This window comes from Malania oleifera, chromosome 13 (assembly GCF_029873635.1).
Source record: "Malania oleifera isolate guangnan ecotype guangnan chromosome 13, ASM2987363v1, whole genome shotgun sequence".
Classification (NCBI taxonomy): Eukaryota; Viridiplantae; Streptophyta; class Magnoliopsida; order Santalales; family Ximeniaceae; genus Malania; species Malania oleifera.
The window spans coordinates 85,424,000-85,712,357 of NC_080429.1; the positions used below are offsets into that span (position 1 = coordinate 85,424,000).

Consider the following 288,358-nt stretch of genomic DNA (forward strand, 5'->3'; position numbering starts at 1 on the left):
TAAACAAAAACCAAAGTAAAAAAAAAAAACAAAACTTTAATAAAATGTAATAAAATTTAAATTAACACTCAGTAATAATAATAGTAATAAAAAACATAGAAAAGCTGAGAGAAAAAAAGGAGAGAAAGAAAAAGAAAGGGAGAGAGAGAGAGAGAGAGAGCCTCGAGTGTTTGGGAGTTGCTTGGCAGCACTAGTTGCTGCCATAGGGCTGGCCGAACAGCTGCTGTGTGGAGGATGAAACTGGAGTGACAGAGGAGGCCACTGCTGAAATCTACTTTGGCTGTGGTGCTGCAAGAGGAGGTTGTGTTGTGTGCTCGGCTGTGGCTGTTTTGCTACTGTGGTGGATGGAGCAAGGAGACTTCTGGAGTTGTGTGGCCTCCCAGGTGGTTGCAGCATAGGACTGTGGCTGCTGGAACTGTTCTCGGTTGCTATTGAGGGCTGCCTGTGCATAGGGGGCCATAGAGATTTGCTAGTGTGAGGGAAAACAAAGGAGAAGAAAGAGAAGGAGAGAGAATAGAGGAGAAGAGAAGGGAGTAGGGTGAGGGAACAAGAGAGAATGAGAAAAAAAAAATAAGGGAGCAAAGGAAGAGAAGGGAGAGAGTTGGTGTGCGGGGAACACCCAGAACAGGGGAAAAAAAAGAAGATTAAATAAAGGAAGGGGCTTGCCCTAGACCCGTTTAAGAGACCTGACCCGGCCATGCATGGCCGAGTCACATCCAAAAACTATTTTTTTTTCTTTTTTCCTTCATTTTTGTTCTTTGCGTTCACAGCCAAGTTTGACCTTCCTAGAACCCATTTCGCTCAAAACTTAAAACACAGATGTTGTAGACAATCCTTTATTCTTTCTCTAGAATTTTGAATCGTCTCGATCGAAATTTGGATGGAAAAGTTATGTGTGAATTATGGACAAGTGCCGATTTTGGTTCCCGAGAATTTTTCTGCCATAAAAAATTACCAAAAATTCATAAATTATGCAATAAAACTCAAAAATGATAAATACGACACTTTATTAAAATATTGGACATAATTGGACATTTAATTAAAAATATAAGCCGCAAAGCCCGGGTTAAGATGTTTAATTATGCAGTTTTAGCGCGTAATCAGTAATCCTGTGACGAAATCCATCGCTATATGCTCCCACTTCCACTCAAGAATGTGGAGTGGCTGCAATGATCCCGCCGGTCTTTGGTGCTCAGCCTTCACTTACTGGCACGTCATACACTGATCCACATATTGGGCTATCTCCCTCTTCATGTTGCTCCACCAGAAGGACTCTCGAAGATTCATGTACATTTTAGTGCTACCTAGATGTACAGTATATAGGGACCGATGCACTTCCTCCAGGATAACCTTCTTGATCTCAAGATCGGTAGGAACACATAACCTGGTACAGAACCTCGAGGCACCATCATCTGAAATGCTGAACTCTATTTCCTGACCATCCTGTACCTTTCCCATAAACTCTACTAGTTCTACGCCATTCCTCTAGGCTGCTTTAATCCTCTCATGTAGAGTCAGCTACAAAACCAAGTTAGCAATGAATACCTGGTGATTGCCCTCTACTAGCTCTGGATCGGATGCTGAATCTCCACTACAGATACAGACGAATCCACTTATTTTCGACTCAAAGCATCAGCAACCATATTAGCCTTTCTCGGGTGGTAGCTGATAGTGCAGTCGTAATCCTTTATTAGCTTCAGCCATCTCCTCTGCCTCATATTTAATTCCTTCTGCGTGAAGAAATACTTTAAGCTCTTATGGTCAGTAAATATCTTACACCTACCCCCACATAGATAGTGCCTCCAAATCTTCAATGCATAAACAACCGCTGCCAACTCTAGATGGTGGGTGAGGTAGTTTTTCTCATATTCTTTCAACTGTCGTGAGTCATAGATTATCATTCTCCCCCGCTGCATCAATACGCATCCGAGCCCTTTATGGGACGCATCGCTATAAATCACAAATCCTTCTTCTCCCGAAGGAATCGTCAACACAAATGCAGTGATGAGTCGCTACTTCAATTCCTGGAAGCTCTGTTCACATTCATCAGACCATTCAAACTTCACTCCCTTCCTGATTAATCGAGTAAGTGGGCTTGACAATCTAGAGAAGCCCTCAACAAACCTGCTGTAGTACCTAGCCAATCCCAGGAAACTCCTGATCTCGTGCACGTTCTTTGGTCGTACCCAGTCTACTACCGCCTCAATCTTACTCGGATCAACAAAAATACCACCCCTGGATATAACGTGTCCAAGGAAGGTAACATGTTCCAACCAGAACTCGCACTTCTTGAGCTTCCCGTATAGTTTCTTCTCTCGCAACACCTGCAGCACTATACTCAGATACTCCTCATGCTCCTCTGGGCTCTTTGAATACACTAGTATATCATCAATAAATACTACCACAAAATGGTCCAAGTACTGGTGAAAGACCTTGTTCATTAGATCTATAAACACTGCAGGAGCATTCGTCAACCCAAACGGCATAACTAGAAATTCATAATGCCCGTACCGTGTTCTAAATGTCGTCTTCAAAACAACTTCCACCCTGACTTTTACCTGATGATACCCGGAGTATAAATCTATCTTCAAAATTATCTGTGTCCCCTGTAACTGGTCAAACAAATCATCGATATGCGGGAGCGACTATTTATTCTTGATAGTTACTTTATTCATTTTTCGATAATCGATGCACAACCTCATCGAGTCATCCATCTTCCTCACAAATAAAACCGGTGCTCCCCAGGGCGACACACTAGGCTGAATAAATCCCTTATCTAACAGCTCCTACAACTGCTCTTTCAATTCTTTCAATTCTGCCAGTGCCATTCTATACGGCGCCTTCAAATCGGCGCTGTCCCCATAACCAAATCAATAACGAACTCTACTTCACAATCAGGAGGTAGTCCTAGTAAATCCTCGGGGAATACATCAGGAAAATCCCTCACCACAGAGATATCTTCCACTCTCAGCTCCCCTTCTGATACTGCCTTCACACAGGCTAAATATCCTTGACAACCTTCTGATAGCAATTTATGTGCCTGAATAGCTGATAGTAACTGAGGTGGGGTGCGTACACGTGATCTCACGAATCTGTACTCCTGTCCCTCTGGTGATCTAAACACTACCTCCCTCTAATAGCAATTAATGCTGGCATAGTGGGCAGCTAACCAATCCATACCTAAGATTACCTCTAACCCATGCATATCAAGAACCATCAAATTAGCTAACAAAGGCCTCCCCTGAATACCCACCGGACATTCTATGAGTACCTTTCTACATATCCCAACAACCCAAGTCGGTGTAGAAACAAATAAACTAATATCTAACTGCTGAGGCTCAAATCCACACAACTTCACATAATTTTGGGCAATAAAAGAATGAGTCGCCCCAGAGTCAAACAAGACAATAGCTTTAAATGACAGTATTGAAACCGTACCTATCACCACATCTCCCTCTGCCTCAGCATCTCCCGGCGTTAGTGCATAAACTTGTGCCGGAGCAGTATTCCTTTGCTGTCCACCTCGAGGTGCCTAATAGCTTGCTCTGTATGGTCAAGGAACAGCCGCTACCGTTGGTGGTGCTTGGCAGTTTCTCGCGATATGCCCAGGTTGGTGGCACTGATAGCAGACCACCTACCTCGTTTGACACTCTCTTAGGTGCCTCCTTAAACATCTGGGACAATGAGGGAGCATCTGTCTCCCCTATACTGCTCGCTTTCCTCCTTCCTGTCATCGTTCTCCCCTAGTATCATATCTCCTCCGTGGCCCTCGACTAGGCCCTACCTGAAAATCAGAAGGCGCGGGCCTCTTCCTCTGACTCTGAGCTGCTACGCCTCTCCCTATGCTGCTCTCAATCACCGCAGCTTTATCCATTATCTCTAAGAAGGAAGCCTACCACCTGCTTATACAGATTCTGCCTCAGGCCCTCCTTAAACTTCCCCGCCTTCCTCTCCTCATCTGGCACTATATACGGGGCAAATCAGGATAGCTCAACAAACCTCGTTGCGTTCTACTGCACCGTCATAGACCCTTGTGTCAGATACAAAAACTTTGATGCCTTTGCGCTCCTAATCGTAGCGGGAAAGTAACGCTCGAAGAAATTCTCCCTGAAGTGACTCCACGTCATCGCTATAGGGTCAAGCCTCTGCTTCTCAAGTAGTCTCACTGACCTCCACCAGCGCTTTGCTTCCCCGATCAATTTAAATGTAGCAAATAACACTCTCTGCTCGTCTGTACATGAGAGGACTACCAATATATCGTCTATGTCTTGAATCCAGTTCTCTACTACCAGTAGGTCCACTCCTCCAGTATAAGACGGGGGTCACATACTCGTGAACTGCTCAATCGTGCAGCTTTGCTCCCCCGAGCTCCTAGCCATCTCAGCCATCACTAGCTGAGTAACGCTACGCAACACTGCGTGAGGGTCTGCACCACCCATACTAGAAGGTCCTACTCCATCACCTCCCGCACTAGTGTTACTGTTCCCTGGATCCATCCTGCAAAGGAAATAGCTAATCTCAGCATACAATCACTATCACACAACCCATACACTGCAATAACTCATAAATTACTCTTCTATGACCATTTATCTCCACATCCTTAATCCCCATTTAAGATTCAGTCTTACCACTCAAAAACACGACCCAGCGATAGTATCCATGATTTTCATGAAATCGTCACCCCAGGAAAAACACAGAAACAACCTTGGTACTCCTGTCTCTAGGCCGCAAGATAGAATCCTAAATTCTCACCTCATCCTCTAAGAATCACTAACTCACATTTCAATCTACTCATCTCCTATTTCCCTCAAAATCTACTCCCACACTCTGGTATTGTATTCTTCTGTTTACTAAAGTCTACAGAACTCAGCAACCTAGGCTCTGATACCAAACTGTAACGCCCCAATTTTCATACAATTTTTTTTCTAATAATAATAAATAATTTACACGTCATCAATAACATCCACAAATCGCCTACGTCAACAACCCTACTAACATTTGTACGACCCGACCCGCATTGGGTTCCGAGTAAAAAGTCATTTTATTTATAAAACCTAATAGCAGAAGACAGTGTATTTATATCATTCACAATACAATATCCAGAGTATCTACATACACATATATACATTATTATCACAAACTCAACAACAACTCAACTCTAGGGGAAATTACACACCCCCTAATCTAAAAACTCACCCTGTGTGTCAGGGTCCTAGCTCCCTATGATCACGGAGCTCTATCACCAGGTCTATCTCTGTTCCTTGGAAAATTTAGATAATTTGGGTGAGACACATTTTAGTAAGAAGGAATAAATTATTTACAGTGTGTGGCCATATAAGTTCAATTATAATACACTTTACTTTTCAAATTATCATTTCATCTGAGAAAATACACTGATATACACATTCTCATAATCATATATATATATATAACACAAGCTTTTATAAGCTTAAAAATCATTTCTCAAATTCAACGATTTCCAACACATAATTATCTACGAAGTTCCTGAAAATATGGAAGATTACCCGCCCATACAGGTAGCTTTCCTCTGCCCTAACACGTTATGCAGCCAGGTATGGCCACATCTGATACCTATCAATGCACTCACCTTACTTAGTAAGCCCTTAGGCGAAGAGTTTCACTTCGCCTTAATTATTTATGTCATTAACTCACGCAGTTCATTTCTCATATTTAACATTCTTTATTTCTCAATTCCCATTCTTTCTTTCATTTCTCATTTTAGCCAATTTTATCATTCTTTCACTTTCCATTTTCATTTTACTTTCCGACTCATGAGTATCCTTGGTATCAAATACCAACATCGCGTCTGTAACTCATGGCCACGATGAGGATCTTTCTATCTATGCTATGCTTCCCCCCATGGTCATGGTTGTGCGGCCCAAAGGCTGGATCTAACCGCGGTTGGCCAACCTAGTTAGATCAAAGTATCATATCACATATCGCGTCTATAGTACAACTGGCCGGCCTATAACCCTGATCCGAACTTAAGGGGCCCAATAACCCTACAAAATGGCTTAGTCGACTGTCACACCACACGCTCCAAAAGTCCGTGTGGTTGCACTAACACCACTAGCAACGGTATCGTCCTCAATATCATAACTATCCAACAGGGTTTACTACCACATACCCGCAATCATTATGCGACATTGGCATTTCATCAATCATATTCCAATATATCATAATTCAGTTCAATATAAATATTCTCATAATTTTCTGTGCACATTTCATCATCTCGTAATACTATATATCATATTCACGTATTTTCACATTTTCCCAAAATACTCACATCAATAATTTGTTCAAACTCATTTCTCATGCAAATAATTTTCACTCACAAACAAATGCAATAATTCATTATTTTCCACTAATCATATCAATCATTCTCATTTCAATATTTTTTCAAAAAATATCCATCGTTATATTTCACAATTTTCAACACACGTCATGTGCCACACAATTTTCATCTAATATTCATAACATATTATTTTCACACTCCAAAATATCACAATTTAAAATCACTCAAATGCCACACAATTTATCTGATATTTATATTGTAATAATTTCCATAAAAAATACCATAAGCACATTTTCACATATAAATTTAAACAGTAATTCCAAAAATACTGTTATAATTTATTCCCTTTACCTAGCTTACCGAGAGACTCGTTAACACCCAAATTCTATAACCTTGGCGCCCAAAATTAAACTCCTGCAATTTGCATTTTTTCCAAATTAATCAATCTATTTCTCCAAAATAATACTCATCTAACCTTCCCTAGACTCCATATATCTCAAATTAATATTTAAACTAAAATTTAACAGCCCCACTTAATTTTCTGAATTTTACCTGCGGATCCCAAAATTACACCTGCGGTGCTCACTCGAACCTTAAATTCCAGAAATCCTACTTCAACTCCAGATGCTCAACATTTTAGAATTTTTAAATTAATCCTAATTAATTAAAAATAAGCCCCTAAAAAACCCCCCGTACCCTAAATTTGGGGTTTTGCCCATAACGACCCCACGAGAATTCCGTCCCGCTAGACTTGTAGAGAATCATCCCTAGATTCTCATAGTGGTATCCGTTCGTCGATTGGACTCATAATTTGCAAGAAATTAAAGAAAAATGAGAAATTGGCTTACCCTAGGAGATACACCTACGCCGCTCCTACCACCGATCCGCTCCAGTAGAAATGACGGCAGCGGAGAATGGAGTCCGGCAGTATCTTTTGATTTTCGATCGGGCAAAAATCCACCACGAAATTGAGAAGAGAGGGAGAGAGAATGAGAGAGCTCAGAGAAATATCGGGGGGGCAACGCAGGAATCCTCCAAAGAAGAAATCCTTCCTTCAGGAATGATCATGAAGTATATAATAATAATAATAATAATAATAATAATAATAAATTTAATTAATATTAATAATAATATTTTTTTATTAATAAAAATAAAAATAAATTTTAATTAATTTTTTTCTTTTTTTAAAAAAATATGATTAATTAATTAATTAATTAATTTTTTTTGGGAATCACGCCACTGATATTCTATATCCCTTTTTGGGGTTATTACATGGTCGAGCACTTGGTCAAGCCTTGTGCTTCCAAGTTGTTGCGTTGATTCCTTGCACTACTGATGTAACGACCCAAATTTAGAATGGTATTTAAATAATAAAGAGAGGGAAATGGAGACTGGAAACAGAAGGAAGCAGTCATGTTCGTCGATGACATTGAATTTTGGAAGGGCTTAGAAAAGGGGTTCAGCAGGACTTCGTCAACGAATATAAGGGATTCGTCGACGAAGGCTTAAGAGAATTCGTCGACGAACACAGGGGGCTCGTCGACGAGAAAATACCAAGAGGGGTTTTTAAGCCGATTGAATTTCATCGACGAGTAGTGAATTTCATTGACGAAATTCGTGAAGGACTCGTCGACGAAGGATGGGTTGTAACGCCCCGAACCCTTAAACCCGGGCTCGGTGCGTTATACCTGATCATATCCCTGATAAATCATGATCCATAACATACGCAGCGGAACATATCAACAAAATCTCCGTATAACATAATACCAAAGTTTACTAATTCTAACTATAATCCATATTAAATCATCTATCACCTTCATTTCCATAAATCTATATAACTCCTAAAACAATTCAGTATTTTCACAATCATTCCTTACTCAATAGCCTTAAAATATAAAGACATAAAATATAAATATTTACATTCCCCAAAATTAACATAGAAATATACCATTTTCTTTTTCTATTTTGCAATAATGCTATAAAAACCTCAAGCTCTCAAAGCTCGATCTTGAGGAAATCCTGAAAAAAAAAAAAATGAATTCATATTCGGGTGAGACACATTTCAGTAAGGGAAGAAACAATATATTAAAGCAGTGTGTGTCCAACATGAGTTTATAATCAACATAATATTTAACATTTAAAAATCGTTAACACAATCTTTGAAATCATTCTCTGCTCCTATTCAAACACATGCAAATGTTTAATCCACGAGATTTCCTGAGGATAGGGGTGATTACCTGCCCATATAAGTAGCACCCTTATGCTCTGATACATTTAGCAACCAGAAGGTCACAATTTAAGCATACCAGGGCACTCACCTTACTCAGTAAGCCCTCAAGTGTTAAATTGATCTCGTACTCACACAGTTCATACAAAAGTTTATCGGTGAAGACCCTAAGGATAGGGAAATCTACCCGTCCATACAAGTAGGTTCCCTCTGCCCTAGTACGTTATGCGGCTACTATCACATCTGTAGCTACTAGTGCACTCGCCTTACTCAGCAAGCCCTCAGGTGAAAGGTACGCCTCGCCCAATCGTAACATGTTCTACGTATATACATGCTTCTAATATCATAATACATCATTCTTTTCTATCATTATTCAATCATACACATCTTTTCATATTCATGGCTTAACATTGCATTGCATTTCACTTTAAGTGACTCTTTCCCATTTTACATTGTTCACATTTCACATTTCATTTCCATTCCATTCATTTCCCTTTTCATTTCATTTTCATTTCACACTCATTTTTATTTAATTCATAAATACTCGGCATCTTTCCAGCCGTGGTAGGTTAGCTTCGGCATCCTTTCAGCCATGGTCAGCATCTTTTCAGCCATGATTGGTTAGCTTCGGCATCCTTTCAGCCGTGGTCGGCATCTTTTCAGCCGTAATTGGTTAGCTTTGGCATCCGTTCAGTCGTGGTTGGCATCTTTTCAGCCGTGACTGGTTAGCTTCGGCATCCTTTCAGCCGTGCTCGACATCTTTTCAGCTGTGGTTGTTTCCATGATTGTATTAACAGTCACATGCAGCATATTTCATATATCATTTTCATGCTCATTTCATTTTCTGTATATCTTGCATCTCGTATATATATAACATAATTCCACACAAAATTCTATTTTACTCATGCCACACAATTTAGCAATAAAACTCATACACTGTCTGTAAAATAAGTCAACCAACATTTGATGTTTATATACTAAAAATGCCTTTTATTTCTTACATAAATACTCTGAAAATATGTTTTCACTTTCATCAGTTCATTTTCACATATACATATCTAATAAACAACCCTAAACTCGAAAAAAAATATAATTAAAATGGCTGGCATTTTACCCATACTGAAAAATTACATGTACATATAACACAATTTATTTTTCATTTAATTCATAAAACTTCTGATTTAATATATATATTTTTCTCTTACCTGGTTTCTTGAACTACGCCAACAAGGACTCCGAAAAATATCTACGGCGCCTACCCGGACCCTGAAATTAAATTCCTAATTCCAATAAATTATTCATGAATAAAATATTATTTAAATATTTCCTAGGGTCATAATTCCTAAATAAATAATAATACCCTTAAATTTAGCCAAATTGCCAAATTTTCCCAATCTCACCCTCGCTTTGGAGTAGAGCCTAGAAAATCTCAATTGGAAAATTACCTACGTCAAAATGACAACAACGACTAGGACCCCATGGTGGTGTCCGTTCGTCGAATTAACCGCATATTAATAGCGAAATTGAGAAAATGGGGAAAAATTACCTTTCCCTAGGAGCAGTACCTAAGTTATTCCCATGAAAAATCTGCTCTAACAGAAATATCAGCAGCGGAACCAAGATTCCAACGGCACCTTCCGTTTCCCGATCCGTCGCAAACTCGCCGAGTAATTGAGAGAAAGAGAGAGACGGAGATGGACGCAGGAAAGAATAAAAAAAATTCAGAGGGGGGTGCGCCTGCTCCAGCTTCTTCTTTCTTCTTCCAGTAACTTAAATTTACACACACACACACACACACACATATATATATATATATATATGTGTGTATATATATATATATATATATATATCTTATTTTAATTATTATTATTATTTTTAAATCCAATACAATAAAATTTAATTTAACAACTAGTTATTTAATTATTTAATTTATCTTAATTTAATTTAATTTCTTTAATTATTATTATTATTTTTATTTTTATTTTTATTTTTCCCACGTCATTCCTTTTATTTATTTATCTGTTATTTTATTTATTTATTTATTTTTCTAATTATTTTAGTCCTTTTAAATTTTCTGGTATTTACATGGGCTCGTCGATGAAATCCTCTATTTTATAAATATGGAAAATCCGGGAATTATTTCATTTTTAAGAAATCTCTCTCTCTTTACGACTCTCTCTCCCTTCTCTCTTCGTTTTCGACCCCACCAATCGTCAGATCGACGATCCGAAGCTACCACGTCGATCCTGGCGGAGTTCTCTACAAGTCTGCCGGGGTAGATCGTCAGGGAAACGAAATTGGATTCCATTCCAAATCCAAGGTAAGACTTTTTACTCAATTTTTAGATTTGTGACAGTTGAGAAAAATGTTACACGCGTTAAAATATTAAAGTTTAATACTGGGGGTTTTCGTTTTCAGGGGTGTTGATTGGGAACATTGGGAATCATCCCTAAGTTGAGGTAAGGCTTCTAAGCCGAAGTTGACTTAACGGTAGTTATAAGAAGTGTTATACACGTTAAAATACCGAAATTTAATTCTGAGAGTTTCCATTTTCAGGGTGTTGAGTTAGGAACCCTGCGAGTGCGAGGAAGATTTTCTTAGGGACTTTGCAGGAATCGGGTAAGGGGATAAACTAAGCTAGTTTCTGTTTTTGAGAAAATGCTTATATATATATATATATATATATATATATATATTTATCATTTGATTTATGGAAAATGTATATGTCTATATATATGTTTTATATTTGCAAAATACTGTGAAAATGATCGTATGTTGAATATGTGGAAAATCTGTTGTGTGGCATGAGTAAAAATGTTGTAAAATACTGTTTTCTGGGAATGTGGATGATACGGATTTTTATGATGGAAAATCGGCGTACGGGCCGAGATTTTTATGTGATTTGCCTGCATACGGGCCGTGTTATGTGACTGTGAATTGCCGGCATATGGGTCGTGCTATGTGGTGTGATTTGCCAGCATACGGGTCGTGCTATGAGATGTGATTTGCCGGCGTACGAGCCGTGCTATGTGATTATGGTTTGCCAGCGTACGAGCTGTGCTATGTGTAGCTGGCGTACGGGCCGAGCTATGATAAAATGTGTAATACCGGCGTACGGGCCGATGATTTTCATGATACGTGTATATATGTGAAATGATATGATTGATGTGAAAATAAATGATATGAGATATTTATGTATCACAGTTTTAGTATATGTATATGATATCAAAACCTAGTTGGCTTGGTTTAGGCTAGCACTTGCACGGTACCGTTGTTATGTGTCCATGGTCTTCGTGATCATGATATCTATGTTAACGCGACTATACGGAGTGGTGTGAGATTGGATGGTCGATGTGGTTATTTTCAAGAAGTGTGCTGTTATCGCCCCTGGTGTACAGACCAGTCTAGGTAGACCCATCGGACCTACAAACTAGACTATCAACTTGGCAGTGGTCGGCCAACCATTGTCAGGTCTCGCCTTTGGGTCACACTACCCAGTCATGTGAGGGTAATACATGACAACAGCCAGCTAACCTACCAGAGATGTTTTATGTTATTATTATGATATGAGACGAGATATGCTTATGAAATGCAGTATGTTCCGTCATGTTCTAATATACATATGTTTTCTCAGATTTAATAAACAGTACTGAATATGATATGTATGGTATATGTAGAACACGATATACTCATGTTGCCACACACTAGTATTAGTTTATTTCCCTTACTGAGAGGTGTCTCACCTCTAAATTTCATAAACTTTTTAGGAGCCCTTGATAGGAGAGCGGGAAAGGCCCCGCTAGCATTGTGTGGATTGTCAACCCTTTTTGGAAGGGTAAGTTTTGGTAGGGACAGTTAGGTTTTTGTGGGAATTGTCCTTAGATTCCATTTTTGGGATGTATATACTGAGAGATAGTGTTTGTAGTACTCTGGTATGTGTTATACACTTTATGATGAGATGTATATGATTTTATACTTTTTGCTGCGTAGGCTTCTGCTGTATGTTCTGATGTATCCCTGGTACCCACGGGTCCAGGTGGATTGTGACCTGCTGAGCTGGAATGTGAGATGTGTGATGTTGATTTTTATTTATTTAAAAAAAATATATGAAAATGAGCAGGTCGTGACAGCTTAACTCCTTGATTTAAGCTCTGATTTCCCGAAACATCAAAGATACCACGTGTAACTTCGAACAATGATAAGAAATGAAAATTACGGAGTAAATAAAGACATCGCATGAGCAAATGGGGGCCTAAATAAGCATATTTTAGGAACACATCACAAGCTATGAATTATAAATCTTCAAATGTAGCTTGAAGTGTGTTGAGAATGATTTTTAACCTCGTACAACTGCTTGAAGGCTTTTAGTAATAGAGGCTTTGTGGAACTGTTTCTATACTGTTCAGTAGACCTGGCAAAGCGGATCGGGTCGGACAATCCATGGTGGATTAGGCGATTATCGGGTGAAGAAATCATAATCTATATTCGACTCATTTAAGTGGTGGATTAGGCGAATTCAAGTCAGATAATTCATGGCAGATGGTAGATAATCCACCATTCTCAAATATAATTTTATTATTATTTTATAATACTTTATTTTGTGTCTTAATAATTGAAGTTGTATACGACAACTTGTGATTAGTTTGTGTATTAACTAATTCTAAGTTGGTACAACTATGTTATAAACTGAAAATTTGAACTTTATTTAAGACACCAATTTTGATTGTACCTAAAATTATATATATTTTTATGCAAAAAAGAAGAAGAAATTGTTTCAATATTTATTCAATACAATATTTTTTTATCAATAGCAATATCAATTAAAATAAATACTTATTGTTTACACTATGAGGTTGTGAGCAGTAGCTTCAATATTTATTCAATACAAGATTTTTTTTTTTTTATCAATATCAATATCAATTAAAATAAATACTTATTGTTAACACTGTGAGTGTGAGTAGTAGCACTGTAGCACTTATTACTGAATAGTGAACACTGTGAGGCTATGAATTGTATCCCATTGTCTTGTGTGGCAGCATGCATGCGCGTGGTCGTGGGGCGCAGGCACTAGGTAGTGGGCCGGGTAGTGGGCTAGGTGGGTTGGGGCTTTAAGGGGGTGTTGGGCTTTTATGGTTAATCAGTTAATGGGCTTTAAGCGGGTTGATTGATATCAGCCAGATAAACTCAACCCGACTTGCTAAGGGGGCAGATATAAAATTGATAACCATATTTGACTCATTTAACAAGCGGGTCAATTATAAGTCGGTTAAAGCGAGTCAGATTTGGTTCGGATTAACGGATTTGTATCTGAGAAGGTAATAAGAAAACTACCTTAATAATTCTTGGTGGCATGCGTATTGCATTTATATAATATTTCGTATAATATGACAGCTAGATGATTTACAACAGCGTCAAACCATCCATCTATGTTATTGTCTATAACCAAGGGATTGCCTAGAATCATGTGATATGATGAGGTTGGTTGAATTATTGGAGATGTGATTTTTGGATCCTTCCATAACTGAAATACCCCACCCAAGCCTATCGAATAAGAATCTTGGATGCATAGCTTGGATCGCAAAAAAATGAAGGCAGGTTTGCCGAGGCTCTTTGTGAACATGTCTACAACTTGGAGATTAGTAGGGACATAACAAATTTGTAGCTTTACAGAAGCCACTAGTTTTCTTACAAAATGATAATCTAAATTAATGTGTTTAGAACATTTGTGAGAAACCTGATTAACAAAGAGAAAAATGAAGCTTTGGTTATCAAAAGGCATTATCGGAGAGGAGACTGAAGGCACATGAAGATCATGAAGGAGATGACGAAGTCATTTAACTTCAGCGGCTATGAGAGCCAATGCCCGATATTTCGATTCACTATTAGAGCGAGACACCATCGGTTGCTTTTTAGAGCTCCAAGACACAAGATTATCACCAAAGTAAATTTCATAGCCAAAGATTGATCGACGTGTGTCAAGACACCCAGCCCAATTGGCATCGGAATAAGCAAGGATCTCCTAAGAAGAAGACGAAGGAAAAATTAGTTCAAACCGAAGAGTTCCTTTAACGTAGCAAAGAATTCATTTAATTGCTTGAAAATGAGAGATGAATAGCTTATGCATGTACTGACTAACGACAGTGACAACATGAGCAATGTCCGAACGAGTGATAATGAGATATTGAAGAGCTCCAACAAGTGATTGGTAGAGAGAAGGATCATCAAAATCAGAACTAGCAGCCGATAGATGATGAGCGACCACCATTGGAGTGCTGATCGATTTGGAATCGAGGAGTCGGGCACGCTAGAGTACCTCATAGGCGTACTTGGTTTGACTGAGAAAAAGACCAGTAGAGGCCTGATGGGCTTTCGAGCCCAAAAAATAGTTCAAGCATCTGAGATCCTTGGTAGCAAATTCACGTTCAATTTGCCAATGAAACCATCAATGAGAGACAATTTGTTGCTAGTGAACACAATATCACCAACATAAAGTAATAAATAAATTAAATCAGCGCCTCTATAGAGGACAAATAAAGATGAGTCAACACAACTATAAGTGAAGTCCATAACCAAGAGAAAGGAGTTGAACCGATGAAACCATGCACGTGGGGCTTGCTTGAGTCCATAGAGAGCTTGGCGAAGTCGACAGACATATGTAGGATGTTTGGAATCAACATAGTCAGGTGGCTGGTCCATAATAGACTTCTTCCTACTAAAAAACCATTAAGAAAGACATTTTTTATGTCGATTTGACGAGGAGGCCAATTATTAGAAACGACCAAGGAGAGGACAACCCAAACAGTAGAAGCCTTCACAACAAGGCTGAAGGTGTCGTGGAAATCAAGACCCGGTTGTTGAGTATACCCCTTTGTAACAAGATGAGCTTTGAGATGGTCCATGGTGCCATCGGATAAATATTTAACACGAAAGACCCATTTAGAGCCCACAACATTTTTATTGGGTGATCTCAAAACTAGATCCCATGTATGATTCTTTTGAAGAGCCCAAATCTCTTCATCCATTGTAGCAATCCAACCTAAATGTTTTGTAGTGGACTTAAAAACTTTGGGTTCACGCATGGTGAGCAAAGAATGTAGCAAGCCAGAGTTGGGAACTTGAGTTAAATAAGAACTATGGTTGGACTTGAAGATCCCTAACTTGGCCCGAGTTTGCGCGAGGTGAGTGCCAAGAAGAGGTGGGTGGTCCATTACTGGTGTGGAGGAGACTTCTGCAGTGGGAGTGGGATCAAGAGGCATGGAAGCAGATCCATTAGAAAACCCACACGCCGAAGTGGGAGGCGGCTCAACAGAAGTGTTGACTGTAGTGACCTGGGGAAATTATGGTATTTAAATAATGGGAGAAAGAGAGAAAAGAATTAAAATTTGGAAATTAAACAGAGCATCGTCAACGAATATAGGGAGCTCATCGGCAAGTACACATAAAGGGCTCATCGACGGGGACCTACCTCGTCGATGAAAAGATACTGAGAGTGGGTTTTGACGATTCTAAATTTCGTTGACGAGGAGTGAGTTCGTCGACGAACTTCCTTCGTGACCTCGTCGACGAGGTGACATGGCTCATTGACGAAGGTCAATGTATAAGTAGTCCTAAATGCAATTTTTCAGCTGATTTTCGCCACAAGAATTCTCTCTCTTTCTCTCCTTTCGATTTTCCCTCCTTCTCTCTAGGATTTCGGGCCGATCTTTTGCCGGTTTGACAATCTGAAGCCACCACGACACTCCTAGGAAAGTTTTTTGCAAATCTATTGAAGTGGATCGTTGGCGGGGCTAGCTCGGAATTCATCCCAAATTCAGGGTAAGGCTTTTATTCAGTATTTAACCTTCCCTTCAGTTGTAGAAAACGTAGTACACGTAGAAATACTGAATTTTTGTTCTGGAAAATAGCATTTTCAGGTGTTGAACGAAGAACCCTACGGGTGCAGGACAAATTATTTTATGGGCTTTTTAGGAATCAGGTAAGGGGATAAACTAAGCTAGTTGTTTTATGAATATATATATATATATATATATATATATAATTTTATAGCATTTGATTTCAGGAATATATATGCGTTATGCTGGGAAATACTGCTGTAAATGACGATATGTTCTGAATATACATAATATCCATTCTGTGTGGCATGAGTAGAATTTATTATGAATTGCCGTTTTCTAGGAAAATGTTAAATGATACAAAGTTTTATAATGATAAATCGGCGTACGGGCCGAGGATGTTCTTACGTGATTGAGCAGGTGTACGAGCTGAGCCTCTTATTTGATATGTGATACAGCGTATGAGTCGTGATTGAGCTGGCGTACGGGCTGAGTCTTATTTGATATGTGATACGGCGTACGGGCCGTGATTGATAAAATATGAAATGTTGGCGTACGGGCCGATGATTTTCATGTTGTATATGAAATGTGATATAATGATGTTGAATTGACAATTATTATTATGGAATAGCAATGTATCACAATTTGAAATATGTTATATGTTATCAGAACCTGGTTGGTTTGGTTTAAGCTTGCACTTGCACGGTACCATAGTTATGTGTTCATGATCATCATGATATTGTGTTATCGCTGTCATACGGGGCAGCGTGAGGATGGATAGTCGATGTAGTTTATTGAAGTGTTGGCACCCTTGGTGTACGGACTAGGTCTGGCAGACCCATCGTACTTACAGACATTTACTTTGACTTGGCAGTGGTCGTCTAGCCATTGTCAGGTCCTGCCTTCGAGCCACACAACCCAATCATGTGGGGGTAAGACATGACACCAGCCAGCTAACCTTTCAGGGTGGTTTTTGTATTATTATTATATGAGATGAATTATGCTTATGGAAAACCATTATATTCTGTTATGCGATGATTGTACATGTTTTTCCCAAAAATGATATAGACATTTTTACTAAATATGATTATGTATGCTTTTATGTATAACACAGAAATACTCATGTTACCACACATTGGTATTAGTTTATTTCCCTTACTGAGAGGTGTCTTACCCCGAATTATATGAACATTTCAGTAGCCACTGATAGGAGAGCGGATAAAGCTCCGCTGAGGTAGTTATAGCTGGTCTGCCCTTTCTGAAGGGTAAGTGTTTTGGTAGGGTCGGATGGATTTTTGTGGGAAATGACCCTAGGACTTATTTTGGGTTGTAAATATAAATACAATGCATGTAGTAACTCTGGTATTATGATGAATGATATTGTGTTGAATGGCATTATAAGATGGATATAATTTTATGTTTCCTACTGCGTAGGCTTCTATATTGTATCTCTGATGTATCCCTGGTACCCATGGGTTCAGGTTGATTATGATATGCTAGGTTTATTATATTGATTTCTATTATTAAGGAAAAAGAATAATATATGGGAATTAAGCAGGTCGTCACATTGACCCTATTGGTCACATCCCATTTTGATAATGATAAATACCTTGATATTTAATGTCTGTCAAGTTTGTGTGCACGTTTATATTATCAGAACATATGCTAGCACATGAGAAGACTTGAAGGCTAAAAACCCTGAAGACTCATTGTAATTTATATTTTGTGTAATTTGGGTCTATAATAGTAATTTAGGAACGATCTGTAATAATTAATACATGACATGCATGTAGGAACTAAAGTTCAAGACTGTAGTTTGACCTTAGGGATTACCCTTCAGTCGACCTGCACCGAATTTTTTCGGCAAGCAAAATGACCTTTGATCGACCCCTAGGTCCTTGCACAACACTTAGCATAGTCCCCAACATTAGTTATTATATCTGAGAAATTAAATAAGGCAAAATTGGATTTAATTGGAAAAACTTGAGAGAGCTTGGGCAACTGAACCTATGGCATTTTAAACGCCTTGGGCGGCCGAACCCTGGATAGGTCAACTTGTTGACTTTCTATTTAGGCGACTAAACCAATTTGAGCATATCTCCCTCAGGCACCCGAATCTGTGTCAGAACACTTTTCAACCCCCCGGGCACCCGAACGATCATGTTCAGAAAGGGCTCAGGCGACCGAATTGGTCAGTTCGGTTAACCGAACTTGGCTTCGGGCACCCGAACCTTTTAAAAGTGATTTTCTGGCTAAGTTTGTTCAGGCGAACGAATTGAAATTTAGCCACCCGAATCTTTTGGGTTAAATTAATTTTTACTAGAGTTAAAATTAAGTAAACGGGGTTAAATTTTTTAATGGTTTTTAAAACAAATTTAATTATTCCCATTGGGTCCCCAACGATCAAAAATCCTTCCTTACCTATAAATACCTATTCATTTGCAACAATTAGCAAGGATTAGCAAAATTGATTAGGGCCAAACTCTCTCAAATTCAAAAATCCTTCTTTAGCCTATAATACTCCAAAACACTTATACACATCATCCTTCTTGATCTTGCAAGTATTGTGAGTATATTTCGTGTGCTTGTACTTTATTCATACTTGCTAATACTCTCATTAGATTATATTGATTGTTTGATTTTATTGAGAGTAGAAGCATCAAGTTCTTCCACTGATTTAACTTGATAAATCTTGTGTGGGAAGACTTTGAAGGTTGTAGTTCTTGCATTGTCATTGCAAGCTACCTAGCCTATATTTTTGTGTGTAAAAATCATTTTTAAAGATTATTTTCAAACAACTCTTGTGCTTGCTACATTGAAGAAAACATTTTTGAGTTTGTTGGAATATTATTGCTAACATCGTTGAAACCCTAATCTGACATTAAGATTTAGTTTATTTGGTTTTCAAAGAATAGCTTGTTTGATACATTCTTGTGTTTGATTGTTTATAAACATAACCATGAGTGTTGATTGCACACATAGAGCACCAAGCTTATAGTTCTTACATCATTGAGGTGCATTGATTATATTATGCTGAATCGGTACATATCAGCTTGAGTAAGAAGCATTTGTTTGTACGTAAATTTTATATCATTAGTTGTATTCTAGGCGTGGCCCTGAAGAGGGAGATTAGCCCTGTTGAATAGTCCCAGACTGGTTTAGACCTGGTTAGGAAAGCTTGGTGAGCCATCCTGGTAAGACTTGTTGGTTGAGGTTAGCCCATTGAAATAACGTGGTTGTAATCGATGTCGCTCCACTCGTTAAGTGAGCCGTAGTGGAATCTTTGTATTGGTGTAGCCAAGGCGGGGACGTAGGCAGTATTGGTCGAACCCCGATAACATATCATGTGTGAATTGTTTATCTTTCTGTAGTTTACATTCCTGCACGTGTATGTTATAGTTGGTGAATGCTACGCATTCTTTTAATTTCTGCACATTATATTTATCTGCTCATTTGGAACTGCATAAACAAACCCTAGGTTGTGAATGTACTGCTGCTAGTTAGGTCAAACCTAGGAAAAAGTTTTAAATTTCAATTCACCCCCCCTCTTGGGAATACACTAAAGCTAACAATTGGTATCAGAGCCTCGCGACATTGACTTAAACGTTTTTTCTAAAAGATCAAGATGACTCATATTAGTGTATCCCCATTCGGAGAGGGACAATCACCTGCTAGTCCTTCATTATTTTGTTGTGTCGATTACACCACCTGGAAAATTAGAATGACCATATTTTTAAAATCTATGGACTGGAGGATCTTGTTTGTGACTGCTAAAGGAAGATGTGCACAAATAAATGAAAATGATTTTAACATGATTAATTCTAATGCCATGGATATATTATACTATGCATTAAAGTCTAATATTTTGCTTGAGATTTTGGCATTTGTAAGTGCAAGTGCAAAGGATATCTGTGATGAATTTGAAAGAAAATATGGAGAGACCTAGGGGAAAGAGATCACTCCTCCGAATGTTCCAAGTTCAAAAAATCAGGAGGAGGTAAATCATAAGCATATGGCATTTACAGTCAGTGAGGTATATGATTCTCACTCTATCTTTTTTTATGACCCCTATTGTGAATGCTGCTATATAACATGTACTGAATCTAATGATAAATCGATTGATGATTCCTGTGCTGAATGCTATGTTGTGTCACATGTTGAATCATCTATTGAACATAATGATAATTTTGTTAATAGTGCATGTGATGATTCATTTGTTGATTCCTGTAATATATTTTGTGATGAATCTTCAAATGTTTCTTGAGATGATGATGGTATGAATGCATGTAATGATTCATGTGTTATTTTGTTTGATAAATCTTGTGATGAATCATTTGATGAGATGCTTTCATGTGGAAAACTCAAAAAGACTTCATTTAACATGCATACAATTCTAGTTGAGATATCAAAGAATAAAACATTTTTGAAAAATTAAAATGAAAAGGTAGCAAAACACTTAAATGATTTAAAAGAATATCAAGCCACTCTAGAAATGAGAAAAATTGAGAAGGTTTTGAAAATCATTTACTTAGAAAGAAAAATTAAAAATTATTCTAAAATATTTTTCAAATCCTCAAGTGAGAAAGATAACCTAAACAACCCTTTCGGACTTAAAAAGAAAATTCTTTTCAAAAAAGATTCAGGTTATTTGCATAAAACCAATAGTATAGCCCCACTGAGGAAAAATAGAATAAATAAGCACAATCTTTTATGTATATTCAATACCTACTTATTTTACAAAACTATGTGGCACGTATGGTTTAATTACTTGCTTAGAAGTGCCAGAGGCTTAGAAAAGGAAATGAAATGGATAATCAGTAAAGCAAACCCTGTAGGACTTAAAGAAAAATGGATTCAAATTGAAATTATCTTCTAGTTAATTTTTCCTTAGCTTTTAGGTTCAGGGGTTGTGATGACTATATGTTTAGGAAGTGGTTTGTGCTTAAAACATCAAATCTTGGTACATGCATTCATTATATAATACTGCTTTACTAAGAATCATTAGAAAATCACGTCAATGTGGACATACATGTAATATATCCAATCTAAACCTAATACGTATATATCATTTAATCCTAAACTCACTTGTTTGTCTTAAAAACCTAAATCAAAATCAAGTCATCATTCTAGGCTTATAGCACTATTGATCATAAATGACTAATATATATTGAGTGCTCTTTGACTATTCTGTTTGGACATATCCACTTCCATGAAAATATTTTGAATAATGTCCACTCATAATAAATACTCTTCTGAACTCAATAATAATTTTATTGTTAAGAGAATTTAAATAATCTTCACCAGCTCTCAAACTTTAAATCAAAAAATTTAGAGTTTCATATCCTTAGATGAGTTGAATGGCTAATATGATTGCACTAGGTCTCTATCAAGATGAATGCATAAAATTCAAGTAAACCTATGCTCGTGCATTTAAAACTCAAAGCCATTCGATCTCATGCCTCTCACACATATTGAGATTCATAAGAAAAGAGGCAAGATAGGCTTAGCACATAGAAAAGATATATTATGATTTTTTGGTCCAATAAGCCTAAAGTATTCACGCTAAGATTAAACCATTGAAAATCTTATAAACTCTTGGCTAAAGAACTTGAACTATAAGAAAAAGACATAAAATGATTAAGTGCATAACTCAAGGGGAGCATCTTTCTTTGATTGTTATATTAACTAAATGCTCTCGTAATCATATTACATGTTTGAATGCCCAAATGAATATCAATATTGCACTGAACTCATTCTATCCTTTGTTCTTTACTATGCATATTCTTTGATGGATAGATTATGTTTTATGAATTGTTTATACTACTGGATTGCATGCTTGTATTGAAAGTCTCCTGCATGGTGGATATAGTTGATGCGAATTGCATGCTGGTAGTGGATTATAGGTTCTTGTGTGCCTTGAACTGAACTATAAATTGCTTATTTGAACATATCAGGTACATGTTTTATGGAAAAATATCCGATTTACAGACGGCATGTTGCCGACATTTCGACAGGCATTTTTCCAAAATAAAACTTTGTGCTAAAGATGATTATGATAAAATTAATGTTAAAACATTTTTGAAATGATGAGTGAAACCTAATTGAATAATTAAACTTCATCCTAGCATAATCATCGAATATTTAGAGGAGCTTAGCTTGATCCCTATAGGAAGCGCATAAATGATCTATATGCATTACCTTCGTCTAAAACATTATATGTAATTCTCTATCTAGTATAAGCAATTTATTGTATCTAAGCATGAATTCCAAACGATAGGGGGAGCATCTAAAATTAAATATTCATTTTGTTTTGCTCACAAATATTTTTAGCTTAGATCTATTGTGAACTCATTATGGCATGTGATTGAATGAAATGTTTTTATTGGAAATCATAATCTGAAGCATGTTTATGTTGCCACAACTATTTGTATTTGCCATATGATATTGCATGTGATTGTTAAATTTTTAAGATCATTATGGTTGTGGTTTTATGGTTATATTTTAGCATGTGCTTCATTGACAAACCAAAAAAATTGTGCTTGCGTGTTTTATATTAAATCTTTTTCAACAAGCACCCCCAATATTTCTTGACAATATCATAAGGGGGAAATATATTTATACATATATATCTACTTACATATACTTTTTTGGAAAGAAACATTCTCAAAGCTTAGAATTTTTTATGTCTTGTCTTATTACTTACTTATATATATATATATATACACTTTTGAAATGCATAACTAGTTCAGTAACTTCACATGAAATGCATACGAACTAGTTAGACTGCTTTTATGCTCAAACCATCCATTTGGTATCATATGCCGTGTGTTTTTAACTCAAATCTTTCACGAGTTTTATGATGTAAAGACCAAAAAAAAAAAAAAGATTAAAATAATTAGGATAATAATAATAATAATAATAATAAATAAATAAATAAAATAATAAATGAACAGATAAAAAGAAATAATAAAAATGTATATGAGATAAAATGAAATTAGATTAATTATAAATTAGTTAATTAATTGAATATTATTTAATTGAATTAATAAATTAATTAAACGTTATTTACATGAATTAATTAAGTAAATTATAAGGATAGGGTATATATATATGGTTAAAGTAATAAGTATATATATATATATATATATATATATATATATATAAAATATAAAATATATATAAAGATGGAATTAGATGAATTGGATTTCAATTTGAAATCCAATTCTTCTCCAGATTCACGCCCCCCCTATCCCTCTGTAAATCCATTTCATGCGCCTGTCTATTCAGAGCTCGTCCAACCACCTTCATCTCCTCCTCTCTTTCTCTCTCAATTTCTCGACGGATTTGTAGCGGATCGAAAAACAGAATGTGCCGTTGAATTCCTGGTTCTGCTGCCTACATTTCTACCGGAGCAGATTGGTCGTGGGAACGACTTAGGCACTGCTCCTGGGGAAAGGTATTATTTTCCAATTTTCTCAAATTTGCTTTAAATCTGCTGTTAAATCGGCGAAAGGGTACCACCACGTGGTCCTAGTCGTCGTCGTCGTCATTTTTACGTAGGTAATTTTTCAATTGGGATTTTCTAGGCCCTACTCCAAAGCGAGAGTGGGATTTGGGAAATTTGGCAAATTAGATAAATATGCGGGTATAACTATAAATTTAAAATTATAACCCTAGAAAATATTTAAATAGTATGTTATTTAGAAATAATTTTACTGAAATTAGGGTTTTTGAATCAGGGCTTGGGTAAGCGCTGCAGGTGTAATTTTGGGCCCCGAAGGCATAATTTAGAAAATTAAGTGGGAGTGTTAAATATTAGTTTAAATGTTAATTTGAAGTGCGTGGAGCCTAGGGAAGGCTAGATGTGTAGTATTTTGGGGAAATGAATTAATTAATTTGAAAAATTTGGTAATTTGGTTATATTTAAGGATATATTTAATTATTTAGAATTTATGAGCCTAGAAATTATTAAAATAATATTTTATTCAGAAATAATTTATTGGAACTAGGAATTTGATTTCAGGATCCGGGTGAACGCCACAGGCATCTTTTCAGGGTCCCTGTTGGCGTAGTTCAAGAAACAAGGTAAGGGAGAAATTTATATATTAAATCAGGTTTTTCATGAATTAAAAAACGAACATGTGTTATTTATGTATATATGTTTTATGTGGGTTTAAAATGCCAACCATGAAATTTATGTTTTCTGAGCCTAGGATTGTCGATATAGTTATATATGTGTGAAAGTAAACAAACGAAAGTGAAAGGAATTTTCTAAGGAAATATGTAAGAAATGAAGTGTATTTTGAGCATGTAAATGTTAAATGTGGGTTGGCTTATTTTATGAGAAATATGTATGAATTTTATTGCTAAATTGTGTGGCATGAGAATTTGTGCAAATTATATGTTAAATGTATGAGATGCAGGCTAAGTAAGTAAAACAATGAGAATAAAATATGATATGGACAATGTTGCCTGTGTTTGTTAAATGCAACCATGTAAACGTAAGACAGCTGAAAGAGAGCCATGTTAGCAGATCTAGCACACTTCTGTGTAGACTAACTGATGACAGCTAAAAGGAGCTGTGTTAGCAGATTTAGCACGTTTCTACGTAGACTAACTGATGATGGCTAAAGACTAGCTGTAGTGCGAAGTAATGAAATGAAATGTTATGCAATGAAATGACTGATGAAATGGCAATGAAATGAAATGACAAAGGCAAATGATGTAAATGGAAAAAAGTCACTTAAAGTGAAACGAAATGCAAAGTTAAGTTATGAACAGGAATAAATGTGCATGAATGTATAATGACAGAACAGAATGATGTATTATAATAATAGAAGTATGTATGTATGTAGAACATGTTATGATTGGGTGAGGCATACTCTTCGCCTGAGGGCTTGCTGAGTAAGGCGAGTGCACTAGTAGCTTCAGATGTGGCAGTAGCTGCGTAACACACTAGGGCATAACACACTAGGGCAGAGAGAACCTACTTGTATGGGCGGGTAGTATTCCCTATCCTTAGGGCCTTTGCCGGTAAACTATTGTTGAACTGTGTGAGTACGAGATTAATCTACCACCTGAGGGCTTACTGAGTAAGGTGAGTGCTCTGATATGTTTTAATTGTGACCTTAGGGTTACCTAAGTATCAGAGCATAGGGGTGCTACTTGTATAGGCGGGTAATCACCCCTATCCTTGGGTAATCTCGTGGGTTAAATATTTGCATGTGATTGTTTAGGTTCAGAAAACGATTTCAATATTATATGATGATTTGCAAATGAAATAAAAATGATATCTATCTATCTCATGTTGGCCACACGCTGTTTTAATATGCATATTTCTTCCCTTACTAAGATGTGTCTCACCCGAATATGATTATTTCTTTTTCAGGACATCCTCGAGGTCGAGCTTAGGGAGCTCGAGGGTATTTAGCATTTTGACGGACTTAAAGAGAAAGGGTATATTTTCAAAACACTTTGGGGGAATGTAAATATTTATGTTTTAAGTTTTTATGTTTTAAGCCTGTTGAGAACAAGATGGTTGTGGAAATACTGAAATGCTTTTGGAGATGTATGTATATATGGGAATGCAGGTGTTGGATGGATACTTTGGATTATAGATAGAAATTAGTAAACTCTGGTATTGTGTTATATGGAGATTTTATTTATGTTTTCCGCTGCGTATGTTATGTTAATTATGGATTATCAAGGATTTTATCCAGTATAACGCGTCGGACCCAGGTTTAAGGGTTCAGGGCGTTACATATGATATGATCTAAATTGCTATGGTTTGTGGATAATTTTGGTCTAATTATGTTTGTTATGTCCTTTGAACTTTTTAAATGATTAGTTATACAATTTGTGTGCTTAATTGCTATATTTCATACTTTATGAAGTTATTTCTGTCATTCATTTCGTATTATATGACCATTCATATCTCTTGGATGATTGAGTGTTATACCTCTGCTTATTATATTGATCATATTGACTGTTTGAGTTGAGTCAATTATTGTAAATCATTTGTTGAACTCAATCAGATTATTTCTATAAAAATATTCTTTTGGGAAATATTCTATTTTCAAACGGCATGTTGCCAAAATTTTTAAAGTTTTCCCAAAACCATATTTGTATTTGAATGATAATTATCTTTTATTTGCCTATATACTTAAATGATTTATCTAAACCCTTTTTGCTGTTGCCAAAAGGGGGAGAAGTAGGCAAGTATTTGTCATCATAAAAAAAGGGGAGATTGTTGACCCTATTGGTCACATCCCGTTTTGATCACCACAAATACCTTGGTATTTAATGTTTGTAAGGTTTGTGTGCAGGTTTATATTATCAGATCATGATATGCTGACACATGAGATGACTTGAAGACTAAAGACCTTGAAGACTCATTGTAATTTATATTTTGTGTAATTTGGGTCTGTAATAGTAATATAGGAATGATCTGTAATAATTAATGCATGACATATATGTTGTAATGACCCAAAAAATAATGGTATTTAAATAATGAGAGAAAGAGAAGCATTCGTTGACGACGTGGCACTATGAGCTCGTCAACGATGGTTCATTTCGTCGACGAGAAGATATAGAGAGGATGTTTTAAGTGACTCTGAATTTCGTCGACGAAGGGGAGAGTTAGTCAACAAATTTCCTCTTGACCTTGTCGATGAGGTGTCGTGGCTCGTCGACGAAGCCCACAGTATAAATAGTGCAAAACTCGGTTTTTACATAGAAAAATCAGAAAATTCCTTACTCTCTCTCCTCTACGGTTTCTCTCTTCTCTCTCTTCGATTTCTGCTCCACTGTTCGCCGGATCGACGATCTGAGGCCACCACGACGCTCCTGAGGAAGTTCTCTCCAAATCTATCGGAGTGGATCGTTGGTGGGGTAGAGTTGGAATTCATCCATGGTTTAAGGTAAGACTTGTTATGCAAAATTTGATCTTACCATAGTTATAGAAAATGACATTCACGGAAAAATACTGAAGTTTAGTTCTGAGAATTGTCGTTTTCAGGGTGCAGAACGGGGAACCCTGCGGGTGCAGGACCAGTGCATTTAGGGGGTTTCTTTTCAATTTTAGGTAAGAGAATAAACTAAAACAGTTATTTTTCATACAAATTATTATTATTTATTAGCAAACTTATTTCCAGGAAAGCATGTATTATATTTGTATATCATGGAGAAAATGAATCTTTGAGAAAATACTGCTATTATGTTGAAATATATGTATATGTATGAAATGCTAGAAATTATGATTTTAGAATATAATGTATAGTTTTATACAGTAATGTGTGGCATGAATATTATTTTACGTCGAAGTATTATGATATGGTAATTTTATGAATAAAGTATGTTTTCAGGAATTGTGAAATATTGCAGCACATTATAGTTTCAAAATACATGATAAATGAATTATTTATTCAGAATAAGATGTATGAAATGTTCGGTGCAAGGTCGTGATTGATAGCCGATGCAAGGCCATGTTTTACGTATGGTTTCGGCTCAAGGCCACAGATATGAAAGAAATCGGCCCAAGGCCGTATATATGCATGTATGTTATTACAAAAAAAGCTATCTATCTTTTTATGTTAAATAAATATATTATCATGTATTATATGTTATCAGAACCTGGACGATAGTTTAGTTTAGTTACAGGAGCACGGTACCGTTGCTATACAAATAAGATATCTATGTTCAGACTTGTGCTAACCTCCCCACAAGGGGGTGGGAGATGGATAGTCAATGTGACTTTCAGTGTAAAGTTATAGGCATCCACTTGGCAGTCCCGATCAGGGTGTGGCGGGCCCATCGTACTTACAGACATTCTTGACTCGGCATTGGTCGGCCAGCCATTGTCGGGTCCCGCCTTTAAGCTGCACAACTCGTCATGGGGGGTAATACATGACATCAGCTAGCTATACATCCTGGGTGAATTTTCAGTATTATCAGTTATATCAGACATTTTATGAACTGTATGATTTACTAGAAAATACGAAAGTATATGATTATTTAGTATGAAATGATGAATATTTTCAAGTATATGAAATATACTATATATGTATAATTGCATTAAATATTCATGTTGCCACACAGTTGTATTTAGTTTATTTTCCCTTACTGAGAAGTGTCTCACTCCTGAATATTGAATAATTTTTAGGAAACCTAGAAGGACCAGCGAATCGAGGCCGCCGTTGAGTCTGTTATGCTACCCCGTTAGGAGGGTAAATTTGAACTAAGATTAGAAGATTTTGATGTGGGATCCTAGAGAGATTTTTGTATTTTTGGGATATTATATATAAACACAGTGGTTTGGATTATGACTCTGGTATTATGTATTTTGTGGTTATGAGAATGTGATTTACATTTACTACTGCTTAGGTTTCCGCTGTGAATGTCAGATGTGTTCCCATTATTCACGGGTTTGGGTTGACCTTATTATTAAATATGTTTTATTATATGATTAGATAAATAGGTCGTTACACATGTAGGAGCTAAAGCTCAAGATTGTATTTTGACCTTAGGGAGGATCACCCGGTCGATAGACACCAGATTTTCTCGGCAAGCAAAATGACCTTAGATCGACCCCTAGGTCCTTGCACAACACTTAGTATAGTCCCCAACATCACATATTATATATGGGGAATTAAATAAGACAAAATTGGATTTAAGTGGAAAAACCTTAAGAGAGCTCGGGCGATCGAACCTGTCGCGTTTTAAACGCCTCGAGCGATCAAACCCTGGACAGGTCAACTTGTTGACTTTCTGTTCAGGCGACCGAACCAATTTGAGTGTATCTCCCTCGGGCACCTGAACTCGTGTCAGAACAATTTTCAACCCCCCGGGAGCCGAAACAATCATGTTCAGAAAGGGCTCAGGCAACTGAATTGGTTAGTTCAGTTAACCGAACTTGGCTTTGGGCACCCGAACCTCGGACATTTGGCTACTGACTTTGGTTCAGCCACCCAAGCATAATTCCGGGCACCCGAACCTTTTAAAAATGATTTTCTGGGTAAGTCTGTTTGGACGACCGAACTTAAGTTCAGCCACCCGAATCCCTCGGGTTAAATTAATTTTTACCGGGATTAAAATTAAGTAAACATGGTTAATTTTCTTAATGCTTTTAAAACAAATTTAATTATTCCCATTGGGTCCCCAATGGTCAAAAATCCTTCATTGCCTATAAATACCTGTTCATTTGCAACAATTAGTAAGGATTAGCAAAGTTAATTAGGGCCAAACTCTCTCAAATTCAAAAATCCTTCTTTAGCTTATAATACTCCAAAACACTTATACATATTATCCTTTTTGATTTTGCAAGTGTTGTGAGCATATTTTGTGTACTTGTACTTCATTCATACTTGCTAATACTCTCATTAGATTATATTGATTGTTTGATTTTATTAAGAGTAGAAGCATCAAGTTCTTCCACTGATTTAACTTGATAAATCTTGTGTGAGAAGACTTTGAAGATTGTGGTTCTTACATTGTCATTGCAAGCTACCTAAGCCTATATTTTTGTGTGCAAAAACCATTTTCAAAACTTGTTTTCAAACAACTTTTGTGCTTGCTACATTGAAGAAAATATTTTTGAGTTTGTTTGAATATTATTACTAACATCTTTGAAACTCTAATCTAACATTGAGATTTAGTTTATCTAGTTTTCAAAGAATAGATTGTTTGATACACTTTTGTGCTTGATTGTTTATAGACATAACCTTGAGTGTTGACTGCACACATAGAGCACCGAGCTTATAATTTTTACATCATTGAGGTACATTGATTATATTGTGCTGAATCGGTACATATCAGCTTGAGTAAGAAGCATTTGTTTATACGTAAATTTTATATCATTGGTTGTATTCCAGGCGTGGGCCTGAAGAGGGAGATTAGCCCTGTTGAATAGTTTCGGACTAGCTTAGACCCAGTTAGGAAAGTTAGGTGCGCCATCCTAATAAGGCGTGTTGGTTGAGGTTAGCCACTTGAATTGACCTAGTTGTAATAGGTGCCGCTCCACCCGTTAAGTGAGCCATAGTGGAATCCTTGTGCTGGTGTAGCCAAGGTGGGGGTGTAGGCAGTATTGGCCGAACCTTGATAACATATCGTGTGTGCATTATTTTTCTTTTTGCAATTTACATTCCTGCACGTGTATTTATAGTTGGTGAATGCTACACATGATTTTAATTTCCGCACGTTATATTTTTTGGCGCATTTGGAACTGCATAGACAGACCCTAAGTTGTGAATGTACTATTGTTATTTAAGTCAAATCTAGGAAAAAGTTTTAAATTCTAATTCACCTTCTCTTGGGAATACACCAAAGCTAACAAGAAGTATCTTGCAAAATAGAAGAGGACACAAGACTAACAGAGTTTTTAGTTAAACAAGGTCCACACAAAAGCTGTAATGGACAAGGTTGTGGTGATAATGGAGCCTCTGAGCTAGTGGTGGATCAAGAAATGCACTTAGTGGAGAATTAGGCAAGGGCTCGGAGCATGGATTTTCCTTGAAAGGATTACTAAGTTCATAAAAAATAGCATGCCTAGAGATAAAAAATTGATTAGTGGATCGATCAAGGCAATGAAATCCATGATGAGACATACTATAACCCAAAAAGACACATGAACAACAACGAGGGGCAAGTTTGTAAGGAGCATAATCGCCTAAATAGGGAAATACAAGACAGCCAAAGGGATGAAAATTGGAGTAAGTTGGAGTCTTACCATACAAAAGTTCATATGGAGATAGTTCATTAAGAGTAGACGTGGGTAACTGATTAGTCGTGAAAGTGGCAGTGCCGAAAGCATCAACCCAAAATTTGAGTGGAACATGTGAGTGAAAAAGTATCGCTAAACCAATTTCAGTTATGTGATGATGTTTGCCCTTAGCTCAACCATTTTGAGAAGGTGTGTGAGGATAGGAGATTTGATGACGAATCCGAGAGTCAATTAAGTGATTTTGAAAAGTGTGATTGGTAAACTTAGTGCCTCCATCACTTTAAAATATTTTGATTTTAATAGAAAATTGATTTTTGACAAGCTTTTGAAATTGAATAAAAGTTTTGAAAAAATTAGATTTTAATTTCAAAGGATAGAGCCACATAAAGCGAGGATAGTCATTAACAAATATCACATAATATTTAAAACCTAAGGTGGAATTTATAGGGAATAGACCGCATAAATCACAGTGAATAAGAGCCAACACATAAGAAGCACGTTTTTCATTATGTTGGAAGGGAAATCTATGACTTTTTGCAAGTTGACAGCTAGAACAAACATATTTAAATTCACGAGAGAATTTAGCAATGCTTTTAACGGCTTTCTTCAAATGTTGTAGCTCATCTTTCGAGCGAAGTTCTTGTGATTTCGAATGATTGTTGAAGGTGTTCTCCAAAGTGGGCCATACAACATGCGAAGAAGTCATGCCAACAATAGTAGACAAAACCTCCTCCGTCAGTGAAGCAAAAAGAAGGCTCATGATAAGTTGATTTGTTTGCTGCCATTCAACAAATTTCAAATTGGCAGTGACACCTAACCTAATGGTAGCATGTGAAGATCAGAGAGAGCTATCCACATATCCAATAAAGCTCTAACATTGTAGTAAAGGTAATACTTGACTACATCAAAGAAGATAGTTGGAGGAGGATAATTTGATGGTTAGGAGGTGGACCATAGTGTTAAAGGACAAGGTGGAGGAAGGGGTATCAGAAGCAATTAGATCGAAAGAGGTAAATCCAAAAAAGGATCTAATACCATGAGAAGGTAATGAAAAAATCATCGTACTAATTTTTGGTGGTATGCATATTATATTTATATAATATTTTATACAATATGACAATTAGATGATTTATGAGTCAAATTATCCATTTATGTTATTATCTATAATCAAGAGATTGTTTAGAATGATGTGATACGAAGAGATTGACTAAATTATTGGGAACGTGATTTTTGAATTCTTCCGAAATATCCATTTTACCAGTCCAGTATCAGTACTTCGGTTAATTCACTATATGCTTTTCTTATTTGTGTGTTTTTTTTTTTTTGGCAGTAAAAGTGCAACGCTATTGCTGGCCCGTGCATATGTAAGCCCAAAGTACTCTGGCAGACCGTACAAACCGTCCGGTCCGATCGGTTCAAGCCCAAAGCACGATACGATAGGAAAAAAAACCCGACTCAGGAGCTTTCCTCAGGCGTACATATAAGTATGGCATCCCTATGCCCGTAAATCTTCAGTTCGTCCCCTCACTTTCGTCGTTCCAGTTATCTCTCAGACCACAACGGCTGGAACAATGTTGGCGCAGCTCCCTCGTTTAACCATCTCTCTAAGAGACCCGTTCGACATCGATCGCGCTTATCTTCACCGCAAGACCATCCTACAAAATCGCAACACTCGCAGGTATTCAATTACTTGAATTCATGTAATCGCCTGGTTGCTTCATTTCATTTCATTAAATTTCGTTTCGTTTTCTTTCTACAATTGTGTTGGTTCGTGAATTTTGTGATGCGTCCGCTGTTGAATCAGTTGCAGTTTTGAAACGTTCCATTCCTCACTCATTTTTTTTTTTATTTTTTTTTTGAAATTGTTGTTATTTCTTGAAAACAATTTGTGATGTAGTTCTGCAAACTCGCTGGAAGAGTCCGAGCTTGCCCGGAGGATAGTTCATCATTGGCAAGAAGGTAGCGTCTCTCTATCTCTTTCTCTCTCAAACACGCGCACGGACGCATACAAAAAAATAAAAAAACGCACACACGCTGGTGTTCGCGTGAAGTTCTTATGGTTTTGTTTTTCAATGTGAATTGCCTTTTGTTGAATTGATGAGAAAGAGAAAAAAAAAAGAAGAAATTAATGTTGAAACTTGTGAGGTTTTCCATTGTTACGGCTTCCGCGAATTGAAGAACTCAATTAAACCAAATGCTGTTGTTGATGCTTTCAGAGTTGAAGTTTTAATTTTTCTTAGCTCCCAAGCAGTAAATTAACGTGGTTTGCTGAAAGTCTCGTTCATATTTTCAGTTCTGAAAAGGAGAACTATTAAACATATGGGTTTTATTCCTCAAACCACGGAAACAATATCCTTACCATGCATCCATTTTCATGGATTTTTTGAAAAGAATTGAAAAAAAAAAAAATCTGCCCAGCATGTCTTTGCATGAATTCATTTCCTCATTCCATGGTGGTTTTTGAGGGCAGAAAGCTCTTATTGGAAAATGATATCAAACGTTTCCTAATTTTGTCTTTATCAGATGGACGTGAATTTGTAATTATGTACCTTTTCCATCTCAGATCGATTTTGAAGTTTACTTCATGTTCATGTGTGGTTATTATGGTGCAGCATCTGCAGAAGTGCGTCAAGCATACAAACAGTTTGTCAGTGCAGTTGTTGAATCAATAGATGGTGAAGTGGCTTCAGAAGAGTTTCGAGAGGTGGCATTGACTTTCTATAGTTTTTATAGCAGGCTTGAAGAGGAAGATGATAAAGATAAAAGGATTGCGGAGAAAAAGTAAATTCAATCCCCCCCTCTCCAATGCACACACACATTTAATAAGCAAGAAGATATACTATCATTAAAGGGTTGTGATCCATGTATAGAAGATGTATGATATCAGAAATTATCAAAATACAAGTAATCTAAACAAAATTGAATAGTGCTTTAAACAGTATTTTCTTGCAGTCCAAAAGGAATTATTGCTTTAAACGATATTATATTTTATTTTCTTGTACTTCATTATGTTCTTGATAATGAAAGATGTTGCAACTGCGATGGGAATAAAATCAGCCATTGCTGCTTAATTATTGCTATAAAACCGCTGCGGCTGCCGCAGGACCTCTACAGCAGTAAAAATATTTAATTTTTTATCTATTTTTTCTTCCCATTTTCTCTCTTATTTTCTTCCAAATATCAATCCCATATAGCTGTTGAGGAGAAAGGGAGGAAAAGAGGATAATGGGGATGACAATATTGTGTCCTTATCTACTTTTTGGCGATACTTAGAACGGATATAATAAGTGTCATGATTATAATACTGTGATTTTTATGCCTCAGATTGTGTAACATGACTATGTAATGATGAATCAAGAAGTTCTTAAAATTTAAGATTTTAACTAACAAATTAATGGAACTTTTATAATATATTGTGCTCTTTTTGTGCCTAATTGATTGACTATATTATATTACATGCCTAATGTTGGGAATAACGAAAAATTCCCGAAACTTGTGAGAAACAAAAATAGAGAAAAAAAAATAACGCCAAAGAAAAATCAATCACACGCACAAGACAATATTTATGTGGTTCGGCAATTTTGCCTACGTCCACGGAGTTGCAGGGATTTCAATATTATCAGGAAGAAAACACAGAGAGTGCAGCGATACAATGCTCTCCCTCTCGCTGGTACAACCACACGAACCCTAATCACCCGAAAGCAATCATTTTTATATGTTGCGCCTAGGGTTCCGTTCCGAATGGGCTCCAAAATTTTCCCGGGGGCGTTGCCCCTGGACCCCCACAACCCAAGCCTTCGCTCCATGGATTAAGCCTCAAGATAGAAATCTCTAATTAAATGGGGGTCGGGTCAACATCCAAATTAAAACACAATTAGGCTCCACAAAAGCCCAACCCCTAATATATTCTATTTCATTAATTTATTGATCGCATACTACTTACCATATTATGTAATCTACTTATCAACTTATTTTAGATGATCAATCAATGATATTTTTATATTTATGGTCATAAATAAAATAAAAGGTAAAAAATAAATTTAATTATCCTGTCCATAGCATTTTAAAACCTATATAAAATTTGTTTTTCTTAGTGAACAATGTTAATAGGTTGATCTGAAGAATCAATAATGCATTACAAAATTTATGAAGAAGGGGAAGAGGATTAAAAAAAGAAGAAGCAAATTTACCCTTACAGACAATGTTATGCATTCTGGAAAAAAAATTTTAGGTCGACTTAACCAAATATTTGCAAGCCCTACAAAGTACTAAAAAACCTTCCAAATTGGTCCCAACTCCCAAATCACCTTGGGAATGCCGAAAAATAACTGGGACTTTCAAGTCAAGGCCTTTGCTCCTTTTCTCTGTGTTGGTGTGACTGTGATCGGGTGTGCTTTGATTCAATGCCTGCATCGCCTGCCATGGAGGTACTGCCTTTCAGGGGTCCTGAATTTTTATATTAAGGGCATTGTATCATGTGTGATTATTTCAATGGTCCGTTGTAACTAAATTGCTCATCTACAATTTTAAATTTTGTTTTTCCAATACTGCAGTGCACAAATCAATTTGTATGAGTATTATCTGTATTTTTTGCATTGATTTCACTTTATATGTGATTCATATTAAAAAATTGTGTTGACACTAGATATTGTGTTATTGCAGATTGGAAATCCAAAAACTCTTTGGTTATGATGTTTCAGATGCAAATATACTGAGAATTGCATCTCTTGCACGGAGGCTGTTTGTCTTGCAGCCTAGCAACTGTGTGGCTGCAGTCATCACTGAAAGGGTAGAAAATGCAAATGATGATGATATTGAATTTGGTGCTAACCTTGTTTTTAGAGAACCAGCTCGGTTTCTAGTGGACATTTCTCTGGAGGATGGGGAATTTTGGGGGGAGGATAGCCCTGCACTTTCTACCTCATTTGATGGAGGATGTTATGATGACAACTCTACACAGTGTCATTCTTTTAACAGTGGAAACTTGGATTTGAGATGGTTAAGAGAGGCATGTGATCATATAGTGGAAGGAAGTACATCACAGCTGTCCCAAGATGAACTAGCAATGGCCATTTGTCGGGTGCTTGTTTCAGATAAACCTGGTGAAGAGGTACTGATCAATGATTCTCTTTTATTATGTTTCAATTTGGCAGTGTTTAAGCATGCCTCAGTGTCATGGAACTTAAATTTCTACTTATTTTAAAACTTTTTTTTTTTTCCTTATGTGTGCATGTCTGTTCAGATAGCTGGTGATCTGCTGGATCTTGTGGGGGATGGTGCATTTGAAATAGTTCAGGATCTTATTTTGGTAAGGATGATTTACGGTTCATTTTTGTCTGGGATCTAGGTATTTATGCAGAAATTGCACTACTATCTATTGGCTTGATAGCAGCTTTAGAGGATAATTCTAGTTTCCTCTCCATCCTGGCTTTTTAGGACCATTTAATCCAGCAGTTTGTGATACTGTTTTATCCTGTACTGCATGAATACTTATGTAGATTGGAGTTCCATATAAAAATAAATATTTTTCTTTCATTGAAATGTAGAATGACTTAATATTAAAGGAGTTGATTCTTCTATTCTTCTGACTATACTTAGAGTTCTAGTTTCCTTTTTTCAGCATCGTAAGGAACTTGTTGAGGCTATCCATCATGGGTTGCTGTCGCTGAAATCTGATAAATTGGCTTCAAATTCTCAATCAAGAATGCCTAGTTATGGCACCCAGGTATTGATTGGTTTTTATACAATTTTTTTATACTAACAATTTGAAATTTCTAAAGCTCTAAAATTTTCACTACGAATTCATTTTCTTTTATAATTTTCTTGTAGGTTACAGTTCAAACAGAGTCTGAACGGCTAATTGATAAACTTCGGCGCAAGGAGGAAAAAAGGCATAGGCGTGGAGCTGATTATGCAGTTGAGGGTGACTTGTCCACCGTTAGTTTTTCTTCTTTAATCCAAGCAAGTGAGAAGAAAAATCCATTTGATGATCTGATTGGATGTGGCCAAGGGCCCAACATGTTAGCAGTTTCTGCCCTTCCTCGAGGAACCCTTAGGAAATATCACAAGGGCTATGAAGAAGTTATAATTCCTCCAACTCCAACGGCACAAATGAAACCTGGGGAAAGGCTGGTATTGCTAATTTATTAATAAATTCATTCTTATTTGGTTTCATTATTAGCTGGCAATAGCATTTAATACTACTTATCATCGACATGTTTGTTGGTGCTATTTTTTCATATTCATCTGTTGGAAAAAGGTTTATTGAGAACCTATTTTTTCTTGTCTTCTAAGGGCAGCCCGGTGCACAAAGCTCCCGCGTATGCAGGGTCCAGGGAAGGGGTGGACCATCAATGGGTCTATAGTATGCAGCCTTACCTTGCATTTTTGCAAGAGGCTGTTTCCACGCCTCGAACCTGTGACCTTCAGGTCACACAGTGACAACCTTACCGTTGCGCTTCTATCAACATTAATTTTGTTATCAAGAAAAGAGTTTTGTAATTCATTTGAAATCAAAATTGATTTGGAATGATTCTAAATTCTATACATACACATCACATTCTTAAGAATAGGATTGTTAGAATCATGATAATGGATAAATTAGAAATGCCTACATGATACATTCATGAGAAGTTTGAGAGTGAACTGAGTGATGTCTTGATGAAAGTTGGTCTAGAGGTTTGGATTTTGTGCAATCAAATGATGGTTCTTGTAAGGTATACCTGTTGCCGTTTTAGTGTATGCATTATGTGAACTAGGGGTAGGTGAGAAGAATGATAAGGTCACGGACAGAGTTGTGAATTTGGTGAGTTTAATTTAGCTAAATAAATAGAACAAAAGTAAAAGTCATGAACATAGGCGTAAATGTTAGGTAAATAGATGGCCCTATATTAGTATAATGGTTAGTAAGTGCTTCTTAAACTATCTGCAAACTTTTGGGATGAAGCTTTGTGGAGTAAGCTGTTAGTTTCTTGCCCAAAGAGTATTCATCAAGGGGGTAGAAGGGTTGCCATTGAGATGTAGAAGGTTGTGTTCCATTCAGGTGTAGAAGGTTGTATGCCATTCAGGGTTTGGTAGATTTTTGCTTTTGTTTAATTAGTTGTTTCTGCCATCCTTTCTTCGTCTTCTTGAATGAGATGTTTAATGACAAGGCTTCATTGTTGATTTCTAGCATTTATAATTAAAATTATTTTAGTTTATCATAAGGTGATGCTGGACAACTCCAAATCCAATATGTTATCTAGCAAACTAAGGTTGAGATTAAGCTCTGTTTTTGGGCTTGTATGAACTTAGGATAATGCTGTTTAATATTGTTTAATACCATGTGCCGATGTTGTGATTATCTGGTGTCTGGTGATTTATGATTTATAAAATGTGGTATTGTGAGCTTTTGTCTAGTGCCTTGAGAGCAGGGGGAAGGGATATTTTGAATAGTGATGAGTTATTCAAAGGTGTTCCTATGGAGGATGAATGTCAGCTGAAGGTTTCAGGGAAGGAGAAGGGCAGGCAGAGGTTAATTTTGTTGCTGATCAGTTTGGAGATTGAGATTTGAGTGAGTTCTAATAACAGTAAGGTGGGGATGGGTGAGGTGATAAAATCGCTGGTTGCGGAAAGCCAGAAATCAGTAACAGTGCATATATATGCTTGTCATGGGCAGAAGTGCATGGTTACATGGGAGAAGGAACTCCTCTGTTGAGAGCCATATCACTGCAGGTGAGAGGGTAAGTATGTTTTTGGAAATACATGCTGATGGCAGTTTTTTCTTTGAGGAGCTTTCAGAAGATTCGAAGATGAATTCAATAAAGAAGTTAACCAAGGAAAACCTTATTTACGGGGAAGAAAAAAAGGTTGATGTATCTGAGGAGGATGAGCTGGATAATGATTTTTGATTTTGGTGGAGGGTTACTTGTAGATGGTTTTGTGAACAACTTGGGTTTGGATCAGATTCTTCTGTTTTGATGGGTCATCTGACTCATCTTTCCTATAAGCCTCCATCTTCAATGGATGATTTGGAGGAAGTTTCTTTTTCAGAGAATTATGGAGTAAGGTAAGATGTAACTATGTAACATAGAGCAGACTGAGGCTGGTATTTTGCCTTTCCATGGGTCTAGCTTTCAACAATTGCTGGATAAAATGAGTTTGTGTTTAGCTGACCTGGAGGTAGTCCATTCTGATGGCAGTAAAAGTAAGGCTGAGAAGGGACAGTTGGGAATTAGCTAATTTGCAGTGCTCAATTAACTATCATGGAAAGGGATTGAAATGGGTTTTTTTTAGGTAGCTTTTGTTTGGTCCTTTTGGGATGATAGGCAGCACTGTTTTCTTTTTTCTTTCTGATCTCCTTAGTTTTCTTTTATTGAGAGATTCTTATCCTTTTTGTTTGTACGCTCTCTCTCTTAATATATCTTCTTTTTTTTAAAATCTAAAAAGAAAAGAAAATATTTTATGAAAAATGTTTGAGCATCCATGAAGCATGGATGCTTGAAACACCCTGTATAATACACATGTCGGATATAGATATGCCTGGGATTCATGGGGATGCATATCGATTATGTATCCCTACCTATTACATTTAGTTTTCAATTTTTGATGCTGGAAATAGCCTGGGATACGTTTTGGGGTAATTTAGATTTTTAAGAGTCAATTTTAAAATTATAAACTCTGGGTTTAGTTTAGAAGAAATGGATGCTGACTCGTTATTTTGGAGTTGTTGAAGTCTGATTTGGGAATAGTAATATGTCTTGTTTGTATTAGGTAGTTCATGTTGTCTTTAGAAACAGATTTATATACATGTTATGACCCTTATTATAAAAAAAATACATGTTATGACTCTCTGTGGTGCTTTTTATTTTTGTTTGAAATTTATAACTATAACTATTCCTAAGAGAATTAACAACCTACCAAGCCTTATGCCAATATCATATAATTGGTGCTTCGTCAGGCTCTAACAATATGTCAAAGTGCAGTTGGCAAAAGAAATTGCCTCAAGGTTTAAGGTTTCTGAAATTTGCCATCGAAATTATTTGAAATCAGCTTTTGTTAAAGCATAGAAGATTGGCTGACAAGTAGGACCGTCCAAACTTTTTGTCTGCTAGAGTTCGTTTAAAGCTAACTTGAATTGAAGAGAACTATTTAATTGCTCTCAATGAAATATATGTTGCCTGTTCTGCTGATCTTTGCTGAAACTTTTGCTGTTTGAATTTTGGGTGACACAATTACTGTATATTATTTGAGCTATAATTAAGAATGGTTTTTTTAGTTTTAATTTAATTTAATTAAATTTATTTATTTTTTTTTGGCACTATTGAGAAGTTTGGCCTTAGTGTGCTAATTTTTTTCCAGTTCTGGTACAAACGTGTTATGTTGTTATCTTTTAACAGATAGAGATAAAGGAGTTGGATGATTTTGCTCAAGCAGCTTTTCATGGATACAAATCTTTGAACCGTATTCAGAGCCAGATTTTCCAAGCCACCTATCACACTAATGAGAATATACTAGTGAGTTGATTATTCTGTAGTTGCACCATATTTTATTACAGAAGTGAAATTGTAGTTTTTATTTTTTCTTGAAGTGATTTTCTGGTATTTGCAGGTTTGTGCTCCAACTGGAGCTGGCAAAACAAACATAGCTATGATTGCTGTATTACATGAGGTGCGTGATCAGTGAACCGTGCATAGACTTTTCATGTTTTATTATGTGGTTGGGCCTTTCTTGTTACACTTAACACCAGCTAAGATGGTCCCACCACCACTCTTATTCATTTTACTTTGTTCTGTGGTCGGGGAAGTCATGTTTAAGAAATAGTGTATGATCCTTTTGTGCTGGATATTATCCTTCTAAGTATGGATTTTTCACACCATTGTACTTGTGTGTGTGTATGTGTTTATTTGGTCCCTGAAATAATACATTTTGCAGATTGGAAAGCACTTCAAGGATGGTTACTTGCATAAGGGTGAATTTAAGATAGTCTATGTTGCTCCAATGAAGGTAAAATTTACCTGAATTTTACATTCATGCTTATTTTTCTGCCTATCATAAGTTCTTGTCATTTGTGCCTAGGCATTGGCTGCTGAGGTCACGTCAACATTTAGTCGTCGTTTAGCTCCATTGAATATGACTGTGAAAGAACTTACTGGCGACATGCAACTTTCCAAAAAAGAACTTGAAGAAACTCAGGTTGTGAGCTTTTCATCTTTGCATTGCTTTAGTCGCTTTTACAATTTGCAGATGAGGTTATGGCATTATCATTATAATATTTTTTGGTGTGGACAGATGATAGTGACAACACCCGAGAAGTGGGATGTCATTACTCGTAAAAGCAGTGATATGTCACTCTCAATGCTGGTGAAACTCTTAATTATTGACGAAGTGCATCTTTTAAATGATGATAGAGGTCCTGTCATAGAAGCATTAGTTGCACGGACCCTCCGTCAGGTAAGGTTTTGGTGAATCATCATTGTTCTTCGAATCTGTTGAGGAATATGTTGGAATATGTGGGATTTGAGATTTATGTATGTATTAGTGGCAAGAGTCCTGGTGAGAACCTGCAATTTTTCAGTGTCTGGGTTTGGGTCCAAGTTTATAATTGTTGAAGTAGGGTAGTGGTATTTTTGTTCTAATTTATATGATTGCAAGAAATGGATTCTAACTCTTTGTTTGCTTTTTTCTTTTTCCCTTTTTTTGGGTAGGTTGAGTCAACGCAGACAATGATACGCATTGTGGGTCTTTCAGCCACTCTACCAAATTATTTGGAGGTTTCTCAATTGTACACACTATTCATTTTATTGTCTAACTTAGGGATGTAACATGGCGGGTGTAAACTATTCCAACTCGACCTTCCTCTGGTTTGATTTGATTCCAAGAGGGACTTGCTCTGGTGTGAGTAATTGGAATCACCTCAAAGATTCAGCTGTCACTCATTGACGGTTTAAAAACTTTCCTGCTGTCTGATGTCTTCCCTCATTTTTCTGTTTATTTTTTTTTAATGCAGATTAGTGAGGACTGTGGTTTGAATTCGTTTACATTGTGCTTTATTTTAGGTTTTATAATTTGGCATAGAGTACTTCACTATCTTGGTAAATGTTAAAAAATTAAATGTTATCCTAAGAACTGAATTGTACGGAGCTGAACCAATTTTATTTGCTTTGTTTTAGTTTTATAACAGTGAATTAAGTTGTGACTTCGGTAGTATTTTCCTCGGTGGTTGTCAACCTGACCAGTGTGTGATGAAAATATGGTGCTTCTTTGCAAACATTTAGGTTGCACAATTTCTGAGGGTGAATCCAGAGGCAGGACTCTTCTTCTTTGATTCTAGCTATCGTCCAGTTCCCCTTGCACAACAGTATATTGGGATTAGTGAGCAGAATTTTTCAGCACGCAATGACCTGCTGAATGAGATCTGCTACAATAAGGTCAATTTTTTTTTCTTTGACTTATTCTGTTGATTTTTAGATTTGGATTGAAATTTTTTGAACTGATTTGTTCTCTGCTAGGTTGTTGATTCTTTAAGGCAAGGGCATCAAGCTATGGTTTTTGTTCATTCTCGGAAGGACACTGCTAAAACAGCTCAGAAACTGGTACAATCTTTTGCATCCCATTGTGTGTAATTTTTATATTACCGTCATCAACCAAATAACGAGGCTGAGGAAGCATGATTGCCTTATGTAATGTTCTAAGCCCTCAGGAGGGAAATTGCAAGATTGCCAAGTGTTCGCATAATTATAGGTGTCTAAGCATTGGTTTCGAGGAATCTTGACTCATATGCAAACATACTCAATGTAATTGTAATTCAAAATTTAAACAAGTTTTTGGGTGCGTGCATGTGTGCGTTTCTGCATGCATGCGAGTCAGATAATTAGAGTATTGGAACATTCTGTGATTGTCTACCTGTTTAGTTTGCAAGGAAACTGTTTTTGCTCTTTAATTTTTCTTTCCTAAAATTATTTTATATCACTTGAAAATGAGTTTCTATTTACTAATTGAACTTTATATAGCTGTCATTTGTCAATAAATGAAATTGTGGATGAGTGATGTTGCTACAGGATCACTTTAGAAGACTTTTCCAGTTTAGTGGCCTAAGGCCAAACTGATTCTAAAGTCCAAGTTTTTTTTTTCCCAGTATTAAGTGTCTTTGGTAGTAATTTAGGATTAATATTTTTGGTTACGATAGTGTTTATCTTTCCTTTGATGGTTATGATTGATTTTTCATAAATAGTTCTTAACAATATCTTTCCTTTGTTTAAGCAGAAAAACTAAAGTAGAAAACGAAACAATTTATACAAAACAGCAGACCAATCACACTGAACATCTTCTAGACATAATCCTTTGAAACTACCAGCGGCAACTGCCCATAAAGAAGCCAAATACTGAATCTTATTCCAAACAAAAACCAAGCAGTCTCCTCCTCCTTAAAAATACGATTGTTCCTTTCCATCCAAATAACCACAACATAGTAAACAAACCACATCTCCATAGAGCAGTTTTGTCTTTGTTCCTTCTGAATGCCCAAGAAAAAAATAACCAGATTATGCTACAGAGACTCCAGACAAACCCAACTTTCCCCAATAAAACAAAATAACTTGTTCCAAATCCTCCAAGAGAAAGAATGATGCAAAAACAAATGAGAGGCAGATTCAGAACTATCAAAAGTCAAAACAAAGAGCACACTTATCTGGAGATAATGTCTTAGAAGGCGTCCTGCTCTGCAACCTATTGTTAGTGTTAACTCTATTAAGAACAACCAACCAAATTAAAGCCTTAGTTTTAGAGGGAATTTTCTCCTTCCAAATCATATAAAAGAAAGAAAAGGACATATTCTCTCAGCTCGTGAACTCAAAGAAAGAATTGCAAGAAAATTATCCTGAAGGTTCCAGCATCCACTTTCTCACATCCTCCCTATTGGAAGGACGGAAACCCTCCCAATAAACTCAGCAAAGGTGCAATCTCCTCAACGCCCCTATCATTCAAAGATTGACAGAAAAGAAAATCCCATGAAAAATTCTCCCCATTAGAAAGCAAAAATGAAGAAATAGGGTCATTATGTAATGAAGAAAGATGATACAAATTAGGAAACAACATGAAAAAAGCTGTATCCTCCACCCAAGGGTCCTCGCATTGATGAATACTCATCCCATTGCCCACCTCCAATTTCTTATTATGAATAAAATGTTGATAAATTTGAGATATAAATCTCCAAGGACTCACAAGAAGTTCAAAAACCTATATTAGTATCCCATCTATTTCCTTTTGTGCCCAATTTACTTTCAATTACTTTATGCCAAATTGATGATTTTAGATGGTCAAAGAAAGGGCAGTTCAGGTGTAAGAGAGGTCCAAGAGACTTCAACACTAATCTTGCCTCAAAAGTCTCGAATGAAAAGAAAGAAACTAGTGAAGAATCCTTGAACACCGTAAGTAAGAAGCTGTGTGAGCAGGAAAGTCAAGATACACAGGAAGTGAATGTGGTTGTGACTAAGGAGACTGAAATAACCCTTACTGAGAAAGAAACACCACTAGAAGTATCATTCCTACCTTCTGAGTTTAAGGATCTCATCTCTGAGCCACCTAGTGAGGCATCCCTCATGAGAGACCATCAATGTGTCACTGACCTTGTTCCTTATTCATCTCTGCTTCATTTACCACATCATAGCGTGAACCCGATAGAACATGCGGAGCTGAAACAAGTGAATGAATTGAAGGAACATGACTTTTTTCAGAAGAGTTTAGGTCCACTTGCCTGCCCTACTTTTCCTAATCCCAAGGAATATAACACTTTAGCACATGCATCGATAATAGAGCAACCCACAAGATTGTCATCGAGAATAGGTTTCTCAAAACCGTTGTTTCCAATAGAGATGTACAGCTTATAGGTTACTTCTTGAAAGCCTTGTGGACTATGCTAGGCTCGTATTTTAGTGCCAATCAGTCCTTTTGTGCTTACTACCACCAAACTAATTGGCAATTTGAAGTAGTGAATAGGAGCCTTAGGGACCTATTGAGATATTTGGTAGTTGAAAACATCATAGCTTGGGATTTATGCCTTCCTGTGGCCAATTTTGCATTCAGTAGTTCAGTGAATAGGACCACATGCCTTAGCCCATTTCAAGTTATCACAGGATATAGTCCTAGGAAGCCTGTAGATCTTATTCCACTACCACTTAAGTCTAGAGTGAGTGAGCTGACTGATGCTTTTGCAAAGCATTTACACAATCTTCACTCTGAAATAAGAGTGAAGGTTAATTTGAATTTTAAACATTATAAATCTTGTGCTGATATACATTTTATGTTGAAAGAATTTTCAAAGGGTGATATTGTTATAGTTTGTATTTTTCCTGAGCAGATTCCTGAAGGAAAGGTGAGGAAGTTACATGCTAACAAGATGGATCATTTCAAAATTTTAAATAAAACTGGTTCTAATGCTTACATGCTTAATATTCATGTTGATTTTAGCATAAACAATGTTTTTAATGTTGAAAATCTGACCCATTTTCTTGAAACATCATCTTTTGTGGAGCCTTCGAATTCTAACCCTGTGGGTGACCCCACTCCATTTCCCACTCCTCTTGAACTCGAGAACCCAAAATTGCCTTTGCCTCTACCCTTTCCCATGCCCAAGAACCTTGATGCAATCTTGGATGACAAGAAAACGTTCGCATAGGCAGGATCATATTGAAAGTTCTTGGTCAAGTGGAGAGGTAAGCCACTTCATGAAAGGAGTTGGAATTTTAAAGACCTCCTTCATCTTAACCTGAAATTTTACTCCCAGTACTTCACCCCTAATTCTTTGGAGAAGATTTCTTTTGGGCCCAAGAGAGATGATGGGGATCAGCATGCCCTACCTTACGTGGACGTCCCCCTGATGTCCACATTTTCTTCGTCGACATGATGACACGTGGACGACCTCCCGATGTCCACATCAGTTCATAATTATTTGTAGATTTTGAATGGATTATTTGAAGACTTGTTTTGAAGACTTTTTAGTGTTTAAAGATCCCAAGTGAAGTATGGAAGCAAGATGTAATTCAAGACCCATGTGGGCCCCACACGGTCTTGTAGGCCCCACACGGATTTGGGTCTCCCTTTGACTTTTGTTTTATATTTAATTTGTAATCTTGCAAGACAACTTGCTTGCTTGCATGTGCATGTCTTTAAGCTGTGTGTGTTGTAAGTTGTGTTAGTATTTATTGTGTCTAGTAAGTTGGAGTGTTAGTAAGTTGTGTCATTAATGAGTCTTGTAAGTTGTTTTATTTATTTCCTTTGTCTCCCATGCTTGTATGGGAATTGTTTAATGTCTTTGTCCCCCCATGCTAGATATATTTATCCCTTCTTTGTAAGAACAAAAACTAAGTTTGAATATTGAAATATTGAAAGGAAATTCCTTTGTTGAAGCTTGTTAGCTTTGTCCAATCCTTGTGATTGTGTAGTGAGAGGCTACGTCGTTCTCCTTGGAGATCAGGTGGTGAGAGACCACTAACCTATCCAGCAATTCCATCTCCATATCCTCCTTCCCTCACTCTCACGGCCGCCACCACCAAAGTTACATCCACACGGCCAACACTTTCATATCACCACATGGACACCATCAATCCTTTGCATTGTTGCGTTCAATTGGTATCTCACAAGCTTGTACAAAGGACTCTAGGTGTGATCCCACTGCATGTTGAACATCGTCAAACATCCATGGATTCTTGTGGTAACTTCAGTTTCTGTTTGAACCCCTGTTGTATCTTACAACCCCTGCTATTACTAAAACCTTATTTTCAAATTCTGCACTTTCATATTTGGTAAACCCTTTGCCTGAAATTATGAATTCCAAAACTTGAATAGAATATTTGAATCCTCAGACTTTCAATATTACTACTTGCTAGTCTAAATTAATTGTGGAATACTATTGTGCTAAACATAGAACTTATTTCTTGAAATATTGAAATAACATCTTTACTGCAATTTCAACTTGATTCCTTTGTGAAAGAACTCTTGGGACTTATTTCTGAACAACATCATACACCTTTTCAAAATCCTTGAACATGTGAAATATAGCATGATTTATGGTGTTTATGTTTGAGTAATTAAATTCTTAATTTAAAGTGTTTCGAATGTATGTGCTTATGAGGGTTGAACCGTTGGACTAGGCCACCCTTACCCGTCCTACATCATCTTGGTATCTGAGTTAGGTTGGATGACATGTTGGATCAAATGGTTGGTTCCCAGATCTTTTCTAAAATTGATCTTAAGAGTGGATACCACCAGATTAGAAACAGACCTCGAGATGAATGGAAGACTGCATTTAAGACTAAAGATGGCTTGTACGAATGGTTAGTGATGCCATTTGGTCTTACCAATGCACCAAGCACCTTTATGAGAGTGATGACTCAGATTTTGGGACCTTTTATCGGGAATTTCCTTGTTTTCTATTTTGACGACATCTTGATTTATAGCCGAACAAGGAAAGAGCACCTAGATCACTTAAGAAGCATTTTTGAAGTTCTAAGAGAACAGAAGTTGTTTGCAAATATGAAAAAGTGCACCTTCATGACTCTTCAGATAATCTTTCTAGGATATGTTGTATCTGAGAGCGGAGTTTCTGTTGACGTTGAGAAGGTCAAGGCTATCCAAAATTGGCCTACTCCTAGGAATATTCATGAAGCACGAAGTTTTCATGGGTTAGCCACATTCTATAGAAGATTCTTTAGGAATTTCAGTACTATCATGGCACTTATTACGAATTGTCTTAAGAAATGAGAGTTTGTGTGATCCAAAGCTGCAACCAAAGCCTTCTTAGACATTAAGGACCGGATGACAAAAGCCCCTGTGCTACACCTCCCCGATTTTCAAAAACTGTTTGAAGTAGCTTGTGATGCTTCCGGTGTTGGCATAGGAGGAGTGCTAAGGCAAGAGGGTCATCTTGTTGCCCTCTTCAGCAAAAAGTTGAATGATGCTAAGCAGCGTTACTCTACCTATGATAAGGAATTCTATGCTGTGGTCCAATCCTTAAGGCACTGGAGACATTACTTCTCATAGGAGTTTGTACTCTTTTCTGATCACCAGGCCTTTAGGTACGTAAGCACTTAAAAGAAGCTAAATCATAGGCATGTAAAGTGGATTGAGTTTATTCAACAGTACACTTTTGTGCTCAAACAACGTGCTGGTGTTGAAAATAAAGCTGCTGATGCTTTGAGCTGAGTAGTGGCCACTCTACAAACTTTGGAAGTGAGAGTAATAGACTTCGAGAGCATCAAGAAAGAATATTCTCAGTGTCCGGATTTTTGTGACATCTTTTCTGATCTGTTACAAGGACTTCCTGGATCCCATCTAGACTTTGTGATCCATGGAGGATTCCTATTCAAAGGAACTAGGTTGTGTATCCCTTCTACGTCTCTACGTGACCAATTAATATGGGAATTGCACACAGGCGGTGCTGTAGGTTACTTTGGTAGGGATAAAACCATTGCTATGGTAGAGGATAGGTTCTTTTGTCCTAGTTTAAAAAGGGATATCGCTAGAGTTGTATCTTATTGTGGAACATGTCAATCTGCAAAGGGTAGGAAGCTGAACACTGGACTCCCATAGCCTTTGGCAAGATATTAGCATGGGGGTACAAAGACATTAAACGACTAACAATTCCCATACAAGCATGGGAGACAAAGGAAATAAATAAAACAACTTACAAGGCTCATTAATGACACAACTTACTAACTAGACACAATAAATACTAACACAACTTACAACACACACAACTTATTAAGACATGCACATGCAAGTTGTCTTGCAAGATTACAAATTAAATATAAAACAAAAGTCAAAGGGAGGCCCATTTCCGTGTGGGGCCCCACAATACCGTGTGGGGGTCTACATGGGTCTTGAGTTACATCTTGCTTCCATACTTCACTTGGGGTCTTCAAACACTAAAAAGTCTTCAAATAATCCATTCAAAATCTACAAACAATTATGAATTGATGTGGACATCGGGAGGTCGTCCACGTGTCATCATGTCGGCGAAGGAAATGTGGACGTCAGGGGGTCGTTCACATGTCAGAACATCTGAAAATAAGGATGGCAGGGCATGCTGATCCCCATCACAAATTGAGTCCTCCTCTATAGGAAACCTTCATCCCATTTTCTCATCAAGGAAATATTAGAAACCGATGTCCCAAATCCCAAACCCACTTCTTTTTGAGACCTGCACATCACCTTCCTTCACCAAATTATCTTTGTCCTCCCCTAGGCCCCACCCCATACCAAAGGAAGACTCATGAGTCTCTCAATAGAAGCCACCCCAATGGGAACTTTGAAAATAGACAAAAGGGAAAGAGAAATACTAGAAAGACAAGACTGAATAAGAGTTATCCGGACACCTAAAGAAAAAAGAACATCCTTCCGTCCATCAAGATGCTTAGACACGTTCTCTACCATGGGAATCCAAAAGCCCAGGGACTTAAGATTACCATCCAACGGAACCCCTACATAGTACGTATGACAAAGGCCAGTCAAGGATAGGCATGCACCCCTAAATGAGCCAACTCTGAAGATCTATCACCTCTTAGATTAATACCTATAAGCCCATTTTTCCCTAAATGAGTATTGTGAACTTAAATGAGTATTGTTGTTTGAATTTGTCCTCTGATGTATTTCATTCTGTCCTTTCCTCTGTTTTCTTCCACTGACTGTCTGTTAGATGTAGGCCTGCTGTAACTTAAAAGTCATGAATTATATTTTTTGCACAAAGAACCTTCTTCATATTGTGTCCAAGTATAAATATCAAGTGTTGGCAAGGTTATAGCAAGAGTTTTGTGAGGTCATGTGGAACAGATAGCTTGGCTTATAAGCTTTGGTATCATAAGTTGAAAATGGGCCCAACATCCAAGAAAGGAAATTTTGGTTGTAATTTTGGATTGAAGGGATTATGCTTGCAAAAGCTATTGGGTTTATGGTGTTTGTGGCCTTTTGCAAGCTTGTGGTATTGGATTGTAACGAAATGATGGTTTCAATCAACTTTAGCCACTCCGGTTTTGATTGGGGATAGCCTTGAGGAAGAAATAAGTGAGCAGTAGAAGTCAGAAGGAAAGGCATGATGAGAAATGTTGGATTGATTTTTTAAGGTGTGGTACCAATTGGTAGCGAACACACAAAGATAGGGAGAAATTATCCTTGCAAGGGATCATTGAGTCACACAATTAATCCTAAATTCCAACTGTAGTTAAAAAATAATGGTACACTACTGATTATGTAGGATTTAGCTTTGGATTACCAATCTAAGAAACAAAATTACTCAAAACTTCCCCCTGCCCTGAAAAAAAAACATTAAACATAAATAGTAAACAAATATTGTTGTTAAACTATTATCTGCATTTTCACTTGGATCAAAATTGCCTTTTCTTGAATGTGGGACCTGTCCTCTTCCCCTAGGCTTTCATAGACTATGAAACCAATCGAACCAGGCCATCTGCTCTGCATCAGGTCCTGAATGAAGAAACAAAATGCATTCTGCATGTATGATGCTTCATTTTTTTTCCCATACGCATTAATTGGCAGTCAGGTTTTGGATGTTGCTTTCGTGGTGGACAAAATTTTCTCTACTAAGTTTTCAATTTTTGAAAAGCTACCATAGGTTTACATGGTTTGAAAAGGAATTTCGATTGATCCAAAGGAAGAATTTACTGTCTTTGGTTCTCCTTTTTCCTGCTGGGTTTGAAGGGCAGTTTTCTTTCCTTCACCTAATCAGTGTAAAAAAGGCCCAATGCAGTCCCAAGGAACAAAAGAAAAATGCTTTTGTAGGTGTGGTTTGTTGGACATAGATAAGTTATTCAACTTGTATCTTGATTGACTCGAAGAAGTATTCAATTGGTGAAAAATCGGGAGCTCGTTTGAGATCTTAGGAGTATGGCATGTGTTACTTTAATGCTGTAGCGACTGGTACTCAAATATTGGTTCAAGGCATTTTTCTATACCCTTTTTTACCTGAAAAAGCAGGGTCACCTTTATCAAATCTCTTTTCTGGTCTTGTTTGATTCTTAGGTAAGTAATTTCTATTATCTTTTTCTTCTCTCTCGCTCTCATTGTGCATGTGTATATTGTTAGGGCATGTTTACCATCACGATTTTATACAGAAGTTTATTGGGGCATGACTTACTCTCACTATCATATGTATATCTGACACATTGAACAGATTGAACTTGCCCAGAGGAATGAAGATCTGGAGCTGTTTAAGAATGAAACGCACCCACAGTTTTCCTTGATCAAGGCATGGGAGGAAACTCAAATGCCTAATGCTTTTGAATTGGCTCAATTCTTTTTTGAATGATTTGTTACTCACACTAAGCATTTCAGAAAGAAGTCCTCAAGTCCAGAAACAAAGATCTTGTCCAATTTTCTGAAGCTGGGATTGGTATTCATCACGCTGGAATGTTACGTGCTGATAGAGGTCTGACTGAGCGGATCTTCTCCGATGGGATTTTGAAGGTTGAACCCTCTCCTTTTAACTCATGTATGCTTTTAGGTTGACTGGAATGTCTTTGTAGAAGTTTGTTATTCCTGTTTCAGGTACTTGTTTGCACGGCAACTTTGGCATGGGGAGTAAATTTACCTGCTCATACTGTTGTGATTAAGGTGTGTGCATGTGTGGCTTAAATTTGCATCTATTCTATTATGCACTTGAATTTGTCTGAAGCTATGAATCAAGGCAAAGCTGATTTACTTGTAAATGTTCCCTTGAATATGTGTTTTAATTTAATTATCTGCATTTTTCTCCTTCCATGAGTGCTATTAGTTTGCTGCAGGGACTGTTGACCAGGTTACTTTCTCTTGGCTCCTAGAGGCTTAATAGTAATTTTGAAGCAGCTTACTCATGTCCCTGAGTCAAACTCTTTTAGATCCAAATAACTTTGTTTTACATTTCACTTGGTTCTTGAAGAATGGAGCCAAATACTAATTTCTTTTTCTTATTAGAATTCTTCATTAGTCATACACTGTCAATTATGTCTAGAGCGAGAGCTGTCTGATTGAAGAGACTGATTCTGATTGTTTACAAATGAATTGAAGCTGTCTCTGTCGGTCATACTTTGGCGGCGAGTTACGAGATAAACTTATAAATTATGATTGCAATTTTGATCTCACTGTTGTATTTTATTGCAATTTAAATCCCATCACTAGCTCATCCCACATAATCTGCCCATGAAATTGGAAAGTTGGCGTAGCTCCTAATTTATGAATGGACAATGAGAAATTATTACTGCTCCAAGTCTCCAGCAATGATTGCATAACATTCCACTATAAGATGCTAGTTCTCTGAATCCTTTTTTTTTTTTTTTTCTTTTCATTATCTGCAGGCCTGTGTTCTTTGGGTTGTAGCATGGCTTCTGAGGCAAATCTGTTCTAGTGCTGATAGCAGCTTAGTGCAGTAATGTCGAGGAGAATTATGATCTTTCAACTGCTTATGTTTTTATTGAGTATTTTTTTTTGATAATAAAAGAAGATATATTAGATGAAAAGAAGAGAAGGTGCAATGTGCAGGGACAAGAAAGTGAAGAAACCCACCAAATAAAGAAAAAAAGAAAAAAGAGAAAAAAATAAAAAATAAAAAGTAAAATATAGAACTAAACAATATTAGCCAAGGAATCCCCTTTTCAAACCCTTTCCATTATAGTTACTGAGCTCTACAATTCACCAATTCCCTTTGTGCCCTTTCGACTTTTACCACCGTCTACATGCACTTCATTCCTCCAATCACTCAACTTTAAATCCATTTTATCCAAAAGATTTTGAGCTTCCAAGTCTTCCTTAGGAATCTCCACCACTGGTGTTGGCAAAATTCCACCCCTACTCCGTAACTTGTTCACCAACTCATCGTTATCCAAAATATAAACTTCCTCCAAGTCTTGCAATGGGGGTGGATTGACATACAATAAATCTCCTATTTCATCGCAAGAATCAGAAATGCCCCCATATTATTCTCGTCCAATAACAACCCCTGACCACAATCAAACTCACTAATATCATTACTCTCAGAATCTGAAAAAATCCCCCCATTTCTTTCCCATCCTTGTTACTACATCCAGCCTTCTTTTTTGCACTCAGGTTCTCCACAATTCTTAACTCTCCTTTAGAATTTCTCCTTCGTAACTTTGGCACTGGGTCACCAGAATTTCCTCTTTTTTTTTTCAAAAACCTTCACTTCAGCACCCATACAAGTCGCCCTTCTACAAGCATAAACCTCTTTACCCTCAAATCTATCAACATTGAGACTCCAATTGTCAGATTCCTTCTCAAACCCAGTTTCTTCTTTTTACTCTTTTCCATACTGCCTTCTAATGCCTTTTCGATAGTCGACATGATTATCACCCCATGATCTTGTTTCGAATCTAATATGTTGCTAGAATTGTGAACTTTTTGGTCATTCCAACTCAAATATTGGAAAACTGTTTGCTGGATTTGGATTCCATTAGCAAAATGTTTTTTTTTTTTTTTTAAAGATAATTAAAAAGGTATATTAGATTGAGAGAGAGAAGTTACAAAATAAGGGGACAATAAGTCCACCTAAAAAATAAAAATAAAATCCAAAAAAAACAATAAAGGAAATAAAGAAAAGAAACAGATAAAAAAACCAATAAACAGAAAAAAAACAATTAACGAAGGAAACCCCTTTTCAATTCATTTCCATTGTAATTCACCCAGCACTTCATATTTACTAGTACCCTTTGACTCTTCTTTGCTTTGAACTTACCCCCAATAAAACTTACTTCCATTCCTCCAGCATCACTCATTTTCAAATCCAATTTATCCAATATCTCTTGGGCTTCTAAATCCTTCCTAGAAATCACCTCCTTTGGTACACGTAAACTAACATTATTGCTCTGAATTTCGTTATCCAACCCTTATTATCACAAATCAAAAACCCGTCCAATCCTTCCAACGGTGCTGGATGAGCATATGAAAGGTCACCAAGATCATCACAGGTTTCAGAAACATATCCATATTGTTTCCGAGTCTCATCCAATAGCAAACCCCCATCAAACTCAAACTTACTCATGTCGTCACTGTCATTATCTGAAAAATCTCCCCATTTTTTTTTGCCTCATTTTCTTTTCTAATTCCATTACTTCCTATATCCTTCATCTTAGCAAGTGCATCTTCACTATACTCAAATCACCTGCAGAATCTGCCGTTAAAATCTTTGGCTACTCACTGGAATGATTTCTCTTCGCTTCATATACTCACCTCATTCCTAAAGGCTGTATCTATCAGAGCAAACACCTTTGGGCCCTTAGATTTTTCTGAGTTAACCTGAAGCATCAAATTTTGTACCCAAACCAGCTTCTTTTTTAATATTACTCCTGTATATACCAGCCTCTAACCCTTCTGCAAAACCAAAATCAATAACTGATCTTACGCTTTTGTAAATATTCTCATTTTCTTCCTGAATGGTTTTCAAAGGACCAAACTAAAATTGTCCTGATAACACACTTGAGTATTTATCTGCTCTTGGTTTGTCTTGTACAACTGAAGAGAGGACTTGGACTTTGTTAACAACTGTATGATTGCCCCCATCCCCTTTTTCTGGCTTCTGTGAATTTTGGCCAGGGGGGCCTTGTCGCCCATACCCTCACACAATTGGCCTTCTTAGAAACAAGACCCCACTGAGGAAACTCTTGTTGAGGAGAACTTTCTTTAGAACCCATGGAAAGGGTCAATGAATTTTTATTTAGACATTGGGCCTGTTATAATAAATGGCCCAAATTTATTAAAAAAATAGACCCTCCTCACATACCTGGCCCAAGTCCCGGATGAGAACCAGCTGACCTAGCACATCTTTTGTGCCCTCGTCTTCCCCGATACCAACCCTAGCTGCCTCTGCATCACTAACATAGGCCACTGGAGCCCTAAGCACTTTCACCTTTTGGATGTTCACCTCCAAACAAGCTGTGATGTAATCTGGAACCGTCACTCCGGAATCCTTCCTCAAATATCCCTCACACATAAGGACATAAATGATCTGATTTCATATAAATTACATCGGCTTTTCCTGATTTCCCTTTCAGCATGACCTTACTCCATGACCTGGGAGCTGAAGAGCTTGCTGCACCTGCTCTTCAAGATGAATATGAAACTCCTTCGTGAAAACTTGCAGAACTCATTTGCGAATCTTCACCATCCATTACCTTTTACACCTCCAGGAATGAACACCAAAAAGTCTTCCCTTTCTCCCTCAGCCCTAACTCCAAAACTTCCCCACTGTCGTCCACCTAGTCACCATCCAGCATAGAAGACTTCCTTTATGAACGTTTCTTGATCCCCTATTGAGCTGAATGAAACTTGATGAGCCACCAGCAACCCAAAAAGCTACCTCCTTCCTCCATTAGAAAAATGTTTAGAATCCTCCTATGCACTACTCATTTCCTGAGATCTGGGAGCAAAATTTTGAACCTGCACTTTATCCAGAACCAATAAGGAGGTACTCCTGTTGCCATTACTGCACACATGGGCCTGAACACCACCCTGACCCTTCTGCTGGAAACCCATATGAAGAGATCCTTCCTTTGGATCTGAAGAATCAACCTTTCCTAGACATTGAGCTTGTTCAAATAATCGGCCCAATTTAGTCATAAAAAGAAATATCTGCTTTTTCAATAACTTGGGCCAGGTCCAAAACGAGTAACATACAACCTGGCCCAATTCTTTTCACAGCTTTCTTTCAGAAAGCAGCCCTAGATGCTTTTGAGATGATCACAACACCATTCGGAACCCTAGATTCCTTCACGTTCTGATTCATTGATTTTGATCGATTTGCGATGGCCCCAGGTTCATTCAGTTGCGTCGCACCTCCACACCGATGGCAGAATTCTTTTTTCCTGGCTAACACACCCTGATTTCCAGAATTGACTTGGCTACTGTGACCCTCTCCATCCCTCTGTTTGCCTTCCAGCACCACCTGACTCCACAATCTTTGGCATTTAGATCTATCAGCATTAACATCTCCAGAATCCTCATGAAAGACCTTTGCTATCTTGCAAAAATCACTCATGAAGCTTTGCCATCCATTGTTTAGCGCCTCCAGGAATAAAAACTGAAAATTTCTTTCCTTTCCACCCCGGCGGCCTTAACTCCAATTACCTTCGTCCACCTAATCAACATCCAATACTTTGTGAATCCCATTCAAAAAGCTTGATATCCCCTTTGCATCCGACTGAAAGAAGACAAACCATCAGCAAACAAGACAAACGCTTTTTTAGAAAACCTAACCCACCTGTTACGGGAGGGATTATTCTTGATCATGAGCAAAGACGAAATCTCTCCAACCTTCTCTAATCTCAGTTTGAAGGTTTTCCCTTTGATCTGAACTGAACGTTTCAGCCTAACCTAATGCCTCTCTCACCTTCGATAACTAGGTTGACCATAATTGAAGGCTGAAGAGTGAAAGATGTCCCCCTTAGTCACAGAGAGCAAAAATCAGAAGCTACGAAGGGTGAATGAGGGGAAATCAGAGGGAGAGAAGGAGGGGAAAAGGAAGATTAGGGTTTTTGTTGCAAAGAAGAGGAGAGGGCGATGGGTGAAGAAGGTGAAGAAGAGGAGAGATCAAGTGAAGATCGAGAGAGAGGTTAAACACCAAAAGAGGAACCTCTATGTTTACAATCTTGGAGGAAGATGATGGCTTGGGGAGGCATCACGACCTCTCTCTCGACTCCATGGTCTCACGCTTGGAGGAAGATGTCGGCTGGGGAAGGCATCTCGAGAGCTGTTTACTTTATAAGAAGTATTATGTTTCTATTGAGTTAATCCCTTTTTTTCTTTTTTCCCCCTCCTTTGATCAGTGAAGAGCAAAATACAGAAAAAAAATTGTTGGAAAGAGCAAACAAACATGCAAGAAATGTACATGTTATTGCAGTTTGAGCTAGAACCTCTTCTACCACAAAAATTGAACTGCTTGAGGCCATCTTTCCTTTAAAATTCAAAAATGATGCTCCACCACCTCAATAATTCTATTGTGCCTTTTTCCCCAAATATTCCAAATATTAAAAGATGTTATAGCCAATTTTTTTTTATGGCCTTTCTCCAAAAAAGCTATTTTCCAAGCAAAAAGCTTTCCTTTTGTAGAGTTGTGATAAAAGCAGCAAACACCCTGCACATTGCAAGTCAATTTCCTTCAAATTCGTGTGATCAACAATTCGACATTGTTGCTATTTTGTTTAAGACATGTAGGATACATGACTCCTCTTTTTAGTGGGAGTCTCAGAGATGTTTTCCAAGGAAGCTTTGTTTTTCCCCTTCTAAAGATTCAATTTGTTTGATGCTGTCATTACAGGGGACACAATTATATGATCCAAAGGCTGGGGGTTGGCGAGACCTGGGTATGCTTGATGTTATGCAGGTAAAATGTGCAGTTTTCTCCTTTGTACATTTATAAGTTGATTCTAGTTTTTGATTATCCATACCACATTTGTTTACTATTGTTCTCATACTCATGTCAGATCTTTGGACGTGCTGGAAGACCACAGTTTGATAGAAGTGGTGAAGGCATAATAATTACATCTCATGACAAACTAGCCTACTACCTGCGGTTACTGACGAGTCAACTTCCTATAGAAAGTCAGGTAATTCCTAGTAGATTATTTTGTTTTTGGGAGCTTGAAGTAGCCTGTTGGTATTGTGGGACTGGAGTGCTTTTGTAATTTGATGTGCTCGTATTTGAATTATAAGGTGATGCGGTAACTCATGTTTTTATCTCAAGTTATACATATATATATATTCTCTTGATAGACTTTAAATCTACATTGTAGTCATTTAAATGCTTAAATGTAGTGATTTAGATTATGATTTTCTTAGGTGCTATGAATCTTTTTTCCCCCTCATATTTAGTCATCAAACTGAACCTTTATGGCTTGCATTTATTTTGGACTTAGACCCTTGTTTTTACTCACTATAGCATAGTGTTTATAAAAGTGCAAGTTGCACCTAGCCACATAAATGAAGACATCTTGGAGGTAAGTGTAAGCAAGGACTAAAATTTCGAATTTGATAGAAATTTTGAGGGTCTTAATTAATGGAAACAGCAGCATATATTTCAGTTTCAATAAATGTTTAGATTTTGATAGAAATGTCAATTTTAAATTATGGAAACAACAGAAACTAATAGTTAACTATGGAAATATTTTTATTGACAGAAAAAGAGGATATATTCATTGTATAGGAAAGAATGTACAAAGTGGAGAATAAAATCCTCTTATAAAAAGAAGAAACCAAAATAGGCTAGAAAACAGTCGAAATAAAACTGCTTTCCAATCTCTTTGACGATGTGAGAAAGGCACCCTTTTAAAACAGTCAACTGAAAAAACCCGGGGGATTTCAAGCACTGATTCCTATTTCAAAGCCAAGTACCAATAATTTAGAGCCAAAATGAGAAGCCCTGGATTTTGCCCTTTTTTTTTACTCCAGTGTTTAATTTTTAAATCTGAAATGAAATTTGGTAAAGAAAAAAGACTCCCTCAAAATTTGATTGGCCAGGCGCTTATAAATTTTCCATTCATAGTCTGATGTACATGCCATGACACTTTCTTGATGCCTTTATCATCCTCCTTTTGACTACTATAACAACTATTACATTTCATTATATCGTAATAATGGAATAGAAGTCTTTCTTACTGAAAAATAGTATTGTCCACCTTCCTCGCATTATGGAACTCTCTGTGCAACCACTGCTTACAAGGATATACCTATTTAACTTGAACAATATTGAGTTTGAATGATGATGCTACAATTTGCTCAGAGTTCCATTCCTTGTAGTGCAATTAATGAGGGCTCTGATACTCCATTTACTTAGTGGATTAACGCTGCATAATATGTGCTGTCATTCAAATATCATGTTTCTCTGGCATCTCAATGTTGAATCTTGATTCTACCTCTTAATTGCGCATTTGCTATCCTTCGGTTGATAATGAGGCTCTGTTCAGTGGTTGATCCAGGTTCATTTAGGGGTTGGGGGGAGGGGGGGGGGGGGGCGCTATAGTGTGTGCATATTTATTGAGGACGTTTTAATATTTTTGTTATTATCACAGCTTTCACTAAGTTTCAGCTGAAATATCTACTTTAGTAACCTGTAAAAATTAAAAAATAGGTTTCATTAATTAGAAACATGAATAAATACTGAATCCTGACTTTGGATTTCCATGATATCAAAAGATCCACAATTCCTGCATTTCAGGTGCCTCTCTTGCTGATTTCTTCTTCCCTGAGCTTTTGATACTTGATTTACAGAAAAACATTCTCCAATCCGTTGCCTCAACTCCGTTGGAATTCTCAGCCAAAACAATCTCCAGACTTGAGAATTTCTAAATAGAAATTATTTTCCAAATTTATTCTCCATGAATCATGTCACAATGATTCCATTTTGAAATCTAAATTTCTTAACTCATGGGTGGACTGATTTTTGAATTGCCAGAGTTGATCCCTTACCCAATAAATCTCATTTACCCCCCCCCCCCCCCAAAAAAAAAAAAAATACCAAGAGAGATGTTTTTCCTCCTGATACCTCTAAAATACGCAACTCCTGGTACTGATAACGTCTTTCAAATTGGAAAATTCTTCCTAGCTGCTTTGACAGCATGCAAGACACCCCAAAATCCTCCATTAGAATCAACTGACGGCAACTCATTCATTGGAGGATAGCTCACCCCATGAATACCTATCTTGCTATAGCGTAGCAAACCATAATCTGAGAAAAAAACCATTGTCAAATCTTGACGGCAAATTGAGCATTCCCTGAACAAAGAATTATTTAGAGCATTTGCACTTATTAATTTCATCTGCATGGATAACTAATTGTACTGCCCCTTATATTGGTAATGCATTAGTAATTGTGCCAATAACTTGGGTTTACAATTGGTCTGCCACTGAGAAGCAGCTCATTAAAGTTATCCTGTCTTCTCAAAATCTCCTATTGCCCCATTGCCTCACTTGCCTTTTATTTCTTTTTCCTTCAGTTTGAAAGTGACTTTAACTGTTCTTAGGTATCACTTTTTTGTTGGCTGAGTTGGTGCTGGAGTCATGGCTCTTGTAGGCCTCCTTAATTTATTTATTTTTATTCATCTTCTTCTTTTTAAACACAAATATGCACACATTAATTCATTTATCTTTTTTTCAATGCAATTGGATTCTATTCTCTACCACTTTAAAAGACAATCTCTCTTTTGTTAAAGTTTTTGTAAAATTATTTTTCTTGTGCAGTATTTAACATAAGAAAGTGTTCGGCACATTGCTGGCAATTTGAAATGGACAGTTAAGTATGAGTTTTATGTTTTTACAAGCCAAGTAGTAAGGGTAGCAATTGAAGAACTGGTTGGTAAAAAAGAAAACCTGACCTTCAGTTTGATGTTGGCTTGTGCAACATGTCTTGTGTGGCTTTCTGATTTCTCCAGCTGGATCAATGTAAGATATATATTTGACATTTAAATTGCTTGTTGGAACTGGAGTTAGAGCTGGGTTCTCCCCACATTTTGTTGGAGGGAGAGTTAGTTTTCCCTTATCCGCTCATGTCTTGTTTTTCTTCTTCTTTACCCTTTTTAGCCCTTCTCCTTTTCACCTTGCTTCTTCATGGGTCAATGACAAGACAGACCATTTTCTGGAAACAATACTACTTGGCCCTAAGTCCTTGGAGGATATCCGTAGCAAATTTCTTCAGTTATTTGTGAGTAATTTTAACATTACCAATTTTCTTTTTTGGATTTTTTTCCTAACCCGTGATAATTGATTTCTACTTCCTGATTTAATATTGGATAAAATCTTGATTTCTCTTGTACTCATATTATAAAGTTTATTTAATTATGAATCCCAAATTTAGTTCATATGAAATTTGATAGTGCTTTGTTATTTTGGTGTGATTTGGAGATTTATGGGGTGAAGTAAGGCAAGTAAAATATAATAACGACTTATGATTGGCTTTGGAGTAAAAGCATTCAATTGTTGACTGTCAATATAGAGAAGTTACTATTTGTATCCTAATATTATGGGCACTTTATGGGTTGCTAGGATGCATTTTTGCTTAACCTATATGTGTGTGTGTCTATTTTTTTTTCTTGGTGATTACTGATTTTTTATTTTTTGTCTCAAATTGATTCCCACGCAATTTGCAGTTTATCAGCTCCTTAAAAGACAATTTGAATGCAGAAGTGGTATTGGGTACCGTGACAAATGTGAAGGAAGCTTGCGCATGGCTTGGGTATACTTATCTCTTTATAAGGATGAGATTAAATCCATTGGCATATGGAATTGGATGGGAAGAGGTATTGCTACTCTTGACCTATTGATACGTGTTGGATCTATAGGCATGATTTAAAATTTTGTTCACAAATTTTATGTGGATTTTTTGGGGGTAAGTTCTTATGAATACATTATTGAAATTTGTTCTACCTTGTTGAAGAAATGGTTATTCCCAAATTTCACCATCAGCATGTTATTCCTGTCCTATTCCATATTAGATGGAAGAATGCAAAATTTTGCATGAGTGACTTTCTTATAAATTACTGTATCTTTTTACAATTTCCATTGCATCATGATTTTTGAAGAAATGGTTTCCTAGGTGTTGTAAAGTTTGTGATAGATGAGAGAAGAAGAGAAGGAGAGAAAAAGAAAAGAAGATGAAAGCAAGAGAAAAAAAGGAGACGGGAATTTATAGAGCCTTATGTATAGCTCTAGGTCTACCCTCATATATAAATAATAATTGAAAAAGCTTGATATAGCCCACCATCTAATAGCTTATGGTTTTACGTAAACTGATATTGTAACGTGATATTAGAGCTGGTCACACGAGGTCTTGGGTTCTAATCTCGTTGCCTCCATTTATTGTGTGGTGTTTAAAAAGTTATTAAATTCCCTATAGTGGGTGTTATCTATCATGTGTGTATCTCTCCATGTGCGGTCGGGCTGCACGTGTGGGGGAGTGAAAAAGCTTGATAAATATTGTTAACTAATAGCTTATGCTTTTAGGTAAAATGGTACTCTTAACAATAATTAAAAAGAATTAAGGACAAAAGCCTGCACTGACACATCCTAATTTCTAAAATAGCATATTTTCTTATAACACTCCCCCACAAGCTAGAGGTGTATAAATATCACTTGACTGCAACTTGTTTAAAATAAGGCAAGCTTAAATGAAAACATTGCATAACTAATCCACATATTTCACAACAGGAGTGAAATGATGATTAACATCATTGTGCTTTGTCCTCTCGTGAAATACTAGATTGCTACTAATTGTCACGGGGCATAAAATTGCAAGGCGACAAGGAATCACACTTTCCATAGTCTTCCTAAAATGTGATCAAGGCATGTCCGTGCGGTGACATGACTACTCCCAAGTCTTTTCCAACCTTTAACAGTAAGGGTGTTGAAGTCACATTCCACAAGTATTGGGGGTAACTCTCATCCTCACATCACAATCCTCATATTGGTGCATCTGCCACTTACTACACACTAGCTGTTGGTAAGGGAAGTAACACCGTACTCTGTTTGAGACAGACATGCAAAGGATTGATGTCCCTTGATAGTCCAATTGGGTATGAGATGATACCACCTAAGTGTATATTCAAGGGCCAAATTGAGTGTCAACTTCTGGTCTGAGTGAAATGTGACTTCATTTTTCCAAACCATGGGGCTCGCAATCGCGCATGGAAGCTGAAGCTACACCTTGAGGATGTTAAGAGGCCGCCCCTGAGTGCTCCTTAGGGTGCTCATTTAGTACCCAAGAGGTAGGCCGCTCACTTCGTGTTCCCTTAAAAGTAAAGTCTCTGCTGCATTTTCATTTGCATATGAATAACGAACTGAGGTCTAATGATCATACATCACAGCTTGAGGATGCCACCATGGCAATCGTCCGGATCCACCAGAACATCACTGCAGCATTCATAATTAAGCACACTGTGACACTGCCGCTATAAATGGTTGCTTGATTATTACAAAACATATCTACCGCCTTTGTTTATGAAACATATCTATTGGCTATTGCCTTCGTTACTAAAAATCCAATCTTTGACACCATAGACTTCAACCACATAAGCTCACTCACAGGATGAGCTGTAGCTTGATATTCTTCTCTAGGATTAGACCTCGCTTAGCAATTGTAGCAAGGTAAGATGATTAGCTTTCACGAATGTTACAGTATCTTGTAGTACATCAACAAAGCTAGCCCAATTTGCATTAGAGTATCCCATGATCTCAAAATTTTTATTGCATTTATATATCAAATTTGCCAGGAGAGCCTTGGAGATACCACAAAATCCTACAAACAACATTCCAATGTGGTTGTTAGGGGTTTTCCATAAATGGACTCACCACCCTTGCTGCAAAATATATGTTAGGTTTAGTAAAAGTCAAGTAGATCAACTTGTAAATCAACTGCCTATCAACATTTGTATTCAAAGTTCAATCCAACATCCATAGACAACATGTTAGGATCTGTAGGATTATAATTGGTTTAGCTCCCAACAAACTAGTGTCAATAAGTGCAAGATATATTCCTCTAAGATAGATTCAACCCTTTTCTACATCGTACAATCTCAATATCAAGAAAGTAATGCAAAGAACCCAAGTATTTGATTGACATTTATCTTGAAGCCATTGCTTAACATTTGCTTGTCCTATTAATTATGATAATATCATTAACGTAAATTATTATAAATACCACACTCATCTCCTTTTTTTGCGGACAAATATCAAATAGATAATGTCAAATGTAGAGACCACTAAACTAAATTTATCAAACAAGGTTCGAGGAGACTGCTTAAGACCATAAATGGTCTTATGCGACCTAGTTACTTTATCATCATCCACCTGAGTAGCATATGTAGGAAGGCGTACCCCTTGGGCAAAGATATTTGATGGCATAGACCCAATGACACCTAACGAACTTTTTATTTGGAGGTACAACAACAACAAAACCAAGCCTTAGTCCCACTAAGTGGGGTTAACTATATGAATCCTTTTCCACCAATTTATGCTATCATGGACCATTTCTTTTGATAGATTCAAGGATATTAAATCCTTACTCACTATCTCCTCTCAAGTTATTTTAGGTCTACCCCTACCCCTTCTATTGCCCCCCCAATAGTAACTAAGTCACTCTTCCTCACAGGTGCACTATAAGGCCTACATTGCAAGTGTCCATACCTTCTGAGTTGTCCCTCCCTTAGCTTATCTTATTTTCTATAGGAGTTACACCTGACTTACCATGAATATGTTCATTCCTTAATTTATCTTTCAATATTATACCACTCATCCATCTAAGCATTCTCATCTCGGCAACTTTTACTTTTTGAATATTATGTTTCTTCGTCGCCCAACATTCCGATCCATATAGCATATCTAGTCTTATAGCTGTCCTATAAAACTCCCCTTCCAATTTTAAGGATATTCTACGATCACATAGCACACTTGAAGCACTTCTTCATTTTAACCAACATGCTTTAACTCTATGCATTACATCATCTTCAATTTCCCCTTTAGCTTGCATAATAGATCCAAGGTATCGAAATCTACAAGTGCTATTTATTTCTTCATCATCAAGTTTAACTTTGTCTCCAATATTCTTCTTATCATTACTTAAATTAAATTTCATATATTCTGTTCTATTTCTACTTATCCTAAAGCCTCTAGATTCCAAAGCTTCTTTTCATAATTCTAACTCAGCCTCTACTCCGTCCCTAGTTTCGTCAATTAATACAATATCATCTGCAAACAACATTCACCATGGAACCTTCTTTTGAATACTCTTAGTTAGTTGATCCATCACTAAAGCAAAAAGATAAGGACTCAAAGAAGATCCTTGATGTACACCTATGACAATTGAAATTCTCTAGTTTCTCCATCTATAGTCCTTACACTAGTCATTAGTCCATTGTACATATCCTTAATGACATCGGTATACCTACAACATACACCCTTTTTTTTCTAAAACCCACCATAGAACTTCTTTAGGTATCCTATCATATGCTTTCTCAAGGTCAATAAATATCATATGCAAGTCCCTCTTCTTTTCCCTAAACTTTTCCATTAATCTTGTTAAAAGGTAAATAGCTTCCGTGGTTGATCTCCCAGGCATAAAACCAAATTGATTTTTTGAGATCTTCATTTCTAACCTTAATCTTTGTTCAACTACCCTTTCCCATAGTTTCATCGTATGACTCATAAGTTTAATTCCACGATAGTTATTACAATTTTGAATTTCTCCTTTATTTTTGTATATATGGCAAGTGCCTCCGCCTCGGTACGAGTGGTCTCGGGTTCGAGACTTGGGAGCGGCCTCTCCAAAAATGGGGGTAAGGCTTGCCGACATCCACCTCTCCCAGACCCCACTCAAAGTGGGAGCCTTGTGCACTGGGTACGGCCCTTTAGGTATTAAAGTACTTTTCCTTCATTCATCTGGCAATCATGAATACACAGGGTTAAAGCAGCATCATCGTACCAACACCAGCCAGAACAGCAGAACAGCACCAGCTGTATACCTGAGACAGAGGATAACTGCTTCACATCAGTACAACACCACAAACACAGCAGCATCCTACCAAGAATGATGCACAACCGAACAAAGATGAAAAAGGGTTCCTAAATGACTCTTAAACCTACTAGAAAATCTGATTTGAGAATCAATTAGGGGAAGATGAGAGGGAAAAAAAATGTGAAACAGATTGTCTATCGAAACAGCTCTGATAAATCACATTTTGAAGAGGATTAACTCTTTCATACCATGTTGTGAAGTTAGAGATAGAGCAGAGAAGGGAAGTGGTGAAAAGAAAAGAAGAAGAAAGCATGAGAAAAAGATGCAGCAGTTCCTGGAGCCCTTCATACAGCTCCAGGTCTGTCTTCTTATGTATTAATAATAAAAAAAAGAATTAAGGACTAAAGTGTCTGCACTCACAATTGAATTAATAGAATTATATATTCTCTTATAAAACTAAGAAAATTGATCCCATTTCAACAAGTAGAAAGTCACTGAAGCCAATGAAAAGAATTTCCAACTCAAGGATCTTCCAAAAGCGAACAGAAGACTCATCCTTAATTTTGTAATGAATTTCCAAGGACTTGCCTGTATGGATGGCATTAACAACTCCTCTAGCATCCCACTAAAACCTTGTGTTACAAAGGAATATAAGAATGAGTTCCAAAAGGCCATGGCTGGATACTATCATAAACAACTGAGTAACCTTTCTAGTTACTGCTTGAAGCATTGAAACAGACGTAAAACAGAAATCTAGCTGATACCCGCTAAAGCATGGGAAGTTATCGAAGTTTCAACAAGCTATGCATTGCAGCATTATTTCCAGTCATGAAAGTGTCACGTGCCTTACAAAATTTGTTACTGTGATCATGAGTCAGTGACCATCAATTACCATCCTGTCAAGTTGAATATTTTCCTCAAAATTGTTGGTTGGTTAGAAAATGCTAGCAAAGTTTCCTTCACTAATGAACCAGTGATAAATGTGAAAGTATGGGCAGCTTCTGGATGGGCGAGTGGAAACCCTGGATTGAACTTAGATACGCATGTTAATCTTATGATTATTAAGATATTCTGCCATTCCTCTAGTTCTCTATCTATCTTTCAGGGATGCTTGCATTTTCTGTCTGTGGGTAGGCTGTTCCACATACCCATTTAACCTTGCAAATCCTCTGCATTACCCTTTCACAAAACCTGCAAGTCCTCCCCGGTACCTCATTTTATACAATGAACGGTTGAAATGAGGTGTTCACTGCCGTGCTGCAAATAGGATGGCTACCAACTGTTGTCTGTGCTCTAATTGCTGCATTAGTTCTCTGCTTAACTAGACATTCTTTCCTGTTAACTGTATATTTTTTTTATTTCACTTTGTGTCAATCATGCAAGTGCACCCCCATTTTTTTTCTTCTTATTATTTTTTTAATATTTCAACATTCACTATTCCAGTGCTGCTACCTGAAAGGATTTCTATGCCCACTTGTCATAAGAGAAAGAAAAGAAGGTTGTGTTAGGGTTTATAACCATCTCTGTGTCTCTTATTATGGTTTGCCATATTCTTCAATCATTATTGCAAGTGTGCTTCCCTTAACTAATGCCACCATGGTGCTGTTACGATTTCCTTTATATGTGGTTTGATTAATTATCGCCCATAATTCTCTAGGTTCTGGATTTCCTAGATTCTAGAATATGACACTTTTAACAGAAGTGTCTGTGTTTAGTTGTCCCTGCTGGGCCTACCCCATGTTGATTGCTCTTTTAACATGGTCTTTATGTGATTTCTACGGACTTGCTCACTGAGGGGCTGTTTGGTATAGTAGTGAAAATTATAGAAACAAAAAGCAGAAATGAAAATTGAAAACCAAGGACCAAAACTAAAACTGAAAATTGCAACCTCTTTGGTTACTTAATATTTCTAGATCTAAAACAAATTAAAAACTGAATTGAACTTATGTTCATTTTTGTCCTTGCACAGAATAACAATTAAGAAAATGTATAACAACAAACCATGCCTTAAGTCCCACACTCCCATTAGATGGGGTTGGCAGTAACAATTAAAAAAATATGATGACAATAAAAAGATGCAAAAGAATACAAGTTAGAAAATATTATAATAAATATGGAAATTAATTATAGTTATTTTATTGTTATATTTTGCATTCAATTTTTAGTGCTACAAGAACAACTTATTCTACATGACAATTCAAAAGTGGTCAAAATGATTTTTATAATGAATTTTTTTTATTTTCAATATGGATATTTTTATTTTAATTATATTTTATATTCTTGTGGTCATTTAAATTTATTTTTCAGTTGTAAATTTTGTGTTGAATGAGTAATTTAGTCCCCTAAAATTTATTTTGGATATTGAAGTATTTTTCAAGACTCGCAACACATTGTGACAAAAATTGAAAATCATAAAATCTGGTTTTCAATGTTTGCCAAAACCAAGAACAAAAATAGAAAACTAGCTACATAAACAAACACGTTGTCACAAGTTCATAAATTGTTTCTTTGCTTTACAACTACAGAAGAAGAAAACAAAAATAATACCAAACAGGCCTCGATGATTTGGATGCGCGTTTCCTGACGGTATTGTTTACTTCTATTTTTAACAGGTTATGGCAGATCCTTCTTTGAGTTCAAAGCAAAGAGGTCTTGTTACAGATGCTGCACGTGCACTTGACAATGCAAAAATGATGCGGTTTGATGAGAAGAGTGGAAATTTTTACTGTACAGAGCTTGGTCGCATTGCAAGCCACTTTTATATTCAGTATTCCAGCGTTGAAACTTACAATGAAATGTTGAAACGCCACATGAATGACAGTGAGGTGGTTGATTCTACTGCATGAGCAGAGTTGTCTCATTTTACTTTTTTTTTTTTAGGTTTCTCTTTTCACTCCACTTTTAATGTTTTTCTTTTCCTCTAGTCTGTCCATTAAGAAAAGAGAGTATGTAAATGCAATCTTGTGGTATGGAGAATTGCTGATTGTTGCCTCCTTTACCATCCAATAACTGTGTCTTATTTTGGGGGTGTGGTTGTCTAGTTATTTACTTCTTTTCTTTGCTGAATCTGGGAATGTTTTTGAAAGGAAGAAATCCATGAAAAGACAATTGAATTGAGCTCTTGATTTTATAAAATATATACTGACCTACTCCAGCTTTGATACGTATCTTTGTCTATGCTAGTATGGTCTTATTTATATCTTTGGGTGGTGTTGTGCATCTGCGGACATATTTAATGATGAGTTGCTGTTTGATTTTGTTTGTCTATTCTTTACTGCTGCTGTAGGTAATTAACATGATCGCCCATTCTTCTGAATTTGGAAATATTGTTGTTCGAGAAGAGGAGCAGAATGAGCTCGAAATAATGGCACGCACATGTTGCCCATTAGAAGTTAAGGGTGGTCCTTCAAATAAGCATGGAAAAATTTCAATTCTAATTCAGGTTTTTTCTCTTGTGGATTTTGCTAGTTGTGAATTTTTTTCTTTCTTTTTTTTTTAATACATAAAGAAATACTAAAAGACTAATATTTGATTAGTCTTGGTTATTTAATTTGCAGTTGTACATATCTCGGGGGTCAATAGATTCCTTCTCATTAGTTTCTGATGCTGCATACATAAGTGCAAGTTTGGCTCGTATCATGCGGGCTTTATTTGAAATTTGTTTGCACAGAGGGTGGTGTGAGATGTCCTCCTTTCTGTTGGACTATTGCAAGGCTGTGGATCGCCAAATTTGGCCACATCAACATCCCCTTAGACAATTTGACAAAGATATATCAGCCGAGGTTTGTGCAACAGTTTATTAGTCAACTACTTTATTAAGTGCATTAGCATTAAAATTTGTCTGATAAAGCATCCTTTTTTGTTTCAGATCCTTCGAAAGCTCGAAGACAGAGGGGCAGACTTAGATCGGCTTCAGGAGATGCAGGAAAAAGATATAGGAGCACTGATTCGTTATGCACCTGGTGGAAAGGTATTTTTCATTTTGCAACCCTGTTCTAGATTCTCACTGTATTATGTTAGATAATTTTTATCACTCTGATATGGATTCTTTTTGTTATGTAAGTTGGTTAAGCAACATTTAGGGTATTTCCCAAGGATCCAGTTATCTGCAACCATAAGTCCAATTACGAGAACTGTTCTGAAGGTAAGTCCTTGGTGAAATGTGTTTAGCCATCTTCTCTAGGGTTTATGAACTTTTGTTTAGTGAGGCATAGCACGCACGCACGCACACGCATGCGCGCAGACACACACACACACACCATATTTTATGTCTCTGAATCTGATTTTACAGGTGGATTTGCTCATAACACCAGATTTTACATGGAAGGATCGTTTTCACGGTGGTGCAGAACGGTGGTGGATTCTGGTTGAGGTGCTGACTTTGAACTACTTGTTACTTGTTAGTTCCTCATGGAGTGTCCACCCTTGAACATTTTATCATTAGATGATTAAGTATCTTGAATTTTGACTTTCTTTCGAAATTATTATATCTTTTAAGAAAATTCCACTGAAGAAAATCTTTATATCTTTTAAGAATCAGTTTAACACTTGTCACTTTGGCAGTACTTTCATTTTGCCAGTAGTTATAGGAGTTTCTGCTGTGTTGATCTAATTTATATTTCTGTATATGACAATGAGGATTAGAAATTAAATCAGATATGAGAGCATGGTGCTTGAACAATCATACTTTTTCTAATGAAGAAGCCTTGACTAGCATTACTGCTCATTTGTTGTATGTTCCATCAGTTATCATACTTTTTCTAATGAAGAAGCCTTGACTAGCATTACTGCTTATTTGTTGTATGTTCCATCAGTTTAAGTAAAAACATTTGAACTCTTTTATTGAATTGAATCCCAAATGAAGACCACTCTGAGGATCTTTTCCAGTTTCTACCCTGTCATGGGTGATTAGAGGCTGGTAAAAATTTTCAACGATGCTGTTCCCTGCATATAATCTGCATTATAATGCCCTCCATCTCTCTCTACTTTTAATTTGTCAAAATATGCGCTGAACCACTTTTATAATTAAGAATGATATGCCAAAAAGTAGCATCATAATAATTTTGACTGACTTTTAATTTCTCAATGTAGTATACTGATATTAAAAAAAAAAAATGCATCACCGGACCACAAGGCTCTCTGCTTTGTGAAGGTAGGGGGAGGTTTGTCACAGTGTACACAACCTGACCCCTGCTTTTAATGCAGAGTGGCTGTTTCCTTGGACTTGAAACCGTGACCAACCAGTCACAAAGGAGTAACCTGACGATCCAAGGCCCGCCCTCTCAATCTAGTATATGGAGATACTGGCTCTTTAATCTAGGACTGTGATGAGATATTTTTTAAGCATACAATTAATTGTAGAAAGATAACTAAGTTTTTGTTTCCTTGAAATGTGGTGTGTGGAAACCCTCAGTTTTGGCATTTATTAATTCCATTGAAATTTGGATTTCATATCTTCTTTGTCAAACAAGTGATCATTTGATTGGAAAATTCTTTTTGTTGCATTTTTTTATCATTGCCAATTTATCGAAATGTTGTTTATAAGATCGCAGCGAGTAATGGTTGATCCACATTTTACTACATCTAAGTTTACTGATTATCTATTGTAAACAGGATTCTGAGAATGACCACATCTACCACTCAGAACTTTTCACGCTAACAAAACGGATGGCAAGAGGGGAACCTCAAAAGTTGTCATTTACTGTGCCGATATTTGAACCACATCCACCTCAATACTATATTCGCGCTGTTTCTGATTCTTGGTTACATGCGGAGGCTTTTTTCACAATATCTTTCCAAAATTTGACACTGCCGGAGGTTATTACAAAACCCCCCATTTTAAAAAAAGTGGAAACTTTTGTAATTTCAATTAGTGTCACTTTGATGCTACAAGTCTGTGTTTTTAGTATTCTCTGATATGAGAACTTTGTTTTATGCAGGCTCATAATTCACACACTGAACTTTTAGACTTAAAACCTCTCCCTGTGAGTTCACTTGGCAATAGAACTTATGAATCCTTGTACAACTTTTCACATTTCAATCCTATTCAGACGCAGGTTTGTGCCCAGTAACGTTTGCTTTCCCTTTTCATGTCTTACATGCTGTTTGGTTGGAAAGAAATGGAGAGAAGAGGGAAGAAATTTATTGGGGAGAAGAGAATAAAAAAAATAGTTTCTCCTCTCCTATCTGTTTGGTTCAGCAGGAGATAAAGAGGAGAGAAATCTAGGGAAAGAAACTATTGTCTACTATCATTTACAATAATACCCCTTACATGCTTACTTCTGAAAATTGTCCAAGGGTGTTTTATTTTTTCTAACTATTTATTCATTTCTCTTCTTTTCTCGCTGATTTGGAGGAGAAACAAAGTGACTTTTTTTTTTTCTCGAGTCTGTGAAGTACACAGATGGAGGAGAGATACTTTTTTTTTTCTGTTCTCTTCTCCCCACTTCTCCTAAACAAGAGTGTTATGGTTTTTATATTTAGAGGTGGCTTATTAATATTGCTGAAATTTGGCAGGCTTTTCATGTCCTGTATCATACGGACAGCAATGTACTATTGGGTGCTCCCACTGGAAGTGGGAAAACTATATCTGCTGAACTTGCTATGCTTCATCTCTTCAGTACTCAGCCTGATATGAAGGTTTACATCTGGATTTTGCCCTTGCAATCAAGTCATAACATCTTTTAACCTTTGTCTATTAAAGTGGCTTCTCAAGTCTTCAGAACACTTCAAATGTCTAGGAGATGTGATGCTGATATTGTGTTGCATGCATGATCTCTTAGATCCCCTAGAGCTATATAATGATTTCATTTATAGAGCTAATTTTTTATTTTAGCTATTCTTCGAAAATTTTTTGAATGATAAATTTGTATCAAACTGTTGTGAGACATAATGTTCTGTTGTTGAATTTCAAAATTAAATTTCATGCCAGTTCCTGTAGGACTGTTCTTTTGCTATTAACAAAATTACATAAACCATGGTAACTTATGAACTATTAAAACCTTGAAAACATTGAACATCATGAATCCCAACATTTACTTTTGGTGGAATGTGAAACAATAACAATGGCTTATGATAATCTGTATCCTGCATTCGTGAAATGGCTTTCTAATTAATCCTTGTCCTGACATGTGCTTTTGGAACAATGGCTTCTGACTGCTCATGTCCTGTGGGTTTTAAATAGTGGTCACGGCCATTACATAACATAGTTTTGTAATGAATCCTTATGTTCCCAATGCCCTTACACACTGCTGTGTTGGAAAGGACAAAAATCACGGCCATGGTGGCTGTTATAGACTGCTGTCGTTACGTTATGGCCACTACAGCCATTATGAAATCTCATATGATTTGTGGAACACTAGGTCTATTACCCGAGTGGACAATTTAGTGCGTTTTCCCTCATTTTGTCTTACTTGATGTTAGAGATAGGGATTAATGGTGGATTTCCTTTGTGTATGGTCCTTCTAGGCCTGCTCTTAGGGAAAATTTTGGGATGAGTTGTATTTTGTTTATGGCTTATGTTCACCAAGGTGGATTGTGGGTGGTGATTTAATGTAGTTAGGTTCCCTTGGGAAAAGAGGTGGTTGGCAGGGTTAACGCCTCCATGTAGAAGTTTTATTTGGCTATCAGGGATAGGTTGAGGGATCTTCCTTTGGGTAATGCCAATTTTACGAGGTTAGTGGGTGGGGCTATGGAGGCCGCTAGTAGAATTGATAGGTTCTTGTTTTTCATTGACTGGAAGGAGGAGTTTCCTAATCTTTCTCGAGTGGTGTTACCTAGACTCACTTTTGATCATTTTCCGCTCTTGTTGTAATCTAGGAAAGTGCTTTGGGCTCCCACACTGCTCAGGTTCAAGAATATGTGTTTAGAACAAGGTTCCTTTCAAACCTTGGTTAGGGACTCGTAGAGTGAGGACATGGAAAGGGGCTAGGAGGGGTTTAGATTTATGAAGAAGTTGAAGAGGTTGAAAGAAAATTTAAAAGTGTGGAATTGGGAGGTGTTTGGAGATATTAGGATTAAAAAGTCTATTATTTTGGAGAGTTTGAGGAGTTAGATAGAAAAAGGAAGAAGGAGTGATCCTCTGTAGGAAGGACAAGGTTAAAAGGGTTTCTTTGAAGAGCAGATTGGAAGAGCTATTTTTTAAGGATATGAGAAGTTGGAAGCAGAAGACAGAGTTTATGTGGGTTAGAGATGGTGACTGTAATTCTAAATTTTTTCATAGGATAGCCAATGGAAAAATGAGGAAGAATTTGATTAGGGAGTTGGAGGTGGATAGGGGGCGGGGGGCTTATTTTCTCGGATTCTAGTGTAATTGCCTTTGAGATCACTGATTTTTATTATATTATGTATACTGAGGAAGATGAGAGTAGACTGATGGTGGAAAATTAGAGTGGGATCCTTTGCCTGTTGATAGGATAGCTTGGTTAGAGCGACCTTTTGAGGAAGAGGAAATTAGGGCTATGGTTTTTGGGATGGAGAGGAATAAAGCTCTTGGGTCAGATGGTTTTAATTTAGCTTTTTATCATGATTTTTGGGCGGTGATGAAGAATGACTTGATGAAGGTTGTCAATGAATTCTATTGGAATGGGGCTTTAAGTAAGAGTATTAATTCTATATTTATAACTTCAGTGCCTAATAAAAATAGGTCTATAAAGATATCTGACTATAGACCGATTAGTCTAGTTTTGAGTATTCATAAAATAATCACCAAAGTGCTAGCTAAGAGGTTAAGTGTGGTGATAAGACAATTTCTAAGGCCTAGAGTTCTTTTGTAGGGGTATACAAACTGTGGATGCAATCTTGCTTGCGAATGAAATTGTTGAGGATATTTGGAGGAAGAAGAAGAAGAAGGGGCTTGTTTTAAAGTTGGACTTCGAAAAAGCTTATGATAGAGTGACTTGGAACTTTAGGAATAAGTTTTTTGTGAGGAAGGGGTTTGGAAGAGATGGCGTAGGTGGATGAAAAGTTGTTAATTTGAATTTTGCGGTGATATTGAAGGGTGGGCCCAAATCTTTGTTTTAGGCCATGAGGGGGATTAGACGAGGAGATCCTCTTTGTCGGTTTGTTTGTGCTGGTGGCTGATGTTTTGAGTAGGATGGTTGATAGGGCAGTGGATGAAGGTTTAGTGAAAGGTTTTAAAGTGGGCAGGGAGGAGATCACGGTGTCGTACCTTCAGTTTGCGGATGATGCTATCTTTTTTCTGGAAAATTTTAAGCCTTCTTTCATAAAAATTTTTGGGCTCCTTCAAATATTTGAAAGGGTTTTGGGGCTTAAGATTAACTTGCGTAAGAGTGGTATCGCAACTATTAACGTGCCTGCAGAGTGCGCTAGGAATTTAGCCATGGAAGTTGGGTGCACTGAGCTGGGTTGGCCGTTGTCCTATCTAGGGGTTCCTTTGGGAGGTAAACCTAGATCATCTAGTTTTTGGGATCCTATGGTGGAGAGTGTCCAAGTGTTTAGATGGGTGGAAGGGAGCCCCTTTTTTCTTTGGGAGGGAGGATTACTCTAATTTAGGCCAGTCTTTCTAGTTTCTTGTTGTATTATCTTTCTTTTTTTAAAATTCCAATGGGAGTCGCTAGTAGGATTGAAAGAATTATGAGAGATTTTCTTTGGCCAGGTGTAGTGGGGTTACGGATCATTTGGTGAATTGGGAGGTGGTTCATAGGACTAAGGGGGAGGGTGGTTAGGGTCTTGGAAATTTGGTGTCTAGGAACACGATGCTTCCAGCTAAATGGATTCTGGTGGTTCCTGCTAGATGTCTCTTCATTGTCGCACTAAGTTATTAGAAGTAAATTTGAACTTGATGGGATTAAATAGGATAGTAGTTTGGGTTTTAGATGCTCTTTGGAAAGTCCGTGGAAAGCTATATATCTCAGATTTTCCATCTCTTTATTCCTCATACTAATTTGTTTTGGGTAAGAGGGCTGTTATATCCATTTTTGGAAAGGCCTATGGATGGGTAATGTTGTTTTGTCCACCTTTTTTCCTCGCCTTTTTCGATTGAGCTCAGGGAAAATGATCCTATTTCTTAATTTAGAGTAGACTCAGTGGGTCCTTTACCCTCATGGGGATTTTCACTTCAGAAGAGCCTTGAATGATAGGGAAACTATTGAGATATCTTCTTTATTGATTATGCTGAATAATTGTAGGGTATCTTTTGAAAATGATAGTCGATATTGGTTGTTGAATTCTTTGGGAGTCTATTCTTGTAAACCTTTTTTTGAATTCTTGATTGGGACAAATTTCTCTTTTCCTTTTTACAAGGTTATACGGAAGGTAAAAAAAAACCAAAGCGTTTCTTTGGTTAGTTGTGCTTAATAGGATAAATACTAATGACTTTTGTAGATGAGGAGACCTTTAAAGGCTCTCCTTCTTGATTTGTGTATGCTTTGCTTTTATTGTTCAGTGTCTGTTTTGCGCCTTTTCCTGCACTGCTTTTTTGCATGGAAGGTTTGGAACAAGTTACTCAATTACTTCGAAGAAAGCTGGGTTTGTTGTACAACAGGGGAGGAGTTCTTGGAAATTTTTTTTGTGGGGTTTGGGAAGAAGAAGGAAGGAATTGCATTATGGAATTGTGCTTTATTTGCAGTGTTTTGGGGCTTGTGGAAGGAACATACTTTGCTTGTATTTGCAGGGAAAAAGTTACCATATTGGTTGCTGTGGGAAAGATTCCTTTTATGGCTTCTTTATGGTGTATGGGCTATGGAAATTTCAAGGGAATGTGTGTTTCATATGTTCAGTGCGATTGGAAGTCTCTTCTTAGGGCGTCTTGAGTTTCTTTTATCGTTTTTATTTTTGCAATTTTCTTTTTTGGTTTTCCTGAGGATTTTATCTGACTTTGCTAAGGAGATGTTTTCTCTTGTGCTTCTAAATTCCTTCTTTAGCTAATGAATTTCTTTTTATTTTTTTTAAAAGAAAATATTAACGGAAAAACAACGTACAAAACAAGGAGAACAAGACGTCCTCTATAAGAAACAACAAAAGAAAGGCTGAAACAATTACAAAAGAATTCTCTCCAATCCCTATGAAGGTTGGGCAGCGACAATCCTCAAAAGAACCCACAATTAGCTTAACGAGGGGCAAGAAAACCTATTCTGTCCCACAACATTCAAGGGGAAGACACTCCATCCTTGAAAATTCTCAAATTCCTTTCGATTCAAATGGTTCAGACAAGGTGGTGAAAGCTGCTCACTTTTATTTAGATAATAAGAGGTGTATCAGATTGAGAAAGAGAAGTTACAACCTAAGGGGACAATAAGTCCACCTGAAAAAATAAAAAAATAGAAACAAAACAAAAAATAATATAAAGATGAAAATTAAAAAATAACAAATAAAAAATAAAAATAACCGAAAAGTACTCCTTTTCAAGAAAATCGCTTTTCAATCCCTTTTCGTCATAATTCACCGAGCACTTCAAATTTGCAAGCTCCCTATGACCCTTCTTCGCCTTGTACTTATCCGCATCAAAGCGCACTTCAATTCCATCAGCATCATTCATTTTTAAATCCAATTTATCCATTATATCTTGGGCTTCTAAGTCCTTCCTAGAAATCACCTCCACTGGTGTAGGTAAAATTTCATCATTCCACTGCCTTTTATTATCCAAACCATCGTTCTCAAAAATCACTTACTTCCACAAAATCTTTTTGTTTTTTTATTTCATTTAGCTTACTTGCAAGAAATGCCCCATGAAATTAGGAGCCACCCAAGCTTAACCAAAACAATAGAAGAGAGCAGCCCAAAGAAAGGTTTCCACTTGACTAGGAAGGAAGCGGTCTGCGTTTGTTTCGTTGGACGCAAGGGTCATTGATCACATGTCAGTATTGAGGGACTTATAGGGCCTTCTACTTTGTAACAAGTCATGTATCAGTGTATTAAGCCTATTGTGAGAGACAATATAGATGAATGTCTGAATCTTGAAAGGTACCTTAGCCTTCCAAATGACATGCTCCTAGCAAAATGATTGAAAAATTTGATATTGTTTTACTATTACTGTTGTTTTTAGGTAACAAATTATAATATTATAATTTAAAACTACAGTTGTACAATATTATTTGTGGATCTATTTTTTTTTTTTAATTTCTGCGACTAATAAAATAATAGAACCTGTTTAATTTATTGCATGCCTTACATGCATTATATATTAATGGAGTGTATGCTATATTTTGTTACATTAATTAATTTATCATACATATGATTGGTGAAAAGTGAAAAAAAAGTATATATAGTTTTTCTATCAATAGCGGTTCAAAACCATGATAAAATTTATTATCCTCACTAAATAGTATTATTAAGCAAATTGAGGATACAAAGTACATTGAAATTTTTTTTAGGAAGTGTTAAACCTAAGACATACAAATATACCAATATGCACAAGACTTCACTCTCTCCCTGCAATGTAAAATCCGCTACTCTGCTTCCTGCTCAGGCCGTTACAGGTTGTTCCAGTGCCAGACTGGCTGTGAATGACTAAAACAGGAATTTTAGTTCCTTTTTTGCATTTCCCCCCTCTCTTTTCCCTTTATTGAAGCTTGGAAACTCAATTTTAAGTTGGTTTATTTAGTTGGTGATTTTTTTTATTAAAAAAAATCTTTCTTTTGGGTTTATTTTCTTGACATTGAGTGTGCATTTTTCCAATAAGCACCTTTAAAATAAACCCAACTTTTTCTATCATTAAATTACATATGTTCATATTGTAAGTTCTTTCAATTTTATTCTTTTCTGTTTTTCATAAACCTAGTTAGAGACTAAGTACATTCTTTTGTATACATTTTTTGTTCTTGTTTAGCATATGAATATTCTATGTTTTATTTTTTTGATAACAAAAATTCCATTAAAGACTAGAAGAGTACGAAAGGTGACATTCTATATTTTATATTTCTTTATATTTGTGGTTTCTTTGTTTGAATTTTACTTATAATCAATAAAGTAGTGAAAAGTAGCAAATGCTTGCTTCTTCTCACCAATAGCAACCAAAACAACCAAAATGACGTACAATACTTTTTGTATATGTTACATTAAATTGATTAAAATATTAAAAATCATTTAAACCATTTGTATTTAGGATTTTAGGATCAAAACATGTGAATCTATATGCTTTTAAGAAGTTTTCTATCAAGAAAAATGAATTCACGGATGCGGGGATTGTTACTCGTTATGTAACATTTGGGACTGCTACACTGCAGCCATTACTGTAAGCGGACCGTTACCTTTATTTAAAACCATGGTTTCAACCCTTCACTCTAAGAGGTTACTAAAGGTAATTTTAGTTTTCAACCAAGCAGTTGTAGAAGTTCTCGAGATGGTTCAAGTGGTCATTGTGGATGAGGTGGACGATATAGACGCCCTCCTTGCAGGAGCACTCATTGTGGACGAGGAGGTCATATGATTGAGCAATGTTGGGATCTTCATAGTAAGACAACTCACATCACTGATACAACCACCGCAGATTCCAAAGTCCAACAATATCAAGCATCCGAGAAAATCTCTTGCTTAGATGGGTAACCCTGCACCTTGCTCGTCATTCATAATTTTTCTCTCCAGTCCTCGGGTTATAGATTCAGCCATCACTATCATATGACTATGTACCTAATTTATTTTCTGCTCTCAATAATTCTGAAAGCATAAGTTTTGTTAACCTTGCTGATAGGTCCATTATTGCCATTAAGGAAATAGGGATAGTCTTGTCTTGGGAAAGCATCCTTTTGTTTCATTTTCTTCTCGAGTCAATAAACAAGCAACAAGCCCTTTTGTGTTAGTCCATTTTGATGTTTGGGGTCCTAGTTGGGTTGTGTCCAAGTTGGGTTTCCGATATTTGAAGCTTTTGTCTATGATTATTCAAGGATGGGTTCACTCTATTTGATAGAAGATTGGTTGGAGTTATTTCATAATCTTTGTGCCTTTTGTTTTGAAATGAAGACTCAATTTGATTTGCCTATTCAAATACTTTAGAATGATAATGCTAAAGACTACTTCGATACCCGATTCACTACTTATATGTTATAGTCCGGTAATCATCCTATTCCCACACTCCACAACACAATGGGCCTGCAATGAGGAAAAGTAGACATATCCTTGAAGTCATTTGTACTGTATTTTGTGAAATGCATGTTCATGAAGTGTTTTTGAGTGATGTTGCGCTCACTACCTACTCATATAGGAACAAAATGCTATTTTTTGTTCTTGGTGGTAAAATTTGTGACTCAATTCTCTTGCGAATGCTCGTTTGTTATCTTTAACTCCTCATATATTCAGTTAAGTGCCCTTTGTTCATTAGTTGACCCCGGGGTGGATAAGTTATACCCTCTTGCTATAAAGCGTGTTTCTCTTGGCTATTCCTGTACTCAAAATGGATGTCATTGTTATAGTCTTACTCTGCATTGATTTTTCGTCCATGTTACTTTCTCTAAGTCTACACCATACTATTCTCAATCACTGAGTGCTTTTGATCTCAATGAGTCTCTTCCTCTGCATAATCTTCCAAACTCTAGTTTATTATCTTTGCCCTGTCATCCACCTATGTCTCCATGTAGATTGAGTCCGTCTTGTTGTGTTGATCATCTTAATTTGCAGGTGTATTCATAAAAAACATAGGGTAGGAGAGTACCCTCCAACTTCTATTGCTTGCCTTAGTTTTCCTTTTCTGATGATGGGATTTCCAATGATTTTGATCTTCCCATTGCCATTTAGAAAGGTAAACACAATTTATACATAGCATCCATCTTTAAATTTGTTTGCTATAACTACTTATTATCCTTGTTAATGTTTTGTTGCTATCCCATCTTCTATTTCTTTTCCTAAATCTGTTTTTGAAGCCTTAGCTCACTTTGGATGGAGGACTACAATGTTTGGATAGATGCATGTATTACACAAAAGGATACTGGGGAATTTATATCTTTTTCTTTTATGTGGTTGGTTGTCACTGGGTATAAATACAATGAAAATCAATCCTAGTGGTTATTGTGGTTTTGTGATTCTTTTGAATGTTGGTTTTTTTGCTGATATACTCAGGTGTATAGTTTGGATTATTCACGCACATTCTCTTTGGTCACCAAACTTGCTTTAGTTCATCTCTTTGGCCACCACTTGTCATTGGCTTTTGCATTCATTAGGTTTGAAAAATGCCTTGCTATATGATGATCTCTAAAATGGGGTTTATTTGGAGCAATCACCCAAGTTTGTTGCTCAAGTTGAGTTTGGATTAGTGCATCATCTCAAGAAATCATTATATGGTTTAAACCATTATCCTAGAGTATAGTTCGGTTAAATCGATGTTGTATTCCTTGAGTTTGTCTTTGGATGGTGTTCCATATTTTACCATTATACTCCACTGGGTAGGATTCTGCTTGTTGTGTATTTGGATGACTTGTTGATTGCTGGTGATGATGATCAAGCCATCAAGGTATCTTGGGCCTAAAGCATTTTCTGCAGACTAAGTTTTAGACCAAAGATTTGGGACCATTGAAGTAATTCTTGGTTATATCATATGGGAACTGTTTTGTTACAAAAGAAGTATTGTCTTGATCTTTTAGATGGAACTAGGTTGTTTGGATCCAAAATTGTTTATACACCCATGGTTCTTAATTGTAGTAAGTTAGTGCTAGATATGTATGATTTTTTGCCCGTCTAGGACAGTACTAGGAACTTGTTGGAAAGTTGAATTATCCCACAGTTACTCTGAGTAAATATATATTTTGCAAAAACGTGTTGTGAGTTAGTTTCTTGATTCTTTGAGAACAAGTCATTGGGGTGCAATAATTAGATCTCAAAGGTGGGAGAGGTCTCTTATATCGAGATCGATGTTGCACTAATATTCAGGAATATATTGATGCAGATTGGGTTAGGTCACCTTGCGACAGAAGTTTCATAATGAGGTATTGTATCCTTGTTGGTGCTAGTTTGGTTTCTTGGAAGAGTAAGAAACAAACTAAGATGACAAGGTCAAGTGCTAAGTTAAGACTAGGGCCACGAACTTGATGTGTGATAATGAAGCTAGTAATCATATTGTCTCCTATTAGAATACCACTGCATTTGAAAGCTTAAGCTATTAGGTTGTGGGCCAACAATATATGCTAGGCCTTAACTCACCCCTCTGCACGTGGAGAGGTAAATAGACTGTAGACAACACACATTATAGGGAATAAGTTAATTCTTAACAGACAAGCAATAAACGTGTGCAACAATACTATAACCCATGACCTCCTGGCAACCTGGCTCTAATGCAATGTTAGAATACCACTTTACCCAAAAGCTTATGTTGTTAGGTTGTGGGGCAACATTGTGTATCAAACCTTAACACCTCCAACCTTGTGTTCTATGAGCAGACAAAATACATTGCAGTTCCTTGCCACTTTGTTCGGGAGATACTTGTGCAGAAGCTTGTTGCAAACACTCATGTGATGATTTGTTCACTTAATCCTTGGTGTAAGGGGGGGATGCTCGTGTTCAATTCATTCGTAACAAGCTAGGAGCATATTATATCTATGCTCTAGCTTGCTTGAGGGGGAGTATTAATGATTATTTTGGTCATTTAGCATTATTAATATGTGCTAATGTTGTGCTAGTAAGCGTGGGATAGTAAGGTTATTATGGTCATTGGAATGTACTTGACAAGTATTATAAATTGAGAGATAGACCTATCATTGTGATTAGATCTACCATTTTACCTAATATTTCAACATATACTAACAAAATATAACATATTGCTTTGAATCCAACATAGTTGCAATCTCTGTACACAATTGTTTAAGCTTGACATGGTACTGGACCTATGGTTGTCAGAAGCTTCTAGATTTTTAGTCTGGTGTCTTGAGTTTGTTGTGTGGTGGTTAAAAAATACTTTATTCCCTGCGATGGGTGTTATTTATTGTTTCTCTATCTTATGCACAATTGGGTAGCACATGTGATGGAGTGTTAAAACTTGATATGCACTGTTTCCCCACAATCAAATGGCTTACGCTTTTGGGTAAAGTGTTTGCTTAACAACACTGAATTTAATTTCTTTTTATGCCCATCCAACGGATGGCTAGATTCTAAATTGTGCACTTCATGTTTCTGCCCCTTAAAATTTTCTATGCTTCATACTTCAAAATCCTGTGACGTGCTTTAATTACTGTCCTAATGCAGGTCATTTACATTGCACCTCTCAAGGCTATTGTTCGAGAGAGAATGAATGATTGGAGAAAGGGTCTTGTCTCTCGACTTGGAAAAAAGATGGTGATAGCTTTTTGTTTTTGGGCTCGCATATGTAATTAGATTATGTAGGATAGGTATTAACATGATGTTCATGTTCATATCAGGTTGAAATGACTGGAGACTATACTCCAGATTTGATGTCTCTCTTGTCAGCCGATATCATAATTTCTACTCCAGAGAAGTGGGATGGTATAAGTCGTAATTGGTACAGTCGAAGCTATGTGACGAAGGTACATCTTTTCATCTTTTGACTGTTATATTTTTGTTGAGTCTCTCTCTGTTTCTTCATGCAGGCATGGATACATGTATTTATGTTTGTACATATGCAATGATGCTATGATAGCCTGTTCTGACTCTCAAAACTCACATATGTACACACTATCAAATTCCACTATTTGCTAATTTGTGCTCGTTGTTTTCTGGTTGCCTTCTGACAAGTGAAATTTGATTTATAGGTTGGGCTTATGATTTTGGATGAAATTCACTTACTTGGAGCTGATCGTGGACCCATTCTTGAGGTACTTCCTCACACATTGCTTTAATGTATTTTTCAACTCAACTAGCTTGTAGTAAAATCTTTATTTTGAGATTTTATTTTCCAGATGACATCTTTATTGATTTATTAATTACATGGTGAAAATTGAGTTTTCATTTCCAAATATGCCTATTCCTGAATATTGTTATCTATTAGAATGATTGAGAAATTGTGGTGTTGAAATTTTTTTGCAATATTTGTCTCCTTTTGATGTGAGAAATTGCTTGGCTTGATACATTAACAAACATAAGGACTGATGTTGGTTTACTTGTGTTAGTTATTGCTCTTCTCTCTTGTAATGAGAGAATTTCATCATGAAATGAGGGAAGAAACTCTTCAAGTTCATCTTGTGGAAAACATTTTCCATTTGTTAGTTTTTCATAGAATAATAAAAATTTTAGCTTATTTTTTAGTTTTAAAAGTTTTGTATTAAAAAGGTAGAAAATAAAGAGTTTTGTTTAAATATGCATAAAAATATTTCATTTTTTATTTCTAGATTTCAAAATAATTACAAAAAGGTCAGCTTGTTTTTCAAAATTTTCAAAAATTATATAAGGTAGTATTTGGGATCATGGATTTTGAGGCTTGGATTTGGATTTTTGGATTTGGAAGTAATTTTATACATAATTCACACAAATCAAAGGCTAAGATCTGAATTCCACGCTCCCATATGCAAAGGAAGAATTTGAAAATTAGAAAATAATAAGTTGTTTTCCAACTTCCTATATAAATTTAGAAAACTGGAAAACAAGGTGGCTTTTTTGTAGTTATTTGAAAAATTAGAAACAAAAAATAAAATTACTTAAACAAGCAAGTAGTGGCACAAATTTTGTTATTGTTCATTTATTTCATACAAATGTGCAAAAATGAAAAATTAGTTCGCTTGTTGTAATTTTTAGGAAACTATATAGGAAAATGAAAATTATTTTCCACAACTAAACGGGCCCTTCCATTCCTCACTGGTCAGAAGGTGTATGATGTTTAAAACAACACAAATATTGGTAAATCTGTGTGACGGATTAGATCTTGTGTAAGATTAACCTTATAATTTACAATTATATTCACAAAATTGATAAGAAAAAAAATTCATCAAAAAGGGCACCAGGCTGGTGCCAATCCCAGTGCAAAGACTATTTGCAATTCAAAAAATAAACTAAATCTAACATGGAATTTAAATCCACATTGCAAAACTAGTAATGCCAAAATCACAAATCTTTCTCTCCCTGAAAAGCTCTTTTGTCTATATTCCTCCTAATGGCATACAAAATAGTGAGACAGATGTGGGTAGAAGCAAATTTTTTTCCTCTCTCTGTGAAGTCCTTATGCTCAATGAAACCCACAATTTGAAATGGAGGAAGAGATGGTTTACAATTTTAGCTTCGGGTTTATGAAGAAAGCACTTGTACATGAAAAATTTCCCCCTTTTTTGGAGATTATCTGAGTCAAGTTTTTTTCCCCAAGCTGCTTGCCAATTAGAAAGAGCACCCTTGCTTCCATGTTTCACAGTTCCCTCTAAGGGTAGCTAATCTGCTAAAAAAAGATTAAGCTTGTTAAGATAGACCCCAGGAATGTTTCTAACATTTTCTTATTAGGCTTATGCACATGAATGCCTGTTGGGTTCGAACTTTGAAGAGTGGATAAAGCATAGCCTACTATATCTTGTGCTTTAATTTCATTTTGATTAGAAGAATGGTTTAGATTTTAGAACTTTTTATTAAAGACACTTTAATACCTTGTCAATGAAACAATACACTTAAATGCTTAAGCTTTTAGGTTGTGGGCCAACAATATATATCAAGCCTTAACACACTTGTATTGCGGTTCGATTGCACATGGAGAGATAAACAAATGATTATTAACTGTCACTACAAGGAATAACATAGTTTTAAACTAACATACAGTACATGCAACAAAGGAGACTAGCCCCAAGACCTCCTAGCAACCGTGACTCTCATACTATTATTGGATCATTACTTTCCCTCAAAGCTTCTTGATGCAGGGGCAGCATCAAGGTTCTGCAGCCATGGGAGAATTTAGAAGAAATAAAAGGAAAGGGAAGGGAGGAGAGAGTAGATACCAAGGGGGAACTCATGTTCAATTCCAACTCAAACTCATCAATTACTGCCTACATCATGGCTTTCACACACAATTTATAATAAAGCCTCTAAACACATGAAATTACACACATACCCCTGAAAGTACATTGCATGACATACAAACTCGTACTTTGCACAAATATTACAAAAAAGCCCCCAAAATACACATAATACTACTTAAACTAAATACATAATAAACTACTAATTAAACCCAACAATTTCTTAACCCTACTCTTCTTTATTATTCTCCAGCAAGGATCTACCCAAGCTCTTGCTTCTTGTCCTACGTCACTTCTGCTTTTAGGTTTTGTTGTAAAGTTAGAGATGGAGGTGAAAAGAAGAAAAGAAGAGAAGAAGAAAGAAAGAGAAAGAAGGAGGTAGCAGTTTCCTGGATAGTTACATTCAGCTTCGAGTTTGGGTTTTATATGTTAATAATAAAAATCTTCAAAGACAAAAGTATCGTTGCTTACAGCACATAATTACTAAAAAGCCTATCTTGTCTATCCCTCCCCCTCAAGCTTGAGGTGTATAAATATCACCTAACCCCAACTTGTTACAACCACTAGACAAGGCAGGCTTAAATAAAGCCTTTGTGAGAACATCTCCTAATCGATCTGCAAGTTGCACAAATGGAGTCTTGACAGCCTTCTTCAACACAACATTTCTCACAAAATGATAGTCGTCTTCAATGTGGTTTTTCCTCTCATGAAACACTGTGTTGCTAGCAATATCAATGACAACTTGATTATCACAATACATAGCTATGGGCTTCTAAAGCAAGAATCTCATCTTTGACAAGAGACTTCAACCACATTAGCTTACACTCAATATGGGCCATAGCTTGGTATTATACTTCAACTCTAGATTTAGCTACAGTAGTTTGTTTCTTGTTACATCAGGTAACAAGATTTCCCCCAACAAATGTATAGTATCCAGTAGTAGATCTTTGATCATCAATTGAGCTAGCCCAGTCTACATTAGGATATCTTATGATCTCTCACATTTTCTATTACATTTATGTATCAATCCTCTACTAGGAGAGCCTAAGAATCCTAACAACAACGTCCCAGGGTGGGTGTTTGATATTTTCCATAAATTGACTCCCTACCCTTACAACAAGGGATATGTCAGGTCTAGTGACAATTAGGTAGATTAACTTGCCAACCAATTGCCTGTATCAACGTTTATCTTCAAAGGAGTCCAACACCCCAACATACCAATCTCACCTAGCAAGTCCAATGTGTATTTTGTTGACATATATTCAACTCTTTGTGAGACTGTACAATCTCAATACTAAGAAACTAACATAGAGTACCCAAGTCCTTAATTTGAATTTTTTTTCGAAGCCACTGTGTGAGAGGGGAGGGGGGCTGGAAATCATTGATGGACTCAAAATATATTCATCCAATGAGGAACCAACACTATAGAAATAAGGTGCCCCCTAAAAGAAGATGACATCTGCACTAAACCAACACTAGAGAAATAAGGTGTTCCCTCAAAGAAGATAACATTTGCCCTAACATATTTTCTTTCAAATGGGGGTCATAACATCTATATTTTTTATGAGTTATTAAGTAGCTGGCAAAGATGCATTTGTTGGAAAGTTTCCAAATTTATCCAGTCAACTCTCCTTGATTATAGAAGAAATTTCTATAATTATGTAAATATTGTTTGGAGATATTCTAGGATATATTTTTAGGAGATATTCGAGGAAATTTGTTAGCAATTGCCATTCTTTCCTTTTGTTATTCTTTCCTTTCAGATTATCCTTGTAGTCTATAAGACATTCAGATTGTACCTTATTTTAAAAATAATAAGAAATACTATTTCAATTCTTCTCCACTTCTAGAGCCTTAAACAACACAAGGAGAGAATTTTCCCTAACTCGTATGGATAGATAATATAGTAGGGAATTTGTCTCCCTAGACCACTAGAGAGCATCCTCTCAAGTGGAAAACAAGTTGTAAGAAGAGCATCAGTCCGAAAGGTTTTAGGAACATGCATATGAAAGTGTAGAGACTATGCTATGTGAAGTGAATGTCTATTTTTCCATTCAGCTACTCCATTTTGTTGATGGGTATGTATGATGTTTGATGAATAATTCCTTTGGCAAGCAAAAAGTCTAAAGCTCATTTTGAACAAATTCAAGTGCATTATTAGATCAAAAAGTTTGAATACTAATGCCAAACTAGTTTTTTATTTCCTCGTAGAACGGAGTAAGCACATTAAGAAATTTAGACCTGTCTTTAAAAAATAGATCCAGGTCATACGCGAAAATTCATCCACAAAATACACAAATTAAAATTTTGGCTTTAAATGAACCTGAAATATTTGAATGAATAAGAGAAAACAATGATTTACTACGAGACTCAACTCTAGATGAAAAAGATGTCCTAGTATGTTTTCCTAATTGACATGCATAACACTCAAAACGAGAAATAGGCTTGAAAATAGGAAAAACTTGTTGCAATTTTGGAGTGATGGATGACCCAAACAAGCATGCCGCTAATCCAAAGAAATGCCATGGGTAGAAATTTAAGAAGCTGTATGATAAGAATTGGATCTACCACCACCACCATCAAAATAGTGCAAATGATCCTTCTCAATTCCTCCACTAACCCTCTTTTTTGTCTGGAGATCCTAAATAACACAATGAGAAGGAAAGAAGGTCACAATACAATTATGTGATTTAGTTAATGACTAACTGATAACATGTTCAAGGGAAATTTAGGCTTATATAACATAGAAGAACGAGGAATAGAAGGAAATGAAAGAATGTTGCCATAACTAGTGATTGGTGTAGCCAAACCATCGACAAGTGTAAACTTGGAGCATAAAGTAGTGGGTTTTATGGACTGAGGGAAATTAGGACTACTTGTCATATGGGAGGAGGCCCTAGAGTCAATAACCCATGGTGAGGAGGATGAAGAGCGAGACGTTTGGTTGTACTTGAATGGGCCCAAGGTGCACTAGATGTAGAAGATTGGGTTTGAAGTTGTTAAAACATGTAGATAAGATTGTAATACTTTTCTTGGGACACAATAGATGATCTAGTCAACTCCCTAGTGGAGTGGCTAGGTGCACTAGAAGTGTCAGTTGTAGTGTCACCCTCAACAAGAGACTTATCGGCTGAAGTACGTTTCCAATGGAGATCCCAACACTAGTCAATGGTATGGTTGTCCTTGTCACAATGTGTTGAAATGCGAGAATTGCCGCAATGAACTCCTCATCCTGATACGCTACTTTGCCACGATTGCCATCCATACCTCGTCCTCTTCCTTTAATTTTTCCCTGACCATGGTTAAATATACTGCTAATCATAGCTGAACTATCATGTGAAGAAGCCTGAGAAGAAGATTGAGAGCCATCTTTGGTGATCCGTTGGTGTCCAACATATGCTTCATACATAGATGGAATGGGCTCACCGGAAATATTGGATTGCAGATGGGTTTGAAGCTTTGGACTCAACCCAGCCAAAAAATTAGCAACAAAGAACTTTTCCCTTTGCCTCTTAATAATCTCATCATTGATAAATGTTGAGTTCCTCCCATATACCCTTTAGAGTGCTATAATACTCACTAATAGGTTTACCTTTTCGGTCATATTTGAAAAACTTCTCATGTAGGTCAAATGCATGTGTGGATTCTTATCTAGTGAGAAGCTTTCACGAAGATCATCCCGTTTGGCGTTGGCTGTTTTGTGAAATGTCACATTTGCAACAATTTGTGGCTCCTTGCTATTTCACAGCCACAAAAGCAATATGTCATTATCTTTCATCCAATCTTCATAATCCTTGGAGTCTAGGGAAAATGCAGTAAATATTTGTACTTTTCTTTTGCATTAACATAAACATACATCACCGAAGAGCATAATAGATAGTTGGAGGATTCATTCAATTTGATGGTTGTGATTTGTACGTTAAAAATACTAAGTTGAAGCTCTCTTTCATGGTTTAAATGGCGATAGCAAGTAGTGTAATGTAATGGTAATGGGTGAAATGAGAAGCGGGAGTGGCAGATGTTACACAATGGAAAGCAGGTGTAATGGCTTTGAATTTTTTTCAAGCACACACAACTTTGTGCATATTAGTGTATTTGAATGTTTTAAACTTTTAACTCTTCTGAGAAAGAGTTTTAGGGTATTTTGGATCCTTTGGTTCAACTAATAAAATTGTTTGGTAAGAGCAACAAAATGTACATTTTTTTTAAACCACCATCGACAAAAAAATTACTTGTGTGTGTGTATTTATACTTTCTGATTATTCTTATGCGTGATAAATTCTTATGTTTGATAAATTAATTAATAAGACAAAATACGTTATCCACTTCATTAATCTAGTAGACACATTAGACATACGAATAATACAAATATATGATAACTACAAAAGAAAAGGAGGTTGAAGTTGAAAAATATAGAACATAAATATCAGATTGCTAATATTATCAAAATAAAATATTTTCCTTACAAGTTAGTATTTTCAAATTGTTAATTAATGCATTTGTTGTGAGTATTTAAAAAAAAAAAGTCAATTTTGTATCATTAGCATCTTCATTATAATCTTTCTTCTCTCTCCCCACATAGTATATTGAGAATGATTTATGAAAAAGGGGGGGGGGGGGGGGACAAGTGAGAAGAAAAAGTAAAAAATAAAATAAATTTTTTTTGGCATAACAATTCTGTAGCCGTTACGTAATGATTGTAGTGGCCTTTATGTAACTGTTGCGGTCCATAATAGCTGCTATGGCCATGATTTTTCTTCTCACTGATTTTGTATAGTGTAACGGTATCGGGGATTCCCATTGATTAAAGCAAGAATTTGGAAGTCAAAGTACATTTCAAAATCCATTTTTGCCATTGATTGCCAAGGCCTTTCTATCTCATCACAAGAGAAGGAAATTCCAACTTGGTCAAAAGCCTTTTTCCTCCATGTTAAGTTTGTAGATAACTCTTCTCCCATTTGTAACCAATGCATCCTCCACCTTAATGGCAACCAAAGTGGCTTCAAGAGTCTTGCCCTCCTATGAAGCCATTCTGCTATGGCCTAGCCACTTTGGTATAGCCACTTTCCCTATAACTTTCTTTAGTATGAAAGATAAATAATGTGGAAATAAGACTACAAGTGCCTCCTACAAGCTAATAGGATAGGACAGAAGTCTTTGATATTGATAGCCCCTAGAACCAAAGCACAAAAGTTGCATTGAAACTGTCAAAAAACTCAACCATGGCATCTTACTCATTAAAGACTTTCATTATATTCATTTTAACCACCTCTCAATTCATTTTATAGAAGGCAGTCCCATAACTTTGTCTTGACCACCTTGCCAATGCTTTCAAACTCCATAGTCCCTTGAAGAGGCTTTCTAACACTAGTATAGTCAAAATTGTTAAAATACAAATAACCTCCTTTATTTCTCATTTGTCCTCGAAGGAGCTCCCTTGTGTACTTACCATCTTGTTTAAAAAAATATTGTGTTGTTAAGGTCAAGGACTTTCGGTCAACTAGTTTGGTAATGAGTTTTTACAAGATCATGGCTAAGGTGTTATCTTGAGGATGCTGTTTGAGGAAATAAGAGGGGTCTTGTGTTGAAATTGGATTTTGAGGAAAGCTTATGATAGGGTGAGCTGGAGTTTCTTTGAAAGGGTTATGGCTAGAATGGTTTTGAGCCCGAGGTAGTGGAAATGAATTAGGGGGTGTTTATCTTTTGTGGCTTTTTTGTCTTAGTTAATGGCGAGGCTAAGTCTTGGTTGTGTGCATCTAGCGGTCTAAGACGAGTAGATTCTCTCTCTCCCTTCCTCTTTACTATTGTGGTAGATGTTTTGAGTAGGATGATTGGGAGATGTGTAGATAAGAGGGTTGGTGGAGGGGATTAAGGTAGGTTATGAAGATTGCATCATTTCTTATCTTCAATTCGCAGATGATACTATTCTCTTCCTATCAAATAATGTGGGTTTCTTGTTTGTTGATTATCTTATAGGTTTTTGAGAAAGTGTTCAACTTGAATATTAATTTTTACAAGAGTGTTCTGGTGGGTCTTGGTATTAATGTGGATCCTTTTGTTAGGCTAGCAGGGTGTGTCATTTTGACTTGGCCTATTACATCTAGGACCTTGTTTTTGAGAGAGTGGCTAGGGGATTGGTGGGGTGTAAAGGAGTTTTCACTCTAGGGGTCATATTGCCCTCGTCCATGCGTGTTTAACTTCTACACTTTTGTATTTCATTTCTTTCTCTAGAATCATCATGATGTTGGCACAGGGTCTTGAGAAATTAATGAGGGATTTCTTATGGTCAAGTGGGGAGAGGGTAGTAGAGATCATTGGAGGCTTGGGTCTTGGTAATTTGATGTCTAAAAGCGTCTCTTTGGTGGGGAAATGGTTATGGCCCTTTCCTTTAGAGCCTCTTTCTCTTCTACATAAGGTGATTCACAGTAAATTTGAATACTAAAAATGCGTGGGATGCTAAAGTGGTAATAAATATTTCTTATTTAAGTCCTTAGAAGTTTGTATCGCAGATTTGGGATTATTTCCTTATTTAAGTATTGTATACAATGGGCAATGGGGAGCCAATTCACTTTTGGGAAGACATTTGGGTGGGGGAAATGCCTTTGTCTATTACATTCCCTCTCCTTTTCTGTTATCTAGGGATCGCTTGGAACCACTTATAGGAAAGTAGTTAGCTGAAAAAGTATTTATCTAAAAGTTGTCTGGGATTACGTATTATATATACCTTTTCAGATAAGTATCTTTTTTTTTTTTTTTTTTTGGAAAAATAATTTTTTCAAAAAAATACTTATTTTCTTAAAAAAGTAGTTTGGAAAAGTACTTTTTGAAGGAGTACTTATTTTTTAAGATGTTCCAAACAGGGATCTAATCTTCATGATTCCCCTATTTATGTTTTTCTCTTTTTGCAAGGAGATAAGCATTCTTGGAATTTCCATTTTTGGGAGAAATCTTAATGAGAGAGATTAATGAGTTGGCCTTCTTGACTAGGCTGCTCAATATATATATTTTTAAATAAAAAATAAGCTATATTAGGTAGAAAGAAGGGAAGGTATGGTGAGCGGGGACAAGAAGTCCACCAAAAACAAAATTGAAAACACACTGGAGAATAAAAAGAATAAAAAAAGAAAGAAAACAAAAAACAGAAGGTCACAAAATAAAACTAAACAATATTACCAAGGGAACACCTTTTCAAACCCTTTCCATTGTAGTTTTCTCAGGTCTTTAAATTTTCTAATTCCCTTTGACCCTTCATCTTTTGTCTTTTGCCACCATCCATGTGCATTTCATTTCCCCCAATATCAGTTATCGTTAAATCCATTTTATCCAAAAGATATTGAGCTTCTAACTCCTTAGGAATCTCCTGCATGGGTGTAAGCAGAATTCCATCCCTACGCTGTAAATTGTTAACCAACCCATCATTATAAAAAATAAAAACTCCCTCCAAACTTTCCAATGCATTTGGCTGAACATAAGATAAATTCTTTATTTCATGACAAGAATAAAAAACATGCCCATATTGTTCTTAAATCTCATACAACATCAAATCCCTACGAAAGTCGAACTCACTAATATCATCACTTTCTGAATCTGAAAAGTCCCTCCCTTTCTTTACCTCCTTTTCTTTACATGCCCCATTACTACACCCAACCTTATTTTTAGAATGAGGGTCTTCCACAATATTAAGATCTCCTTTAGAGTCTCTTTTTAATAACTTTTTCACTGACTCACCAGAATTATCTTCAAATAGCTACGTCATCACAGCACCCATACAGGCGGCCTTTTGACAAGTGTAACCTTTGTTTTCCTTAAAACTCCTTGAATTAAGAAAAAAAACAGATTTCCCCTCCAAACCAGCTTCTAGTTTTTTACTCTTTTCCACGCCACCTTCTAATCCCTCTTTGAAACTACACATTTTTAACACCACAATCTTGTTTTGAAGCTAATATGCGAACATTCTGACCTTGCTCTGAAGCTTGGTTAATTCGACTTGTATCTTAGAGAATCAAAGATTGGGAATTGATTCCATTATCAATGGGTATAGAGTCCTCCTTCCCTATACTCATCTCCTGAGATCTAGGAGTAGAAGCTTGTGCCTACCCATTATTGGGATCCAACAAGGAAATACTCATATCACCATTTCTCCAAGCATGGGCCTCACTACCACCATGTCTTTTCTGCGGGAAGCCCAAATTATGAGATCCTCCCTTTGAATCCACCTCAAAGCCCAAATCAAATATTCGTAAACATTGAGCTTATTCATATAAGTGGTCCAAAATAGTAAAAAAAAGAAGTACCTCCTATTTTAATAATTTGGGTCAGGTCCAAAACGAGGAGCATACAACGACGTGGTCCAATTCTCTTTACGACCTCCTTCTTGAATGTAATCCTGGCCGCCTCTGTTGGATTCAAAGCTCTATCCTGAACCCTAGCTTCCTCCACATTCTGGTTGATTGATTCTGATTGATTTGCAGTGGACTTCGTCTTCGAATCCCTAGGTTCATTCAGTTGCAACTCACATCCACGCCAACAACACCGATATTTTCTCCCAACCAAAAGACCTTTATTTCCAGATTGAATTTGATTACTGCAACGCTCACCTTCCCCTTTTTTGCCTTCTAACACCACTTGACTCCACGATCTATGACGTGCAGAGCTATCTGCACCTTTATCTCCATAATCCTTCTGAAATTCCTTGGCTAAATGGTAGAAATCAGTTGCGAAGCTTCGTTTCTCGCCGCCTTTTACAACGCCAAGAGTAAACACTGAAAATTTCATTCCTTTCTACCCCATCCCTAACTCCAAATACGTTCCCACTTTCATCCACCTATCGACATCCAATACTGCGTAATACCCAATACTTCGAAATCCCTTTTCCTTCCGACCAAAGATAGACAACTCATAAGCAAACTAGAATACTGCATCTTTAGAGAACGTAACCCATTTGTTTCGAGCAACATTATTCTTGACTACAAGCAAAGAAGAGGTCTCTTGGACCTTGTCTAATTGATCAAAGGATTTTCCTTTGATCTAGGTTGGTTGTATCAACATAGCCTACAATAAGAGGTCCTCTAGCACTGTACGCAAGAGACGGGAAGGGGATCATTTCGTGGGATAGAGAGACATCTTTTCTATCTCATTTGGGGAATGACAAAATTGTTTGGAGCTTAGAAACTTATGGGGAACTTTCCAATAAGTCATTTTTCTCTTACTTAACTCATGACTCTATTGCGGATAATTTTTATTTTTATCAATTGGTTTGGAAAGCTAAAGTTCTCTCAAAGATAAATGCTTTCACCTGGAGTGCGATACTAGAAAGAATTAACACCAGTGATTTGCTTCAGAAGAGAAGACTTGATAAAGCCCTATCACTGGATTATTGTGTTCTTTGCTTGAGTGGAGAGACTCGTGTTCATTTGTTTTTTCATTGTCCTTTCATCTTGGCTATTTGGACTAAATCATTTGGTATTTTTTTTGTGAAAACTGGGTCTGCCCCACCACAATGAAGGTGATTTGTTCCATCATGTTTAGAGGTTTTAGGAAAGGAAATGATAGGATAGCTTTAGGGCAAACGACCTTGAACTCCCTTGAGATTTGGCTAAAATACACTGACCTTACTTGAGGTTTCAAAAATTCTAGGGACCTCGCCTAAGGTTTGCCAAAAAAGACACAAATCTCCCCTTGTGTTTTGCAAAAGGACAAGTCTTTTAAGGGGAGATTTGTGTCTTTTTGGAAAATCTTATGGGAGGTCTGACATTTTTGAAACTTTAAGGGAGGTCAATGGAATATTTGAAACTTTAGAGGAAGTCCTTGTCTTTTTGCCAAACCTCAGGGGAGGTGAGCTTTTGTTGCCCAAAGCTTTATGTTGTTGGACCATTATGGCTATTATTTGGTTTGTTTGGTTGGAGAAGAATGCTGGAATATTCAAAGGAAAATGTTTCTTCCATGTGCATTAGTCACTTTAACATGAAAAGACAACTTCTTTTCTACATGCGTCAGTCTCCAATCATTCTCCTCTCACTGAGGCCTCCAGCAGCCTTCTTTTCATCTGGCAGCTCTGGTTATATCAGCAGCAACTATTTTTCAATCTTTACATCCCCAAATGTTTATTTTTCCCTTATTTTTTTGACTCCCACTTTTTTAGAAGTTTATTTTCTTTGCAAATATAAAACTAGCATAGCCAGCCACATGTGAACTCCCATGCCATCCTCTCACGAAATCAAAACCTTCTACTTCCAGCCTCATGTTTTCCATATGGAATGGTGTCGGTCCTTATCTAATTCCCCCTACATCATAGAGGGCGAGGTGGTGATCTGATGTAGGCATCTGAATTAGCTTTTATGCTACCTGGGGAAAGTGAACTTCCAAGATTACTGAGACATGTAACACACGAATCTGTGTCTGTGAAGGCTGCTCCTAAGAGAGGGAGAATCAGAACATTCACATGCAGTTATGCTCAAACTCATTGAATTCACTCATGCAGGCAGATTCTGAACCTTCACTACTTTTCATGAGCATAAAGTAGCATGTTGAAATCATGATCAAGCACCCATGGATAATCCCATTTTTGTCTCGTTGTATAAAGCTCGGACCAAAGAAGTAGTAAGCAGCGGAACAAGACCATCCACCCAGGACATAATAAAAAAATTCATGTTGAAGTGGCTCACCCATCTTTCAGAAACTTTGGAAGTCGTCGTCTGAAGTACAACATTCCTAAAGCAGTTCCTCTGGCAGGATAATCTATCTACATGCAGCTTCATCTTTGCAAATGCTGTTAACTAATTTGACTGCTTAAATTTTGCCATTGAATTCCGAGGATGGCCCAAATTCCCTTTATTACATGGTTAAATCCCCTAACACTCCTGGATATAATCTTCAGTTCCATCATAGACTTAATTATGACCACATCTTGTGTACATATACTCCTTTTGCGGGAGTGTTGGAGACAAATACCATCTCAATGTAGGACTATTGTGGCTCATGTAAAGGCAAAGGCCTTGTAAAATAATGTATGACAAGTTAGACAGGGTATGTGCCACAAAATATTCCCATTTTATTTACTTATAAAATTGGTTTGATAATGTTAAGTTCTTTCTAAAATCTCATCTGATGAATGCATTTCCAGGTTATTGTTTCCAGGATGAGATACATATCGTCACAAACAGAACGTGTTGTGCGTTTTGTAGGCCTTTCAACAGCTTTAGCAAATGCAGGGTATGTATGTGTGTGTATTGTCTTTCTATTTTCCATCTTCTAATGTATCTCAATACCAGAGTCTGTTGTCTCAATTGAGGCTTACAGAAAAACTGATGCTTGCTGTTTGTATGATTATCACTTGATATTTCGTATAAATTAGTCATTATTATGTGTCATATTCATGCATTTTGGTATTTGCATTTCTGTTCTGTCAATCATTGCTTTCTACTGACACCCATATCCCATTATGGTATATATCTTAAAGAAACCTTCCTAATTTTTCTTCAAATTTGTTTTGTATTTTTCTTACACTTCATTAGGAGTCAACATGAAAAGCATCCCTTCCTCGCCTTTCCTATCCAACAAATCCAGATACTGCAAAATTCTATTTTTCTTAAGTCAGTTGTCTCTGAAAACCTCCACGTTTCACCTCTTCAACACAACCTTAAAGTCTTTTAAATAAGCCTAAAACCTTGACAACCCCTATCAACCTCCTCATCCTAAGAATTTCTCACCAAAGACATTTGACTTATGATCCAGACTCATATTTTCATTCTTAACACTTAACCTTTCTAGACTCTAATAAAATAGGGAAATTATCAGACAGTCCTATACACAACCAATTGAGAAATATCAGGGAATTCGTCTTCCCACTCCCCACAAAATAAGAACCTATCCGGATGGCTAGCAACAGCGCTCTCCCCACTGATTGACCAAGAAAATAAGGCATTATCCATTTGAAAGTCCCTAATAAACCTATCTAATTACTCATGCTAGAAGTAAAACGCCTTCCTCTTTTTTTTTTTAAGGGAGCTAAACCACATTAAAATAACCACCCCCCACAGCTACAAAACCCCAAAACCACATAAAGTTCTTCGCAAAGAAATGATCTAAGTGCTTGCCTGGAAGGACCATACACGGATGAAGCCTGCCGCTCACCTCTACCTCAAATGTCTAACAAAATGGACAAGGAAAAGAAACCCATAAGCTATCAACCTTACCAAGGAAATGAGTATTTCTTAAAAATCACACTGCCACCGTCCATGCACCCCAACACCACAGCCCCACCCCACGCCCCTGCGGGCCTGTGAGTGGGGGAGCACCTTTGGATGGAAAAAAATCCACTCTTTACCCCTCCCCTCCAAATAATCCTAACCGCAACGAAATATAATCCACTTTCCTGTTTTTTTTTTCCTTTCCTTTGTTCATCTAATTTATTTAATGATGTAAGAAACAGCTACCAACCTGAAGCGCCCTTCCCTTACAGAAATTGAATGGAACTTCCACGACCTTCTGATCTGAATTGCTGCAGGCATATGAACTTTCTCTAATCATTAGCAGGCAATTTCAGGCAGCAAAACCATCCTTTGGCCCTCAGAAGTAAACTCCCCGATATCTTATCTAAGCCACAATGAGCACACCAAAATGAAAAAAACATTACATGACACTGAACCTCTTCCTAGCTCAAAACCAGAGAATTTGCACGTTTTAATGAAAATTCTGTCATTTGAGCCGATCCCCTGTCCAATTTATCAAAATTGAATACTTATTTATCATCTTAAACCAATATGGACTCAATGGCAATACAGATCAACGGAGCAAACTAGAACAGGGGCAGAACAGAAATTAGAAATAGGAAGAGAATGCAGAACAGAAAGATCTGAAACAGTGAAATAGGAGAACAGGACAGAAGAAGAAGGAAGGAGGAAGAAAGAAGGAGAGGTGCCTTCTGTTATAATGTTTAGTGGGTTGAGATTGTTTCATGTAAATCTTCAAGAAGTTGGAATTCATCCAAAGCTGTTAAAAGAGGTTCCAAACAAAACTTTGAAATCATTGAGGGCTATGTCAATTGTTCAACATACATGTGTGAGGTTTATATATGGGATTGCTTCCAAACCATTGTGCTTGGGTTTGTTGCTAACTTGAATAATTCTATGTTCTATAACTGATGTTGAATCATATTAACATAGTGCATGCAGCCCGAAATAATGTGAATTCATAATTTTAGATGAAAAATTAACTTAATCTGCCTTCAAGAGACTGAGTTTGTAGGGAAGAAAACTATAGAAATTAAAAAAATAAGGATTGAAATTTTGGTACACTGGAAAAGAAAAACATAAAAATGGGATGTGAATCATCATTGTACACAAAGACCTAAAAGATAATGTGGTAGGTGTTAATGGAATAGGTGATTTGATCATAAAAGTCAAGATTATGTAGGCCTAGAGACAATAAATGTTAGTAGTGCATATGCTCCCAAAGGACCTAAACTAGGCTTAGCAGAAAACCTTAAAATACAATTTTGGGAAGATATGGATGGTATTATTCAGGGAATACAAGGGTCTGAAACATTCATGGGAGCTGATTTGAATGGACACATTGGAATGGGCAATAAAGGTCATGAGGGGATGCATGAAGGCCATGGATATGGGGTTAAAAATGAGCCGGTGACAGGATTTTAGATTTTGCCATGTCTTACAATTTAGTTGTAATGAAGACCTACCTTAAGAGAAGAGATGAATGCATAATAACTGTTAATGGTTATTTTAGTCATTAGCATTATTAGTGTGTTAGTGTTATGTTAATAAGTGAAAATCAGTAAGGGTATTATGGTCATTGGTATGTACTTGTCATATATTATAAATAGAGAGGGATGCCTATAATTGTGATTAGGTCTTCTGTTTTACTCATTATTGATGGTATTAGAGCAAGATTCGACCTAAACCCTACCACCAAACCAAACCCTAAACCTAATCGTTCTGTGCAAATTTGTCATTATAGGAGGATCAACCATTCCTTTAGAGGTTAGAAATCGCTGGAAACTTCCTGGACAGCACTACCTTCTACAAAATCTCAATAAACCTTCCATATTTTGGGAAACCCACATCATAGCCATTGACAAAACTCTCTTTTTTTTGGGTGGCTAAAATTTCGTCCTCAATGGAGGTTTTTCTAGTTAGTTTTGCCTCTGATTTCTTTCAGAATGCTTAAATCCTTCTGTAGACCATAATATTAGGTTGGTCATGTTTTTTGGTCAAAGATTCAACCTTTTTTTGATTGTTCGCTTGTGGAAATTCGTTGGTTGTTCAGTACTATTAAGGTGATCAATTAGTCCCATCGGGTAGTGGCAGTGTATACGGGCTAACTTTGGCGTTGTGGTAGTGCTATGGCCGCTTTTTGGTGACTTGTTCATTGTTGAGTGTTATCCTTATTTCTGGTTGTTCTAGAAATTCATCTTGTTTGCTGTTGGTTTTGTTTGTGAGTGTTGGGATCGAGTTAAACCATAAAAGTATGTTTTTTTCATCACTGCCACATAGAACAACTGAAAAGTTGGATGGAAAGAATTATGTTCTGTGGTCCAAGGAGTTAAAATTCTTCTCTCAAAAGCCGAAAACGATGGGAAATGAGGAAATATCGAAGGCTCTTCATGCTTCCTAGCCGCAACTCTAGCAATGTTTAATCTAAGGACACACGATGGATCTCTCTCTCTCTCTCTTGAAGGACCTTGACTCACTCTCCTCATTCTTTTGATCAAGAAGCTGTTAGTTATTGATGAAGGGGATTCGTTTAGTCCAGATCAAAGGGTAATGCTTCGATTTGAGATTGGATGAGGTAAGGAAGATTGGAGCTTTGTTTGTTCTTGAGAAGAACCGGTAGTACAATCGGTTGGTTTTGATTTTCTTCAGCTGCAGCAACATGGTTCTCATAGGGATTTTTATCTCTTGCTGGAAATTTAAGCAAGGGTGTTCATTGATCTTGGGTGGGTTTTGTTTATTATTGGATGGTGATTCATGTGACCTGGCAGGGAAATTCCTGGAATCAGGGCAGGCAAAAGATGTTCTATCTTTGTCGCTAAAGGATCCAAAGGCGATGGGTGGTTTCAATTTGGAAAGAGTATGATGTTTTGCTAAGCTCTTATTTGTTAGGCATTGATGGAATTGATAGTAAAAGAAGGAATAAGAATCAATCTTGGAGTCAAATAGTATTGTGAAAAACTAATGTTGATGGAGTTCATTTGATTCCTGCCGTTGGTGCTTGCTTGATTTCTACTTCCTAATGATGGAGTTTGCACAATCCCTAAGGATGTGCCGGAGGTGGTGTGTGTTTTTTTTGGGGGAGGGGGGGGGGGGGGTGAAGATTGACAATTAATTTAGACCTGGAGTGAAGATTGACAATTAATTTAGACCTGGACTGATTGTTTGAGAGCAATAAAGGCCTTTTAAAATTTTTGATGGCCTGTTGGTTAAGGGGATTCAAGAGCAGAATTTTGATTCTATATTGTGACAGATTAGAGAGGAGAAGATTCAGCTGGGTAAATTGTAGTTGGGCCAATGAAAAGGGCAGACCCAATTGCTTAGTCAAGTTTCCTGTAAAAAAGAAGTCCATCTTATGAAAACTTGTGAGGCTGTGGAATTAATCTTTGCTTAGAACAGAAGAAAGACGTGTGCTATTCAGTGCTTAAATCATCTTCTAACATAATCTATGGCTATCAAAGGGAGAGAAATAGTTTCTCTGAAAACCAAAAAAAAGAGGTGGTGGAATCAGATAGGTGGCATGCTAAAAAGTCTACTACTTTTTTAGAGAGTGGTGATGGTAGGCGGGTTTCCAGGATTGAGGTTGGGGGATCTTCTTCGAAGAATTATAATTCTTGTGGAATTGAAAACTAATATTTTATTGTTGGTTCATAAGGGAATTCAAATGATAAGGGAGTCAATTCGGATAATTTGAGGAGTCAAAAGGTTTATGCTCCCCATAAAGAAGTGCAGTTGGGTTATGAAAGGAGGAAGTATTTTGAAGATAATCGGGATTTATTTAGTGGCAAAACAAAAATTATTCTTAAGAGATGGGGGGATGTTTGAAAGGGCGATAGTGCAAGTAGTAGTGAATTTGAATGTGACCAGGGTTTACTTTTGGATCAAATTTAGGAGTAGCAAGGATTTTTTTTCCGACTCTTCTAATGATTGTCTCGAGATTTATCTTATGTGTTGCCTCCTCCTTTAGAAGGTTTAAATGGAATTAATAATTTTGAGGATGATGCTTCTAAAGAAGAATTGAAGGTAAAATATGGAATTCTGCCTAATCCAGTTCAAGAGTTCATTGGGAAAGACTTTCAAACTCAGAAATTGTTTGTTAGCTTGGGCCTTATGTTGTTTAATCATGGAGGAAATGAAGTTAGGCTTGTCGGTGGTAAATCTAAGGCGAAGAAAATTAAGAGGGAATGAGTGAATTTGAAGTGTTCGGTGAACTATGATGGGAAAATATTAAAGAGGGGCATTCTTGGATAAGTTCGGTTTTTTATTTTATTTTTATTTTTATTTTATTTCGTACTATTTTTATTATCTTGTTTGTTCTTGCTTTTTTTTTTCTTTTTCATTTTCTTTTAGATGATTTAGTATGCTCACTCTGATTGTACATCCTCTTTGTTTATATATCTTCTTTTATTATCAGAAAAAAATATATTCAGTGGTCTATGGTTGTCAAGATCTACACAGTGTGCTTAGGTAAATCTGAACACTTGTTCCTTTAGCATGGATTAGGAGGCTGCACTTATTCTTTCCTTCTTGGGGAACTCGATGGAACCTTAGATTGCCTGGACATCCATGCATCTGGATGTATGCAAGGATATTTGGGATTATGTCAAGCTTCTATATTGCTGTAATATTTTACGTAGGTATGATCTATCCATAGAGTGTTTTTAGTTAGAATTGGGAGATAGGAGTGTTATTGAGTACTTTGCGGAGATGAAGTGTATCCGTGAGGAGCTTAACATTGTGCAAACTATAACGACTGATGTTTGCGAGATGCATATGCAAAGGGAGTAGATGATAGTTCGAGTTCTAGCGGGTTTGAAACGCGAGTTTGAGGTAGTGTGAGGCACTTGGTGGTGCAGATTTGCCATCCTTTGCTGATGTTTATTCTCGCTTCCTTCATTCTTGCTTTGGCATGCATTCTCATAGCCTTGCATTAAGTGTCTCAAACCCTAGATCTGAGAGGACTACTTTTGCCACATAGGGTGATTTTGGATTTCAACCAAGTAGCTGTAAAAGTTCTTGTTAAAATCCCAAGTATCATTGTAAATAATAAACAAATTAGGAAAGTGGGTAAATGTGGGGGATTTGATATTATTTGGTAAGGGGATTGTTTCCTTGTTTAGAATAGGTGATTGTATTATATAAGATTGAGATGTACATATGAAAAAAATAAAATTCAATGTAATTCAAGGCTTTCGCTTACATGTTATCAGAGCTAGGATTTCTTAACCTTAGCTAACAATGGCCAGCAGCACCAGCAAAGGTGCAACCTCATCGGGAAAATCCGATAGGGATTCCAAGGTTACGTCCGCTGGGGGTTTGAATGGGTTGGACAATACAACCTTTCCACTCTCAGTGGAGAAATTGAACGGGAAAAACTTTCGAGAATGGGCTCAATCCATAAAGTTGGTGATTGAAGGAAAAGGGAAACTAGGTTACCTTACTGGAGAAAGGAGAAACTCGACCCTATTGATGCTGTCGCCTTGCAAACATGGAGATCCTAAAACTCCATGGTCACGGCTTGGCTCGTTAACTTGATGAAGTCAATGATTGGTAAAATATACTTGTCCTTACCCACGGCGAAGGATGTCTGGGACGCCGTTCGTGAAACCTACTATGATGTTGAGAGCTATTCACAAATCTTTGACATCAAATCTCGGTTGTGGTAGATGAGGCAAGGTGATAGGGAAGTCACGGAGTATTTCATGGAGATGACCCATCTCTGGCAGGAACTCGATCTGAGCATTGACGAGGAGTGGGAGTGCTCTGGCGACAACACATGATACTGAAGGAGGCTCGAAAACGAAAGGGTCTTCAAGTTTCTTGCCGGCCTCAACTGAGATCTGGACGACATGAGGGGACGCATCCTTGGCCGGAGACCTCTTCCTTTAATCCGAGAGGTCTTCGCAAAAGTTAGGAGGGAGGAGAGTAGGAGGCGTGTGATGCTGAGGCCCCAAGGTGACTAGGTCGGGCTGGACCTATCCGTATCCACCCCAAATTCAAATGGGAACACTAATGGGCCTGATGTCTCGGCCCTTGTATCAAAAGGCCCAGGGGGATCCAGTCAAAGACCACAAAAAGGTAAATTTTGGTGTGAGCATTGCCGCAAAACAGGTCATTCAAAAGATACTTGCTGGGAGATTCATGGAAAACAGGCAGATTGGAAGCCGAGACAATACCAAAAAAATCGTGGGTACCAAGCTAGCACTGACGGGTCAACTGAAAAATTACAAGAAGAAAAAACCAATAATACCTCCCCAAGTAGTGCATTCAGTCCTGAGCAGTTAGATCAGCTGTATAAAATGATTTCATCAATTCAAACATCTGGTCAGTCGTCCTCTGGTTCCCTGGCTCACCGAGGTAATTATTTGTTAGCCTTAAATACTACATCCTATTACGAATCTCCATGGATAATTGACTTGGGTGCATCTGATCATATGACTGATTCTTATCAATTGTTTTCATCCTACTCACCATATGTTGGGAATTTGAGAGTAAAAATTGCAGATGGCTCTTTCTCACCAGTTAACGGTAAAGGAAGTATTCGCATATCTGACTCTGTAACTTTAAAATCTGTCCTACATGTTCTTGACTCCCAAGTTATCTTGCAACCTGTTATCCATAAGTCAGTTAACAAAAAACTCAAATTGTTCTACTAAATTTGTTTCATCTCATTGTGTTTTTTAGGACCTATCATCGGGGAAGACGATTGGCACTGCTAAGGCATATGACAGACTCTAGTACTTTGAGGAGGCAAGCTTGAGTGAACTATGCAATACTGCAATTTGTGATTTTGCATCTATTTCTAGAGATAGTGAACTTTTGTTATGACATTCAAGGATGAGTCATCCCAATTTTCAATATTTAAAACGTTTGTTTTCTTCTATTTGTTCAAATAAAATGTCTTCTGCGTTTCTATGTGAAGTGTGTGAGCTTGCAAAACACCGCCGTACTTCTTTCCCATCATCCATATACAAACCATCTCACCCATTTACTATGATTCACAGTGATTTGTGGGGTCCCTCACGTTCCCTCAATCGCACCAATGCAAAATGGTTTGTTACTTTTATTAATGACCATACTCGTCTTTGTTGGGTTTACTTGCTGAAAGACAAAATTGAAGTCCGCTCCATTTTCATTAGTTTTCATTCCATGATTCATACATAGTTCCAGACTCATATTCAAATTTTACGTACTGATAATGGTACGGAATATTTTTATACTATTCTTGTAACTTATCTTCCAGAAAAAGAGATTGTTCATCAGAGTTCTTGTGTGGATAGCCGTCAACAAAATAAGGTTGCTAAACGAAAAAATGGACATATACTTGAAGTAGCCCGGGCATTAATGTTCACTACTAGCATGAAAAACTATTTTTGGGGAGATGCCATCTTAATAGCTACACATCTCATTAATTGAATGCCGAGTTGAGTACTTTCCTTTGCCACCCCTCTTCAAAAATTCTAGGAACACTTTCCTACCTCTCGACTCCCTTCCAGTCTCCCGCTAAAAATTTTTGGTTGTACTGCTTTTGTTCATGTTCATGCACACCACTGGGATAAATTGGATCCCCATGCCATTAAATGTGTCTTCCTTGGTTATTCCCCTACCCAAAAAGGCTACAAATGCTATTAGCCTGTCTCAAAAAGGCTGTTTGTTAGTCTTGATGTTACTTTCTTTGAAACCACTCCTTATTTTCCAAAGCCCTCTCTTCAGGGGGAGAAATGGAGTGAAGATTGGTTCTTTGACTTTTTTACTACTAGATCTGCGTCATCTGAACCCGTACTATCTATTGAGCCTCCCATTGCTTCATTCCCTGATCCATCTATCGAGCCTTCCATTGCATCACTTCCTGACCTGCCAAACACAACAGAACACTTAACCTCAGGGGGAGATACAGGAAAGCAAAACAACGTAGACATACTTGTTTACTCAAGAAAGCCGAACACAAAGAACAGGGAGAATCTCTTACCTGAGGCACCAAGAGCGTTGGAACCGGTGATGACTCTGAATAACCACGAGTCCACGCCCAATCCTGATCTGGTAATTGAGCTTTCTTCTAATAATCCTGTACCTGATGATATCAATTTATCTATTGCAATCAGAAAACAAACCAGGTCATGTACTCAATACCCCTGGTCTAAATACATGTCTTATAAAGGCTTGTCTGCAGGATATCGTGCTTTTGTCTCTAACCTTGAGAGGATGAGAATTCCAAAGAACATTCAGGAAGCTCTAGAAATACCTAAATGGAGAGAGGCAGTCATGGAGGAAATGCGGGCCCTAGAAAAAAATGGAACTTGAGAGTTGATAAATTTGCCGAGAGGGAAGAAGCCAGTGGGTTGTAAATGGGTCTTCATAGTGAAATATAAATCTGATGGGACAGTTGAAAGATATAAAACCAGACTTGTTGCAAAAAGATTTACCTAGACTTATGACATTAACTATACGGAGACATTTGCACCAGTGGCAAACTTAAGTTCAGTTCAGGTCCTCTTGTCCTTGGCAGCCAACCTAGATTGGCCACTACAACAACTTGATATTAAGAATGCATTTTTAAATGGCGAGTTAGAAGAAGAAGTATACATGACTATACCACTAGGATTTAGTGGGAAAGGTGAAGAAAACAGAGTGTGTAAACTCAAGATGTCCTTGTATGGACTCAAACAATCTCCCAGAGCATGGTTTGATAGATTTGCAAAAGTAATAAAGAATCAAGGTTATCGACAAGGGAAATCAGATCACACCCTGTTCTTCCAACAGTCTGAAAGAGGTAAGAGAACAATTCTAATAGTATATGTTGATGATATAATCCTTACTGGTGATGAAACAGTAGAGATGGAGAAATTGAAGAAAGTTCTGGCAGCTAAATTTAAAGTTAAAGACTTGGGACAAATGCAGTATTTTTTGGGCATGGAAGTTGCGAGAACGAGAAAAAGAATTAGTGTTTCTCAACGAAATTATGTTACTGATCTCCTAATTGAAATTGACATGCTTAGATGCAAACCCAGCAAAACCCCGATTGAAGCAGTAAAGAAGGTTGAAGACTGTGGAATACCAGTTGAAAAGGAAAGGTATCAGAGATTGGTTGGCAAGTTAATCAACAGATCACATACTAGACCAGATATTGCATTTGCAGTCAGTGTAGTAAGCCAACACATGCATTCACCAAAAGAAGCCCACTTAGATGCCGTGTACAAGATCCTTCGATATCTCAAGGAATCCCCAGGAAGAAGACTCTTCTTCAAGAAATGTGAAAGTAAGGAAGTAGAGCTCTTTACAGATGTAGATTGGGCAGGATTAGTGGAAGATAGAAGTTCCACCACAGGTTATTGCACATTCGTCTGGGGAAATCTGGTAACTTGGAGAAGCAAAAAATAGAATGTAGTGGCTCGTAGTAGTGCTGAAGCTGAATTCCATGTAGTTGCTCAAGGGATATGTGAAGGACTATGGTTACGAAAACTCTTGGAAGAATTACAGGTCCCGGTGAAATTTCCTATCAAACTCTATTATGACAATAAGGCAGCTATCATCATCTCTCTCAATCCAGTTCAACATGATAGGACTAAGCATGTGGAAGTGGATAGACACTTTATCAAAGAAAAAATTGAAGAAGGAATCATCTGTATGACTTATGTACCTACCAAAGAACAAACTGCAGATATCTTTACTAAAGGGTTGGGACAACAGAATTTTGATGATCTCATTAGCAAGTTAGAGATGATTAATATTTATAATCCAACTTGAGGGGGAGTGTTAAAATCCCAAGTATCATTGTAAATAATAAACAAATTAGGAAAGTGGGTAAATGTGGGGGATTTGATATTATTCGGTAAGGGGATTGTTTCCTTGTTTAGAATAGGTGATTGTATTATATAAGATTGGGATGTACATATGAAAAAAATAAAATTCAATGTAATTCAAGGCTTCCGCTTACAGTTCTCAAGGTGGGTCAGGTAGCCATGGTGGAAGAGATGGATGAGGAAGAGGCACTCTTGCAAGTGCACTCATTGTGGATGAGGAGGTCCAATTTTTGAATAGTGTTGGGATCTCCATGGTAAAAGTCCTTGTGTCGCCGGTGCTACCACTACAAAATCCATATATTTAGGCCCAAGTGGGGAGCATCGTACTATATTAATGTCAAAGGAAGATTATTCCAAATTTGAGCAGTATCAGGCATCCCGTAAAGCTTCCATTCCCATTGCATCCCTTGTTTAGACAGGTAAGCACGCAGCTTGCCTGTCATCCAGTGCATCTTGCCGTAGTCCTTGGGTTATAGATTCAGCGTTCACTGATCATATAACAAGTCTACCAAATTTTTTCTTTACTCTCTAGTATCCTTAAAACTTACCTTGTGTTATTCTTGCTGATGGATCCACCACTGCCGTTAAGGGAATAGGGGCTGTAAAACCCACTTCCTCTATTTCTCTCTCTTGCACTCTCTCTTCCCCTCTCGCGAAACGATTCTCACCCCTTCTTGTGCATATGTTTCTATGAAGCCTATTGCTGTAGGATATGCTGAATCGAATGATACAAATCTGCGCTTCGACAAAGTCAGGGGGGGCTCTTATTTGCTCATGGTTGAGAATAATGTCATTGAAAACATGTGGGTTAGGTTTTTGTGGGAGGCTGCATCTTGGTTCATTGATAGATTTTCAGTTTCAGTCGGATGGAAAGGGGATTTCGATGTATGCGCAAGGATGTCACGCAGTATTGGTTATCGGCTAAGCGGATGAAGGTGGGAAAGTTTTTCACGTTAGGGGTGGGGTGGGGTGGGAGGTGAGAAATTTTCAGTGTTTATTCTTGCTGGCGCAAAAGGCGATAGGCGGTGACACTTCACGAGTGATTTTGTGAGTTGGCTAAGGAATTCCAGAAGGATCTTGGTGGTGTAGCTGCAGATGCTTCTTCATCCCCCAGATTGTGGAATCAGGTGGTGCTGGAAAACAAAAAACAAAAAAGGTGTGGGTTGTGGAAGCCAAGATATTTCTAGAAATTAGGGTGTGGAGGTTGGAAGAGAAAAGTTTTGCTGTGGTGTGCTACAGCAGAAAGATTGTCGAATTTCAAAGACAACTAACAACACTAATTGACTTGAATTAGCTGATTCAAATGAAAAGGAAGCAAAGGTTCTGGCAGGAGCTGCACTTCTCTTTGGGGCAGCTAGGGCTACTTTTGGGGAGGAGATTGTGAAGAGGAGTGGGCCAGTTGGCTTTTTTGTGTTGGACCTGGCCCAAATAATTGAAAAAAGGAGGTATTCTCTTGTCTAAATTGGGCCACTTATTTGAGCAGGCCCAATGTTTAGGTAAGCTTAATGTGGGCCATAGTATGGAGTTTAAGGTCGTGTGTCATATTTTGGGCTCCATTTAGAAGGAAGAAGGTGATTTGGTGGTTCCTTGCTGAACCACAATAATGGGCAGAACCAAACTACCATTACTAGTACTTAGGAATGCATAGTTGGAATGAGGACTCTATACCTTTTGATAATGGACTCCTTTGATAGTCTCCAGCTCTCTAGGTTACAGTTGAACTAAACAAGCTTTGGAACAAACCCAAAATTTTACTAGGTTAGTTTCAAAACAAGATTCTGGTGTTAAAGATGAGACCGAATCAAACGACCATTACTAGTACTTAGAAATAAGGTTTATGCTCGTTGGAAGGTGGCTTGTATGGGTGCCGAGATAAGAAAGGCATTTGATGATAAGTTAGAAAATTCTAGTGAGTTAGTGGCAAAGATATTGAGGAGGGATTGTGAAGAGAGTTTACTATAGTGGAACACTTATGCAAAGGAGGAGGTTGGGGGTAGCAATGGGGCAAGTAAAGGAAAGGTGGTAAAGAGAATGAGGGGAATTTGCAGATTCAGAGAGTGACGATATTAGTTAGTTCGAATGTGGTTGGGGGTTGTTGTTGGATGAGATTCAAGAACAATATAGGTATGTTTATGATTCTTGTGACGAAATAGGGGCTTTGTCTTACGTTTATCCTTCCCCGTTGGAAGGTTTGGAGGGAGTGTTTATTTTTGAAAATGATGGGCTGGTTAAGAGTTTACAGCATAGGGATGGAATTTTTCCTACACTTGTGGATTAGATTCCTAAGAAGAAGTTAGAAGCTTGAGGTATTTTGGATAAAATGGATTTAAAGTTGATTAAGTTTGGAGGAAATGAATTACGATTGGATGGTGGCAGAAGTTGAAGGATGAAGGGTTTAAGGGAATTAGTGCATTTGAAGAGCTCGGTAAATTATGATGGAAGGGGTTTGAAAAGGGGTTTCCTTGGTTAATGTTGTCTAGTTTTATTTTGTGATTTTGTGTGTTCTTTTTTTTTTTTTTCATTTTTTCTTTTTCCTTTTATGGTCTTTTGTTGTTGTTTGGTGGACTCCTTGCCCCTGCACGTTGTGGCTTCTCTTCTTTCAATCTAATGGAGCTTCATTTATTGTGATAACTATCGTGGATTTAAACTTATGAGTCAATTTTTTTTTCCCATGCTTGGGAGATTAACCATAAAATCTATTATCTTTTAAGAAGGTTTATGGAAACATTTTGGGAAAATAAGAGGAACTGCAAATGGTTTTTATTGACCTAGAAAAACCTATAATAGAGTACCTAGGGAAGTTTTTTGGTGGGTTTTAGAAAAGGAGTATGCAGTAGATATACTGATGTCATTTAGGATTTGTGTGATTGAGTAATGACTTTCATTAGGACTGTATGAAGAGAGTATAAAATTTCCAATCATAATAGGTGTATCAAGGTTCTACTTTGGCCCTTCTCTTTTCGCTTTAGTCATTGATGAACTCATTAGGAAGATATCCTAAATGAGTTCTCATGGTGTTTGTTGATTGTAGATGAAGTTGTTTTGATTAATGAGGGTAGTGGAGTAGAATTTATGTTAGAACTATGGTGAAAAATTTTTGAATCGAAAGGTTTTAGGATAAGTAGAAATATGACAGAATATATAAAGTGTAATTTCAGCCATGTAAGGTGAATATTGGAGATATGATTAAACTTAATGAAGAAATTAATGGCACTAGTAGATTTTGATACCTTGGATCTATTATACCTTGGAGGATTGCTTCGGATGTGCTGCATGATCATAGAATACCCTTAAAATTAAAAGGAAAGTTATGTAGAATGGTTATAAGACCAGCCATGCTCTCTGGATTGGAATGTTGGACTACTAAGAAACAATATATCGAAAAAGTAGAAGTTGCTAAAATGCAAATGCTAAGGTGGATAATTGGTATAACCTTAAAGGATAAATTAAGGAATGAACATATTCGCAATAAGTTAGTCATAGCACCAATAGAATATAAGATGAGGAAGGGATGACTTAGAGGAATTAGCTAGTTATCATTACTAAGAGTAGAAGGGGTAAGGGTAACCCCTAAAATAACATGGAATGAGATAGTGAGGAAGGATTTAATAGCTCTTAAGCTAGCTAAGGAAAATGCCCTCAATTGTGTGAACTGGTGGAAAATGATTCATGTAGCCAACCCCACCTAGTGGGACTTTAATGCTTGTTGTTGTTGTTATTACACAATAACAATTTTAAACAAGCGTTAGGTTAGGATGCAAAATTTATCACTCAGACACAAACAGATGCACAAACACAAGTAGATTAGATTTTTTAGTGCTACAATCCACTTGACCTATGTCAATACCCCAAGTTACTATCTTGGTTATTCCACTCTATCTAATAGCTTACGACATGTGCCCCTTGACACATAGACAACCTTGTTCGAATTACAGTGGGTGATAAACCCAACTTCGACTATCAAAGTCAACAATCTCCTTTGGGAATACTAACCCAATTTTAGCTATAAGGTAATCAATAGATGACAATAGTCCATGGGTCACTATCCAATTTTCACAACAAATATATGAAAATAAAGTTACAATGAATGACGCAACATGTATCTCTCAGGCTTCTCTCCTAAGTCGACTCGAAAAATGAATTTAGTTAGAGTTCAGTTGAGTAGTGAAAGTTTTGAATTTCATGGCTATTGAGGAGATGAGTAAAATTAGAAAGCAAAGCATTATAATTCTTATCAATCAAATGTTTAGCCTTCACAAGGGACAAGGCTTTACACGACCTCTATTGCTTTTGAACTTTCTAGGTGAAACTAATATGATCCCACTTTCTATTGTATAGTCTCTAAGCATGATGAGTGTGTCTCATGACTTGTTTTATGCTTGTATAATGTGCGTCTATGTCTTTCAAAAGAGGTTCCACCATGCTTAATTTATAGAATTGCTTCCAATGACTACAAACATGAGAACGTCCGAGGGGAGAAGTGAACAATTGTAGGTCAATAATGATACAAAATCACTCAAGAATAAACCGAAAGATTTCAAGACAAAGTTTCCATTTAGCATCGAGTAAGAAGAATGCTAAACTAGGAGATAATTGTGCCATATGAAGAGATATCTAGAAAATTAGTAGGGAATATTTAGAATTTCTCCAATAGAAATCATGATTTGTTTTGTTTAGATTGATCAAGAAAATCTCAGCTTAGTTGATTTCCTAAATATTTGTTTTATTTAGAAAATAGTGGGATCCACATAAAAATTAATTATAATAAACATGAGGAAATAATAATCCAGCAATATGTGTGAGATCATAGCAAGATGATTTGTGTTTGAAAAAAAAAAAAAATGTAGAAAATTTCCGAACATAGAATTATCTGCAAGGCATAAGACGTCTTAAGAGTCATCTCATGGCATGAAATTTCCAATTCCTGCATTTGTTCAGCAAGATAAGCTGAGTATATGAAATTGATCAAGTAGATTTATAAATTCTGTCAAAACTCTAAACATTTGAAAAATATTGAAATCAAATAAACACACACACATAACTCGTATTTCAATAGCAACAATTACTTTTCTTCTTTTCTACTAAGCAAGATCATCAGAATTCTTCATTATGAACTTATTTGCTGGGCCAATCCAGAATTAAGTAGTTTGTGAAACCACAAAATTTTATTCTCTTGCATTGTTTCGAGTATAGTTTGATTGTGTAATCACTGATCTGCTAGAAAGTTGCTAACATATATTGGGGATCATTAGGCCGTTGCCATGATTTGAGCTTCATATTAATTTCATTTGAAAAACTTTTCTTGGTTTATTTTATAAGCTCTTGCATACAATAACTTTTGTATGCCTTTTCTCATTATTTAGAGATTTGGCTGATTGGTTGGGTGTTGGGGATGGTGGACTCTTCAATTTCAAACCTAGTGTGAGGCCTGTGCCTCTTGAGGTTCATATCCAGGCAAGTTGATGGAATGCTTCTTTTGGATTATAGCCCTTCTAACAGAAGTTTCCCTGCATATATCTTGATGTTATTTTTTTCAGATTTTATTGTGTAGTCTTATGATAGTGGAATCACCAAGAATTTGGGGCAAAATGCTCGTATAATGTATACTATATTCTTGAGAATATGAATTTGTTGAAGTATTTGGTGACTTGAAAGACCTAATCACAATGATATATCTCTTCTTCTGTTTATAATATATGTCAACTACATATCAATGGCCATAATACCCTTCCTAACTCTAACTTATTAACATAACACTAACACACTAATAATGCTAAATGACCAAAATAATCATTAATTCTCCCCCTTAAGCTAAAAAATTGATATCATATGCTCCTTGCTTGTTATAGATGAATTCAGGATGAAAACCTGCCAAAGCTTTAGCAAACAAGTTGACAAACTGCACATAAGTTGTTGTAATGAGTTCCTGCACAAGTTTCTCCCAAACAAGATGGCTATTAACTTCAATGTGCTTTGTCCGCTCATGAAAGATTGGGTTGGAAGCAATATGAATAGCAGCTTGATTTTCATACATCAAGTCCATAGACAGAGAATGTGGAAAATGTAGTTCTTCTAACATGTTCTTGAACCAAACAAGTTTAGATGTAGTGCGAGCCGTGGTTCTTATACTATGACTTAGCACTTGACCTGGTTACCACAGTTTGTTTCTTACTCTTCCAAGAGCCAAATTACGGTCAACAAAGATATAGTATCTCATTGTGGATCTTGTGTCTGAAAGTGACACGACCCAATCTACATATACGTATCCCTAAATATAAATGTAACTCTGCTCTCAACATAAGTGACCTCTCCCAGGTACACATTTGAGATATCTCAGTATGTGAATTACCGCATCCCAATGGACTGTCCTTAGATAATCCAAAAATTGACTCAGAACACTTGTTGCAAAAGATATATTCTTGCACCAACATGCTGTTAGGATCCATGGGTGTATCAATGGGCTTGGATCCTAATAGCCTAGTCTCTTCCAAAAGATCAAGCACATACTTCCTTTGTGATGAAATGACTCCTATACAAGATCTAGATACTTCTATGCCTAAGAAATACTTCAATGGTCTCAAATCTTTGGTTTGAAATTTAGAATGTAAAAGATGTTTTAGGCCCTGAGTACCTTGATCAGGTAATCACAATGTCATCCATATATACAATAAGTAGAATCTTGTTGAATGAAGTATGTTGATAAAACACAGAGTGATCTATTGCACACCATTGAAGGACAAACTGAATTACTACAGTAGTGAATTGACCACACCATGCTCTGGTAGACTGTTTTAAACCATACAATGACTTGTTGAGCTGACATACTAAGCCTAACTCCCCTTGAGCAAGATATCCAGATGGTTGCTCCATATAGATTTCCGGCGCAAGATCACCATGTAGGAAGGCATTCATTGCTAACTAATGCAGAGGCATAGAACCGTTAGGGTTGACTTTCATAGTATTTATCCTGCAACAACCAACCATAGGTTTATCAAGAGGAAGAGATACTAATTTTCAAGTCCCATTTTCCTATAGCGCACTCATCTCTTCAATCATTACATTCATCCCCCTAGAGTTGGGCTAAGGCTTCGAAAATAGATTTAGGAAGAGCAATAGGAGGATAACAAATAGTCATAGGAAACAAAGCTGAATATGAGATGCGTACATATGTGTTTACCTTTTTGGTAAGCAATTGAAAGGGTCAACATCATGGGAAATATGATATTTAGACGAGGAAACCAAAGGTGTAGCAGTAGAAGCGGGAGCGGATTGTCTTCCCTTGACATTATGCCATGAATACACTTGAAAATTGATAGCACGAGGATCTAACTTATCCAATCAGGGGGGTTAGCTGATGAGCAAAGGGCACACACCTGAATGTACGAGGAGGTGAAGAGAACATAGGATAATTAGAGAAAAGAATGGAGTAATTAATTTTACCACCAAGAAAAGAGGATGGCGTTTTATTGAATGGTATTTTGTGGCCACAACACCATTCCAAAACACTTTAGAAACATGCATTTAATAATAGGGACGAGTGACTTCAAGGATATGTTTATTTTCCTCTTTGCAACCCCATTTTGTTGAGCGTGGGCACAAAATGACTAATGAACAATATTAGATTGACTCATATAAGTAATGAATTAGTTGTTGAAGTAGTCTTTTAGCATTACCACTCCAAAGCATCTTAGCAAGAAAATCAAATTGAGTCTTTTATCTAAGAATAAAATGCACAAAAGATGTGAAGTAATTCAATGATATTTTATTAAATAGAGCCAGTTCATCCTTGAATAATCATCACAAAGGCTACAAAGTATTAGAAACCCAACTTAGACACAACCCGACTAGTAGTCCAAACATCATAATAGACTAACATAAAAGGGCTTGCTGCCTATTTATTGACTTGGGAAGCAGAAGGAACGCAGAGATGCTTTCCCAAGTGATAAGACGTACACTCAAGACTGGACACTAGATTCGAAGTCGGAACTAGTAGTTTTAATTTTTCAATAAGGATGACTAAGGGGATAATGGATTTGGAGCAATGTAGCTGCAGCAATGCAGGCGGTAGAAGGAGATAGCGTCTCAAAGTCGTAAAGTCCATCAGCTTTACACCCTTTTCCAATCTCTTCAAATCCTAAATGACAACAAAATTAGGAAAAAAATGTTACTGAACAATTCATGGATTTGGTGATCTTGCTAACTATTATAATAATGAAAAGGAATTTTGGGATATACAAAATTGAAGGAAGAGAAATAGAGGAAGTGGGATTTATAGTCCTTATTCCAATAAAGGTAGTGGTGGACATATCAGCAAGAGAACATGATATAAGTTTTTAATATTGGAGAGTCACTAAGAAATCAGTGGCAGTTAAATCTATAACCCAAGGACTAGGATGAGAAGTATTGGATGACAAACAAGCTATGGGGTTACCTGTCACAGCTGGAGATGCAATGGGATGGGAAGCTTGCTAGGATGCTTGATGCTATTGTAATTTGGAATATTCTTCCTTTGACATAGATACAACATGTTGCTCCTCACTTGGGATAGAAGGTGTGGAATTTTTGGTGGTTGTATTGGTGGCACAAGGAGGTTTTCCATGGAGATCCCAACATTGCACAACAAAACATTGAGTGCACTTGCTAAGAGGGCCTCTTACCTTGCCCATATTTTCCACCATGACCACTTGTGGTTGCTTGTTTGAAAATTGGAATCACCTTACATAATGAAAGAAAACCTCTTAGAGATAGCGGTTAAAACACTAGATGCAAGGGCTAGGGAATGTGTGCTAGTTGAAGCACAACGTACACGAAAATAAACATCAGACAAGGATGGCAACTCTTGAGTTCCAAGAATCTAGGACTAGACTGCCTCCTTGGGTTTCAAACCTACAAGAAACTGAAGAGTTGTCATCTGCTCCCTCCACTTTTGTATCTTGTGAATATCGGTGGTTATGGGTTACGCAATGTTAAGCTCCTTCTAGATACACTTCATCTCTGCAAAATACTTTTTGACACTCCTATCTCCCTGTTGTAACTAAAAGTACTCTAGGGATATAGATTGTACATACGTGTAATGTTACTGGAATACAAGAGCGTAATATAATCCTAAATCTTTTTACATACCTCCAGATGCATGCACATTCATGGAATTTGGTGTTTCATTGAGTTCTATAATAAGTGTCAACGCGTTCCAAAGGCTCACCCCTATCGAGGGTGGCCTGTCGAACTGCCTCAACATAGATGGTGAGCTCAAATTGTGAAATTGGTATTTGGGGATGAGATGTGGGTAAAAAATATGTCAACGGTGTTGCTGCTAGCCTACTTTGTCCTAGGTGATATTAGAACACCTATTTAATTACTACCAATTAATTTGGTCGTCTAGCTACCCCTAAGGTCCAAATAACGGATGGTCAAAGTTCTACGAACCTAAGTTCCAACTTTAGGAGTACATTTATGCGTGGGGATGGTACTAGCACCTCATACGCACCCATTCTACCAACGACATCTACTAAGCTTCATATAATCACTAATTCATCGTCATTGTCCTTCATTTTATTAAGATTACCTTACCATTAAATATTGTTCCACCTTGCATTCCCATGGTATTCCCATTTAGAGTTCAAGACTTCCCTCACCTCAAGAAAACCAACAGGGAGTGCTATTGTGCCCCCCGTATGGCATCCACCATTAGATTCATTAATTAGTGTTTAGGTTTTTTAGATTTTCAAACATCACCATTCCCACATTTTAATAATGATTCGGCCGTTGTTTCACAGAATAAACTCAATTGCATCATAGTAAAACGACATCATATATCATTGAGACAATATACAATTCGAATTAACATGAGCATAAACAAATCAGACAAGGATGGCTTTACATCAATTGTATTCAGACTCAATTATGCCTCTCAACATTCATAATAAAAATTGCACACAAAGGCATTGGATGCATTAAGATTTGTACTTTTCACGTATTTGATTATTATACTCAAATTAAGATGCAAACATGATCCAAACATTTTGAAAATTTTAATTTTGGTATTTTTCATGAATTTTCTGTGATTTTTATGATTTTTTGACAATTTATAAGGGCTAAAAATGAAGGAAAATACAAAAAAATACAATAAAAAAATATAAAATGGGCGAAAAAGTACCCTTAAAAAACCTAATCTTGGGGGTGTATCCCCTAAAAAGGTGATACAATAAACTAAGTGAAAACTTGAAGAAAACTGATTTTTTAAATTAACAGCCAAATTAAAGGAAAATAAAAATATTAAATAAATAAATTAGAAAACGAGTCCTAAAATAAAAAAAAAGAAGAATTTTATTCCCTGGCTGTTCCCTATTTATTTTTATATTTTTTTTGCAATTAAAAAACATTTTTTGCATAAATTGGTGAAAAATAATTCATGTAGTCAACCCCACGTAGTGGGACTTAAGGCTTGGTTTTGGTGGTGTTGATGCAATTTAAAAACATTTTTTATTGATTTTTTAAACTTAAAACAAATTTATCAAATTAAATAAATAATAAAAAAAATAGGCTGGCCCGATCCACCTGTTTGCACGTCAACTCGGTTTGATTGGATTAAATCGCGCATGTATGTGTGGCACGTGCAAGCGCCTGGGGGGGTGGCTTTCTTCTTTGATTGTCTTCTCTGGTGACTCGTCGGAGAGACATTGGAACCCTATCTTCGTTTGAACCTTTTTCTAGCCTTTTTGACTGCGAAAAAAATGTTGTCACCTCCTGAAGCCCCCGTGATTCCTCTCTGGCCTTCAGATCCTGAAATCTGCAAAAAACAGAAAGAAAAAAAAGGAAAAAAAAAGGGCAATTAGAAGCATGGCCAGCCGTCGTGGTTTTAAATAAAGGCCGCGACCGTTACGTAACGGTTTTTTGGGTTAGCGATACTGTTAAACACCTCGGAATCGGTGGGAAGAAAAATCACGGCCGTAGCGACCATTACGGACCGCGACCGTTACGTAACCGCTAGATGACTGTTACACCAAAAAATTATTTTATTTTTTTCTTCTCACTTTTTCCCTCTCTTTCATATATCATTCTCAGTATACCTAGTGGCAAGAGGAGGAAAAGATTATAATGAGGATGACAGTGATACTTAATTTACTATTTCTTTAAATACTCACAATAGATGCATTAATTAAAAATTTGAAAATACTAACTTGTTTGGAAAATATTTTATTTTGATAATATTAGTAATGTGATATTTATGTTCTATATTTTTCAACTTCGACCTTCTTTCTTTTCTAGCTATTTTATGTTAGTATTATTCGTATGTCTTATGTGTTTAATAGATTAATGGAGTGTATATTGTATTTTGTTTTATTAATTAATCTAGTACACATAAGAATTTATCACAGATAAGAACAATGAGAATTATAAATACGCACACACAAGTAATATTTCTATCAATGGTGGTTTAGAACAAATGTAAACTTGTTGCCCTTACCAAATAGCTCAGTTACACGAACTAAAGGATCCAAAATACACAAACTCTTTCTAAGAAGGGCTAAAAGCTTAAAACATGCAAGTACGCTAACATGCACAAGTTTGTGCGTGCTTCAAAAAAATTCACGGCCATTACACCCGCTTCCCGTTATGTAAGATCTGCTACTCCCACTTCTTGTTACACCAGTTACCGTTACGTTAAGCTACCCGCTACCGCGATTTAAAACCATGCCAGCCGTTGCTGGCGATAATGGCTACGGCCAGATTCCTAGCCTTCTAGGGTGTTTTCTTACATGTCAAGTGTCCCATTTGGGTCCTCTAACCCTCCAAAGGCTACCTAGACCCTCAGAAGACCTCTTTGCAAGCCTGAAACCTTCAAACTCTATCTATCCCGATGCTTCTCTCTCACTCTCTCTCCTGCTCTATCTCTGTTCACTCTCCAGGTTTCTCACTCTTTTCTCTGTTTTTCTTGTTGTTTTAGACTTTTTATAGTCTCAGCCTATTCTCATGACATAAAAAACTAAGCTTTGGATCGATTTTATTCATCTTTCTATGTGAATGAATATGTAATACAAATGAATATGTTTAATACGATTATTTTGTTACATGTATTGCACATTATACACTACATGTTGATAGTATTTACAATATTTTATTTAAAAATCTTGCATTAATATGTATATTAACAGTTTGTAAAGTTCAGTAAAAGAATTCTTTCCATCATTTTTAAAAATTGAAATCAAAATTGACATTGACATCAAAATTTTCATACGTTTAAGGCCTCAAAATTTTGGTTGAAGTCAATATTTAAAACATTTATGGTAATGATTACTAATAAATGAATTCCTTCCATCTTGTTCTGTTTATAATTAAAGCGGATGAGAATGTAATGTTTAATATATTATTTCATCTAAATAGCTTTTAACTTCTAATGAACAGGGATACCCTGGAAAATTTTACTGCCCAAGGATGAATAGCATGAACAAACCAGCATATGCTGCCATATGCACGCATTCACCTACAAAACCAGTTCTTATATTTGTTTCATCTCGTCGTCAGACCAGGCTTACTGCCCTTGACCTTATTCAGGTGAGATCCAAAACCATGCTGGGAATATAGTTTGTTATATTGTTTGCATTATTTACCCATTGTTTTGTTTTTATAATTGAAGTTTGCAGCTTCAGATGAGCATCCCAGGCAATTTTTGAGTATGCCTGAAGAAGCTATACAGATGGTTCTTTCTCAGGTGACTGATCTGAACCTGAGGCATACATTACAATTTGGCATTGGTTTACACCATGCAGGACTCAATGACAAAGATAGATCTCTTGTTGAGGAACTTTTTGGAAACAACAAGATTCAGGTGCTTTTCTATAACCTGAACTAGCCTTTCTTACCTGGCAATGTCAAATCTTTAAAATGGGGTAAAGAAGAAAAAAGTCTCTTTTTTTGACCATGCATTCAACGTACCAATGGCAGGTTTTGGTTTGTACTAGCACGCTAGCTTGGGGTGTAAACCTTCCCGCACATTTGGTTATTATCAAGGTATGACAAAGTTGTTGATGTTATGCTTTCCATTTACTCCTTGTGTAATGAATATTTTTTTTGGGCAGGAATAGGTGCTATTTGGATATTTGAGTCTTCTTCCATGCAGGTTCCTAGTGTCATGGATGCTTCAATAGAAAAGTTCAAACCTTATAATAGAGATTAGAATAAAAAATTTCAGCATTTTATGATATCAATTGGAAAAGATTATTGTTGGAATAGTCTTTTCTACTTACAGGGCCATAAATATACAAAATTCACTGTGTTCTTCATTAGCCATTCTTAAGCACCGGTATCCATTGAGCCATCCTGATCCTGCAAGCGAGCCTACTCTGATGATGAATTTTTAAATTTTTTAAGAAAACTTTTGGTGCTTTTGTTTCTTGAGAGATAGAAGAAAAGTATAATAATAATTGTGAGATGCTGCTGTTTTCATTGAACTGTGTGTTTCAATGGAAACGACAGTGCATTATCTATGTGTGCCTTCACTTAAGAAGGGTACATACATGTGTGCATGTGATCTTTGTATATGGTAAATTAGTTTTTTCTGTTTTTTTTTTTCCTAATTGAATACACATGGACACGCACATGCAGGCATGAATTTGCACATCCACACACGCACACATGTATAATTAATTTTTTAGAAGAAACCAACAATCATCATAATAATGCAGTAATGTTGTCATTAAAAAAAAAAGTATCATTTGAAAGATGATACACAATATCAGTCATCAGTTTTTTTTGTTGGCGTTTTGTGAGAGTAAGCATGCTTTGTTGAAAAGCTCCAGATTCATAAGCCAACATGAAGAGAGGAACAACAATGCTCTCATAGTAGCAAGGTAGAACCAAACAATTCACTCTGTTTTCTGGCTATGTTGGTGCTTACGTACCCAGTATGTTCAAATGAAAATTTATGATAGCCATATTAGGATTTTATACAGTTTTCTTCTATGCTCATTTCATTTACTATCTTTACAACATTTCCACAATTTCCATGGTGCTTTTGAGACATTTTGTTGTTATTTTGATTCTGTTAATACTGAAACAGTGCAGTGGACCTGAATTCCTGGGCTGAGCTCTGGGCTAAAGAGAAGCGCCTCACTGTTCACTGAAAAGGACGAGAAATGGAGAAGAAACTTTAATTTCTCCTCTAGAGAGGAACAGATTTGGTTGATTCATTGCATGACCGGAAATCAACTCAAGTGCATGGATATCCATTGCCGTCCCAGGGATTTTTGCTTAAAAGGGTGGACCAATGCCTCAAACACCATGAAACTTGGTCAAGGGTTCCACCCAACTTCCAGCCAATAACCACTGGATGGAGGTTCGATACAATTAGCCACCACCGCTCAAAAGGAATAAGTTGGAGAAAGATCTGGAGGTGGCTGGTTCCTGGTTCGTGCCCCCAGTGCAGCCAATGCATATGTTTCTCTAGTGTCTTGTCCATTGCATAATGAAGTAACAAAGATAATCAATCTCATGGAGAAGTTGACTGAACACACGAGCTCACTGGGCAAGTGTGGTGGAACAAGGTCTGGTTGGTTGCAGACGGTTGTTCAGAAAAATATTCAAATTTGAAGGAAGCAGGCCAATCATTTCTAAGCCCACAATCTTTAGTAGCTAAGGAGATCTCAACGGGACATGAACTGGCTTCTAATTTCCCCTCAGGCGCAAAACCAAGCCCTACCTGTTTCTCTAAAGCTAAGGGACTAGAAAATCTGGAAGTCCCAACCTGCCTTCTGACCCTTCAACTGGGGTCACTGGATGTTTGACAAGCCCTTCTCCGGACTCTTACCAAGATGCAGAGACAGAAAAGACTTCAGACTAGGAAGTTGAGCAAGGTAGGATCTAAGAGGAATTGATCCGGGAGAAGAAACCTCTGCATTTGACCTGCCAGGATAATATCAATGATTCAACAAAGAACTTAGGAAGAAGTGTGTTGCTCAGGAAGGTCCAGAAATTTCTCCCAAAAACTCAGATCAGCCTTTTCTCTCCAAGCCATTTTCTGAATTAAGGATAAGACTATGTTAGATGCAACCCTGTGGACATTGAGTCACTAGAGCTTTAGGAGCTATGAGGTCTGGGAAGAAACAGTGAAAACTTCAAGGAATAGGTATCCAATAGGGTCCTCCAGAAAGTGAAAATGGTTAATAAAGGTGTTTGGGGTACTTTTAATGGCTTTGAGGGAAGTATAAAAAAAAGTGTATAAAAGAAAACAGTCATAGAAGGAGCATGTGCAGCAACAAGAAAAAAGAGACAAACAGGGAACTGAAAGGAGCGTTGGAGTTGTCTCTTAATTATGAAGGAAACAGGAGAATATTAGCGTCCAAGGAGTCAGGATGCAGCAGGGATTATTATCCGACTTTATGATGATGCTGCTAATATCTTGAAATGTTAGAGGATTAGATGAGAAGTTTAAAGCGCCTGTATTGAATGGTTCTTAAAGATTGCAAAGGGTATACATGCTGGGAACTAAAATGGAATCTATTGATGCTGCAGTATTTGGGGAATATAAACTGCAATTCGGTCAACCTTTTAGCTGTAGGAAGCTGTAGACTTCTAGTGGTTCTTTGGAGAGAGGATGCGGTGGAATTGATTGTGTACGCAATTGAAAACTTTCCCATATCCTGTTTATTTTGCAATGTGGATGACAATTTTACTTGACTTTTTTATGTAGTCTAGGTTCCTCTAGACAACTTTTGTGGATAGAACTTTTTGAAACTAGAGTTAATGGGATACTCCTTGAGTTATTGAATAAGTGGGAATGACTTCAACATGGTGCTTTTCCCTTGTGAAAGAAATGGTGGAAACTTGTGCTTTTACCTTGTGAAAAAGAAACGGTGGAACCTTAATGAATCTAGTTTGAAGGAAGTCTTGAATTTTTTAAACATGAATGCCTTTATTCATCCACTTCTTGCCATACCTGGTCTAACTCATGAGAGTCTCCCTATTCACCAAAATTAGTTCCTAATTCAACATGATGGGAACAAAACTTTTCCCATCCAAAATCTTCTCTAATGACCTCTTTCACCCAAAATCTACTCTTAAGGCCTATCTCTGATTTTATTCCTATCTTGTTGGAAACATGAGGAAAAAGTTGTGGCCTAACTCCTGTTCATTACAAAAATGTGGTTCAAACATGAAGGCTTTAGAGTAGTGGTCTAATTTTCATTTTGAAGGCTATGCAAGCTATGTTATCACTGGCTAAGCACTTCGCATTGTGTGCTGGGTCGTGCAGCACTAGTCATAGCATGAAAAGTTTCTTTTCTTTTCTTAATTGATACACAATTTAAACCAGATGAAAGAATTGATAGATAAAGTGTCTTTGTCCCTTGTCCTTGAGCCTAATTTTGATACAGTGGACTTTGTTGATATTCTATCAATAAAAAAAAAGGGGGGGGGGGGTTATTGATGAAGTTGTAGATTTTTCTGTGGTTAGTTTGAACTCTCCCAAATCTTAAAAAGGTATTCTTCCCCTTCCTATTTAAGCTGTTATTTCTTCTAAAACTTTATGCCATAGGCCCTTCTAGGGGTTATCGCTTCTAGTATTGGCTTGGGGGGGTAGTGAGAGAGACATTTCAGATCCAAATAAACTCCTTGAGGACTTGGGTTTGAAACTATCTAATCTAGTAGGGATCGAGGTGAAATTGCCAGTCAGTACTTGAACTAATGAGTAGATAAAAAAAGAAGCAGAATGAACTTAAGAATCTGGTTTCTTTTATTAACTATGGGGGAGGGAAGGGAGTTGGGAAGGGGAGGTAAACGAGTGAAATTATGAAAATTATTAGCTGGAATGTTAAAGGGCTAGGAGATTTTAGAAAGAGGGAGAATAATAAAAGAGGTCATTTTTATATATTCCCCTAATATGGTTTTGATTCAGGAGATCAAACTTGAGAATGTTGATTGGGGGGGGGGGGGTTGTTATAGTGATTTGGGAAGGTCGCAATAAGGATTGGGCCTTCGTACCTTCTCAAGGGTCAGTGGGTGGTATTTTGGTGATGTGGGATACTCACTTTATTGTTAAAGTGGATAGTCTCATAAGTTTCAGTTTCTTCTCTCTTTTCGTTTTAGCATATGTGAGAGGCCAAGGTCATTGGTGGATTTCGTTGGTGTATGGTCCTTCTGGACCAACCCTTAGGAGCTCTTTTTGGGATGTGCTTGGTTATGTGTACGGCTTTTGTGCTCCTAATTGGATTGTGGGAAGTGATTTTAATACAGTGAGGTTCCCCGAGAGAAGAAAGGAGGTGATAGAGTTATTGCTACTATGTTGATTTTTGACTCCTTTTTTAGGGCGTGTGGTTTAAGAGACCTTCCTTTTGATAATGCTGATTTTATGTGGGGCAAGAGCAATGGTGAGTAGGCTTGATAGATTCCTTTTCTGTATGGAGTGGGAGGACGCATTCCCTAATCTCTCTCAATCTATTTCACCTAGGCCCACTACCACTTTCCCATCTTGTTGGAATCGAGGAAGGTTACTTGGGTACCTACTTCTTTTAAGTTTGAAAATATGTCGTTGGATCACAATTTATTTCAGCCCTTAGTTAAGAATTGTTGGAATGAGGATGTGGAGAGGGGTTGTGAACGCTTTAGATTCATGAAAAAACTTATAAGGTTAAAAGAGAATTTGAAAGAATGGAATAGGTAGGTGCTTGGAGACTTAAGGTTAAGAAAGGCTAGTATCTTAGGAGAGTTGGTTGAGTGAGATAGGGAGGAAGAAGTTAATACTCTATTAGGGGAGGAAGAGATAAGCAGAGTTTCTTTGAAGAATGAATTGGAAGAGGTGATTTTCAAGGAAATGAGAAGTTGGAGGCAGAAGACGAAGCTTAAATGAATCAAAGATGGTTATTGTAATTCTATATTTTTTTTCATAGGATAGCTATAGGGAAAATGAGGAAGAATTTGATCAGGGAATTAGAAGTGGTTAGGGGGTCATTATAACCAATCAGAGTCAATTTGCTGCTGAAATCATTGAGTTTTATTCTACTTTGTATTTTGAGGAAGATGATAACAAACTTATGATTGAAGGAATAGAATGAGACCCTTTATCTAGTGAGAAGATGGTTTGGTTGGAGAGACTTTCAAGGAAGAGGAAGTGAGGGTCACGGTTTTTGGGATGGAGAGGGATAAAGCTGTAAGACCTAATGGTTTTAATATGGCCCTCTTCCAAGATTGTTGGAAGATGGTTAAGGATGATATGCTTAAGGTCTTTAATGAATTTTATGGGAATGTGATTTTATGCAAGAGGCAAGTCCACTTTCATAACTTTGGTGCCGAAGAAGAATAAATCTATTAAGATTTTGGACTTTAGGCCTATTAGCTTAGCTTTCAGTGTTTATAAAATCATCACTAAAGTCTTTTATTATTTATTTATTTATTTATTTTTTTAATAATATAAGAAAGTATTGTTAATTGAAAGAGAATTTACGAGAGGGAGAATGAGAAATCTCCCAAGACAATATGAGATACTCCAAGACTAAACAAAAACCATAAAGATACCCAAGAAACAAATCGTCAAGTTAACGTGTTCCTCCAATCTCTTTGAAATCTTGAAAGCTTGCTCTTTAAAAAATCCATACCTGAGACACCACAAAAACAGAGCCTTCATAGGTCTCTTAATTGTAACAAGTTTCTAGTATTTATCTTATTAGGCACAACCAACCAAGTGAAAGCCTTTATTTTAGGGGGAACCTTAGCCTTCCAAATGGTAGAGTTATAGCAAGAAAGAGGTGTTGGAACAAATCAAAAGTTCTAAAAAATATTTTCAAGAAAACACTCCTGACTGGTCTAAAGACCAAGAATTAACGCCCCTCCCCAAAGAAAGGTTACTCTAACTTAATAAAGATAACAAAGATGACAATTCCACCATCCCCCTATCATTCAAAGGTCTCCTAAAATGAAGATTCCAAGAAACCAAAATATTACTCAATTCATCAACTAAAAAAGAAATGGCTTTATTTTGTTCAGAATTTCGATGAAAGAGACGAGGGAAATAAGTAGAAAATGGTGTATTTACCAAACATGGGTCTTTCCAAAAATGAATATGAGAACCCCTCCCCACCTCAAATTTAGTGTGAGGAATGAAAGAACGATAGATATGAGAAATGGATCTCAACAGACTCCCCAAAGAGCATCTTAAATTAGCATTGGTATCCCACCGATTATCATCCATCCCAAACTTACTTCATATTACTTTATGCCAGAGGGATGATTGTTGTAGAGGGAAGCACCATAGCCATTTTTCTAGAAGAGCGATGTTTTTAGATTCCAACTTGCCAAAACCCAAACCCCTCTCCTTATTAGATTTTAAAACCTCATGCCAATTGACTACATGGTCCCTATGGCTCCCCCGCTAGACCACAAAAACACTCTCATAATCCTCTCAAGCTTGCTAGCAATCCTCATCGGAATCTTAAAGAAAGAGAGGAATTATGATGGGATGCTTGCAAGAAAAGCCTGAATAAAAGTAATTATACCCCCAAGAGAGAAGAGGGCTCCCTTCCAACTATCTAATCTCTTCGTCACCCTTTCCAATACCGAGTTGCAAAAATCTGCGGCTCTAGGGTTACCCCCCAAAGGGACACCTAAGTAAGTCAAAGGCCAATCCAATAATATGGTGCTTGATAGAACTATTTCTAAGGCTCAGAGTGTAGTTGTGGGGGGTAGGCATATTTTGGACGTCATTTTGGTTGCTAATGGGGTTGTGGAGGATATTCGGAGAAGGAAGGAAAGTATCATCTTTAAGTTGGATTTTGGGAAAGCTTTTGATAAGAGTAAACTGAAAATTCCTGGATAAGATTTTTGTGAGGAAGGAATTTGGCGAGAGAAGGTAGTGTTGGATTAGAGGTTGTTTGCATAATGTGAGCTACTCGGTCTTAATAAATGGCGAGTCTAAATCTTGGTTTAAGGCTATGGGAGGGATTAGGTAAGTTGACCCTCTTTCCCTGTTTTTGTTTGTTTTAGTGGTTCTTTGAGAGGAGGATGGCGGATAGGGAAGTGGATAAAGGTTTAGTGAAAGGCTTTGAAGTGGGGGGAGAGGGGGTCAATGTTTTGCACCTTTAGTTTGCCAACAATACTATCTTTTCTCTAGAGGACCATAAATCATCCTTTAAGAATATTTTTGGTCTCCTTCATGCTTTCAAGAAGGTTTGTGGGCTTAAGATTAGTATGGGTAAGAGTGGTATTGCAGCTATCAATATTTCGGTTGAGTATTTGGGAGCTATCTGTGGAGGTGGGTGTAGATTTTTGGATTGGTCGATGTCCTATATTGGGGTTCCTTTGGGGGCTAACTCTAGATTTGCTAGCTTTTGGGATCATGTTATGGAAAAAGTTTCTAAGAGACTGGATGGGTGGAAAGATGCTCATTTTTCTCTCCATGGTAGAATTACTCTTATCCAGGCCTATCTTCCTAGTATCCCTTTATGTTTTCTTTCGATTTTTAGGATTCAGGTGCGGGTTGCTTGTGGTCTGGGGTAGGAGGTATTAGGGATCATTTGTTTAGTTGGGGAGTGGTGGGTAGGTCTAAATAGGAGGGTGGTTTGGGTATCAGAAATTTCGCATCTAAAAATGCCGCCCTTTTGGCTAAATAGCTTTAGTGGTTTTTGCTAGAGAATCCCTCCCTATGGCATTTGGTTGTTAAAAAGCAACTGTGGATTAGACGAGAATGGGTGGGATACTAACTTGAGATTTAGATGTTCTTCGGAGAGTCCATGGAAAGCTATCTCTTAGAGTTATTCCCTATTCATTCCCCATTTTAAATTCCTAGTGGGAAGAGGTAGTAATATCCGGTTTTGGAAAGATCCTTGGTTGGGGAATTAGTTTTTTCCACCTTTTTCCGCGCCTTTTTTTGCCTAAGCTCAAGGCAAAATGAGTCCATTTCTTCTTTTGTTGTTGATCCAGGTGGTCCTTTGCCTTCTTGGGATTCCCACTTCCGTAGATCCTTAAAGATAGGCAGATGGAAGGGCTATTGCTAGTCTTGTTGAGTAACTGTCATCTTTCTTTAGAGGAGGATAGGCGTTCTTGGTCTTTGGATCCTTTGTGGATTTATTGGTGCAAATCTTTTTGTGATTTTTTTGAATAGGTCTAATTTATCTTTTCCTTTGTACAGGTCCATTTGGAAGGCCAAAGTCCCCTTTAAAATTAAGGCTTTTATCTGGTTGATTGCGCTCGATAGAATTAATACCAATAACTTGCTGCAGGTTAGGAGATCTTTGAAGGCTATATTTCTAGCCATATGTGTTCTCTGCTTTAGTTGTTCAGAATTCGTTCATTCATTGTGACTATGCTTGGAGTGTTTAGAATAAGTTACTTGGTATTTTAGGCAAATGTTGGGTGAGTTCTAAGATAGTGGAGGATTTTTAGGCAGTGTCTTTTGCTGGATTTGGCAGGAAAAATGAAAGGGCAGCTCTCTCTCTCTCTTTTTTTTTTTTTTTTTCAGTTTTTTGGGCTTGGATGGAGCATAATGCACATTTTTCTAGAGAAGAAATCATATCAGCTGCTGGTTAGGTAAAAGATACATTATTTGGCTTATCTTTAGTGTGTGGACAAGGGAATTTTAAAGGGGTGAGCTTTTCTGATATTCAGCACGATTGGCGTTATTTGTTGGAGTGTTACTTTGTGCTGGCTTTTTCACTTTTTAGTCTTTAGGTTATTCCTTCATGTTTTTTATCTAGATTTTCCAGACTTTGTTAAGGAAATGTCTTATTCTCCTAGCTGTGTATTCTTATTATATTAATGAATTCTTCTTTTATTATAAAAAAAATGCAGAGAATTATATTAGAAGAGAGAAGAATGTACAACAGAAAATAAAAAGAGAAAGGAAAAGAAAAAAAAGTAGAGAGAGCCTCCCTTTACATCAATAGAAACTAGCTATAGAGCCCAAAGCAAAAACCAAGAACCAATTCAATGTAGCTGATCCAACCAATCCCACTGCAGGTCTTCCAGAAAAAATGACAGATAAATCCATTTGCTAACACTCATAGTGACATAAGATAAATCACTCTACTCCAAAGCAAATTGTTAGCTGTAGACTCCTTTGAATATTCTAGCATTCCTCTCCTACCAAACACACTAAATGATAACCATTATAGTGCATTGCGATAAAGATTTCCTTAATTTCCTACCCATTGTCAAAGCCCCTAAAAATAATGGTACAGAAGGCTTCAATGTGGAAGGACACACCCAGTTTTGCCAAAAATACCACATAGTTTATTCCAAATAGCCAACATGAAAAGACAATGAAGGAACAGGTATGCACAAATTTCTCTGCTGCACTAACAAATGGTATTAATTCTTTCAGGTATCGCAATCCAAATAAAAGCTTTTCACCTTTGAGGGAGCTTTAGCGTTCCAAATCGAAGGATACAAAGAAAAAGGATTCACAGTAAAGTCACAAGTCAAGAACAAGAAAAAAGATTTACAAGATAATTCAGCAGAAGGATCTACACATGAAACCGCCTTTTATCAGTCCCTAACTGAGAATGAAAAGTTTGGTGCACGTCTGCAAGCATCAAGCACAAAAATTAATTGTCAATGCGCTACTTGTAGATCAAAAGTTTAACTAGTGAATACGCCACTTGAAGTGGTAAGCAAGCATGAAGTAAATGTGAGTCATATGGTAAAAAGCAACATACTGCATCAAGTAAATAGTCTTTTGCTTATCACCTTCTGGTATTCTCACTTGGTAGTAGCCTGACCGCAATTTAAGTTCAGTGACGAACTTGGCATAACTGAGCTGACAGAGGCATGGGTAACTCGTTGTGCATAGTAACTTTGTTGAGAGCACAGTAATCTAGACATAACCGCATGCTCACATCATGTCTCATATGAAACAACATTGGTCCTCTAGGAAGGGCCATATGTAACCCACTTCCAATAATTCATCAAGTTGTCATAGGTCAAAGTTAGGAGGAATATGGCCTTTTAGTAACTATCCGAAGTAACAACTAGATCTCATACTCCAACCTCATCATGGCGGCAAGTTGTTGAGTAACTTATCCAACATCACAATTTGGAACTCTTTCAACGCATCTTAGATGTCAATAGTCACTAGACTTTGTCCTACATCTTCATTCACCACCAATGAGGCAAGTTATGTTGGTTTACCCCTTCTCAAACCTTTCTTGAGTTGCATGGAAGAGAGGAACCTCTCACCAGCTTTTTCTTTGCCACAACTTGAGCCATGCGAGGGTGATCACACATTAGATAGGGATCTAGCAGAAGGCATAGGAAATGCGTTAAGTATCCTGCAAGAATTCTATCGTAAGTATCAATTAGAAATCATCCATCAAAGCAGCAGTGAAATTTGCATGTCCTTCCCATGGACTAAGGATCACAAGCACATGATGGGCTACTCCTTTTGTAGGTTGGATTGCAGGTTTATCGCTTTCAAGTGTCTTAAGTCTTTATCAAGATTTAGGTTGAGTCTTTGCATTTTGCCTTATGAGAAAAAATTGTGTGAGGCCCAAGTATCAATCACAACATGGGTGTTCTTCAATTGATCCATAAATCTTCAAACATTTAAAGCTAGCAAGGGCAGCCTTGGGTTCTTTCATTTACCTTACCAATGATTTGAGGAACTGTGTTGCTTGCATCCTCCAGGTTTCTTCCTCATGTTCCTCATCCTTGTGACTCCTCAATATTGGAAAATTGCAAGGAAGTGAGCAATGACTTGTGAGGGCAATTCGCAACTTAATTAGGGCCATAAAAAATATGCAATATTGCCCTTGCCACCAAATATTTTGGAAGCTCAAGACGAGGATGGCTACTTTGAAGTTGTAGCCTTGCTATTGGCTCCCCTACTTTTGGAAGAATATTTTTGTTCTTTCCACCCAACAAACCACTCTCCTTTGGTGTGGGGGGAAGTTTCTTTATATTCAGTTAAGTGTTCAATTGTCTATGCAATAGGTGAGCCTTGATATTTTCCCATCATGCATAAGATCTCACAAGTTGCATTGAGCATTGTACTTAGCATTCTCAAGAGGGTCTTGAACTCTCTTTTCTAATCTTCCATATGTCAATCGTATACTTATAGTTCTAGATTTATCATGGTATGCCACCGCAGTTTGGCGTCCCTATTCAAGTACATTATAGCCATGGATACTTTTACTTCCTTTAATTCGGCCATAACCGCATGAAACTAATGTTCATGTCACAAAGGGAGTTCTCTAACTCCTTAGCATCATGGTCACCTCCAAATGCTTGTGGTTATTCTAACCCCCCGTACAAGTGTAGGACTAACATTCCCAAAAGCATGAATCAAAAGGTTCTTGGTGGTAAGTTCCCTAAACTCATGTTCTAAATCTTTTACTGAACCACAGAAATCTTAGGACAATTCATCAACGAAACCTTGTTCCCTAAAGTACACCAACACGTTCTATGAATTAGTCAGCCTTGATGGCCACATCATTGACTGTCTCAATTTACTACTACAACGCATTGACTTTCTTGGTATTAGTGCATGACAGGGTTCCCCAACAAATACTTCACACAAACACACAATTGAGGGCAGCTGAATTACAAAGCAATAAACCAAGCTTAATAGTTTGTTTGTATACACTAATAATAAATATTAAAAAAAAAATACACTTAGGCATTTTTTTCGTTTTAGGTTGACAATTATTGAGGTAATTTTAATTTAAAATGCAATATAGTTATATCTCCATACATATATACATACATACATGCATTCATACATACATACATACATATATATATATATATACATATATATCTCCTGAAGTTTGACGAAAAGACACAAACCTCCCCTGATGTTTCAAAAAATTCCACAAACTTCAGTGAGAAGACTTGGACCACCCTTGAGGTTTGGTGAAAAGATGCAAACCTTAAAAAATCTAGCAAACCTCCCTAAGGTTTGGCAAACAGATACATACCTCCCCGTATATTGAGCATAGGAAGGGAGTATAAGTGTCCCAAAAATCAAATTTTAGGGGCAGCTTCTGGTATTTTTCAAAATTCCAGGAGAGGTTTGTGGAATTCTCAAATTCTCAAGGAAGGTTCATAGGATTTTTGAAACCTAAAGGGAGGTCCACTTCTGCCAAACCTTAGGGCAGGTTAGTGTATTTTGCCTGAAAATATAAAACTATGTACTTGAACAATTAGAGGTTGAAGATCGAACATGACAAACAGTGAATATTTGTGCGAACGTCTCGAATGAAGTCACAAGGTCGAGGTTTTGAGGAACTACTAAGGAAATGGGCCGCAGCCATAATATTAATACCCAAGACCTTAGGTCCAAAATCACCAATGCTGATCCATCTCAGCAAGGCATTGCACACAAAATTCAGCTTAGGAAGAAGTTGGTTTTTAACAATGGAGGAGGGGGCACAGTGAACCTGTGCAAAACCCTTCTAAACCTGAATGAATCATGGCCCAATGCAGAATAATAGTAAAGCTTCTATGTCTTCTTCAAAGGCAGGATTATCTTGGGCTCAAGTTGTCTCAAAGAATGAAAAGGGAGGTAAAAGGAAACAAGGAAGAGGAACAAGCTGCTGAAACTAAGGAAGCATCTTAGCATCCTGCCTTCTGAAGACTCTTAAAGGTATCTTATGAGATGAAACAAAGATGGGGGTGGAGAAACTTGATTTGCGGAACAAAAGGAAAACAAATGGTTGAATCTAATGGTACTCAGTTCAACTATATTGATCTTTATAAAGATACAACAACAACAATAACAACAACAACAAAACCAAACCTTAAGTCCCACTAGGTGGGGTCGGCTATATGACTTCTTTTTAGCCAATTTATGCGATGATGGACCATTTCTTTTAACTAATTTAGAGCTATTAAATTCTTACTCATTATCTCCTTCCAAGTTATTTTAGATCTACTCCTACCCGTTCTATTACCCCCCACAATAACTAACTCAATCTTCCTCATTGGCGCACTATGTGGCCTACGTTGCAAGTGTCTATGCCATTTGAGTCGTCTCTTTCTTATTTTATCTTCTATAGGAACTACACCTAACTTACTGCGAATATGTTCATTCCTTAATTTATCTTTCACTGTTATACCACTCATCAATCTAAGCATTCTCATCTCAGAAACTTTTACTTTTTAGATATTCTATTTCTTCGTCGCCCAACATTTTGATCCATATAACATAGCTGGTCTTATAGCCGTCTTATAAAACTTCCCTTTTAATTTTCACACGTGAAGCACTTCTCCATTTTACCCAACCTTCTTTAACTCTATGCATTACATCATCTTCAATTTCTGCTTCAGCTTGTATAATAGATCCAAGGTATCGAAATCTACAAGTGCTATTTATTTCTTCATCATCAAGTTTAACTTTGTCTTCAATATTCCTCCTACCACTACTGAAATTACATTTCATATATTCTGTCATATTTCTACTTATCCTAAAGCCTCTAGATTCCAAAGCTTCTCTCCATACTTCTAACTCAACCTCTACTCTGCCCCTAGTTTCATCAATTAATACAATATCATCTGCAAACAACATACACCATGGAACCTCATTTTGAATACCCTTTGTCAATTGGTCCATCACTAAAGCAAAAAGATAAGGGCTCAAAGCAGATCCTTGATGTACACCTATGGTGATTGGAAATTTTCTAGTTTCTCCATCTATAGTCCTTACACTATTCATTACTCCATCGTACATGTCCTTAATGACATCAGCATACCTACTACATACACCCTTTTTTTCTAAAACCCGCCATAGAACTTCCCTAGGTATCCTATCATATGCTTTCTCTAGGTCAATAAATATCATATGCAAGTCCCTCTTCTTTTCCCTAAACTTTTCCATTAATCTTCTTAGAAGATATATAACTTATGTGGTAGATCCCTCAGGCTTAACCAAATTTATTCTCTGAGACCTTCGTTTCTAACCTTAACTTTTGCTCAACTACCATTTCCCATAGTTTCATTGTATAAATTTAATTCCATGATAGTTATTACAATTTTGAATATCTCTTTTATTTTTGTATATTGATATTAAAGTGCTTGTCCTCCATTCATTTGACATTTTCTTAGTTTTTATAATTTTATTAAATAAATTAGTTAACCATATAATTCCGTTATCACCTAAGCATCTCCAAAATTCAATTAGGATGTTATCCGCTCCTATAGCTTTCCCATTTTTCATCTTTTTTAATGCAAACTTAACTTCATTAACTCTAATTTTGCAAATAAAACTCATATTTTTAGTTTTTTTCTCATTTGTCCAATCTAAGTTTAAGCCTTCTAATTAGTTTTCATTAAACAACTTACTAAAGTAACTTCGCTATCTTTTCTTAATGTCTTTATCCTTAACCAAGACTATATCATCCTCACTTTTTATAAAGATGAGTTTGCTTTTCTTTCCTGTGTTTGCCCTAAAAGTGAGGATTTGTTGATTGAGAACTTGCACAAAATAAAGGAGATACAAAATGATTAGTAATTTGAGAATGGTCCTTCTCGTGCAACTGCTCTCAATGAATCCCAACGAGAGGACAGAAAGAGTTGATCCAAGTGAAGTCAATCAGAGTAAACAAGTCATCAAGAGAAAACAAAGTTAAGATGAAGCTCTATTTTGGAGGAACCTTGCCCGAATATCTCCTCCTATCACTTCTTCAGAATTTCCAAACTCAATTCATGCTCCTTCATCAATTAGCCCAGTTTGCAACCCTAGAAATAGAGCTTAGCAGGACTTCTATGATTGGTACGGCTAATTTAGCACGTATTCTTCCCATCCCAAAACATTTCATTTCTACATCTAATACACTATTGTAAGGGATTATTAAAACAGGGGACTTGCAAACAGTGGACCTTTTAGGAGATAAGAGGGACAATCGTCATGCTCAAACCTACATTATGAGTTAGGTCTTAATCTTGTGAACCACAAGGAGGAAGTTGTTAGGATTGGTGGCGGGCTGACAAGGGAGAGAAAAAGATCACCTAAGTTTAATAGAGGACTAGGTAGGCTTGCCTCCTTGGTCACTTATGATAAGGGAAAAAGGCGTATAGGTGGTGATAGTGGTTGTCAATGAAGATTCTTTTTTGGAGCGTCCAAAGATTAGGAAAATAGCAGGAAGCAGGGGTTAGTGAGAGAGTTAATTATGAAGGTTTCTCATATTTTGTTCATCCAAGAATTTGAGACTGAATTTGTGGATTATGTGGGAGTCTAGGCTTAGAGATTGATTGTTTCTTAGGAGCATTGGGTTTGGGGGGCAAATCATTGTCTAGGATACTAGGGTGGTGGTGTTTACTGAATGTTTTATTCATGATTTCTCTCTTTCGGTGTTGTTGGTGGTAAAGGGTTTTGGGAATGGGCAGTTTTCATCTATTTATGGACCCGCACTCTCATTTGTGGATTTCTTTTTTGAGGAGTGGGTTAGTCTTTTTTCTTTTGTAACCTGCATTAGATGGTGGGGGAGGGGGGATTTCAATACCATTCGGCTTACCAAGGAGATGGTGGGGACTCTAGGTTAACCAACAGCATGAGAAGTTTTCATTCCATCATGCATTGCTATGGGCTCAAGGACTAAATGCTGGTTAATGGCCACTTTTCTTGGGTAGCTTTGGGAAGATAGGATCGTTGTTTCCCGCATTGACTAGTTTTTGTTAACCAATGAATGGGAAGACACTTTCCCAAATGTTGCTCATGAGGTTTTGGTTGAACAATTTCGGATCACTTTCAACTCTTCAGATACCAATCCCATTCAATTCACTTTCAATCCACTTTGAGAATATGTGGTTGACACACACGCTTCTTTTAGGGAGTGCATTATGTGTTAGTGTAGAGATAGGAATGTCCAAGGGGCAAGCTTTAGATTTATAAGGAAGTTGAAGACCAACGTAACTCCAGAAAAGGAAGTTATCGGTGACTTGGAAAGGGAAAATGAAAAATTGATTTGGAATGATATTTAATGTTTCGATAGGTGGGAGGAGTTTGGTTTGGCTAGGAAAGAGGATAATGCTAGAAGGGGGAAACTTTGTAATGACTTCAATGCTATCCTTTTTAGGGAAGGGATAAGATGGAAAGTGGAAACAAATGGACGAAGCAAGTGAAAGAATGGGATTGCAATACCAAGTTATTCTAATGTGGCCAATGGGAAAAGAAGAAAGAATTTGATTGAAGAGTTGGAAATGGATGAGGGATGTGTGGCGCATGATTCGGAGTAAATTGGGGAAGCTATAATGGATTTCTATAGGTGGTTGTACAGCAAAAGGTGTATGAATAGGTTTATGAGCCCCGTTGATGAAAACCTAGCTAATTGGCCCTAAATTCCTGTTGACATTAAGGATATCTGCACGCCTGGGGCGTGGGGGGGATTTGAGATGGATATAGATCAGGCTCCAAGCCTTGACGGCTTCACCATAGCTTTTTTTTAGGATAACTGGGAGTTGATATGAAAGATTTAATGGATTTCTTCCACAAGTTTCACGAAAATAAGGTGGTGGAGAAGAATGTGAACACCACTGTTGTTGTTGTTATTATTATTATTATTATTATTTGTGCACAGAAAATTATAAAGAGAAAGGAAAAGAAAAAAGAAAACACTGGGAGAATAAGAAATCCTCCCTTTACATCAATAGAATCTAGCTACAAAGAATGCAACCTAAATAGAGAACCAAACTCAATGTAACATGGCTAACCAATCCCGCTGCAAGTATTTCAAAGAAACATGATGGAAACCATTTGCTGATGCTCACAGCAACGTAAGATATACCACTCTACTCCAAAGCAAATTGTTATCAGGAGCCACCACTTTGAATATTCTAGCATTCCTCTCCAACCAAACACACCAAATAATATCCATACAGTGCAACGCCATAGAATTCTCCTATGCATACCTTTACCAAAACCTCTCAGAGTAATGGTTTAAAAGGTCTTCAAAGTGTATGGACAGACCCAATTTTCACCAAATATAAATAACTTATTCCAAATAGCCAATGTGAAAAGGCAATGAAGAAGGAGATGTGCACAAGCCTCTTCACTCATACAAAGAACACTAATGTCATGGGACAGGGCCTTATTAGGTCTTCTCTTTTGAAGCAAATCATTGGTATTAATTCTTTCAAGTATCATAGTCCAAATAAAAACTTTTTTAAGGAGCTTTAACTTTCCAAATCAAAGGATGCAAAGCAAAAGGATCTGCAGTAGAATCACAAGTCAAGTAGGTGAAAAAAGATTTACGAGAGAATTCCCTAGAATTATCTAAGCTCCAAATCCTATTATTGCGCCCCAAATGAACATGAAAAGAATCAAGCCATCGGGCCAAAAGAACCATCTCATTAATCTCTCTCTCATTTAGATTTCTCGCAAATGAATGTTTCAAGAATGCCTATCTTCTTGCCAAAGAAGAAAAGTAGAAACTGGGGTGTCATGAAGATTCAATAAACGGAAAAGACGAGGGAAAGTACAAACTTCCAAGGATTCGAATAAGTAGTGTTAATTCCCACTTTAGCATCCCACCCATCTTGTAACATTCCAAATTTAATGTGAATTACCTTATGCCTAAGAGATTAAAGTTCTAAAGGTAGGCACCATAACAATTTCCCCACCAAAGAGATGTTTTTGGACATCAAGTTACATGACCCAAGCCTTCCTCCCTTTTAGGCCTACAATCTACCAACCTACAAGATGATCTCTACTACCCTCTCTCCCACTTGACCATGAGAAATTCCTCATTAATTTCTCTAGCTTGAACGCCAATCTCATAGGGATTCTAAAATGAGAAAGGTAATACAAAGGGATGGAAGATAGACAAGCGTGGATAAGAGTAATACGACCCCCTAAAGTGAAGAACACACCTTTCCACCCATCTAATCTCCTAGCCACTCCCTCAAAAACAAGGTCCTAGAAAGATTCCGCATTGGGATTACCACCTAGGGGGACACCTAAATAAGTAATAGGCCAAGTCAAAACGACACAACAAGCTAACCTAGCAAAAGGATCCACATTAATACCCAGAACCACTAGATTGCTCTTAGAGAAATTAGTTTTCAGCCTGAGCACTTTCTCAAACACTTGTAGGATAGTCACCAAATTAGAGAAGCAGCTTCTAGTATCAAATAGGGAGAGCATAGTATCATCTATGAAGTGAAGATGATAAATTTTGCAATTCTCATAGCCTACCTTAATCCTTTCCACCAACCCTCTATCTACACATGTCTTGATCATCCTACTCAAGACAGCACCACGGTAGTAAAGTAAAAGAATGAAAGAGGATCTCCCTGTTTCTGACCCCTAGACGCATGAAACCAGGACTTGGCCTCATTGTTTGGCATTTACTAAGACAAAAAAACACCATAGAAGATAGAGACCCTCTAATCCATTTCCTCCTCCTCAGGCTAAAATCATTTCTAGACATAATCTTGTCCAAGAAGCTCCAACTCACCCTATCATTAGTTTCTCAAAGTCCAATTTTGACCCAAGACCCTCTTATTTCTACGATTAGAATCTTTGACCACCTTATCAGCTATCAAGGCAGCATCTAGGATTTGTCTATTACCTATAAAAGCACTTTGGCTAAGAGAGATAGTGTCCTCTAGAACAGTAGTCAACCTCTTAGATAACATCTTAGTCAAAATCTTATAGACACTCATTACCAAGCTAATAGGTCTAAAGTCCTGGACTTTAATTGCACCATCTTTTTGGGGAACAAAGGTAACAAAAGTGAAATTCAAACTACTCCCTACCACACCATTGTGAAAGAAGGCAAGAAAAACTTTGAGGAGGTCTCCCTTCGAGGTCTCCTTTCCAGGTCTCCTATCTATCTTGAAAGAAAGTCATAGTAAAACCATCTGGCCCGGGAGCCTCTTCTCTATCCATCTCAAAATCAAGCTTTAAAACTCCTCTTCCTCAAAAGGTCTCTTTAGCCAATCAACTTTATTAGTTGATATAGGACACCAATCCATCCCCTCAATCATGACTCTACCCTCATCCTCCTTTAAAAAGAGATTCTTGTAAAATTTAGTTATCAGGCCAGCAATATGGTTAGGATCCCTGATAACCTCTTCAATATCATTCCAAAGTTCTCCAATAAAGTTCCTTCTTCTCCTACCAATTGTCACCCAATGGAAAAGCCTAGAATTACAATCCCCATTCCTTACCCAATTCATTCTAGATTTTTATGTCCAACTCATCTCTTCTTTAACAGATTGTTAACTCTATGGGCAATTAGACTCGTCTACCAACAATGTCCTTAGAAAGAAGTCCCTACTCAGCCAATCTATCAATTGCACCCAGTTCCTCAAGAATTTTTTTCCATAGGTTAAACATCACTAAAAGTCTCCGTATTCCTAACTTCTCTTTCACATATCTCAATCTTTTAATAACACAAAAACCTTCCCAACCTTCCATAGTACACTCACCCACCAATTCTTGACCAGGCTCCAAAAATCCGAATGAGTGAAAACTAGGGCTCCACCTAACAAGATTAGATTCATGAATCAAAAGACAAGGATCAAAAATCACTCTAGGGAGTAATTCTTGAGTAAGGGTGGGAAAAGTATCTTCCCATTCAATGGTAAACAGAAACTTATCAATCCTAGTAGCCATTGCCCTATTGCCATCAGCAAACCAAGTAAACTGGATATTGAAGAGTGGAATATCCCTTAAATCACAGTCCCTAATCAAAGTATTGAAACCCCTCATGCTTGGGGTGATTTTGGATCCTCCCAACTTCTCATTAGTGTACCTAATAACATTAAAATCACCCCACTCCCTAAACACCAATGGTGGGGAACACATTCCAAAAAAGTCGCAACTAATTCATCTCAAAAAATGCCTCTCAAGTCTCAACCGAGGGTTATTTGGTCCATAGAATGAGGTAAACCACTGCTGGCCCTTACCTTTGACAGGTAAATGAATAGAAGCAAAAAATAAATAAAAAATAAATAAAAAATAAAGGAAAAAAGAAAAGAAAAGAAAAAGAACCAATGGGAATATCCAATTTGCTTGCGAATCTGGTGACCCAAATTATTACAATACCCCCCGAGGAACCCGTGGATGCTAACCAGGCCCAATCTTTGAATCTAGAGTCCCCAATGCTCCTAACAAGAAAACTGTTCACTACCTCTAATTTGTAGTATTGAAGCTTAACTAGGTCTGGGGGCTACCTTAACAATTATATCCTTAATCTGATGACATTTATGAGCACAGCTTGGACCCCTAATATTCCAGCTCAAAATCTTCATTCTACCACCTTACTGCCCCTGACCCTCTTAGGCTTCGCCCCTTCATAGTTAATGTTCGAGGCTAATTTTTGCAATTCTTTTTCCTCTCATAGGTTGTAGGGGAGACAACAACCTTAACAGTGTGGCCTAAAGGATTAACCCAATCTGTCTGTGAGCTCTTGTGGGTCCCGGCTGTCCCTCTCATCTTCCAATGGATCAGGGGTTAAAGTCTCTCCTACAGTACCTAATTCCCTATGGCATGAGAGGTCATTCGTTTCGATTAGGTCAGCCACAGGTGCAGGCAGGATACCTTTGCTAGAATTAATTAACTCATGGCAACTTTTAGAATTTATAGGCCCATGTTTAGGATCAGTCACAGGATGGAATAGAGGCTAGGAACAAATAGAATTATTTATGAAAGCATTAGCAGCAAAAGCTTCCTCTTCAAAAAGATCCCTTGAACCTAAGAAATGCTTGAAAAAACCTTGCCAGATTGATCAGAAAAGGTAGACCTTTTATAATTCCCTACCTCCTTTAGAAAAGCCTCTTGTTTTGGATTTTTATTTTGATCTTTGTCCAGACCTTTTTTCAGTTCTTCAGCAGCCTCTGAATTTTCCACATCCTCGTATTCCTGAATCTGTTCCAGCAGCCAGTTGTTATCATCTTCATACCAATCTTCCAGTTCAGTATCAAAATCGGGAAGACTGCATCTTTGTGTATTAGACTCTGAATTCTTCACATCAGATTCCCTGCCCATCTCCGTACTTGATGTTTCTGTATCTACCACAAATTTTATAAGAATCCCGCCTTCTTTGTAAAATCCTCCTTATTCTCATGAACTGAACATTCTTCTGAATCCTTGTTAACTTCACTTCTGATCTGATGGAAAGTGGGACTAACAACAGAGTTCCCTTTTATGTCTTTCGGTACTTTCTGAGATTCCTCCGATTCTTCTTGTAATTTTTCCATATTAGTTGGGATGCATGGAGCCACCTTCGCAGGTTTCACCTCCTTCCTCGATTTCTCAAGCATCTCCAACTCTCTATTTGATCTCTCTGGCTGCTTCAGCAACCCACATGATTTTGTCTTCGTCTCCCCCAGAGGCAGTAAAACCAGGCCACCATCATTCAAAGAAGGCCCCTCAGAGTATCCCAAGTTTTTACTTAAGTTGGGCTTCTTTCTCTCCCCCCCGACTTAAACCTGCTAAGCCAGTTCATTTTTTCTTTATTGGGAATATCGGATATAGAAGCTTTAGAGTTAGTCATCCAGGCCTAAAATTCGTAATGTAAAATTTTTTTTCCCACTTCAATTACCTTCAGCCCAGCTTTCAAAGCAACCTTAGGTGGAAATTTTTTAAATCTTGAAAAATCCATATTTTTCCAACTCAACAACTTTCCTGTGAAACCAGCAGCTTTAGGAGGATTTTTTTTTTTCTAGATTTTAGAGCAGATTTGAGCCTACATACTACCCAAAAAAATCTCTCCCTCCCAAAGCCTCATTTTCCTAACTCAATGACTTTCCTATGAAAGCAGCCGCCTTAGGAGGAAATTCTTTTAAGATTTTGAAACAGATTTGGGCTTACATACTGCCCAAAAATCTCTCCTCCCAATTCCACACTTTACGAACTCAATGACTTTTCTTGCTGAATTTTCCGATTGGAATCACTGAATTTCTCCATTTCCGATTAACAGAAACTCCATCCTCCACCACGCTGCATAACTAAGCTCATTGGGAAGCCTATTATACACAAGGCTCTCTCCCTCATACTTCTCTATATCCTAGGAACCACATTTTCTACACAAAAAACCCAGTATTGAACACCAATGTTGTAGCTTATGTCGTTGAGAGGATGAGCAGTCGAAGAGTTTTAGTGACTTTCAACCGATAAGTCTAGTTACTAGTCTCCACAAAATCCTCGTGAAGGTCTTATCAAGGAGGCTTCAGGAGGTGTTAGGAAGAATAGTTATTCTAGAGTAGTTTGCCTTCATGAAAGTTTGATTCTAGATGTTATCTTGGTGGCCAATGAAGTGATGGAGGATATAAGGAGAAGGGGAGGGAGGGGAGTCTTACTCAAATAAGATTTTGGAAAATCCTATGACATGGTTAGTTGGAGCTTCTTGGATTATGTGTTGGCTATGAAGGGTTTTGATGGGGGTTTGGAGGACGTGGGTAAAAGAATGCCTTTCCATGGTGACAATGTCAGTTCTTGTGAATGGCCAACCATGGGAGTGGTTTCAAGCCTTACAGGGACTTGAGGCAAGCGGATCCTGTCTCCCCATTTCTCTTTACCTTAGTTGTGGATGTGCTAAGTAGAATGATCAAGAATGGTTAGGATCTTAATGTCATCTGGGATCTCAAGGTAGGTAGGGAGGAGATCGTAGTGCCCCATATTTATTTGCCGATGATACCTAACATGTCTAAAAGCAGGGTAGAAGGTATCGATTTGGGTCTTCCCCTTGGAGGAAACCCTAATTGTACCTTGTTTTTAGCCCCTACGGTAGAGAGAGTGGATAGTAGATTTTTTTTTTTTTGGGGGGGGGGGGGGGGGGTGGGTGGTCGAAGAGGGTTTACTTATCATTTGGAGGTCACATTACTCTTGTCAATGTAGCTCTTTCTAATATTCCTATATGTTTCCTTTCCCTTTTCAAAATTCAAACTAGGGTAGCAAAGACTTTGGAGAGGATAATGAGGGATTTTTTATGATTAGGATTTGAGGAGTGTAGAAGAGACCATCTTGTTAGTTGGGATTGAATTAGAAGACCTAAGTCTGATTGGGGTTTGGAACTTGGGAATATGATGTGCATAAAACATCTCACTAATTAAAAAATGGCTCTAAAGATTCCCCCCTGGACATTGATTCCTTTCGCACATGATAATTAGAAGTAAATATGGATTGCACCGGAATGAGTGGGATACAGAGGAAGTGGATTTGCTTCGTATGCAGGCGCCTGGAAATTCATTTCTCAAATAGCCCACTTATTCTACCCTATTATTCGTTTCTATATGGGAAATGTAAAGATCAATTGTTTGTAGGAAGATACTTGAGTGGATGAGATTTCATTGGAGTCATGAGTTCCTTGTGTTTTTAAACTTCCTAAGTTGCATAATTCCCCGATTATTGATTTCTACTCTTTGGAAGGGGGTTCTCTCTCGTGGGATTTTCACTTTTCATGGAATCTCAATGAGAGAGAGGTTATTGACTTGACTATTTTGTTAAGAGAGTTGGAGCACTCAAGGATTTTTGTTGAGTATGCTTTTGACTCATTATCCACTAAATCTTTTTTCTCTTGGCTTATGAAATCAACGAGTCCTTGCGCTTCCCCTATGATTAATTTCAACTGGAAGGCAAAGGTTCCCTCCCAAGATGAGCTTTCATGTGGACCTTGGTCCTTTACCAGCTTAATACCATGATTTGCCGAAGAAGGAGCCTTATAAAGCTGTATAGAAGGAGCCTTATAAAGCTGTATGTCCAGATATATATTTCATGTACTATGAGTCAAATGAAACTATCAAATCACTTATTCCTACACTCTTTGGATGGAACAAAATGCCAGGATTTTTAATGGCAAAAGTAACCGCACCTTGTCTCCTATGGGATAGATGATTTTCCTTGCGTCTTTTTAGGCTCTTTCTTTGGGGTTTTTTTGGGGATTATTATTGTCAGATCTTCAGAGGGACTGGACAGGAGCATTATTGTGATTTCATTTGTTTTTTTCTTTGTTTTAGGAGGACTACTTATCCTTTAGCCCCTGTCCATTTTTCTCTTTCCTGTTAATGATTTTTTTTTTCTATGAAACTATCCTATTTCCTGTAACGGGTGTTATCTCTCTTTTCTTTATCTTCCCACGTGCAATCAGGCTGCATGTGCTGGGGAGTGGTAGGCTTGATATACCTTGTTAGCCCACATTCAAACAGCATAAAATTTTAGTTGAAGTGGTGTTCTAACAGTATGGTTAGAACTTAGAACCATGTTTTAGCTGCTATGGCAACTCATTTCCCCTTAGCCTTTAAGTTGTATAATTATCCTTTGTCAATAGCCATTGAATGTTGCATAAATCTCCTATGACCTTCATATATACGTATATAGATAATTATTTTTATGAGATAATCACTCCCATTGCATGATCCCCCTCTGAGTCTCTTCCGTTGCATGTTTCTCGTCTCACTGTTACTATTGTAATCAAACTTTCTGGTTCATTTCTGCTGCAGGGAACAGAATACTATGACGGAAAAGCAAAACGATATGTAGATTTTCCTATCACAGATATCATGCAAATGATGGGGCGTGCTGGTCGACCGCAGTATGATCAACATGGGAAAGCAGTTATTCTTGTTCATGAACCCAAGAAGAGCTTCTATAAAAAGGTTATTTGAAAAGTATATCCTTTATATATTTGTTGCGTGTTTATTTGTTTGATTGATTTATTTGTATATTCTGAAGTAGCTTGTCTTGTGTTAATTTGCAGTTTCTATATGAACCATTTCCAGTTGAGAGTAGCCTGAGGGAGCAGTTGCATGATCATATTAATGCTGAGATTGTTTCTGGCACAATTTGCCATAAGGAGGATGCAGTGCATTACCTATCCTGGACTTACTTGTATCGTAGACTGGTACGATTTTCTCAGTGACCTCCATTAAATTCAATTATAAGGAAGAAAACAGTCATGGTTGGCTTGCTTAGAATTATCCTAGGATTCATAGTTGCCTATTAGTTTGAAGGGCACTAATTCCATGCTTTTTTAAATTTTGATAAAGAAAATAAAAGATATTTAATGAGAAGAGGAATAAAATGGGGAAACAAGGTATCCTCCTATTAAGACCAAATGAAAGCAAACAAATAAAAAAGTGGGGAAAATGTGTATAACATGTAACTTCAAGCCCATAAAGCTAGCCAAACTTTTGAAAAACATACTTCTCTGAAGCAACAAGGACAGCCTATAGTGAAGCAAGGAAGGCAGATTCTGCCCCAATGCTGCCATGAAACCAAAATGCCCATAAGACAAAGGAGTGTTCCTATCTAATAGAAAAGCAATGCAAAAATAGAACAACTACACAATTGTTTAGGGCATGTTTGGTTTTTGGTTAAGCTCAAATCAACATTAGAAATCAAAAAATAAGAAATAACATCTTTATGCCCCCAAGTTCAGCAATAAAGAGGGGAAAAGAAATAGACAAAGCATTATTACCTGCCCAGATATCTCCCCCATAGCAAAACCATTACCCAAAAAAAATTAGTGTGAGGAATGAAGTGGAGTTAAATCTGAGAAATACACCTTCATGAGCTTTCTGAAGAACATCTGGTTCCTAAATCAGTATCCCACCCATTCACATGCAAGACAAAGCCAAAGAGAGGAGTCCTCTTAAGGAAAACAACCATAACCATTCAGCCATAAGAGCAGTGTTTATAGACACCTACTTACCAAGACACAAACCCCATCCCTTAGAACTACACAAAGTCTCCTAACTAACCCCTCTTATCTTCGTTCTTGACCAATGAAAATCCCTTGTATTCTTCTCGAGCTTATCAACTATCCCCATTGGAATCCTAAAAATAGCCAACAGCATAAAAAGTGACACTAGCAAGATAAGGCTGAATAAGAGTAATGCAATCCCCTGAGGAAACTATTGCACCTTTCCACCCATCCAAATGCTTAGACACCCTCTCTAGTACCGTATACTTCATTTCACTCCTCATTTGTTAAAATTAACTCCCTCACCATGTACACCATATTGGGAACAATTCATCCAATAATCGCTGTCCTGAAATGTCCACTGTGCACATATATTCTTACTATCAAATATCACAAACTAATAACATCAACATCCAACACTAGAGTTGTTGCTACAGACAAACTATACACATTTTCCACATGCACATATGCTGTTACTATCAAACATTAGAAACTATAATAACATCATGTTCCAGCCATAGAACTTGTTACGCACTGTTATATTACCACTTTACCTAAAAGCTTAAGCTGTTAGGTTGTGGGCCAACAATGTATATCAAGCTTTAACACACAGAAACTGTACAAATTATCCGCCTTTGCACATATACTATCACTAAAATATTAGAAACTATAATAGCATAATCATCCAACTACATGACTTGTCATATACAAAAATACAAACTACAAGAACTAAATAAAACCATTTACTTATCAAACCATAAAACAGTCATAAATACACAGATTGCTAGATTATTACAAAATAAAAACAGAAAATATGTCCAAGCTTCAACTTATCATAAAAGGAAATTGTATAATAATGAGTACAGAACAGAGACAAATGAAAAGGTCATCTATAGGTCAGCTAGTCATGATATCTTATGGGGATTCAGCATCATGAGGAAGACCCTTCGCCATTTGGAAGCAGCAAGGACTTTCGATTTTCATGGAAATTTTGATGATCTCAATTTACAGAAATTTTAATGGAAATTTCAGTTTTGATTTCGATGCAAAGAAATGACGGAAATTTATAGTAAACGATGGAAATTTATGAAGGAACTTTGGGAAACATTAAAATAGATGACTGCATAATTTGGAATCAAGATAAATTTAGCAAATGCAAACATGGCAAGTTTTTAGTTGGTAGGGTATATAAATTGCATATTGCAAGGCAAGCAAGAACAAAGAACATTTATAATAATAATAAGGCCATAGTTAAATAGTAGGGTAAGTGTTGTAATTAGGAAATAGGAGAGACAAAAAGTAAAACAAGGGTGAGAGGGCATTATTGAAGAAGAAGAAGAAGAAGAAGCTTGCACCTCCTTTTATGGGCTCAAAGCTTGCACCTCCTTTATGGACTCCTCTTCATGTCTGCACATCCTTAGAAAAAGAAGAAGCTAGCACCTCCTTTCTTCATCTCTCTTGGCTATGAGGAGAAGAAGAAGAAGAATAAACCCTTCATCTCTGCATGTCCTTAGAAGAAGAAGAAGCTTGCACCTCCTTTCTTCGTCTCTCTTGGCTATGAGGAGGAGGAGGACGACGAGGAGGAGGAGGAGAAGAAGAAGCTTGAAGCTTGCACCTCCTTTATGAACTCCCACGACATTCTGATAATTTTATTTTTTATTTCTTGATCAATTTCTAAATTATTAACTTGTTGTTTAAACTTGCATTTGTTTTCATAATGGTCTTTATCTCCACATATCTAACGTCGTCCTTTTCTTTTTGTGTATTTTTCAGAGTTTCTTTTCTTTTTCGATTTTATCGGTTTTTTGGGATTTTCATATTGTTCTGCATTTGTAGTTGTGAGTTTGGATATCTAAGACAAGACATCTCTCTTTAAGATCATCAGCACTTAAGCTAATTGTAAAGTCTGGGTAACATTTGAAAGAAACTGGCCCATCTGTGAGCAAAGTTTCTACCATTCCTAAAATAAACTCTTTCTAATATGAGATTTTATCATCTCTTAGACAGACTAAGAGGGAATTGTTAAGAACTATTTTTGATAATGGTTTAACTCCAATTTGTACACATCCTATATGGATATTATTGAATCCTAATTTGCCATATCCTTTAAAAGATTTTTGGAAAGAAGGTTTGTTGTATAAAATTTGTCTATAAATTTGACATCAATTTCTTTTAGCGTTTGCCCTATCATAGATTTAAATTCCAAAACTTTGCCTTTTTTTATAGATTGTATTTTTATCTAAATCTGGTAATTTCCAGTTTGATAGCTCTTTATCATCCCAACATTATTCTTGACTTATTATTGTCTTGTTAGTTTCACAGCCTAGGTGGCTACTGGAATTCAAGACACTTGACATGAGTAAAGATCAAAATCTAATTTCATTTCAGCCGCAACGACCAAGCTCTCTAGCTTTACTGTCCTTCTTCATTCTCAACATATGAGACTTACTACCTTGACTTATAGTCTTTAAGCTTAGAGTCTTATGAAATTTAAATTTCAAAAATTACACACATCGACATGGCTTTAATTCCAATGGGAACCCAGGACATGTAAAATTAATGATCCCTAGAATATTAAAATGGAATGAAATTAATCTACCTAAAGCATGGACTAAACCAAAAGTTAGTTAGCTACAAATCCAAACTATTTCAAATAGAAATTTTGAAGGATTTATTACCTATGATTCAGGGACTTAGGAATTAGTCTTAATAGAAGCAACATACCATCTGATGATGAATGTCTAGAAGATTTTCAATTTTATAAACAAAGTCCTTCTAGGCAAAGATCCTTTATTCAGTCTAGGTAAAATATCTCTGAATTTGAAGAATCCATACCATCTTCTTCAAAAATAAATATTCCTGAAAATTTTCAAGGAATAAAAATAGAAGAACAAATTGCCCAGCCAATTTATGAAGAACCTCCAGAACAAAGTCTTTCTCTAACTCAATCTTAAGTCTATGAAATCAATGTTATTAATAAGGAACCTTTTCAAATAAACAAAGAAAGATTAAATAAAGTATTCTTCTCAGAGAAAAATAAACTTTAAGAAAACAATTTTTTGAAAAACTTTCAAAAAAGAAGATTGAAGAATATAAACAAAGGTGGATTTCTGAAATTTAACAGCAAGAGAAATATATATATATATATATATATATATATATATATATATATTGGTTTTGCAACAAGAAAAAGATTTGTAAACCAATTGGTAAGAAAGGAAGCATTTATAAAACAACTAGTACTGTGGTAGATCAACATCCTCCAAAAGGAAAAATTTACTTTCAACATAATGAAACATAAATTGAAGCCTTAACATTTGCAAAAACATATACAGAAAAACCTCTTGATTCAGCTACACAAAATCAAGCTGAAATACTAATAAAGCAAAATAATTTTGCAAATGAATATTTGACCACTTTAGGAGAACAACTAGATAGAATTGAAACAAGTGTTGACAAAATTGAGGCCAATATTCCTGCCAATATTTCGGGAAATCAGAATAAAAAACAAGGATTCCAACTATTTAGAGGAAAAGGGAAAATTGATTTAGTATCCAAACAGAAAAAACTTAACAATTTAAGTGGATATAAATTTTCTGATCCATCTTACATTAAAGCGTGTTTTGATAAAGAATATGATGAAGTTTTATAGAAATAGATGAAAAACTCAAAAATGCTCCATCTTTATCAAAAGGAATTCAACCTTTGGATGATGCAATTCCCTATAGGGCTTATTCTGGCAATACTGAGTATAATTGGACTATTGATGGATTATCTGAATATCAAATATTAGTCATGCGTAGGCAAATGTTTGCAATAGGGAAAATTTATGTATTAAAACAAAAACATACAATCCCAAATGCAGTCAGAGCTCTTGTAATGGGATTTGAAGGTCGAAGGCCAATTATGTCATTGGTGGGAGAATGGTCTATCCAAAACACAACAAGAAGATATTGTTAATGCTGCCAAACTAGATACTAGTGGCAATCGAATCTTTGATGAGTGAGGAGAAGCCTAACTAGATGGGATTAGTACTCTTTGTTTTACAATTGTCCACCATTTTACGGGCAGATTACCCTTTAACGAATAAAGGCAAGTTGAACTCCTGCAAAATATAATATGTAATAGACTATCAGCCTTCAAATGGTATAAAGTATTAAAAATAAATTTTTAACAAGAATTTTTATGAAAACAGACTGTAATGCAAAATACTGGAAAGATAATTTATTAATGGTTTTCCAACTCTGTTTGCAATAAAGGTTAGGAAAAATATGTCAAAATATAAAGACTGTGATAGTTATCAACAAATAGGCTTAGGAGACTTGACTTATGGTGAATTTATACATGCAATAAATATGACAGGAATAGAATTATGCAATGACCTAAGATTTAAAAAACAATTAAAAATGCAAAGATTAACAAAAGAGTTAGGCAATTTGTGTGAACAATTTGGATTTGATAAAATACCAATCATAACAAAAAAAATCTAAAAGGCAACAAATTAAATCCTCAAAACCAATAATTTATAGAAAATATAAGAATTATAGAAGGAATTACAAAATTCCCTTGGCAAGAGTTTGTGACTAAGGAGTCTGTTTTAAGACTAAGATTTATATTAGTCAAAACAATTATGCATCCGGTAATCCTAGGATTGCCATTTCTCTATCTCCTTATGAAGTTTCCAGGCAATTTCCTTAAAGATTTCTTATCTTCAAAAATCAAGGCAATCAAGGAAGAAGATATTCAAAAAGCAATTATTAACTGAAGATTTCAAGATCTTCTTTACACGTGTCCATCTACAACAAATTGTCCCGACCTCGATATTCCTTCGGGATAGTCCCAAAATCTTTTCAATCTTACTTTTGTCAATTTGAAGCTTTCTTTTAAAGATTGTGGTGGATCCATGTTTAGTAACCTGTTTATGTCTGTCAGCCATGTGCCAATACTATTGAAAAATTATTTTCAATTTTTTTTTTTAAGTCCAGGCCTATAAAATGGCTTTGGAGTCTCACCTAAGGGCATCACTTCTTCCTTCACTCGCTACTTTGTTTATATCTGCTACAATTTTATCTACTTCTTATTGTAATTCTAATTTTTTATGTCCTTATCTTTCCCTATTGAAGCAAGATATCATTTTTGAATTGCTAATTTTACATGTCTTGGGTTCCCATTGGTATGAGGAGGAGGAGGAGGAGGAGGAGGAGAAGAAGAAGAAGAAGAAGAAGAAGAATCTCTTCATCTCTGCATGTCCTTGGAAGAAGAAGAAGCTTGCACCTCCTTTCTTCATCTCTCTTGGCCATGAGAAGAAGAAGAAGAAGAAGAAGCTTGAAGCTTGAAGCTTGCACCTCCTTTATGGAATCCTGTTCATCTCTGCACCTCATTGTCCAATCTTTTTTACTGCATTGTCCAATTTTGTTTTAGACAAAGCAAGAAGAGGAAGAAGAAGAAGAAGACAAAGCAAGAAGAACCTCTTCATCTCTGCATGTCCTTAGAAGAAGAAGAAGCTTGCACCTCCTTTCTTCATCTCTCTTGGCTATTAGGTGAAGAAGAGAAGAAGAAGAAGAAGAAGAAGAAAACCCGAACAACATGAAACTTTGGCTTTATTTGGCTCCTTTATGGTATGGAAATACCAAAAAACAGGCCTAGAAGGATTGTATACTGAAGTAATTCGCCACTACCCCCACCCTGACTTCAAGCAGCTAAGAAAATTGCTAAGACAATCAACCCGAGTTACTAACCTAGTGTCCCATATTGTTAGATTACCATTTTACCTAAATGCTTAAGCTGTTTGGTTGTGGGCCGCTCCTTTATAACAAATCCTCCCACCTAAGGACAACAAAACCTCACACACAGCGAACGACATGAAACTTTGGCCTTATTTGGCTCTTTTATGGTATGCAAAGACCAAAAAAAAGGTCTAGAAGGACCATATACTAAGTAATTCACCACTCTACCCCCACCCTAACTTCAAGCAGCAAATAAAATTGTTAAGGCAATCGCCCCGAGTTACTAACCTAGTGTCTCATATTGTTAGATTACCACTTTACCTAAAAGCTCAAGCTGTTTGGTTGTGGGTCAACAATGTATACCTAGGATAACAAAAACCATACACAGCGAACAACTCCCCCCCCCCCTCCCTCCCCAAAAAAGCTGAGACCAAAAAACAGGTCTAGAAGGACTGTAGACTGAAGTAATTTATCACTACCCCCACCCTAACTTCAAGAAGAAAAGAAAATTGCTAAGGCAATCAACCCGAGTTACTAACCTAGTGTCCCATATTGTTAGATTACCACTTTACCTAAAAGCTTAAGCTGTTTGGTTGTGGGCCAACAATGTATATCAAGCTTTAACTCTCCCCGCACATGCAGCCTAATACCACTTGGAGAGATAAGCAAATGATACATAGCACCCATTACAGGGACAATAATTTTTAAACACCACACAGTAAACGCGGGCAACACAACTAGAACCCAGGAACTTCAGGTAATTAGCTCAGACACCATGTTAGATTACCGCTTTACCTAAAAGCTTAAGCTGTTAGGTTGTTGGCCAACAATGTACATCAAAATTCCACAGCTGACTCGTGTGAAGAAAGAGTAGCCGAATCCTTCCCTCTACCTCGCTAAATATCCCTATTAATTCTCCTATCTACCCACTCTAGCTTAGTTTCTTGGGAGAGGGGGGGGGTGTGGAGAGAGAGAGAGAGAGAGAATCTAAGACACCATTTCCTGAACTAGCCCCTTCTTAAAATTGCCTAACCCTTTAAGGCTCTAAATTTCGAACTCATCAATTAACAATCTTGCACCCTTTCCTCACCTCTCCTCCACACACCCCTCCCCCAAAATCCCCCATCCCCCACCTTAAAAAAATGAAATTGATCAAAGACTCTAAATTTCTCAACTCCTTTTGGACCCTCCTTTACTTTCTTTCATTGATCTTATGAGAAACAAACACTCTAATGACCTTGCATAAAGGATTAATCAGTTTAATACCCATCCCCTCCAAGAGGGCTTGAGGATCTCAATTGTCTATCTCACCCCCCCCCCCCCCAAAAGGACAAATTGTAACACCTTTTTTTCTCATTAACTCCCCCTCCTTGGAACAAAATGTATTTGATAAGTTAGGCTCACTAGAAGAGCCTTTGAGCTGTCATTACAAAAACCAAATGCAGTTTCCCCGAGACACTGTCAAAGATAATGGCAATCCCAGTATAGGAAGAATCTGCATTGTATGAGATAATAGCCACGAGTTCCTTCGTTAACTACGACATTTGGAAGACATGCAGCTTCCTTCAAATGGAAAACACCAACCTGTACATTCTTGGATTGTTTCCGTAAGTCCAATGTTCGCCTCTCCATTTGATCAGATATGTCACAATCTCTCAAATTTTCAGAGCCCAAAAAGGCATCCTCGTCACCCTTGATATTTTCATGGGGTTTGATTTTGCAACTGAAACCATGAATTTCCATCAAATGTTCAAGCAATAAACCTCACTCTAATTCACTTATGCTGCGAGAAGTCCTCATCCTCCTCTCCAAATACCTTAGAATCCAGAGAATTAGGACCAGTGTCCCCCCATCAACACTACTTTGCTTGTTCTCTTATTTAGCTTATTAATCGCTTTTCCCCCACAGCTTCCTTTCCCTCAACACCATCCGTCTTGGGTCAACTTTCTCAACATCTTCTAACCCTCCCCCTGGACTGCCCCATTGTTGTGTCACCCTGTTCGGTCCTTCAGCAGGAACTCCTAATTTTTCTAGGTTCATTTCCCTTATAAATGCCAAATCCTTCAACGTCTAACTTCACTTCACTTGGCCCTCGAAAGGTTTATTCCATTCAGATTCCATCATTTGACCCTCTCCAGCATTGCCTATGTCAATGGAGGAGGCTGAAGAAGATGAGCCTTGGGAGGGGCTTCTGAATTGCATCTTTATCCCCAACTAAGGTTTTAACTATGTTGGGCTTAGGTTTCATGACCCAAGAACACTTCTTCCCACTCTCTTGATTTTCAGACTCTAAATCATTTCGTACAGGCTGATTCGGCCCTAGTGGGCTGGCTTAAAAGAAGCCTTCAAATCATTAAAGGTGTGTTTGTTGCAACTGGCACTCCCTCTTGGCCACTCTTATCCCACACCTTTGTTGCACCAAACGTAGGCTAAGGATACTTATTCTACCCTAGCCTGGTATAGCCTAGCCAAGCCACCGAAACAAACAGACCCCAATAGCTAATAACCTTATGCTATTCAGATTAAGCAGAGTTCCAAGTGGACCATCCCCACTGTCCAACTCCACAGCCCTTGACCTCCATATGCATTTCCTATTAGGCCCATTTAGCAGCCCAACTTCATTCCCAAGTCCTCCCTTTGCACTACAAAGCCCAAGTGAACTACCAATAACCTGGTGTCCCAGCGCAGTATCTTCCTTCCAATTTATCTGCCTATCCTTCAGCGCAATTCATTCAAGTTTCAAAGGGTGTTGTAGCTGCGATTCTTGCACTGGTTCTCTCTCTTGGCATATCTGGGTTTATGGCCAAGTCTCTGGAAAGCAGAAGGCTTCTCTTCAGATTTCACAAGATTGAACGAACAACAGTCTCTGCAGTCTAGTTATAACCCCGTGCCAACCAACATGAGAGTGGCCATTCACAATATCATCATAAACTCTAAAGAAAAGCCACCACCCTGATGCTTCTCCAAATGGAATTCTCAATCGATATTTATTTCCTCAATTTATTTTCCTAATCACTGAAGAATGAAACTGTTCAGAAATCTGAACTTCTTCCACAGATACTCTGGTTCTGGTGACCAGAACTGTTGAAAATGATCACAAACCCATTTACATTCGTTTCCCTCTAATAACAGGAACACAATCTTCTTCCAATTCTCCCTGTAGTTCATAGCTTACTCAGGGCATCAGACATCTAAAATTGGAAATTTTTCCAGTCTGCTTTAATCAGCCACATGAAGACCATGGTTATCCCAAGATGCAGCTGTTTTCTTCTCAAATCCAATTACATGTCTCCTGAATATTCCATGCATGATGTATCAGAGTAAGGTAGTAAGGTCAGTGAAGGTGGTTCAGATTCAGGAAATAAGTTTGGCAATGGATCAAGTGATGATAGAGGGACATTAACAAATTATACTTTTAACAAAATATAGATATTAATCGCTGATCCTTTTAATTTTACATCATCTCTAGAACTGATATTTGAATTTAAATATAATATTGATTTTCTGGCCCAATTGTTTAAATAGGAGTTTGCAGCTGAGAATATGCTAATGAGAAAATTTAGTGATGATCATTGCATTTTGATGGATATTATTGTTTCCAGCAGAATGCCATTCTTGTAAGTTGCCAGTTTAAATATTGTTGTTGTTTGATTGTCATGTTTACATGTTGAGTCATTATAAATAAATGCATAAATAAAGCATATTTCCATTTTGATATTAGTGGTAGAATTTTAGGACATGCTATTCCTCATTAGATAGTGAATTTCCCACCCCCCCCCCTCCCACCCCCGACATTTCCTTTTTAACTTCCAAAATGAAAATCTCCTTGATGTAGGAAAATATTATTTCCTATATCATATCTTGCATAAACTAACAGATCAATTTGGCAGATGGTCAATCCAGCTTACTACAGCTTAGAGAATACAGAACCTGAAGTTCTAAGTTCTTATGTGTCAAGGTGATATTATGACTACATGATGTCATAAAACTGTGTCTCCCAAGTTGTGCTGCTTCCACTAGATGATGGTATATTAACTTTACTTGTTCCATTGGCAGATTAGTGCAGAACACATTTGAGGATCTGGAAGACAGTGGATGCATCAAGATGAATGAGGATGATGTGGAGCCTACAGTGTTGGGTTCAATATCATCTCAGTATTACCTTAGCTACATGACTGTATCAATGTTTGGTTCAAACATAGGCCCTGATACATCACTTGAAGTAATTACTACATTGCAGGGTTGTTTTTTTGTTTTTTTTTAATTCTTTGTAGTGCTGTTTTAATTTTTTTTCATGCGAAATATTCTGTATCTTAGGTTTTCCTCCTTATCCTGTCCAGTGCTTCAGAATATAATGAGCTTCCAGTTAGGCATAATGAGGTAATGCTGATTATGATAGCTACTAATAGTCTTATTTTATTACTTGATTAACATAAAGCTATGAGCATGACCAATTTAATTACACTGATAATATTATATCAAAAGGTAATGCTGATTGTGAGCTACTAATAGTATTGCTTTATTACTTGATGAACATAAAATTATGAGCATGACTAATTTAACAATAGTATATTGTACATTTATCATGTATTTATGTGGTATGGATTAAAATAAATGAAAGCATATATGTCGTATGGGAAATTGGGAATATATTCATGGATGTAACGATGGCAAAATGATGACCTTTTAGTTCAGATCTGAACTGTTAAATTTTTTCTGGTTTTGATCGGGGATGTCAATGAGGCTGGTACGGTATTCCCGTGTCAGTTGAAACTTTCTCCATCCATCTCTGCCATGTGGGCAATGATAGTACTCATACCTATTGTGCGCCCATCCAATACTACCTAAAGAAATTGGATTTCTTTTTTAAAAAATAAATAAATTCCTAAAATTTCAAATACCTAGCTTTTGCTCAATGGTAATGGTAGATGACAAATTTTCAAAAACCTAAATAATACTTATGGTGGTGGGGTGGGGCTGTTGTTCTGCATGATATAAGGACAATATCCTCAAAAAAAAAATGGGATGTTGTCAAATCTTCAGTGCCATTGTCCAAGTTATTCTAGGTGTAGTCTTCCCTGACTTACACTTACAATGTCAACTGAAGCATAATTTCTCACTGGATCATTATTTGGCCTACATTGCAAGTTGCCAAACCAACTTACCTATGATTCCCTAATCTTTTCTTGCCTACCTTATGATCATTCTTTCGTCCTTTAGAAGTACATCGCTCTAGATATTAAGGCATAAAAATATTCATAATTAGAATTATTAAAAGAAGTGCACTTGGGTGGGCTGGGAGCAGGGCTAGGCAATATAAGCCCCCACATAACACATGCTCAAATTGGATGTAGCCATCCATACCTGCAACCAGTACACCCGAATTATTTTGGTAAAAACCCTACCTAATTGAGTGTGGCGTGGGCTGGGCTAGAACCTGTTTTGTACGTGTGAAATTGGCTTCCCTAATTTTGATTTTCACAATAGCTTCCCCTTCCTTGGGTTTCTGTTTTATGCATTCGTGACACATCCTTAACACTGAAGCTGGTGCTCACCCACTAACTCCCCAAAGTTTTGATTAATATACTCTCCTATCTCTTTTTAAGTGCTCACCCCCCCCCCCCCCCCCCGGGGGCGGCACGAGGCCTCTATTTTTTTCCCCTCTTGGTGGGGTGTTCTATATATATTTTATCATTATTCAAAGAAATCTCACAGAGTTTTTTGCTGAAACCAAAAAAAAAAAAACACCAAGGCTGTTTTTTTGGATGTTGCTTAAGTACTTGCTTAACTGACTGATATGGTTGAGGCATGATGTGCATTGTTGGTTCCTTCCTAACTGCCTAAACTTGTGGGGCTTGATTGTAACACACTTTGGCATTTATTTTCCATTTATTAAACTACTTCAGATGTTATTCCCATAATGAGTGTTATTTGTTGTTTGTGTACTACCATGTATGGTCAAACTACACATAAACAACAACAACAAACTAAGCTTCAAGTCACACTAAGAGGGGTCGGCTACATGAATCCTTTCCCGCCAATTTACAAAATTGTTGCCAATTTCCTCCAACCAATTAGGGGCCATTACATCCTTAATCACGGACTCATTCCAAGTTATCTTAGGTCTACCCTTATCTCTTCTACTACCACTAAAAGTAACTAGGACACTCATCATTGGTGCACTATTTGGCCTCCATTGCAAATGCCCCTACTCCCTTATCTTATCTTCTATATTCGTTCTTTAATCTAACTTTTAATTCTATACCATTCATCAACCTTGACATTCTCATTTCAACAACTTTTACTTAGTTGGATGTGTTGTTTAGTTGGATGTGTTGTTTCTTAGTTGCCCAACATTCTGATTCATATAGCATAGCAAGTCTTATAGCCATCATGTAAAAGTCTCCTTATAATTTAAGGGTATTCTATGATCACACAACACCCCCGAAGCACTTCTCCATTTTACCCAGCCCGCTTCAACCCTATAAATTACATTTTCTCGATTTCTTTCATTTTGCATAATGGATCCAAGATATTGAATATTTTCTCCAATATCTTCCTACCATGACTAACATTACATTTCATATATTCTATCATATTTCTACTTACCCTAAAACCTCTAGATTCTAACACTTATCTCCATAATTCTAACTTAGATTCTATTCCACTCCTAGTTTCATCAATCAAGCCAATATCATCTGCAAACAACATACGTCATGTAACCTCATTTTGGATACTGATAGTAAGTTCATCCATCACTAGTGGGAACTGCACGTGCAGATGACAACCATGATAGATTGTTGGCAGACAACTTAATAGCCTAAGCATTTTTAGGTCTACTAAACTTAACAATTATGTTGCTGCATCTCGCCTTCTCTGTGTGAGTTGCGTTTGTGGTTTCAGTTTTCATTTGTTAACAATGACAGTGTGTGTGCAATGCAGTTATTTTATCATTTGATGATGGAATTGTTTTTGAGGTGTCACTGGTTAGGGAATCAATCACCCTTGTGCCTTTGTGGATAACCACTTAAAAAAAGTAACTGCACTTAAAAAAAGTAACTGTTAAGGCACAGGAATCCCTAATTTAAATATTGCTATGCATACAATGCTAGTAACCTCTCTCTCTCTCTCTCTCTCTCTTTGCATCACTGTATGTACTTTCATCGGGATTAGTGTAGGATGGTCAAATTGAAAAGTTTTTGCTGAGAAAGTTCAGTTGTGGGGTGTATGTTTGAATATAATTCTAGAAATAAATGGAATTGTATGGAATAATGAAAATGTTAGGGCTCAACATATTTTTACAATTAGGTAGGCTCTTTCTGGATGCTTAATCTTCGCTGTGGAGTAAATTAGGGTTATAGCACAATCTTGGCTGTCCAGGTAAAATGTCAAGTCATTTGGAAGGGGTGGCATCAGGTGAGGTAACTTCTGAGGCTTTGCAATTTTAGTTCTATATTACAAATATATTTGCTGCCATCTCTTGATTGGTTCCGGATTCTCTGAGACAGCTTCAAGGAGTTGATTTCATGGAAATTTTGGATATAGCTAAATGAGTGCCTTAGCAACATTAACATGACTGTGAGAGGCCAAGTATCAAGTTTGTAATGAAATAAACAGATTATACCAAGCATAATTATACTTTTCTGATCCTTTCTCCAAGTACTCTAGGAAGATAGTTATGTAGAGGGCGGGAATATCTCTCTATTCGGTCTTCCAATACAGTTATCAAGTTTATGGAAGAAGCACTGAGAAAATATGAGGAATGTGTGTTCCTGTGTTTCGAATAAAATTAGAGAGCTGGGAGTTTCTACTGTATTTGCATGAAATAATGAGGATTGGTCAACATATTGTCCTGGCATAAACTATTGTTTATTTGTAGAAATTCTAACTGGTAAGTATTTGCTCCATTTCACAATTAACATAGCACGGGGGAAAAAAGAAATGAATAAAGTGAACAAAAGGAAAACAAGATTATTGTTTCAGGAACCAACAACCATCATTACCTACCAAAGAATGTATGATTAAGTTTCCTAGTAGAAGTTTTTTATATGAAAATAATGATTGCTTATTATTGTATCAAATTTGTTCTTTCATTATAAGCTAAATTAGCATACACATTTTCATGAATTTAACAGGAAAATTACAATGCTGCATTGTCTGAAAAAGTTCCATATATGGTGGACAAAAACCGGCTTGATGATCCACACGTGAAAGCAAATTTGCTTTTTCAGGTTATAATCTTATTGTGCTATCTTAAGCTTGATAGATATAAATTCACATGTGGTTTTCCTTTCCTTGGGGATAGAGATACAGTGGAAAGGGGTTGTATTATTTAAGGTTTATATTTTATGGTCTCTTATAATGCTTTTTTGTGATTCAGGCACACTTTTCCCAGTTAGAATTACCGATCAGTGACTATGTGACTGACTTAAAGTCCGTGTTGGATCAGAGTATTCGTATCATCCAGGCCATGATAGATATATGTGCTAACAGTGGATGGCTTTTGAGTGCAATTACTTGTATGCATCTTCTTCAAATGGTCATGCAGGTAGAACTCAATTTAATGCTCTTTCTATTGAAAAAAAAAATCTACAATGAGGAACTTAATAACCGAAAAGAAAGCTAGATGTTGCTCTCATCTAGTAGGGACCACAATTTTATCCAAGTTGAAGTTGATACTTTTGTATTAGAGCTTGCACAATCTCAACTTGGGGTTTGGCTAATTTCAAGTGTTGATTTGAAAGGAAACTCCCCAGGGTGCTCTAGTCAAATTCAAAACCCTCACCATTTCTTGCAATAAGACTTGTACTTTTATCCTCTTAGAAAATGTGAAAGAATAAGAGATTTAAAATGAGTCAATGAATCATCAACCATTTTCTTATAGATCTTTTGATGATTGAGTCAATATTGTTAGTCATGCTGCATATGTTGTTAGAGCCTCTTATAATCACTGCTTGAAATAGAACCAGCCACTTAATGGTAAGTTAGCCTTCTCCTTTTTAAATACCTTATATCTTGAACCAAGGTAGAAATTCTTCCAAGACCAGTCAACTTTAATTTACAATTATAAATTGACCTCCCTTCAGTTTCAACATCTCCAATCCCATTTGCCATCCCATGTAAAGATTGTTCGTAAATGGTAAGCAATGTGCCAGTGTCATAGTTGCTGTCACTAAATGAAAAATATGCACTAATATTATATTACCTTGAAGAATGAAAAGCTTGCCCGATACACCAATTATCTGTCTTATATTTAAGAATCTTGAAACATAATCACGTTGTCGTTTTTTTCAACTTCTCTTTGCTTGGTCATCAATTTTTTTAGTTCCTTGATTGCAAAATTGGTGGGCAATTATTGGATGATATTCTTTTGTTTTGGTCGGCATTGCATCCATGTGGCTCTAATACTATTAAGGACACCGTAGTTGAAGAATTCCAACATATTTTCTGGAGATCTGTTGATGACAACAGTTAAGACATTTTATTAAACTGAGCAGTATAACATACGTTCCAATTAGCATTGAGATTTTTTTAACAAAATAAATAAATTTATCCAAACCTCCATTTTCCAAAGTTCATTGAATATTGCATATGCTTATGCTGCTGGAAATCTTGAACTCCAGTATTTCTAAAATGCTCCTGATCCCTGAATTGATTTGATTTGTTCAACAGGAATTGCTTCTCTCATTATGCCTGATATCTAACTTTTTTTCCATTTGATTTCTAGGGTTTGTGGTTTAATAAGGATTCTGCTCTATGGATGTTGCCTTGCATGACTGTTGATCTTGTCAATTCATTAAGCAAAAGAGGAATCCGAAACGTGCAACAACTATTGGATATTCCCAAGGCAACTTTGCTGTCCATAATTGAAAATTTCCCTGCTTCAAGATTATATCAGGTATGGACTGTTACACAAGATATTTTCTTTTGCATGCAGTGAATTTTCAATGGTATGCCTCTTTACATAGGGATAAATTGGCTCATATTTAAATATTTTCTTCCCCATTGTATAGGTGTGTGATATTTCATCCAAATATAAGCTTGTTATTATAGGAGTTAAAATTCTACTAATGACTTGGTAGCCCAATTATTCATGACCCTCTGGGCATGTTTTCATAGGTCATCAATCATATTCCTAACAGCTCATGGATTCTGCATTTACTAGTTTTCAGCTTGGTTGAACTCAGACCAACAGTCTCTATTGAATATTTATTTTACCGAAGTAAGAGGATATGAGGTTGGAGCCGTTGGGTTTTGTTTTCTGTCCATTACTATAAAACGTTGGAGTGCAACTTGGTTTTGCTTGGATGAGATGGCAATAAATGATTTTTTGACCAAGAATTGAATTTGTTACAATATTTGGTAAATTGGGAGACTTTATCACAATGATAGTCTCATCATCTATTTATAATATATATCAAGTACATGACAATGACCATAATACCCTTACTCTCGCCTACAAACATTGCAATTAAAAACATGGTAAATGATCAAAATGAACACTCCCTCTCAAGCTAGATCATAGATATCATATGCTCCTAACTTGTTACAATGAATTTATCGTGAGCATCCCCTTAGCCTTTCATGAATAAATCCGCAAGCTAGATTTCAAACTTGGGTAATTGTAATAAGCTTCAACGCAAGTTTCTACCAAAGTGGCAATCAACTTCAATGTGTTTTATGCACTCATGGAAAACTAGGTTGGAGGTAATATGAGTAGCAACTTGATTATCATACATCAACTCCATAGACCGAGAATATAGCAAACCAAGTTCTTTTAACATGTTCTTTAGCTAAACAAATCGACGTGTAAGTTTGAGTCATAACATGATACTCTAAATAAGCACTTGACCTGGCCACCAAAGTTCATTTCTTACTCTTTCAAGATACCAAGTTACCACCCAAAAAAATACAATACCTAATTGTGGAACGTAAGGTGACCCAACCCAACATGCATATGTATATCTCCGAATATAAGTGTATCCCCTCTCCTGATATAAGTAGAAGTATCTCAAGATGCGAATTACAGCATTTTGGTGACTTGTTCACGAAGAATCAAGTAACTGACTCGCAATGCTTGTTGTGAAAGATATAGATTAAGTAAATATGAGATAGTTCAACTTTCCAAGTCCCATTACCATCCAAAGTTGGCTGGTGAATCACCCATATCTGGTACTAAGTTGCCTTAGATTCATGAGTGTATCATCTGGATCCAAGTAGTCCAGTTGTCAAGAATTCTAAGGTGTTAGGGACCTTGATCATCATTACCGATAATCATAATATCATCCACATACACAGCAAGCAGAATCCTACCATATATATAACAATAAAATATGAATTGATCTACTCGCATCTTGAAGGCCATACTCAAGTACTACTACACTATGTCATCCAAACCACACTCTGGGAGACTGATTTGGCCCATTCTATGGAGGCATTCTTCATATCTAATTGATGCATGGGCCAGAGATAGGTGGTGGCCAAAGACATGAGCAAATGATGTAAGCCAAGTTTGGTTACAAGGGAGAATGTGAGTAATCCAAACCATAGTATATCCCTTTGCAATAAGGCAGGCCTTCAAACGAGCCACAAAACCATCAAGATTGACTTTCATGGTATACACCTACTAACAACCAACCAAAGATTTATCAAGAGGAAGAGGTACTAATAGTCATGCCCTTATTTTTTTCGCACATGACTGGCCATGACTCCATCTATCATCCGATGGAGGCACCAGGCCTAGTGTCATGGTCTTGGGCCCAACTCTCGTGAGGTATTGTCTGCATTGGATTACTAGTTTTGACCTATAAAAGGCCCTCACATAAGTGGAGCCCAAATAATCCTTGTAAGACCAAGTTTCCCTAATACACATCCAATATGGGATTGTGACTTTCTCTCCTTTTAAATCTCTAACACCCTCATCAAAGTGCCTCTGTGCAAGGTCCCGCATGACAATTCCTCCAAGGTGGCTCTAAAACCAAATGTCATGGTCTTGGGTGATTTCGGTGAAATATTGTCTTTCTTGGCCCACTAGCCTTACGATTTTGACCTATAAAAGGCACCTCACATAGTTGGAACTCAAACCATCCTTGTAAGCCCAAGATTTCTCTAATATAAGTCTGATGTGGAGACACCTAGGCATGAAATTGTTTTGCAAAACCATCATTTGAAAGCACGTTAGAAGCCAATTAAGAGTGAATATTTGTTGAAACACAAGATGCATACATATATTTCATAAAGCAACCGGAAAAAAAAAAAAAAATGTTAGGTCACATTTGAAACTCAGGTAATTAATCTCTTTTGATTAACCCAAGGAAAAAAAATGGGATAGATCTATGTGAAATTTCATTTAGTTAGATATGGTATATTAATTAGTTAGATATGGTATATTCAAACGGGACAACAAAAGAATTGACAGATAAGGCGTATGAGGTGAAAATCTCATGTACGATACTAAGGTTGAAAAGCTCTTTACATTGGGTTGTACTTTACATACAACATTTTTTTTCACTTCCTAGACTAAATACGGGTCCACTAACAAAATACATTCTTAGCATCTCTAGTATCTTCTTGCTAACCTGCAGTACATTTTAAAATGGCAGTCTCTTGGAAAACTTAATAAGTGGGGCTCTTCTTCCGTGCAAACCTGAAATTGTTAAAGAGTAGGGTTAGCAACCACGAGCTCAGTAGAAAATCTTAATTCACCCTTATTTAAATAAGGATTTCAATACTTTTAGATATGATTTCATATTTTCTTACATAATCATGTGGTGCATGAGCATACTATTCTAAGCAATATCTCTTTGTCTAAAGTTACCATCACAAAACATTCAAATAGCATGTATTTCATCATTTTTTCAAAATAGCAATACTCTCCCAACCAAGTGCATTGTAATCTCAAACAAGCAACAGTTTCTAGCTTGGCCAACCACCACTTAACGAAGAAATACTCTTCGGAGGTTTAGTGCCTTCCTCCCAAAGGAGACACAATCCTGCTTGCTCAAATTTCACAATATCACAGCCACAAACAACACATGGTCCCAGCTATTTTACATATAGCAATTCAATATATGCATATACAAGCTACACATAGCAATTAAACCACCATCCTTACGAAATGAATATTCATCACATGAAAATTTCCCAACTAAACAAAATGTGCAGCTATAATAACTAAAGCAGCCGTATCAAGCCAATTAGAAATAAAAAGCTTAAATCTCCCTTATTCAAATTCAATTCCATGCAAATTTCTACCCCTATTTCCTTTGAATACCCAAAATCCCTAGATGAATAAAATAAAATCTAAGAACACCTACCTTGATTTGCAACTTTTCCAATTTTCTGCTTAGAGTTTCTCTCTCTCTCTCTCTCTCTCTCTCTCTCTCTCTCTCACACACACACACACACACTAGGGTTTACAGAAGGGGCTTATGGTATTTTTTAATTTTTGAGTTGTTGCTACTCTACATGACTGGAATGGGTCAATACAGCGGCTACTTGTTACCAACACCCTGCCAAGTGCCCCCTTCTAGGCTGGACAAATGGCAAGACAGCAGAAGCTGTGTGCAATACTGGCGCCTGTATGCTAGGTGTCTACTACTAGATTGCAATGCTGCCAGGTGGGCTGTTGCTAGTTTGCTGTGCTGCCAGGTGTCACACCTGGTTTCAGTATGCCCTTGCTTTGTGTTCTTTTTTCCTCTCTTTGCCCCTCTCTTCTGTTATTTACGTTTTAGAATGGCCCTTATAATTTCCTGTCATCTAAGCCCCTCCTACCATTATAGTTTGAATGAAATTTCTAATATCAGTTAACATAACTTAATTAATGAACAGCGTGGTTAGTATGAACTTGTTCAATACAAAACCAAGCCAAAATCATGCAAATTTATCGAAGTAATTTAAATTTACCATGGTCTAAAGGGTATAGTTATTGCACTAATTCTCAAGTATCATTATCCTATAATGCACACATTTTTAACCATTGGAATCCTCCATCTAGAATGGACTAAGGCTTCAGAAATAGATTTAGGAAGAGCAACAAAAGTTAAAAGTATTAACACAAGAATAATATGAGAGTGCTAGGAAATCGTAGTGAATGAAATTGGAGATGGATGTTGTGTACCAGTGCATTTACCTTTCTGGACAGCAATGGGAAGATCAATATTCATGGGAATGGGATCATCAAATGAGGAAACTCAAGGTGTTGCGGTACAAGGTGGAGGTAACTCTCCTCCCTTGAACCGCTGTCATGTATACAACTGCAAATTAGGGTGATTGGGGCTACAAGGTTTCATATTAGATGAAGATGCAGTGGATGACTAGGAAGAGATAACGAGCCAAAAGCAGAAAATTTGGAAAGATAAATGCATCGGCGAGGGTAACACGAGGTAGGCTTTCATAATAGGAATGATGGAAAAGAAATTAGTTATACATATCATATGATCATTAGCAGCTGAATCAATAATCCAAGGACTAATGCAAGAAATACTGGACGAAAGGCAAGTTGTAGGTCTCACCTATTTGAGCCAAATTTGCAATGGGATGAGAAGCTTGCTGGAATGCTTGATACTGCTAGAACTTGGAATACTCCTCCTTTGAGATAGATACACTGCGTTGCTCCCCACTCGAGCCTGAAAGTGTGGAATTTGTGGTTGCTGCATTGGCTATGCGTGGTGGTTTACAATGAAGATCCCAATACCCCACTCAAATTTCTATTGTGTGATGTCCTTATCCAAAATAATGCACTTGAAGGGGGAACCTGTACGATGTCCATCCCTTCCACCACAACCATTCAAACCGCCCTGTGAAATTCTATAATTGCTTGGTGAAAACCAAAATCATCTTGTCTAATGAAAGCAGTCTTCTCAAGCTAGAAGTTGAAATGCCACAAGAAGGAATTGACGAATGTGTACTAGAGGAATCACAAGGGACGGGAGAATGACATTAGCCAAGGAGGGAAACTCTGTACTCTCAGGACCAGACTGCCTCAGACTCAACTTTCAAACCCACTAGCACCCAAATAACACTCGTCTGCGCCCTCTGCTTTGCATCTCATGGAGGTTATGGGTTGCACGATGTTAAGTTCTTCATGGATGCACTTTATCATGGAGTACTTTGAACCCTCATGTTTCCCTATTGTAACTGAAAATACTCCAAGGATAGATCTCCTTGCATCCATCAAGATGCATGGACATCTATGTAATCTTGGGTTCCGTTGAGTTCCACAATGGGGAGACTGTCGATGCATCTTCCTAAATCCACATTTCTTTCCCTTTGTTGCTAGGCCGGGATTGAAACAGATTCTCAGATTTACCAAAGCTATCAAATAAATATTGTCAGCCTTAGGCCATTGCATATAATTCTTTCTATCCATCCTTCTCGGTTGTTATTTGCGACAAATTAAGGAAACATACTGTTGGGATTCATGGACTCCATTCCAACACTCACAAACTAGACTGACAATAAACAAGGTTAACAGCCAGAACAACCACGAACAAGGTAAACACCATGAAAAAGTCACAAATAAACCAACTTAAAGTTCGACGAGTTAACAACCGAAAAAGGTTAGATCTTTGTGTAGAAACATGGCCAACAACTTGACATTATAATGTATGGAAGTATTTAAGACATTTTGGAAAAAGTCGAAGCAAAAAGACTGCCCAAAAAACTCTCCCGCACCGGTGCATGGAATTGGAGCTGATGGTGCATGGCAGCGCACTGGATATGATATTTTGCAGGCTTATAGATTTACATGTTCTGTGGCTATTTATGGTATTGGTTTTGCAAAATATGGTTTTCTTGAGATTCTGAAAAAGCAGGAGCATCCAGGAATTTTCTGGAAACTGCAATGTTTTCCAGTGACTTGCAGACTTGCTTCTGGTATCTGGTGGTGTGGATCATCCTCCTACAGTGGCAGGTCTGCATAGGTTTGTGGTGTTTAGGGTTTGGTTTGGCAGCGAATATGCACTTAGGGTTAAGCTGGATCTTGTTTTGATACCATGTTAATCAACCACTTTACTTGAAAGCTTAAGCTAATAGGTTATGGGCCAACAATGTCTATCAAGCTTTAACACTTGCCTGCACATGTAGCCTTACTGTGCATAGAGAGACAATAATTTTTAATCGCCGCAGGTGAAACATAGCTTTGACACTGTGTTGAAGTATTGGTAAATTGAAACATCCATCATGATGATAGGTCTCTCCCTGTATTTATAATACATATCAAGTACATAACAATGACAACAATACCCCTACTAATTTCAAAATAGTAACTTGCTTCATGCACAGATTTGTGTATGGGGCTTTAGCAGCTGCTGCATTTACATGTCCTAATGGTGATGCCTCTTCTTCTGTTATTTGTGGGTCTATAGAAAAAGAAAATATTAAAAAATAAAACATCTTTCTACCATGTTAGGAAGTCATATTTACAGTGATTGTGGTAGCCAGAGTTTGAAGCAAACTCTTCTACTATCAGCCAATTAGCTATTAATACAGGATTAGTCAAGTCAGGTTTTTATTATGTGGTAGTGAATTGTTGCAGATCCATTGCCTGAGCTAGCCAAACATGATAAATTTTCATCGTCCAGCTCAAGCAAGAATTTTTACAGCAATTATTTGTGGCTGGGTATTCGAGGACCAATTTATAGGCTCTTCAAAAATAAATGTCAAATAGTAGCTTACAAATTTGAAAGCTACTGCTTAATTTTGTAAGCAGCTTGTATAACTGCTATCTGCTGTTAATTCTGTTTATTTTTTTTGCATCCTCTAGAAGAAACTGTTATGAACATTACAGAATTCATATATTTCGGTATGTCCTCTACTCTATACTATCATTTCCTATCTTGTAGGTTGTGGAATGTAAGTCAACTATTTTAATATACTATTCTGATTGACTTAGATCCATATTATCAATCGAGCTTCTATCATTTAAAAAAATATATCCATTAGTTGATGGAATGTTGAAGATTACTAACATACATCACTGTAGAAATCCCAAGTGTCTTGGAGTGATTTAGGGGATATTTATGTAGAGAATTGTCTATTATTAAGAGAGATTATTTTAGGAGATTGTTTCCATCTTTAGCATACCCGATTGTATTATAAGTATCATGTATCGGCTTGTACATTTTATTCAATTCAAGAAATACAGAAAACCTATTCTGATTTCATGGAATCAGAGCTAGGGTTTCTATAATCCTAGTTAACGATGGCAGAAGGAGCCGTCAACAGCAGAGGGTCGAGCACCTCTAAAGCTCTCGACGGCGAGACTGAAACCACCTCCACCTTGAATTCAAATGGGCTAGATAGCTTGTCCTTCCCACTCTCGGTGGAGAGACTGAACGGAAAGAATTTTCGTGAATGGGCTCAGTCAATCAAACTCGTGATTGATGGCAAAGGAAAGTTAAGCTACCTTATTGGCAAGAAGAAGTAGCCCGCCTTAACCGCAACAGCTCTGCAGAAGTGGAAGTCCAAGAACTCCATGAAACCTTCAATTAGCAAGACCTATCTGTTCCTACCGACGGCGAAGGATGTTTGGGATGCTGTCCGAGAGACATACTCAGACGTTGAAAGCTACTCTCAAATCTTTGAGATCAAAATTTGGCTATGGCAGATGCGACAAGGAGAAAGAGAAGTCACGGACTACTATATTGAGATGACGAATCTCTGGCAAGAACTCGACCTGAGCATTGAGGAAGAATGGGAATGCCTTAGAGATTGTGCCCGATACAAGAAAAGACTCGAAAATGAATGAGTCTTCGAATTTTTGGCCGGACTCAACCGAGACTTGGACGAGGTGCAAGGGAGGATTCTCAGTTGACGTGACGTTCTCTGCCTTCAACTCAGGAAGTTTTCTTGGAGATGAGGCTAGAGGAGAACCATCGCAAAGTGATGTTGAAGGAGCCGATTCTGATCGGAAACAACGGGCTCGAAATGTCTGCCCTCATTTCAAGAGGAACTCCTACTAGGATAAACCAAAAAACGCAAAAAGGAAGACCTTGGTGTGAGCACTACCACAAGCCAAGCCACTCAAAAGATAATTGCTGGGAAATACATGGGAAGCCCGCAAATTGGAAGCCGAGACAGAATCCCAAAAATTGTGGCTACTAAGCTGCTATTGATAACCCAGCCGAGAAACCACTAAGGTAAGAAAAATAACAATTCCACTTCAAGTGGAGCATTCAGTCCAGAACAGTTGGAGCAACTCTATAAAATGTTCTCTACCATTCAAGCATCGAGTCAGTCTTCTACACGTATTCCTTCTAGTTATTTAGCCCACTAAGGTAATTTTTTGATAGCCTTAAATACCATGTCTCATTAAAAATCACCATGGACAATTGATTCTGGTGCCTCTGATCATATGACCGATTCCTATCTTCTGTTCTCATCGTCGTATTCACCTTGTGTTGGAAATTTGAAAGTTAAAATTGCAAATGGATCATTGTCATCTGTTGCAGGCAAAGGAGTATTCGAATCTCTTACTATAACTCTAGAATCTGTCCTACACGTCCCTAGGCTGTCTTGCAATTTGTTATCCATTAGCTAGTTGACAAAATATTCCAATTGCTCCGCTAAATTCTTTTCCTCTCACTGTGTTTTCTAGGACCTATCATCAGGAAAGACGATTGGCAGTGCTAAGGAGTGTGAGGGGCTCTACTACTTTGAGGAAGCGAATATGAGTGAACAATGTCAAACTGCAATTTGTGATTCTGCATCTGTTTTTAAGGATAGTGAAATTTTGTTATGGCATTCTAGGATGGGTCATCCAAATTTTCAATACTTGAGACGTTTATTTCCTTCCACTTGTTAAAATAAAACGTTTTCTGATTTTCAACGTGAGATTTGTGAACTTGCAAAACACCAACGTAATTCCTTTCCAAAATCCACATACCAACCATTCAAACCTTTTACTATGATTCACAGTGATTTATGGGGGCCCTCACGCTCTCTTAATTGCACTCACACGAAATGATTTGTTACTTTTATTGATGATCACACTCGTATTTGTTGGGTTTACCTATTGAAAGATAAAACTGAAGTCCGTTCTATTTTTATCAATTTTTACTCCATGATTCAAACACAATTCCAAACTCACATTCAAATCTTGCGTACTGATAATGGTACAGAATATTTCAATAATATCTTGAGAAATTATCTTCAAGAAAATGGAATCATCCATCAAAGTTCCTGTGTGGATACCCCTCAACAAAATGGGGTTTCCGAACGCAAAAATAGGCATATTCTTGAAGCAGCTCGGGCATTGATGTTCACTAAAAATATGAAAAAATATTTTTGGGGTGATGCCATTTTAACAATTGCATATCTCATCAATAGAATGCATAGTTGGGTTCATTCTTTTGCCACTCCTCTCCAAAAATTTCAAGAATGTTTTCCCAACTCTCGGCTCAACTCCAATCTCTCCCTAAAAATTTTTGGATGTACTGCATTTGTACATATTCATGTTCACAATAGGGATAAATTGGAACCTCGTGTTACTCTCCTGCTCCGAAAGGCTACAAATGTTATGATCATATCCCAAAAAAATTGTTTGTTAGCCTTAATGTCACATTCTTTGAAATCACTCCTTACTTCCAAAAGCCCTCTCTTTAGGGGGAGAATTGGAGGGAAGATTGGTTCTTTGATTTCTCTATTGATGAATTTGTGCCATACATTGAGTCTGTCAACACCATTACACCATTCCCTGATCGGTCATGTACAAAAGACCACTTAAACTCAGGGGGAGATGTAGAAAAACAAAATAACAAAAAGATACTTGTTTACTCAAGGAAGCCAAAATCAAAGAATAGGGAGAATCTCATACCTGAGGCACCAAGAGAGTTAGAACTGGTGATAGCTTTGAGCAACCATGAGTCCACGCCCAATCCCGATCAGGTAATAAATCCAAATGGCCATGAACTTCCTTCTGACAAGTCTACTTATGATGACATCAATTTACCCATTGCTCTTAGAAAACAAATTAGGTCATGTACTCTCCATTCCTGGTCAAAATACATGTCTTGTAAAATTCTGTCTACAGGGTATCGTGTTTTTACCTCTAATCTTGACAAGATAAAATTTCCAAAGAATATCCAGGAAGCCTTGGAGATTCCTAAATGAAGGGAAGCCGTCATTGAGGAAATGCGGGCCCTGAAAAAGAATGGAACTTGGGATGTTATGAATTTACCAAGAGGGAAGAAGTCATAGGCTGCAAATGGGTCTTCATGGTGAAATATAGAGCTGATGGGACAGTTGAACGGTATAAAGTCCATCTTGTTGCAAAAGGGTTTACACAGACTTATGGCATTGATTACACAGAGACATTTGCAATGATGGCAAAATTGAATACGGTTTAGGTTCTCCTGTCCTTGTCAGCCAACTTGGATTGGTCACTTCACCAACTTGACATTAAGAATGCATTTCTAAATGGCGAGTTAGAGGAATAAGTCTACATGACGATACCACCAGGTTTTAATAAAAAAAGGTGAAAAAAACAAAGTATGTAAACTCAAGAAGTCCCTGTATGGACTCAAGCAATCTCCTAAAGCATGGTTCAACAAATTTGCGAAGGTGATAAAGAACCAAGGATATCGACAAAGGCAATTCAATCACACTATGTTTTTCCAACAGTTTGAAAGTGGGAAGAAAAAAATTCTAATAATGTATGTTGATAATATAATCCTAACTGGAGATGATACAGTGGAGATGGAAAAATTGAAGAAAGTCCTAGCTGTTGAGTTTGAAGTTAAAAACTTGGGACAAATGCGGTACTTCTTGGGAATGGAAGTTGCTAGATCAAAAAAGGGTATCAATATCTCTCAGCAAAAGTATATATGTGATTTCCTAATCGAAATTGGCATGTTTGGATGCAAACCTAGTGAAACCCCCATTGAAGCAGTAAAGAGAGTTGAAGACTCTGGAATATTGGTTGAAAAGGAGAGGTATTAGAGATTGTTTGGTAAACTAATCTATCAATCACATACTAGCCCACATCGCATTTGCAGTAAGTATGGTAAACCAACACATGCATTCACCGAAGAAGACTCACCTAGAGGTTGTGTACAAGATTCTCAGGTATCTCAAGAGTTCTCCGGGCAAAGGACTCTTCTTCAAGAAGTGTGAAAACAAGGAAGTAGAAGTTTTCACATATGCTGATTGGGCAGGACCAACAGAAGATAGAAGGTCTACACTGGATATTGCACCTTTGTATGGGGTTGGTGACTTGGAGGAGTGAAAAATAGAATGTAGTGGCTCGAAGTAGTGCTGAAACCGAGTTCAGGACAGTTGCACAAGGGATATGTGAAGGATTGTGGTTATGGAAACTTTTGGAAGAACTACAGATCACGGTGAAATTCCCCATCAAACTCTACTATGATAACAAAGCAATCATTAGTATCTCTTTCAATCTAGTTCAACATGATAGGACTAAGCATGTAGAAGTGGACCAACACTTTATCAAAGAAAAGGTTGAAGAATGAACCATTTGTATGACTTATGTTCCTACCAAGGAACAAACAGTAGACATCTTTACCAAGGGGTTAGCCCGACAGAGTTTTGATGATTTCATTTGCAAGGTGGATATGATCAATATCTATGATCCAACTTGAAGGGGAGTGTAGAAATCCCAAGTGTCTTGGAGTGATTTAGGGGATATTTATGTAGAGCATTGTCTATTATTAAGAGAGATTATTTTAGGAGATTGTTTCCATCTTTAGCATACCCAATTGTATTATAATTATAATGTATCAGCTTGTGCATTTTATTCAATTCAAGAAATACAGAAAACCTATTCTGATTTCAATCACACGTGACTCTTGACAAATTCAGTCGAATTAATCCCTATATCCCACTTATTTATATACAGTTAACAGAGAATTAATTATAAAAGGGAAAAGAGTATGGGTTGGATCCTTTGTTTTACTGTTTCCTTCTCATGCTCTGACCTTTATTTTTCTCTAAAGGTAGACCAATTGGTAGGAGGCTTATGTTAAATTTGAGATAATCCCATATTAAAACAGCTACTCTTGCCAAATAATTTTGTTAGGCCTTCAATTAATTCTCTCCTCTAATTTCCAACTACACATGTATGCTCCAACTTCTCTGAAATGTAACCACTCTAATTATCAGGGCCATTAGGACCCCTCTCCTCAACCCAAAACCTTCTCCTTGTCGACTTCAATTGGACCACCCTTCTGAATGAGCCCCAACTTAATGCCCCTAGCTCAGCATGTTTCGAGTTCATTGAAGTGTTCCTGTGGAAACTTCTCAAGTACAATAGACCTGCTGACTTTATTTGCTTTTTTTGTTTGAATGATATTTTTCCTGGGTATTAGGCAAGGGAATTCCTGAGTTGATTTTATCAAATTTAGATTAATGCCCACATAGGTTCTACCTAGTTCACTGAAATGTTTGTTTCTGTGTAACCTGGCTGAAATACCTTCCAATTTTAGATGTGAATGTGGAGAGTGGATATATAAATTTTTTTTCATAAAGACATGCTAAGTACATGATTTCACTCAGATTTAGCAATTATATGGAAGTGCTCACTTGTCTTCCTGCGTGATAATTGAGCAATATTACTGGTTTTAACTGGGTCTTGCATGTTTTACTCCTTTTAAAAGATTTTACCCAATTCCAATATTTTTTTTTTTTAGGATTTACAGCATTTTCCTCGTGTTCAAGTGAGATTAAAGCTTCAAAGGAAGGACAGAAAGGACAGCAGTGATGGGAAGTTGCTTACACTAAACATTAGATTGGAGAAGACAAAATCACGGCAAAAAACATCAAGAGCTTTTGCACCTCGATTCCCTAAGGTAAAAAATTCAACTTAATATAGTTCCATGGTTTAGAGTACAAGTTTTATCTTCGTTCTTTACAGGTAAAAGATGAAGCATGGTGGTTGGTTCTTGGCAACACCTTTACCTCTGAACTGTATGCTCTGAAGAGAGTTTCATTCTCTGATCACTTAGTCACCAACATGGAATTACCATCAACCTCAACCACTCTCAAGGTTAATAATCACACTCACTTTAACCCATTTCGATTTTGCTTATAATTATGGATTACCTACATTGTAAATTTCTGCATCTGTTCATCTACGTGGGCCTTTTTTAAGAAGAGAGAACTCTGCTGAAGAAAGCAAGTCACTGAAATAGGGTAATCATCATAGGAATTTTTTCTTGCTTGGAAGAATTTTAACATTTATTATAGAGTGACTTGAGTGGTCATACTATGTTTATATCAACTTAGGTTTTATTGCTTTTCTGTAGTAACATGCTAGGGATGGTTTTGAATTTTTTTTTTGCAGCTTTAGAAAACTTGAATTTTTCCTCCCTTTTCATCCTTAATTGTATATGCATTCAATTGTCCAGGGGACGAAGCTAATCTTAGTTTCAGATTGTTATATCGGGTTTGAGCAAGAGTACTCTATTGAAGAGCTTGATTTGCAGCAAACGGAGAAGTAATGTGTAGGAAGTGATCTTGGATTTATTAGTGCGGTTAGCACTCTGTTCAGAAGCGGGAGTGTGCATCTATTTCTCTTTTTGCAAATTTAGTGTTCCTGAATTAATCATGTTTGATCAGTATCCATTATGACTAGATTCAAAACCTTGTGGTCAATTATTTAAGTTTCTGCAAATTTCATCAATCCTCTTTCCTGAATCAATCACGTCCCATTGGACCATGCAAATTCGAAGTTCTGAGATCTGGAGTGAAGATTGTCCTCAAGTGAACGAAGTTTCAGATTTTACTTCCCAAAACAGTGAATTGGTTTTGTCAGCTTCTTCCAAGTGATGATTAATTGTTGTTGCAACTTAAATTTTTTTTGTTTTTTTGCGCCTGCATTTCAATCTACAGGTCACTGATGAATATCAATGCAAGTCATTTCAGCAAAAATGATGAGAAAAACGTTTAATCCCCTTCCAGCATACTTGTTAGCCTGCATTTTACTTGAGCTTTTCATTCTTTCTAAAAAAAAAACAAGACTTCTGGGTGAAAATCATAACCGACCTTTTAAGAGTACTCAGGCTGAGGAGAGCTGTATTTAGTCAATAATATATGCAACTGCTTAATGTTTTACATTTATGCTATTGCATTACATTTACTCCACAAATTACATTTGCGGATAAGATTCCTTAGGTTTGAGTTCGGTGATTATTATATCATATTGTATGATGCACGTAAGCATCAAGGTTGAAATTGGAAAAGCATTTTATTCAAGTGAATATTTTAATGTTTTCAACAATTATTTCTTTAATAGAAAAAAATTTGCCATTTGTTGATCTGTTATTTTGTAAAATACGCCACTTTTTGAGTCTGAATTTTGTAATCCGTTGTCCCTTTCTGCGTTAGTATTCCATTTGTAAAATGTGTATATTGCTCAAGTTGCAGGGGCAGGGATGCATACAGCTTTCATAGATCTGTTTATGCAAAATGCCACAGGGGAAACTGCACGAGTTAACCATCTGGGTTGTTGATACCTTCATGCATTACTTTCAATTTCAAAACCTGCTCCAATCAGCTCATGCGCCAAATAACAGACAAAGACTACTGAACATTTACCTTTAACATCAGTGTGTTATGAACAGAATCAGCAAGTGGCTACATTCCAGACATGATATACAGAAGCAACCCAAAGTCAATTTCTGAATGAAGGATTCATGATTAATCGTAAAAGCATTCTTCCCTGATAAATGAAAAAGGAAAAGGACTGGATGAAAAAGAGAAGCAGCGGGGAGGATTCATGGTACCATCTGAAGCTCCCAGTTGCTTCGTCTTTTCTAGAGTGCGCAATTTAAGCCACCAATTTTTTGTTCACAAGATGTTGGACTTAATCCCAATCAGCATCAAAGAACCCTGCATCTTTCATCTCAGAATAGTATGCACTATCTAAAAGCAAATCGTCCTCCTGTAAAACAACACAAATGCAAACTCATGTAATTCACAACCCACTTCCCACATAAAACATCTAGCCAAATAAGTCACTGTATTCACAATGGCAGCTTCAAAAAATCACCTGGAAGAAATCTGCAAGGAAGGTTACATAAAGAAAAGGAAGGTAGAAAGAGTGATAGCAGATCACTGTGAGACTGTACAGCCTGTATATAAACATATAAAGCTAAAAATGCTCAGTTTAAATGCTACCAAAGTTGCTTTTTCCTTTCTTTTGGCAGGGGTGGAGTTCAAAAAATCAATGAAAATTAAGTGCACTCTTTTTTTGGAAGGGAAGAAAAAGAGTACCAATGACCAAAGTGAGCTCCACTTCCTGCAATCCCACAAGCAAAACATGCCACGGTGCTAGCGGCAAACATAACAGCAATGTAGTTGTAGAATGCTGGTCTTGCTATTAAAAAATAAAAATAAAATAAGAAATGCATGTTAAAATTGAATTTGACCAATCAAATTAAATGATGAGAAAAGGACAAGAAATACTCACGAGGCAACTTCTCTCTCCATTTAGAGTAATGTACAAACAATATGAAGCCATAAACAGCAGCAAGCAATAGTTTGTGAATAATCCACAAGCCCCACTTCACCCGATGTATATTTTGATCAATGCCATCAATGAATAGAGGAATCCCGAAACCAAATACATATATTGCCTGTATGGGAATGGAAAGGCTGTCAATCCCGAACAATAAAGGAAGTGAATGAGAGACTGACAACGATTATGCAGATAATGTTCAAGATAGCCAAAGCACATACACGACGACACATGGGGGGCACATGCCAATTGCGGAGGACTTCTAACAGAAAACTAAACCTTACTTGCCCATCAATGCATGTAAACAGTTAAATGCTAGGGATAATTTGGAACTGATTCTATATGGACCTAGGTAATTGTATGAGCTTACGATGACGACTCAACAAATTATTCTCAAAACCAATTCCTCGAGAACTTGCCAGACTTCCCACAACTAAGATAGCAAGAAGTTGCATGAAGATTGTCTGAAATTGACATGGTAAATAAATGTTGTATGTTGTATATAGTAATTCACTAGTATCTCTCTAGAGAATTCTTTTTTCCATCAATTGTAATAATTGAAACATGACACTAGATAAAATTTCATTGGAGCTATGCAAAACAATGGCCTACAAACAGTGGATGTAATACATGCATAAATCACAAACTCACATTAAATTTGTACAAACGCAAGCACTTTAGCCCTACGCAATTATGATCTTATCTAACATGCATTTGGCATGACCAGGCTATTCTTTTAGCGGCTTGTGCTACAAACAATTTGCCAGTGTTAACCCATCAGTTTGTTTCTGTTTCTCCAGTTTTTCTACCATGGCCCTTACAGAAGAAAATTAACATAATCAGTTGGTCAACCAGTCACATGACCTTAGGGCATCCAATGGCAATTCAATGCACAGGTACATGGTTTTGCACCAGATGAGGCATAATGACCTACAATACTATCGCGCCACTAATTGCATCCAAGTGATGAAGAATTATCATTGAGGAAAAGGAGGAGATGGTGATCAAAGAAAATTAAAATGACTCTCAAAAAATACTGCAGATCTCAATCACTTGAGTAAAAGCAGCTGACAGCCACGTTCCATGAAAGCAATGGAACAGTGTTTTTAGGGCTCCTAAAGGAAACTCTGATTAATGGATATGTATAGTTCTTACTTGTTTTTAGATCAATTGTTGGCTGAGAAATGAAATTAATAGGGATGATAATCTAGCTGAATTTCCGAGTTCTGATTATGTGACTGTGCCTGTGAATGAGTTGAATGCTCTAATTCGTTTGGTACATCTTCCTTAGTTCGATCAATTGGAAGATAGGTATATATATAGTCCAAAGAAGCTCTCCAAAGAGGCACTAGTTGGTATTCACCATTTGAGGAACACTAAAAATCAGGTAATAGATTTGGTCAAAGAGGATTCTTTGGCCATTGTTTCTGAACTTGAGCCTAATCCCATTGATATTCCTAGAGATTCCATGTCTATTGAGAGGGCGGTTGACGATATGAATGTGATTACATTTGAGGACCAGAAACTTCTTATTCTCAAAGATGTACCCTTCCCATTCTTTTTCATTCTAACATTACTAATAATGTTGTATGCCAGGGAGGGGATTCCTTTAAGGGACATGTCGTTACTATTAAGTCCTAATGGGGGTGATAGAGACAAAAGAGACCTACAAAACTCCTAGTGGAATGGGTTTAAAGCCATGGAGCCCCTTAGACCATGATGTGAAAGCAGGGTGAGTCTAGGACTTACGAGAGAAAAAGAAAAAAAAAAAGTTCAAAAGGAACTCAATAACTTAGCATCTTCTATGAATCATGTGGGATTAGAGGAGAAGGGGGGGGTGGGGAAAGAGAGGAAAATTATGAAGCACATTAGTTAGAAAGTTGGGGGCTTAGGGGAAGTTAGTGTCAACGGAACAGCAAATAGCAAAAGATCTCTTTCCTTATTTCCCCATTCATTATTTTGTACAGTTAGCATATATTTAGTTTACATGTATAGGACTTGAGTTTTCATGTATAGGGCTAGAATCAGGCTAGAACTTATTTACTTTCCATGTATAGCAGTCTTGTAAAGTCTATATATAATATACATAATTCAAGGCCAAAGCATTCGGCCATTCACACAATACTTTGACATGATATCAGAGCCTGCTGACTGCTATTTTTTTTTTCACTTCGATTTTTTTTTTTTTTTTTTTTTGTCTTCTCGGTTTCAAAGGTGTCTCTTGTTTCTGTGGCTGTCATGGGTCTATTCTCTTCTGGAATTTTTTGGTTCTCTGTTTTTCAGTATTCAAGTGGCTGAGTGGCTGTCGGAACAGCTTTCTGTTGCTGTTCCAATGCTTCTCTGTCCTTGTGATTCTTGGCACAGCAGATCTCTTGGTTTGTAATTTATTTTTAGTGCAGGCAGGTCGATCGGAACAGCTTTCTGTTGCTGTTTCTGGTGCTTCTCTGTCCTTGTGATTCTCGGCACAACAGGTTTCATGGTTCAAGATTTATTTTTTAGTGCAAGAAGGTTGATCTTGGTTCTTTCTGTTGTTGTTTGTGATGCTTCTCTGTCCTTGTGATTCTTGGCACATAAGGTTTCTTGGTTCAAGATTTATTTTTTCATGCAGGCAAGTTGATCTTGGTTTTCTTTGTACCTGCATTGATTTATTTTTGGGCTTCTTGATTTTCTAGAAGTATTTTTCTTTCGGCAGTCTTCGTTTTTTTTTTTTTTTTTTTTTGGGTTTCTCGATTTTCTCCTTTATTTAGCATGGAATCCACACCTGTGTGCGCCAAGTTTACGGGCACCAATTATTCTACGTGGGGTTCTCAATTTGAACTTTTCTTGAAGGGAAAAGATCTTTGGGGTCATATTGATGGCACAGATTGTGCACCCAATCCTAATAAATCCAAGAATTTAGCGGCTTGTCCTTCATGGGCTATGCTTGATGCTCATATTATGTCTTGGCTTCTTGGCTCGGTTGAGCCACATATTGTCCCCAACTTGCAACCTTATCGCACTGCTCAATCTGTGTGGACTTATTTAAAAACAGTATATTATCAAGATAACGGTGCCCATCATTTTTAGTCAGAGCATGCGATTGCCATGTTTCAATATGACAATCGTTCCATACAAGACTATTATTCGGCGTTTGACCCTTTGGAACGAATATTCTGATCTGGTTACCGCGGATGTTCTTGTTGCCTATCTTCCCATTATTCAACGTCTTTACGAGACTTGTCGCCATGTTTAGTTTCTTATGAAACTCCGCCCCGAGTATGAATCTGTTCGCTCTTCTCTATTGAATCACTCTCTTGTTCCTTCTTTTGATGTTTGTTTTGGTGAATTACTTCGTGAAGAACAACGGCTTAGTACTCAAGTTACTTTAGCACAATCTCATGGTAGTTCAAAGTCCATCCTTGTGGCTTATGCTGCTCAACGACGAGGACCGCTTGCGCATTCTAGCACCTTGCAGTGTTTTTGCTGCAAAGAAATTTGGGCATATCGCTACTAATTGTTCCAAGAAATACTGCTCTTATTGCAAGAAGAAGGGTCACATTATCAAAGACTGTCATATCCGTCCGCTGAATCGTCATGCCCAGGCATTACAGACTTCTGTTATTGCACCCCTCACAGTGACTTTTGTGGCCCCTAGCTCTCCTTCAGGTGACTCCTCTGTTCCTGCACCTCCTACAACAAATTACTGCACACCTGAAATGCTAATTTCGGCATTATCAATTCTACTCAACTCTGATATGTGGACTTGGGTGCCTCTAATCACATGAGGAATAATTCCACTACTCTGTGTCATGCTCGGCCCTACGCTGGTCAATATGCTATTCAGACTGCCAATGGCAATTCTTTGCCAATAGTTGTTGTCAGAGATGCCTCTTCTAAGTTCACTGATGTGTTTCTTGCTCCTTAACTTTCCACGAACCTTATTTATGTTGGTCAATTAGTTGATAATGATAACAATTGTTCTGTTAATTTTTCTGGTGATGGTTGTGTTGTGCAGGACGTTCTCCAGTGTCTTCTACTAAGTCTTTTGATTGTAATAATGTTTCAGATCTTAATATGGTGTGGCATCGTCGTTTAGGCCATCCCGATACTCAGATCTTATCTCATGTATTGAACTCTGGTTTACTTGGTAATAAAGAACGTTCTTCTTTATCTCTTGAGTGTGCTTCTTGCAAACTTGGCAAAAGCAAAACTCTTCCCTTCCCTTTGCATGCTAGTAGAGCTTCTCAGTACATTGATCTTATCCATAGTGATGTTTAGGGACCTTCCCCGGTTAGTTCACATGAAAAATTTAAATACTATGTGACTTTCATTGATGATCATAGCAGATTTACTTGGATCTACTTTCTTCGCTCTAAATCTCAGGTTTTTTGTACTTCACTGAATTTTTAGCGTATGTTGATAGTAAAATTTTCTACTTCTATTAATACATTACGCACAGATTCCAATGGTGGATATTTGTCTATGGCGTTTTAGGAATTTTTGGCTTCTAAAGGTATTATTCATCAATGTTCATGTCTCACTACTCCCCAGAATGGAGTAGCCGAACGAAAAAATCGTCATCTCCTAGGTGTGGTACGTACTCTCTTGTTGGAATCCTCCGTTCCATCGTTGTTTTGGGTTGAGGCTCTGAAAACTACTACTTGATTAATCGTTTACCTTCTCAAGTCCTACTCATGGAGTCTCCCTATTTTCACATATTTGCTAATCAACCTAGTTACAATAACCTTTGTACCTTTTGTTGTGTATGTTTTGTTCATTTACCTCCTCATGAGCGACAAATTATTTGCTCAATCTGTTTGATATGCATTCGTGGGATATAATGTGTCTCAAAAGGGATTTGTTTGCTATGATCCTACATTACATCGTACACACATTTATAAGAATGTTATTTTCTTTGAAAATCAACATTTATTTCCTGTGTCCTCTGTACCCTCCTCTTCTATTGGGCTTCTCCCCTCCTTTGAGGAGCAATTCTCAGATCCTCATCAAGTTAGTTCTCGTTTTAAACCAGGTATTGTGTATAAGCGACGCTCCTGCCCACAGTTTCTTCCGATAGCTCATCCGATATCTGATCCTACCACGCTCCATATTCAGTCAGTTGCAGCACCTCTAGAGCCTTTGGTACGTCGCTCTTCTCGAGTATCCGTACCCCCAGATAGGTATGGGTTTCCCTCTTCAAGTTTTGGCAATTTTGTTTCAGCTCTTACTGTTGCATTGTCCAATTTAGATATTCCCACGCCCTACTCACACGCTACCAAACATGATTGTTGGTGACAAGCTATGCAGGAAGAAATTGCCGCTCTAGAGGCCAATCACATATGGGACATTGAGCCTTGTCCTCCCACCATTGTTCGTCTGGGTTGTAATCTGATGGAAGTCTAGATCATTACAAAGCTCGCCTTGTTGCACTTGGGAATAATCAGGAGTATGGATGTCAAGAATGCTTTTCTTCACAAGGATCTTAAGTGTATTTATATGGAGCCACCCCCAGGCTTGTTTCCCTCTCCGACTTCACATGTGTGTAAGCTTCGTCGCTCTCTTTATGGTCTCAAACAAGCTCCGAGGGCCTGTTTTGATAAATTCCGCACCACTTTATTACAATTTTCATTCAAGCAGATTAAATATGACACTTCATTGTTTCTTCGGAAATCAAACATGGGTATTGTTGTTCTTTTGGTTAATGTTGATGATATTGTGATTACTAGTTCCGATTATACTTTACTTGCTCAGCTCAAGACTCATCTCTTAGAGTCCTTTCATATGAAAGATCTTGGGTCTCTCACATATTTTCTTGGTCTTGAGGTGAATCTTAGTCCCTCTGGTATTTCACTCAATCAACATAAGTATGCTAGTGACTTGGTGGTCACAACTAGCCTTTAGAAGGGTACTTCTGTTGATACTTCCATGGAATTAAATGTCAAAGCTTCACAAAGAGGAAGGTGACTTACTTGCTTGTCCAAGTTTATACCAAAAGTTGGTGGGTAGTCTTTTCTACCTCACCATTACTAGACCAAACATTTCTTTTTGCTATACAGCAAGTTAGCCAGTTTCTTTAGACTCCTCGTCGTCTTCATTTGGTTGCTGTCCGTAGGATTATAGGCTATGTTTAGGGCACTTCTGCCCGTGGTTTATTCTTCCCTACAGGCAATTCTACTCACCTTGCTACTTATAACGATGCTGATTGGGCTGGTTGTGCAGATACACGTCGCTCCATCACTGGTTGGTGTGTGTTCTTAGGTGATGCATTGATCTCTTGGAAGAGTAAGAAGCAAGACAGAGTTTCTAAGTCATCGACAGAATCTGAATACCGGGCGATGTCTCTTGCTTGTTCTGAAATTATTTGGCTTTGAGGTTTGCTTGTTGAGCTAGATTTTTCTAAGACCGATCCTACACCTCTACATGCCGATAATACGAGTGCTATCCAAATCACAGCCAATCTTGTCTATCATGAGCGCACGAAGCATATTGAAGTAGATTGTCACTCTATCCATGAAGCATTTGAAGCTTGAGTTATCGCTCTTCCACATATTTCCATAGAATTACAAATTGCAGATATCTTCACCAAGGCTCTCACTCGTCATCGGCATTGCTTCCTAAGTAGCAAATTGATGCTTGTTGATCAACACGCATCAATTTGAGTGGGGTTGTTAACAGAACAGCAAACAGCAAAGCAAAAGATTTCTTTCCTTACTTTAGCCCACAATTATTTCCTTATTTCTCAATTCATTATTTTGTACAGTTAGCATATATTTAGTTTACATGTATAGGGCTTGACAGATTATAGTTTACATGTATAGGGCTAGATCATGCTAGAACTTATTTACTTTCCATGTATAGCATTCTTGTAAAGTCTATATATAATATACATAACTCAAGGTCAAACCATTGGACCATCACACAATACTTTGACAGTTAAGAGCGTTTGGGAGGGTAGGTGTAAGGTGGGAGTTTATTTCTTCTCAGGAGTCATCTAAGGGCATTCTATCTTGTTTAGCATACTCGGTCCGACTCTAAAGTTGATAATCTTGTTGGGTTCTTCTTCCTCTCGATTAGGTTACCACTTTACCTAAAAGCTTAAAATGTTAGGTTGTGGGCCAACAATGTATATCATGCTTTAACACTCCCCCGCACATGTAGCCCAATAGCACGGGGCGATAAACAAAGGATAAATAACATTCATCATAGGGAAATGGAATACAATAATTTTTAAACACCACACAATTAACGCAACAAGACTAGAGCCTAGGACCTCCTAGTAACTAGCCATGATTTTAAATCATGGTAGCGGGTAGCATAACATAATGGTAACGGGTGTAACGGGAAGCAGTAGTAGCAGATGTTACATAACGAGAAGGGGGTGCAACAGCTGTGAATTTTTTTTCAAACACGCACAACCTTGTGCATATTAGCATACATGCATGTTTTAAGTTTTTAACTCTTTTTAGAAAGAGTTTTAGTGTATTTTGGATCCTTTAGTTCAACTAAGTTATTTGGTAAAGACAAGAAATTTACATTATTGAAGAAAAATTATGTGTGCGCGCGTTTTTGTACTTCTCATTTTTCTTATGTGTGCTAAATTAATTAATAAAACAAAATACATTATACACTCCATTAATCTATTAGATACATAAGACATATGAATAATACAAATATAAAATAACTAGAAAAGAAAGATGGTTGAAGTTGAAAAATATAGAACATAAATATCAAATTACTAATATTATCAAAATAAAATATTTTTCTAAGAAGCTAGTATTTTCAAATTGTTAATTAATGCATCTCTTGTGAGTATTTTAAAAAATAGTAAATTTTGTATCACTATCATCTACTCATCCTTATTATAATCGTTTCCCCCTCTTGCCACATAGTATATTGAGAATGACTTATGAAAGAGGGGAAAAGTGAGAAGAAAAAGTAAAAAATAAAATAATTTTTTTGGCGTAACATTCCTGTAGCTGTTATGTAACAGCCGTAGGTGGCCTTTACGTAACGGTCGTGGTCCGTAATGGCCACTATGACCATGATTTTTCTTCCTACCAATTTCGCAGTGTGTAACAAGATCAATAACCAAAAAAACCATTACTTAACAGCGTTGTTACTTAACGGCGTTATGTAACGGTTGCAGCTGTTATTCAAAACCATGTAACCAACTCTGATACCATGTTATATTACTACTTTACCTAAAAGCTTAACTTGTTAGGTTGTCAACCAACAATGTATATCATGCTTTTACAGATATTAAAGGTATAAGTTGTCATTGTGTTATGTCTATTTATGGTCCTCTTAAGACCCAATTTTTGGTCTTTTTTTTTCTAGGATGAGTTGTATGCAGTTTTTGGCTTTTGTTGCCATAGTGGATTCTAGGTGATGACTTTAACATTGTTAAGTTTTCTAGGGAGAAGAAAGGGGGAGATAGGTTTTCTTTGAGTATATAGAATTTTGATAGTTTCTTAGGGGTTCTGGGCTAAGGGATTTACCCCAAGGTAATGCTCTTTTCTTTTAGTCTATGTGTGGGGAGAGGGTTGTTGCTAGTCGGTTAGATAGGTTTTTATTTCTTAGTAATTGGGAGGATGAGTTTGCAAATCTTTCCCAAATTGTTTTGTCTGGAACTGCATCTGAACATTTTCCCATTTTGTTGGAATTGTCTATGCATCTATGCTGAAGTCAGATCCCTTCACCCTTTCGGCTTGAGAATATGTGGCTTGATGATGACTATTTTCCTTTCGTGATGAGAAATTCTTGGTGTAAGGATGTGGAGAGGGGTTTGGAAGGTTTTAGGTTCATGAATCATGAGGGCGCTAAGTGTCTAAAGGAGACTTTCAAGATTTGGAACAGGGAGGTTTTTGGGGATATTAGGATCAAGAAGTCACCCATTTTGGGCAAGATGGAGTTTTTTAAATAGAAAAGAGAAGGCACTAGGCTATTGGAGAGTGAAGAGGCTAAACTGGTTTCATTGAAGAATGAATTGGAGGATTTTATTTTTTAAGTGAGGAGTTGGAGGCAAAAGATTAAATTAAGTGGGCAAAAGGTGATTGTAATGCAAAATTTTTCTTAGGTTGGCTACTTGGACGATAAGAAAAAAACATGATTAGTAAAAATTGGATTTGGGAAGAGATGAGGTTATTTTCGATTCTTGTTTATTTGCAATTGAGATTACTAATTTCTTTTCCAATCTTTATTCAGAGGATTTTTGTAGCCCTCTGATTGTGGGTTTAGATTGGAATCTCATTTCCAAATATTATGCGAGTTGGTTGGCCTTTTGAGGAGGAAGCGAAGGCAACTGTGTTTGGGATGGAGAAGAGTCCAAATGGGTTTAATTTGGCCTTTTTTTAGGACTGTAGGGATGTGATTAGGGTGGTTTTGCTAAGGTCTTTAAAGAATTTTATTGTAATGGGATCGTTAGCAAAAGCATTAATTCCACTTTCATCTCTTTGGTGCCTAGAGGGTATGGATCTGTGTTGTGAAGTTAGAGACAGAGGAGAGAAGAAGAGAAAGAGAGAAGAAAAGAGATGAAGAAGAGAAAAAGGAAAGAAAACTGGGCGCCAATTTCCTGGAGTCTTAAGTACAGCTTAAGGTCTGCCCTCTTATATATCATTATTTGCAGTGTTTTAAAAGGTGTTTTTGAGGCACACCTTTGAGGCGATTTGATACTAGAACGCACTGAGGCGTAGTTCAAAAGGTGAAAATCCTGCTATGTGTATGCTTTCTGGGTCGGAGCGTACACCTCCACTGAAAAAACGTGTTTTTTACGCCTCAAAGAGGAAGGTCAACGCATTTTGGGACCAGCCTTTAACTTACTTTAACAATATAAAAAAAAAATTAAAGACACTGCAAAATAGGGCAGAAAGGCCCTTTCTTTTATGCTTCTATCAACAAATGGACGAAGAATCGAACGATCGAAGACTCCTCCCTTTGATGAGTACTCCAACACTTCAACAAAGAGTCACTGTCATCTTCTTTGATGAGCTCCTCCATCGGGATGGTTGTGCTGCCACCTCTATCTAGCTGTTCATCTCTTTCCCCCTCTCGTTCTCTCTCTGCAACGAGATAATTAGGTCGTCTTCAAATGTCTCACTCTTGTCTCGAGTGTCTTTTTCTCGGCTCGAGACCCTTTTCAATGGAGGTAGTGGACTGTGGAGAGAAGATAGTGTGAAAGAGGCAACCAGAAAAGCAAGATTTCTTCACTGGGTGGGAAGGCAACCTGAAAGGAGGGCACGTGGCCATGGAAAGGCCATGTGGCTGTAGTATTACACTTACAGGAATACAATGTATAGGCAATAAAGACAGCTTTGGTTAATGTTTTTTTGGTTTTTGTTGAATTATTTTTTTTTTGTTTAAAATTCGGACAACAAAATTTATAATTTGTCTTAATAAATTTCATATTATTTTTTTGTATATATAATTTATTTCATATTTTTAAAATTTAAAAAAAAAAATCAAAATCTCAAAAGGCTTGTGCCTTGTCTCAACAAGGGTAAAACGCCTTGCCTTAAGCCTTCAACTTTTAAAACACTGATTATTAATAATAAAGTCTTAAAAGGGCAAAAACACCCCCATTAACACAACCTAACTACTAAAATAACATATTCTCTTACCTCAAGCTGGACGTGTATAAATACATAACCCCAGCCTGTAACAACCATTAGAAAAGGCAAAGCTTAAATAAAGGCTTTGCAAAAACATTGCATAACTTAACAACAGCTTTCATCAAGGGAGTCCTCACGAACTTCTTCTACACAGCATCCCTCACAAAATGACAGTCAACTTCTATGTGCTTTGTCATCTCATGAAAAGTTGAATTGCTAGCAATATAAATGGCAACTTGATTAACACAAAACATATCTATTGGCTTTGTTATTGAGAATCCCATCTCTAACATAAGAGACTTCAGCCACATAAGCTCACCCAAAGTACGAGCCATAGCTCTATATTCCGCTTTAAAACTAGATTTTGCTATAGTAGTTTGCAAGGTTGTTAGAATCAAATTCTAAGTGGGATCGTTGGAGGGATCTGCAGGATTGAATCATAGAATCAGATAAAGAATCATAAGATTCTACTTTCAATGTAAAATAATATATGGAACTTTATGACAAGTCTTAAGACTAAAAACTTGGTTAGTAAGTATTAGAAGTTAAAAGTATAATAAAAAGTTCAAACAATAAAAAGAAGAGAAAGAAGAGCAAGAAAAGGAGGAGGAGAAAAACGATGCTCACTATTGAGTCTTTTCAAGAAGCAAAAAATCTGTTTCAAAGCATAGCTCTGCAGCTCTGCTGGGCCTGCTGGCTTGGCTCTTTTCTTGGCTGCTGCTGATCAAACAAGAACTGTGTGTTGAAGAGGACTGACGTGTTCTTGTCGAACACCAAAGAAGGAATAGGACTGAGAACTGAGGGCTGAGTTTTTCTCAAACCCCAGGAACTCTGGTTATTGAACACCAAAGAACTGTTGACCAAACAGAAAGACTGCTAGCTGCTACTAATCAAGCACCAGTCACTAGATGGAGGGCTCTCTGATTGTCTAACAGGAGAGAAATTCAGGTGCTGGGTTGCTGAATTTCAATGAGTAGAGGACTGAGGTGTCGAACTCCAGGGAAGTCAGGTGCAGATTCTGCTGAATTTGTTCATTGATGGGAGGGTGGGAGCCATTTTGCCCCAGTTCTAGAAGACTTTGGACCCAACATAAGCCTTTTGAGGCCTATGTGAGAATAAAAACATGTATTGGGCCACGTTATTCAAGCCCAAAAAGGAAAAAAATCCCAATCCAGGTAACAGAGTAGGATCTGTACAATTCTACTTACGTTTCTATTTACGATTCTACAATTCTACCAATTCTTTTACAATTCTACCACAATTCTACTTGACTCCAATTTCTGTTGCGACTTGGATCATTTGGGTGAACCTAGATCGTAGAATCATTCGATCCTACAATCTAGATCACTATTTTAATAACCATGGTAGTTTGTTACTTGTTAGGCTAGATAACAAGATTAACTCCTACAAAAGTTCAATATCCAGTAGTAGACCTTTGATCATTCTTTTTTTTTAATAAAAATGATCAAAGGTCTACTATTGGATATTGTACATTTGTAGGTAGGAGGTAGTAGACCTTCGATCATCAATGAATACAGTCCAATCTGCATCAGAGTATCCCACAATCTCATAATTTCTATTTTATATATATATATATATATATCAAACCTTCACCAAAAGAGCCTTTGAGATATTGCAAAATCCTACAAACAACATACCAATGTAGTAGTTTGGTATTTTCATAAACTAACTCGCCACTAGGGCTGTTCAAAAATATTTGAAACCGAACCAATCCAAAAATCCAAGCCAAACCAAAACGAAAATTCGGTTAACCGATTTGTTCATTTTGATTTCGGTTCTTAATGTTCATGAACCAATGGTTACCCGAAATGGGTCTATGTATTTATTTAAAATATATTATTTATACTATACATTATTATCAATAATACACATAATATATCTTAAAGTTACAACATAGTATATACAAACAACTTTTTGGGTGAATTTATGATATTGTGAGAATCAGCTCGGATCGGATAACTGAACTGAACCATTGCTTAACTAGACTATTGGTTAGTTGAGGAGTTCGAATCAATTTCAATTCAACTGAAACCTTCAGTTCAATCCGGTTTTTGAACTTTTGTTCAAGTAACCAAACCATGAACACCCCTACTCACCTCCCCCACTACAAAGGATATGTTAGGTCTAGTGGTAGTCAAGTAAATCAACTTGCCAACCAATTGCCTATATCAACGTTTGTCTTCGAAGTCTGATCCAAGATCACTAGACAATTTCATAATGGGACTATAGGAGCATCAATTGGTTTAGCTTCCAACAAATCAATCTCACTTAGCAAGTCCAATATATATTAATTAGATAGATTCAACCCTTCCCTACACCGTACAATCTCAACACTAAGAAACTAACATAGAATACTCAAGTCCTTGATTTGAAGGTTTGCTTGTGCGCAAAGCTTAACATCTGCAATCCCACTTTAGTCACTACCAGTGATGATGATATCATCAACATAAACTATTAGAAGTACCAAACATCCCTATTTTGCAAACAAAAACTAAATGATCAAAGTAGCAATGGATAAAGCCAAAAATGCAAAGACTACAACACTAAATTTGTCAAACCAGGCACGAGGAGATTGTTTAAGATATCCTCCCCTTGAGCAACATACCTAGGAGGTTACTCCATGCATACCTCTTCTTGCGAATCTTCATACAAGAAGACATTCCTCACATCTAACTAGTATAAGGGTCAATCAAAATTAACTACCAATGAAATCAATCACAAACAAAATTTAGTCGAGCAACAAGAGAAATGAGCAATGTTTGAGTACCTTTCCAGTGAGCAATAAGCAAATCCAAGGCACTTCGGGATGGATTTCCAGAGTTAGAAGTTGAAACATTGATGGGCACAAGAGGCGCTTACAAAGTGTTAGTGATGTCTGTGTTTGTTTTCCATTGTTAATAAACTTTTAATTGTTTCTCTAAATCAGTAATTGATGGATTTTGAAGAGGAACCAAAGATTTCTCGAGAAGGATAAGGGTATGAAAAAGATGATTAATACAAGAGGGGGGGACCACAAATCATTGATGGGATCAAAATAGATTCATCCAAGGAGGACCCAACACTATAGAAATAGGGTGTCCCTCAAAAAAGGTGACATCAGCACTAGCACATTTCTTACAAGAGTGGGGATCATCATCTATATAATTTCTCAAGTACCCAACAAAGACACATTTAACAACACAATGGGAGAACTTGTATTAACTAGTATATGGAACATGAACAAAACATAGGCATCCAAAGACATAAAGCACAACAAAGAACATGGATGTTTATGGGTATACGATGGAGAAAGTAATTTACCCCACTAGAACACTTAAGGGCATCCTATCGGGCAAACATGTGGTAAGAAGAGCATCAGCCCAAAAGGTTTTAGGGGCATGCATATGAAGAAGTAGAGATTGTGCTATGTAAAGCAAATGTCTGCTTTTTCGTTCAACTACTCCATTCTACTGAGAGGTATGTATTCATGATGTTTAATGAATAATCCCCTTGGCCAAGCAAAAGGATTAGGCTTTTTGAACAAATTCAAGTGCATTACCAAATTAAAAGAGTTGAATACTAATGCCAAATTGAGTCTTTAGTTCTTGGTAGAATTGAGTAAAGACATCCAAAAATTCAAGCCTCTAGATCTAGATCATATGTGAAAAATCCACAAAGGACACAAAATATTGATGACCGGTCAAATTCTTGACTTTGCATAGATGACAAATATCTTAATGAATAAGAGAAAACAATAATTTACAAGGCTTGATTTCTAGACAAAAAAAAAATGTCCTAATATGCTTTCTTAACTAACACGCAAAAAACTCAAAACAAGAAATGGATTTGAACATTGAAAAAACTTGTAGTTTTTGAAAGGATAGATGACCTAACGAGCGTGCCACTGATTAATAGAAACACCATGAGTAGAAATTGAGGAAGTCGTGTGACAAGAATTAGACCCACCATGACCACCATCGAAATGTACAAGTCATCCTTCTCAAACCCTCCAACAATCCTCTTCTTCATCCAAAAACCCTGAATAACACAATGAGAAGGAAAGAAGGTCGTAGAACAGTTTTCGAGACTTAGTTAATTAACTAACTGATAGTAGGTTCAAGGGAAATTTAAGCACATATAACACAAACAAAAGAGAAGCAAAATGAATTAAGAGAATATTGCCGGAACTAGAAACCATTGTAACCAAATCATCAATAAGAGTAACCTGAGTATAACGTAATGGGGTTCAAGGACTCCAACAAATCAAGACTACTTGTCATATAGGAGGAAGCACCAAAATCTATAACCCAAGGTGAGGAGGATAAAGAGGCAAGAAGCCCGGTTGTACCTAAATAGGTCACAATAGCACCAAATATAACAGATTGAGCTTTTGGACTTGTTGAACCATGCAAAAAGATTGTCAAACTCCTCTTAGGGCATGGTATGTACTCAACTCCCCAATGAAGTGGCTAGATGCATTTGAAGTGTCAATAGTAGAATCGCTTTTTACGAGAAACTTATTGGCCCAACTTGGTTTCCCAAGGATATCCCAACAATCAATGGTATGATTTTCCTTGCCACAACGAATGCAAATGCGAGAATTCCACAACGAAGTGCTCATCGTAATACACAACCACAGCCACGACCACAATCCAAACCTCGTCATAGTAGTCAAAAGCACGCCTAGGAGCGAGGCCTAAAGAGGCGATAGGGCTAGCCCTAGCGCCTCAATTTTGCTGAGGAAGCGACCTGCAAGAGGCGTATGAAGGTGCAATAAGGCACATATGCGCAAGAGGAAAAATTCTGATTTTTTACCCCTTCTATACCTTAAAAAGAAAAATACTTCTTCTAATTTTTACTTCAAGCCCCAACAAAGCTATTTGAACCAACACGAGTGACAATGCTATTCAAACTAGTATGAGAGAGCCTTTGTCAAGTGAGAGAGCCTTCATTGAGGTCGAGGTCAAGGTCGAACAAAAGCCACTAAGTCTTCACCAACTCTCTGTATGCTCAAAGCTTGGTCAACTTCATCAAAGTAAGTCTTCTTTTGGTCTCCAATCTTGACCATGACAACTGCTATGTTTGAGTGGTTTGCTCACTTCATCTTCTAATCTCTATATCCAGATTCTCCACTAGGGAAGAACTTGAAGTGCTGAATTATCAGCCAAGAAGGTTTCAGACTTGCAAGTTTGCAACTGCTTTCTTCTTCCTGTGTCTCTTATATCAGGTTTCAAAGCAAGGCCAGTAGGTAGGCAAGTGTTTTCTTCTTTTCTCTTTCTTCTTCTTGTCAACTGCCATCTACTTCTATTTTTTATTTATTTTCCTTGTGCCATGAGTGATTGAGAGATAGAGGGAGCTGGAGCTCAGACCTCAAACCAAGTTGCTCTCAGCCAGAGTCCATCTAGACTCCAAATTCTAGATTTATTTGCTGTTTTTTTTTTCAAAATACAGTATGCATTTCTTTGAATTTATTTATGTTTATTTTTCAAATACAATACACTTTTCTTGCATTTAGGGTAGCAAGGTTTAAAACTTTAAATGGATTCTAAAGGCTCTGCAAAGAAAGATCCTGCATGGAAGTATGCACATTAGGATTATTAGAAAAAAAAAAATAATGTGACTTGCAATTTTTGTGGTAAAGTAATGAAGAGAGGAGTGCTCTAAGGCAAAACAACATATTGTTGGAGGATTACAGAATGTAAAAGAATGCCCTAGGTGCCCCACTCATGTTCATGGGGAGATTAGTGAGTATATGTTGAAGAGAGAAAGGAGGAAAATGAGTTACTGCACGATTTTTTGTTAACAGATCATTATGGCAAAGATAAAGAGGATGAAGTTAAGGAAATTGACTCTTGTGGAAAGAACCTTTAGAGGTGGAAGCCAAAGTTCCTATCGATCCAGCAGCAAGTCACCTCACCCCATCTTGAAGAAACCAAAACAAATCGAGACCTATAGATTTTTTTTTTACTCCTAATCCAAAGAAAATAGTTCAATCTAGGAAAGAAAGGAAGATGAACCATTAATGAGGCATGCAAGAAAGAATTAAGACAACAGGCAATGACAGATTTAGCTAGGTGGTTGTATGACGCTCAAATACCATTTAATGTTGCACATTTGGAGAGCTTTGTAATCGCACTTGAATCAATTGTGCAATATGTTCCTAGAACAAAAAATTGAGTTAGCTATCATGAAGTGCATTCCTTTCTGAAGAAGGAAGTTAGTCAAACAAAAAAATTGATGAAGGTCCATAAGGAGGAATGGCAAAATATGGATGCTAGATTATATCTGATGGTTAGAGGAATTCGATTGCAAATAAGGGCATAATAAACTTCTTAGTGAACTCTCTAAGGGGGTCAATGTTCATCAAGTCTATTGATGCTTCTAATATTGTCAAGAACACGGATAGAATGTATAGATTACTTTAGATGGTGGGGGAAATTAAAGAATCAAATGTGATTCAAGTGGTGACAGATATTGCCTCAAATTATGTTGCACCAAGAAAGATCTTGTTCCTGAAACTAAATGTATATATTGATTATTTTAATATAAATTTTATAATGTATATATTGTTTATTTTAATATTTTAATGGCTTCACTCCTTGATTTTTGAATAGGGAGATTGTTGGAAGAAAAGAGGCCACATTTATATTGGACATTTTGTGTGGCCCATTGCCTCAATTTGATATTGGAGGATATTGGGAAGAGGCGTACAATTCATACAACTTTGAAAAGGGCAATATTTTTGAATGGTTATATCTATAACTGTGTAGTTGTGTGAAACTGAGCAAAACAAAACAAAAAAATGTATTGGTGTGGTGAACATGATGAGGCAATTCACAAGAGGAAAAGAGTTACTAAGGCTTGCAATTACAAGATTTGCAACGGCTTTCATCACTCTTCGTTCAATAAACCTTCAGAAAATGACTTGAGGAAGATGTTTACTTCTAAGGATTGAAGTATTAGGGTCTATCAGTATCATTGTTGTTTACTATTTTCTATTTCTTCACAATGAAAAAACAAATAATAAAAACGCTTTTGTTTCTGTTGTCAATTTATGTTGTCGGTTTTCATTGTTTGCCAAAACACTAAAAACCAAATTTCATGGTTTTCAGTTGTTCTGGCAACTTGCTGCAAGAAATTTAAATATCAAAAATAATTTTTTGGATTAAATTATTCATTTTATATACTTTCAAATTAAAATTTAAAATCAAAATTGAATGATCATATGAATTTAAATATAATTAAAAGAAAAATAAACATATATTTCAAAAAATAATAAATCCAATTATAAAAAATATAAACTGTTTTTCAATTGTCATGTCCAATAAAATTTTTATTGTAAAGTAAATTTTGAAAGTAGAATAATTAAGTAAAATAATTATAAAACATTTTATTTTTATTATAGTAATTTTTTAATGTAATTTTATTTGTAATTTCATTATATTAATCATATTTTTATAATATTTTGATTTAAAGATGAAAATGAACATTTTTTTAACTAAGTTTTTAATTTGTATTAGTTTTATAAATGTTAACCAAACAGGTTGTTGGTTTCTAATTTTTAGTTTCTGTTTCTGATTTTTGGTTTTCATTTATCTAATTTTTTATAGTGATACCAAACAGCCCCTTAGTAAATGGGCAAAGAAGGCAGCTGGCAAAAGAGCAGCTAGTACTATTTTGATGCCTACCTTTTGGAGTACAATTGTTTATGCTCTTAAATTGATAGGCCCACTTGTCAGTGTACTTTGTTTGGTTGATGATATAAAGAAACCTACAATGGAATATATTCATGAAGCCATGGATAGGGCTAAGGGCGCCATAGCTAAGGCTTTTGGTGAGAGAGAAGATAAACTCAAAGAGGCATTTGAAATTATTGACACGAGGTGTGGATACCAACTTCATCAACCTTTGCATGCAGTTGCACACTTCTTGAACCTAGAATTTCATTAGCCAAACCCACACATTTCACAAGATGAAGAAATCATGTCGGGTTTGTACAAATGCATCGCAAGGTTGGTGTCATTCAATGAATTGCAAGATAAAGTTTCAAATGAGTTGGAAAATTACACTACTGCTAGTGACCTCCTTGGAATTGATATGGCGGTGAGAGAAAGGAAGATAAAAGCACCAAGTAAAGTGGCTTTTACCTAATTCAATTTTATGTTTTAGCTAGTGACTTAGTATTATGTGCATTTTTACTATCTCTTTCTCTTTAAAATAATTATAGCTAGTTAGCTAGTACATATTCATTTGAAACATATTTAGTAACAACGAAATGGTGCATGTCATTTGGATCATCAGCTCCATACTTGTAAAAGTTTGCTGTGAAAATTCAAGAACAAAGCACCGGGTAAAATGGTTACCTACTTTGATTTTACGTTTTAGTTAGCAACTTAGAATTACATGCATTTTTACAACCTCTTTCTTTTTTCTTTTTCTTTTTTTACAAAGAAAGGAACTTTATTAGAGATAGTAAAGAGAGAAGGTTAAAAGAAAGGAGAACAAGGAGTACTCAAACATACAGAGAGGAAAAAACACAAGCAGCTCAATAATGCCACCTAGTCATGGCTAACATCCTCAAAACAACAACTCTTGAAACAAGCAGCACCATAAGTTCAAAAAGATGTCAAATGCTAATGTATATACTAATGGACAAGAACATAAGTGTTGACAAGCAAGGCAAATGTTTGTGGGGTGATAATATTTAAGATGAGGGAGGTGAAGATGAAGAAGTCTCCCAACTTAAAGGAATCCATTCTACATGCCAAAAATGGATGAATTGAAAGTGATGCAGTACAAGGTGCAAAGAGTAACGGAGGCCCAACAAATTGATAAGGCACATACCATGCCAAATTGAATGTATAGGGAGTGCCCTACTAACGTGAACAAATTTGACTTGGAGAAAAATCACCTATGTGTACACACTTCTAATCCTAATACCCCACTATGCAATGGAGATGGGGATGACATAACAAGACAAAAGACCAAAATGCCTCGATGCCCATCTGTTAGGATTCCCAAATCAATTGAGATTTCTAATTAATGTGTTAGGATTCCCAAATCAATTGATATTTCTAACTAATATGTTATGATTCCCAAATCAATTGGGATTTTCTATTTAATGTTAGGATTCCCAAATCAATTGGAATTTCCAATTAATGTGTTATGATTCCCAAATCAATGGGGATTCTATTTAATGTTAGGATCATTTTTAACATTGAGATTTTTATTTAATGTGTTAGGATTCCAAAATCAATTAGGATTGAGTCCATTAAGGACTTAGATTGGGATATTTTACATTCCTAATAGGAATAAGGTTCCCTACCCTATACATGTAACCCTACTGGGCTTTTTTCATTTAAGCAATAACATAATTCAAGGCAAATCCCCTCGAAGTGATCAACCCTATTTTCTCTTACTGCTTTACTTTCTTTCAAGTTCCCCAATTTCTCTACAATAAAACCTTAGGGTTTTATCACCATCATTACGCAAGAGATCAAACAAGAGGAGGTTCAGTTTGAGGTTGGAAAGAGACATGCAAGCAGGAAGCAATTTAAGAATCATGAACCCATGATGCGGCAAGTAAAGGTTATGATATAAAATAAATCATGATTTATAGAAATAGGTTTGGAGCAAAGTGTAGGTTGTGGCTATGAGTGGAGAGTTGCGGCATCTTGGATGCAAAAGGAGATGAGCCTGCTAGTGAAAATATTACCACAGCCACACATTTGCAACAAGACATGAACATGTGAGATTTTATTTGAAATTATTTAGGTTATTTCAAACAACGAGATTATGTTGATCTTAAAGGTGATGAATTAATTTGGTTTTTGTGGTATAGAAGTGATTGTAACGGCTCTAACCAAATTACTAATTCAGATTTTGACAATTATTGAATAAAGGAAGTTATTCTCTTTCTTTCCTCATTCATTTCTTTTACTTGATCATGTCTCCAAGAAGGCCAAAATGTTGGGATGTGATTTTGATCCATTTTATTATTTTATGATAAGTGTGACTTTAATCTTTGTTGCCCCTCCTTTTGATCCAAATATCTCTAGTAATTACCCAACTTGTCATTGTTGGATTTTCCTCTACTAATTTAGCATAAAAGTTGAAGAGCAATTTGAAAATTGTATGTTAGCAAAAAATAATAAAGGTTCACAGGTTGAAGCAAGCCCAAGAGATGTCAAAGATTCAAAAAATTAAAAGAGCAGTCATGCTGCAAGCGCAAAAACTAGAGTAAAGAACATGCAGACACCCAAGTAGAGATACCAAAACTAGAAGGCAACTATGAACCCCTTGACATATTAGAAGCTCAAATATGAAGCATGGGAACGAATGGTGTTTAAATAAAATACTGACTATTGTAGACATTATTAGTTCAAGTTGAAGGCTCATAAGAAGAGCGTAACATGCTTCAAGTATGAAATATCAAGAGAAACAATTTACAAGTGAACATGCATGCACAAGCAAGATCTTTTAAAAGTAAATTTTACCTTAAGAAGGGTATCCACACTAACAATGAGCCCCGAGGCAATGAAAGTATGTGTTAAAGCTTCCAAGCCGCTACTATAATCTTCCTGGAGTAAGAAGGCCACTAAGCTAATCTCCAAGCACAGCATTCCAAATGATGTGAACAACGACAAAAGATTCCAAGCTACCACCTTCCCAGGAGAACATTGCCATGCCTGTTTCATAAGAAAGAAGATGACCTAGTACAAATCAGTTAACATGAAAAGAAAAAAAAAATGGTTAAAAAAAAAACACTAATGGTTGGTACTAGTTAAAAAATATACAAACTTTTCATAGATGATGAGAAAAAGCTTGTTATTATGTAAAATTAATTTTAGGGCAAAAGACACTCACCTACCCTAAGGTTCGGAAAAAAAACAGATACTTCCCTTAAGGTTTCAAAAATGTCATAGACCTCCCCCTAAGGTTTCAAAAATGTCACAAAACTCCCCTATACCTCCCCTTATATGGCAGTTCTGTGTCTTTTTGGAAAACCTCAGGGAAGGTATGTGGCATTTTTGAAACCTCAGGTGAGTTCTATGGCATTTTTGAAAGGAGAGACATGTGTTTTTTTGGCAAATCTTAGGGGAGGTCCTTGGAATTCTTAAAACTCAAGAGAGGGGTCCCTGGAATTTTTGAAACCTCAAGGGAGGTTAGTGTCTTCTGCCCTTAATTCTATGAGCAATTTTATTATGTAACAGGCTTATGATAAGCAACCACTCAAAACCTTGCACAAATATGCCTAATCCCCGAGAGAGAGAAAACCACAAATGGAGAATTTTTGACACTTCCATCTTTTGTATCATTATGTTATGTTTGGGGTTTATTCATAACTATCTATTTTAGGTATACTTTGGTGGTTGTATCCATGAGACAACTATCCACTTAAATTCAAAATTTGTGTTACTCTCCTAGTCTCCCCTCTCCCTCTACGTAGTGTGTACAGCATTCTCTCCTTACTACAGCATTCTCTCCTTACTCCTTTCATCTTCTTCCTTCCCTATCTTCTTTCTCTTCCCCTCTCTTATTTCTCTTTTGCTTCCTACAATTCTCTACTGTCCAGCATCAGAGAGAGAGAGAGGGAGAGAGAGATTAATGTAAATGAAAATTTTCAATAAGCAGCTTAAACTGATTTTCCACTGTAGCTTGTTACAAATTATTATTAAAACCTAAATACCTACTTCATGACACTGAGTGATGTTAGACAAATTCAGGTTGTGTTAGACACAAAATAATCATGAAAAATACTTAAAAGGAATGGTTCCTCCACATAGGATTTAAAACCCATCAATCAAAATTATGTGAGACGAACATCATAAAGATCCACAATTAACAATATTTTTCACAATCACTTGTTTGGATCCAAGTGTTAACGTGGCATCTTGTCAGTTCTCTCTTAAGTGTTTCTTAAATATCTTACAGATGCCTGAATGGACGATGCCGAGCATCAGATAGCCATATAGTTCATGGATGAAGAAAGAATTTGAAAATGGAAACAAGGCCAAGCCTCATAACCTCCAATGCTCCTGAATAACCTATTTATTTCTTCTTGAAGATTGATGCTCCAGCGTGGATAATATTTGAACCACATCTAGTTGGTACGCATAGAGCCACAATTATCAGGTAAGAAGACCAGAGCCTGCGTAGGGTGATATAGTGCACCAATGATATAAAGAATTGAAGATATTACCGGAGCGGCAGAGTCTATTGTAGAAGAAATGGAAAGCTTATCAAAAATGACCACCGGGCTCTTTTTCCTTTTGTTTGTAGACCATGGATGAAGATGATCACACAGATAATGTCCTCATGGGGATTACTCTGTAGCCAGCGGTAAGGAGGCTTTGTTGGGATCCCTTTATTATGTTGCCATTTGGGTTTTAGCATGTCGTTTCTAGACTTGATTGCGTTTATCAGGCGCTCTCTCCGGGCGTGACTTGCACTGAATAGGTTGACACATGCAGTTTGATGTACATGCTAACCCAGAAGAGAAAAGGGCACAAGGTTCTCTTTTATTTAAGAGAAAAACAAAATCTCGTTTTTGATCAACTAAGCGGAAAATAATTACATCGGCTCGCACTTGGCAGAACTAAAAACTTCAATTTCTTTCATTTTTCCACGGCTTTATCAAACACTCGCTTTAATTTACGCCCTCATCTCCAAATCCCAAGTAATAAAAAAAAAATCCCTAACATGAAAATCTTCGAGTTCCCTCCTTTTCCCATATTTTCACATCAGCCAAACATACCCAATACAACGAAGAAGAGGAAGAAGAAGAAGAAGAAGAACAGGACTCGCCTGAAGAGAGCACCAAACAAGATTGAGAATGGCAGAGACCCAAAGGAGAGGGTAGTAAGCCAGCATGATGCACGACCGCCCATGCCAGAGCTTCTTGAGGTTCTCCTTCGCGTGTATCGCCAAGTACAAGACGAACAGTGCAGAAGGGACCAGTAGGGATCCGGTGTACAAAAATCCATGGCAGCCGGTGGACGATCCAGCATCGCGACCATTGTTTGTGGCGGCAAATGTGGGAACTGGCGGGAGAGAGAGAGGCGACTCGGTGGCGAATAGGGGGCTCCCCATTTCAGAATGAGCGTATCATAGTTTGGACGTCCGTGATATGAAGTTGTTCATTTGAAGAATTCGGAGATGCCTGGAATCTGGATCTCCATGGGAGAAAGACTAGAGACTTAGAAGCCGAATCTTGACGAATTGCGAGTTGCAGCAACCAACACAAAATGACGTCGTAGGCGGCGTTTGGCAAATTCCGTTTATGGGTAAAGACCAGAAAAGCCCCGAGTTTTTCTGAATATATATGACATCACCCCAGAATTTCTGAGAACTATTAAAAAAAAAAAAAACCAAAACCTTTGAATTTTGAAATATAAAGAATCTTCTATTGATCAATAATTAAGTCCAATAATAACAACAAATTAAGTCTTTCAAGTCCCACTAAGTGAGTCCATGATATAATTTTTTATTTTTTAATTTACATGATTATTAATAATTTTCCTTCAACTATTAAATCCTTATTTATCATCTCATTCCAGATTATTTTTTGTCTATCTCTATCCTTCTTAATTCTCTATTGTCCCCCTAATAACCCAATCCTAACACTTTTTTTTTTTATTTTTTGCATAATATTGATAGGAATAACAAAATATCATGCTCGTGTAATATAAACTTAGCCAACCCAAAGGGCTTGGCACACACAATCCTACCATATTCTATCCAAGTCTCGAGTTTAGTCTTTATACTTTGGGCAACCATCGTAGCATCATAAGGAGGACCTCCCTTTTGAGGTACAAAAAATGTATGATCCATAGGAAGTTGGTTTTTCTCAACGTGGTATATAGTATAGAAAAACTATATCATAAATATCCAAATCATTTAAGTTGTCTCTATCTTATATCATAATTTACTATGAATATATTCATTTCTTAATATTATATCACTTATCCACCTTTTCAATCACATCTTATCAATTTTTACTTTTTGTCTATTTTATTTCTTAATTATCTAATATTTCTAATTCATATAGTATAATTAGTCTTACAGTCATAATACAAAGCTTCCCTTTTAATTTTAAGAATATTTTAAGATCATACAACATAACCAAAACACTTCTCCATTTTACCCAACATTCTTTAATTTTAAATAGTACTCCTCCAGTGTTCCAATCCTTGATGATAAAGCCTGTAACTTCTGAGAAAGGCATTACTGTAAGCAGCGTTGAAGTAGACGGATCCCCTATCTACACTGATAAAATTGAAGGATATTTCATTTGGGATGTTGATCCTTCGATGTGTGATCCAGATTGTGATTGTCATAAATCACAACAGAAGGAAACCAAGTCGTCCTGTAAGCCGTTTCCACCTCACAGAAAACCTGATGATTCAAATAGCCCCTGGATAGGAATTCGACGCTCGGATCCTAAACCTAAGCCCTTATGGATCTATGATAAAGCCCTTGAGATTCTTCGTGAAGAAGGACTTCTTCCTCCAGAAGAACCTGATCCAGATCCTTACCAAACTCCAGTGCCTAAACTACCCCATTCACAACCAATTCCCTGTTTCATGGCCTCTCCATATGACAAACAGTTTCCTCCCTTGGAACCAAGATCATATACAGACTCCAACCTTCGTACCAAACCTTTCATCCAACCCTCTGAAGTCTAACCAGACGGTTCCAGAAAACTTCCCAAACAGGCTAAATAAGTTCTGAATTGGCAAACTCAGAATGTCAGATCCCAGAATACAACTTTATCTGCCATTGATCATAATGTTGATAAACTTATACATCATGGCATTCAGATGGACCAACGATTTGGCCACCTTGATTCCAGAATTAAGGCTATGTATGCTGATCTCAAGAGAAGAATTGATAATCTTGATGCTGAGCTTAGGCAATTTATTTCTGCAAGATATTATGGATCCATGTTTAATGAAAAATAAGCAAAAATCAGAAGGCTTAAAGACCAATTATCTCAGATAAAACAAGATCATCATCCTATTCCCCTAGCTAACTATATTCCTAAAGCTTTTCCATACACTCTACCTTACTCTTTAATTCCTCAGTCATCACCAACTCCATCTTACCAACCAGATTATTCCAAACATTTTAAATCCATTGCTGAGATTTTTAAGAGACATTCTCTTATTCCACCAACACCCATTTCTCCAAGATCTCCAATCCCGGAAAAACCTTGCCCTCTGAGCCTGTTGATCAAAAATTCAAAAGCCTGATTGCCTCTGTAGTCCTAAAAAAAAGAAACACTTCAAAAACTATGGTTGTGACAAGCGCTTCAGGAAAGATCCTAGAAGAAGAAAGAAGTTCAGATTCTTCAAGAAGAAGTTTCGATGAGGACATGACAAATCTCTTCACTGCTTCATTTGCAAGAAGAAAGACCACTATGCAAAACAATGCCCTAGGAACAGGATAAAATCTGCAAAGCTTGCCCAGTAGTTACCGAATGAAGAACTAGATACAGATGCTTAATCTGTTATTTCAGAACAAGAAGAAATGACTAAAGAAACTATTCTCTTCCTTACTGATTCGGAAAATTCTAATTTAGAAGATGACTATCATTCAGATGAAACATTCCATGTCCAACCTATTCTCTCTTCTAAAGATTCTCAGATAAGTCCTCATGTTCAAATTCAGCTCCTCCCTGAAAAATATGGTAAACCCATACCTGCTATTGCATACATTGATACGGGAACCCATAAGACCATGGTTAATCTAAAAGTTCTACCATTAGATTGTTGGCCTTCCCATACTCAATTCTTTAAAGCTGCAAATGATCAAATTTTTACTACCGCTTTGATTTCCAAAAGGAAAATTGGGATTAAACTCCTTCCTAATTGCATCATTTAGACTCATGTCATTGGCAGTTCACTTCCTTAAAAAGATGTTTTATTAGGATGGGATGTTTATTGTCTTTCAAAATTCCTGAGGATCCTTCCCACTAGAATTAAGTGCAAAAGAGAATTCAAGCCTTTTACCCAGACAAACAAAATCTATTCTCTTTCCTATTCTCCTCCAGATTTCCAGCCCATTCAAAATAAACTCCTCAAGCTATGTGCAGAAAGTCATGACAAGTTCTTCCATGATCATCCACTCTGGAAAAACCCAGACTTTTTCATTCACATTCCTTTTAAGCTCAATGAAAGTGTTAGCCCAACCAAAGCCTCCCATCCGAGAATGTCTCCATCAGACCTTAAGCTTGCTAGAGAAGAATGTCATTCTTTATTAAAGTAAGGTCTAATTGAACCAACCAATTCCTCTTGGGCATGTCAAGCATTTATGTTGAAAAAAGATCAAAAAAGATTAAAAGAAAGAAAAGATTAGTTATTGATTACAAGCCATTGAATGTGTTCATTAGGGATGATAAATTCCCTATTCCAAAAACCAGGATACAATTCATCCATCTTGTTGAAGCAAAAATATTCTCCAAATTTGATCTGAAAGGAGCTTTTTGGCAACTTAGTATTCATCCGAATGACAGATTCAAGACAGTTTTCTATATTCCAAATGAACAGTTCCAATGAACTGTTTTACCCTTTGGATTAAAGATTGCACCATCACTGTTTCAAAAGGCGATGACCAGGATTTTCAATCCTATCCTGCACAGTATTTGATCTATATTGACGATATTCTATTATTTTCTAAGAGTCTTACAGATCATCATCACCTTCTTGAACATTTCCACCAGTTGGCATCACAGTATAGGATAATGCTGTCAGAAAAGAAAAGCATGATTGGACAACACGAAATTGATTTTCTAGGAATGAAAATATCCCATGGAATCATCTGCCCAGGTCCTCATCTTGCTGAGCAATTATTATAATTTCTTGATGATAATCTCTCTGTCAAGGAAATACAACAATTTCTCGGCATCATTAATTACATCAGAGACTTTATTCCGAATGCAAGTCAATTCACCAACGCCTTGTCACAACTTTTGAAAAAGAAGCCACCCCCATGGGTCCCTGACCAAACACAAGTTGTCAAAAATCTCAAGAAAGCTGCAAAGGATCCACCGCCTCTGACTATTCCATCTACAATAAATCTTATCATCCAGTCAGACGCTAGTGACCATTATTAGGGTGTCTTACTGCTTGAAGAAAAGGACAACAAAAGATCCTATTATGGACACACCAGTGGAGAATTCAAAGAATCCCAAAAGCATTATCACATTGTCTTCAAAGAAATTATTACAGTAAAAAATGGAATTCAGAAATTTGACTTTTATGTCAGATCAAAGCATTTTACGATTGAAATGGACAACTCATCTTTCCCAAAAATGCTTGAATTCTGGAATAAGATTCTTCTTGATCCACAGATTCTCAGACTGAAAGATTGGTTTTCCATATATGACTTCTTTGTGAAGCATATAAAAGGCGATCACAATGTCCTCGCTGATATGTTATCTCGCCCTCGGAAAACTACCTATCTTATCTCAAGACACCGAGCTATTCCATTAATCCTTATGGCCTCAACATCCTCCTCTTCACCACCAGACGTTCTCTATCTTGGTGCCTGTACCCAGATACAGTTCCCTCTAGAGATACCTCCAAAGATCACTAATGCCTCCAAAATCAAATCCTATGCCAAGACCTTCTATGGTTACTATGATGATCTGACAAGCCATCATCTGATCTTCCCATCTTACCCTTTCCTCAATCCTTACATCATCAAACCATCATCCTTTAATACTCATGTATTATGGTATTTATGGTATATCTCTGTTTTGCAAGTACATGCTGTATTCCTCCCACTTCAGGAGACGTACACTCATCTTGATGATCCAGCCAATCAGAAATCCATGTTTTGGACTTTCCTCCAGCTGTTTGATCCTCTATTCACTTGGAGAAAGAAATTGACTACTCTCATGGGTAACATAACCTTTGGAAAATAGACCCAGCTGAAGCAGCCTCAGTACACAGTATCTTCATTCTACATAGACTATATTTCTATAATTCAAATAGAAACCTCTTATGGTCCCAGAATCAAGTCTACGAATAGGATACGCTGTATAACTTCCCCAGTACATGGCCCAACTACAAGCCTTCACTATTAAATCACCTCTGTGAAATGAACAATCGGCAGTTCTACTATGAACTCGTCAAAGCCATTCCAGACGAGATTCCAGCTCCTAAACCACCTGACAAGGACCACACTAATCATGATCCTATGGACACTGATGAAGATTATCCTTGGGATCCGCCAACTTACCACCATTCGATCTATAGAGACACCACGAATGAGGATTACATCAACCTCAACCTCTCGCCGTCTCATCACATCTAGCCCCACATGTCCCCTGCATTATGTATTATTGTCACCAAAGTCCACAATGGTGGGCTGCTTTATATTTGCGTATGTAATAAGTTTGGTTTAAAGTTAAAAGGTCTTTGCATAATTAAAGGTGGTGGGTCACTCCCGCACAAATGCAGCCGCCCATGTGCTATCACCTTTTAATTATGTCAATTGTCAGTCGTCGCTAAAGTCTTCAACCACTTTAGATTTATGTCGTCGTCTACTTTATATCTTTATCATATTTGCTTTATGTCCTTATCAGCTGTCTATAAGATGCTTGCTTCTCATGTAAGTCTTGGGGGTCTCAGACCTCTATTTAAGGCACTGCCTTCCCATTTGTAAGGCAGAGCAGAACGGAACGGATTGAGAAATAAAAATCCCTTTGTGTGTTTTATCCATGGCTTTCTAAGTTCTCTCTTTCCTAAGGAATATTTTTCCAAAAGGCTTCTAAGCCTCACTTCTATGAGCTTGTAATATCTTTTATGATATTATGAGGGATTACTTTACAGTGGAAACCCGTAACCTGCCAAGTCACAGTGTTGGCGCAAGGCTAACCTCAGGTTTAACGAAACTGTAATGGGTTCCTTTGATGATCATGACATGGCACCAAGTATGTTTTGTGCTTGCCTTTAAGGAGGATCCTGCACATCAGAAAGGTTGTACGGTCCCCGAAAACCTCCTCTGGTAAAGCATTTATTGAAGGACTCGAGTTCTCCATTTGAGTGGCCAGGGGAAGGCATGTGTTGGAAAGCAATCAATATAGGACCACATCTCCAACACAGGAGGTCTTCGGGGACCGTACAACCTTTCTAGTGCAACGAGACTCTCATACCAATTGTTAGAATTGGTGTATTCCCAAGAGGGGGGTGAATTGGGTATTTAAAATTTATTCCTAGGTTTAGTTAATCTAGCAACACCATTGCACAAACCTAGGGTCTTTCTATTTAATTATAAACCTAATCAACACATATACTACATATAATGAATCAAGCACACAATATATATGTGCTGAAAATAAAAGTATGGAAAATAAATTTGTGAAAATATAAAGAACACGCACGATATGTAATCGAAGTTTAGTCAACTGTGCCTACGTCCCCACCTCTAACTCGCAAGCCCGAGGATTCCACTAATAGCTCACTTAACGGGTGGAGCGGTACCTAATACAACCAGATCAATTAGCACGGGGCTGACCTCAACCTTTATAAATTCTCCTTGCGGGGCGGAGAAGACCTTAACAATCCTTACGGGCTGGATTACTGCCCCCTCAGGCCACGCCTAGAAATACAACCTTATTTTTCTCAATCAAGTTGGTACAATGATTGTGCTTTCATGTAAAGCAGATATGTACCCAATACGCGCAAGTAATAATCAATCCACACCAAACATATAAGAACTGTAAGCTCAGTAGTGTATATGTGCAATCTACACTCAATATAATGATTATACTTAGTCAAGCACAAGAGTGTTCAAGCAAGCTAATATTTGAAACAAGCTAAATGAAATCTCAATAGCAAATCATGGTTTCAAAGATGTTAATCAAGTATTCAAACTAGCTCAAAAGATTTCCTTCAATGAAATAAGTACATGAGTAGTTTGAAAAATATTTTAGCTTGTAGAAAATATTTTGCACAACAAAATCAAAGCTATGGGATACTTACAAAGACAATGCAAATATCCTAAGCTTGCTAGTTTATCCCAGCACAAGATTTATAATATTGAAATCTGTGGGATAAACTTAACTAAACTCCCTTTAGGAAACCTATCTCTAATTCGAAGAAGGCTGAGTTGTATGAATTGAAAGCAATGGCCAAAGATAACCTACCAGTTCCCACTGAACAAATCTCGGAACCCCACACTCCCTACCTGCTTGTGGTGGGAGAGCAACATCTTCGGCCTCTTAGGGACTACTTTGTACCTAATGCATACACATCGCCATCTTGCATCCAATTCTCAGATGTTCAGGCGGCACAATTTGAGATTAAGACTTCGATCATCTCGATGTTATCCGACTTTCATGGGAACTCTACTGAAAATCCTTATCAGCATTTAGATAAGTTCTTGGAAATTTGTTCCACCATCTACATCCCTAATTTCAGTGATGATGCTCTCCGTCTTAGGTTTTTCCTATTCTCTCATAAGGATAAGGCCAAATGGTTGACATCCTTAGAACCTAACTCGGTGACCAACTGGGCCACCATGCAACATGAATTTCATAAAAATCACTTTCCAATTAGGAAGACTAACCAGCTTTGGAGAGCCATCACAAGTTTCTCACAGATGGATGGGGAACTCTTTTTTAAGACTTGGGAGCGCTTTAGGGATCTGCTCCGTAAATGCCCACATCACTAGGTACCCAAGTGGCAATTAGTCCAAACTTTCTATGAAGGGTTGACTAAGAGAGATAGGTCCATGGTTGATGCATCGTGCGGAGGTACTTTCCTCACTAAGCACGAGAACAAGGCTTGTATTATCTTTGACAATCTGGTTGAAAACTCTTAGCAGCACATGATTGCCACCCCTAAACTACCTAATCCATCAACTTCTAAACCTAAAGGAGTTTATGAGTTAGCCACGAGCCAAAACTTAGCCTCTACTCTGCATGTCATATCCAAAAAGTTGGATCAATGCCTGTCCCTGGGACCGCAAACAATGATGTGTGCAGAGATATGTGCAATTTGCTCCGACCCTTCAAATACATGTTATAATTGCCCACACGCGCATCCCCTGTAAGAACCCGAACCGTGATATATGGGTTAATTGTGTAAAAGAAGGATAAAATGGAAAATTGAGCAGGGTTCGTAGATGAGACTAAGGTTTGTCGACAAATGTTGAAGGTTCCTCGTCGACAAGGGAATGCCGAGAGGTCTGAAGGAATTGAAATATCTGGCTCATCGATGAGGCCACTGACTAGTCAACGAAGCTAATGGCGTATTTGCCGACAAGGGCGCCAATTCGTTGACGAATCCACCCGGGTTAAAGGTCCTATAATTGATATTTTTGGTTGCTTTGGGACTAAGTTTCCCTAAACACACACTCTCTCTCTCTCTCTCTAGAACTCAAAGGAACTCTCTCTCTCTCTTCGATTTCTTCTCTATTCGTCACCTGATTTGTAAATCGGACGTTACTGCGAGGATCAGGGAAGGATTCTCTACGTTTCTAGCGGATCGAAATTTCGTTTCGAGCAATTTCAGGTTTCGGGCTAAAATCGAGGTAAGGCTCGGTTTTCATTTCTGATTCAGTATATGTGTAGTAGTATGGATTGTAAGTATGTATTGTACTGTGGTTTGTAGGTTTTGGAGTCATGGTTCGTAGTTTTGGGGATCGTAGAGTTCGTAGTTAGAATTCGGGTTAAGGTAAGGGGATTCTGTTTATATCAGTTTATTTTCGAAATCAGGATCGGTAAGCTTGTAGGCTACGATCGTATGTATGTTTTGGTAACTTATTTAGGGAAATCTATCAGGTAAAAATGCAGGATTTTCGGGTTATAGTTTTCGAGAAAATTGGGGATTTCGGGTATCACCTCTACTTTGTTTGGAAAGTTGTTGGTTATGTTGAAACTGTATTATTGAGGTGATTGTAATCCATATTTGCATAAACTATATACTTGAATTTGTAAATAATATGATTTGCCGTAAACCAAATAAGTGTGGTATGTATGGTTGTATGTTTTTGTTCCAGGTATTTGTAAAACAATTATGTGGCGGCTTATTACCGTACGTTGAAATGTATAGGAACATGAGTTTCAAAAATGATTCTAGGTTTATGAAATCGGCTAGGGGCGGTTAATTACCGTACGCCAAAACAACTATGTGGCGGCTAATTGCCGTACACTGCGCCATATACCGGTTAACTACCGTGGGCGAGAGTGGCCGGCTCTATATCCGAGGTGTGAAATATCACTAGTATGTTTCGGCTGGTCACCGATGGGTATGTTCTACACCGTATGGAGTAATGTAATCACTGTGGACCTCGGTCGTCGCAGCGTAGTTGCGTATGTAGCAATGTAATCGCTGTGAGACTCAAGTAACCTTATGTAGTTGCGTATAGAGCAATGTAATCACTATTGGGCCTTGGTTGTCGCAGCGTAATTGCGTATGTAGCAATGTAATCGCTGTGAGATTTAGGTAACCTTGTGTAGTTGCGTACTAGTGTGACGACATTGACCGTATGTTTTGGGTATCATATGTACTAAAATGGTTTTGTGCAAATACTGGAACTGTATGTAACTATATGAAACTGTATGGAAATGTTTCGAACTGTATTGTATTTTATCGTGTTATGAAGTATGTAAAATAACACTGGTATGCCACACACTGATATAACCTGTTTTCTTCTTTACTGAGAGGTGTCTCACCCCGAACATACGTACAATGTTTTTCAGGTCCTTCAGGTAGCCGTAATTAGCATCCTAGCATCTAGAAGCAGGGGTGCCATTAGCTACTACTGGTACCGTTAGGTACAGGTTTTTGTATCCGGGTTGTTGGGATGGTTTTTGTAGACGCCCGGGGTATGTTGTAACTCTGGGAGTGTATATTCTAGTTTTGTGTAGACTCTAGATGATACTATATGTGTCACGCCCCGAACCCCGAAATGGGACCCAAGGGTGAAAATGTAACTAGCATGTCCCTGTATCTGATAAAACATCCAAAGATACAGTACAATGGATGAGGGTCCGACCCCGTGGGGTTCCTAGGCACCCTAAACACATCCAACCATAATCATATACGCAGCGGAAAAAAGGTCATTCTATAACATCATATACAGTACCATACCATAATCTATACAAGAGCAGAACATGGCTCTATCAAAACGTACAACTGGGTGCCCAAGTGCATATCAAAATGGCAACCCAACAAAAATACAGTCCTAGCACTTACTCAAGCGCTAAACACAGTACATCGGCCACTACACTCCCAACACCAGGACGCTAGTTCCGGTTACTCGAAGGACTTGTAAAAATGTACGTACAGCAGGGGTGAGACACCTCTCAGTAAGGAAGAACACAAGTTATATCGGTGTGTGGCATTTGAGTGTTATCATGATACTACATACACGCAGTTAAATGCAGTCCAGTACTAGTTTACACAGTGCATACACGCGCACACACACATGATCGGCAAACCTGGTGTCATCACACCCTTCGGCCTGAAGCCAGTCCGCGATAATTCGGCTTGGGCCCGTAGCCAACCCGCGAAGCACAGCGCCACCGGCACATGGCTAGTCCTTGACTCCCATGGCATCGTACCGGCGCTAACTGGTGGATCCACACCATTCGGCCTGATCTGTCGGAATAGGCTCACTCCCTCGAATATAGAGTCGGACACTCTTGCCTACGTGGCAGGCGATAAACACACGCCCTCGGATATAGAGTCGGACACTCTCAATACCTAGAACAATTCAGAACCCTGTTCCTACTAGCATTTCAACATATCACACACACATGCATGCTCATATAACCAAACAAACCACACCCATTTGGTAATCTAAATCATGGTTTTCCAAAAAAATACAGTTTAAACAAGTCAAGGCACGACCATCCCAATAACACAGTATAAATCATCATATACATAGTTTTTTTTATCAAAACAAGGGTTTCAGCCCGTTGCCCCCTTTTTCCCAAAACTGTAATAATGAAAAACCCATCATTTTCCCCATTAGATCCCCCCCCCCAAATGAGTAGCCAAAACACACACAGGACCGTTGACCATAGTTCCACTGAATCTGATTTCAAAAATAACCAATATAAACATAGTTCCCCTTACCTTTTCCCCGAATAACAAATCCCGAACTCCAAGGTCCCTAAACAGCGAATCAAGTTCCAAAACCTACAAATCACAGTACAGAATATGTTCACAAGATAATTTCCTACAAAACTACAGGATCAGAAATGAAAATCGAGTCTTACCTCGATTTTTCGTCAAAACCCAAAAATCTCCGAAACAAGATTCTGACACGATCCTCGTGGTAACTTATGATTTTCGATTCCATCAACGATCGGTGAAGAAATATAGAGAGAGAGAGAGAGAGTAGAGAAAGGTTTAGAGAGAGAGAGAGATATTTGAAGTTACTTAGCTTGGAAGAAATGAAAAATCCTATTTATAGCCCTTTGACTCGGCCCAATTCGTCGATGAAATGGGGCCTTCGTCGACGAATCTTCCACTGACTTTGTCGATGAATCAGTGGCCTCGTCGACGAATCTGCGATCACCGATTTTTCTGAGACTCCTTGGCTTCTCCTCGTTGACAAGTCTCTGAATTTCGTCGACGAGAAGAACAAAGGCTTCGTCGACAAAATTTGGCTTCATCGACGAAATCTGCCAAATTCCCAATTTGCCCCTCTCTTATTTATTTAAACCCATTTATCACGGTTCGGGTTCTTACAATCTCCCCTCCTTACAAAAATTTCGTCCTCGAAATTTGCCATCTCTCATTCATAAAGTCATATCCAGAATACCCAAATACGATCTACCAAGAATAAACTGGCGACTACTACAACGCAGTCCCATCATACACATACACATACATACCCTCACTTATGGCGAAGGAATACCATGGTTACATAAACAATAGTCTCAGGAGTTCACAATACACACACACTCCCGACGACTAACCACCTACCCCAACCCACAGTAGGATCATGTACAAGTGCTCAAAACAACTGTGGATACTTCAGGTGTATTTCCGTTTCCAGTTCCCAAGAAGCTTCCTCAACCTCCTAGTTTTGCCACAATACCTTCACTAATGGTATTTCTATGGTACGAAGCTTCTGAACTTTACGGTCCAGAACCTGAATAGGTATCTCTTCATACGCTAAAGTATCCCCAATTTCCAAATCATCGTAGCTGATAACATGTGAAAGATCCAACACGTACCTCCTCAACATGGATACGTGAAACACATCGTGGACCCTCGAAAGTGCTGGAGGTAATGCAATCTTGTAGGCTATCGGACCCACTCGCTCAAGTACCTCAAATGGTCCGATATACCTCGGGCTTAGCTTGCCCTTCCTGCCGAATCTCATCACCCCTCTCATCGGAGCGATATGTAGAAATACCTTACCTCCCACTTCAAACTCTAACTCACGATGGAGAATATCTGCATAACTCTTCTGCCGACTCTGAACTTATCTAATCCTCTCCTGGATCAAACCCACCTTCTTAGAAGCCTGCTGCACAAGTTCAGGTCCTAACACCTGACGTTCACCAACCTCATCCCAACACAAAGGAAATCGACACCTCCGACCATACAAGGCCTTGAACGGTGCCATCCTGATACTAGATTGGAAGCTGTTGCTATAAGCGAACTCTACAAGTGGCATAAACTGTATCCAGCTACCACCAAATTCTAACACACAAGCTCGCAACATATCTTCTAAAATCTGTATCGTCCTCTCCGACTGTCCATCGGTTTGGGGATGGAATGCTGTATTGAAAGTAAGCTTCGTCCCCAGTGCCTCCTATAAACTCGTCCAGAATCGAGAAGTAAACCTCAGATCTCGATCTGACACAATGGACACCGGCACCCCATGCATTCTCACAATCTCATGTACATACAAATCTGCTAGCCTACTCAAAGGATAGCCAACTTTCATTGGTATGAAATGAGCAGATTTCGTCAATCTATCCACGATCACCCATATAGCATTCTACCCGTGAAGCGCTGGTGGCAATCCGGTCACAAAATCCATGGAAATATGCTCCCATTTCCACACCGGAATAGGCAAAGGCTACAACGGCCCTGCCGGCCTCTGATGTTTAGCTTTTACCTGCTGACACGTCAGACAATGTTCCATGAACTGAGGAATCTGCCTCTTCATACCAGACCACCAGAAGGTCTCGCACAAGTCTCGATACATCTTTGTACCGCGAGGATGTATCGTATACATAAAACGATGCGTTTCCTCTAAAATCATCCTCCTGATCTCATCGTCTTTCGGAACACATATCCTGGTCCCAAACCTCAACACACCTCCATCAGAGATGTTAAACTCTGTAGTCAGTCCCTGCTGTACCTTTTTCATAACCTCTGCCAACTCTGTATCACTAGCCTGCGCGGCTTTTATACGCTCAAATAGGGTCGGTTGGACCACCAAACTAGTAAGATAAGCCTGATGATCACCAACCACCAACTCTATACCTGAGCTCTCCAAATCCCATTTGATGTGACATTGAGTTACAATCACAAATACAGCCATAGGCCCTAACTTCCGACTTAACGCATTAGCTACCATATTAACCTTCCCCAGGTGATAACTGATCGTACAATCGTAATATTTAATCAATTCAAGTCAACGTCTCTACCTCATGTTCAACTCCTTCTGTGTGAAGAAATACCTGAGGCTCTTATGGTCAGTGAAGATCTCACACTGCACCTTATACAAATAGTGTCGCCAGATCTTCAATGCATATACCACAACAGCCAATTCCAGATTATGCGTAGGGTAGTTCTTCTCATACTCTTTTAGTTGCCGAGAAGCATACGCCACTACCTTACCCTACTGCATAAGCACACATCCCAAACCTTTTAGAGACGTGTCGCTATAAATCACAAACCCACCATCCCCTAAAGGAATGGTCAACACCGGAGCAGTAACCAGCCTGTGCTTCTCTTGAAAGCACTGCTTGCAATCACTGGCCCACTCAAATTGCACTCCTTTCCTGGTCAATCGTGTCAGAGGTCCAGATAGTTTAGAGAAGCCCTCTACGAATCGACGATAATAACCCGCCAGTCCTAGAAAACTGCGAACCTCCTGCACATTCTTCGACCTTACCCAGTCGACCACAGCTTCAATCTTGCTAGGATCAACTGATATACCATCCCAAGTAACCACATGGCCTAAGAACGCAATCTGACTCAACCAGAATTCACACTTCTTCAGTTTAGCATACAACTTCTTCTCTCGTAGAATCTGTAACATTAACCTCAAATGTTCCACGTGCTCTTCCATACTCCTCGAGTATACTAGAATGTCGTCAATGAATACCACTACGAATTGATCTAGGTACTCATGGAAAACCTTGTTCATCAGATCCATGAACACCGTTGGAGCATCCGTCAACCCAAAAGGCATGACTAAGAATTCATAGTGGCTATATTTGGTTCGGAAAGCTGTCTTCCCTACATCCTCTGCTCGAACCCTCACTTGATAATATCCTGACCGCAATTCGATCTTCGAAAAGACCCGCGTGCCATGTAACTAGTCAAAAAGATCATCTATACGAGGTAAAGGATAACGATTTTTCACAGTTACCTTGTTAATCTCACGGTAATCAATGCACATCCGCATCGATCCGCCTTCTTCTTCATAAACAGTACTGGAGCTCCCCAGGGTGAAACACTAGGTCGAATGAATCCCCTGTTCAGTAATTCCTATAACTGCTCCTTCAACTCGCGAAGTTCTATTGGAACCATCCGGTACGGAGTTTTAGAGATCGGTACCTTACCAGGCAGCAACTCTATCGCAAACTCCACCTCACGATCTGGAGGTAAACTAGGTAAATCATCTGGAAACACATCTGGGAACTCGCTGACTACTCAAATGTCCTTGAGTCTCAACTCATCCCACAACGGTTCCTTCATACAAGTTAGGTACTCTTGACATCCGTACAAGAGTAACCTCCTCGCCTGTAGTGCCAACAGAATCTGTGGCGTTGGACGCACACACGATCCCACGAATTCATTCTCCTGCTCCCCAGGAGGTCTGAAAACTACCACCTTCCTACGACAGTCGATCACAGCATAACTGGAGAACAACCAATCCATCCCTAGGATAACATCAAATCCCAACATGTCATATATAATAAGATTTACCGGTAGCATCTTTCCCTGAATTTCCACTGGGAAGTCTATCAACATCTTCCTATAGAAAGATACACTCCCCGATGGCGCAGTAACAAATAACACTTCATTCATGTCTCGGGTCTCAACCCCACATCATTCCACAAAATTCATAGACACAAAGGAATGGGTTGCACCCGAATCAAATAAAACAAAAGCTTTATTCGAAAGCAATAATAAGGTACCTGTCACCACGTTACCTGCATGCTCAGCGTCCGTTGGAGTAAGAGAGTATACTCTGACCGGAGCTATATTCATCTGGACGATTCCCCGAGGTATTTGATTGCTCCCTCAGTTCACACTAGATGCAGGAACATCCCGCCTCGGTGCTCGACAATCACGAGCCATGTGACCTGGCTGGCCACAGTTGTAACAGTTACCCTCAAATGACTGACACTCACCCTCGTGTCATCTGTGGCACCTGGTACAACGACCACCAGTCGGGCTCATCTGGGAATCTTGGCGCTCGGTATTCTGACGATAACTCGAGCCCTTGCTCCTCTTCTTCCACGATCCCTGACGAGATCCTGTCTGAGAACCAGAAGGTACTGTCCTCTTCCTCAATTCTCGATCCGCCTTATCCTCTCGGATACCGATCTCAATCACTATGGCTTTATCTACCAACACTGAGAACTTACGAATCTGAAGCATACCCACCAGTCTACAGATATCCTTCCTCAAACCCTTCTCAAACCTCCGAGTTTTTTCATACTCACTTGAGATCATACATGGTGCAAAGCGGGACAACTCTATGTATCGAGCCGCATACCCCTGCACCATCAAACTCCCCTAAGTCAGTGTAGAAAACTCATTTGCCTTCGCATCACGTACTGAAGTCGGGAAGTATCTATCAAAGAGCACCTCCTTGAAACGGCTCCACGTCATCTCCTCAGGACCAGCTCTTTGCTTCTCTAACAGACTCACTACAGTCCACCATCGACCCGCCTCCCCAGACAGCTGGAAAGTAGCATAGAGGACTCGTTGTCCATCCGTGCAGTGCAAGACTTCTAGAATCCTCTCAGTCTTCTCCATCCAGTCCTTTGCTGTCGTCGGGTCAGTCCCCTAGAGAACATCGGAGGATGTGTGCATGTGAACCTCTCAATAGTGCACCCTGCAGCAGTAGGAGAGCGCTAGCGTCTCCTCACACTCCATCCGATCTCCTACAATACCTGCCTCGTCAAACCTCAAGGCACAGAAGGAGATTCGTCACTTGCAGTCTCCTCGGAGCCACTTCCTAGGTTATTATCCTTGGGCTCCATACTGTAACACAATAGGAATCTATCAGTATCTCTACAATAGATACAGTTAACACAGTGATCTACACTAATCGTGTTAACTACTCCCTACCAAGTCTAGGTCTGTCCTATCACACCGACACGAAAGTCATCAATGATCTGCCCTCCTTTATTGGAATCGTCATTCCAGGAAAAACACAGAATACCGTCAAAAAATCCTGATTTAGCAACCGAACAACCCTCAACCAACTCTACCCATATCCACATCCTATACTCTGGTATATACTCACAGCTAAACCTAACCAAGTCTACAAGATCTAGTAACCTGATTAGCTCTGATACCAAGTTGTCATGCCCCGAACCCCGAAATGGGACTCAAGGGTGAAAATGTAACTACCCTGTCCTTGTATCTGATAAAACATCCAAAGATACAGTACAATGGATGAGGGTTCGACCCCGTGGGGTTCCCAAGCACCCTAAACACATCCAACCACAGTCATATACGCAGCGAAAAAATGTCATTCTATAACATCATATATAGTACCATACCAAAGTCTATACAAGAGCAAAACATGGCTCTATCAAAATGTACAACCGGGTGCCCAAATGCATATCAAAATGGCAACCCAACAAAAATATAGTCCTAGCACTTACCCAAGCGCTAAACGTAGTACACCGACCACTACACTCCCAACACCAGGACGCTAGTTCTGGTTACTCAAAGGACCTGTAAAAATGTACGTATAGTAGGGGTGAGACACCTCTCAATAAGGAAGAACACAGGTTATATCGGTGTGTGGCATTTGAGTGTTATCATGATACAACATACACATAGTTAAATGCAGTCCAGTACTAGTTTACACAGTGCATACACACACACACACACATGATCAGCAAACCCGGTGTCGTCACACCCTTCGGCTCGAAGCCAGTTTGCGACAATCCGGCGTTGGCCCGTAGCCAACCCGCGAAGCACGGCGCCACTGGCACATGGCTAGTCCCTGAATCCCATGGCATTGTACCGGCGCTAACTAGTGGATCCACACCCTTTGGCTTTATCTGCCGAAATAGGCTCATGCCCTCGGATATAGAGTTGGAACTCTCAGTACCTGGAACAATTCGGAACCCCATTCCTACTAGAATTTCAACATATCACACACACATGCATGCTCATATAACCAAACAAACCACACCCATTTGGTAATCTAAATCATGGTTTTCCAAAAAAATATAGTTTAAACAAGTCAAGGCACGACCATCCCAATAACACAGTATAAATCATCATATACATAGGTTTTTATCAAAACCAGGGATTCAGCCCGTTGCCCATTTTTTCCCAAAACTATAATAACGAAAACCCCATCATTTTCCCCATTAGATCCCCCCCAAATGAGTAGCCAAAACACACATAGGACCGTGGACCACAGTTCCACCGAGTCCAATTTCAAAAATAACCAATATAAACATAGTTCCCTTTACCTTTTCCCCAAATAACAAATCCCAAACTTCAAGGTCCCTAAACAGCGAACCGAGTTCCAAAACCTACAAATCACAGTACAGAATATGTTCACAAGATAGTTACCTACAAAACTACCAGATCAGAAATGAAAACCGAGCCTTACCTCAATTTTCTGTCAAAACCCAAAGATCTCTGAAACGAGATCCCAATCCATAGAAATTGTAGAGAATCCTTCCATGATCCTCGTGGTAACTTCAGATTTTTTGATTCCATCAACGATCGGTGAAGAAATCTAAAGAGAGAGAGAGAGAGAGAGTAGGGAGAGGTTTAGAGAGAGAGAGAGAGAGAGAGAGAGAGATATTTGAAGTTACTTAGCTTGGAAGAAATGAAAATTCCTATTTATAGCCCTTTGACCCTGCCTAATTCGTCGACGAATCGGTGGCCTCGTCAACGAATCTGAGATTACCAATTTTTCTGAGACTCTTTGGCTTCTCCTCGTCGACGAGTCTCTGAATTTCATCGACGAGAAGAACAAAGGCTTAGTTGAAGAAATCTGGCTTCGTCGACAAAATCTGCCAAATTCCCAATTTGCCCCTCTCTTATTTATTTAAGCCCATTTATCACGGTTCAGGTTCTTACAATATGTGTATAAAAAGACTGTATTCTGCTGCGTATTTTGATGAGTATGGATGTTTATGTGTATGTATATAGGGTATCTGTTCACCCACGGGGTCAGACCCTCTTTTTGTGTTGTATCATGTATGTTTTAATTGATACAAAGACATGTTAGATTACTATATTCACACCTGGGACCCACTCGCGGGTTTGGGGCGTGACAGCTTGGTATCAGAGTTAACTAGGTTATTAGGTCTTGTAGACTTGGTTAGGAGTATTGATGTGTACATACCAGAGTATAGGATGTAGGAAATGGGTAGTTTTGGTCGAGGGTTGTTTTGTTGCTAGATCGGGATGTGTCGGTAATATTTCGTGTTTTTCCTGGAATAATGATTCTAGTAAAGGCAGGGCAGACCATTGATGGATTCGTGTTGGTGTGACGGGGCAGACTTAGACCTGTGAGAGTAATAGTTGACATGATTAAGTCTATGATTGTGTTAACTGCGTACGATATATGAATTCTAACCGATTCCTATTCTGTTTTTAGAATGGAGCCCAAGGATAATAACTTGGAGAGTGGCTTCGAGGAGACGGCAAGCGATGAGTCTCCTTCTGTGTCTCGTGGTTTGGCAAGACATATGATTCGAGAGATTGGGCGGAGTGTTAGGAGACGCAAGAGCTCTCCTATTGATGCAGAGTGTACCATCGAGAGGTTCACACGCATGCACCCTCCGACATTTACGAGAGGACCTGATCCGATAGTGGCGGAGGACTGGGTCAAGAAGACCGAGAAGATTTTGGAAGTCCTCCACTGCACTGAGAAGCAGAAGGTCTTGTACGCTACCTTCTAGCTAACTGGGGAGGCAGGGCGATGGGGGACGACGGTGAGTCTGCTTGAGAGGCAGAGAGCTGGTCCATTTGGTATAACGTGGGGCCACTTCAAGGAGGTATTTTTTGAGAGATACTTTTCGGTCTCCTCTCGAAATGCGAAGGCTGATGAGTTTTCGAGCCTAACGCAGGGAACTTTGATGGTGCAGAGGTATGCTACCAGATATATCGAGTTATCTCAATTTGCGCCATACTTGGTTCCGAATGAGCATGAGAAGGCTAGGAGGTTTGAGAGGGATCTGAGGAAAGACATTCGTCGTCTTGTGGGGATGCTGCAGATCCGTGAGTTTTCTGTCCTGGTGGATAAAGCCACCATAGTTGAGACCGACCTTCGGGAAGATGAGGTAGTGCAGGTTCAGGGGAAGAGGCCAGTATCTTCTGGTCTTCGAGTGGTCCTCGATAGGGTCAGTGGAAGAAGAATAAGAACTATAACTCTGGTTATCGGCGGAACACTGAGCGGCCAAGTTCTCAAGGGGATCCATCCTCCACATCGTGCGCCAAGTGCCATAAATGGCACGATGGCGAATGTCAGCCATTCTAGGGTGTCTGCTACAACTGTGGCTAGTCGGGCCACATGGCGAAGAGTTGTTAGGAACAGAGGAGGATTATGCCTGCACAGAGTCAGAACTGTGGAAGTAATCAGATGCCTCGGGGGAACTACCAGGTGACTACGGCTCTGGAGAGAGTATATTCAATTACTCCAGCAGATGTGGAACACACTAGAAATGTGGTGACAGGTACCATGTTATTGGTTTCGAATAGAGCTGTTGTTTTATTTGATTCGGGGGCAACCCATTTGTTCAAATCTGTTAGTTTTGTGAAGTTGTGTGAGGCGAAAACTTATGTGATGAATGAGATGTTGTCTGTGACTACGCTAACTAGGAGTGTAACGATTTGTAGTAAGATGTTAGGAAACTGCCCAGTTGTGATTCAGGAGAGACTGCTACTGTTCAGACCTCCTAAGAAGTAGGACTATGAGTTCGCGGGATCATGTGTGCGTTCAATGCCACAGATTTTATCAGCATTGCAAGCGAGGAGGTTACTCTTAGATGGTTGTCAGGGGTACCTAGCTTGCGTGAAGGAACCGCCGCAGGATGAGTTGAGACTCAAAGATATTCGGGTGGTCAATGAGTTTTCGGATGTGTTTCCAAATGACTTACCCGGTTTACCTCCGGATCGTGAGGTGGAGTTTGCCATAGAGTTGCTGCCTGGCAAGGCACCGATCTCTAAAACTCTGTACCGGATGGCTCTAGTAGAATTTTGAGAGTTGAAGGAGCAGTTGCAAGCACTACTGGACTAGGGTTTTATTCGAATGAGTGTTTCACCCTGGGGAGCTCTAGTATTATTTGTGAAGAAGAAGGATGGGTCGATGCGTATGTGCATTGACTACCGTGAGATCAACAAAGTGACAGTGAAGAACCGTTACCCTTTGCCTCGTATAGATGATCTTTTTTACCAGCTGCAGGGAACACATATCTTTTCAAAGATCGACCTACAGTCAGGATATCATCAGGTGAGGGTTAGGTCTGAGGATGTAGCAAAGACCACTTTCCGAACCAGATACAACCACTATGAATTCTTGGTTATGCCGTTTGGGTTAACTAATGCACCGACAGTATTCATGGATCTGATGAACAGGGTTTTCCATGAATACCTGGATTGATTCGTGGTGGTATTTATTAATGATATTCTAGTATACTCAAGGAGTCCGGAAGAGCATGAAAACCATTTGAGGTTGGTGCTACAAATTTTGTGGGAGAAGAAGTTGTATGCTAAGCTAAAGAAGTGTGAGTTCTGGTTGAATCAGGTCGCGTTCTTAGGCCATGTAGTGTTTGAGGGTGGTATCTCTATTGATCCTAACAAGATTGAAGCTATGGTCGACTGGGCTAGACCGAAGAGTGTGCATGAGGTTCGAAGTTTTCTAGGATTGGCGGGTTACTATCGTTAGTTCGTGGAGGGATTCTCTAAATTGTCTGGACCTCTGACACAATTGACTAAGAAGGGAGTGAAGTTTGACTGGACTAGTGATTGCGAGCAGTGCTTTCTCGAGTTGAAGCACCGGCTGGTTACTGCTCCAGTATTGACCATTCCTTTGGGGGATGGGGGTTTTATGATTTATAGCGACGCGTATTTGAAAGGTTTGGGATGTGTGCTTATGCAATAGGGTAAGTTGGTAGCTTATGCTTCTCGGTAACTTAAGTAGTATGAGAAGAATTACCCTACGCATGATCTGGAATTGGCTGCTGTAGTTTATGCCCTAAAGATCTAGAGACATTACCTGTACGGTGTTCAGTGTGAGATTTTCATTGACCACAAAAGCCTCAGATACTTTTTCACGCAAAAGGAGCTGAATATGAGGCAAAGGCGGTGGCTAGAGTTGATTAAGGACTACGATTGCATGATCAGTTATCAGCCGGAAAAGGCTTATGTGGTAGCAGATGTGTTGAGTCGGAAGTCAGAACAGGCAATAGTATCTGCAGTTGTAGCTCAGCATCATGTCAGGCGAGATCTGAAAAGCCTTGGCATGGATGGTGTCCGGTGATCATCAGGCTTTCATTGCTAGCTTGGTGATTCAGTCGACCTTGTATGAGCGTATTAAAGCCGTGTGGGCTAATGATGCAGAATTAGTTGAGATTGTGGAGAAAGTGCAGCAGGGTTTGGCTGCGGATTTCAACATCTCTGACAGAGGTGTGTTGAGGTTTGGGACCAGGCTGTGTGTTCCAAATGACGATGAGATCAGAAGGACGATTCTGGAGGAAGCACATCGTTCTTTGTATACGGTACATCCGGGTAGTACGAAGATGTATCGGGATTTGCGCGAGTCCTTCTGGTGGAGTGGTATGAAGAGGGATATTGCCCGGTTTGTGGAGCAGTGTCTGACGTGTCAGCAGGTGAAAGCTGAACATCCGAGGCCAGCAGGGCCGTTGCAGCCTTTACCTATTCCAGTATGGAAATTGGAGCATATTTCCAGGGACTTTGTTACCGGTTTGCTGCCAGCACTTCACGGGAAGAATACTATCTGGGTGATTATGGACAGGTTGTTGAAATCTACTCACTTTGAACTTATGAAGGTTGGCTATCCTTTAAGGAAGTTAGCAGACCTGTACATGCAGGAGATAGTTAGATTGCACAGAGTGCCTGCTTCCATTGTTTCAAATTGGGATCCGAGGTTTACTTCTCGATTTTGGAAAAGCTTGCAGGAAGCACTAGGGACGAAACTTACTTTCAGTACAACGTTCCACCCCCAAACTGATGGACAATCGGAGAGGACTATACAGATCTTGGAGGATATGTTACAGGCTTGTGTATTGGACTTCGGTAGTAGTTGGATTCAGTTTCTGCCACTAGTGAAGTTTGCCTATAACAATATCTTCCAGGCTAGTATAGGGATGACACCATTTGAGGCTTTGTATGGTCAGAGGTGTCGATCTCCTTTGTATTGGGATGAGGTCGGGGAACGTTAGGATTTAGGACCTAAACTCGTGCAGCAGGCATCTGAAAAGGTAGCTTTGATCCGGGAGAGGATTAGAACGGCTCAGAGTCGGAAGAAAAGCTATGCAGATGTTCGCCACCATGAGTTGGAGTTCAAGGTAGGGGGCAAAGTATTCCTTAGAATTGCTCCGATGAAGGGAGTGATGAAATTTGGAAGGAAGAGCAAGTTAAGCCCTAGTTATATCTGACCATTCGAGGTTATTAAGCAAGTGGGTCCGGTAGCCTACAGAGTTGCACTACCCCTAGCACTCTCGAAAGTCCACGATGTGTTTCACGTATCCATGCAGAGAAGGTATGTGTTGGATCCATCTCATGTTATCTGTTATGATGAGTTGGAAATCGAGGATACTTTAGCATATGAGGAAATACCTGTTCAGGTTCTGGACCGTAAAGTTTAGAAGCTTCGTACCAAAGAAATACCATTGGTGAAGGTATTGTGGCAAAACCACGAGATCAAGGAAGCTTCTTGGGAACTAGAGATAGAAATACGCCGGAAGTATCCGCAATTGTTTTGAGTAGTATTTGGATAGCAGGGTGGTATGAGTATGTATGTATGTATGTATGTAATACTCTGTTATCATATTAGTATTGTGTGGTTAGTCTCTAGGAGAGTCTTGTAGTAATGTGGGCTTTCGAGACCGTGTATGCATGTAATCACGGTATTCCTCCGCCATAAGTGAGGAAATGTATGTATGTATCGTAAGGGGGCTGCTTATAAATGGCCGCCATATTCTCTAGAGTATGTATGTATGTATTGTAACGGGGCTGCGTATAAATGGCCACCGTATTCTTTAGAGTATGTATATATGTATGTATTGTAAAGGGGCTGCATATAAATGGCCGCCGTATTCTCTAGAGTATGTGTGTATGTATCGTAGGGAGGGACTGTGTATAAATGGTCACCACTTTGCGTGAGTGTGTATGTATGTAGTATTATGAATGTGTTTGTAATGAGAGATTACAAATTTTGAGAACGAAATTTTTGTAAGGAGGGGAGATTGTAAGAACCTGAGCCGTGATATATGGGTTAATTGTGTAAAAGAAGGGTAAAATGGAAATTTGAGCATGGTTCGTCGACGAGACTAGGGTTCATCGATGAATGTTGAAGGCTCCACGTCGACGAAATTTAGAGACTCGTCGATGAGGGAATGCCGAGAGGTCTGGAGGAATTGAAATATCCGGCTCATCGACGAGGCCATCGACTTGTCGACGAAGCTAATGGCGGATTCATTGACGAGGGCGCCAATTCGTCGATGAATCCACATAGGTCAAAGGTCTTATAAATGATATTTTTGGTTGCTTTGGGACTAAGTTTCCCTAAACACACACTCTCTCTCTCTCTCTTCGATTTCTTCGCTGTTCATTAGCTGATTTGTAAATCGGACATTACTGCGAGGATCAGGGAAGGATTCTCTATGTTTCTAGCAGATCGAAATTTCGTTTCGAGCGATTTTGGGTTTCGGGCTAAAATCGAGGTAAGGCTCGGTTTTCATTTCTGATTCAGTATATGTGTAGTAGTACAGATTGTAAGTATGTATTGTACTGTGGTTTGTAGGTTTTGGAGTCTCGGTTTGTAGTTTTGGGGAGCGTAGAGTTCGTAGTTGGAATTCGGGTTAAGGTAAGGGGATTTTGTTTATATCAGTTTATTTTCGAAATCAGGATCGGTAAACTTGTAGGCTACGATCGTATGTATGTTTTGGTAACTTATTTAGGGAAATTTATCGAGTAAAAATGCGGGATTTTCGGGTTATAGTTTTCAGGAAAATTGGGGATTTCGATTATCACCTCTACTTTGTTTGGAAAGTTGTTGGTTATGTTGAAACTCTATTATTGAGGTGACTGTAATCCATATTTGCATAAACTGTATACTTGAATTTGTAAACGATATGATTTGCCATAAACCAAATAAGTGTGGTATGTATGGTTGTATGTATTTGTTCCAGGTATTTGTAAAACAACTATGTGAGGGTTTATTACTGTACGCTGAAATGTATAGGAACGTGAGTTCCAAAAATGATTCCAGGTTTATGAATCGGCTAGGGGCGACTAATTACCATACACTGAAACAACTATGTGGCGGCTAATTACCGTACGTTGCGCCATGTACCGGTTAACTACCATGAGCGAGAGTGGCCGACTCTATATCCGGGGTGTGAAATATCACCAGTATGTTCTGACTGGTCACCGATGGGTGTGTTCTACACCGTATGGAGCAATGTAATCACCGTGGGCCTAGGTTGTCACAACGTAATTGCGTATGTAGTAATGTAATCACTGTGAGACTTAGGTGACCTTGTGTAGTTGCGTATGGAGCAATGTAATCACTATTGGACCTTGGTCGTCGTGGCGTAGTTGTATATGTAGCAATGTAATTGCTATGAGACTTAGGTGACCTTGTGTAGTTGCGTACTAGTGTGACGACACTGACCGTATGTTTTGGGTATCGTATGTACTGGAATGGTTTTGTGAAAATACTGGAACTGTATGTAACCGTATGGAAATGTTTCGAACTGTATCGTATTTTATTGTGTTATGAAGTATGTAAAATAACACTGGTATGCCATACATTGATATAACATATTTTCTTCCTTACTGAGAGGTGTCTCACCCCAAACGTACGTACAATGTTTTTTAGGTCTTTCAGGTAGCCATAATTAGCATCCTAGCGTTTGGAAGCGAGGGTGCCATTAGCTACTACTGGTATCATTAGGTACGGGTTTTTGTATCCGGGTTGTTGGGATGGTTTTTGTAGACGCCCGGGGTATGTTGTAACTATGGGAGTGTATATTCCAATTCTGTGTAGACTCTAGTATGATACTATATGTGTATAAAAAGACCATATTCCGCTGCGTATTTTGATGAGTATGGATGTTTATGTGTATGTATATAGGGTTTCCGTTCACCCACGGGGTCGGACCCTCTTTTTATGTTGTATCATGTATGTTTTAATTGATACAGAGACAGGTTAGATTACTATATTCACACCTGGGACCCACTCGCGGGTTTGGGGCGTGACATCCCACACTTTGAGCTTGGGTATGAGGAAGTAAAGGTCACCCACAACTGGTATGATAAGCCCTCTAATGATCCGTATTCAAACACATACAACCCTGGGTGGAAACAACATCCTAACTTCTCGTGGAGGTCGTAAGCTCCGGGTTTTCAAGCCCAAAGGCCTCCACAAGCCCCAAATGCTTTGTTCCTATGACCATATTAAAACTCCAAAGTCATCCTAATTCAGCACCCAGATTTTCAACCAACCAGCAGCTGTTTTCCTCGCAACCCAAGTACGACACATTTCAAAAGATGGCGCTGAGGTCCCTTAAGAATATTGAAGTTGATAGCCAAGTGGATTGACAACTCCTTCACTTTCACTTCTAATCCATTGTGAAGCTAGAAGCCACTTTGGGACAACTACCTACCACCTTGAGTCGGAGAGATGAAGAAAAGTTGCCAAGTCAGCCTATAGTAAATTCTAAGGGACAATATAAGGTAGAATGTGAACCGGACGCTGGCCCCTCATCATATTCTGAGCAGGCCCAGGCGGTAACCACATTTCAAAATGATAGACTGGTAGCTGAACAAGGTAAGGAGCAATTGAGCACGGGGGAGACCCAAGATGGAAAATTGGAAGCACCCAATGCAGACTAATGCACTCTTTATTCCTCTACTCAGGTACAAAGACCATTGAGTCTCACGCCTACCACCAGAAGGACCACACCTTACTTCACCCCTATAGGGCTTTTCACGGCTACCCAGTGACACATCCGGTGGCCCCACTTGCACCCTCTATATTTAGAAACAAGGCTTCCTCTGAGTGCATCTGAGACATGTTTAAACAAGTGAGAATGGATAAGCCTCTCCTCGATAGCATTAAGCATTCACTTGCGTTCATAAAATTCCTTAGGGACTTGTCAACGCAGGGGATAGAATCAAAGGCGCACATGGATGTTTTGGTTAAGCAAGCTGGGCATATAAGTTTCATAATACTAAAGCACTTTGTTCCTAAACTAAAAGACCCTGGCTCACCTACTATTTCGTGTTTAATTGGTGATTACATCATTGATGGGGTCCTTCTAGATTTAGGAGCAAGTGTGAATATCCTTTCATACTCAGCCTATCAAAAACTTAACCCAGGAGTGTTGTGACCCACCTTTGTTTATTTATGCCTTATGGATCGATCTCTTAAGTAACCCTGGGGTGTGGTAGAAGATGTGGTAGTCAAGGTGGGAGATTTCCATTACCCTATTGATTTCATAATTTTAGACACGGGGACTTCCACGAACCCGATCCCTGTCCTTTTAGGACGATCATTCCTAGCCACGGCTAATGCCTGCATTCAATGTAGGACGGAGATTATGGACATCTCATGGGGCCATAAGCAACGTAGGCTAAATATATTTAATGCCTCCTAACATCCACTTAACGTCGTCCAAGCTATTGACGAAGACATGATTGACAAAATTGTTAGGGAAACAACTCTTTCAATGCTATGGCAACACCTTTGGGAAAGTACGCATTAACTTGACAACCCTACCACTGTTGAATTTGTGGACCCTTTTAAGCAATTTACAATAAAACATGAGTGGGTCCCCAATTTTGAACATAAGTTGGGGGTTTGCAACTTCAGGTGTGAGGAAGAAAAGAGAGAAACCAATACTACTTGGGAACTAGGATGAGTCCAAATTGAGCTTCAATGCGTCTAGCTGAAGATGTTAACTTAGCGCTTTTAGGAGACAACCCAATGATTTTCCTTTTCCTTTTAGGTTCTTAGAGTATTTAGAATAGATTAATTAGAAGTCAAAGTCCTTAGAGTAGGTCACAGGATAAGTTGGAGGTATGTGATTAGAGTAGGTAAATTTGTTGATACTAATGACATATACATGGTGCTTTTGGTTGGCATTGATCTTTTGTGCTACAGGGTATCTCTACATGCATGCTATTCTGGTTATTGTATTTTGAAGGTACATTGTTTGTTCTTACTGGCACCATACACTATCCTATCCCTTGACCGATTTCTATTTTTCTGTCCACACTTCAGTGAGGACACTGAAATTCTAAGTTGGGGGTAGGGATGGCACACTGCATGGCACATTCATGTACAAAATGACACAATTTAAAATTTTTGAAACTAAATTCCAGTGAACTATGCTAACATATTTTATACCCTCTACATACACCTATATAACCTAATGTTACATGCATAAGCTTTTCAGTTATATGATTTCATTATGCTCACTAACAATGTAGTAAATTAGTTGTGTAAAGATCATATAACATGGCCGACAACTTGATATGACTTTAGGTTGTTGACTAGTGGTTTAATCGAGTTAATATTGTAATGTAAACTCTAGTATTTACATGGTACTTCACGGGGTTAAAAACACACTTACACGTGATTTGTAACACTTAGGGTTCTTTGAGAGCATTGAGAGAACAACTGTGGTGACTATGACACCTTGTGAGGTACTATTGAGTCATTCGTTCATTACTCGAGTTTTTGACGTCAAACTATGAGTTTATAAAACTCAACTTTCCTTCTTCTGTTGGATTTCCTTTGACAACTAGTCTTTACTCTTGTATTTGCTAGCTTAGAGGTGACATCAAGTGGGGAGACATAAACCTAGGTCTTGTAGTTGACTCAAGACATAAAGGTCAAGCCACCCTTAGAGACTGACTTTTTCCATGGACTTCTGTTCGAGCTATATTCCTATTGGAAACATGAAGACAAGATAAGAATGTGATGATTGTCTTAATTGACCATGTACAGAAAAAAAAAAATGAAAAAGAAAGAGAAACCTGAGTAGAGAAAAATGAAAGTAAAAATATACACATGCTCTGAGAAAAGATAAAAAGGTCAAGCTGAGGACACACACTACGAGTCTGCACGTATGAAGGATCTTTTGACCAATGCATTTGCTAAATTCACACAAGTCTGGGAATAAGTACCTCTAGAGTGGTCTTGATTAAATGTTGCAAGTGAGTGAGAAGATGTTAGGGTGAAGGACCCAACACCTTTATAAGGGCTGAATTCCTTTTTTATAAGACTAGTCCACTCCACACTTCTAACGTTAGTTCTTCAAATATGTGGGACGTTTGATCATGACACTCTTCCTCACATATGAGAGTGAACTCATTTTCTTGAGTGAATTTTGAGGGAATAAACCAGTGAAGCTGAGTCAAGATGACCGTTCTGTAGGTGCCTTCGAGCATTTTGAGTGAGACAAATCGTATAACCATACACATGCCCTATGAAGTGGCCTATTCATACTTGGATTTACATGCTAATATTAACTTTGAATTATAATCATGTGTTAATCCTCTGTGAGTAGCATCTTGAAATGATTGTGTTATTTTGAGTTTTGCATGATTAAAACGCTTCAGAGTGTGTGTATAATGGAGTTGGTATGAAGGAATCTGTATGTAATAAAGTTATATCTTTGTATGTAAAATGGTATGATTGTGTTGCATACGTTTCCATCTTTTAAATTGGTGTTTATGGGTATCGCCCTGGAAACCCTCACGAGACTAGAACTCGTCCACTAGGATCAACCTAGGGGTTTAAAGCCTTGTTGCATACGGTAAATTCAATCGTATTTCCCATAAAAGAGGATATAGGTAGAATTTGGTAGTTTTCTTAGATTTTGCTTTGCTTGAGGACTAGTAAAGTGTAAGTTGGGGGTTGTGATGAGTCCCTAAAATACATGATTTTAGACCCTTATTTACCTTTGTTTATCCTCATTTTATTATGTATTTACCCAGATTTATCATTGTTCAGAGTTATACAAGGTTTGTTTATCTTTTTAGGAAAAACAGGTTAAAACCATGGAGTTAGGCATTACAAGAAGCCAAGGAGGATTTGGAGGATTCAAAGCTCAAATCCAGTTGTCCACCCAAGCTCCAGAAGCTTTAGATCATGGATGGACATGAAGATGATGCTCGACCATGTAAGAACCCAAAATATGAAAAATGAGTTTAAATATTAAGAGAGGGGCAAAATTGGAAATTTTTGAGTCAAAGGACTATAAAAGGAAATTTCCTTTGCTTCCTCATTAAGAAATCTCAAATCTCTCTCTCTCTCTCTCTCTCTCTCTCTCTCTCTCTCTCTCTCTCTCTCTCTAAACCTTTCCCTACTCCTTCTCTCTAGAATTCTTCACCGATCGTTGACGAAATTGGAAAATGGAAGCTACCACGAGGATCATGAAAGGATTCTCTACAACTTCTACGGATCAGAATCTCGTTTCGGAGATTTTCAGGTTTCGGCGTAAAATTGAGGTAATGCTCGGTTTTCAATTCTAATTCGGTAGATTTGTAGGTAACTGTCTTGTGAACATATTCTGTACTGTGATTTTTAGGTTTTGGAACTCGGTTCGTAGTTTAGGGACCTTGGAGTTCGGGATTTGCTTACGAGGTTAAGGTAAGGGGAACTATGTTTATATTGGTTATTTTTGAAATCAGACTCGGTGGAACTGTGGTCCACGGTCCTATGTGTGTTTTGGCTACTCATTTGGGGGGATCTAAAGGGAAAAACTATGGGTTTTTGATTATTACAATTTTGGGAAAAAGGGGGCGACGGGCTGAATCCCAGGTTTTGTTGAAAACCAAGTATATGTGTGATTTATATTGTGATATTGGGATGGTCGTGCCTTGACTTTGTTTAAACTGTATTTTTTTGGAAAACCATGATTTAGATTACCAAATGAGTGTGGTTTGTTTGGTTATATGAGCATGCATGTGCGTGTGATATGTTGAAATGCTAGTAGGAACGCGGTTCTGAAATTGTTCCAGGTACTGAGAGTGTCCGGCTCTATATTCGAGGGCGTGTTATCGCCTGCCATGTAGGCAAGAGTATTCAGCTCTATATCCGAGGGTGTAAGCCTATTCCGGCAAATCAGGCCGAAGGGTGTGGATCCACCAGTTTAGCGCCAGTACGATGCCATGGGAGTCAGGGACTAGCCATATGCCGGTGGCGCCGTGTTCGCGGGTTGGCTACGGGCCAACGCCGTATGTCGCGGGCCGGCTTCGGGCCGAAGAGTGTGACGACGCTGAGGATTACTGATCATGTGTATGTATTGTGACGGAGCTGCGTATAAATGGCCTCCGTATGTGTGCGTGTATGCACTGTGTAAATTAGTACTGGAATGCATTTAACTGCGTGTATGTTGTATCATGATAACACTCAAATGCCACACACCGCTATAACCTGTGTTCTTCCTTACTAAGAGGTGTCTCACCACTGCTGTACGTACATTTTTACAAGTCCTTTGGGTAACCGGAACTAGCGTCCTGGTGTAGGGAGCGTAGTGGTCAGTGTACCACGTTTAGCACTAGGTAAGTGCTAGGACTGTAATTTTGGTGGGTTGCCATTTTGGGATGTGTTGGGCACCCGTTTGTACATTTTTGATAGAGCATTGTGTCTTCTCTTGTATAGACTCTGGTATGGTACTGCATATGTATATAGAAGACTTTTTTCCGCTGCGTATATGATTATGATTGGATGTGTTTAGGGTGCCTGGGAATCCCACGGGGTCGGACCCTCATCCTTTGTACTGTATCTGTGATGATTTGTATGATACATGGACAGGTTAGATTACAATTTTCACCCCAGGTCCCATTTCTGGGTTTGGGGCGTGACAGACCATGTGGCGCGACCAGCAACACATAAGGGCGACCTAGTCTTCCACTGCGGACTCCAAGGTTTAGATTGAGATTAGAATGCTGTTCGACCAAGTGCGCGACCAAGTGACACCCTAGAGTGACCATGTCGAGATACTGAGACAGAACTGAAATTCAAAAGTACCGAGAGTCTCAACAAAGTGTTCGACCAAGAGACCTTCAGGGGCGACTGTAACAACCCGAAGAATAATGGTATTTAAATAATAAGAGGGAGGAAAATGGAAGCAGAAACAGAAGGAGGCAGTAGACTTCATCGACGAACGCTTCGCGTTCATAGATGGCATTACACTTTGGGAGTAATAACCCAATAATTTAATCAAGGACTCATCGACGAATACAGGGGATTCGTCAACGAGGATAACATAGGGTTTCGTCAACGAGGGTATGTTTCATCGACGAGAAAATACCGAGATGATATTTGGGCGACTCTAAATTTCGTCGACGAAGGGTAGGGTTCATCGATGAATTGTCTTTTGACCTTGTCGATGAGGTGATGTGGTTCGTCGACGAGGGCCCATGTATAAAAAGGCCAAACTTCATTTTTTCAGCAGAATTTTGACGCTCAAACCCTCTCTCTTTCCTCCCTACAGTTTCTCCCTCTTCTCTCTTCGATTTCGGCCTAGTTAGTTGCTAGCTCGACGATTTGAGGCCACCACGACGCTCCTGGAGAAGTTCTCTCCAAGTCTTCCAGAGCAAATCTTCAGTGGGACGAAGTTGGATTTCATCCTAGATTCAAGTTAAGACACTTTTGTCAAAATTTGGCCTTCCAACAGTTGTAGGAAATGCAGTAGACGTAGAAATAATAATATTTTGTTCTGGGATATATGATTTTCAGGGTGTTGAGTGGGAAGCCCTGTGGGTGTAGGACCCGTTACAGCAAGGGGTTTTAGCCAGAATCAGGTAAGGGAAATAGGCTATGCTAGGCAAACCTACTTTGATTCAGTGTAAATTATATGTTTTTCAGCAAATTATTATTCAGATTATTTATGCAGTTCTATAGCCTGATAATATTAATGTTTAATTGTGTGGTATGAGTTTATTATTCCCAGTACACGGTTTCCATAATTTTCAGAATACCATGCTTTTCAGTATACGTATAGAAACATGAAATGTACAATATTTTTTTAGAATATTATAATGTACCTATTTCAAAACCATAACGTTCAGTTCATACAATTAATTAGGAAATTTAGTTATCCAGTTATGTAGATATTTCAGATATCCAGTTATTACAGTTTATTTAACTCAGAATATATAATGTTATGGTATTTTCATAGAACAAATTTTCCAAGCATATGACTCATTTGCTACACCCTAGTAATAACATGTTTCTTCTTACTGAGCGTCGCCTCATCCCATTTAACTTATATTTTTTAGGTGATCTAGTGAGGCGAGCAGATCAGGCTCGCAGATAGAGGGGTTTCAATGCTGCCTGTCGATAGAGTGAGTATTTTTGGGAAAGGTTTTCCTTATATAGTTCTAGTCTCAGATGAGGGATTTTGGGAAGTACAACTTTATATGTATATTTTGGGAGAATTTTAGCACCGTGGTATTGTACGATATTGTATTATATATGCGAATGGTTATGATTATATGATTTCAACTTCTCGCTGCTTAGGTTGATTGTTAGATGAAAAAAAAAAAAACTAGAAAATGAATAGCAGGTCGTTACAGCGACCATGTCGAGATAGTGAGATTTCCTGAAGATTGGGATACTGCGAGTCTCAACCATCAAGACCCTAAGGAGGGACGAAGTCGAAGACATTAAAGATTCGAATCCCTAAATTCCTGTGAGATATGAGAGGGCGCGCACAAGAATGGCAAAAAGGCGACTTGGTCGACAACAACAATCTTCTGCGCGAAATCTGCTGCAAACTTTCCTAATTTGTAAAACAACCCTTGTAAACCCTAGACCCTATAAGTATTCCCTACGAACACAAGCTCTGGGTTCCGCTTTGGTCTCTCTTAGGTTAGTGACAGACCTAAGAAGTCATTGAGAGCCAAGTAAGAATAGGAGTAGATTAGTTTCCATTCGTGTATGGAGTGTCCGATGGCCTGTGACAATGGACATCGTTCATACAACAACCATGTATATTAGGATCTCCTTTTGTACTTATGGTGTTAGTGACAGACATTTGGAATGATAAAGGGATAATCTTTTTACTCATGCTTTCATTTACTGCTTTCCATTTACTTGCTGTGTGTTTGATGAAAGATTGCAAATAAGGATAAGCACTGCTACGTACCAGTCAAAGGGAAATAGTCAGCTACGAAACCGCAGAGATGTTCGTTATCGTTGAGACAAGGTATACTCCAGTTCCCGATCGTACTCTAGACGGTTGGTGCACCATTGCTACCCTGTGCCCTCGATCGCCCCTCTCCCGCTTTGGCCCGCTCAGGTTAGTACTTCTATGGAAGTCTGGATGAGCGTAGTTATAAGCATGTCGTCTAGCATTTGATTCGGACCACATTATTGCTTTGTAGGAGTAGGGTAACTTAGAAATTTACTTGTTTTCTAGTAGTATAGATTTACTTGCTTTCCTTTACATATTTTCAAGTAGTTGTTAGACAATCACCATTGCAAAATACCATCTTTCACTTCCTTTTCATGACAATGCTTTAGTAAACAAAATTGGAAGTAGTTTAATAACAGCGCTTCAAGTTTTCGTAGATCGATACCCGACTTACCCACTTTCTATTGAACTTGGGATAGTTAGGTTTTATAAATATTATTTTTGATAATTAAGGACCCAAGCTATAATGCCCCGACCCTCTACGTGGGCTTGGAGTACTACTAATCCATTCATTACCTAATAATCCACATACTAATTTCATGTACGTAGCGGAAAACATAAATATAATCTCCAATTATATAATACTAGAGTTTACTATCCTTATCTACCAACCATAATAAAATAATCATCCACCTACATTCAACATTTATAAATATTCCAAAAAACATCCAGTATTCACAACCATTCCTATCTCATAAAACTCAAAACATAGAACAAAAAAACATAAATTTATACACCTAAAAATTAACATAAAAATATACCATTTCTCTTTCTATTTCCCAAAAATGCTACAAAACTTCGAGCTCTCTAAGCTCAATTTCGAGGAAATTCTGAAAAAAATAATTTTATATTTAGGTGAGACACATTTCAGTAAGGGCAGAAACAATATATTAAACCAGTGTGTTGCTAACATGAGTTTATATAACAACATAATATTTAACATTTGAAAATCGTTAACATAATTTCTGAAATCATTATTTGACCCTAACCAAACACATGCAAAAGATTTAACCCACGAGATTACCCAAGGATAGGGGTGATTACCTGCCCATACAAGTAGTACCCCTCTGCTCTGACACCTTTGGTAACCCCGAAGGTCACAACTGAAGCATACCAGGGCACTCACCTTACTCAGTAAGCCCTTAAGTATTAGATTGATCTCGTACTCACACAATTCAACAATAGTTTACCGACAAAGTCCCTAAGGGTAGGAAAATCTACCTGCCCATATAAATAGGTTCCCTTTACCCTAGTACGTTATGCAACTACTGCCACATCTAAAACTACTAGCGCACTAGCCTTTCTCAGCAAGCCCTCAGGCGAAAAGTGCGCCTCGCCCAATCATAACATGTTCTACGTACATAGGTACTTCTGATATTATAATACATTTTTCTCTTTGTCATTAATCAATCATATTTTTCTGTTCATGTTCATAGCTTAAACATTGCATTGCATTTCGCTTTACGTGATCTTCTACATTACATCGTTCACATTTGTCATTTCATTCCATTGTCATTTCATTACCATTGCATAACATTTTCATTTCATTTCCTTCGTACTATAGGTGGTCTTTAGCCATCATCAGTTAATCCATAACTCCTTTTAGCTGTCATTACTACAGCTTCTTTTAGCTGTCATCAATTAGTCTACGTAGAAACGTGCTAGATCTGCTAACATGGTTGCCTTTCAGCTGTCTTACATTTACATGGTTGTATTTAACATACACATGAAACATAGTCTATATCATGTTTTATTCGCAACATTTTACTTACTTAACCTGCATCTCATACATTTAACATATATTTGCACAAAATCTCATGCCACACAGTTTAGCAATAAAATTCATACATTGCCTGTAAAATAAGCCAACCAACATTTAACGTTTATATACCGAAAATACCTTTCATTTCTTACATAACTATTTTGAAAAATATTTTTCACTTTCATCAGTTCATTTTCGCATATACGTATCTAATAAACATCCCTAAACTCGAAAAAATATAATTTAAATAGTTGGCATTTTAAACCCATACTGAAACATATACACGTATATATAACACAATTCATTTTTCATTAAATTCATAAAAAAATTGGTTTAATATATATTTTTTCCCTTACCTGATTTCTTGAACTACGCCAACAGGGACCCTGAAAAATATCTGCAGCATTCACCCTGATCCTGAATCAAAAATCATAATTCCATTAAATTAATCCTAAATAAAATACTATTTTAATATTTCTTAAGCCCTTAAATACCAAATAAACAGTTATATCCTCAAATATAACCAATTTGTCAAATTTTCCAAATCTCACTCTCGCTTTGGAGTGGAGCCTAGAAAACCCCAATTAAAAATTTACTCTAACCAAAATGACGACGATCACGACTAGGACCCCATGGTGGTACCTGATCATCGATTTGACTGAAGATCTAAGGAGAAATTGAGAAATTAGGGAAAAATTACCTTACCCCAGGAATGGTACCTGCGCCGCTCCTACGATAAATCTGCTCCAGTAGAAATGTCGGTGGCGGAGTTAGGAATCAACGACACCTTCCATTTCTTGATCAGCGCTCGTTAGGGCTATGAAATTGAAGAGAGAGAGAGACGCGGAGACGGAGACAACGAGAGAGAGAGAAGAAGACTGAGAGACGAATGCAGGGGCTTTGCTGCACAGGAAGCTTCAAGCTTCCTTAACCTTTTTTTTACTTACTTTAACTTAACTTATATATATATATATATAATCACCATTTTATTTAACTTAATTAATTCAAGTTAATAATGTTTAACTAATTAATTACTAATAAATAATTTTAATTTAATTTAATTCTTTTTTTTTTCTATTTCCTTTATTTTTTTATTTAATACATTAATTTAATAATGTTTAACTAATTAACTGATTAATAATTCTAATTTATTAATTTTTTAAAAAAAAAATTTTCCGGGTTATTACATTCTTCCCTCCTTTAAAGAATTTGTCCTTGAAATTTTTACTAATTCACCATCCATAGACAAATTAAATCATTATTATCTTAATCATAAACCTATACCTGAACCCCTGACATTATCTGGCTCAATCGGGATCATTGAGTACTCGTGATGATCCACCTCTACCTAGAGGTACTTGTCGGTTTCCCCCGATACCATAATATCTGAAATCAACTAACCAACCTCATACCACATATTTCCATACACTCCAATTTAAATATCAAACACCTACTTGACCACAAACCATTTAAACCACAACACTTAAATTATTTTCCTTCAAAGATTTTTCTCCCTAAATCAACCAACCTAACCTTCGAGTTCAAATCCCAAGTTCGAATTTCTCTGCTCGGAAACATCACCATCGATGGATTTACCATGATTTTTTGAAGCTAGCCACTTTTTCAGAAAAACACAGAAGACCATTAAGAGATTTTTGCCCCCAAGCTTACGAAACACAACTCAGAATTCCTAATAGTATCTTAATCTACCCATCTCTATCCTTATCGCAACTCAATCCTATACTCTGGTATAAATCATTCCTAACCTAATACTCTAACATTTCCATATCTAGACAATGTGAATCTAATCACACTTTCGGACCCCAACCCTCTACGTGGGCCCGGAGTTCCACATACTAATATCATGTACGTAGCAGAAAACATAAATATAATCTCCAATTATATAATACCAGAGTTTACTATCCTTATCTATCAACCATAATAAATTAATCATCCACCTGTATTCAACATATATAAATATCCCCAAAAACATCCAGTATTCACAACCATTCCTATCTCAAAAAACCTAAAACATAGAACAAAAAACATAAATTTATACATCTCAAAATTAACATAAAAATATACCCTTTTCTCTTTCTATTTCCCAAAAATGCTACAAAACTTCGAGCTCTCTAAGCTCAATTTTGAGGAAATCCTGAAAAAAAATAATTTCATATTCGGGTGAGAAACATTTCAGTAAGGGAAGAAATAATATATTAAACCAGTGTGTTGCTAACATGAGTTTATATAACAACATAATATTTAACATTTGAAAATCGTTAACATAATTTTTGAAATCATTATTTGACCCTAACCAAACACATGCAAAAGATTTAACCCACGAGATTACCAAAGGATAGGGGTGATTACCTGCCCATACAAGTAGCATCCCTCTGCTCTGACACCTTTGGTAACCCCGAAGGTCACAACTAAAGCATATCAGGGCACTAACCTTACTCAGTAAGCCCTTAAGTATAATATTGATCTCGTTCTCACACAATTCAACAATAACTTACTGGCAAAGGCCCTCAGGGTAGGAAAATTTACCCGCCCATATAATTAGGTTCCCTCTGCCCTAGTATGTTATGCAGCTACTGCCACATCTGAAACTACTAGCACACTAACCTTTCTCAGCAAGCCCTCAGGCGAAAAGTGCGCCTCGCCCAATCATAACATGTTCTACGCGCATAGGTACTTCTGATATCATAATACATTATTCTCTTTGTCATTAATCAATCATATTTTTCTGTTCATGTTCATAGCTTAAACATTGCATTGCATTTTGCTTTACGTGATCTTCTACATTACATCATTCACATTTGTCATTTCATTCCATTATCATTTCATTACCATTGCATAACATTTTCATTTCATTTCCTTCGTACTACAGGTAGTCTTTAGCCATCATCAGTTAATCCAGAGCTCCTTTTAGCTGCCATTACTACAACTTCTTTTAGTTGTCATCAGTTAGTCTACGTAGAAACGTGCTAGATCTGCTAACATGGCTGTCTTTTAGTTGTCTTACATTTATATGGTTGCATTTAACATACACAGGTAACATAGTCTATATCATGTTTTATTCACAACACTTTACTTACTTAACCTGCATCTCATACATTTAACATATATTTGCACAGAATCTCATGCCACACAGTTTAACAATAAAATTCATACATTGTTTGTAAAATAAGTCAATCAACATTTAACGTTTATATATCGAAAATACCTTTCATTTCTTATATAACTATCTTGAAAATATTTTCTACTTTCATTAGTTCATTTTCGCATATACGTATTTAATAAACAGCCTTAAACTCGAAAAAACATAATTTAAATGGTTGATATTTTAAACTCATACCGAAACATATAAACTTTATACAACACAATTCATTTTTCATTAAATTCATAAAAATTCTGATTTAATATATATTTTTCCCTTACCTGGTTTCTTGAACTATGCCAATAGGGACCCCGAAAAATACCTGTAGCGCTCACCCTGACCCTGAATCAAAAATCCTAATTCTATTAAATTAATCATAAATAAAATACTATTTTAATATTTCCTATACCCTTAAAATACCAAATAAACATTTATACCCTCAAATATAACCAATTTGCCAAATTTTTCAAATCTCACTCTCGCTTTATTGGAGTGGGGCCTAGAAAACCCCAATTGAAAATTTACTCCAGTCAAAATGACGATGATCACAACTAGGACCCTATGGTGGTGCTTGATCATCGATTTGACTGAAGATCTAAGGAGAAATTGAGAAATTAGGGAAAAATTGTCTTACCCTAGGAATGGTACTTACGTCGCTCTCACAACAAATTCGCTCTAATAGAAATGTTGGTAGTAGAGTTAGGAATCCAACGATACCTTTTGTTTCCTGATCGGCGCTTGTTGGGCCGACGAAATTGAGGAGAGAGAGAGAGAGGCGAAGACAGAGACGGCGAGAGAGAGAAGAAGATCGAGAGATGAATGCAGGGGCTTCTCTGCACAAGCTTCAAAGCTTTCTTAACCTTTTTTTTTTTACTTACTTTAACTTAACTTATATATATATATATATGCACCATTTTATTTAACTTAATTAATTCAAGTTAATAATATTTAACTAATCAATTACTAATAAATAATTTTAATTTAATTTAATTCTTTTTTTTCTATTTCCTTTATTTGTTTGTTTAATACATTAATTTAATAATGTTTAACTAAATAACTGATTAATAATTCTAATTTATTAATCTTTTAAAAAAAAAATTTTCGAGTTATTGCACAAGCCTTGGCGAGTCTACCACAATAATTTTTTAAAAATTTACTTTTTATTTTAAATGCAGTTTTGAAGTTACAGTATTAAATGTTATTTTAGGAAATTATAATACTGTGAAAGCTCATCTTGTTCATACACTAATAATAATTTCTTTTACTTATTGAGCGTAGTCTCACCCCAATCATTATTTTACCTTACAGATAATTTTAAAGAATGTACCAGAAATCTAACGTAACAAATGTATGGATGGGAATAGAAAGAATAGAGTAGAATAAAAATTAATATAATACCATTTGAATTACGTTAGTGTATTTAAAATTTTTAAGAAATGATAATTTTTAAATATTTGAGATACAATTGTAATGAAACTAATTAGTCCTCTGATAATAAAAACAATTGAGTTTTATTTGCTTCCTAAAAAATTATATATAAGAACCCACTCGGGTTCGAGTCTTTACACTAAATTTTTCTCATTTTGAAGAGGCTAATAGTGAAAATGATAATATGCCATATTCATTGACATCACTTACTTAAAAAAGAATTATTAGTATCAATATTAATTAGTATGCTGTTATGTGGCAATTAATTTAATTTGAATCATGACATCTAAAGTTCAGGCATGGCATCGGATTATATGTTTTATGCATATAAAGTTCTTTAAATTTGCACAAGTTTAAAAAAAAAAAAATGTATAAAATGTCTAAAACAAAGGGAAGATGTTTTTGAATTTTCAATAGCCACTTACGCCAAAAAAAAAAAAAAAAAAAAAAAAAAAAAAAAAAAAAAAAAATAAAAAAAACACGATCTTGATCTATTGTCTTTTAAAAATTTTCCCTTTCTTTTAAGTTCATATATTTCCTTTTGTTTTTTGTTTTTGTTTTTTGCTTTTTTTGTCTTTTAAATAACATGCATTTGAAAATAACAAATTCAGATTCGCCCAGCAGTATATATATAACACTGCATGCATAGCATCAATTATAAAATGTATACGTTTGAGTCCATATATATAAGTAAATAAACACAAGAGCAAGGCCGAGTGGCCGGGGTTAAGCTGGCAGTACCCTGTGCCCCAGCTAGCTTCCCTAGCTAATGGATTATCTCAGGAGGAGGAGCGAAGAAGGACGTGGGGAGGGAGCCTAGGGCGGGGGAGCACTGTCAGGGGAGCGGCACGCTGCAGCGTGAGCCCGTACGCCTCCTCCATGTTCAGCTTCTCCGCCACTTCCCCCTCCGGCAGCTCCCACCGAAAGGCTTGAACTAGGGCGGCGGTCAGCAGCTGCACGGTGCGGAGGCCCAGGCTCATGCCCGCGCATATTCTCCGCCCCGCCCCGAACGGTATCACCTCGAAATCATTTCCCTTGACGTCCGCGTTGGGCCTCTCCCCACCCGGCAGGAAGCGAGCAGGGCGGAACTCGAGCGGGTCGTTCCAGACTGCAGGGTCCCGCGCTATGGCCCACACGTTCACCAGAAGAGTGGAGCCTTTGGGGATGTAGTAGCCGTCGACTTCGCAGGCGTTGGATGCAATGCGGGGAAGAGAGAGGGGCGTGGAGGGGTGGAGGCGGAATGTTTCCTTGACGACGGCCTGAAGGAAGGGAAGGTTGGGGAGGTCGGAGTCGGACACCAGCCGGCCTCGCCCCACCACGGAGTCTAGCTCTTGCTGGGCCTGGGCCATGATGTTGGGATGCCGGATCAGTTCTGCTATGGCCCATTCTACGGTGCTTGATGACGTGTCTGTTCCTGCGGTGAACATGTTCTGCAATTCATGCATTTAAAAAAAAAAAAAAAAAGTTTTTATCATCACACGCGTCGCAATAGTAGTAATAGGGCCACTGCGTCAGATTAGTTTTTGATATATAATATATTGTATGTATGTATGTATGCATGCATGCAGAGAGGGAGGCTTAGCATTTTATAAGGAACAGATACAGCTACCAAGTGATGGGGTACTGCGTGGGTTGGTGCGCGGGTGGTCACGCGGATGGACGCACATGCTATCACGTTTAGCATCACCATTGATCCATCACTGATGGGTATTGGGCTTGTCACATTCCATGTCCATGTCCATGTCCATTTATTTTTAATCATGTCGTTTTGTATATCAAAATTAAAAAGGGCCACAGAAATGCATGTATGCTTCGGGTGCCACGTACCAATTTGAATGTGCACTCGCGATGGATACATGCTCCGGACACATGACCAGCTAGAAATAACTTTTCTAAACCTACCCCCATTAATATCTTATATTCATAGCAGCCAATAAAAGACGAAATAAAACCTTACGGTCATGCTTACCCACCAGACGAAATGAATGACAAAAAAAATACATATGCAGGTTAAATAATTCTCACTATTTTTTTTTAGGTAAGGATCAAGGTTATTCACAACTTAAATTTTAGTGAACTAAATAATATTTTAATTGGAAAAAATAATAATATTAATAACAGACTATTACGATAATGAAGATTAGTGTGTATTTGTTCCATCTTGGTGCACACCTTAAAGTATAGCTAATATGTATTGCTTGAACATGAGGTAGTCGCCCAAGTTACTGGGTGAAACCAAATATTTATCATCCAAATTACATAGGAGACAGAAGTAGCTTTTTGAGTGATAAACATAGGAGTCAGAAGTATCTTTAAAGGGGTTAATAATACAAAATGACTCAAACGTTGTCTTGGTTAAAAAGGAAAATAGAAAATGACAAGTATGCAATGATTATGAACTTTAACAAAGCTTACTTAGGGGGATTAACATCCCTTGTTTTCAAAACCAACCTTGTGTAGATGCCACGTCAAGGCATAAATTGTTAATCTATATGGATTCCTTCTAGAGTGAACCACCAAATCTTCATGAGCGCAAAAGATGAGAAGTAGGCTTCTTTCATTATGGGAAAAGGAATCTATTTATGCTATGCTATTTGGACTTCGAGACATATAGCAACTAATACAAGGCTAGTGAACCATATTTTCAAAGAACAAATTAAGAAGCATATGAAGGCAAATGTAAATGACATCTTGTAAAACACTAGCTTATGCCCTTTTGACCTTTACAAAGAAGTTCATACCCTACTTCCAAGCCTACAATGTCGTCTTACAAATTGATTGACCTCTAAAGCAAGTGTTATAGAAAAGAAATAGCATCAAGAAGATTGATAAAATCACCTCTAGGATAAAGTGAATTTGATATATGGTAATGATTAGAGCACCATACAAGACACTCTAGGTTTCAACTATAAACAATAAACAACAAAACAAATCCCTAGGTGCAATTCACCTTGTTGAAGTTTTTGACTTTATCTTATGTTTAACTTCAAAATAACAAATAACAAAGAAAATTCCTAAGTAGAAATCTCCTGGAAGTTTGTAATAAATCTCAATTAATGATTAATCATGTAAAGGATGACTATGAATCCAAATCCAAAAACAAAGCAACTCTGTTGCACTAAAGTAAAGAAAGAGGTAGTAGCGTTTAAGTCATTCGTCATCTGTCACATAGAGATCTAAAAACTTCAAGGCAAATGCCCAATCCAAATTAGTGAAGTTGACAATCTTTAGCTTGGAAAAGGCCAACAAAACTTGGGAATTACTTCCTAAGGGTACTAGATGAGATTAAAAGGGCACCTAGCTCAAAAACAAAAAAAAACAAAAAAGGCTTAGGAGAAACTTTGGAGGGTAATTATCCTAGATGGGAATAAAAGGGCTACAACCTAGCAAAATGAAAGAAGCTTGACAAAGATTTTCCAAAGGTATTAAGCCTGTACGAGAATAAACAAAACAAATACCAAAAATAAATATTGTCATGGGGATAAAACAAAATAAAGGGAAGGTAGAACACAAAAAGGGGTTAAAAGATTAGGAAGATTAGACCTATAAAACGTTACCACTAAAGATTGGGGAGTGGGGTTGTAAACTTACCCGAGCAAGGATCGATAAAGGGCCAAGAGATGATATACAACAATGATGCATTCTATGAAGGAGAGGAAAGAGCTCTAGAGAAGGTGAAGAAAACTTTGTAGTGAATGAAGGATAGCATAAGCACTAGAAGGTGGAAAAAGACATAAACCTTAGATGCACTCATTCTTCTCTTATAAGGAAAAGGAGAGAGCAATTTAACAAGTTCTTATTTGACAAGCCTCCATTTGACAATCTTCCTTTAGATCAATATGACTCATATAAGGGAAGACCTTGGAAGAGGGTGTTGGGAAGAAGATAAAGGTGTCCATGTCAAAACTAATGCAATCATATTAGCAACTTTCATCTCTTGAGATTAAATAAATGATCTAGTTAGTGAAAGGATAATTGACACGAAGAATTCGTGCTAGAAGATAGGGTCCAAAAAAGAGTGATCATATTTCCTATAGAGACTACCATAATTGGTGACATATTAATGGTACTTTTCGACCAATCCCCTAATTTGTTGACCTAACTACTTAATGCGAGATTGTTGAGAAATTACATCCTAAAATTATGCATGCACACGCATAGCAAATACGAAAATTAGAGAAAAATACAAAAGAGAATAAGAACAAAAATTACATGATTCGGCAATATACCCACATCCATGAAGTGCCTGTGCAATTTTCACTATTAATAAAAAATTACCTTTCGAGTTGTTTCAACCATTAGTTACAATGTGTATATATAGTCTCATATGAAATCCCAAAATATCTTCATATGATATATAGTTGTATTGTACCATAATTCTAACATACTATACCGTACTCAATTTTATTACACCACGATTTTAAATACTATACCACACCCTCATATGATATACAATTATATTGTACCATGACTCTAATTTAAAACAACCTTCAAGTGTATACCCTGAGCTATAACTTAACAATTTCCACCTTAATGAATATTTATTATCCCTTTGGAGCTTTCATACTATACTCTTTGAATGTGAATCACAACTTAACAACTTGGTGAATAATCACCCTTCTAGAGCTTTCAAACTATACCCTTTGAATATGAGCAACAACTCAACAATCTCTAACAAATATTCACCCCCTTCGAGTTTTTAGACCTATGCCTCCGGATACTTGAAGCTGCATATACTCAAACAATCGTTTGCACAAGCGGAAGTGGAAGAATCGTTCTTGTAATGTCGATCAGCGATGACATCACTCCTTCCGTAGCCACGACTCCCACCTCAAATCCTAGCCCTCCGCCGACACCACTTTTGCCGCCGCCGCGGCTTATGGCTCTACCACGACCATCACCGCCGTAGCCTATGGCTTTATTGTGGCTACCGCCATTGTAGCCTTTAGCTTTATTGTGGCTACTACCGCTACCGCATTTGCATCCGCCTCCGCCTCCGACTCCTACGACTATCGCTACCATGGCTGCCACAACCTATGACTCTATCATAACCATGAATGCCATAGCCTATGCCTCCATTGTGGCTACCACCACTGCCGCATCCGTGTACACCTCCGAATTTTGTGGCTACTACTGTTGCAGCCACAACCTATGGCCCTACCACAATTACCACGGTCGTAGCTTATGGCTCTACTATGGCTACAACCGTCATCGCATCCACGTCTGCCTTTGAATCTTGCGACTACCATCGTTGCTACCGCCATGGCCTATGACTTTACCCTGTCGTGGCCTATGGCCTTTCTACAACTACCGTTTTCGCTGCATCCGCATTTGCCACTAAATCTTGTGGCTACCACCGCTGCCATCACCAAGACCTATGACTCTACCACGATCACCACCACTGTAGCCTATGGCTCCACTGTGGCTACCACTGCCACCGCGTCTGCGTCTGCGTCTGCGTCTGCGTCCGCCTCCGAATCTTGTGGCCATTACCGCTGCTACCATGACCGTTCTCCTCCAGTGATAGTCGCCGCTCTGAATGTGACAGTGACGATTAAAAAGTAAAAAAAGCAAGACCACAACTATCAAAATTTTGGATGCATACGACAACCTCAATCTTCTTCAATTTCTCTCCTGGCAGTTAGGCCCAATGACACCAACCCGACCAGAGCTGAGACAGGGGATCTAGAAGTAGCATCTTCGCTTCATAAACACTTTTATCATAGGTGTCCTCGTTGGAGTCCATGTCCCTCAAAGTCGTTGTCGTGGAATTTCCATAATCTTCCATCACTATGTTTGTGCAGAAAATTAGGGTTTGGGTTCTAAGATTTGCAGAAGATCAATTTTCAATGATCAAACAGTAGCTCCCTGATCTAGATGCAAATCTTGATCACCTTCATGTCATGCAACCAACTAGTAGCCACTACTTAACCAAGTGATAAGGCTTGAAACTATAGGAGTCCACTCATATATGAGATTAGCATTCGTAGGTACCACTGCTCCTCTTCTATGGGATCTCTCCCCCCCCCCCCCCTCTTATCCTTGCTATGATCTAGATGCAAATATTGATCACCTTCATGCCATGCAACCAACTGGTAGCCACAATTTAACTATGTGAAAAAGCATGAAACTATAGAAGTCCATGCATCTATGGGATTAGCATTTGTAGGTTCCATTGCTCATCTTCTATGGGATAACATCCACAAGAACATATGCATGAACACCCGAGCCCAATTTGAACTGTCGATTTTGACACTTATTGTTGAGAAATTACGCCCTAAGATTATGTGCACACACAACAATTACAAAAATTAGAAAAAAATTAAAGAGAGAAGAAAAACATGACTTTACGTGGTTCGATAATATACCTATGTCCACAGAGTCACTGCATAATTTTCCCTATCAATTAAAAATTGCTTTCTGGACTATTTCATACTTCAGCTATAATGTGTATACCCTCTGAAAATAAGCCACGACTCAGTGGAGATCATCTACATTTTCTCAAGGTAAATACATACTCCTTACTTTTTTTAGAGCTTTCTAAAAAACACACCCCTAATTAAAAAAGAAAAAAAGTATGCAATACATTTTTTTAATCAATTGAGAAACCAATTAAATTTAAAATAGGCAAACAACAGTCCTCTAAAATGGACCACTATCAATCATGAAATTCTACCCTTTTTTTATCTTCACTTACAACTTTAACCATTACTCCTAAACACGAGAAGAAAATTAATAGTCATCCAAAATGCCCGAATTCTACTTTTCTTTAATTATCTTTAGTTACCATCCAACTTTGTCCCACACTCGAGTCATAAAATATTATTTATATAAAAGTTTATAAGTAAAAATAAAAATTATAAGATATTATTATTTTTAAAATAATGAATAACCTATCCAAATCTATATATATAATTCATTTATTAAATGAATTAGATTCAAATTAACAATAGAAAAGGATGATCTCCTTTTAAATTCAAATCCGACCTAAATATATGCAGCTGAGGGGTAGGTCACTCTCCCAGACTGATGTAACACCATGGATGTAATGCAAAAGGAAGATGCAGATGGATTCTTTGTTAGGAGAGCGTGATGACTGATATTGTTTGAAAATTAATGAGCCCACTTTTTTGTCAATCGGCCACCAGAGGTGGGGGACGATGACGATGGTCATTGTGACTTTTTTCCTTCGGTATTTCTCTTTTCATTTGTCATTTTCTGTCTGACATCTAAAAGCATCCGTGGATGAATTATTGGAGAGAGAGAGAGAGAGAGAGAGAGAGAGAGAGAGAGAGAGAAGGAGAGGGATTGGTTTACCAAGAGCAAGGCTTTGATTTCTGTGTCAGTGAGCTTGCCTCCCTCACCATCAGCATCGTCTTTCAAGGAGATCAACTTGGTCAACAAGTCCGGGTGGTGACCACCACCGGCGTGGAGCAGCACGCGGCGGTGCTCCTGGAGAATAGTGTCGAGGAAGGAGTCGAACCTCTTATGGAGCTTCTTCATTTTGGCGGCGACGCCCTGTAAGTCGAGCCACTCGAGGGCGGGCACGAAGTCTCCAATGTTAAAGACGCCGGCCAGCACCATCACCTCCAGCACCATCTGCTTGAACTCGTCTGCCTTTGCATCGGCGCCGGCGTCCACGAACACTCTTCTTCCAATCATCACCCGCCCCAGCGCGTTTGTTGTGCATATGGTCAGCAGCTGACCCAAGTTCACGGGCGACTCTCCCGCACTCGCCAATGCCCGCGTCAACACTCCTATCTCCTCCTGCATTTATATTATTAATATTACTATTAACTATGTATTTATATTGACGCAATATTGTGTATTTATTTTTGATATTACGATGTCGGATGTATATATTTTTTAAAGTTTGATTAATTTATTTGGCTAAACTTAGGTGAGTATCTTTTTATTTTTTCTTTTTAAAAGTAAAAAGAAGGTCTAGGTTGAAAAATAACTTTTTAAATTTTTAAAAAGATGATTTTTTTTTAGTTTTTTTCTTTGAAAAATTATACAATTATACCTTTTAAAAGCTAAAAACATTCTCAAAAATTTCTTTTAAAATTATTGTAAAAACTAATTAAGAATTAAAGATTTTAAAAGAGAAAAATGATTAATTGCAAGACAATCTTTTAAAATTAGTTATGAATAATTAGAAAAAGAGATTTGATTTGAACAGTCTCCTACATTTAAGGATCTGTATACTTTTTTTAAATTTATATTCTCAATTATTAATTATTTTTAAAAAATAAAATATATTTTATATAAAGATAAATTTGATATTTGCAAAAAAACCAAAACGGAAGGGAATCATATAAAATAAATTTATTCAAAAGTTATTAATATTAATTTTAAAATTAATAACATATTTATTTTTATCATGCAAGAATTAAGAACTCAGAATTGACGACTTTAGTAAAAAATAGTTGCCAGGAGCTAAACTTTCCATTTATAATGATTGAGTTTGAAAAAATCTAACAGGATTCCCCTACTACTTGGATCACCACATTGAATTGAATTAATTTTTATATTTAATTAAATCGAAAAGCATTGAATACATTTTTAATTAAAAATTATAGTAATGAATTAGATCAACTGGGCAAAGTGCATGCCTAGATTTCAGATACATACATTCCGGCCCAAGATTTTCTGGTGCGCTGGATTCTAGTCCAGTTAAGTTGCTAGACTGGATAGAAATGAGATATCAATTACGTACTCACAGTATACCCATTTATTATCCGAAAATTTTTGGATGTGAAATTTCAACTTGGAAAATTTTAATTTAATTTATCCATGTGATACCTTCTACTTACTTCCGAAGTTCTGGCTCTGAAATTTTCCCCCTTTTTTTTCGAAAAGAAAAAACTAAATTAATTAACGAGAGAAATTCTATTTGTAAATTAAATTAAGAAAATAAGAGCGTAAATTAAAGAGAGAGCGGGCAGAAGGGCGGGGTACCTCGCGGACGTTACGGTAATCGTCCAGGGCCTTGGCGGAGAAGAGGTGGATGGAGCAGATCTTGCGGAGCATGCGCCAGCGGGGGCCGTAGGGCGCGAAAACCAGGTCCTGGTGGTTGTACGCTATGTGCTTGGCGCCGGAGTTAGTCGGTCGGCTAGAGAAGTTGGCGTCGTGGGTCTTCAAGAACTGGGCCGCCGTCGCCGCCGACGCTGCCACCACCACGTTCACGTACCCCAGCCGCAGGTGCATGAGGGGCCCATAGGTGCGGGCCAGCGCCGCCAGCGTGTGGTGGGGCACCGGACCCAGGTGGGGCAGGTTGCCCACCAGAGGCCACGGCCTCGGCCCCGGCGGAAGCGGCCGGGGGGTGCGCCGCCCTAAGCGGAGGAGGAAGTGGAGGAGTGCGGCGAGGAGTGAGGTGTAGACGAAGAAAGAAAGAGGAATCATCGCGTTCAGCAGCAAATTACTTTCCAACTGTGGCAAATGAAGGTAGCTAGTGCGCGTGTTAATAATTGATTACTAGCAGTAGCACTGTAGCGTGCAGGTAAAAAAGAAAAGGAAGAGAGAAGGAGAGAACACGGGAGCGGTTGAATCGACGGTGTGCGTGTGTATGTATACTGGGGGTGAGGGGGGCAGATGGAGGTGCGGCGCCCCTACTTAACAGCCTTGTTGGGGATAGTAGGTGAAATGCGTGAGGAGAAGGGAAGGTTAGCGAATCAGCTAGTCTTCCACCGTACGATCAAACCTCAACCTCAATTCCATCTCCACGGGTGGTACAGAGCCAGCCAGGTGCATCAATAACAGTATAACACATTGAATAACTACCATTTTATTCATGGTAGGTGTCCTTTTAAAAAAAAAAAAAAAAAAAGCGTCTCATAAAAGCTTTTTTTTTTTTTCCTCAAAAGACAGCTGTCTAATATATATTTATATTACAAATGTTTTACAAACTCGATTAAAAAAATTAATAACTACCATTATATATACTAGGTGTCCTTTAGCTTTTGAGCTATTAATAATTGTAACGAAATAAATAAATTAATATTATAATATATATATATATATATATATATATAGATATATGAATGACTATTTAGATAATAAGTTACAACTTTTGATATGCTTACATAATGGTTCATTATGTGGTTAACCTTTCGAATGTCAATATATTTGTCTATATAAAAACATGCTTTATAACAAAATGAGATAATAAGATGATTAAAAACATCTAATTTCTTAAAAATTAGACTGTTGAATTCCTATAACTTCAATTTTTATTTTTTTGGGTATTCTTCTTTTTATTTCATCTACAACACGTTATTAGTACGATCAAGTCTTTAATGGTATAGTAAGTTTCGTTGGTATTATTCTAAGGTAAGAATCTTGTTTCTTTTAACATTTGTTATCTAAATAACTTTAGTTTTACGTCAAACTATATTTATATGTTAACTATATCTCTTATCTTGAGTATGTGTCCTTAAATATTTTTATATTGGGATATATGTGAGAATAACATTTCCATTTGCCTAACTTTGAATTTTTAATTGTTTTCAAAGTGACTTTATGATATCAAACTTCACAAAGTTTGAATTCGTTGCCTTTGATATTTTTCAAAGAAATTATCTATCATTGGTACTTGATGCTGAGATTCACCTTAATGCTATGAATCTTGAAAGTACAATTGAAGAACGAAATCAAGCATCCCTACAGAATCGAGCAAAAATAATGATTTTCCTTCGACAACATTTACACGAAGAATTGAAAATTGAGTATCTTACTATTAAGGATCTATTAGTCCTTTGGAACAACTTAAAAGAGAGATATAAACACCAAAAAACGGTAATTCTTCCAAAAGCTCAATATGATTGGATACACTTGTGACTGCAAGATTTTAGAACTGTAAGTAAATATAATTCAGTCTTGTTTAAAATTAGCTCTCAATTGAAATTATATGGAAAAAAAATTACCGATGATGATATGTTAGAAAAAACATATTCAACTTTTTATGCCTCGAATGTGCTCCTGTAGCAGCAATATCGAGAGCGTAGATTTACAAAATATTCTGAGTTAATTTCTTGTTTACTTATGGCAGAAGATCATATTAGAAAAATTTTCTAGTTTTTCATCTAGCCTATATTTCACAAAAATAAGGATGGTTGAATCAAATTTTATGCACCGAAAGTGCTTGGAGCCTAAAAGTTTTATACTTTGGCATGATTGTCTTGGCCATCCTGGTTCAATTATGATGCGATGAATCATTAAAAATACACATGGACATCCATTAAAGGATCAGAAAGTTCTTTTACCTAGTGATTCTTTTTGTACTTCTTGTGCTAAAGGAAAACTACTTGTTATACCTTTTCCATCTAAATTATCTTTAGAGGCTCCATCTTTTTGCAAAGAATATAAGGAGATATTTGTGGTCTAATCCATCTATCCTATGAACCATTTCGATATTTCATGGTTTTAATTGATGCTTCCACTCGATGGTCACATGTTTGTCTACTTTCAACTCGTAATGTTACTTTTGTTAAATTTATTGCTCAAATAATAAAGTTAAGATCAAGTTTTCCTGATCATTCCATTCAGATTGCTGTTTAAATAATGCAGGTGAATTTTTTTCAAAAGCATTTTATGACTATTGCATGTCAATAGGAATAAGTGTTGAACATTCTATTGCACATGTTCATACACAAAATGGTTTAACAAAATCCTTCATTAAACATTTACAATTTATTGCTAAACCTATGCTTATGCGATCAAAGCTTCCTGCATCTGCTTTGGGTCATGTTATAGTGCATGTTGCGTCTTTGATTAGAATTAGACCAGTTGCATATCACAAGTTTTCACCTTTACAGCTTGTGTTTAACCACCAACCTAATATATCTCATCTTAGAGTTTTTGGTTGTGCAGTATATGTTCCTATTGCACCTGTATAACGAAGTAAGATGGGACCACAACGTTGTCTTGGTATTTATGTTGGTTTTGATTCTCCTTCTATCATTAGATATCTTGAACCACTAACAGGTGATCTTTTTAGAACAAGATTTCTAGATTGTCAATTTGATGAATCAGTTTTTCCATCATTAGGAGAAGGAAAAAGATTAAAAACACAAGAAATTTGTTGGAACACACCAACTTTGTCTAATCTTAATATATGCACAGATCAATGTGAACTTGAAGTTCAAAGAATAATTCATTTGCAGAATGTTGCAAATCAATTGCTAGATGTTTTTGTAGACACCAAAAGGGTCACTTAATCACATGTTCTGGCTGCAAATATTCCTGTTAGATTGATTGTTCCTGAAGAACACCCAATGGGAATAGCAGCTAGTGAATCTAAAGTGCGCCAAAAGTGTGGTAGACTAATTGGTGCAAAGGATACTGTTCATCGAAAGAAAAAGGAAATAAATAAAAGTGACACTCCAAAAGAGGTAATTAACAATCAAGAAAAGGTTAAAAAATATATAAATCAACAATCCCATATTTCCACAGAAGCAACACTAGAAGTGTTTCCGCTATCGAAAAATTATGAGATCTCATTAAAATTTAAAAATATGCAGAGAAGAAATAAAGTTGTTGTTGACAATGTGTTTGCATATGTGATTGCTTCAGAAATTATTAATGATTATGAGCTTGAGTTTCAAACTATAGAAGAATGTCGATATCGAAATGATTGGCCAAAATGGAAAGAAGCAATACATGTGACATGTGACAATCCGAATAAAAATGGAATTTAGATAATAAAGAGAAAGAGAAATGGAAAACAGTAACAGAAGGAGGAAGTTAACTTCGTCGACGACATTGCACTTTGGAAGGATAAAAGAAGGGGAATCATCAAGGCTTCGTCGATGAATACAAGGGATTCGTCGACGAATGTTTAAGAAAATTCATCGACGAAGACTAAATTTCATCGATGAAGAAATACCGAGAGAGGTTTTGAGTCGACTGAATTTCATCAATGAGGACTAAATTTCGTCGACGAAATTATTAAAGGATTCATCGACGAAATGACGTGGCTCGTCAATGAATCTAGTTCTATAAATATCAAAAATCCAATTTTTAACTTCACAATTAAGCTAACTCTCTCTCTCTCCCATTTGGCCCTCTCTCTCTCTCATCGATTTTGGGCCAGATTTACGCCGGATCGATAATCCGAAGTCACCACGACACTCCTAGGAAAGTTCTCTCCAAATCTGCCGGAGCGGATCGTAGGTGAAAGCAATTTGGAAATCATCCCTAAGTTGAGGTAAAGCTTTTTAAGTCAAATTTGATCTTATGGTAGTTATAAGAAATGACGTACACGTAGAAATACTGAAATTTAATACTAAAAGTTTTTAGTTTCAGGGTATTGATTAGGAAATCTTACGGGGGTTAGACTAGGATATTTTAGGAGGTTTTCTCAGTAGTCAGGTAAGGGAATGAACTAAAGCAGTTATTTTTCACGTAAATTATTATTATTTATGAGTAACTTGATTTCCTGAAAGTATTTACGATATTTGAATATTATGGAATAAATGTACGTTTGAGAAAAATACTGCTATACGTTGAAATGTGTATATATATGTATAAGATGATAGAAAGTATGATTTTAAAATGCTATGTATGGTTTTATACAGCAAATGTGTGGCATGAATATTATTTTACGTGGAAAAATATTATGATATGATGATGATATGAATGCAGTATGATTTGAGAAGTTATGAAAGTATACAGTACATTATGATTATGACAAATATATGATTAAATGATTATTTTCAGAATGACGTACGTAATTATGATATGTTCGGTATGAGGTTGTAATTATGATATGTTCGGCACGAGACCGTAATTATGATATGTTTGGCACGATGTCGTAATTATGATATGTTCGACACGAGACTGTAATTATAAAATGTTTGGCATGAAGCTGTAATTATGAAAGATGCTATGTAATCATGTACTATATGATATCAGAACCCGGATATTAGTTTAGTTCAGTTTAGGAGCTCGGTACCATAGCTATATAGATCAGATATCTATGATCAGATTAGTACTAACCACTCCACGAGGGTGTGAGAGATGGATAGTTGATGTGGTTTTCGGTAGAGTGTGGACGTCCACCTGGCAGTCCGGACCAGGGTGTGGCGGGCCCATCGTACTTACAGACATACTTGACTCGGCAGTGGTCGGCCAGCCATTGTTGGGTCCCGCCTTTAGGCTGCACAACCCGTCATGGGGGGTAATACATGACATTAGCTAGCTATTCATTCTGGGTATATTTTCAGTATTATCAGTATAACAGATGTTTACGTGTAATATGATTTATCAGCAATTATGAAAGCATATGATTATTCAGTTATGATAAATGTGTATAGATATATGAAATGTATTGTATATCTATAATTACATTAAATATTCATGTTGTCACACAACTGTATTTAGTTTATTTTTCCTTACTGAGAAGTGTCTCACCCCCGAACATTAAATGATTTTCAGGAAATCTAGAGAGACTGGCGGGTTAGGGCCGCCATTGAGTGATTGGAGCTTCCCTACTAGAAGGGTAAGCGTTGAACTAGGATCAGGAGGTTTTTGTTGAATGATCCTAGTGTTATTTTGACTTTTTGGAGATTGTATATAGAAACAGTATTTTGATGATATAGTAAACTCTGGTATTATGTTTTATGGTTGGATGTATGAGATTTTATACTTGCTGTTGCTTAGGTTTCCGCTGTGATTGATAGGTATCCACGTTATCCACGGGTTTGGGTTGACTTTTCCATTTATTATGTTACATTTTATATTAAGAATTTGAGGTCGTTACATGAAAACCCGAATAATAATGGGATTTAAATAATAAAGAGGAAGGGAAATGGAAATAGTAACAGAAGGAGGAAGTCGATGACATTGCGCTTTGGAAGGAATAGCCGAAGGAAATTATCAAGGCCTCGTTGACGAACACAGGGGATTCGTTGATGAGGGTATAAGAGAACCTCGTCGACGAAGACAAGATTCGTCGATGAGAAGATACCAAGAGAGGGTTTTGGGGAAGCTTGAAATTCATCGACGAAGGCGCAGGTTCATCAACGAACTTTTTACAGGACTTGTCGACAAGGTGATGTGTCTCGTCGACGAATGCAGTCCTATAAATATTAAAAACCTGGATTTAAACTTCATAAATAAGAAATCTCTCTCACACACACACACACTCTCTCTCTCTCATTTAGGCTCCCTCCTCTTCTCCCTTCGAGATTTTCGCCGAATCGATGATCTGAAGCCACCACGACGCTCTTGGAGAAGTTCTCTGCATATCTTTCGGAACAGATCGTCGGTGGAACTCCGTTAGAAATCATCCCTCAGTTAAGGTAAGACTTTTTATGCCAAATTTGATCCTACTATAGTCATAGGAAATTATATTCGCATGAAAATACTGAAGTTTAGTACTGGGAGTTTTCATTTTCAGGGTATTGATTAGGAAATCCTATGGGTGTGAGACCAGAATTTATAGGGGCTTTTCTTAGTAGCCAAATAAGGGAATAAACTAAAACAGTTATTTTCCATGCAAATTATTATTATGTATGAGTAAATTTATTTTCAGAAAAGGATGTATTATATCTGCATACTACAAAGGAAATGCACGTTTGGCAAAATACCGCTATTATGTTGAAATGCGTATATGTGTATGAGATGCCAGAAATTATGATTTTTAGAACACAATGTATGGCTTTATATAGCAAATGTGTGACATGAATATTATTTTATGTGAAATGTATTACGATGTGACTTTGTTACGAATGAAGCATGTTTTCAGGAATATGAAATGTTACAGTACAAATGATGTTGAAAATACATTATAATTGATTTATTTTCAGAATGATATATATGAAATGATTTCGGTGCGAGGCCATATTTATGAAATGTTCGGCGCGAGGCTGTATATATGGAATGATTTTGGCGCAAGGCCGTATTTATGAAATGATTTTTGGCGCGAGGCCGTATTTATGAAATGATGAAAAATGTTATAATATCATGTATTATATGTAATCAGAACCCAGATGTTAGTTCAGTTCAGTTCAGGAGCACGGTACCGTAGCTTATAGATTAGATATTCATGATCAAATTGGTGCTAACCACCCCACGAGAGGGTGAGAGATGGATAGTCGATGTGGCTTTCAGTAGAGTGTGGACGTCCACTTGGCAGTTCGGACCAGGGTGTGGCGGGCCCATCGTACTTACAGATATTTTTGACTCGGTAGTGGTTGGCCAGCCATTGTCGGGCCTGCCTACGGGCTGCACAACTCGTCATGGGAGGTAATACATGACATCAACTAGCTATTCATCCTGGGTATGTTTTCATTATTATCAGTTATAACAGAATTTTTATGAACGATATGATTTATTAGCAAATATGAAAGTGTATGATTATTCTACCATGTTATGAGGTATGTTTTTAGATATATGAAATGTACTGAGTATGTATAACTGCAATAAATATTCATGCTGCCACACAACTGTATTTAGTTTATTTTCCCTTACTAAGAAGTGTCTCACCCCCGAACCTAATTAATTTTTCAGGAGACCCTGAGAGACTGGCGGGTCATGGCCGCCATTGAGGTTATTGAGTTACCCCACTAGGAGGGTAAGATTTTGTACTAGGATCAGGATTATTTTGTTGTGAGATCTTAGTTATATTTGGAATGTTATGGGAGATTATATATATGTTATTTTGGAGTAAGTAGACTCTGGTATTATGTTTTATGGTTGGATGGTTGTAATTTTATATTTACTGCTACGTAGGTTTTCGCTGTGAATAAAAGGTGTCCCCGTTACCCATGGGTTTAGGTTGACTTTTCTATTTATTATGTTTCATTTTATATTAAGATTTTGAGGTCATTACAGTTTGGTATCAGAGCCTAGGATACTAGGTTCTGTATACTCTAGAGTGCAGCAGTAATAATACCAGAGTATAGGATAAGGGGATTTGAGGTCTGGTTTTGTAGTCTAGATGCAGGACTTTCGTGGTGGTTTGTGTGATTTTCCTAGGGTGACGATTTCAGGAAAGTCATGGTAAACTATCGTCAGGTTGGGTATCTAGGTTTCAAAATTGAACCTTGAATAAAGATCAGGAGAGATGAATTAATTAGGAGAATATATTATATAAGTTGGATGATATGTATAGAGAAGGGGGTTCTGAGTTAAGTTATTTGCTTTTCAGGAAGGAAGTAGTGCCCATGCTAGTGGGAGTGAGGGTGCTGGATCCTCAGGTGCTGCGAGCAGTGAATCAGATGCAGTTCTATGCAGTGTGGCACAACAAGTTAAGGCAGAAATTGCCAGGAGTTCAAAAGAATAGGGTGGTCCATCGGCAGGCCACGATAGCTCGATAGAGAAGTTCATAAAGATGAATCCTCCAGCTTTCTTAGGGGGAACGAATCCTGCAATCGTTGAAAACTGCGTGCAACAAATCGAGAAGATATTTGTGGTGCTGCAGTGTTATGAGGAACAGAGGGTGCTATTTGCTACCTATAGACTAACTGGGGAGGTTGAGAGATGGTGGTCGGTAGTGAGACTTTTAGAGCAGCAGAGGATAGTACCTGTGGAGATGACGTGGGAGCGGTTTAAAGAAATATTCTTTGACAGGTATTTTCCAGCCTCGTCCAGGGAAGCTAAAATTGAGGAGTTCCTGAATCTGAAGTAGGGATAGCAGACCGTACAACAATATGAGGTGAGGTTTATCAATTTATCTTGCTTCGCCCCGTACATTATACCAAATGAAGTAAAGAAGGTAAGACAGTTTGGGAGAGGTTTGAGGAGGGAAATTTATAAGCAAGTGTCGATTCTGAAGTTACAGGGTTTTGCTGAGCTAGTGGATAGAGCCACTATAGTAGAAACTGGGGAGCAATTGGAGGCGAAGGAGCAGAGGCAGAAGAAGAGATTCACACCTTCCGGTTCCCAGCAGAGACTCAACCGTGCTTCGTGGAAGAAAGGTGGCTATTATAGAGAACGGAGACAAGAGACAGAGAATCGCGGTTTCCAGGGTGTGCAACCATCTCCAGATTGCCCATCTTGCGAGAAGAGACACCTGGGGGAGTGTTGTGCTGGGCGAGGTGTTTGCTACAGGTGCGGGGAGCCAGGACATATGGTGAGGGAGTGTCCGACACAGATTGATGCTGCTCTTGCTCCTAGACCCGCTTGAGGAGGCAACCAGGCACCATATGGGGGCCAGAAGAGGTATACGACTCCAACCAGGGTGTTTACTCTGACGCCTGGTGAGGCTAAGACAGCAGGTGACGTGGTGATAGGTATGGTTATTATGCTTTCATTTAAAGTTATTGCACTTTTTTGATTCTAGTGCCATACATTCGTTTGTATCCTTGGGGTGTGTTAAATTGTGTGAGGTTGATACACAATCATTAGATGTCGAGTTATTAGTGGCTACACCGACCGGGTCAGCGGTGAGATGTAGTAGGATGCTTCATGGTTGTCCAGTTGATGTTCAGGGGAGAATTTTATCTGCTGATTTGGTGGTGCTAGATATGCACGGGTTTGACATCATCTTCGGCATGGATTGACTAGCAGCTAATTCTACTATTATAGACTGTCGTGCAAGGGAAGTGATATCCATACCTCCAAGGAAACCAGAATTCAAATTTACAGGGTCACAAGTGCAATCTTTACCTCAAATGGTTTCAACTGTTTAGGCGAGGAGATTGCTCCAGAGTGGCTCTCAGGGATTTGTGACTTTTGTGAAGGAAATGTCAGAAAATGAATTGAAGCTTATCAATACGCCTGTGGTAAAAGAATTTACAGATGTGTTCCCTAATGAATTACCAGGTTTGCCGCTTGATCGTGAGGTAGATTTCCCTATTGATCTACTTCCAAGTACAACGCCGATCTTTAAAGCACCGTACCGAATGGCGCCAGCAGAGTTGGCAGAACTGAAAGATCAGTTGTAGGATTTGCTTGATAAGGGCTTCATACGACCTAGTGTATCTCCATGGGGAGCTCCAGTGCTGTTTGTGAAGAAGAAGGACAGGTCTATGAGGATGTGTATAGACTACAGAGAGATTAATAAAGTGACAATCAAGAACAAGTATCCTCTATCCTGTATCGATGATTTGTTTGACCAGCTCCTGGATACACGGGTGTATTCCAAGATCGATCTCAGGTCAGGCTACCATCAGGTAAAGGTGAGAGCAGAAGATGTATCGAAGACGACTTTTAGGACTAGGTATGGGCATTACGAATTCCTGGTTATGCCATTTGGTCTGACGAATGCTCTTGCGATATTTATGGATTTGATGAATAGGATTTTTCATCCATATTTATATCAGGTTGTGGTTGTTTTTATTGATGATGTACTGGTCTATTGGAGGAGCTATAAGGAGCACGAGATACATTTGAGACAGGTTTTGCAGATGCTCAGGGAAAAGAAGTTGTATGCCAAGTTCAACAAATGTGACTTCTGGCTCGAGAAAATTGTGTTTTTGGGGCATGTTATCTTAGGGGATGAAATTTCTATAGATCCTAGTAAGATTGAGGCGATAGTGAATTGGGTTAGACTGAGGAACGTCCAAGAGATTAGAAGTTTCTTGGGGTTAGTCGGATATTACCGTCATTTTGTCGAGGGGTTCTTAGCTTTATTAGGGCCTCTGAAACGATTAACAAAGAAGAATGCCAGATTTGAATGGGATGAAAGTTGTGAGCAAAGTTTTCAGGAATTGAAACAAAGGCTAGTCACAGTGCCAGTATTAGTCATCCCGTCAGGGGGTGAGGGCTATACTATCTACATTGATGTGTCCTTGAAAGGACTTGACTGTGTATTGATGCAACATGACAGGGTGGTGGCGTATGCGTCCGGACAGTTGAAAGAATATGAAAAGAACTACCCTGTCCATGATCTTGAGTTGGCTGCAGTGGTACACTCATTGAAAATTTGGAGACATTATCTGTATGGTGAGCAGTGCGAGATTTTCTCTGATCATAAGAGTTTAAAGTATTTCTTTACCCAGAAGGAATTGAATATGAGATAGAGAAGGTGGTTAGGGTTAATTAAAGATTTTGATTGTACTATCAGTTACCACCCAAGGAAAGCAAATGTGGTAGCTGATGCACTGAGCAGGATATCTAAGGAATTAGAGTTAAGGGCTATGTAGATCCAGCATCCGAACATGATGGATCTGGAGAGACTCAACATTGAGTTGGTTGAGAATGACTCACAGGTATACATCACCAGTCTAGTGGTATAGCCTACTCTGTAGGAGAGGATTAAAGCCGCTCAGAAAGAAGATTCAGAATTAGTAGAGGTGATAGACAGAGTGTAGAGTGGTGAGGGGGAGGAATTCAGCATTGCAGACGACGGAGCTCTACAGTTTCGTACTAGATGTGTTCATGTCAATACTGATATTAGGAAGACTATTTTAGAAGAGGCTCACAGATCATTGTATATGGTTCATCCCGGCAGTACGAAAATGTACAGGGATCTGCGAGAGTTCTACTGGTGGAGTGGCATAAAGAAGGAAATTGCTGAGTATGTAGCCCAGTGTTTGACGTGCTAGTAGGTAAAAGCTGAGCACCAGAGGCCAGTGAGTCGGTTGCAACCGCTATTTATCCCAGGGTGGAAGTGGGATCATATATCTATGGATTTTGTCTCAGGGCTGCCGTTGACATCCCATGGCCAAAATGCGATTTGGGTGATAGTAGACTGGTTGACTAAGTCCGCCCATTTTCTCCCTATGAAGATCAGCTATTCCCTTAGCCGTTTAATAGAAATTTACATTCAGGAGATAGTTCGTTCTCATGGCGTGCCTGCATTTATTGTGTTAGATCGAGACCCGTAATTCACGTCACAATTTTGGAGGAGCTTGCAGGAGGCTCTAGGGTCTCAATTATCATTTAGCATGACATTCCATCCTCAGTCAGATGGACAGACTGAGAGGACGATACAGATGCACGAAGATACGCTCCGTGCATGTGTATTAGATTTTGGGAGTAGCTGGACTCAATTCATGCCATTGGTAGTGTTCGCTTATAATAACAATTACCAGTCCAGTATTGGCATGACACCGTTTGAGGCACTATACGGTAGGAGATGTCAATCTTCTTTGTATTGGGATGAGATGGGTGAGCGGCAAGTTGTGGGGCCGGAGCTGGTACAGCAGGCATACGATAAAGTTTGACTTATCAGGGAAAGAATCAGTGCAGCTCAGAGTCGACAGAAGAGTTATGCCGATAATCACCGCAGGAATTTAGAATTTGATACTGGTAATCATGTGTTTTTGAAGATAGCTCCGTTAAAAGGAGTTATGAGGTTTGGTAGGAAAGGTAAACTTAGCCCTAGGTTTATCGGTTCGTTTGAGATTATAGAGAAAGTGGGGCCGGTGGCCTACAAGCTAGCTTTGCCACCTACACTATCCAGGATGCACGACGTATTCCACGTATCCATGTTGAGGAAATACGTCCCAGATCCTTCTCATATTATCGGCTATGGTGAGTTAGAACTCAGAGATTCGCTAGTCTATGAGGAGGTACCGATGCAGATCCTGGACAGAAAGGAACAGGAACTACGTAATAATAAAATTCCTCTGGTAAAGGTTTTATGGATGAATCATGCAATAAAAGAGGCTTCTTGGGAACTCGAGAAACATATCAGACATAAGTATCCACAATTATTCCAAGAAGTCCATATGTGATCAAGAAATGTGAGTAAATATGTAATGTTTCTTTTACAGGTACATGTAATGTTTTAGGTAGTATGAGGTATTTTAGTTTGGGGGAAATTTTCTTTTGGTATATGTAATCTTTCAAGACTTGAAATGTAACCACGGTATTCCTCCGCCATAAGTGAGGGTAAGTAATAAACTAAGTAGATCATTTTGCCTAATAAGGGATGATGAATTATATGAATAGTAAATTTTGAGGACGAAATTTTATAAGGAGGGGAGAATGTGACAACTCGAATAATAATAGGATTTAAATAATAAAGAGGAAGAGAAATGGAAACAGTAACAGAAGGAGGAAGTCGACGACATTGCGCTTTGGAAGGAATAACCGAGGAAAATTATCAAGGCCTCGTCGACGAACACAGGGGATTCGTCGACGAGGGTATAAGAGAACCTCGTCGACGAAGACAAGATTCGTCGATGGGAAGATATCGAGAAAGGGTTTTGGGGAAACTTGAAATTCGTCGAAGAAGGTGCAAGTTCATTGACAAATTTACTATAGGACTCGTCGACGAGGTGACGTGTCTCGTCGACGAATCCAGGCCTATAAATATTAAAAACCCGGATTTAAACTTCATAATTAAGAAATCTCTCTCACTCTCTCTCTTTCTCCCTTCGGCTCCCTCCTCTTCTCCCTTTGAGATTTTTGCCGAATCAACGATCTGAAGTCACCACGACGCTCTTGGAGAAGTTCTTTGCATATCTGCCGGAGTGGATCGTTGATGGAACTCTGTTGGAAATCATCCCTGAGTTGAGGTAAAACTTTTTATGTCGAATTTGATCCTATTATAGTTATAGGAAATGATATTCGCATGAAAATACTGAAGTTTAGTACTGGGAGTTTTCATTTTCAGGGTATTGATTAGGAAATCCTATGGGTGTGAGACCAGAATTTATAGGGGCTTTTCTCAGTAGCCAGGAAAGGGAATAAAGTAAAACAGTTATTTTCTATGCAAATTATTATTATTTATGAGTAAATTTATTTTCAAAAAAGGATGTATTATTTCTGTATACTACAAAGGAAATGCACGTTTGGGAAAATACCGCTATTATGTTGAAATGTGTATATATGTATGAGATTTCAGAAATTATGATTTTTAGAATACAATGTATGACTTTATACAACAAATGTGTGGCATGAATATTATTTTATGTGAAATGTATTACGATGTGACTTTGTTACGAATGAAGTATGTTTTCAGGAATATGAAATGTTACAGTACAAATGATGTTGAAAATACATGATAATTGATTTATTTTCAGAATGATATATATGAAATGATTTCGGCGCAAGGCCGTATATATATGAAATGATTTTGCCGCGAGACCGTATTTATGAAATGTTGGCCTAATAAGGCTTACGATTCTTATTTTGATGATAACAAATCAAATGATATATTTAATATGTTTCAAGGAAAAGTGTTCAGGAAAATAACAGAGCTCAAGTGTATAGGAAAGTTCATGGATTACAAAGAGCATGAAGAATGAAGTCATATTGTGAAAAGTTCAAAGGAAAGAATGCAACTACAAAGATGGTGGAAGAACAAGTTTTGAAAACTAGATTATACTTTTAAGGATATTCTCAAATGTAAGTACTTCAAAGTAAATCTTAAGTATAAAGAAATTTGAAGCTCATAAAAATTCAAAAATATGTTTATATATATATACTCTAAAGAATATTTCTTAAATCCATAAAAAGGAAGGGTTTAAGAAAAGAAAATTTTTTGAAATAATGAAGTTTTTAAACATATTTATTTCAAAATATTTGAAAAATCAAAAATATTTTTTTAAACATATATACTCTAAAAAGTATTTTTTTTTAATAAATAAAAAGGGCTTAAAAAGAGAAGATTTTTAAAACCATGTTTTTAAACATATTTATTTCAAAATATTTGGAAATGAATTTTAGGAATCTTTGGGAGTAATGGATGATTTCAAAAAACTCTATAAATAGTTCTACTCTCAAATATTTTAAATTAGAGAAAAGAAAGTATAAAGAAAGAGAGAAAGAACTTTGATGAAATATTCAAAAGAATTTTGAAATTGAGAAATCCTCTAAAGTTTCCAAATCAAGTGCTTTTCAACAACTTTTCTGATCTAAAGATATTCAAAGGCTTTTAGATCAAAGTAAGTTTTTTTTAAAGGTTTTAGATCAACTAATTTTCAAGTATTCAAAATTTTGTTTTCAAAGGATCTGAAATTCTTTTAAGATAAACTCTCTGATCTGAAATCGATTTACATTCTAAAATTAAGTTTTCCAACGATCAAAATTTTTATCTTCTTTGGAAAATTATTTGATAATCCATACCAAGTAATTGAGCTTGAAATTTCTTATATTTAAATTACTTTGAGGTATAAAGTGAGCTGATTGGTGTATTAATTCACTCTACTATGAGAGTTTTCTTTTGTACACATATTCCTTCGTTATCTTTCTTAAACGATTCTGAGTTGTTGAATCGTTGAACCAAATAAAGGGTTGTTATTTGGAGAGGTAGGCTCTAGCCTAATTGAAGGAGTGCATTGTAAGTTGGTATTGTTCCACCAGGTAAAGGAACTGAGATAGTGAAATCCTTTGGTGTTTTTGCCAAAAGCGAGGACGTAGGCTGTGTTGAAGCCGAACCTCGTAAAAACTCTTGTTTCCTTCTCTCTACTTTAATTTACATACTTTATTCGCTTTTGTTATAAAATTTATGAGTGTAGGTTGCGAGATTTAAATTAAGTTCTTGATCAATAGAAAGTACGTTTTGATTAATCTTTTGCGGAAACCTAAAAGGGGAGTAGGTTGATTAATTTGAGGAAATCTTAATCAAGTAAAGTGAATAATAAAAGGTTACAGGGAAAGCAACGGAAGCCTAAATGTTATTGATTGATTGATTACATTGATTGAATTATTATTTTAAATTCCAGTTTTCTTAAGTGTTGATATATATTGTATTTTGTTGGGTTATGAAAATTAGAAAACTTAAAAATCAAATAAAATTAAAAGATTTCCAATTCACCCCCTCTTGGGAAGCTATTCTTCATTTCATGAAATGTTCGCGCGAGGCCGTATATATGGAATGATTTCGGCGCGAGGCCGTATTTATGAAATGATTTTCGGCGCGAGACCATATTTATGAAATGATGAAAAATGCTATAATATCATGTATTATATGTTATCAGAACCCGGATGTTAGTTTAGTTCAGTTCAAGAGCACAGTACCGTAACTTATAGATCAGATATTCATGATCAGATTGGTGCTAACCACCCCACGAGGGGGTGGGAGATGGATAGTCGATGTGGCTTTTAGTAGAGTGTGGACGTCCACCTAGCAGTCTGAACCAGGGTGTGGCGGGCCCATCGTACTTACAGACATTTTTGACTCGGCAGTGGTCAGCCAGCCATTGTCGAGTCCCACCTTTGGGCTGCACAACCCATCATGGGGGGTAATACATGACATCAGCTAGTTATTCTTTCTGGGTATGTTTTCAGTATTATCAGTTATAACAAAAGTTTTATGAACGATATAATTTATTAGCAAATATGAAAGTGTATGATTATTCTACCATGTTATGAGGTATGTTTTTAGAAATATGAAATGTACTGATTATTCTACCATGTTATGAGGTATGTTTTTAGATATATGAAATGTACTGAGTATGTATAACTGCAATAAATATTCATGTTGCCACACAACTGTATTTAGTTTATTTTCCCTTACTAAGAAGTGTCTTACCTCCGAACTTAATTAATTTTTCAGGAGACCCTGAGAGACCGGCGGGTCGCTGTTGAGCTTACCCCACTAGGAGGGTAAGATTTTGTATTAGGATCAGAATTATTTTGTTGTGAGATCCTAGTTATATTTGGAATGTTATGGGAGATTAAATATATATATATATATATATATATATATATCTCCAAATATGACTAGGATATATATATATATATATATATATATATATATATATGCTATTTTGGAGTAAGTAGACTCTGGTATTATGTTTTATGATTGGATAGTTGTAATTTTATATTTACTGCTGCGTAGGTTTTCGCTGTGAATAACAGGTGTTCCTGTTACCCATGGGTTCTGGTTGACTTTTTTATTTATTATATTTCATTTTATATTAAGATTTTGAGGTCGTTACAATACAGGCTGAGCTAGACTCATTAGCCAAATGTAAGGTATTTGGACCAGTAGTCCAAACACCTGAGAATGTCAAACTTGTTGGGTATAAATGGGTTTTTGTACGTAAAAGAAATGAAATGAATGAAATTGTGAGATACAAGGCATGTCTTGTAGCACAAGGTTTCTCCCAAAGGTTTGGTATAGATTATAATAAGACCTATTCGTCTATTATGAACGTAGTTACTTTCAGATTTTTGATTAGTTTAACGGTTTCTGAAGGACTCAACATATGCCTTATGTAATGCCCCGAACCCCTTGTGGGCCCGGGATGCTATTTTAGTGACGTCTGTATACCTGATATCATCTCATAATATAAAACATGCAATGGAATAAATAAAACATTTTTCATAATCTACTACCAGAGTCTAACCACCAACATACATCAAGGTCTTTTCATTTTCATATTACATCTCAAACTAATAAGCCAACTAACTCGGTCCATATGACCACAATACAAGCCCTGCGACTTACAACATAAACTACTCACATTTGAGTTCTTGCCAACACTCTCAAAAAGAAACTATACTAGTCTCCACCCCCTGGTTTTGCTAAATTCGATCTCTAGGATTCCCTAAAAAGATATGTTGTATAATGGGGTGAGACACCTCTCAGGAAAGAAGATTAAGTTAATAACAGTGTGTGGTCAACATGCGTTTCAGTGTATACAAAATCATACATCTCTATTTTAACTGAAAATACAATGTATACTCATTACTTATTTCTCACAGTATAAATTAGAACTGAAAACAATTACATCATTTACATAAATATATACATATGCATGAAATACTCTCCCTAGAACTAAACGCCATGAATAAACTCCTGTGGTCAAGGTTGTGCTGTCCAAAGGCTAGACTAAAACCAGGGGGATCAACCTAGACCAAGTCATTCTGTAACGACCCGCTTATCTTATCATATAAAAAACATATTTAACAATAAAGTCAACCCGAACCTATGGGTAACGAGGACACATTTGACATTCACAGTGGAAACCTAAGTAGCAGTAAATATAAATCACATTCTCATAATCATAAAATGCATAATACCAGAGTCTACTACATTCCCAAAATACTGTGTTTATATACAATCTCCAAAAATACAAAAGTGTATACATATCTAGGAACCCATAACATAAATCTCTAGTTCCTAGATCAAAACTTACCCTCCAAGTAGGGTAGTATTTTACTATCTCAATGGCGGCCTCGATTCGCCGGTCTTTCTAGGTTTCCTGAAAATTATTTTATGTTGGGGGTGAGACGCCTCTCAGTAAAGGAAAATAAACTAAATACAGCCGTGTGGCAACATGAATATTTGGTGCTATTATAAATATACAGTACATTTCCAATACTAGAAAACATTCATCATAACATAACTGAATAAGCATATACTTTCATAATTTCTAATAAATCATATAGTACATGAAATGTCAGATATAATTAAGAATACTATAATTTACCTAGGATGTATAGTTAGCTGATGTTTTGTATTATCCCCCATGACGGGTTATGCAGCCCGAAGGCAGGACCCGACAATGGCTGCTTGACCACTACCGAATAAAAAATGTCTATAAGTACAATGGGCTCACCATACCCTAGTCCGGACTGCCAGGTGGATGTCTACAACTCTATACTAAAAGCCACATCGACTATCCATCTCCCACCCCCTCTACTAGCAAGGGCGGTTAGCACAAGTCTGAACATAATAATCTGATTTGTATAGTTACGGTACCGTGCTCCTATAACTGAACTGAACTATCATCCAGGTTCTGATAACATATAATACATGATAATATACTTGTCTAACATAAGTAAATTGATAATATTTTCTGAAATAACATACATGCATATGGCCTTGCGCCAGTTTCTTTCATATTTGCGGCCTTACGCCGAACATTCATAAATACGGCCTTACGTCGAAATCATATGTAAAACACGGCCTTGCGTCGAACATTTCATTCATATCATTCTAAATAAGTAATTCATTTATCATGTATTTTAAAACCATAATATACTGCATTATTGCATAATTTCTGAAAACATACTTCATTCATATAATTTGCCATAACATAATACTTTTCTTGTAAAATAATATTCAAGCCACACGATGCTAAATAAAACCATACATTTCATTCTAAAATCATATTTCCTGTATAATAGCAGTATTTTCCCAAATATGCATTTTTACCAATCTACTTATATATATGTAATACATACTTTTGAAAATTAATTTGCTGATAAATAATAATAATTTGCATGAAAAATGACTACTTAGTTTATTCCCTTACCTGATTACTGAAAAGAAATCTCCCCTATAATTCACTCGTCCTACACCCGCAGGGTTTCCCGTTCAATACCCTGAAATCAACAACTCTCAGAACCAAACTTCAATATTTCTTTGTGTACAACATTTCTTATAACTATGGAAAGACTAAATTCTAAATAAATAGTCTTGCCTTGATTCAGGGATGAATTTCAAACTAAGCCCACCGACGATCCGCTTCAGCAAATATGCAGAGAACCTCCCCAAGAGTGTCATGGTGGCTTCAGATCTTCGAACTAGCGTAAATCCGGCATAGAAACTTAGAAAGAAGGGAGGGAAAACGAAGGGAGGAGAGAGAGAGACTTGTTGCGTCGATTTTTAGTTAAAAAAATGAAGTTTGGCCTATTTATACACTGGCCTTCGTCGACGAGCCATGTCACCTCGTCGACGAGGTCAAGAAGGCTACTCGTCAACAAACTCTCCCCCTTGTCGACAAAATTCAGAGTCACTCAAATATCCTCTTGGTATCTTCTCGTCAACGAATCACACCCTCGTCGACGAGCTCAAAGTGCAACGTCGTCGATGAACGCTTCAAAGTCTGCTGCCTCTCATTTTTCTTTTTATTTCTATTTTCCTCTCTCTTTTATTATTTAAATATTATTATTCTTCGGGTCAATACACACTCCCTGCTAACTATGTCTGCCGGCTTTTGCAAGCTCGCTTGCGACAGCCTATGAACGGCGACGGGCGAGGGGCTGTAACGAAAGGCGACGACGAGGGGTTGAGGCTGCGACGGTGAGAGGAGGATCGGGAGGGGAGGAGGGAAATAGATCAAGGACATGAAGGAGGGAAAGAAGGAGGATTGGGAAAGGAGGAGTAGGAAATAGATAGGGAAAGAAGGGACATAAGGGAGATTGGGGGAAACCCATGCGGAGCGAGTAAATATATTTATGGGTATTAGTGATGAATATAACCGTCACTAATACCCTATTATTAGTAACGAATCTCCCCATTTTTCCCTAATAGTGTTAACTAAATTATTTTTATATTTTTTAAAATAAAAACGCTATTAGCGTAACGACTCAAATTTAAAATGAAATTTAAATAATAAAGAAAGGGAAATGGAAACAGGAAACAGAAGGAAGCAGTCGACTTCGTCGACAAAGGCTTAAGAAAATTCGTCGACGAAGACTGAACTTCGTCGACGAAGGAATACCGAGAGGGGGTTTGAGCCGACCGAATTTCGTCGACGAAGGACTGAATTTCGTCGACGAAATTAATGAGAATTCGTTGACGAAGGATGGGTTTGTCGACGAAATCCCCTGTTCTATAAATATGAAAATCCAGATTTTAAAGCTTCTTTAAGAAGCTAACTCTTCTCTCTCTCTCTCTCTCTCCCGTCTTCGATTTTATCTCTCTCTCTCTCTCTCTCTCTCTCTCTTCGATTTTGGACCCGCCGGTCGCCGGATTGAAGATTTGAGACTACCACGACGCTCCTAGTGAAGTTCTCTACCAGTGTAGTAACCGGAAAAAATAAAATTTTAAAAAATAATAAAATTAATTAATTAAATTAACAAGTAAAATGAATAGTATGATAAGGAAATATATATATATATATATGTTTCAATATATATATATATATATAAATAAGTTATTATGATATTCATGTAATATATGTAAGTTAAAGGTATATATATATACATAAAGTTATACAAGCTTCTCCAAGAAGATTTGCTTTAATTAGTAGTTATTATGATATTAATATATATATATATATATATATATATATATATAATTTTACAAGCTTCTCCAGGAAGCTTATTTTAATTTTGGACAATCCAATTGGAATTGGATTTCCTGCGCCAGTGCTCTCTCTCTCTCTCTCTCTTCAATTTCGAGCCAGTTTTACGCCGGATCGACAAACCGAAGCCACCACAATGCTCCTGGCGAAGTTTTCTGCAAATCTACTGGAGTGGATCATTGGAGAAAGCAATTTGGAAATCATCCCTAAGTTGAGGTAAGGCTTTTTAAGCCAAATTTGAAGTTGTGACAGTTGAGAAAAGTGTTATACGCGTTGAAATATTAAAGTTTAATACTGGGAGTTTTCATTTCCAGGGGTGTTGATTGGGAACGTTGGGAATCATCCCTAAGTTGAGGTAAGGCTTTTTAAGCCAAATTTGACTTTGTGGCTGTTATAAAAAATGTTGTACGTACGAAAATACTGAAATTTAATACTGGGAATTTTTGGTTTCAGGGTATTGGTCAAGAAATCTTACGGGGGTTAGACTAGATTGTTTTGGGGGCTTTCTCAGTAGTCAGGTAAGGGGATAAATTAAGCTAGTTTTGTTTTAAGAAAATGCATGTATATATATGTAACATCTGGTTTCAGGAAAAATAAATATATTTATATATATGATTTATATTTGGAAAATACTGTTTAAATGATGATATGTTGAATAAGTGGAAAATTTGTTCAGTGTGGCATGAGTATAAAAATGTTGTGAAATACTATTTTCTGAGAATGGAGATGATATGGATTTCTATGATGGAAAATTGGCGTACGGGCCAAGATAATTTATATATATATATATATATGTGATTTGCCGACGTACGGGCTGTGCTATGTGGATATGTCTGCTGGCATATAGGCTATGCTATGTGGATATGTTTGCCGGCGTATGGGTCGTGCTATGTGGATGAGATTTGCCAGCGTACGGGCTGTGCTATGTGATTTGCCGGCGTATGGGCCGAGCTATGTGATTTGCCAGCGTACGGGCTGTGCTATGTGATGGCGTACGGGCCGAGCTATGATAAAATGTAAAATATCGGCGTATGGGCCGATGATTTTCATGATATATGTATATGTGAAAAATGATATGAATGATTTGATAATTAATGATATGAGTTATCCATGTATCACGATTTTAGTATATTTATATGATATCAGAACCTAGTTGGCTTGGTCTAGGCTAGCATTTGCACGGTATCGTTGATATGTGTCTATGGTCTTCATGATCATGATATTTGTGTTAACGCCGTTGTACGGAGTGGTGTGAGATTGAATGGTCGATGTAGTTTATAAGAAGTGTGCTGATCGCCTTTGGTGTATGAACCAGGTCTGGCAGACCCATCGGACCTATAGACTATTGTTTGACTTAGCAGTGGTCGGCTAACCATTGTCAAGTCTCACCTTCGGGCTACACAACCCAATCATGTGGGGCTAATACATGACAACAGCCAACTAACCTACCAAGAATGTTTTATGTTATTATTATTATGAGATGAAATATGACTATGAAAAATGCAGTATGTTCTGCCATGTTTTGATGGTATATGTATGTTTTCCTAGATTTGATAAATAGTACTGAACATGTTATGTTTGATGTATGTTGAACACAGAATACTCATGTTGCCGCACACTAGTATTAGTTTATTTCCCTTACTGAGAGGTGTCTCACTCCTAAATCTTATTAACTTTTTAGGAACCCCAGATAAGAGAGTGGGAAAAGCCCCGCTGAACTAGTGCTGTGTATCTGCCCTTTTGAAGGGTAAGTTTTGTAGGGACAGTTAGATTTTTGGGGAAATGTCCCTAGGTCTTATTTTTGAGATGTATATATGGAAATACGGTGGTTGTAGTGGCTCTGGTATTTTTCGTAAAATGATGGATGTTTTGTATTTACAATATTGTGAATATATATATTTCCTGCTGCTTAGGCTTCCAATTGTGTTTTGATGTATCCCTGGTACCCACGGGTCTAGGTGGATTATGATTGGTTGAGCTGGGTTTTGAGATATATGATATTCATTTTATTTTATTTTTTAAAAATGAGAAAAATAAGCAGGTTCGTGATAGTCTAGAGGTAGGACTTCCATGGTAGTTTTTGTGTTTTTCCTGGGGTGACGATTTCAGGAAAACCATAGTAAGCTATTATCGGGTTGTGTTCCTAGAATGTAGGACTGGGGATTAGAAATGAGTTAGAAATGTTGAGATAAGTGGTGAGGATAGGTGGGTAAATTATGAGGATAGGCTTATTGAATTGCAACTGCTATTTTCCAGGATGGATCTAGAAGGAAATAGTGCCCATGCGAGTGGCAGTGATGGAGCAGGACCATCAGGTGCAGTTGGGACCGACTCTGACGCGGTATTACGTAGCATGGTTCAGCAGGTTATGACTGAGATCGCTAGGAGTTTGAGGGAGCAGAGTGGTCCATCTGCAGGCCAGGGGTGCACCATAGAGAAGTTCACGAAGATGAATCCTCTAACGTTCTCAGGTGGAGTTGATCCTGTAGCCGCTGAGAACTGGATGTAGGAGACTGAGAAAATCGTGACTGTACTGCAGTGTACTAAGGAACAGAGGGTCCTCTTTGCCACCTATAGATTGACAGGAGAGGCTGAGAGGTGGTGGACTGCGGTGAGACTATTGGAGCAGCAGAGGATGACTCTGATAGCTATGACATGGGATCGGTTTAAAGATCTGTTCTTTGACAGGTATTTTCCAGCTACTGTGAGGGAGGTTAAGGTAGAAGAGTTCCTGAGTCTGAAGCAGGGACAGCTATCCCTCCAGCAGTATGCAGCACGTTTTATCGAGCTCTCTCGTTTCGCCCCATACATTGTTCCTGATGAGGTGAAGAAGGCGAGGCAGTTTGAGAGAGGCTTGAGGCGGAGTATACTCAAGCAGGTAGTGGTGCTGCGGACCCACGACTTTGCTGAGTTAGTCGACAGGGCAGCCTTGGCAGAGGTTGGTGAGCGTCTTGATGTAAAGGATCAGGGACAGAGGAAGAGATCTGCATCTACCGGCTACCAGTAGGGTCATAGACCGGGCCAGTGGAGGAGAGGAAATCATGGCAGAGGGCGGAGGCAGGAGACGGGAGGACGCGAGGTGCAGACAAGGCAGGGCCCTCCAGTCTGTCAAATATGCGATAGGAGGCATTGGGGAGAGTGTCGAGCTGGTGGTGTAGTGTGCTATTGCTGCGATAGATCAAGGCATACAGTGCGGGATTGTCCTACCCCACCAGATGCAACTCCGGTGTGCTATCGCTACGGTAGATCGGGGCACATGGTACGAGACTGCCCTACTTCACTAGATGCAGTTCTAGCTCCTAGACCATAGCGGGGAGGTTATCAGGTGTCACGTGGGGGCCAGCAGAGGAATACGGCTCCAGCCAGAGTGTTTACTCTAACGTCGAGTGAGGCTGAGACGGCGGGTGACGTGGTGATAGGTATGGTTGTTATGTTTTCTTTTAAAGTTATTGCATTATTTAATTTAGGAGCTACACACTCGTTTGTATTCTCGGGGTGTATTAAATTATGTGAGGCTGAAACACAATTGTTAGATGTTGAATTGTTGGTATCTACATCGATTAGGTCAGTAGTAAGGTGTAATAGGGTGCTCCGAGGTTGTCCAGTTGATATTCAAGGGAAGGCTTTGTCTACCGATTTGATAGTGCTGGACATGCACGGGTTTGATATTATATTTGGCATGGACTGGCTAGCAGCTAATTTTGCCAGCATAGATTGCCATGCACGAGAAGTGATATTCAGATCTCCGGAGGAAGCATAATTTAAGTTCGTAGGGTAGAAAGTACAATCCTCGCTTTAGTTAGTTTCAGCTATTCAGGCCAGAAGACTGCTGCTGAGTGGGTGTCAGGGGTTTATGGCTATGGTGAAAGAGATGTCAGAAAATGAATTGAAACTTGCTAGCATGCCTGTAGTAAAGGAGTTTACAGATGTTTTCCCACATGAGTTACCAGGCTTGCCACCCGATTGAGAGGTAGATTTTTCCATAGATCTACTTCCAAGTACATCGCCTATTTCCAAAGTACCTTATCGAATGACGCTAGTAGAGTTGGCAGAATTAAAAATTCAATGGCAAGATCTACTTAATAAAGGCTTCATACGACCCAGTGTATCTCTGTGGGGAGCTCCGGTGTTATTTGTGAAGAAGAAAGACGGGACTATGAGGATGTGTATAGACTATAGGGAGATTAATAAAGTGACAATCAAGAACAAGTATCCTTTACCCAGTATTGACGATTTTTTTGACCAGCTCTAGGGTACATGGGTGTATTCGAAGATTGACCTCAGATCCGGTTACCATCAGGTAAAGGTGAAAGCAGAAGACGTCTCGAAGATGGCCTTCAGGACCCGGTACGGGCATTACGAGTTTCTCGTTATGCCGTTTGGATTGACGAATGCTCCTGCGGTATTTATGGACTTGATGAACAGAGTCTTCCACCGATATCTAGATCAGTTTGTTGTTGTTTTTATTGATGATGTACTGGTCTACTCTAGGAACTATGAGAAGCATGAGACGCACTTGAGGTAGGTTTTGCAGACACTTCGGGAAAAGAAGTTGTACGCCAAGTTCAGTAAATGTGAATTTTGGCTTGAGAAGGTCATCTTCTTAGGGCATGTTATATATGGAGACGGTATTTTTGTGGATCCTAGCAAGATTGAGGCAGTAGTGAATTGGGTTAGACCGAGAAATGTCCAGGAGATTAGGAGTTTCTTGGGGCTAGCTGGATATTACCGTCATTTCGTTAAGGGATTCTCAGCTTTGTCAGGACCCTTGACACGAATGACGAGGAAAAATGTCAGATTTGAGTGGGACGACTGCTGTGAACAGAGTTTTCAAGAGTTGAAGTAGAGGTTAGTCACAGCACCAGTTTTAGTTATCCCATCTAGGGGTGAGGGGTATGTCATTTATAGTGATGCTTCCTTGAAAGGACTTGACTGTGTATTGATGCAGCATGGCAGGGTAGTTGCGTATGTGTCCAGGCAGTTGAAAGAATATGAGAAGAACTACCCTACACATGATCTTGAATTGGTTGTAGTAATACACGCGTTGAAAATTTGGTGGCATTACCTATATAGTGAGCAGTGTGAGATTTTCTCCGACCACAAGAGCTTAAAGTATTTCTTCACACAAAAGGAACTGAATATGAGGTAGAGAAGGTGGTTGGAGTTGATTAAGGATTTTGATTGTACCATCAGTTATCACCTGGGGAAAGCGAACGTAGTAGCTGATGCGTTGGGCAGGAAATCCAAGGAGCCAGTGTTGGTAGCTATGGGGATCCAGCATCCGATCATGATGGATCTGGAGTGACTCGGCATAGAGTTAGTAGAGAGTGATCTCCCAGTATGTATTGTCAGCCTAGTGGTACAGCCTACTCTGCAAGAAAGAATTAAAGCCGCTCAAAAGGAAGATCCAGTATTAGTAGAGGTGATATGGAGAGTGCGGATAAGTCAGGGGGAGGATTTCAGTATTGCAGATGACGGAGCTTTGCGGTTCCGTTCTAGATTATACGTTCCTGCGGATACCGAGATCAGGAAGACTATTTTAGAAGAAGCTCACAGATCTTTGTATACTGTTCATCCTGTAGTACGAAGATGTATAGGGACTTGCGTGAAACATTTTGGTGGAGTGGCATGAAGAGAGAAATCGCCAAGTATGTAGCCCAGTGTTTGACATGCCAGTAGGTAAAGGATGAGCACCAGAGGTTAGCAGGGTAGTTGCAGCCGTTATTCATCCCAGAGTGAAAGTAGGATCATATATCGATGGACTTTGTGTCAGGACTGCCGATGGCATTACATGGCCAGAATGCCAGGTGGGTGATTGTTGACCATTTTACTAAGACCGCCCACTTTATACCTATCAAGATCAGCTACTCCCTCAGCCATTTAGCGGAGATTTACATTCAAGAGATAGTATGTTCTCATAGGGTGCCAGTATCGATTGTGTCAGATAGAGACTCACGATTTACATCACGATTTTGGAGGAGTTTGCAAGAGGCTCTGGGGTCTCAGTTATCGTTTAGTACGACATTCCATCCTTAGTCAGACGGGCAGACTGAGAGGACGATACAGATATTAGAGGACATGCTTAGAGTGTATGTACTAGACTTTGGGGGTAGTTAGACTCAGTTCATGCCGCTGGTAGAGTTCACGTATAATAACAGTTATCAGTCTAGCATTGGCATGACACCATTTGAGGCTCTGTACGGTAGGAGATGTCGTTCTCCTTTGTTTTGGGATGAAGTGGGTGAGCGGCAAGTAGTGGGGCCAGAACTTGTGCAGCAAGCGCGTGATAAGGTTCAACTTATTAGAGATAGGATTAGTGCAGCTCAGAGCCGACAGAAAAGTTACGCTGACCATCGCCGCAGGAATTTAGAGTTTGATGTGGGTGATCACATTTTTTCGAAGATAGTTTCGATGAAAGGGGTTATGCGCTTTGGGAAGAAGGGTAAACTTAGTCCTAGGTTTATCGGTCCATTTAAGATTCTAGATAAAGTGGGACCGGTAGCTTATAGGTTAGCTTTACCTCTGGTGTTGTCCAGGATCCACAACGTATTCCATGTGGCTATGTTAAGGAAAAATGTTCCAGATCCTTCTCATATCATCAGTTATGATGAGTTGGAGCTTAGTGATTCACTAGGATATGAGGACGTACCAGTACAGATTCTGGATAGGAAAGTACAGGAGCTACGTAATAAGAAAATCCCTCAGGTAAAGGTTTTGTGGAGGAATCATGCAGTAGAAAAGGCTTCTTGGGAATCCGAGGAGCAGATGAGATAGAGATATCCGCATCTATTCCAAGAAAATTGATGGGATAAAATGCAAGTAGTTAGGTAGTTTCTTTTGCAGGTACATGTAATGGTTTAATTAGTATAGTATTTTAGTTTTGGGAGAATAGTTTTCTTTTGTATATGTAATCTTCCAAGACTCGAAATGTAACCACGGTATTCCTCCGCCATAAGTGAGGGTAGGTAATAAAATGAGTAAACCCTTTCTCCTGGTTAAAGGATGGTGAGTTATGGGAACAGTAAATTTCGAGGACGAAATTCTTTTAAGGGGGGAGGAATGTTGTAACCAGGAAAAATAAATTTTAAAAAAAATAATAAAAAAAATTAATTAAATTAACAAGTAAAATGAATAGTATGATAAGGGAAATATATATATAAAGTTGTACAAGCTTCTCCACGAAGCTTTGCTTTAATTAGTAGTTATTATGATATATATATATATATATATATATATATATATATATATAATTTTACAAGCTTCTCCAGGAAGCTTGCTTTAATTTTGGACAATCCAATTGGAATTGGATTTCTTGTGCTAGTGTTCTCTCTCTCTCTCTCTCTCTCTCTCTCTCTCTCTCTCTCTCTCTCTCTCTCTCTCTCTCTGACTCTCTCTCTCTCTCTCTCTCTCTCTCTCTCTCTCTCTCTCTCTCTCTCTCTCTCTCTCCGATTCCGGGCCAGTTTTACGCCGGATCGACAAACCGAAGCCACCTTGACGCTTTTGGCAAAGTTCTCTGCAAATACGCCAAATCAGATCGTTGGAGAAAGCAATTTGGAAATCATCCCTAAGTTGAAGTAAGACTTTTTAAGCCAAATTTGAAGTTGTGACATTTGAGAAAAGTGTTATACGCATTGAAATATTAAAGTTTAATACTGGGAGTTTTCGTTTCCAGGGGTGTTGATTGGAAACGTTGGGAATCATCCCTAAGTTGAGGTAAGGCTTTTTAAGCCAAATTTGACTTTGTGACTGTTATAGAAAATGTTGTACGTACGAAAATACTGAAGTTTAATACTGAGAATTTTCGGTTTCAGGGTATTGGTCAGGAAATCTTACGAGGGTTATACTAGATTGTTTTGGGGGCTTTCTCAGTAGTCAGGTAAGGGCATAAACTAAGTTAGTTTTATTTTGAGAAAATGCATGTATATATATGTAACATTTGGTTTCAGGAAAAATAAATATATTTATATATATGATTTATATTTGGAAAATACTGTTTAAATGATGACATGTTGAATACGTGGAAAATTTGTTCAGTGTGGCATGAGTATAAAAATATTGTGAAATACTGTTTTCTGGGAATGGGGATGATATGGATTTCTATGATGGAAAATCGGCGTATGGGCCGACATAATTTATATATATATATATATATATGTGATTTGCCGGCCTACGGGCCGTACTATGTGGATATGTTTGTCGGCGTACGGGCCGTGCTATATGGATGAGATTTGCCAGCGTACGGGTTGTGCAATGTAATTTGCCGGCGTACGGGCCAAACTATGTGATTTTCCAGCGTACGGGCTGTGTTATGTGATTTGCCGGCATACGGGCCGAGCTATGATAAAATGTGAAATACCGGCGTACGGGCCGATGATTTTCATGATATATGTATATGTGAAAATTGATATGAATGATTTGATAATTAATGATATGAGTTATCCATGTATCACGATTTTAGTATATGTATATGATATCAAAACCTGGTTGGCTTGGTTTAGGCTAGCACTTGCACGGTATCGTTGCTATCTGTTATGGTCTTTGTGATCAGGATATTTGTGTTAACGCCGTTGTACGGAGTGGTGTGAGATTGGATGGTCGATGTGGTTTATAAGAAGTGTGTTGATCGCCCCTGGTGTACGGACCAGGTCTGGTAGACTCATCGGACGTACAGACTACTGTTTGACTTAGCAGTGGTCGGCCAACCATTGTTAGGTCCCGCCTTCAAGCCACATAACCCAGTCGTGTGAGGGTAATACATGACAATAGCCAGCTCACCTACCAGGAATGTTTTATATTATTATTATTATTAGATGAAATATGATTATGAAAAATGCAGTATGTTCTGCCATGTTTTGATGGTATATGTATGTTTTCCCAGATTTGATAAACAGTACTGAACATGTTATGTATGATATATGTTAAACACAGAATACTCATATTGCCACACACTAGTATTAGTTTATTTCCCGTACTGAGAGGTGTCTCACTCCTAAATCTTATTAACTTTTCAGGAACCCCAGATAAGAGAGTAGGAAAAGCCCCGCTGAACTAGTGTTGTGTATCTGCCCTTTTGAAGGGTAAGTTTTGTAGGGACGGTTAGATTTTTGGGGAAATGTCCCTAGGTCTTATTTTTGAGATGTATATATGGAAATACAGTGGTTTTAGTGGCTCTGGTATTTGTCGTAAAATGATGGATGTTTTGTATTTACAATATTGTGAATATATATATTTCTTGCTGCTTAGGCTTCCAATTGTGTTTTGATGTATCCCTGGTACCCACGGGTCCAGGTGGATTACGATTGGTTGAGCTGGGTTTTGAGATATATGATATTGATTTTATTTAAAAAAAAATGAGAAAAATAAGCAGGTCATGACAACGAGTCTGCCGAAGCGGATCGTCAGGGAAATGAAATTGAAAATCATCCCTAAGGTGAGGTAAGACTTTTTAAGCCAAATTTAGAGTCGTGACAGTTGTAGAAACTGTTATACACTTAAAAATACTAAACTTTAATATTGGGAGTTTTCATTTTCAAGGGTGTTGAGTTAAAAACCCTGTGGGTGCGGGGAAGATTTTCTTAGGTGCTTTTCTGGAATTAGGTAAGGGGATAAACTAAGCTATTTTTGTTTTAAGAAAATGCATGTATATAAATATATAACATCTGGTTTCAGGAAAAATAATTATATGTATTTATATGATTTATATTTGGAAAATACTGTGAAAATGAACGTATGATGAATATGTGAAAATCTGTTAGTGTGGCATGAGTATAAAATATAGGAGATACTATTTTCTGGGAATGTGATTATAATACAAATTTTTATAATGGAAAACCGGCGTACGGGCCAAGATATTTTTATATATATGTGATTTTTTGGCGTACAAACCGAGCTACGATAAAATGTGAAATACCGGCGTACGGGCTGATGATTTTTATGACACATGTATATATATATATATATATATATATATATATATATGCAAAATGATATGATTAATGTGAAAGTTAATGTTATGAGATATCCATGTATCACAGTTTCAATATATATTATATGATATCAAAACCTAGTTGGCTTGGTTTAGGCTAGCACTTGCACGATACTGTTGCTATGTGTCCATGATCTTCGTGATCATGATATCTGTGTTAACGCTATTGTACGGAGTGATTTGAGATTGGATGGTCGATGTGGTTATTTTCAAGAAGTGTGTTGTTATCGCTCCTGGTGTACGGACCAGGTCTGGCAGACCCATAAGACCTACAGACTACTGTTTGACTTGGCAGTAATAGGCCAACCATTGTCAAGTCTCGCCTTCGGGCCACACAACCTAGTCATGTGGGGGTAATACATGAGCTAACCTACCAGGATTGTTTTATGTTATTATTATTTTGATATGAGATGAGATATGTTATTAAAATGTAGTATGTTCTGCCATGTTTTGATTTATATATAAGTTTTCCCAGATTTAATAAACAGTACTGAATATGTTATGTATGGTATATATAGAACACAGATTACTCATGTTGCCACATACTGGTATTAGTTTATTTCCCTTACTGAGAAATGTCTCACCCTTTAATTTTATAAACTTTTCAGAAGGCCTTGATAGGAGAGCGGGAAAAGCCCCGCTGACCTAGTGCTGGATATTTGCCCTTTTCAAAGGGTAAGTTTCTTTTTGTAGGGATAGTTAGATTTGGTGGGAAATGTCTCTAGATTTATTTTGGGATGTATATATAGACATATTGTGGATTATAGCAACTCTGGTATATTGTAATATATGGTATTGATATGTACATTATTGTATGTTTTCTGCTGCTAGGGCTTCTGCTGTATGTTCTTCTAATATATCCCTGGTACCCACGGGTTCAAGTAGATTGTGACCTGCTGAACTGGAATATGGGAAATGTACTATTAATATTATTATTAAAAAAAATGTGAAAAAATGAGCAGGTCGTGATAGCTTGGTATTAGAGCCTAGGTTGCTAGGTTTTATAGACTTTAGAGTGCAACAGAAACAATACCAGAGTTTAGGAAATGATTTGAGGTTTTGTTCTACAGTCTAGAGGTAGGACTTCTGTGGTAGTTTCTGTGTTTTTCCTAAGCTGGCAATTTCAGGAAAACCATAATAAGCTATTGTCGGGTTATGTTCCTAGAATGTAGGATTGGGGTTAAGAATAAGTTAGAAATGTTGAGATAAGTGGTAAGGATAGGTGGGTAAAATAGAAGGATAGGATTACTGAGTTGTGTTTGTTATTTTCAGGATGGATCCGGAAGGAAATAATGCCCATGCAAGTGGTAGTGATGGAGCAGGACCATCAGGTGCAGCTAGGACTGACTCTGATGCTGTATTACGTAGCGTGGCTCAGCAGGTTATGGTTGAGATCGCTATGAGTTCGAGGGAGCATAGTGGTCCATCTGCAGGCTGCGGGTGCACCATAGAAGTTCATGAAGATGAATCCTCCAGCGTTCTCAGGCGGAGTTGATCCTGTAGCCGCTGAGAATTGGATGCTGGAGACCGAGAAAATCTTGACCGTACTACAGTGTACTGAGGAGCAGAAGGTTCTCTTTGCCACCTATAGACTGACATGAGAGGCTGAGAAGTGGTGGATTGCGGTGAGACTATTGGAGCAGCAAAGGGTGACTCCGATAGCCATGACATAGGACTAGTTTAAAGATTTATTCTTCGATAGGTATTTTCCAGCTATTGTCAGAGAGGCTAAGGTGGAAGAGTTCCTAAGTCTGAAGTAGGGATAGCTATCTGTCCAGCAATACGCAGCACGTTTCATCGAGCTCTTTCGCTTTGCCCCATACATTATTCCTGATGAGGTAAAGAAGGCAAGGCAGTTTGAGAGAGGCTTGAGGCAGAGTATATTTAGGCAGGTGGTGGTGTTGTGGATCCAGGACTTTGCTGAGTTGGTTGACAGGGTGGCCTTGACAGAGATTGGTGAGAATCTCGATGCGGATGAGCAAGGACAGAGGAAGAAATCTGCATCTACTAGCTACTAGCAGGGTCACAGGCCGGGTCAGTGGAGGAGAGGTAACCATGGTAGAGGACGGAGACAATAGATGGGAGACAGGAGGACGCGAGGTGCAGACAAGGCAGGGTCCTCCAGTCTGTCAGAAGTGTGGTAGAAGGCACTGGGGGAAGTGTCGAGCTAGTGGTATGGTGTGCTACCGTTGTGGTAGATCGGGGCATTTGGTGCAAGACTGTCCTACCCCACTAGATGCAGTCCCTGTGTGCTATCGCTGCAGTCAATCAGGGCATATGATACAAGACTGCCCTACCCCACCGGATATAGTTCCAGCTCCTAGACCATATCGGGGTGGTTATAAGGTGCCACGTAGGGGCCAACAGAGGAATACGGCACCAGCCAGGGTATTTACTTTGACACCGGGTGAGGCTGAGGCGTCAGGTGACGTGGTGACAGGTATGGTCATTATGCTTTCTTTTAAAGTTATTACTTTGTTTGATTCGGGAGCTACACACTTGTTTGTGTCATCGGGGTGTGTTAGATTATGTGGGGCTAAAACACAATGGTTAGATGTTGAATTGTTGGTATCTACACCGATTGGGTCATTAGTGACGTGTAGTAGAGTGCTTCGAGGTTGCCTAGTTGATATTCAAGGAAAGACTTTATCTGCTGATCTGATAGTGTTAGACATGCACGGGTTTGATGTTATATTTGGCATGGATTCGCTAGCAGCCAATTTTGCTAGCATAGATTGCCGAGCACGAGAAGTGATATTCTGACCTCTGGGAAAAGCAGAATTCAAGTTCGTAGGGTCGCGAGTGCAATCCTCGCCACAGCTCGTTTCAACCATTCAGGCCAAGAGACTACTGTTGAGTGGTTGTCAAGGGTTTGTGGCTGTTGTGAAAGAGATGTCAAAAAATGAATCGAAATTAGCTAGCACACATGTAGTAAAGGAGTTTACAGATGTTTTCCCAGACAAGTTACTAGGCTTTCCACCCGACCGTGAGGTAGATTTCTCTATTGATCTACCTTCGGGTACAACGCAGATTTCTAAAGTACCTTATCAGATGGCGCTAGTAGAGTTGATAGAATTGAAGAATCGGTTGCAAGATCTACTAGATAAGGGCTTCATACGACCCAGTGTATCTCCATGGGGAGCTCCAGTTTTATTTGTGAAGAAGAAAGACGAGACTATGAGGATGTGTATAGGCTATAGGGAGATTAATAAAGTGACAATCAAGAACAAGTATCCTCTACCCCGTATTGACGATTTGTTTGACCAGCTCTAGGGTACACGGGTGTATTCGAAGATTGACCTCAGATCCGACTACCATCAGGTAAAGGTGAAAGTAAAAGACGTCTCGAAGATGGCCTTCAAGACCAGGTACGGGCATTACGAGTTTCTTGTTATGCCGTTTGGTTTGACGAATGCTCCTGCAGTGTTTATGAACTTGATGAACAGAGTCTTTCACCAATACCTAGACCAGTTTGTTGTCGTGTTTATTGATGATGTACTGGTCTATTCGAGGAACTATGAGGAGCATGAGACGCACCTGAGGCAGGTTTTGCAGACACTTCGGGAAAAGAAGTTATACGCTAAGTTTAGTAAATGTGAATTTTGGCTGGAGAAGGTCGTGTTCTTGGGGCACGTTATCTCAGGAGATGGAATTTCTGTAGATCCCAGTAAAATTCAGGCGGTAATGTATTGGGTTAGACCGAGAAATGTCCAGGAGATCAGGAGTTTCTTGGGGCTAGCATGCTATTATTGCTATTTCGTTGAGGGATTCTCAGCTTTGTCAGGACCTTTGACACGACTGACGAGAAAGAATGTCAGATTTGAGTGGGACGACAACTATGAGTAGAGTTTTCAGGAGTTGAAGCAAAGGTTAATCATAACGCCTGTATTGATCATCCCGTCTAGGGGTGAGGGGTATACCATTTACAGTGATGCGTCCTTGAAAGGACTTGGCTGTGTATTGATGCAGCATAGTAGGATAGTAGCGTATGCGTCCAGACAATTGAAAGAATATGAAAAGAACTACCCTACCCATGATCTTAAATTGGCTGTAGTGGTGCACGCGTTGAAAATTTGGAGGCATTACCTGTACGACGAGCAGTGTGAGATTTTCTCCGACCACAAGAGCTTAAAGTATTTCTTCACACAAAAGGAACTGAATATGAGTCAGGGAAGGTGGTTGGAGCTGATTAAGGATTTTGATTATACCATCAGTTATCACCTAGGGAAAGTGAACGTGTTGGCTGATGCGTTGAGTAGGAAATCCAAGGAGCCAGTGTTGGCGGCTATGGGAATCCAGCATCTGATCATGATGGATCTGGAGAGACTCGGCATAGAGTTAGTAGAGAGTGATCTCCCAGTATGTATTGCTAGCCTAGTGGTACAGCCTACTCTGCAGGAAATAATTAAAGTTGTTCAGAAGGAGGATCCAGAATTAGCAGAGGTGATAGACAGAGTATAGAGTGGGCAAGGGGAGGAGTTCAGTATTGCAGATGGCGGAGCTTTGTGGTTTCGTTCCAGATTATGCGTTCCTGCCGATACTGAGATCAAGAAGACCATTATAGAGGAAGCTCGTAGATCTTTTTATACAGTTCATCCCGGTAGTACGAAGATGTATAGAGATTTGCGAGAGTCATACTGGTGGAGAGGTATAAAGAAGGAGCTTGCCGAGTATGTAGCCTAGTGTCTGATGTGCCAGTAGGTAAAGGCTGAGCATCAGAGGCCGACAGGGCAGTTGCAGCCATTATTTATCCCAGAGTGGAAGTGGGATCATATATCTATGGATTTTGTGTCAGGATTGCCGACGGCATTACATGGTCAAAATGTCATCTAGGTGATTGTTGACCGTTTGACGAAGACTGCCTACTTTATTCCTATCAAGATTAGCTACTCCCTCAGCCATTTAGTGAAAATTTACATTCGGGAGATAGTTTGTTCTCATGGGGTGCCAGTATCAATTATGTCAGATTGAGACCAGCGTTTTACGTCACAATTTTAAAGGATCTTGTAGGAGGCTCTGGGGTCTCAGTTATCGTTTAGCATGACATTCCATCCGTAGTCAGATGGGTAGACTGAGAGAACGATACAGATGCTAGAGGACATGCTCCGCTCGTGTGTACTAAACTTTGGGGGTAGTTAGACTCAGTTCATACCATTGGTAGAGTTCGCGTATAATAATAGTTACCATTCTAGTATTGGCATGGCACTGTTTGAGGCTTTATACGGTAGGAGATGTCGATCTCCTTTGTTTTGAGATGAAGTGGGTGAGCGGCGAGTTGTGGGGCCAGAACTGGTACAGCAAGCGCGTGATAAGGTTCGGCTTATTAGAGACAGGATCAGTGCAGCTCAGAGCCGATAGAAGAGCTATGTCGACCATCGCCGCAGGAATTTAGAGTTTGAAGTAGGTGATCATGTAGTTTTGAAAACAGCTCCGATGAAAGGGGTTATGCGATTTGGGAAGAAGGGTAAACTTAGTGCTAGGTTTATCGGTCCATTTGAGATTCTAGATAAAGTGGGACTAGTAGCCTACAGGCTAGCTTTGCCACCTGTGTTATCCAGGATCTACGATCTATTCCATGTTGCGATGTTGAGGAAATACGTCCCTGATCCTTCTCATATCATTAGTTATGATGAATTGGAGCTTAGTGATTCACTGGGGTATGAGGAGATACCAGTACAGATTTTGGACAAGAAAGTACAGGAGCTACGTAACAAGAAGATTCCTCAGGTAAAAGTTTTGTGGAGGGGTCATGCGGTAGAAAAGGCTTCTTGGGAGTCCGAGGAACAGATGAAGCAGAGGTACCCGCATCTATTCCAAGAAGGTTGATTAGATTAGATGAAATGTAAGTAGTTAGGTAGTTTCTTTTGCAGGTACATGTAATGGTTTGAATAGTGTAGTATTTTAGTTTTGGGAGAATTTTTCTTTTGTATATGTAATCTCCTAAGACTCAGATTGTAACCATGGTATTCCTCCACCATAAGTGAGGATAGGTAATAAATGAGTAGACCCTTTTTCTTTATTAAAGGATGACGAGATATGTGAACAGTAAATTTTGAAGATGAAATTTTTATTAGGAGGGGAGGATGTAATGACCTGAATTTAAAATGAAATTTAAATAATAAAGAAAGGGAAATGGAAACAAGAAACAGAAGGAAGCAGTCGACTTCACTTTGGAAAGAATAACGAAAAAGGGGATCAGAAGGGCTTCATCGACGAATACAGGGGATTCGTCGACGAAGGCTTAAGAAAATTCGTCGACGAAGTTCAATCTTCGTCGACGAAGGAATACAGAGAGGGGGTTTGAGCCAACCGAATTTCATCGACGAAGGACGGGCTTATCGACGAAATCCCCTATTCTATAAATATGAAAATCCGAATTTTAAAGCTTCTTTAAGAAGCTAACTCTTCTCTCTTTCTCTCTCTCTCCTCTTCTATTTTTTATCTCTCTCTCTCTATTCGATTTTGGCCCCTCCAGTCGCTAGATCGAAGATTTAAGGCTACCACGATGCTTGTGGCGAAGTTCTCTACGAGTCTGCCGGAGCAGATCGTCAGGAAAACGAAGTTGGAAATCATCCCTAAGTTGAGGTAAGGCTTTTAAAGCCAAATTTAGAGTCGTGACAGTTGTAGAAAGTGTTATACACTTAGAAATACTAAACTTTAATACTGAGAGTTTTCATTTTCAGGGGTGTTGAGTTGAGAACCCTGTGGGTGCGGGAAAGATTTTCTTAGGGGCTTTTCAAGAATCAGGTAAGGGGATAAACTAAGCTAATTTTGTTTTGAGAAAATGCATGTATATAAATATATAACATCTGGTTTCAGGAAAAATAAATATATGTATTTATATGATTTATATTTGAAAAATGCTGTGAAAATGATCGTATGATGAATATGTGAAAATCTGTTAGTGTGGCATAAGTATAAAATATATGAGATACTGTTTTCTAGGAATGTGATTATAACACGGATTTTTATGATGGAAAATCGGCGTACGGGCCGAGATGTTTTTATATATATGTGATTTGCCGGCGTACGGGCCGAGTTATGATAAAATGTGACATATTGCCGTACGGGCCGATGATTTTTATGACACATGTATATATATATATATATATATATATATATATATATATATATATATATGCAAAATGATATGATTAATGTGAAAATTAATGTTATGAGATATCCATGTATCACAGTTTCAGTATGTATTATATGATATCAGAACCTAGTTGGCTTGGTCTAGGCTAGCACTTGCACGGTACCGTTGCTATGTGTCCATGGTTTTCGTGATCATGATATTTTTGTTAACGCTACTGTACGGAGTGGTGTGAGATTGGATGGTCGATGTGGTTATATTCTACAAGTGTACTGTTATCGCCCCTAGTGTACGAACTAGGTCTGGCATACCCATCGGACCTACAGACTACTGTTTGACTTGGCAGTGATCGGCCAACCATTGTCAAATCCTGCATTCGGGCCACACAACCCAGTCATGTGGGGGTAATACATGACAATAGCCAGCTAACCTACCAGGATTGTTTTATGTTATTA

The 288,358-nt window shown here is 37.8% G+C and overlaps 4 protein-coding genes and 1 non-coding gene across 6 annotated transcripts; 1 reads left to right on the top strand and 4 right to left on the bottom strand.

Moving 5' to 3' along the window:
* Positions 1 to 14,373: 14,373 nt before the first annotated feature.
* Positions 14,374 to 14,808, bottom strand: LOC131145943 (uncharacterized mitochondrial protein AtMg00810-like). Its single transcript, XM_058095114.1, has 2 exons — positions 14,680 to 14,808; positions 14,374 to 14,562 (listed from the first exon to the last, which is right to left on the bottom strand). The coding sequence occupies exons 1-2, from the start codon at positions 14,806 to 14,808 to the stop codon at positions 14,374 to 14,376; spliced, it is 318 nt and encodes a 105-aa protein (XP_057951097.1).
* Positions 14,809 to 32,403: 17,595 nt separating this feature from the next.
* Positions 32,404 to 175,617, top strand: LOC131145529 (DExH-box ATP-dependent RNA helicase DExH14). 2 transcript variants are annotated; one of them, XM_058094669.1, is made up of 49 exons: positions 32,404 to 32,769; positions 32,989 to 33,050; positions 33,704 to 33,872; positions 35,754 to 36,201; positions 36,334 to 36,399; positions 36,712 to 36,816; positions 36,921 to 37,223; positions 40,469 to 40,585; positions 40,680 to 40,739; positions 41,004 to 41,075; positions 41,148 to 41,264; positions 41,361 to 41,522; positions 41,777 to 41,842; positions 42,347 to 42,499; positions 42,581 to 42,664; positions 51,253 to 51,327; positions 51,414 to 51,545; positions 51,627 to 51,692; positions 57,382 to 57,447; positions 57,548 to 57,670; positions 61,205 to 61,354; positions 68,175 to 68,387; positions 68,849 to 69,004; positions 69,120 to 69,344; positions 69,431 to 69,532; positions 69,626 to 69,706; positions 69,854 to 69,934; positions 71,176 to 71,379; positions 71,502 to 71,618; positions 72,079 to 72,201; positions 82,687 to 82,776; positions 82,860 to 82,985; positions 83,211 to 83,273; positions 96,508 to 96,596; positions 112,776 to 112,866; positions 119,818 to 119,967; positions 120,050 to 120,241; positions 120,358 to 120,423; positions 144,775 to 144,930; positions 145,032 to 145,175; positions 155,593 to 155,660; positions 155,759 to 155,924; positions 156,020 to 156,082; positions 159,838 to 159,933; positions 160,083 to 160,250; positions 161,430 to 161,600; positions 174,349 to 174,507; positions 174,573 to 174,704; positions 175,066 to 175,617. In XM_058094669.1, the coding sequence occupies exons 1-49, from the start codon at positions 32,663 to 32,665 to the stop codon at positions 175,156 to 175,158; spliced, it is 6,288 nt and encodes a 2,095-aa protein (XP_057950652.1). In that variant the 5' UTR covers positions 32,404 to 32,662; the 3' UTR covers positions 175,159 to 175,617. The 2 variants fall into 2 exon arrangements, with proteins under 2 accessions (XP_057950652.1, XP_057950653.1); XM_058094670.1 differs by lacking the exons at positions 155,593 to 155,660; positions 155,759 to 155,924; positions 156,020 to 156,082; ... (4 more) ...; positions 174,573 to 174,704; positions 175,066 to 175,617 and adding an exon at positions 154,916 to 155,079 and having other exon boundaries at positions 32,620 to 32,769.
* A 609-nt stretch (positions 175,618 to 176,226) lies between these two features.
* On the bottom strand, positions 176,227 to 201,057 carry LOC131145531 (protein CANDIDATE G-PROTEIN COUPLED RECEPTOR 2-like). Its single transcript, XM_058094671.1, has 6 exons — positions 200,570 to 201,057; positions 198,259 to 198,450; positions 177,129 to 177,294; positions 176,933 to 177,035; positions 176,709 to 176,790; positions 176,227 to 176,600 (listed from the first exon to the last, which is right to left on the bottom strand). Exons 1-6 carry the CDS (start codon positions 200,852 to 200,854, stop codon positions 176,523 to 176,525), a joined length of 906 nt encoding a protein of 301 aa, XP_057950654.1. The 5' UTR covers positions 200,855 to 201,057; the 3' UTR covers positions 176,227 to 176,522.
* Positions 201,058 to 208,340: 7,283 nt separating this feature from the next.
* On the bottom strand, positions 208,341 to 208,446 carry LOC131147081 (small nucleolar RNA R71). The gene has a single exon (XR_009134607.1). It is a non-coding gene; the product is annotated as a small nucleolar RNA R71 (small nucleolar RNA).
* A 33,120-nt stretch (positions 208,447 to 241,566) lies between these two features.
* LOC131145532 (flavonoid 3'-monooxygenase) lies at positions 241,567 to 250,695 on the bottom strand. Its single transcript, XM_058094672.1, has 3 exons — positions 249,902 to 250,695; positions 248,258 to 248,707; positions 241,567 to 242,370 (listed from the first exon to the last, which is right to left on the bottom strand). The coding sequence occupies exons 1-3, from the start codon at positions 250,343 to 250,345 to the stop codon at positions 241,720 to 241,722; spliced, it is 1,545 nt and encodes a 514-aa protein (XP_057950655.1). The 5' UTR covers positions 250,346 to 250,695; the 3' UTR covers positions 241,567 to 241,719.
* Between the last annotated feature and the right edge of the window lie 37,663 nt (positions 250,696 to 288,358).

Excerpts from the sequence above, each read along its gene's own strand:
- LOC131145532 (XM_058094672.1), bottom strand. The coding sequence starts at position 250,345 with ATGATTCCTCTTTCTTTCTTCGTCTACACCTCACTCCTCGCCGCACTC. Across the intron at positions 248,708-249,901 it reads ATTACCGTAACGTCCGCGAG|GAGGAGATAGGAGTGTTGAC; the intron begins GTACCCCGCCCT and ends ATATAAATGCAG. Across the intron at positions 242,371-248,257 it reads AAATCAAAGCCTTGCTCTTG|AACATGTTCACCGCAGGAAC; the intron begins GTAAACCAATCC and ends CATGAATTGCAG.
- LOC131145943 (XM_058095114.1), bottom strand. The coding sequence starts at position 14,808 with ATGGTGGTCGCTCATCATCTATCGGCTGCTAGTTCTGATTTTGATGAT. Across the intron at positions 14,563-14,679 it reads TTGCTCATGTTGTCACTGTC|GAGATCCTTGCTTATTCCGA; the intron begins GTTAGTCAGTAC and ends TCTTCTTCTTAG.
- LOC131145529 (XM_058094669.1), top strand. The coding sequence starts at position 32,663 with ATGTTGGCGCAGCTCCCTCGTTTAACCATCTCTCTAAGAGACCCGTTC. Across the intron at positions 42,500-42,580 it reads ATGAGATCTGCTACAATAAG|GTTGTTGATTCTTTAAGGCA; the intron begins GTCAATTTTTTT and ends GTTCTCTGCTAG. Across the intron at positions 68,388-68,848 it reads GCCACATGAATGACAGTGAG|GTAATTAACATGATCGCCCA; the intron begins GTGGTTGATTCT and ends CTGCTGCTGTAG.
- LOC131145531 (XM_058094671.1), bottom strand. The coding sequence starts at position 200,854 with ATGGGGAGCCCCCTATTCGCCACCGAGTCGCCTCTCTCTCTCCCGCCA. Across the intron at positions 177,036-177,128 it reads ATGGAGAGAGAAGTTGCCTC|CAAGACCAGCATTCTACAAC; the intron begins GTGAGTATTTCT and ends ATTTTTTAATAG. Across the intron at positions 176,601-176,708 it reads TCCTTGCAGATTTCTTCCAG|GAGGACGATTTGCTTTTAGA; the intron begins GTGATTTTTTGA and ends GTTGTTTTACAG.